The 275621-nt window shown below is 53.3% G+C and overlaps 12 protein-coding genes across 35 annotated transcripts in view; 6 read left to right on the forward strand and 6 right to left on the reverse strand.

Annotated features, from left to right (window-relative positions):
• Nucleotides 1–1093: 1093 nt before the first annotated feature.
• Nucleotides 1094–11042, reverse strand: LOC128814641 (uncharacterized). Its single transcript, XM_053990679.1, has 9 exons — nt 10561–11042; nt 9554–9667; nt 6779–8464; nt 6081–6180; nt 5343–5491; nt 5063–5175; nt 4451–4540; nt 3330–3452; nt 1094–2827 (listed from the first exon to the last, which is right to left on the reverse strand). The coding sequence occupies exons 1-9, from the start codon at nt 10607–10609 to the stop codon at nt 2645–2647; spliced, it is 2607 nt and encodes an 868-aa protein (XP_053846654.1). The 5' UTR covers nt 10610–11042; the 3' UTR covers nt 1094–2644.
• LOC128814645 (putative glutamine amidotransferase-like class 1 domain-containing protein 3B, mitochondrial) lies at nt 11042–17556 on the forward strand. Its single transcript, XM_053990691.1, has 4 exons — nt 11042–13877; nt 15474–15645; nt 15894–16095; nt 17154–17556. The coding sequence occupies exons 1-4, from the start codon at nt 13770–13772 to the stop codon at nt 17344–17346; spliced, it is 675 nt and encodes a 224-aa protein (XP_053846666.1). The 5' UTR covers nt 11042–13769; the 3' UTR covers nt 17347–17556.
• Nucleotides 13791–22053, reverse strand: LOC128814644 (centrin-2-like). 4 transcript variants are annotated; one of them, XM_053990688.1, is made up of 6 exons: nt 21929–22048; nt 21296–21493; nt 20480–20608; nt 19714–19851; nt 19108–19299; nt 14087–14162 (listed from the first exon to the last, which is right to left on the reverse strand). In XM_053990688.1, the coding sequence occupies exons 1-5, from the start codon at nt 21974–21976 to the stop codon at nt 19210–19212; spliced, it is 603 nt and encodes a 200-aa protein (XP_053846663.1). In that variant the 5' UTR covers nt 21977–22048; the 3' UTR covers nt 14087–14162; nt 19108–19209. The 4 variants fall into 4 exon arrangements, with proteins under 4 accessions (XP_053846662.1, XP_053846663.1, XP_053846664.1 ...); XM_053990689.1 differs by lacking the exon at nt 14087–14162 and adding an exon at nt 18694–18730; XM_053990687.1 differs by lacking the exon at nt 19108–19299 and having other exon boundaries at nt 13791–14162; nt 21929–22053.
• A 194-nt stretch (nt 22054–22247) lies between these two features.
• NSDHL (NAD(P) dependent steroid dehydrogenase-like) lies at nt 22248–31033 on the forward strand. 3 transcript variants are annotated; one of them, XM_053990683.1, is made up of 8 exons: nt 22248–22314; nt 22908–22958; nt 25088–25249; nt 25952–26098; nt 27094–27222; nt 29124–29266; nt 29741–29843; nt 30459–31033. In XM_053990683.1, the coding sequence occupies exons 2-8, from the start codon at nt 22938–22940 to the stop codon at nt 30792–30794; spliced, it is 1041 nt and encodes a 346-aa protein (XP_053846658.1). In that variant the 5' UTR covers nt 22248–22314; nt 22908–22937; the 3' UTR covers nt 30795–31033. The 3 variants fall into 3 exon arrangements, with proteins under 3 accessions (XP_053846658.1, XP_053846659.1, XP_053846657.1); XM_053990682.1 differs by having other exon boundaries at nt 22255–22321; XM_053990684.1 differs by lacking the exon at nt 25088–25249 and having other exon boundaries at nt 22249–22314.
• A 13958-nt stretch (nt 31034–44991) lies between these two features.
• Nucleotides 44992–75811, forward strand: ZNF185 (zinc finger protein 185 with LIM domain). Of its 7 annotated transcripts, none has more exons than XM_053990477.1 (31): nt 44992–45046; nt 52308–52382; nt 52689–52824; nt 53441–53500; nt 54404–54442; nt 54644–54718; nt 54911–54979; nt 55432–55512; nt 56857–56940; nt 57776–57814; nt 58921–59004; nt 59397–59471; nt 60860–60940; nt 61245–61313; nt 61817–61900; nt 62056–62100; nt 62455–62538; nt 63655–63738; nt 64154–64237; nt 64396–64503; nt 65219–65311; nt 65709–65789; nt 66598–66750; nt 67277–67384; nt 67605–67697; nt 68701–68778; nt 70067–70132; nt 71188–71268; nt 72054–72156; nt 72689–72787; nt 73586–75811. In XM_053990477.1, exons 2-30 carry the CDS (start codon nt 52358–52360, stop codon nt 72785–72787), a joined length of 2361 nt encoding a protein of 786 aa, XP_053846452.1. In that variant the 5' UTR covers nt 44992–45046; nt 52308–52357; the 3' UTR covers nt 73586–75811. The 7 variants fall into 7 exon arrangements, with proteins under 7 accessions (XP_053846452.1, XP_053846453.1, XP_053846455.1 ...); XM_053990478.1 differs by having other exon boundaries at nt 66601–66750; XM_053990480.1 differs by having other exon boundaries at nt 59412–59471.
• A 758-nt stretch (nt 75812–76569) lies between these two features.
• On the forward strand, nt 76570–96536 carry LOC128814203 (SLAIN motif-containing protein-like). Of its 4 annotated transcripts, XM_053989812.1 has the most exons (9): nt 76570–76718; nt 79238–79938; nt 88036–88169; nt 90203–90352; nt 92539–92679; nt 93245–93562; nt 94367–94504; nt 94585–94894; nt 95504–95669. In XM_053989812.1, exons 2-9 carry the CDS (start codon nt 79259–79261, stop codon nt 95568–95570), a joined length of 1938 nt encoding a protein of 645 aa, XP_053845787.1. In that variant the 5' UTR covers nt 76570–76718; nt 79238–79258; the 3' UTR covers nt 95571–95669. The 4 variants fall into 4 exon arrangements, with proteins under 4 accessions (XP_053845787.1, XP_053845786.1, XP_053845789.1 ...); XM_053989811.1 differs by lacking the exon at nt 94585–94894 and having other exon boundaries at nt 95504–96536; XM_053989814.1 differs by lacking the exon at nt 90203–90352.
• Nucleotides 96537–96630: 94 nt separating this feature from the next.
• Nucleotides 96631–111706, reverse strand: VAMP7 (vesicle associated membrane protein 7). 5 transcript variants are annotated; one of them, XM_053989819.1, is made up of 9 exons: nt 111381–111613; nt 109544–109647; nt 106987–107142; nt 105373–105430; nt 104710–104847; nt 102208–102298; nt 101860–101927; nt 100419–100511; nt 96631–99566 (listed from the first exon to the last, which is right to left on the reverse strand). In XM_053989819.1, exons 3-9 carry the CDS (start codon nt 107130–107132, stop codon nt 99498–99500), a joined length of 663 nt encoding a protein of 220 aa, XP_053845794.1. In that variant the 5' UTR covers nt 107133–107142; nt 109544–109647; nt 111381–111613; the 3' UTR covers nt 96631–99497. The 5 variants fall into 5 exon arrangements, with proteins under 5 accessions (XP_053845794.1, XP_053845795.1, XP_053845793.1 ...); XM_053989820.1 differs by having other exon boundaries at nt 106987–107145; XM_053989818.1 differs by lacking the exons at nt 109544–109647; nt 111381–111613 and adding an exon at nt 111630–111706.
• Nucleotides 111695–114678, forward strand: LOC128814206 (DNA-directed RNA polymerases I and III subunit RPAC2-like). 3 transcript variants are annotated; one of them, XM_053989822.1, is made up of 6 exons: nt 111695–111778; nt 112485–112582; nt 113537–113613; nt 113736–113826; nt 113894–113976; nt 114494–114678. In XM_053989822.1, exons 1-5 carry the CDS (start codon nt 111743–111745, stop codon nt 113934–113936), a joined length of 345 nt encoding a protein of 114 aa, XP_053845797.1. In that variant the 5' UTR covers nt 111695–111742; the 3' UTR covers nt 113937–113976; nt 114494–114678. The 3 variants fall into 3 exon arrangements, 2 of the variants coding, with proteins under 2 accessions (XP_053845797.1, XP_053845798.1); XR_008439295.1 differs by having other exon boundaries at nt 113736–113976; nt 114494–114509; XM_053989823.1 differs by lacking the exon at nt 113736–113826.
• A 391-nt stretch (nt 114679–115069) lies between these two features.
• LOC128814204 (endothelin receptor type B-like) lies at nt 115070–124314 on the reverse strand. Its single transcript, XM_053989815.1, has 8 exons — nt 124174–124314; nt 120103–120621; nt 119127–119239; nt 118462–118666; nt 118036–118185; nt 117266–117399; nt 116587–116695; nt 115070–115986 (listed from the first exon to the last, which is right to left on the reverse strand). The coding sequence occupies exons 1-8, from the start codon at nt 124186–124188 to the stop codon at nt 115837–115839; spliced, it is 1395 nt and encodes a 464-aa protein (XP_053845790.1). The 5' UTR covers nt 124189–124314; the 3' UTR covers nt 115070–115836.
• A 61383-nt stretch (nt 124315–185697) lies between these two features.
• Nucleotides 185698–187344, reverse strand: LOC128814484 (brain-specific homeobox/POU domain protein 3). The gene is made up of 2 exons (XM_053990345.1): nt 187225–187344; nt 185698–186677 (listed from the first exon to the last, which is right to left on the reverse strand). Exons 1-2 carry the CDS (start codon nt 187342–187344, stop codon nt 185772–185774), a joined length of 1026 nt encoding a protein of 341 aa, XP_053846320.1. The 3' UTR covers nt 185698–185771.
• Nucleotides 187345–238719: 51375 nt separating this feature from the next.
• On the reverse strand, nt 238720–249128 carry SPRY3 (sprouty RTK signaling antagonist 3). The gene is made up of 2 exons (XM_053990466.1): nt 249065–249128; nt 238720–245402 (listed from the first exon to the last, which is right to left on the reverse strand). Exon 2 carries the CDS (start codon nt 245353–245355, stop codon nt 244441–244443), a length of 915 nt encoding a protein of 304 aa, XP_053846441.1. The 5' UTR covers nt 245356–245402; nt 249065–249128; the 3' UTR covers nt 238720–244440.
• A 15446-nt stretch (nt 249129–264574) lies between these two features.
• Nucleotides 264575–275621, forward strand: part of TMLHE (trimethyllysine hydroxylase, epsilon) — an 11139-nt gene continuing 92 nt past the window's right edge. Inside the window, exons 1-10 of one of the 4 annotated variants that reach the window (XM_053990401.1) lie at nt 264575–264740; nt 264888–265138; nt 268198–268327; nt 268638–268810; nt 269428–269604; nt 270269–270548; nt 271578–271697; nt 272050–272286; nt 272946–273084; nt 273949–275621. The exon at nt 273949–275621 is cut by the window's right edge and continues 92 nt beyond it. In XM_053990401.1, coding sequence (XP_053846376.1) covers nt 268639–268810; nt 269428–269604; nt 270269–270548; nt 271578–271697; nt 272050–272286; nt 272946–273084; nt 273949–274080 — 1257 coding nt within the window. In that variant the 5' untranslated portion in view covers nt 264575–264740; nt 264888–265138; nt 268198–268327; nt 268638 and the 3' untranslated portion in view covers nt 274081–275621. Of the gene's footprint in view, nt 264741–264887; nt 265139–268197; nt 268328–268564; nt 268811–269427; nt 269605–270268; nt 270549–271577; nt 271698–272049; nt 272287–272945; nt 273085–273948 lie in introns of all 4 variants that reach the window. The other 3 variants (XM_053990400.1, XM_053990404.1, XM_053990403.1) reach the window with 3 other exon arrangements.

Here is a 275621-nt window from a genome sequence, read left to right on the forward strand (position 1 = left end):
GTTTCAGAGGAGTCTCTTCTGGTTTTTCCCCTCCTGTGGTGGAGGTCTGCGGACCTCACACCCCCTTCTGTCCCCCTAATCCAGAACACAGGAGTGGTTCCTTCCCCTGGAGCAGGACAGAAGGGCTCAGTGAGGCTTTCCCTTGAGGAGGCCTGGACAACCTTTTTTCACCATAACCTCCAGTTTTAGTGATGAAAATACTCTTGTTGATAGCCCAAAATAGATTTGATCTGTGATTTTTCAGCACATGTACCCAAATATTCAAATGTTTATCTCAGCCCTCTCTGATTGGATTTGCCACTTAAAACAGCAACTTTTTTCCTCTCTCCACTTATCTTCAAAAATGTTTTGCTTCCCCTTAAATGCTGGGAAACGGTGGAAATAGTAGAATGGGTTTTTTTTGTTGCTGTTGTTTTTTGTTTTTTTGTTTTTTTTTTTGCCTTGATTTAAGTGAAAGATCCCATTTAAATCCCCTTTTCCCTAAACTGTTCCTTTCTGATTTGCTGGTACAGGGGAGAGCTGTGGGTGGGGTAAAATCATGCCTGAAATGAAACCTCTCCTTGTCTCACTTCAGCAAAATGAGAAATGCTTCCCCCAGTGTCCCAGTACTGAAACCAACCTTTTCTGTGAATAAAAAAAAAAAAAAAAAAAAAAAGAAGACAAAGAGGAAAAATGGATTCAGACAAAGCATCAAGAGAAGAACACAGTTTTTTGAGCCACTTTTAACTTGTGCCACACTAAAAAAATCATTATTTGCAAGACAGGGCAGCAGCACCCCTGGTACATTTAAGCCAGGGCAGTTTTCCCTCACCAAAAGGCTTTGTGATGTCTCAACACACCTCCATCCACTTCTTACCACATTCCCTCAGATTTTGGTGCTTATGGGGTTTTCCTAGTGGTTAAGGGGTGAAATTCAGCCTTGGCATTTTTTGAGCTGGTACCAGGAGCTGCTATGAGGAGTTATCTTCTCCCCTCCTCCTCTTCCCCACCCTGGAAGTGTCACAATTTGATTTCTTCCTGAGATCCAGCTTGGATCCTGCATGGCCAGGAACAACAACATCCAGAACCCATTGCCCCACAAGGTTTTGTCACAATTGCACATCCCTGCATATGATCTATTTATTGAAAATATTTTATTGCTTTCTAAAAACCAGTTTTAAGAAACTCCAAGGAGATACAGGAAGTAGACCAGCAGAATCATTGAACACACTTAATTCTCTGGAATTTTCTCTGCAGGAAGAGAGCCAGCTCTGTGAGGACAAGTTGAGGAGACCCCATTTTGGCAGAGTTTGTAGAGGTTGAGCGCCTCTGACTGCACCACTTTTATCCTTAAATTCCAGCACAGCTTCAGGTGAAATCAATGATCAATGGATTGGTTTCAGCTGCAGTTTGATCAGCACCTTGCACCTGAGTCAGGTAAGAATAAGATCAGCAGTTTTTGGAGATAGAATAAGCCATAACTGCAGTGTTTGCCAAGGAAAACTCCTCACAAAGGTTTGAGATGCCTTCCCAACTCCTCCTGCTCAGCAGCCACCACTCCACACTGCCTGTCCTTCCTAAAAAGTCCACATCCTCCCATTGCTGCACTCCAGGAGCCATCCCACCACGTCCCAGTGAGGCTAGTAAGGTCATGGGTGAGCACGTCTCCAACTCCTTCCTGGTATTTCAGGAGCTTGCAGAGAAGCTGGAGAAGACAAATGACTGCCTGTAGTGGCTGGAATTCCTTCCTCTGATCCTATGGGATTTGCACTCTGGAGGAAACGTGCCATGAGATGGGAAGAGTTGGGCTGTAAGGCAAGAGACCAGCTCCTGGCTTCCTCAAACACTTGGAGATTGCCCTCCTGAAATTCCTAACATGGGAAGGGAGGGTCTTACCTAAATTAGCTCCAGCACCTTTAAAGATATAACATTGGAGTCATCCAGATGGGAATTCCACTCTGACACTGAGTGTGAAATACAGAAATGGCACCTCAGGTCATGGCATTTCTTTGAAGTGTTGGGTTCTCCCAACAGAGGAAAGACCTCCCAAGTGGGGTCAAACATGGGTGACCTCTCTCTGAAGAAAACACAGGAGACACCCCCAGCTCCCAGCTCAGACTTTGCCAAGTCCATTGGATCCACCAGCAAAGCACCTGGACACATCTCCCCTCCTCCTTCCCCACGTGTGTGGCACTTGGGGACACGGGTCAGCGGTGGCACTGGCAGTGCTGGAAGGACAGCTGGACTCAAGGATTGGAGAGGTCTTTTCCCACCTAAAGGATTCTGTGTGATTCAAGTTTCATGCAGTGTTTTTCCCCCACCAGGTAATTCTGCACTGCTACGCCCCACTCCCTGCTCCAAATCTGAGGAATTCCTTCCCAGTGTCAGGGATAAAGCTCTATAACTCTGGGGTCAGCCTATCCCAAAGGAAAGCCTGCTTTGGCTGTGACTGATCTCCAGGGAAAGCTGGCAGTGTCCCCAAGGGAAGATGCTCCTGCTGGGTGCCTGTGGTTTGCGAGGCAACACCGCACTGGGATAATTGAGCAGTGTCCACAGAAAGACAAATGAGTCACCCCTGCAGCTGGGAAGCCTCTCCCATTCCCCAATTTGGCCGAAATGGCATTTTCCAGCAGCCGACATCGCGGTGAGCATGGAGCTGTGGGATTCAGAAGCGGGTGTGATGCTTGGGATCGGGATCTGGCCCTGGCTCCACCAAGGCAGCCCTGCCCACCCCGTTTGGCACAGCATGGCTACGGTTCTGGAGCTCTTCCCAGCCTTTTGTGGGGCAAGGGCCACTGCTAGGGACCACCAGGTGTTTCTTCTGCACTTGCTCCAGGATCTGCAGCACCTGGAATGAGGAGACACAGCTGGGAGTAGGTTAGGACTTAAGGGAGAGCACTGATTTCTTCTCCAGCTGTTGAAATAATCAAATAATCATAAAATAATGGGTTGAAAGTAACCTTTAAAGGTCCCCCATGGGCAGGGACACCTTCCACAAGATCTCTTTCAAGTGTCTGGCTCGGTTTTGGGATGACACAAATAATTTCTGTGCTCAGAGGTGTATGGGATGGCTGAACATGGAGAGCCTGCCCCATAGAGGTCCATGACCTTGGATCTCAGAGCCCTTTCCATGGATGAATTAGCCCCACATTTCCCATTCCCCAGCTCCACAGAGGTGCTCTGGAGCAGGATCAGAACAGAAGCACAGAGCTCTGCTCTTGTCCCTCACACCAGCCTGAGATAACTCCTCGCGCTATCACAGACTTGTCTCCTTACTGAATTAGGAAGCCCCAGGTTGAAACTCATTCAGTGGAGAAAGGGAATGGAAATTAAATCCAGATGAACTTCACCTGAGACTTGGGGATGATGCCGACTCGGAAGAATCCAATGTTCCCACTGTCGATCTTTGTGCAGTCCACCACGGTGGAGGCAATGTTCTCTGGAGAAGGCCCACCACAAAGGACTGCATCCACCTAAAACCAGCAAATTTTCACACCAAATTCCTCTTGGAAAGGGAGAGTTTCCCCTCTCAACAGGAAGTAGTTCTCATCAAAGGCAATGCTGCTCCTTCCTGCCCCGCTGCAGCGACACCAGCGCTAGATTTGGAGTGAATGAACCTCAAAGCAAGGGCAGGGAGAGCTCTGCGGGGTGCAGGTCAGCAGCACAGCACAGGCAGGTTTACAGCAGCTGAGGAGCTCTGGAGAAGTCCCATCCACAAAGAAAATGTGTATGAAGTTTTGATTTTTGAGGAGCTAGAGGTGGAAGACTTGTACCACCTCTTGTTTAAAGCTGCCGCGATGACACAAAATGTAAAACCCTCAGAATTCAGCAGTGAAATCTTAGAATCATGGAATCATCTGGAACTGGTAGGATCCACAGGCACCATCAATCCAACCCCTGGCCCTGCACAGGACACCCCAACAATTCCACCCTTCCAAAGGCTCCTGGAGCTCTGGCAGCCTTGGGGCCGTGCCCATTCCCTGGGGAGCCTGGGCAGTGACAGCGCCCTCTAGGGAAGAACCTTTCCTGATCTCCTACCTAAACCAATGAAAGGCCACTTCCATGAAAGCTCTAACAGCCAGGAATATTTTGGAGCTTGGTACCAGTTTTAGACCAGCCCCAGCCTTAGATGGGAATCCCTGAGTTCTCACAGCCCAATGCCAGCACATCCAGGCACCAGGATTTGCTTGCTTGTAAGCAAGAATGAATTTTTTATTGCTCCCATCATCCCATGTTGGAATATGAACCCACTCACATTGCCAAGCCATAACTACACTATGTAAAGCAGAAGAGTTTTGGTTTCATGGCAAGACCTGTGCTTTAAAATCTTCCTTCTCTTTGACACCAGCATGAGGAGCATCCATGAGATTTTTTTGAATTAGAGGCTTTCCCAGATTCCTGATACCATCTATTGATTTGCCTTCTGGAAACAAAGTGGTTGCACTTTCCCATCCCCACATCTCTTGGTTACCTTATCTCCCAGCTTGGCATACACTTGGTTGTGGTGGGTCGTGTCAGCCTCTCCCGTTGGGTTGGCTGATGTGACCACAATGGGGCCAACCTGGTGACAGAAAAAGAGCAGTCAAAGCTCTGAGCAGGACTTTTGGGACTTGGTGACTCAAGCTCTGAAATTCATCCCATTCTGCATTCCCAGACTCTGAAGAGAGCTCAATGTGGCTCACCCAGGTGAGGCACCTTTTTTACAGTCAACCACAACCCCACCAAACTGTGTTTGAGTGACCAGCACTGACAAATTTGGGTTTAGTGATGATGGCCATGAAATGACATCTTGCTTTCCAGCAATAGCACTTGCCTAGACCTAGCACACTCAGGGTATCACAGCTCCTGTGGCCACCTTCTGCACCTTCTGAAGTTATTCCGGCCTCAGAGAAGTCCCTGCTTCCAACAGTGTTCTACGTTGGAAATGAAACTGTGTCTGTTAAGGGCATTGTCCTGATTTCCTGACCTGGTGGTTGCTCCTTTTCCCCTCTTTGCTGCCATAAGATCCCTCCCAGCTGCCTTCAGGCCCCAGCCCTTCTCAAAGAAGGGGTCAGGTCACCAGGGCTGAGGTGCTCTGACTCACCAGGTCGATGAGGTGTGTGGTGACAGAGCAGTCGGGAATGCGGATGGCCACACTCTGGCGGGTCCCAACGTACTTAGCAGAGTCCTTCATTCCCAGGAAATCCACCCATTCACCTGCACCAAGCAGAGTCACTCAGCACTTAGAGATTTACACCAGCCCAAACACAATGATTGTAACCAAAATATCCCTATGGAACATGTGGTGTTGCAGGCATTCACAGTTTTAAGAATTTCAAACCCAAAGCTCTCCAGAGAGCTTGGCATTACCAGCATTTCCTCACCTCTGGGAATGACCAAGCTAATGGGAGATGGCCAGGCAGCCTCCATGAAGTCCCAGAGGAGGGGAGTGAACAAATGCTTGGCAGGTTCCAGTTGCTTTAGGCTGGAAATCCAGAGGGACATGGGGCGATCCTGAGCCTGGTTCTTGGACCTGGAATGAGGGAAGAAAAGGTGAGGCTGGAAGTAAGATGAGGATTTAAATTCAAGGAAAGGAAACTACTGGAGAGGTCTAGAGCTAAGAGAAGATGTGTAGGCTCTGCCCCAGGTCACCATCTGGAGCAGAAGACTGTTCAACCACTGACTGGATGGGAAGGAACTTTACTGGCTACTGCCAATCAGGAACATCTATTTCCAAATCAAGGCTTTAACTTCTTGTGTAGTGGTGGGTAAAGGTCCCAACAAGTCCTGAGGAAACCCCCCAATATGAGGGGCTCCAGCTTACACCAGAGGGGTTTTGTTGTGACAACACATACCTCCAAGTAAGAACAATAAGCCCCTGCCCCCTTTGCCACTGGTTTGGGCTTCTTGTGGTGTCCAAGTTACCTGGCTCTATCAGCCTTTGGTGTCCCAGAACACAACTGCAACTCAGTTCCCTCCTTTCCTCACCTGGATCTTCTCCCTCCCTTGCTGTTCCCACTGAGGCTGAGCTGCCTTGCTCTCAGTGGGTGCTGTAGCCAGCACTCAGTAGCAGCTCTGAGATCTGGAAGGTTCCTGAGCCCAGCCTGGGTGCCAGGACTCACCGGTGAGCTTTCTCCACGGCATCAGGCCGGCTGCAGGCGGCCACCAGCACGTACACGGTGTCCGTGGGGATGCCACAGGTGCCGCCGTTCCTCAGGATATCTGTTGGCATGTGAGCAGGGCAGGAGCCCTTGAGTGACAGGGGAGGAGTGTAATTCCCGTGGCAGAGTTGTCACACAACGTGGTGCTCTCCTCTCCTTGTCCCTTGCTCTGGCAGTGCATTTTCCCACATTCCTCCAAGGGTATATCTGGCATTTAGGGGGATTCTGGGCCAGAGTGCAGAGAGTAAGGACCAAGCATTGGCTCTGCTTTCTCTGTGCAAAGCTTTGGGTGTTAGCCCCAGCCTGGAGGATTCCTGGGTCTCAGGGCAGATGAGGACACAGGGAAATAATGCAGGAGGCACAGCAGGGAATTCACTGCTCTACTCAGCTCGTGACTCCTGTAACTTGGCCCACTTTACCAAAACGTCACCACATCATCCAGCTTTCCACATCAAGGCCAGGTTGGATGGGGCTTGGAGCAGCCTGGTCCAGTGGAAGGTGTCCCTGCCCATGGAACAAGATGGGCTTTAAGGTCCTTTCCCACTCAAACCATTCTGTGATTCTCTGATTGGGATAATGTCCTTTTAAGAGTGTTCTGCTATAAAACCTCACAGAATATCCCCTCCATCCCCACATTGTGCCCTCTGTTTTTCTCTTACCTGCAATTCTCTTGACTGAGGAAGCTTTCCTGGCAGGCAGGTGAAGGCACTTGGTCGTTCCTGCCCCAACACCACTGAGCTGCACCATGGGCCCCCCCATGGGCAAGCAGCAACCCTCAAAGGTGCTGCTGGCCAGGGCAGCCAGGAAGCAGTAAAAACTGACCAGCCCAAAGATGAGGGTGGCAGCGATGTCGTATCCAGTGGGAAGAGCATGGATGGCATCCAGCAGGAAGCTGACAGAGATGAGCGTGAAGGCGAGGGAGTAGAAGAACCAGGCCATGTTTAAGAAGAGCGAGCAGAAGACAATGAAGCTATTGAAGAGCATGAAGGAAATGATGCCCACAGCTGCATGGAAGCTTCTGGCAGTGCCATAGAAACCACCGTACCTTGTCAGGCCCCAGATGGTCCACATGACAGAGTAGAGGATAAAAGCACTGCTCTCCAGGGTTTTACCCCGGGCAAAGGCCACTGAGCCACCAAGGAACTTCAGGATCCCACCAGCTACCACCACCCACGGAATGACAACAGTGGCAAGAGGAGCCTGGGGGTCTCCTGTGGCTGTTAGAGCAAAAGAAGCCAGGACACTGCAGGCATAGGTAAGGACTTCTGCATTGGCATACTTGGAATAGCCCAGGTAGGGAGCGTGGAGGTCTGTCCCCTCCCGGAGCTTCAGGAGGCTGCTGTGAGCAAGGAGGGCCTTCACAGCACCCTTCCCTGTTGGGATCTTGGCCCTGCCCCTCACATTGTACAGGTGAATCAGAGCCACCAAGGCCGAGGCCACAAAAATGGCCACGGCCACGCCTTGGGGGCCACCTGCAAAAAAACCCCTGGGACTGCAAGCCAAGGCAATGCAGTAGGTGACAAAAACCAGCAAGTACAGGCCATCCACAGGGCTCTGAAAGGAGAGAAAAAGAGCCAAGACAGCAAAAAGAATGGAGAAAACCACCAGGAATGGGGTCGGGAGAGACGGCTCCTCTGGCAGCCAGGCGGGGTACAGGAGGCAGTAGCCTCCAGCGAATTTAAGGATGGAAGTGAAGCCAAATGCTGTAGCCATGAGAACGTCCATTGCACGGTAGGACAACACACAGATGCCAATCTGGTAGGTGCCAGCTGCCCACAGCCAGGGCACGTGGCCCAGGAAGAGTCTGGGGGTGACTCCCAGGAGCCTGCAGCAGAAGACACTGGCTGACAGCATGTTCAGGAGCAGCCCGGGGGCTGCAAAGGGGTTGGTGCTGCCAGTGCTGCCCCGGCCCTGCTCCTGGGCCTTTTTCTCAGCGAGATCCATGCCAGGGAGGGCAACTTTCCCTTTGGTCAGGAGGTAAAGGATCCTCCCCAGAACAAAGTAGCCCCCAACCAAGCAGACACTGAGGTGACTGCACGCCACGGCCGAGGGGCCGAGCGAGGAGCTGAAGTGCAGGGCCGCCTCATGGGCACTGGCCAGGGACACGGTGGTAGCCACCAGGGCCAGGAGGGGCTCTCCACAGAGGAAGCCCACCACAGCCAGCAGGAGCAGGGCTGGGGTGAAGGTGACCAGGCCTGGCAGCAGGGCATCACGGGCATCCCCCGGGCCAGGCAGCACTCCCTGCCCTGCCAGGATGAGGATCACTCCATAGCCACTCCAGAGGGCTGACAGGGTCAGGCACAGGGACACCAGCAGGGAGGCGTTCCTGAGGCTTCTCCGGATCCCTGTGAACAAACAGAGACAGGGCTGTGGTTTCAGACAGCACAGTGTGGGAAGCAGGAGTTAGGAAAGGTGGGAAGCAGGATCACTACAGGGCAAGGATCAGCACGGGTCCTGCCTGATGATGGATTTGTCCTGGAGAAAAGAAGGCTCAGGGGGACCTTATCCCACTCTACAACTACCTGGAAGGAGGTTGTAGTGAGGGGTCAGGCTCTTCTCCCAGGGAACAAGAATCAAGGACAAGAGGAAATGACCTCAGGTTGTGCTGGGGGAGGTTTAGATTGAATATCAGGGAAAATTTCTCATGAAAAGAGTTGTCCAGCCCTGGCACAGCTGCCCAGGGCAGTGGAGGAGTCCCCATCCCTGGAAGTGTTCAAAAGACACACGGATGTAGCACCTGAGGACATTGCTTAGTGGTGACCATGGTGGTGGTGCTGGTTGATGGTTGGGTTTGACAGTCTTCAAGGTCTTTTCCAACCTGAATAATTCCATGATTTGATGATTCTGTGATTTCATGTTGCTATGAGTTACAAAGAATAAATAATTCAACATTCTAGAAAGTGTGGGTTTTGTTCTAGGCAGTGATTTTTTTTTCTCTCAGATAAGTAGAGGCACTGTCTCTTGGCATTTACCCATGGACATTTCAATGCATGCCTGCTGAAAGCACTCTCAGAAAGCCTGGGAGATAAATGTGCATTCAGTGTGTTAAAACTCCAAGATCCTGCTAGAGCATTTGCTTAAGACAAACATTGATTTATTTTCTTGCCTGTAGAGGAAAAATTTGCTGTGCTGACACAGAGCTATGAAATGGTTTGGGTTGGGAGAGGCCTCAAAGCTCATCCCATTCCACCCCTGCCATGGGCAGGGACACCTTCCACTATCCCAGGGTCCTCCAAGCCCCAATGTCCAGCCTGGCCTTGGACACTTCCAGGGATCCAGGGGCAGCCACAGCTGCTCTGGACAACACACTCCTCTGGGAGAAGGGATGAGTGCTTCAGCGAGGCTGCCATGGTTTGTATACTGCTGGCAGAGCAGAGCTGGATGTGCAAAGCCATGGGAGGGAGGCTGTGGGGCTGGCCAGCCCCAGCTCTTACCTGCATACACCAGGAGAGCTGACACCAGCAGCAGCAGCACTCCGAGAGCCATGCTGGGAATCAGCGGGGTAGCTCGGGGGGAGCTGTACAAATGCACGGCCAGCAGGAGAGATCCTGTGGGACACGGAGGAGAGAAGCACACAGAGCTTGTAAACGTGGCCCAAAAGCCAGGAGAGGATCAGGGTGGACAGAGCACGGAATAGAGGGAAAATAACAGTGCAAGATCTGCAAATAGGAAAGCCTAAGGAGCTGGGGGAGTGTGATTTGGTTTGTGCCCAAGGTCTCACTTCTTTCTGGGTGCCTGGTTTGGGTGCTTGGATTTAGTCATTTGAGGTTGCCCAGAGAGGTTGTGGATGCCCCATCCCATCAAGGTCAGGTTGGATATTGGGGTTTGGAGCAGCTGGGTCAAGGGGAAAGTGTCCCTGCCCCATGGCAGGGGATGGAACTGGATCATCTTTAAGGTCCCTTCCAACCCAAACCATCCTGGGAATGTATGAAAGAGTCTGAAAGTGCTCCCCTGTTGCCAGATAAAGGTAAAAATCCACAATTCCAGTTATACAAAAGGCGGACAGACACACACACCCTGCAGCTGATCCCTCCAGCCTAGTACTGATGGAAAACCAGCTGAAACAATCTGGGAAGATGGAACACAAAGGAGGAGCAAGTGAAAGGGAGTGAACACAGAAAACAGAAAAGGGTTGGAAAAGGAAAGGGGAGGAAACTGCATCCAAACCAAGATGATTTACTACAGTGACTATGAAAAAGTTTGGATTTATTTCCCACCCAGCGTGGAACGAGTACAAAACTTCAGGCCAGCCCTTGGAAGCCAAGAAAAATATTTTGTTGGCCGCCAAAGCAGGCGCAGGGATCTCTGGATAGAAAAGCTCACCCCAGGCAGAGAAGCCTGTGGATAAACAGCCTCTTTAGCCCCCTCAGAAAAGGAGGGTGTCCCGGAAAGCTCGTCCCAAGCCCGTGTCCCGTGCCAGGATGCCAGGAGCGGTCCCTACCTGCGGAAATGCCCAGGAGTCCGATGCAGGAATGCAGTGACTCGCCCATCCCTGCGCGCCACAGCCCCGGCCGAGGGCTGCACTGCTGCCTCTCTTTCCTCCCATGCTCTTTATAACCAAACCATCGCCGCTGCCGCCGGTCCTCCCTGCTCTCCACCCCTTTTCCCTACAAACCTCTTCTGTTCCTGCTCCTCTCTGCATGCGGGAGGAAATGCAAATGAAGTTCTGGCTGCAGTAAATTTGGGGCTGTGAGTCAGCGTGGGCCGCTGGTAGCTCCCTCCAGGGGCCTCTTAATTTTACTGTTGATTAACCCTTGTTCAAAAAGACAGTTGTAAAATAAGGCTGAGGGTTTATTGCTATTGCTGCCTTTTTTTGCTCCTGCCAGTGAGGAAATTACACCGGTTAAAATGAAGGTTTTTGCAAGCATCCACCTTGATGGAGCAAACAAGCCCTCTGCAAGCCCAGCAGCTCCTTGGGGACCACTTGTTTCTCCTCACACTGGCCATGGGCCTACTGTTTGTCCTTGTCACAGCTCTGAATGCCTGGCACCAGCCCCCTGAGCTGGGCAAACCCAGGGCAGACCCAGTGCCATTCCCTTAAAGGTGACTTCTGTCCACCTGTCACTCCATATCCAGCTCCTCCAGCCCAGAGGAGCCTTGCTGGCTTTCCAGGTTAGGAGTGAGTGTCCAGCATTGCCAGGATTGTGTCCCAAAGGGGACATGAAGGACCTGTGGGCAGCTTCCTGCTGCTCCCCATGTGGAATGCATGGTCAGGGCACAAAGGTGTTTATGGATGGAGGGGAGGCTGCAGAAAGCACTGGCTTGGGGATCGTGTTGAGTCATGGCTCGGGTGGGAATTGTCAGAGAACTGTTCTGTGAGAGCTGACAGCTTAGTTCCTCCATTGTGTTGTTTGTGGGAATGGAGCAGTGTAGGGACTGTTCCTTTGAGGGACTCGGCTCCAGTTAAAGCAATTCCCACTCTCCTGACAAGGTAAAAAGTGCAGAACAGCATGCAGAGCTTTGTACTGATACTGTTGGGCTGCCCAGGGATGGCTCTGCAGAGCTCCTCCAGCAGCCAGCTCTGATGTTCCCCTCAGCAGATCCTGCTCTGTGATGCCCCATAAATCCTGTTCCACAGACAGGGCAGGAGGACAGGAAAGCTGCTGGGAATGAGGCTGAGAGCTGCACTGGCTGGAGCTCACAGTCAGGCCTGTGGGGTCATCCAAGGGGTGTTGGAGCCGTGACAGCATCCAGAACAACCCTAGAGCATCAGACACTCTGCTTATCAGGACCCTGCTCCTCCTGCCCCTGAGCCAGCTGCAGCACGATGGCAGCTGGATCCAGCTGGATCCCCTTCACTGCTCCCAAACCTTCCTGGTATCTCTAACTGTGCTCAGCCTGCAGGAAGAGGGTCCCTTCCCACCCCTCCTCACTAGAACCTTAATGCAGATTAAAGCCACTTGTCAGTACCAATGCCCACAACAAATCTGTACAGCCAAGGCCACCCAGGCTGGAATAACCCAGCAGAGAAATGTCATTTATCATTCATCTCTTCATTGCAGAGAGATCTTTAGGGCTGACATGTCTGTTGTGACAGATGTTTTTCCAAGGGGAGGAAACAAGCCTGGCTGGTCCAGTTGAAGTAATCACCCCGGTAAGGGGAACCAGCGCAGCCAGTTTACAACAGGCAAGGGTGACTGATGTGGTTTGCAGCAGGCAGGTTGTGGAAATCCTCAGCCTCTGGCTACTTTGTTCCATGGCTAGCAGGACTGCTCCTGAAGCAGCTGCAGGAAGGAGAAATTACTTGTTCAGGTTGCAACATCACTCGGCTGTTTTTCTATGCAAGAGGAAATAATACACCCCTAAACCATAGTTAGGATTCCTTAGATAGCGAAACAAGCAGCAGGGAAAAGGCTTTGGATGTTTTTTTATGCATATCTCAACTTAATTCCTGTTCTGGGCAATAAAAGTAACTGAGAGGCACAGTCTGGCTTGGGTTAGTGGGACTGCAAGGCCTCGGTCCCATGTTTCTTGTTCCTGCTTGTTCAGGTAGCAGCTGAGTGCCTGAAATACCTTATTTTGGGAGAAACATGTCATAAATGAAGTCCCAAACAGCAGCAGTGAGCCTTCTCCTCAGGCCTGCCCTGACTGAACACTCTGCCAAGCCACGAGTTCATTACCCACAGGATGTGCTTCACCTCTCTCCCAAAAATGACAGAGCCCCAAGGAACATGTCTTATAAATAACCCCTGAAAAACACCCTGCAGCCATGTTGTGGGAATTTTTTGTTCTCTCAGCCTCCACAGGGCACAGTTATTTCACCAGGGCCAGGCTGAAATAGAGAGCTACAGGATCATCTCCACGAGAGCAGAGCCAGGGTGGGAGGAACAAGCTCCAGACACTGAATCTGGCTGCCAGGGCCCCTCCAGAGCTCAGGGCTCCCCCAATTCCCAGTGCCACTTCCCTGGAATTAAATAAATGGAGAGATGGTGCTGTTGATGAAGAATCCCATTATTCCAGAGATGAAGAAGTGCTTGGACAATGCCCTCAGGCAGAGGGTGGGATTGTTGGGGTGCCCATGCAGGGCCAGGAGCTGGATGTTGTGGGGTCCCTTCCAACTCTATGACTTCATTAACTTCTTAACTCAGGGTGCAAAAGCCAGCAAACAACTGCAGCAAAGTGTAAAATATCCACTTTTGAGAGATGATATCTGGGGGAAGGAACATTCAGGAGCCAAAAAGGAAATGTTGGTGTTAAAAGTCTAAAGCAGCCTATGCAGTGCAGGGTTCAAAGAATTGGTCAGAGATGGGAATGCACGGGCTGAAATCCTGGCTCTGGGCAGGCTCCTTTTGACACAATCTCCTGTGCAAAGGTTTTGGTGCTTCAGTCTGAACTAGAATGGAAAATCAACAGCCGAGGAGGAAAAACACAGCTGCTCTGTTGAGCAGGGCATGTCAGCTGGGGCTGCTCTGCAGACAACGTGCTGGGAGGAAGATCTGTAAGGCAGCAGCCAGTTGAAGAAACAAATAATATTTATATGCCCTGCCTGTGGAACTGGAAATAAAACCTCCTTGCCAGTAAGAAACTCGGCCCAACCCTCGCGGCCCCACCTGCTCCTGGGGAGGGCTGGCGCTATAAAGGGCTGCGGGCGGCGGGCAGAGCTCACAGCGGCGTGCGGCTCTCCAGGGAACCCTCTGCTCCCGGGGGACCATGGCAAAGAGGGTGGCCGTGGTGCTGGCTGGCTGCGGGGTGTTCGATGGCAGCGAGATCCACGAGGCTTCGGCGGTCCTGGTGCATCTCAGCCGGGAGGGGGCTCAGGTAAGAGGCACCGGCAGGGTCCTGCCCGAGCTCCTTTTCCTGGCTCTGGCTCCCTTTCCCGGCTCTGCTCCTCAGTCTCTCCACTCCTTGTCTCTGAGATAAACTCCCCAGAAGACAAAGCAGCAGTGCCTGGAGTCACTGGGAACGGTGTGGAGAACTCCCTGCTCAGCTGTCCTGTACAAAGGGACTGGCGTGGGGCTCTGCATCCAAACTCTCCAACAGACTTTCCTGAACGCCTTCTCTCTTCACTTCTGGCTTCACATCGTCTTTTCTCTCCTGGTATCTCTGTTTAAAAGACAGTTTGGGCTGTTTGAAGTTCATATTTTTAAAACCTTCAAAGAGTAGAAGTGAAAATAGAATCAGAGAATACCAGAATGGTTTGGACTGGGAAGGACTTTAAAGATTATCCATTCCCATCCCCTGCTACGGGCAGGGACACCTTCCACTGTCCCAGGGTGCTCCAAAGCCCGTCCAGCCTGGCCTGGGACACTTCCAGGGATGAGAGAACAGATAGGGGTTCGTGAGTTAAACTTGAGGGGTAAAAAAGGTGCAGCTGCTCTAAAAGTCGGGAGAGCGGCTCCGTGAGAATGGGGAAGGAGGGAGGGAAAGCCTCTGGAGCATCACACTCAGCTCTGAGGCACCCACGTGTCTGGGTCGGAGCCGTCCCCCTGGGAATGGGAACTGCTCAGTGGAACACAGAGGCACAGGGATGACCTACCTGTGCCAGCCCCCCCAGTTCCAGACCATTCCAACCCTGCACTCGCTGTTTGGCTCCAGGATGAGACTTGGCCAGACGTTTTCTCCACTGTGTGTAATTTTGCCTTTTCCTCTCCTGGAGCCGCTGCAGTCCTTCCCTCCTGCCATATCCCAACCCAGCAGGGTCGGAGCCCGTCCCTCCCTCATCCCTGGATCGGCAGGGGCCTCTAGTGGAGGAAACTCGGGCGTCATTTCAATCCCTCCTTTTCTAAGGAAACAAACCAGCACAGAATGGAATTATTTCAGCTGGAAGGGAGCAGAGCTCAGTGCCTCCCTCTCCACGGGAAGCTGCCGTGAGGTTGCCCCTCAGGTTCTTTGTCTCCCACCTAGGTAATTCCGAAGTCCTTGGCTGTTCCTCACAAGGACATTCCTTCCAGCCCTGCCTTCCTTGGGACACCTCGGTGTTCCTTAAATTGTGTGGCCCAGAACTGCACAGGTGGGACAGTCCCAAAATCTGTTCACCACCCTCCACTCTTAATTTCTGAATATGAGCTTGAAAGTGCTAAAGAAAGGGAAAGCATTTTCCAGAAATGGCTTTGGGAAAACAGTTGGTAGGGAGAGGAAACCCCAAGTCCTGTACCAGTGGGAGATGGGGTGGGTCAGCAGCTCTCTGGGTGTTCACCCAGCAAGAGAGATTTATTGGGATATGGATGGACTCTTCAGCCCACCAGACAAGCAGTTCTGGGCACAAACTGCTGAAAGTTTCCTTCCTCCCTTCCCTCCTTCCTCCATGCCAGCTCTTTCCCAAGAAAGCCCTGCAGCATTCCCTCTCACTGCCTGTGCCTTTACCACGTTTCTCCATAATTTCTGAAGAATAACAGTCCTTTCCCCTCACTCCAGGCTGAGGTTTATGCTCCCAACATCCCCCAGATGCACGTGGTGGATCACGTGAAGGGGCAGCCAACGCCGGAGCAGCGCAATGTCCTGGTGGAAAGTGCCAGGATAGCCAGAGGCAACATCAAGGACCTGGCTACGCTGGATGTCAAGGGGCTGGATGCCCTCATCATTCCAGGTACGATTGTGTGGGGTCTGCTTGTCCGCAGCTTAGATATTCCATAGGTCTGGAATGGTGTGGGAGTCGTGAGATGGAGAGGGACAGGCTGGAGCAGGGCTTGGAAGGAGAGCAAATTTTAATTTTTTTCTTGATTCTGGACAAATGCTGCCAACCATCCAATGCACCTGAGCATTTCACCACACCACACCTGGCAAAAATCCTGCCCTGGACATAATTTGCAGCCTAAACTGTTTCTCTTTCCTCAGGTGGCTTCGGGGTGGCAAAAAACCTGAGCACTTGGGCCACACAGGGCAAGAACTGCAGCGTCTCCGAAGAGGTGGAGGGTGTCCTGAGGGCATTCCACGCTGCCCACAAACCCATCGGGCTGTGCTGCATCTCCCCAGTGCTGGCAGCCAAAATCTTCCCGGGCTGTGAGGTGACTGTGGGACATGACACGGAGTGTGAGCAGTGAGTGTCAACCCCCGGGGGGTTGGTGACAGCCACACCAGGGTCCCCCCAAAGTCCCCAGGAATCCTGGCCAGGTGGTGGAAGTCTCACAAGGAGCTGAACGCTATTGCTGAGAACTCAGCTCTGCTGCCTCCAGTGAGGCCTTCAGCAACTCCAGGCCTCTTGGGGACAGGGAAAACAGGGAAAAATAGAAACTCTGGAAGACTGATTTTATCATTTCTCTGCACAGCAGAAGGAATGATGTAACACCCAATCTGTTTGCATTTTTGTGTCTTGTTTCCACAACTCTGATGGCTTTGAATGAGACACTTTAATTAATTTAAATGTAAAGTATTATTTTAAATTAAATATTTGCCCCCCTGATGCCTCACAGACCTAGGGTAGGAAAAGCCTTTGCTGACTCCAAGCTAAGTGTATCCAAGGCAGGAACAAGATGGTTACCCAAGGCTTGGGGTGGGAAGAGAGGGAGGGAGTGAAACTGTCTTCAGTCCTACAGGGAAGCTGTGATTGGATTCTCCCAAGGGCAGGCAAGGAATGTTGATGACTTTTGCTAGGAAGGAGTTTTGTCACTAGCTCTGAGGAAGCTAGTGGAAAAAACCCACCACAAACCTAAATCTAATTGTTGCCCAGAGAAGCTGTGGCTGCTCGGTTCCTAGCAGTGTCCAAGGCCAGGCTGGATGGGGCTTGGAGCAGCCTGAGACAGTGGAAGGTGTCCTTGGGCATGGCAGAGGTGGCACTGGGTGGGCTTTGAAGTCCCTTTTCACCCAAATCTTCCCAGGTTTTTACTAACATGAACACTGGAGTGGGCAGAATTAGGTAGTGGAGCATCCAAAGTGGAACTTCAGGCCTCATTTTGGCTTTACTTCAGATTTTTAACTCATGTGAACAGGAGGTTTTCCTGTTGTACAACCCTGGAGAAACTCCTCGAGCAGGAAAAGATTTGGATCCGACTGAACGGGTTTTGTGCAGTGACCACAGAATCTTCCCTCTGGCCCTTCCCCAAGCACAGCATGTAGGAGATTCCCCACTCCAGGTTTTCATTCCCCATTCCCTTGCAGGTGGCCTTATGCCAAGACTGCTGAGGCCATGAGGGAGCTGGGCTGCAGGCACGTGAACAGCCAGGTCAGCGAGGTCCATGTGGATGCCAGGAACCGCCTGGTGAGCACCAGCGCCTTCATGTGCAACGCCCCCATCCACCACGTCCACGACGGCATTGGGAAAATGGTGCGGGAAGTGCTCAGGCTGGCCTGAGCTCCCACAGGCACCCAGCTCGTCTCCGTGGATAATGTCCTTCCCTTCACACAGCAACAGCAAAAGTGACACTCGGTAGCTCTGCCCCAGACCTCTGGTGGCTGCTGAGGAGGGAGAATTTTGGAGTTGTTGTGTTCTGCCAAGGACATGTCACACACTGGCAGGAGTTGGGCTGGGAGCTGCCATGGGATCATGGGATGGTTTGGGTTGGGAGGGACCCAAACCATCTTGTTTCATCTTGTTCCAATCTCCTTCCACTATCCCAGGCTGCTCCAACCTGGCCTTGGACACTTCCAGGGATCCAGGGGCAGCCACAGCTTCTCTGGGCATCCTGTGCCAGGGCCACCCCACCCTCACAAGGAGGAATTCTATCCCAGTATCCCACCTATCCCTGCCACAGGCTCCCACAGTGCCCAGGGTCAGCTGCTCCCCAACCCCTCCCTCAGAGCAGTGAATTGTGGCCAAAGGAAGGAACCCAGTTCTGCTCCCAAATAAAACCTGATGCTTCTACTGAATTCTGATCTTTGCTCCTGTCTCTGCCTTTCCCTCTGGATCAGGACAAGCTCTGGGTCAGTTGGGAAAATGATACAGGAAGAAATACCCAGCACCAGCCCCCCCTTGTTTTGCTGGGATTTGTCAGAACCCAGACTGGAGCAGAAATGTGACACTAGTGAGAGCAGGACCAGCCCGACGCCACCAGCCAGCTCTGGTGGGAAGAGGTGAAATTCTTCTCCTGCATTAACAGAACCAGAGAATTCCAGGTCACCTGGTCCAACTTTTCTTGGTAAAAATGCTGTCTAGAGAAGATGTCCCAACAGTCTGTCTTGATGGATCCCAAAGTGCCCAAACCCAGGGAATCCACCACTTCCAACAGCTGATTTTCTCATGGGGAAAAATTATCCTATGGTGCCCATTCAGAATCTTCCCAGGAGTATCCTGTACAGCAAATTCCTTGTCCTTTCCATGATTCCTCATAAAAAGGGAGTTTCCTTCTCCTTGTAGCCACCCTTCAAATACCAAACACAGTGACAAGATCTCCCCTAAATCTCAGTTTCCCAAGGCTGAGCAAGCTCAGGTCTCAGCCTCTCCTCACATGGGAACTTCCCAGGCTTTGGATCATCATTGTGGCCTCTAGATCCTCTCCAGCCTGGCCACATCTTTTTTTGGCAAAGTGGGGATCAAAACCCTTTCCACAATTCTAATGGCTTCAAGTAAAGTTTTATTTGAAAATAAAATCCAATCCCATCTGCAGCCTCTGAGCATTCCTGCAAGCACAGAGCTCTCAGAAGCAGCACTGGGAATTTTCTTCTGCAAAGATTTCCTTAGCCATGTGAACTGAACACAAGATAAATTGCAGCAGTTTATTTTCAGTTTAAAGAAGGCCCTAGAGAAGGGGGGGGAGGGATAATCCCATAAAACAGGTTCTAAAAAGGTGGATCCTGCAAATATGTCATAAAAAGAGTTCATTGTAGGGCCCAAACCAAGATATAAACCCAAAATAGATTTACATTGAGCAATAGATTGACACTGTCTGGTTTTGAGTCATCTCTTTACCAAACTGGAATCATTTGGACCCATTTTTGAGTCAGAAAAGGATCTGAATTTGGTCCCAAAAATGTGATTTCTGTATTTAAAGCAGTGTAAACATCATAACCAGCAACCACGTTGCTGCCTGTAAACAGAGTGGTGCAAACTGCTCCCAAATACCTTTAAAACTTCTAAACAAAAATATTCTACACAAAAACCTTACACAGAACTGACCTGTATTTTCTGCTGCCTCCAAAGAAATCAAGACACTACGAAAGTGAGGCTCCCATTGCCTAAGGAATGTACCCAAGTGCCAAGGAATAAATCCACTGGGCTTCAGTAAAGGCCAGTCTTCTTCATGATCCTCAGGAATTCCTTCTTGCTCACTTCCCCATCCCCATCCCGATCTGCCTCATCAATCATCTCCTGCAAGAGATTTGGGGTCAGGATTTAGGTGTGGGCTTTATTGGGAATCACTGGATTCATGCAGAATTCCAGCCACTCTTTAGCTGTGCTGGAGGGGCCAGTGTTGGCTCAAGCTCAGACAAAATATTTCCTGACATCTGTTTTGTTGGGTGTATTTATAGAGAAATCTGACCAGGCAATATTATAGGAAAAGTCCTGGGGGGAAACAAAGTGCTTGGAGCAGAGTCATTCCTTTCACATCATTGCTACTGGACAAAACTGCAACTGGATGATCTCATTTCTACATCCATGTGGGCTCAACCCATCCTCGACCTCAAAATCCACAGGTTCCAGGAATTCCTCCCTTCCTACCAGCACAGAGAGGATTTTCCTTCCAGCTCCAGCACAAAGACCCCAAAACCTACAGGTCCAAACCTGCAGCTCTTCATCTGTGATGTTCTCCCCCAGTGCTTTGGCCACACGTTTGAGGTTTTGGAAAGAGATTTTTCCAGTTTCATCATCATCAAAGAGTTTGAAAGCTTTGAGAATTTCCTCTTTGGAATCTTTTTCAGCCTTAAGGAAGAAAGAACAAATTTAAGGTAAAACAGGAGTGGTTGTGTTGTAGGTGACACTCAAAATAATGTTATAAAAGATCTGATAGACGTGGGAACAAATAAAGGAACCCAGCCAGCAGGAATTACACATAAAATTCAGACAAAGATAGAGGCACAACCAGAATTCCAGAATTTCAGGGATTTATTTTCTGTCCTTGCCAGCCAGATATCTTTGGGATTTCACTATCAGGGTCTTCTGCTATTAAATATCTGGATTTTGAAAAGATTTTTCAAACCAGAGATTTAATTTATAAATTAGAATTCAAGGAAAGAAAACACCCCCATGCCACACATCAACCCTCCAAAAGCTTCCTGCAGGCCTGAGCTGGTTTCCATCTGTGAGAAAAACTTTTTTCAAACACAAAATTCACCCCTGGTTGTTAAAGACACCTGTTAATGATATAATGATTTTAACTTTTCCCTGAAAAATGAGAGAATCCAGGATAGGGATTACCTCAACTTTTATACATTTAATAGTTAGGTTTAAAATATATAGTGCTTTAATCTCCCTGTAAACCCAAAAGGAGATAAAGTCTCCTCATCCACCTTCAAACTTCCCTTTGTTTGGAGCTGTGAAACATCCATACCATTCTCTGTGACATTGCTGCCAAGAAGTCACTGAAGGTGATTTTTCCTGTCCCTTCCTTATCGATGTCTGAGATAATTTTCTTGATCTCTTCTTTCTTAGGTTCAAACCCCAGGGCCCTCATGGCCACCTGGAAGGACAAAATAAGTTACAAATCCTACAAAATTATCACCAAAACCACAGGAGAGGGGGAAAAAGTGAACTTCCTGTCAAAAATTCCGTGTCTTCTGGAAAACAGGGGCAGGCTAAGAATGAGGCTGCTCTGCATTCACAACAGGATGCAGAAAACAGGGACAGAAACATTCCTGTTTTGGAATTGTCCCTCAGCTAATCCAGAAATTTCCTACACAGACTCTCACCTCTTTAACTGGTCAACCACAGGGAATTTAAATAAGTTTATTTTACATTCTGGCGATAAAAATCTTGTTGGGAAAACATTTTCCTTCTTTGATAAAGGGCCAGATAATAGCAACAACAACAATAACAATAATAACAAAGCATTAAATCCTCAACAAGAGGGGAACCCCCCCCCCCACACCTTTTTAATGAGCACAAGCCCTTTTTTGATAATTTATGAACAGAGAAGAAGTTGGGACACAAAGCACAGAATTTTGGGCAGCCTGGCCCTAAACACACTGGATAAGAGCAGAAAAGAGCTGCAATTAAAGAGAAAACCGTGCCTTTTGCCCACCAGGTTTTCTGCTGGTGGGAGGAGGGGGAAAACCCAGAAAACTCCTGTGCTTTTGAGGTTATTTGAACATTTATGGCCCTGTTCCCTTATAACCTCAGTGACTTCCAGCCGCAGGGAAACCCCGACCTTCAGGTCCTTGACATCGATGCTGCCGCTGCCGTCGGTGTCGAAGAGCTCGAAGGCGTTGCGGATCTCCCGCTGCTGCTCCTCCGGCAGCTCCAGCTCGGGGCTCGCCTTCTTCCTCTGGGCCGCGGCTCCCAGCGACGGCTTCTTAAAGCCGCAGGCCTCGGCACGGCACAGCGGGGTCGGGGGCGAACGGGGTACCTGGGGGACTCAGCCCTGTCACTGCCCCTGAGCCCCAACCACAGCCCCCGAGCCCCCATCACAGCCCCCGAGCCCCCATCACTGCCCCTGAGCCCCCATCACAGCCCCCGAGCCCCCATCACTGCCCCTGAGCCCCAACCACTGCCCCTGAGCCCCAACCACTGCCCCTGAGCCCCCATCACAGCCCCTGACCCCCAACCACAGCCCCTGAGCCCCCCGATTGCCCCCTGAGCCCCCCTCAGTGCCCCTGAGCCTCCCTCACAGTCCTTGAGCCCCATCACTGCCCCTGAGCCCCCATCACTGCCCCTGAGCTCCATGGGCCCCATCATTGCCCCTGAGCCCCCTGAGCCACCATCACTGCCCGTGAGCCCCATCACAGCCCCTGAACGCCCCCTGAGCGCTCCTGAGCCCCTCACGGCCGCTCCCCGCCCTCACCATCCCGCCGGCTACACGCCTGCCAGCCTCAACATCGCGCCCTCCCATTGGCTGTCGCCCCCACGCCGCTGCTATGGTAACGCGCGCTCCTATTGGCTGCCGTGATGGCGGAGCCAAAGGTGAATGAGCGCGTGGGGGAATCTCCTCCTTCCTTCAACGCGATTAGCCGGAGTGAAGAGGGGTTAGACCAATCAGCGAGCGGAAGCGGGCTGGCGCGATGCTCGCCTCAGGGAAAGAGGCGGGAACAGGGTGGGTGGGCGTGGTCTCTCCGGAAGCGCGGCGATGATTGGTGGATAGCAGGCAGGGAGCGTGTCCGGGGTGTGGCCAGAGCTCCCTGAGGGCGGCGGCGGCGAGAGGGGCGCGGGAGGATCCGGCAGCCGGGAAAGGTGCTGGGTACGGCGGGGAACGGGCTGGGGCTGTGGGACAGGGCCTGGGGGAATGGGGAAAGGTCCTGGCGGCTGTGGGAAAGGAGCTGGGAGCTGTGGAAACGTGCCGGGAGCAGGTCCTGGGGCCGTGGGGAGGGTCCTGAGGGCCGTGGGTGAGGTCCTGAAGGCCGAGGGGGGAAGGATGGGGGGCTCTGCAATGGGGCTGAAAGAGCTGAGGGGGAACTGGAGATCCAGCAGTTCGTGAAGTGCATTTTGGAGAGGCATGAGGTGCTGAGGGACAGGGGGGTGGAAGAGGGAACAGCTGGAGGGCGATCACCCTGTGCCCCTGCTTTAAACCGGCTCGGTGCTCCAGGTGGACACGTACCGATCCCGCCTCTTCTTGGCTTTTTCCTTGGAATTTCAAAGAGGTTTCAGAAAAATCAGTACCAAAGAGCCAGGCCAGCACCTGTAGTTGCTGATCTAGTTTGGAAGAACAAGGAGAACTAACTCCCTCTCTTTATCCTTCTTCAGCATAGTGGCTTCAAAGCTTGATTTCTGTAACTAGAAATGTGTTATTTTATTGGGAATAAAAGAATATTCTCCCTTTTTTCAAGGATTCTGGTGGACAGTGCCTCACCCAAGCCATGGCCACATGCCTCAGATCGGTGAGTTGGGGCCTCAAATGCTGCTTGGGGAAGTTTTGTCTTGCAGAAACAAAGTCATAAACATTCTGCACATCACTAGGGAAGACATGAGGCTGATCCTGCATTAATGGTAATTCTGGGGAGAAAACATGATTTTCCAGGGTATAATTTGGATAGGTTGAATTTATACCTTAAAATCAATATAGATGTGTAGCTTGACTTGACATAAATATTATGCTGTGCAAAATCAAATTATAGAAGGTTTATAATAAAATTATATATAATTGTGGATCACCTGGATCCCTGGCAGTGTCCCAGGCCACATTGGACAGGACTTGGAGCAACCTGTGACAGTGGAAGGTATCCCTGCCCATAGCAGGGGTGGAATAAAATGAGCTTTAAAATCCCTCCCAACCCAAACCAGTCTGGGATTCTGGGATCCCTTTGAAGCCTCTGCAGTGCTCTGGGGCTCAGAGACAGAGGGCAGCATTCTGCTGCAGTAAAACTTCACTTCAAGCACATCTCAGAGCAGTTTGGGTGCTCTTGGTTCCTGCAGAGTGCATGGCGATCAGGGAATGCCAGCATGGTGTGGGGTGGAAGGGACCTAAAGGAAAATGTCAGTGGAAGGGAGCAACTGCCTTTGAGGAGAGGCTGAAACAGTTTCTGTCTCCTCAGCAGCCATCCCCCCTCTGACTGAGTCCCCTCATCTTCTCCAAACCACATCCCAAAATGCCTCATCTACTCGTTGGCTGAACACTTCCAGGAAACCTCCCTGGGCAGCCCTTTCCAGGGTTTGGTCTCTCTTTGAGTGAAGGAATTTCCCCACTCTCCACTCTGCCTCTCCCCTGGCCCAGCCTGTGGCCGTTTCCTCTCCTCCTGTCCCTGTTCCCTGGAGCAGAGCCCGACCCCCCTGTCTGTCCCCTCCTGTCTCTGGTTGTGCAGAGCCACAAGGGCCCCCCTGAGCCTCCTTTTCTCCAGGCTGAGCCCCTTTCCCAGCTGCTCAGACCCTGATCAGACTCTCCTTTTCATTGTCCATCCCAAATAACTGCTCCAGCTTTGATGCAACTCAGGGAACTCCTCACATTTCTCTTGTGGATCACCCAACACTTGGCAGCAGAACCTTTGTTTGAGGATGTGGCCTTCAAAGAGTTGTGAACAATCATTGTCTTTGTGTGGCTCCCTCAGAGCTCTCTGCTGGAGGGGGGGTTTTGTTACAGCCAGGAGAAAAACTCTACCCAGCCAGCACAGAGCATTCTTTGTGTAACAGCTCCCTCAGATGCAGGGCCTGGATGTTCTGTGCTGGCAGTGAGGCCTTTGGTTTCAGTCCAGTCAGATGAGTGGCCAGACTGAACTCTGTTAATTAGTGACACCAATCACTGATTTACAAAGCTTAAAGAAAAAGGAAGGAAGAACTAATGGCTCTAAAGGACAGCCCCTGCCTTTACCTGGTTGCTTTCTTGGCTCTGAGTGTCACAGGTTTTGATAATGGTGATGGTTTTAATGTTTGAGTTAGGTGTGGCAGGAGCTGAAGAAAATCACAGAATCATCCCAGAGTCCCAGACTGCTCTGGGTTGGGAGGGACCTTAAAGCTGTCCAGTGCCACCCCCTGCGGTGACAGGGACACTTCCCACTGTCCCAGGCTGCTCCAGCCTGGCCTTGGGCACTGCCAGGGATCCAGGGCACCCTGAGCCAGGGCCTGCCCACCCTCCCAGTGAACAATTCCTTCCCAGTGTCCCAAGATCCCATCCATCCCTGCCCTCGGGCACTGGAAGCCATTCCCTGAGTCCTGCCTCTCTGTGCTCGTGTAAATCATCTCTCTCCATCTATCATGCAGGCTCCCTTCAAATTCTGTTTGCTTTGCTATCCAAGCAGAGCTCATGGGGGCCAATGTTCTTTTCCTTTCCTCTTCTCTGAGGCTCTTTGTTGTGAGCATGAGGCAGAGTCCTTCCAAAATCCCAAAATCACAGTGCCTGCACTCATACCTCCCTGGGACAGCACAGAGCTTTGATATCCAAGTTCAGATCCCTCTGGTGGAGCTGCTGAGCAGAATTCCAGCTCACTGAGCCCAAGTGAAGCTCAGGCCAGTCTGCTGTGTGTGCCTGTGTGCTAGGGAGGTTCTCCCTGTCCTGTCCCTGTCCCTGTCCCTACAGGCTGGCAGGAGCTGCACCGTGATCGGGGGCTCGGGGTTCCTGGGGCAGCACATGGTGGAGCAGCTGCTGGCCAAGGGCTACAGCGTCAACATCTTTGACATCCAGCAGAGCTTTGAGAATGAGCAGGTGACCTTCTTCCTGGGAGACCTGTGTGACAAGGAGGTGAGGAAGGACTGGCTGCAAATTAACAAGGGCAAATGCAGGCCTTGCACTTTTCCTTGGAAGCCTCTGAAGGAAACTGATCTGGTGTCTGATGTGTGGCTTCTGCTTCGAGCTGAAAAGAGCAGGACTGCTTTGTGCCTGGTACTTTGCATTACTATTAGCTGAGATTTACAGGGTAATTACAGCCCCTGGGCTAATTGCAGGGGACTCTCCCAGCTCTTCTCAGCTCCCTAAGAATGGCACTACTCATATTGCCAACAGTCAGGGTGGGATGAGTGGGAGCCTTGGCCAAGGCCTGTGTGAGCCAAGTGGCAGGTGATTTTGGGACAGTCACCTGCACTCAGCCAGTGCCATGGGGAGCTTTAAACCTGCTGCTTCCTCAGTGTCCCAGCTCTGGGTAGTCCTGAGCCTTGTACCTGCACCTGGGGATTGCAGGGAGCACAGCCTGGACAGCCTCCATCTCTGGTGAAGCTCCCAGGATTTCTCTGGGAAGAAAAGAGGATATGGTGTGTGGTGAGGACAGGACATTGTGGAGATCCTGGATGCTAATCCCATTCCTGCTGCCCACCTTTATGGAGGGAACATGACTTGAAATGCAGCTGTTCCCATGAAAAAAGAGCTGGTTTATTTCCCTGCTGTTATTTTTTCCTGATATCTGCCGTGGCTGTTGCTCCATTCTCTTCTCACCCTGGTTTCCTGCAGGCTCTGCTGCCCGCCCTGCAAGGTGTGTCTGTGGTGTTCCACTGTGCCTCACCAGCCCCTTCCAGTGACAACAGGGAGCTGTTCTATAAGGTGAATTTTATGGGAACCAAGGCAGTCATTGAAGCCTGCAGACAAGCTGGAGTGCAGGTAAAGGTGGAAAAGCCCTGGAGGCCAGGAGATGCTGATGGACTTTGTACCACTGGCAGCACAGGCCAGCCTTATTGAGAGGGGGACAAAGGGCTCTGTGATATTGAATTCCCACTTGGTCCATGAAAACCAGTGGAAGAGAGACTCTGTGGGTCTCCTGCTTAGTGTAAACTCAATCCCCGTTTGCCACAGAAAACCACATTGTGATTGGAATGGAAAAGCATCCAGTAAAATCTGTCCTACCTGGGAGTCAACCTGGGAGAACACCACCTCACAGGTGGCTTCTTTCCTGCTTTCCTAAGGGGACAGCCCCGGAGATGGCTTTTCCAGCAGCGGGAATATTCATGGCATTGATACCCTCCCTGAATTCCTCACCATGGAATGAGGAGGAACACACTTTTGCCAAAATCTCAGTGCCATTTGGTTTAGAAAGTCAATTGCCCACAAAAGAAAGAGCCTGAGGAAGCCAGCCTGGAATTAGAGACTGAATTTTCTCCTTAAATTACTTCGATATCCCATAAGTTTTCATTTAAATTAATTTATTTCATTTATTTTAAATTTATTTATTACATTCATTTAATTTCATTTATTTAGTTTAATTAAATCACCAAACAAAAACATCCAAGGTTTCTTTTTTTTTTTAAATCCACTGTGATCTGTTATTGCCAAGATGAGCAAATCTTTCTTTAAAACACTGGGTGTGTGTTAAGTGTACCAAGCCTCTGATTTTCCTGGAGATGTTTCCCCTGGATTGACTGCTTTGGGGGTTTGTTGGAATGTTTTAATCTCCTTTAGGTAGCACTAAATGATAGGGCAGAATAATTAAAAAGGGGGAGTTCTCTTACCTGCAGTTTCTATTAATTTTCTGTTTGGTTATTTTCTGTAGGATCAGTTGGTTAAATATTAATATCATTATTATCTTTACTCAGCCTTTGTAAATAATGACCCTTTTATTTTAGGCTTTAAACAATTCTTTTCTCCCCTATCTCCTGCAGAAATTGGTGTTAACCAGCAGTGCCAGTGTTGTTTTTGAGGGCACAGACATAAAAAATGGCTCAGAAGATCTCCCCTATGCACAAAAACCTATTGATTACTACACAGAGACCAAGATCCTGCAAGAGAAGGTATTTGCCAATGGGTAAACTGTTATTTTTGGATGTATTCACTTAATAAAAAGAGAATTAAATCAAGCTGTGGCATGAATTGTCACAGAGGCTGAATGAAATGCTGTGTGACACTGCAGAGGTGGTTCCAGAACTGCTAAAGGTGTCACTGCCATGGAGGAGCCACAGGATAATCCCACTTCTCACCTGCCACACCTTTGGTTTAGCAGCAGTCAGGGGAGGTTTTTGTCCTCTCTGCTGCTTTTCCTGATTTGCAGCCTGAATTTAGAGTTGGGAATGTGAAAAAGGCACTGAGTAAGGAGGAGAGGAGGTGGGAATGTGGCCTGAGCTAAGGGGCACAGGCCATTACTGAAAATATTAATGTTAAAAAAAGATCTCCAAACATCTGAGAGTTCACTGCTTTGGACACTTGCACAGCACCAATATCTGCTCTTCTCAAGTTCTTACTGCTGCAGCATCTGTGGTTTAAATATGGGAAAACAATGTTTTCAATCAAAGGCAACAGACCTTTTTTGGATCCTTTTCCCATGGCTTGCATTTTGGCTGTGGGAAGAATCTGCTCTTTGTGCCAGAATAATTGAGAGTCCCTTCCATGCTGATGCTGACAGTGTGAGAGGCTGGAAGGAATTTCCTCCACATGAGCTTAATTTTAATTGTGCAAACATCTGTTCCTTCCCCAGCACTTTGCAGTAACTGATAAAGGGGAAGCTGAGGAGCAGCAATCGGGTAGCCCCAGTGCTGGTGATTATGGCTTTGTTTTGGGGGAACTGAAAGGATTCTTCTGTGCCTCCTCCATAGAAATTCCAGCAGCTGCTGGAAATGAAAACATGTTTAGGAACTCCAAGGAGGATGAAATCTGCTCCAGAGCTGCTGAATGTGCTGCTGGAGCTCCAGGGTGATGGGATCACCCCCTCCTGAGGCTGATCCAGGAGGGCTGGGGTGGGTACAGCTGCTGGGAGGGACAGAAATGGAATTCCTGAGTGTCCTCTGCTCCAGCTCGTGCACAGAGTTCATGGAGTGAAGGAGCTTGGAAAGCTCCTCTGGCTTCTGGGGTGTTCAAAGAGAGAAGCAAAGCCTTCCCTTCCTTTGTCAATTCATTAGGTACTCAACCATAAAAACCGGGTTTTGTCTGGTTTTCTTATCGAGGAGAACTGAGAAAAGAGGTGGGAACAAAGGAAGGATCACTTGGAAAGACAGGAGGGGATAACAATTCTTCCAATAGTTCCTTCCCAAGGGCATGGGGAGCCCCCAGCCCCTTCAGTGATGATCATGGGATGTTGGAGCCCTGGTTACTGAGAATTTGAGACTTTCTGTGCTGACAGGCACTGACCCCCAAGAGAACACTGCATTTGAGGCCGTGGAGAAAGTTCCCAAAATGGAATGGTAGAACTCGGATTGTGGGTGTGTAATTTGGGTAGAAGTGTGTAATATCACATGGTGGGAAACTTAGAGTTTAAGGGCTTAGAATATAGTAATATATAGAGAGCTAAGATGGAGGTTTTAGTGTGGAGTCTGATCTTTCTTCTTCACCTTCTTCTCTGTGGGTTTGGGTGGTTTTGTGTAATTGGATAAAAAAGTCTGTGTTGCAGGCCACAGGTGGTTGGTTATTGGGTTAAAAATAATTTAGGTGTCATTTCTTAATTGGACAGTTTAACCTTAAAAGGCTTTGTAGGGAGAGAGAGAGGGCTCCATTTTTAGCTTGTTAGAGTGAAGTGCTGTAGAACTCAGGGTTTGTGAGACTGTGACACAGATAAGAACTAATAAACATCTGAGTACCAACAAGAAATACCATCTCAGCCATTTAATCCCAACCTTGGCAGGAAAGAAGTTAAGACTCCACAGTGGGATGCATTGCTGAGCTCTGTTTTCCTTCTTGATTTTCTTCTCCTCTTTCCCGACAGGAGGTGCTCAGTGCAAACGACCCAGACAACAATTTCTTCACCACTGCAATCCGTCCCCATGGAATATTTGGTCCCAGGGACCCTCAGCTGGTTCCCATCCTCATCCAGGCAGCTCGGAGTGGCAAAATGAAGTTCATCATTGGGTGAGCAAGGCCCAGGCGTTGGGCAAAGTCGATGCTGGATCTACAAAGCCCTTTTGGAAGGGAGCAAAAGGAAATCAGTTGTGTTGTTTCTTTTGTTTTTCACTTTCCAGTTTTTTTTTTTCTTTAAAAATCCTGTTTTAGGGGCTCACTTCCTGTCATGGTGAGTGTCCATAATGCCAGAGGAATATCCACGAGGAAAGCTGGCATGGCTTGAGCTGTTAAAGAGCTGTGCCATTAATATGAGGCAGCTCAGATTACTTGCTGTTAATTTATACCACTTGTAGTATTTGAGGTTCTGGCAATTAAAATCCCTATTAAATGTGAAATTCTAAAAGTATGGCCTGAAATTGCAGCACCAGAGGGGGGAGAAGGGGAAACTTGGGATGAATTTATCCTGGTGGGAGTCCTTCCTTCTGCCACAGGCAGATTCTCAGCCCAGCTTGCCCTGGGGCTAAATTCCTTTTCTGTGTGCAGGGATGGAAAGAACTTGGTGGATTTCACCTACGTGGAGAACGTGGTGCATGGGCACATCCTGGCTGCAGAAAAGCTGCACAAAGGCTCTCCCCTGTGTGGGAAGGTGAGGAAAGAGGGGAGGGGAGGGAAGGGATCCCCACCCTCTGCTGGGGGATCCATGCTGATTCCTGAGGGTCCTGGGCATCCATCCTGTAGGCCAGCAGCTCCAGGTTTTCCATTTGTGGTGAACATTGTGCGCTCACAATGTCAGCTCACCTGGGATGAGCTGGATGGATATCCTGGAATTTCCAGCTCCAAAACTCCTTGTGAAGAGCAATCCAGGCAGAACTGGGGGCAGCCAGGAGGCACACATGGAAACACAGCAGCTTTTGGGACACAGTTCAGAACAGGAGGAGCTTTTCCTGGTCCTGCCGTGCTCTGGGCACACTGGGGTGTTTTAACCTGTCTGCTCTGTGCTGGGGCAGCCAGTTGGGTTGACATTTATGAGGAATCCTGGCCTCTGGAGTGCTGGAAGTAGCTAGTTTCCTTGGAAAAGCAGGGATTCCCCCCTCTTCACACAGAGGTGGGCAGTGCAAAGCAGTTTGTCAGGACAATGTGCTCTGGCCCAGGTCAGGGGGGTCATGTCCTCAGCATGAGCAGGAGAGGGGCCAGCACAGAGCCAAACCTGGGAAATCCACCATGATTTTAAGCCCTGGCTTCTCCTCTCCCTCTCTTCCAGGCCTTTCATATCACCAATGATGAACCAATTCCCTTCTGGACGTTCATGTCCCAAATCCTGACCGGCCTGGACTACGACCCTCCCAAGTACCACATTCCCTACTGGCTGGCCTATTACCTGGCCCTGCTGCTGTCCTTGCTGCTGGCCCTGCTCAGGCCCCTGGTGACCATCAAGGCCACCTTCACACCCATGAGGGTGGCCCTGGCTGGGACCTTCCACTACTACAGCTGTGAGAGGGCAAAGAGGGTCATGGGCTACAGCCCCGTGGTCAGCCTGGACGAGGCCATTGCCAGGACTGTGCAGAGCTACCCCGGCCTGCGCCGGGCCAGGGCCTGACAGCCCTGCCTGGAGCCTCTCCCACCTGACTGCCATCATTTCTGACACCTTAACATGGAGCAAACGTCACCAGTTCCCAGGAAAGAGGAGTTTTCCTGAGATCTCTGTTCCTCCTCCTCCTCGCCATTCCGTGTGGGAGCTGTGCTGACAGTTTGTTTCTTGGATATGACTTTCTGTTTGGAAACAGCTGCTGAACTCTGGGCTGTGAATAAACACCCTGCTGTGCCCTCTTCAATCCCGAGCAGGCACACCAGCCTGTCCCTCCACCCTTGTCCTGTGTTTTGTTGCTCTGGTGACAGCAGCCACCACTTCCCATAGCTGCAGGCTGAGTCACAAACATTTCCTATGGCTGGTTCCCCTCTGGGCTTTGGCTTTGCACTCCACAAGAGAGCCCCCTGCCAAAAAGGACTTCTGCCACCATCTTTTAAATCGTTACAGCTCTTTTGGTTTTCCCTCTGTGATCAGGGAGTGGTTTGGCTTCTCCCTGAGGCAGCAGAAGGAACCCATAAGGAGTGTGTTCCTTTGTCCATGCAGAATTTATTTCTGTTCCAAAAGAACCCAGATCACACAGAGATGACTTTGCTTTGTGTCCCATCTCTGAGAGGGCAGATCCCACTCTCAGCACAAACAGGATGTTAGTGATTCCCTTTTAGGGGCAGAGATCTTTGGGAGCTGCCTGACAGCAGCCCAGCACTGTTTTACCACAACTCCCTTCCCACCAGATCTCCAGTGCTGGGAAGATCCTGCAGCACCAAGTTCCTCCCTGCCCTGTCAGTGCTGGTCACGGGGATTTTTGGCGCTCCAACCACTTAGTCCATGAAAAAACCTCTTTTCCACAAGGAAATGGATAGAAAGCAACAGTCCCCAAGCTATTTCCACTGACTTGTATATTAAATGTTCTTTGCCCTCTAGTCTTTCTAAGCACTTCAGTTCTGGTTTGCTTTTAAATGAGGTGTTTAGGTTAGAGCTGGAATTTTGCCCTGTGCAAATTCCTGGATCCCTGGGAGTTCTGGTGTTTCAAATTTCAGAAGGTTGGGAAGTGTCTCAGTCACAGAATTATGGAATCCCAGGATGGTTTGGGTTGGAAGGGATCTTAAAGCTCATCCCGTTCCACCCCCGGGGACACCTTCCACTATCCCAGGTTGCTCCAATCCCCTTCCAGCCTGGCCCTGGATACTGCCAGGGATCCAGGGGCAGCCACATCCTCAGGCACAATGAGCCTTAACCTCAATGTGCTGCTATAGTCCGATTAAATGTCTGATTAAATGGGTTTTATTTTAACTTCTGACTGTTTTCTGGAAAAAAAAAAAAAAGCCAGCCTTTTTTTCCTGGGAATTTTGATTTGCCGGTTAACAGCTGGTTTTGCCACCCTTGGCCTTGCTTGATCTTGCAGCAAATACTGGCCAGGTGCTTGGGCCAGCTGCCACCGTTCTGATGGGCCCTGGTAGCCCCACTGGGAGTGGGGATAGCACTGCCCTCCCACAGGCAGGGAATGGTGTCAGCTGGAACTGGAAGGATCCAGGGTTCCCTGAAGACAAACCAGAGGTAAATCCACTACATCACTCTCAGATTATGCCCTTTTCTTACTTAGAGATGGGGCAACTGAGAGGAGTTTTAAAAACTTATTCTATTTTCAGTCTCATGTGAAGAGTGAGACAATACAGATGTTAAAATTCACACTATTACAATCAGAAGCTTTCTATCAAACTTTAAAAATTCTCTACAAATTCATTTCACACACATCACCTTCACCCTCCAGGTGGCATTTCCCAGCCTGGTAGCTCCAATCCACCCCAAAAATGCCGTGGCAGTGCTTGAACACAGGTCAGGGCAGGGTCATTCCTCTCCCTGTCCTCAGGAGCCTGGCAGGGGGAGCTGAAGGGGCTCCCAGAGCAGAAGGCCCTGGAAGCTGAGCTCAATTGGATCAGAGCAGGGCAGGGGGGGTCCCTCTCCCAGGAAAGGATCCAGAGCTCTGCTGGGCTGGGGAGCAGTGGCCAAGTGGCACCCAGGGCAGGGCTGTGCACACCTGGGTTGGGGAGCAGTGGCCAAGTGGCACCCAGGGCAGGGCTGTACACACCTGGGCTGGCAGCTCTCCCAGTGCAATCAGGGAGCTGCCAGGTTCCTCTGGCTGTTGAGTGCTGCTGTTTCCCAAGCCCAGATAAACCGGGAGTGCTAGAGCGTGGCTGTGCCTCAATCCCTGGCCACAACACAGCAGAGTCTTGCTCGATCCACAGCCTCTTCCAGCCCTGCTCCAGCCTCCCCCCCTCGTTTTCCAATTCTAATCAGGTTTTTTTTGGGCAGTGATGAGATCTTTCTGTTCTGTCCTGCCTGGATATATTTTTGTGCCACCTCTTCAGCACTGGGAGGACCTGGAGCTACTAGAGTGAGTCCAGAGGAGGCAGCAGGATGGGCAAAGGGATGGAGCAGCTCTGCTGGGAGGAAAGGCTGAGGGAATTAGGATGGTTCAGCCTGAAGAGGAGAAGCTTTGGGGTGACCTCACTGTGGCCTTGCAGGGCCTGAAGGAACCAACTGGAAACATGGAGAAACATGGAGAGAGACAATTTACAAGGGAGGGAGGGATAGGACACAGGGAAGGGTTAGGTGGGATATTGGGAAGGAATTGTTCCCTGGTATCACCCTTGAGCCCGAAATTATACAATCTCACAGGAGACTGAAGAAGAAGAAGAAGGTATTTAATGCAAAATCTCTTTCCCTTTTTATAGACAGATTCGACACATTCTACTTGATTGGCTAATTAACAAAAACATCTTTCTCACAAACAGTCCTTGAGAAGAACAGAAAAACAGAGTAGAATAAACACCACCTCCAGGTTGTTTATACTAACAAGTTATCACCGTTCCTACTACTCCCTAAAGTTCTCACAAGCCACTGTGAGAAACGAATGTAGTTTCTCTCTCTGACCAGGCTGGCATCCACAGGTCCCCCTTTATGTTTAAAGATGGATGCTGTGTTTGTAATCCTCTGCAGGGCCCCTTGCAGAAAGGAGAACAAACACGGCTACAGAGGTCCCTCAATCAGATGCCAATTAAAATGGCCAGAGAGATCAGATCCTGTGATTGCCTCTTACAAAAATGCGCTATCAATCCTAAATCATGTACTTATTCTAATACAAAACAGTCCTTTTCAGAAGCAGGATGAAATGTTCAATCCCCACTCGTGGAGGGGCCATCGGATTGATGGTTGTCATCTTGATCATCATTCAGAGGTTGCCTGTTGGCCACATTCTGGTTCTGGTGTTGCAAGTCAGGGCGGACACACCTTGCGGGTACCCATCACACTCCAGTATCTGTGGAGACACATGCATACGCAGACCCCCAGTGACAAGGTCATACGGGCCTTCCCACTTATGGATAGATCCCGTATCCAAACCTTTGCTTGAGGCAGGCGCGTCTCACCTGAAAAATGCAATTTAAGAAAGTGATTTAGAATAACAGGGTTCTCCGAATTCTGTGGCACTGTCAGGTGGCTGATTGCATATAGAGCTTTTTCCAATCAACTGTGTGGCATCTTGCCAGGCATTCCCCTTTTCTGTCTGCCCAGAACACGCTTCAAGGTACCATGAGCACGTTCGACAATGGCCTGGCCCGTTGGAGAGTGTGGGATACCAAGCTTGTGTGACACTCCCCATAGGCGTAGGAACTGCCGCGTCTTCTGCGAGACATAGGCAGGGCCATTGTCAGTTTTCAGAGGAGAAGGTATTCCCAAGACTGCGAAAGCCATCCTCCAATGGGCAATTGCATCGCAACTTTTCCCCAGTGTGAGCAGAGGCCCACATAGTGGAGGAAAATGTGTTAATGGACACGTGCACATACTTGAATCAGCCAAATTCAGCGATGTGAGTGACATCTGTCTGCCAAAGCTGCAAAGCCTTTAAGCCTCTGGGGTTCACCTCCGCCAGCAAAGGTGTAGAAAATCCACGACAGTCAGCACAAAAACTGATGATGTCACGAGCCTCAGTTGGCGTCAAATAAAACTGTTTCTGCAATGTGCACTTTGATGGAAAAAATCATGTGACGCTTCGGCTTGCGCAATCACATCAGCCTGAGGCGCTATCCACGCAGGGTTAGCCAATCTGCCAGCCCTGGCATTATCTTCTGCTATGAAACCCGGCAAATTGGTGTGGCTCCGAATGTGCAAAATGTAATACAGACAGACTTGGGTTTGAATTGCACTCCAAAAGGCTTTCAATAACTGAAACAAAACTGCGTTATTGATGTCCTTCAGAAGCAAACAATCCAAACGCTTGGTTATGTCTGCGACATAGGCGGAATAAGTTACCAAATTCAGAGGCACTTGGGAAAATTCCTGGAACGCCATGGCAACGGCCTTTAACTCAACCAGTTGAGCCGAGCCTGACTCATGGCCCTCCAGTGCCTGCCATCCAGATTCATCCTTCCAAGTAACAATGGCCTTCCCCATCTTTCCAGAACCGTCAGTGAAGGCAGTGAAGGCCCCTGCACTGGCACCTGCGGCTGCTCTTTGGCCGCAATGACAAACCCGTTATCTTTGCCAGCTGCAGCAACTTATGGCTGGGCATATGATAGGCAATCTGCCCTGAAAAGTTCTGCAGTGCACTCTGCAAAGGAGCACTGTCAGCAAGGCTCCATTCAAAATCTTCCCACTCCACAGGAAGAATGATCGCTGCAGGATCAGCAGCCATCAATTGCAAACACCACTGACAGCATTTGATTATCAAACGAACAATCAGCTTGTACAATGAGAGCGCTGCCTTCTTTGGCTGATGGGGCAAAAAGACCCATTCCAAAACTTGCAAGGGACCAGACCACTTGTCACTCCACTGGCCAATGATACCCATAGGATGAAAATCTGGATTGGTAATGAAAACAGTGATATCAATGGAAGGATCTATTTGATGTACCTGACATGCAGAAACAGCCCTTTGGACCTCCTCCAGTGCCTGCCGTGCTGCAGGAGTCAATTCCCAAGGTGACCTCAGGTCAGGGTCCCCTCTTAAAGTCTCATACAATGGGGACAGTTGTTTTCTGGTCAGTCCCAAGAAGGATGCAACCAGGTGATGACACCCATCAACTTCTGGGCATCATTCAAGGTCCAAATAGAATCTGAAAATTGCACCTCCTGATGCTGAATGGTTTGGTCAAGAATTTTGACCCCCAGATATTTCCAGGGAGGGTGCTGCTGAACCTTCTCCGGGGCCACCTGCAGCCTGTAAGCATGCAGAGCAGCAAACAGCTGAGGCCGTATCCTCAGCAACTGATCCTGGGCGGGTGCCACCACCAGGATGTCATCCATATAATGATAACAACACGCGTCAGGAAACTGAACGTGAACCCCGGACAAGGCCTGAGCCACATACCACCAACAGATAGTTGGGTTGTTGTGACAGCCCTGTGGCAAAACCTTCCATTGATACCTCTGCACAGTTTGGCATTGTTGACTGAAGGCACTGTGAAGGCAAACTTTGGCTTATCATCAGCATGCAAAGGAATAATAAAAAAACAATCCTTCAAATCAATGACCAAGATCTCCCATCCCGCAGGGATCATGGTGGGTGAGGGCATACCAGGCTGCAATGCCCCCATGCCTTCCATCACCGCATTGATTTTCCAGAGGTCTTGTAACAACCTCCACTTCCCAGACTTTTTCCTTATCACAAAGACGGGAAGATTCCAGGGACTCGTAGAAGGCTCAATGTGCCCCTGTTGCAGTTGTGACTAAACCAATTCACGAAGAACGACCAGTTTCTCTTCAGTCAGGGGCCACTGATTAACCCAAATGGGTTTGTCCACCAGCCACTGCAAAGGCAGCGTAGGATACCTTTCCCCCTTCAAAACAGTAGCCCCCATTAAAAATCTGCCCCAATTCGCAGCCCCCAGGCAGCCAACACATCCTGCCCCCACAGAGTGACTGGGGCCGAAACAACGTAGGGTCGAACTGCAGCCAGCTGCCCGCTTGCGTTGCCGATGAGCACAAAGTGTTGGCTCATCAAGGTATGTGCTAGACCCCCCACCCCTACAATGGGAGTTCCCACGGGGCCAAAGGCCACGTTGAAGGGCACACAGAGAGGGAGATGACAGTCACGTCCGCCCCTGTGTCGATCAAACGTCGCAGCTCGATCTTCGGCAGGTGGGCACCCGGCAGGGTCAGGGTACACACCATCTGGGGTCACTGCGGAAATGGCCGCAGACCAGAGGGCTCGTGGCAGTCCCATGGATACAAAGCCACCAGTCCCACGAGGCTGCAGATCAGTCCTGGGGACACATGACTGAAAAAGCACAAGTTGAGCAATCCGAGTCCCTGCCAGAATAGTGATGGGGGGGAGGGTGTGAAAACCATGGCAAAAACCAGACCTGAAAAGTCAGAGTCAATGACTCCCAGGTGAACAAAGACCCCTTGGTGGGTGACATTAGATCTCCCCACACGCAGCACGCCCAGTCCCTGTCCCAAAGGTCCGAACACGTCCAAAGGAACCTTATGCTCACAACAGGATTCTAGGATGACTGCAGTTGCGGTACGTACATCCACGCTGGCAGAGCCGTGGGTGATGTCTCCGAGCTGGCTGGGCAAACCTGAGCTGGAACCGTGCTCTGAGGAATCACTTTTGTCAGAGTGCAATTCCCCTGTGCGCTCTTCTTCCCGTTTCCCAGGCCTGCCAAAGGCTGGCTGTTAGCATCAAATTGGGACCTGCATTGGTTTGCAAAGTGACCTGCCTTTAGGCATCTAGCGCACAGGAAGTCAGCACCCATACCTGCCAGCTTGGGTGCACCTTGCTGCTTCTTGCCTTATTTTTGTTCCTCTTCCGTTGTCCTCCCCCTAAGGCTACCTGGCCTGGCTGTGAAGCAACTTCCAGAGCGGACGCCCTGTGGTCACCAGCACCCATCCTAACACATGCAATGGCCATGTCTGCCACCGACGAGTCGCCCGGAAGAGCATTTATGATCCCCCAGCACTCACTGTTTGAGTTTAACCGGGCCAATTGCTTGCATAAGATCTCCCTTACGGTAGCATCCTCAACCTGTCTCTCCAGGGCAGCAGTAAGGTTCTCGGCAAATGGCAAAAAAGGCTCACCTGGTCCCTGAATTATTGTTGCATAGGGTGGCCCGGGGGAGGCCATCTCAATGGTCTTCAACAATGCACCAAATCCTACACTTTGACACTGCTCAAGAACAGCAGAGTCCCAGGTAGCCTGAAAATCAGGATTGGAAAAGGCATGCTCGCCGAGGAGAGCAGCCACCCCCACACCATACCTAGGGTCACCCTGAGGCAGAAGCCTGTTGCTTGCTGCAACCTTTGCAGCAGCCTGTGTCCAGTACTTCATAAAAATCACATATTGCACAGGCTGGAACAGTGCCCGAGCAATACGTTTAAGATCAAATGGAGCAAGCAGGTCCAAAGCTATCACTCTGAGAGCCTGCATGACTTGCTCAGAGCCAAGGCCATGTTTCGCAGCCTGGTCTTGCAGATCCTGGATCACCCGCCAGGCAATCACACCACGTTTGTTGGCGTGTCCTGAATTTGGGACAGCTATAATCATGAGAAGATCTTTCACCTCGCCCTGTGGCAGAATACGGTCCTCCTGAACCACCCGTACCCCTCCCCCAGACGTCGGACAAGCCACCTGACCGACACCTGCGGCCCCACCCCCCGAGGTGGGTGTCGTGTCATCGGCTGCACACCGTGACCTTCCCGGCCCTCCCAAAGGATCCTCAACCCCAGCCTCTGAAACCCGCGCCTTAACCGCTTCCCAAAAGCTGCGGGGATTGTTGGGGCGCACAGTCACCCAGCAGGGAGGCAAAGCCCAGAGGTTACGAGCAGACGCCGACTCCGCCTGCCAGTGCCGGCGGTCTCCCCCTGGGACATACCCCCGCCGGGGGACCGGCCGCTGGTCGTCATCGCTGTCCGAGTCCCCACCTCGGAATGGGGAGGGCGCCCAGCGGGTAACAGGGGGTGGCATGCTAGCCAAAGGGTTCGGATTCGAGAAGCCGACCGCGGGCTGCGAGACCGAAGGGCTAGTCACAAGCCGAGACTCGGACGGACCGGCCGCCGGCACCGCCGGCACGGCCGCGGCCGGAGGCGGGGCAGCGAGCAGCGCAGCCGCGGCTGACAGCACCACCGCCGCCGCAGGCTGCCCTGGCGGAGGTGCAACAGACATTAAGTCAACCGAGCCGGCCGCCGCGCCGGAATGAAGAGGAGGCACAGCCCCCGCCGCCTGATTCAGCGTTCGAACGGACAGTGTCTGAGCCGCGGTCACAGCCGTCGCCGTCCGCGCAGGCACCACGGGGAGGGAGAGGAAAGCTGGCCGGGAGCGTGACTTCGGCTGGAGCGGGCCCTCGCTGACAGGCACCGACGATGGTCATGGCCGGTACGGCCGCGCAAGCTCCATGGCTGGCGACAAGGAAGCTGGCGGGGCGACCCGTGTTGTCCTGGCGACCTCTGAGGCCGGAGCCTAGCCCGCCCCCTCCCGTGAATCGAGGAGGGGATCCCGAGCCGGGAACTGCGACTCCACCGGCCGGGAGAAAGCCAGCCCCCGGGTGGCAGCGGGGGGAAAAAGCGGGGTGACCACTGCAGCGAACCCCCAGCCCCGTCCCCCAGGAAAAGGGAGAGCCGACCCGCCGGGGACGGAGGGGCCGAGCGCGGCGCGGCCGAGATGCGGCAATTGCTCTCGGCGGCGTTGATGTCGCAGAAAGAGGTGTCGGCGACCACCTCAAAACGCAGGGAGCAGGGCTGGTCGCCGGAACACCGCAAAAGCAGCGGAACCAGTCTCTTTCAGAAGGACGCGGGGAAAGGTCGTTACCTCTCCGGGGAAACGGGATGTCCGAAGGCGGGCGGACCGCGCGGGTGTCGCGGGGTCCCGGCGGAGTCCGGCGGGGGTCCCGGGTGTCCCCGCGTGCCCCGCGATCCGCGAGGGGCCGGTCGGTGCAGTGCACGTCACCAGATGTCACCCTTGAGCCCGAAATGATACAATCTCACAGGAGATGAATTGCAGCTGAAGAAGAAGAAAGCGTTTAATGCAAAAGCTCTTTCCCTTTTTATAGACAGATTCGACACATTCTACTTGATTGGCTAATTAACAAAAACATCTTTCTCACAAACAGTCCTTGAGAAGAACAGAAAAACAGAGTAGAAAAAACACCACCTCCAGGTTGTTTATACTAACAAGTTATCACCGTTCCTACTACTCCCTAAAGTTCTCACAAGCCACTGTGAGAAACGAATGTAGTTTCTCTCTCTCTGACCAGGCTGGCATCCACACCCTGGGAGGGTGGGCAGGCCCTGGCACAGGTGCCCAGAGCAGCTGTGGCTGCCCCTGGATCCCTGGCAGTGCCCAAGGCCAGGCTGAACACTGGGGCTGGGAGCAGCCTGGGACGGTGTCCCTGACATGACAGGGGTAGCACTGGGTGGGCTTTGCATTCCCTTCCCACCCAAACCATTCAGAGACTTTTATGGCTTCCAGTCTGTATTTGGTGTGTCTTAGCAAGCAGAGGCTGTGAAGCAAAATTGCCATTATCAAACTTTCCTTCCAAACACCCAGGATCAAATGCAGGTGCAGTCTGTCCCTGTCAGAAACACTCAACAGGAGCTCCCCACGACTTCAAAGAGTTCCCTGGAGGGCTCTCATCAAACTCCTTATCTCCCTCTCTCTGCTTTTCTGGCTTTTCCTTGCTGCAGCTCCTAATTTTGCTGACCTGAGATTGGTTTTGGCAGTGGGAGAGATAAAGAGAGATCTTCTGCTGCTTATCCTGGAGAAGGGAGAGGGAGGGAAGGGAGAGAGGATTACAAGTGCTTTTCTAGGTGGAGTTAAGGTAACCAAAACCTCCATTCCCCTCTTACAGGGATTGCAAAGGGAACTTGTTCAGGAAAATTGTCCTTTCAGTGCTGCCCTTGGAACGTGGGGGAAGCCCTGGTCCAGACACACCTCCAGAGAGGAAAAAGGGTGGCTTGGGTGTAATTCCCAGAAATAGGTAAGAGGAAAAATGGACGAAAGCAGGTCAAAAATGACCCTGCATGTTCAGGGAGCAGAAAGGCTCGGAGGGCACTCCAGGGGCATGCAGGAAGTGTCCAAGGCCGGGCTGGACAGGGCTGGGAGTAAGCTGGGATAGTGGAAGGTGTCCGTCTGTGGGGTGGAACAAGAGGGGCTTTAAGGTCCCCTCCAAGCCAAACCATTCTGTCATTCAGTGAGTTTTGGGAGCAGTGTGCCACTTGCACCCTGCACTGGGGGATTTCCAGACACAGGGATCCAGGACATGCTGCAGGGCTCGAGCTCAGCATTTTGGGAAGCTGTGGAAGGGGTGTTTTCCATCCCAGTACATCCAGTTACCCCAGGGTGCTGATGGCAGGGAGCAGCAGGACATTCCCACACCTCCCAGCCATGGCAGGATGGGCTGGCTCTGCTTCCCGGGAGAATTCTCTCCCGAGTTTCGCTGCTGCTTGTGCAAACCTCGGGCTGGTGCCAGGCCCACAGGGGGAGAGTGGTGCAACCCGGGCCCTGTCAGGGCAGGGGGAAGAGCAGCTTGTTTGCCTCAGAGCCTGCAGGGACCTCACTGAGCTGCTGAGGATAAATCAGCATCTCCCTGCTTGTGCCAGAGCGGGTTTGGGTTTTGTGGTGGCACCACGGTGTCCCCGCCACAGCTCTGCCCCTGCCGTGCCCTGACTCTGCTGACAACACCACTTTGTGTTGTGCTGGCACTCCTGAGCTCCAGGAGTGTGCAGGTGTGTCCGTGACCATGGCGAGATTGCTGTGCTCCTGCAGGGAATTGTTTGGGATAGACAATGCCCTGCTGCCACCTGCTATTAGGAAGGTGAGGTCTGGCATTCTGGCAGAGCTCTGCAGTGACACCTCATGAAAAACCAGTTTGATTCCCTTGTAACACATGGGTGTAGTGGTTTTACACCCTGCGACTCATCCCGGCTCTGCTGGGGCTTGGGGCTGGTGGCATCTCTGCAAAGCACCACAGGACTGCAGGGTTACTCACCTGACCCAGGGAGGGGCTGCAGAAAGTGAGATCGGGAAAGCAAGAAATGTTCCAGGGCAGCTCAGTGCTCTGGAGTGGGCTTGGTGCATTTCTCACCACCAGAAAATACTGAAAAATGTTACAGGATGTTGCAGTGGCTGTTCAAACACAGGCTGGGCTATGGGGCTGTCTCTGGACAGGAATCACCTTTGCCATAGGAATGATTTGGTAAAGCCCCCTTCCCATAAAATTGGCTGCCTGCATTTCCAGGGTGAGCAGGTTCCTTGCAGACATCCCTGTTCCTGCAGGAATGAGCTGTGGGGTTACAGCTGTTGGCACCCAGCTGCTCTGGAAGTGGCAGAACAAGGATCAGTCAGTGCCAGCTGTGGACATATTCCTGAGAAAGGGGTCTTTGTGCTTTCCTCAGAGAGGAGATCCCATAAAAATCCATTTCCTGGTAAATTCCATGCTGAAATTTACTTTGTAACAATAATGTTTTTAACTGGAGTTGGGGAAAAGACTCTTTTTTCTTGCTCTCCCGTGCTGCAGGAGGAGTGTGTGTGTCCCTGGAGAACTTGGGGGGCTGGGATGAGATTCGGGACCTTGCTCCTGCTCTGGGCTGGGCTCAGGCACAGCTTTACCTGAGCCTTGGCTGGTGGCTGAGGAGGGGGCCAGGCCTGCAGGGTGGAGGTTCAAGCCAGATCCTCTTGGTTTTAACCAGATTCAGTGGGAAAATGGAAGAATTCCCCTCTTGGGTTCCACTCAGGTCAGATGAGTATAAAGGACTTCTTGTGTTGTTGACTTCAGCACACTCAGGTTTCCTCCAAAGGTGTGCAGGGCACCAGAGCTGCTCCAGGTGGGGCTGCTCCTGCCAGGGAGACCAAGATTGGTGTCTTTTCCTGGAGCATCTGAATTTGGACTTGTTGAAGTCCCATTGTGAGCAGCTCCCTAACAGAAATCTGTAGTCTATCCTTGAGCCTCTGCCAGAAGCTGTCAGCTCCTTCAGGCCCTGCAAGGCCACACTGAGGTCACCCCAAAGCTTCTCCTCTCCAGGTGAACAATCACAGCTCTCCCAGCAGAGCTGCTCCATCCTCTGCCCATCCTGAAGCCTCCTCTGGGCTCTCTCCAGCAGCTCCAGGTCCCTCCTGTGCTGGCCTAGGGCTGGGGCAGCTCTGCAGGTGGGGTCTCACCTGAGGGGGCAGAGGGGCCCAATCCCAATCCCTTTCCTGCTGCCCATGCTTTGGGGATGCATCTCGTCAGGCAGCAGTGACCTCTTGGGGTGCTGCTTTGGGAGCTCCTCATCCATTGCTCTCAGTGTTGATGTTCAGGTGCTCATAACGAATACCTTCTATTCTTGCCCGGTTTTTGAACACTCAGCATGAAACAGTGTGTTCCCCCCAGGAAAAACCAGAGCCCTGGGTGCCTGGGTGTCCCTGTTGTGCTTGGGAACCTTGTGTACCTGCAGGGCTGGCCAGGCCGGGCTGTTAGGCCGGGCTGTTACTCACTGTTATTGCAGGGAAGAGCCAGGACAAACCTTCAGCAAACCCTGGCATGACTCAAGGCTTACCGAAAATAAAGCTGCACTGTCAGCTAGAGGCCCGGAGCAGAGGATGCTGTCCCAGGAAGGGTCTGGGCTGCGTTTTCCAGCCCGCTTTGAACAACTCCAGTTTCCCTGAGCTGGACACCCGAGCCCGCCGGGAGCTCAGGGCGCGGCTCTGGGAACAGTCCGGCTTATCAAAGCCGGGATCAGCCGCGAGCCGAGCTCAGCTGAGCTCAGCTCGCCGCTGATCCCAGCTGCTGCTGAGCCCGAGCAGATCGGAGAGGAAGATCTGGGGCGGCAGTAATGCCTTAATGCCTGAAAATCCCTGATGTCATCCTCCCTGTGCTGCTGGGAGCCAGGGCTGGGTCATCAGCCCTGTTCCAGACATCCAGATCGGATGGGATGGGATGGGATGGGATGGGATGGGATGGGATGGGATGGGATGGGATGGGATGGGATATTTGCCCATCATCCCACAGCAGGATCTTTCCTTTCCAGCTGCTACAGGCTCAGCATTACCTGTGCCTGAATCGGGGACAGGGGATCCTGGTGGGGGCTTGATTTGGGCTTCATCACCTCCAGGGCTGGAAGAGGCCACAGAGCTGCTCCAGGCCTGGAGCCCTTCTGGAGCCAGGCTGGGAGAGCTGGGGATGCTCTCCAGGGAGCACCTGCCAAGGCCTGAGGAGCTCCAGGAGAGCTGGAGACGGACTGGGCACAGGGGATTGAGGGACAGGACACAGGGAATGGCTCCCACTGCCAGAGGGCAGGGATGGATGGGATATTGGGAATTAGGAATTGTTCCCTGGGAGGATGGGCAGGCCCTGGCACAGGGTACCCAGAGCAGCTGGGGCTGCCCCTGGATCCCTGGCAGTGCCCAAGGCCAGGCTGGACACTGGGGCTTGGAGCAGCCTGGGACAGTGGGAGGTATACCTGCCCATGGCAGGGGTGGCACTGGGTGGGCTCTGAGGTCCCTCCCAACGCAAACCATCGTGTGATTTTCTGGTTCTTCCTACACTGTGGCAGTGCCAGGCTGAAGCCCTGACTCCTCAGGACAGCTCCAAACACCCAGCCCCAGCTCTCAGGCTCTAGGGATGGGTAGAACACGAGTGCCAGGATCTGGCTGTGCCAGGCTGTCCCCACAGCCGGCCCTCGGGGACCGTGCGGTGACCAGAGCAATTAGAAAGGGAAATCAAGTGAGGAAGAGCAGAATGCCCGGCAATTTCCTGTGGGATTATCACACCTGTTGGCCTCATTAATGAGTTCCAAGTAGACAATCAGTGTCGAGGGCTAATTACAGCCCCGCTCCCTGATGCTCCCTGGGTACCACTGCTCCAAAGCGGCTCCGAGCCTGCAGTACCCGAGCAGTATCGGGGGCCCCGCTCCCCCTGCCTGGGGGCCGAGCCCTGGCAGTGCTTGTCCCGAGGAGAAACTCCATGGGGTGAGAGCTGGGGGGCTGCTCTGGGCTGTGCCAGCGGCGCGCAGGGCTGGGGACCGTGGCATTCGCTGGGGAATGCCAGGAATGCAGAGGAGAGCCTACAGGGAGGGGAGCCCGTGCCGCCGAACGGAGAAACCTGTTTGATTCCCCTGAAGGGCGAAACACACCCAAGTCTCCTCCTCAAAACAAGGCTTGGCTTCTCGGGGCCGGCCCTCTCGGCAGGTAAGGGCTCAGGTGTGCCACAGCCGTGCCGGGGCCGCTCGGAGCCGCCGCTGCCGGGAGAGCTCCGCGCTGGGAAGCGACCGCACCGGGGGAAACTGCGCAGGTACGGCCGGAGCTGGGGCTGCTGCAGCTGCGTGAGAGCAGGAGAGCTGTGCTGCCCTGCCCTGCCGGGGACACCGTAAATCCTCCTGCTCCGTGCAAGTGCGGCTGTCCAGGGGTGTCTCGGATCAAAGCGCGGCTCTGCTGGGGTGTGAGCTCTGCAGGGATGGGGTTCCTGCAGGAACGGGGTGGGGCTGAGGTTAGGCTCTGGGGCTTTGTTGCACCTGTCTGATCGCAAATTCCCTCCCTGCCCACGGCCCCACATCCTTGTAAACCCCTTTCCCCTCTGGATTTCCGTGGGGCACATCAGTGCCCTACCTGGGACAGGTCTGGGCGTGGGCAGGGTCCGGAAAACTCCGGGGAAATTCAATCCTGTGACCCCTGAGAGCCTCCAGAGAGGTTTGGGGGAGCCTTCAGCTCTTTCTGCCTCCCCATCCCCTCCCTGCCAGGACTCCTGTGGGACACAGGGGCTGCAGGCAGAGATTTCTCCCTCTGTGCTGCTCTGCCTTGTTTTGTTTCTCCCTGAATCAGTGTGAAATCAGCACCCTGGGAAGGAGTGGCAGAGCTGGCACAGAGGAGAGAGCACCTCCCTCTGTCCTTGCTTCATCCAGGGAATGTCATCCCCATTTCCCTGTCCCAGCCCTGCTCAGGACAGACCCCACAGAGGACGATGAGCTGCACTCAGCTGGGCAGGCTGGGAAGCAGGGATGTCCTTCCTCCTCAGCTGAACCAGGAGGTTTTGTTTAGGATATTTTATTTCTTTTTATTATAAACTCAGTCTATTTTATTCATCCAGCCAATGATTCAGTACATTTCTTCCCAAAAAAAATTACCAGGACTTAAATGGAAGTCCCAATTTCCACAAGTGGCAGATTTTAGCTTCCTTTTACAAAAAAGTTATGTTTTCTTGGCAAAACTCTGTGGTGTCTCTGTGACGTCACGAGGCTTCAAGGAGCTTTTGTCCTGCTCTGTCTCTGGGTCCGTGGCACAAACACAAAGCTCCACCTTTGACAGAAAACCTATTTTTCCTTCCTTTTTCCTTTCATCTTCGGACATCAAGGCTCAAGGTTAGAGATGTGTGGGTGTGGTGAACGTCCTGCACATCCTTCCTTTTAAACACAGAAATTAGCTGAGCAATTAGGAATTAATTCCATGTAATTAGAACAATGAAACTGCACACCCAGGATGGTGAAAATGACCCGAGAATTTCTGGCAGTAGCAGGGATGAGTTGTTGTGCTGGGGGTGGTCCTGCTGGGAGCCCGGGATGATCCCTGGGGGTGGGTAGGGCTGAAGAAGTTCAGGAGGTTCTCAGGAAGTTTATGCCACACTTCCCCGGCTTCAGCAGCTCCAGGCTGTGCCAGCTTCAAGAGGATTTGTTTTGTGTGTGTGGCTTTTTGTTTTTGGGTTTGTTTTTTTTTTTTTTTTTTTTTTTTTTTTTTTTTTTTTGTGGGATGTGTGGCTGTGAATGAACGAAAGGAAATTCTAACTGTGCATTTGCAGCTTTTCATGCGTTGTCTGGAACGGGTCTGTGTTGCTCCTGTTGGTGAGGTCTGGGCAGGATTTCCCCCCTCCAGCTGCAGGTTTCCATCCCTTTTCCCCAAATTCAGGGAAAAAGAGACCTTCACTGTCCTCAGGTCATGGGGGGGAAATCCCAAGGGAATGTGGTGATGTGGGATGAGGCTCCTCCTCAGAGCTCCCAGGCTCTGCTGCAGCCACAAGGGGGGTCAGGACAGAGCTTCAGGATGGAAATCAGCAGGAATTTCCCTATGGAAAGGGTGGTCAGGGCTTGGCAGGGGCTGCCCAGGGAGGTCTGGAGTCCCCATCCCTGGAGGTGGCACTCAGAGCTCTGGCATGGGGACAACGTGGGGAACAGGTACAGGTTGGATTTGATGATCCCAGAGCGCTTTTCCAGCCTCAGGGATTCTGGGATTGGGAGTGCTTCTGGCTCATGAACCAGGTAGGCATGAGCTGCTGTGTTGCACAAATCCAGAAGGGTGGATTTAGTGTTTGATTTAAGGTTGCCTGGACTGTTTCAATTATTGAATTCCTGATTGTTCATAGTTTGACTTTAGAAGTCTCCTGGTGCTTCTTAAATATCCCCAATGTTTATGGAACAGCATCAAACAGTAACTGCATGGGAAAAGGGAAAGGCAGGAAGAAAAAGCTGGTCCTTCAGAGTAGCTGAGCACCATCTAAAACCTGGAATCCCAGACTGGTTTGGGTTGGGAGGGACCTTAAAGCCCCTCCATGGCAAGGACACCTCCCACTGTCCCAGGCTGCCCCAAGCCCCAGTGTCCAACCTGGCCTTGGGCACTGCCAGGGATCCAGGGGCAGCCACAGCTGCTCTGGACACCCTGTGCCAGGGCCTCAGGCCGGGTCTGGACTTTCAGAGACTCCCTCAGAACCTCCCCCTCCAAACACAGAGCCCCTCTGTGCAGGAGGTGGTCTGAGATCCTCAGGTGCAGCCTGGGAGCTGCCAGTGTGGAGCCTGAGGTGCAATTCCCATTGTCCCTTGTGTCCCCAAGAGCAGACAGCAGGAGAGGAGTGTCCATCCCTCCCAGGAACAGGATGTGCTTCCAGTCAGAGCTCAAAGGTGAACTAAATCCAGTTTTTAGAACACTGGCTTAAAAACGTCACAGCCATTGGCCCAGCTGCTGCTCCAGCAGGAGTTGGGGTGGGTCTGGCTGGGGTTAGGGTGGATTTTGCAGGGTTTAGGGTGGGTCTAGCAGGGGTTAAGGTGGATCTGGCAGGGTTCCTTCCAGCTCCTGCTGTCCTTTCTCAGCAGATCAGGTGTCGGGTGACATCAGGGCAGAGCAGGGACAAGGTTTGCATTGTGTGCCAGGGCTGGTGCACAGAAATTCGAGTCTGTGCCCTCTCGGGGGGGCAGTGCCAGGGTCTGGACCTGCCTGCTGGGCCAGGTAATCTGTGCCAAAGGAAAAGGAAAAGGCTTCTCCCCCTGCTCTCCTTCCTGTGAGTGTCCAAAAGCTGGGCTCCATCTGCTGAGTGCCACATCAGATTGATGTTGGAACCCTGGATGCTCAGAATTTCAGACTTTCTGTGCTGACAGGCACTGACCCCCAAGAGAACACTGCATTTGACCCGAGGCCATGGAGAAGGCTCCCAAAATGGAATTATAAAATTGAGATTATAAGTATATAGTTTGAATAAAAGTATGTAATGCCACATAGTAGAAAATTTAGAGTTTAAAGTTTTAGACTATAATAATATATATACCAAAATAGAAGTTTTAAAGCAGTAGCTAGTCCTTCTTCTTTACCTTCTTCTTCATGAGTTTAAGTAGTATTGTGTAATTGATTGTTCATAGCTTGACTTTAGAAGTCAATTGAATTGAATGAAAAATTGTGTAATTGTAATGAATGTGTAATTGAATGAAAAAGTCCACATTACAAACCACAAGTAATTAGTTAAGTTAAAAATAAAAATAATTTCTCATTTCTTAATTAGACAGTTTATCCTTAAAAACCCTTATAAAGAGAAAAATACAACTCCATTTTTTTTAGTTTGTTAGTAAAGTACTATAAAACTCACTACTTATAAATATAGTATATATATGTAGATAAATAAAAACTAATAAACATCTAAGGCCAAACAAGAAATACCATCTCACGCATTTAATCCCAACCTAAACAAACCAAAAAAAAAAAAAAAAACCAAAACAAGAACAAAAAAAAAACAAAACAAAAAAAAAAAAACAACCCAAAAAAACCAAAAACAAACAAAAAAAAACCCCACAACAACAACAAAAAAAAACCACCCCAAAAATCCACAAATTCCCACCTTTCACATGGAAGTGGGGACCTGGCCTGGAGCTAGGCCTGGAGGCCAAAACTCTCAGCAGGCTTGAGGAGGCTCAAAGGAAGGAGGTTCAAACCTCTTGCAAGCTTTAAATACATTTTAATTTGAGGCTTGTGAAGGTCAGAACAGGCATCAGTTATCCTCAGAGCAGGAGCTTTTTCCGCATGACTGCCCTGGGTGCTGTTTGCAGCCTTCGGGTCAGCAGTCGAGCCCTCCATTAGTGCCCAGTCCTGGGGGAAATGAGTCCCGTGCTGGTAGCCAGGGGCAGGGGGAGCACGGGAGAGATCCTTGCAGAGCTCCAGCATGGGCTCAGCTGGTGGGAGCAGAGCCTGGAGCTGCTGCAGGGTCACCTCGGGTGGGACCTGGATCACCATGGAGCCCCGATCACCGTGGGCAGGATGGGATCACTTCAGAGCTGGGACCATCAGTGATGCCACGTGGGCTTTGGGCTGAGGGAAATAACCCTGGTGAGGGCACAGGTTGGCATCTGTGGATGCCCTTTGTGTGAGGAACCCAGAGTTCCACTCCTTGTCCAGGAGTCCCAGAGCCATCAAGGCCGGAAGGGACCTTCAAGGTCATCCAGGGACCTTCATCATCCATCCAGGGCCAGCGAGGCCTTGCACGGACAGGGGAGGCAGAATGGCACCTCGGGGCTCCTGCCCCAAAAGGGTCCCACCCAGACAGGGATCAGCACGGAAAAGTGAGTGTGGAGCTTGTGGCATCCCATCCCAGGGCCAGGAAACAAAACATGGGGAGCAGGAGTGCTGGAACATGGGCCTGAGGCTGGCCTGCCTGCACAGACACTTCAGCAGTCTGAGGGCACCTGGGGTGCTCCCAGGAAGGCTGGATTTATGGGATCGAAGCAGCTCCCAGGGCATTCCTTCAAACCTCAGAGTTGGGTCCAACTCGAATCTAGCTCATCCCCAAAGTGTGACATTCACATTCTCTGGACAGAGAGACATAATTCTGTCTCTCAGGAGAAGCACAGAGAGAAGAAGAGAAAACAATCCTTACCTCTGCTCCTTTGTTTTCCCCATGTGGAATGTGGTGTGGAGATTGTTTACCTGAAGTGATTGCTGGATTGGATTCTGGTGAAGGTTGTTTGGGTTCAATGATCCAGCTGTGGCTCAGACTCTCAGCAGAGAGTCATGGGTTTGTTAGGTAAGTAAGAAATAAGTATGTAGAAGAGGATAGCATCTCTTTAAATAGTATATTAATGTAATATAGTATAGTTTTAATAAAGCTATCCTTCAGCCTCCTGATCTAGAGCCAGACATCAGCATTTCTTCCCATCGGGGGTCACCTGATTTCCCATACCAAAGCACAGGGACAGCAAGGTGCTGTTAGGCACAAAGGGGCCATTACCCCAGGTGCCCTACAAACAGCAGGCTGAACACTTGTTTTTAACATTTAAAAGTCCCAGCTGGGCCATCACAAAGGAGGTTGGCTAGCAGGGAAGAGGAGCTCCCAGCAGCTTTGAAAGAACAGCAAGTGTTTCCTCTCCTGCAGGTAATTAAAGCTGTTTAAGTGCTTTCGGTGGAAAGCAGATCCTTTGCAATTAAGGACTGGGCTGCTGATTTCACACTTGAAGAATTTATTAGGGAAGAGTTGGTGTGGTTGTGCCTACACTCCTAAGGGACAGGATGGGTGGGTAGAGACAGGTCACCCCCTCCAGGGCCAGGCAGCTCCGTAGCCTTGGGCACAGCTGGAGGTGCTCCCTGGCTCATCCCGCGGGCAGTGATCCATAGGGAACACTCCCTGCTGGGGATGAGAGAGGAGCTTGAGGTGCTGGAGCTGCTTGAAAACTCCAGGGCACTGAAAAGTGCCGAGGCAGGGCAGGGACCCCAGGGAGTGGGGAGGGACAGCTGGGCTGGGCTCTGCCCCAGAGCCCCTGAACAAGGGGCATCCAAACAAGGCTCCAGCTCCCTTTTCCTTATTAAATAGCCTGGAATTGCTTTCATCATTAAATAGCTTGGAATGGCTTTCCTCACAGGATGAGGAGCTTCAGAGTGTCCTCAGTGGGACACTGCAGCCAGGCTTGATCCCAAACCAGGGGATCTCTGGCTCTCAGTAAAGCTGCCCGTGAGCCCCAGGGCTTCCCAGAGGTGGGAATGACCTGTGTGTGTTGTCTTGGTGGTGTGCCATGCCTTTGGAAATAGGGATTCTGTGTTTCTTAGCACGGGTTTAAGCAGCAACTCTGTTTGGAGTGTGCAGTTTGGGGACACAGTTTAATGGGATTTTGTTCCTGTGCAGATAGGACATTTATCTCTTGTGCTGGGTGGCTCATGTTGGATGCTTTGTCAGTGGGAATTAACAATTTTTATGGATCTCCTGCTGCCTGGGACATCCCAGTGCTCCATCCCAGAGGCTGGTATCCAAAGCTGAGCACCAGGTGCATTTATCCAGCACACAAGATGAAGGTTTTAATGTATCAGGGACATGAGATGGACCATAAATCACAGGTTATTCCAAATACCAGAAGGAATACTGGACTATCAGCTGCCTGTTGCATATTTGCATTGCATGTGGGTGGGTGTAATGCTTGGAAATGTTTGCAGAGGGAGAGGAGCCTTGGGGAATTGTTCATGATCTCGATGGGAAGAGCAGGGGACAAGCAGTGCGCAGATCCCTGGCTGAGACAAGCCAGGGGAGGAGGCTTTGGCAAGCCCAGTGCCATGAGATCAGCACCCAGCATTCCCCCCGGGCATGTGGCTTCCTGGGAATGCTGCAGGGACAGGCGCACTGGCAGGGAACAACAACCTGGCTTTAGATTCTCCCAAAGAGGGTTGGGCCTTCTTATTTCTGACTCACAGAGTCAGTCCAGAATCCAGGACAGAGTTTTGGCAAGGGAAGACTGGGGTTGGTAAAAGCTGGAAGGTGTCCCTGCCATGGAAGGGTTTGGAACTGGAGGAGATTTAAGGTCCCATCCAACCCAAACCATTCTGGGATTCAATGTGGGATTTTCTCCTCCAAAAACAAAAGCTCATCCCCCAGCTTCCATGGAAAAACTAGGAGTGCAAACAGAAGAGAACCATTTCTGACAAACACAGCCAGGTGCTGAATTAACCTGGGTCCTTCTCATCCCACCTGACACAAATCCCAAAGGTGCTCCGGAATTCTCGGGGTTCTGTGGACTCCAGAAGGTCTGGCCCAGCTGAGTGGCTCTGGGCACTTTTGCAAAGTCTCATCCACCACTTTCCTCCCAGATCTGGGAAAACACCTCTGGCATGGCTGGGTTTGATTTTTCCCTGCCCTTGATGCTGCAGGTTCATGGATGGGGAGGAATCCCAGCTCTGGTGCAAGGCCAGAGTCTCCCCATCCTCTGGCTGTGCCACCACTGCAGTGCCACCACTGCTGTGCCACTGTGGCTGTGCTCTCCTCTCCCCATCCTGCCAGATTTTTATACCACAGCTGATATTTTGCTTATGCCCTTTTCCACTTCTTCCAGGGTCTTGTTGGCTGTGAGCAGTGGCAGAAGGGGAAGGTGCTGCTGAGACCATGATGTCCCTGGGTGTCACTAAAGGTAATTCCTTCCTCTCCTGGTTTTCCTCGGTTTCCTCTGCCCAGCTGGAGCTGCTGGAATGTCCCTGCTTGGACAGACCACCAGAGAGGTGTTTCAGTGAGGTGTGAAACCCTGCGTGAACCTCTGTGATCCAGTGGGATGCTGATCCCGAGGTCTGGATGGCCACGTCTCTATCTTCCATCAGAGCTGGTGAAAGTCTCACCCAGCGCTGGAACCTCTGACAGAGAGGAGAGGGCTCCATGCTAGGATGGATCCCATCCGCCCCGGGGTCTGTGAGTGCTTCCCTCCCTCCCCCTGTTCTCGCAGGAGGGCTGATCCCGCCCACGGATGAGGATCGCCGCAGGATCATCCGGCAGATGAAGGTTCGCACCACCCTGCGGGGGGACAAGAGCTGGATCCAGCACCACAACTCCGACTCGGATGAGGAGAAGAGCAGCCCCCTGTAAGAACATTTCCTTCTCCTTCCCTTTCCCCATCAGAATTCCCTGAGTTGGATCATTGATCCAACCCCCGGCCCTGCAGATACCCCAAGGATCCCACCCTGTGCCCGAGGGCATTGTCCAAACACTCCTGGAGCTCTGGGCTCTCTGGGCACCCCGGTCTCCAGCTACACAAGATGGGCTGTGACAGGTTTTGGGGTCCCCGTGGTGCCAGGCAGTGACAATGCCAAAGGAATTGCTGCTCCTGTTTATTTCTGATAAATGCAGGGTGGGCAGAAGTTCGGACAAATGTCTTCTGCTGGAGCTGGAATTCAGCAGCACAGACAGATTGGAAGGCTCAGGAGAGCTCCAAAGTTTTGTGAAGCCAGATTGTGCTTCAGCATCTCAGAGTGACAAACTCAGGGCAGGCCTGGATGGAGGGAGTTCGGGATGGAAGAGGCAGGAGATCAAACAGTTCCCTGGATGTCACACAGTGCCCTGTGCCAGGGAACACCAGTCTGCTCCAGCTCCTCTTTACTTGGGAGCAAACCCAGCTCCAAATCCCTCTTCTCTTCCCCTCTCTCCAAACCCATGCTCAGCAATCAGTTAACCACATCCTTGTGTTTCCTGTTCCCTCAGGTCTGGACAGGCTGGTGGGGGACCCACAGCCCCCAAACCCGCTGCTCCCCAGCAGGACAGGTAATTCCAGGGGCCCATCCTGCTCCTTCCCTGCTCTGCTGTCTGCTGGGGCCGGTGCAAGCCCTCGCTGTGTGCCCCCCTCACCTCCTGCTGCCTGCACAGCTCTGGGCACAGCCCTGCTCCCAGGGATGGCTCACCTTGGAGAGAGCATGGCTTGGCTCCCGAGAGCTCCAGTGGGATGCAGGGATGACTTTCATTCAGAGGAGCGGAGCCTTTGAGCCACTGATGCCACAAGGCTGGGATGGGACATCAGCTGCTGTGCTGGTGCAACCCCTCGGTGCTCCAAGCAAGGGCTCCTCAGGGCAGGGGGAGCCCTGGGTGGGGCTGAGTTTGGTTCAGAGGGGTCCCAGGAACTCAGGAGCTTGGAGCAATATCGTGAAATACCAAACTCTTGGGAAGGGCCTGGCCCTGTGTGAGAGCTCTGCCCTCTCCCCTGAGCACTTCCTTGCTTCCCATTCCTTGTGGCAGCTCTCCCCACTCCCAGTCAGACAGTGCTCTCCAGAGGAGCCACGCTGTGCTGCCTCCTGGGAATGCACCTCGCAGGAGTTGGAGTGCAGCTGTTGCTCTTCAGTGATAAAAAAATCAGGATCTGCATCACGTCTGATTTCCCTTTCCTGTGCCACCAACCTGGGCCAGAGAACACTGCCAGCATGGCTAATATTAATTGTCTCACTCTAAAATTCACTTTCCCTATAAAAATAATTTATAGAGCTTGTTCTGATAATTATTCATTTGAAAACATCCCTCCAGAGTCAATCCAGCTGTGGGATCCCTCCAGGCCTGCTTAGCTGGATTTTTGGTTTGACATGCACATGGTTTGACATTCTCCTTCAATCCTGGTGCTGCTGCTGTTGCTGTTGTTTTCCCATGTTTTTTACTCCCTGATCTCTGTTCTTTGCACAGGTCCTCTGCCTCCAAGCCCCAGTCCGGATACCTCATCAGGTGGGTGTGGAATGGGAGAGATCTGGGCTGCAGGGGGAGGAGAACTGGATCAGGGGCAGAAAATGTTCCCTCCTGGGTTCTGTCAGCTGGGAACATCCCACTGCTCAGGGTCGAGAGCCAGCCCTGTTGTTTCACTGCTGGCTTGAATTTGGCTCCAAACATTTTCCAGCCAAAAATGTAAGATGTGCCTTCCCTCCCCAGGGGTGTGTTCACCAGGACCATCGATAAAAGCTCGTCCGTGCCGGATTCTTCACCTTCCAGCCAAGCACAGAAAAAGTACGAGTGTGTCCACCTGTCCCCTCCTGAAAAGGAGACAAATGCTGCCCTCCAACTGAGCAGCATTCCTGCAATCAGTGTGGGGATATTTGGGGTGGCACTGTTGTCCCCCTCCCTGTGGAGCTCCCCTGGGGAAGGAGGTGGGGAGGGATGGGAAGGTCACATTCCCAGGTGTGGTTTGTGTCCCCACAGCACTTCCCTGAAGGGACAGAGCCGCTCCCCCTCCGGATATAGGATGACCACAGAGGACTACAAGAAACTGTGAGTGGGCAAAGGGAGCAGCTCCTCCTCTTCCTGCTCAGTGTGAACCTCGGGAATGCCCCTGGAGCTTCCAGAGCTTCCACTGGAAACTGCAGTGGTTCCCAGGGCCACCTCTCTGTGGGCCAGGAGGTGCTCCTTGAGCTGACACTGGCCTTTGCATGAAGGGGATTTTATCACCAGGCAGGAATGGAGGGTGCAGCCTGGGAACTGGGTTTGGAGCTTTCCTGAAGCCTGGAGAAAGGCAGGGCAGCACTGTGGGCATTTCCTGCCCAGCTTTTTGTGTCCCAGATGGGGCTGGGGCCTCTGGACGAAGGACACCCCTATGGAAAATACAGGTGTATTCCAGGGTCTGAACCAGTCCCTTGGATTCACTTCTGTTTGGCTCTTGCTGCCTCTGCCCCAGCCAGAGCAGCAATTCCCTGACCCTGGCTCTCCCTTCCCTTCCTCCCCAGAGCTCCGTACAACGTCCGGCAGAAATCCATGGATGGGGAGGAGGAGGATGTGCCTTTTTCTCCGGATGAGCACAAGAAGAGGTGAGGCCTGGAGGCGCCTGCAGGGACAGTGACAAGTTCTGTTCCATCCTGGAGGGTTGGTGGATCCAGGCACGGCTCAGGGCTGGGTGCAATCCAAGGATAATCACAGCTCTCCCTGCCCCAAGCCCCACTCTGCCCATGGGCCACCGTGCTCCCAACAAAACAGCGTTAAAATCCTGACGTGATCCAGCCTGACAGCTTGGCCCAATTACCCAGGCAGCTGGGGAGGGCTGTGGGATGCCTGGGCTGCGTTGTGTCCATGGGGAAGATGGAGATGCACAAACAGGCAGGAGGGAGGAGCCCAGCTCCCCCCACTGCGGGTGCGCCCCGCAGCCGGGATCACTCCAGAACTGGCACCTGAGGCAGCTCCAGGCAGGGCTGTCCTTCTCCTGTTGGGAGTAGAATCAGAGAATCATCCCAGAATGATTTGGGTGGAAGAGACCCCAAAGCCCATCCAGTGCCACCCCTGCCATGGGCAGAGACACCTTCCACTGTCCCAGGCTGCTCCCAGCCCTGTCCAACCTGGCCTTGGGCGCTGCCAGGGGTGGGGCACAGGACAGGAACAGGAACAGTCTGGTCTCTCTGGCTTCAACCTCGTTGCTTTTGATGGAGTTTCTGAGGACCCTTTTCCTCAGCCACAAGGCTTGTGCAAAGGAAAACTTGGTCATTGTCCCCTGGGGTCCAGCCACTAAAGAGCTGGAGAGGGACTTTGGATAAGGGATGGAGGGACAGGATGCAGGGAACTTCTGACTTCCCACTGCCAGAGGGCAGGGATGGATGGGATATTGGGATGGAATTCCTCCCTGTGAGGGTGGGCAGGCCCTGGCACAGGGTGCCCAGAGCAGCTGTGGCTGCCCCTGGATCCCTGGAAGTGATCCCTTCTCCCTTGGGACACGTGGTAGTACCCAGGTCAGCGCAGAGACTCCATGGAGTGTGTCACCCACGGAACCCATATCCCATTTTTCTGTCCATGGAATCCAGTATTGCAGCAGTTCAGGTCTGCAATGGATGCTCCAGCCCTGGCACAGCTGCCCATGTCCCCATGGATGGAGTCCCCATCCCTGGAAGTGCTCAGAAAGCCTGTAGCTGTGGCACTTGAGGACATGGGTTATGGTAACCATGGTGGTGGTGCTGGCTGGTGGTTGGACTGGATGATTTTAAAGGCCTTTTCCAACCTTACCCATTCCACGATTCCATGAAATCTGCTCCCCAGAGCGCAGGAGCTCGTTCAGGGTTAGCCCAGCCTCCAGTGGGCTGTTCCTGCCCATCCAAGGCTCCAGCCAGCTGGGAGCACCAGGATGATTAGGGTGTGACCCTTTGCTTCGCTTTCTCCCTCCCCTCCAGGACAGAGGCTGCCAACAGCGTCCTGCGGCGCTCGGCCAGCCGGGAGCGCGCCTACGTCCTGTCCGCGGCCAAGAAGAGCAACGGGTCAGTGTCCAGAGGGTGGGAGTGGGACAGGAGCCAGGGAAGGGCTGCTGGAGCTGAAGGGAGCCTCTCCAACACAGCAGCCAAGGACAGGCTGCAAGGGCTGGAACTCCTTCCCTACAAGGAAAGAGCTGGGGGTGCTCACCTGGAGAAGGGAAGGCTCCAGGGCGAGCTCAGAGCCCCTGCCAGGGCCTGAGGGGCTCCAGGAGAGCTGGAGAGGGACTGGGGACAGGGCATGGAGGGACAGGACACAGGGAATGGCTCCCACTGCCAGAGGACAGGGATGGATGGGATATTGGGAATTGGGAATTGTTCCCTGGGAGGATGGGCAGGCCCTGGCACAGGGTGCCCGGAGCAGCTGTGTCTGCCCCTGGATCCCTGGCAGTGCCCAAGGCCAGGCTGGACACTGGGGCTGGGAGCACCCTAAGGTAGTGGAAGGTGTCCCTGCCCATGGCAGGGGTGGGGCTGGAAAGTCTTGAAGGTCCTTCCAACCCAAACCTTTCCATGATTCCGTGGTATCTGCAGGTTTCTGCAGAACTGGGAAATCCCCCACGTATGCCTTATTGAGAGGAATGAAACTTCCAGAAAAGAAAATCCATGGGAGTCCCTAGTTCCCTAAGGCAATCAAGAGTCCCATTTTCAGCCTCAGTCCTTCAGCTGTTCTCTGCAGTTTTGTTGCATTATTTCATTGGTCTGACACCCCTGGTTGGGGCCAGCTCTGCCCAGAGGGGTGACAGGGCCTTGCACACCTGGGGTAGGGTCCTGGGGGGCTCTGCCCCTGCCCAGGAAATGTCTTTCCCTCCCATCCTTTAACTGCTCCTTAATCCTTCCTCCACAGCAGCCCAACACAGGAATTCCCACCCCTGTTTGCCAAGAGGTAGGTGCTGGACCTCGGGGAGCACTGCTGGGCTGGGTGCATGTATCAGGCTGGGATAGCCTGATCCCGTCAGTTTCACAGCAGAGGAAGAACAATTCCTTGAAAATGGATGCTGGGGGTTGGATCCTGCTGGGGTTTTTTTGGGAGAAACAATGTTGGAAAAACTGGGAATGCAATCCTGATGGTGCTTTGGGTTATGGACAGCCTAAAACTGGGGAGACTCAGCCACAGCTTCCGTTTCCTGGGAAGCTGCTCCAGCCAGCCAGGAGAATGCTCCTCAGGCATCTCCCTCCTAGAGATGTCAGTGGGACAGGGAAACGTGCCCAGGGCTCCCTCTGGTATTACTGTCACTGTTGGTAATGAAGGGATGGGACTATTTTTGAGCTAAGAACAATTTATTGCTCAGATAAACATCAGTCTCAGAGGCTGTGAGATTTTAAAGGAGCAAGTAGTCTGTCAAGAGTGGTCACAAGTTCTTTGTTACAAGACAATATAGAAATTTCTGATCTAATGAACAGATGTTACAAGGTTTAGTTTGCTTTTCTAACTTATCACTTTCATTTAACTTTGCTGCACTGCAGATACTTTTGCCTAATGGGCTTCTGTCTCACATGCACACAGATGTTTCTGTTATAACATCTAAACTCTTAGGTTACTCTATATAATTATATTACTGCACTATAAACCCTTCACCATCTCACCCAGTACAGTTTCTCACTTACTTAAGGCATATTTTTACATACAACTATAGGAACAGAAGTTTATGGTTTTTCTGCTTAATGTCTGTGTACTTTATTTTTACATCAATCCAAGCTTCTCTCAAGGCTGCAGATCAAACCCTTCAGTGTCTGTGGAAGTTTCTGTTTTTCCTATTCCCACACTCTGGAGTCCAAGAACTCAGCTGATGCTGTGTGGAAAAACCCCACTGGCCTGGCTGCATTCTGCCCCTTGGGATGCTCAGCAGGAGCACAGGGAGCAGGAGCAGCAGCAATAACCCGCTCAGGAAACAGGGAAATCATGGCTGGGGGAAAACAGGGATAAACTGCCTGGAAAGCTGCAGAGAAGAGGAAATGATATGCCATTTGTCTCTTTCTCCCCGTGGAAAGAATTGAGATAGAAGAGGAGGAAGGACAGCAGAGGAGGAGTCCGACTGTACCGGGTTCAGCCAGGTTTGCTCCGGATAGCAGCAGGTACTCATTCCTCAGGATGGGAAGTCTGATTCCAGGGCTTTGCCAGCTCTGGGGATAACTGCATTTATCAGCTGTCCAAACACAACCAGACGTGGAGAGTTTGCAGAGGAGACCTCCCAGGAAACACTGGGGATAGAAACAGCTCCAGCTGGGATAAATGGGAAAAATCAGTTTCTAAACCCAAGCAGAAGGGCAGATGTAAGTGACAGCAGTGCCCCAGAGCACAGGGACACTGCTCAGGAAGCAGCACAGGAGCTGTGGGCACAAAGCTGCATTTGTGCTTCCATGGGAGAAGCTCCTAAAAATCACCTGGGTTAATGTTTTGTTGATTTGTTCTCCTTTTTTTTTTTTTTTTTTTTTTTTTTTTTTTTTTTTTTTTTTTTTTTTGTCAGTGCTAATGGGCTAAGAAAAACCAGCCCTGGGTCTTCCTGGGATGAGCCAAAGGCAGCAGCAGCTTCTCCCTCCAGGTGAGAGTTCCAGCACAGCCAGGATGGGTGGGACAGTTTGGGCTGAAGGTCAGAGAACTCTGTGGGCACCACTCTGAGAAAGGGGAGGAACCAAATCCATCTTTCCATGGGAAACCCTTCCTGGATGCAGACAGCTCTTAATAAAGTTTTTATGGCTGAAATCCATGGCAGGATCTGGCAATATCCTGATAGAAGGGCTCAAAACCCAAAAGGAAAAAAAAAAACAAATGTAGATGCCGGAGTCTTCCCCGGATTTGGGTGACTCCGGATGGTGGTAAAGTCTCTTCTCCAACCCGTGCCTTCAAAGAAAGACTCAGTAGTCTTCAGTCGTCCGGTCTCAAGGCAGTTTATTGCATATTATCTCAAGGCACACAGACTCCCTGACATTGTCCCTGACTCTGTCTGTCCCCGTCTCTGGCTGTCCCCATCTCTGGCTGTCCCCCTCTCCCCTCCCCGAAGGGAGGGTGCCATCTTTTATATCACACATTACGTATTAGGTGTTTATAGTTTTTTCCCAATGCCTACTACCTATGTTGAACAGTGACTTTCTACTCTAAACCAATCTGTGAGTGCCAACACCACCAAGAACATGGAGAATAGGAAGAAGAAAGAAGGAGGACAGGGCACGCCCAAATCCCTCCATCTTAGAACCTCTGACCCCCATGTACAAACCTCAGACCCCCCTGTACAAGGCCTAAAACCCCCCTGTACAGCACTCAAAAATCCTACCTTTCACCTTGTGACTACTTCTATTATAATATCTAAACTTTTGTGATTTCTTGTTCTTCCTGCAAGGTTGGTAAATTGTTCCATGGGTCAAGCTCAAGACCACAGGGGTCCCTGGCCGCCTGCCAGGGTCTCAGAGGCTTCTGCCCTGGGCCCAGAACATCCAAGAGTGTCTGAGGGACACCTTGGGTTCCGACATGTAGAATCCTGGACTGCTTTGGGTTGGAAGGACTTTAAAACCCACCCAGTCCCACCCTATGGGCAGGGACACCTTCCACTGTCCAAGATTGCGCCAAGCCCCTTTCTTGCCAAACAGGTATAAGGGAATCATTTTTAGTTGTTTTCCATGGATTTTGACTGAATCCATGCCTGGTGTATACAAAAGGTGGAATAGTTCTCACTGTACACCGCACTTTGGCTGCTGCCCTTGTCCTGGTGCTTTTACTGGTGTGCCACTGTAGAAAGTGGCAAAATCTGTGCTTTTAATTTAAAATTGCTTCTGAGAAGCTTCACTTTCTTGCCAGTGAAAGGATTGAGAAGAGTGATGATTCATTCCCATTTTGTTCATTCCCATAAGGAACACTCCAGTGCAGGGTAGATTTGCTGCAGCTGGAGCTGGTTTAACCAGGAATGACAATTTTGTCCTTTGTCCTCTCTTGCAGCCCCAAGGCAGGCAGCAGGAGCCAAACATCCCCATCCCTGAGTGACACTTTGGGGAATATCTCCGCTTCTGCTGAGAGCAGGTGGGTCTGGAGGCCCTGCAGGATCCCCTGAGGGCAGGATGGGGAATTCAGCTCTGCCTGGGGGGATTCCCTGGAGACACAAAATCCTCCAGGACACAGAGCAGCAAACACCACACAGAGAATTCCAGGGAAGGGGCAAAAACATCTGGGAGGAAACATTCCCACATGGAAGCTGAGGGCCTGCCACAGGCTGAACATTGCCCAGCCCTGTGCTGGGAATTGGAATCCAGACCTGCAGCCCTTTCTGTGCAGCTCCTGTGGCTCCTCACCCCCCTCCCTGACACTCCTGCTGTTTTCCCTGCAGGAATGGTGAGGACAGACAGGCCCTGCATGAGAAATTCTCCTTGGAAACGGTGTCCCAGCATGGAGATGGGTAAGGAACAGGCAGGGGCTGCTCTGTGCTGCTGACCCTGGATTTGCTGGGGAGCAGTAGCTCCCTGCTCCGGGTGTCCCCCAGCCCAGGCTGCACTCCAAGAGCAGCATCTGCTGGCAAAGCTGCAGCCTGGCAGAGATCTCCTCCCTTCCCTCACTGCTCTGGGATTCTCCCCCCTGAACACTCCACCCCTTGAACACTCCACTCCCTGCATTTCCCTTGATTTTGCTGCTCCCTTTGCCTCCCACTGCCATTCCCTGGAGTTGTCCCACCTCCAGGGGCTGTGCTGGTCCTTGCTGGCTGGTGGCTCCTGCTGGTCTTGGGCCATGGTTCCATGATCTGCAGTCACACCCGCTGGGCTCGGGAATGCAGCCCTGCCCATCCTGATGGAATGATTTAACCCCATTTTGTTCCCCCAACCAAATATCAGCAGAATTCTCTAGGATGATACATTACAAATGCTGACAAGTCCCATTTTCACTGGAATTTTCCTTTTTTTGTAGTGACAGATCTCTGAAGGAAAAGCCTGAGAGGTTCCCATGGGAGGAAGGGGCCCCCAGAGCCACCAGGGCTTCCACGAATGGAAGGTAGAATCACTGTGGGATCCCTGACTTGGGCACCACGCAGTCCATAAACTGCTGTTCTAGAGTCCACGTAGGCTTTGTAGAACTGCTCTCTCCTCTATGAAATGCATGGGAAAGTCACTATAGAGCATTCCTCAACTTGTGTCTCTCTTTTCCAGTTTTCCTGAGCACACAGAAGCCAAGAATGGGTTTTACCCACCAGAGTAAGTGGAAAATTCCTTTTTTCTCCTTTGTTTTAGATTTTGGGGGGGGGTGGTGGGGGGGTGGTTCTCCTGACCCGGGTCTGCCCTGTGGATGATCTCTGGGAGCAGCCCTTGCAGAGCCAGGTGGGCCTGACCCAGCAGCTCAAAAGGCCTGGGCTCTTCCAGCTGCTTTCCTCACATGAGGACAAGTGGGTTGGAGCTGGGGCTCAGCCCTTCAGGAAATTCCCAAGGCTAAGCAGGAGGGAGGAAAAGTTGTTCCACTGGAGCCAGGAAAACCTGGTGGTGGATATTTTTACTTCTTGGTGTTCTCCTCTTGCTGAGCTTCCTGCTGGGACCAACCCCCTTCTCTCCCAGGTCCAGCTCTGGTTCCTGGCACATACCTGGGGATGCTCCGGAGAAGCTGCTCCGTCCCTCCGAGCCCTCCCAGGGGGACACCAGGTGTGACCTGCACAGGGCCTGGGGCTGGCACCTTCTGCTTCCAGAGGGAGCTGGGCTGGGAATAAGCAACTTGTCCAGAGTAAAGCTGGGATTAGAATCCAAACTGGGCAACAAAGCAACTGGGAAAGGGAAATTCTGTGTGGGTAAACAGTAGGAACAGCAGCTTTCTGTTCACTGTTACACAACTTCTTCCCAGAGAAGCTGCCTGGGAATTCAGGAGGAATTTCTTCGTGGAAGGGGTGATCAGGCATTGGAAGGGGCTGCCCAGGGAGGTCTGGAGTCCCCATCCCTGGAGGTGTCCAAGGAAGGCCTGGATGTGGCACTCAGTGCTCTGGGCTGGGGACAAGGTGGGGATGGGTCACAGGTTGGACTTGATGATCCTGGAGGGGTTTTCCAGCCTCTGGGATGCTGGGAGCAGATCCAGCAGTGTTAGCACTGCCTTTAGTGCCTCTGTCCCACAGGATTTTAGAGTCTTTGCTCCCCTGACGTTGCCAGGGGTGCATGGTCAGGGAGGAATTGCTGCTGTTGGCAGCACTGATCTCCCTGGAGCTGCTTCCCTCCCTTGTCCATTATTTTGGGATTCATTTCCCTGTATTGGCCCAACAAAGGCATTGAGGTGAGCAGGTTTCAGTACCAGGTTGGACAGGGCTTGGAGCACCCTGGGACAGTGGAAGGTGTCTCCCTGCCCATGGCAGGGGGTGGGATTGGATGAGCTTTAAGGTCCTTCCAACCCAAACCTTTCTGTGATTCCTGGATTCTATGAAATGAATTCAGCCCCCTGAGCTGAGGTGAGGAGGATCCCACAGCCTGGAGCTGCTGCTGGTGATGTAGGAATGTCTTCCTCCAAGTTACTCCTGTTTTGCTTTGTCCAGGTGCTCCATCTGGGACAGGACAGGAAATTCTGAGATGTGTGGGAATTTAATCCCAGTAACCCCCTCAGTTCCACCAGCAGCCTCTCCTCTTGGTTAGGATGGAAAATGGGTTTTTCTGAGTGAAAAGCAGTTTTTTTAGACAGTTCTTTCCTGTTTCCTGGGCTGATACAAAGTACAGTGTTGCTGCTCCAAACAAATCCCCTGGAAATTTTTGGAAGCTCTAAATTCCCTGTTTGTTTGCCAGGTCATCCTTGCAGCCTGATGTCCCTTTTCGTCCCACTGAGAGAACCCCTGTGCATATTGAGGACACAGAATATCCCTTTAAAAGGTAAGAGTAGGGTGAGTTTAGTGGGTGGGGGAACAATCCTGAGGATTAAGGGAAACCTGAATGGGCAGGCACAGAAAGAGGCTCCTTCTCCTGTTTTCCCAAGGATGGAAACAACTGAGATTTAAATAAACCAAGAGCTTTGTGTTGTATCCCCCTCCATCTCCTTTGAGAGCAGCCAAGCACTGCAGATTTTTCCTCCTCTTGTGTTCTCAGTGGGGTTCAGTCACTCAGTTTCAATTCCCTGATAATCCAGGGATGCTGGAGCAGCAGCAGGGAGCAGCTGGAACACAGGGACATGGACTGTCCCAGAGAAAAGCCAGTGCAGGCTGGCACAAGTCTGGCCTGGTGAGCAGAGTCATGCCAGGGTCCAGGTGCCAGGTTTTAGGAATGTGATGGGTGTTGCTCTGGTTTCCAGCTCTATCCTGGGCTATGAGGAGAGGAGCAGCTCCATGAATCCTGAGGGTCCATCCCACCACCAGCCCTACTGGCATGAGACAAGGTGAGGACTGGGGGGACTGGGATGTCTGGGGTCGGTGATCTGGGATGTTTGAAATGGCTCTGGCCAAACTGGCTCCTGCTCCTGGCCTGCTCCTCTCCAGGGAATGGGTTTCTGCCCATCCCAGCATGGATTTTCCCAATCCTGGATCTCTGATTTAGGTTTCTGGACTCAGCCAGCCTCACTGAGAGGGGCCAAGGAGCTCTTGGTCATGACACCACCCCAGAACCCCCCCGGCTGAAGGATGCCACTGAGCCCAGCAGGGCTGGGTAAGGAATGGGATATTCCCCCTGCCTTTTCCTGTTGGATGAGGGGGCATTCCTTGGGCATCTTCCCCCCTGCTGATAAACATCCTCCCAGGTTCTCCTTTTCATAGAATCATGGAATTGTTAAGGTTGGAAAAGACTTCTTGGATCAAGCCCAAGCATCAGCCAGCACCATCACCATACTCAGCACTAACCCATGTCCTCAAGTGCCACACCCACACATTTCCAGGAAATGACAACCCTTTCCATGAAGAAATTTTCCCCAATATCCAACCTAAACCTCCTCTAGTGCAATCTGGGGCCTTCTTGTGCCTGATTCTAGTGCTGCTTCTACTGGATGAACCTTTTACCATGGTTTTATAGGAAAACCTGGGAGAAAAGATCATCCTTAGCTGCAGCCATCAAACCCTGTCCAGCTGGACTGCCAGGAGTTGCTTCCTAGACTTTAAATTTGGGAGCAGAGGGTGTCTAGGGAGAGACAATAAGTGATAAAATTTGGCATTTGGCTCCAAAGTAAAGCTGGGTATGGTTTTGAACTTCCTCAGTCAGGGCTGGCTGTCCACATGGGAGGACTTTATGGACTGATTTCCTTTCTTTTGTCCATATTTTCCACCTCAGTTGGAAGAATTGAGGCTCTTGGTTAAACTGGGCTCCCTCTCAGGTGTGTCAGTGAGAACACCTTGGAGTCAGAGAGTGACCAGAGTGTTCTTCTCCCCAGGTCTGAGCTGCACTCCCAGGACACTGCTGGGAGCAAGGACAGGGACATGGGAATGTCATCCTGTATGCAGAGTGAGGAAACCACTGCAAGAAGGCAAGAGTGATCATGGGACTGCTTTTTCTGGTGGGAGGATGTGGGGAATTTGCTGTAGGGGGCTCTGGAGAAGGTACCATGGTTGGGGTCCTTCCTTTCAGCCCTGATTTTTAAGAGTTCTGGATTTTCCATCTCTTTTTTTTTCACATCACTTTGGGTTATTTGAGGACTTAGGTTAGTGCTGGGTGGTTGCATTTGATGATCTTAGAGGGCTTCTCCAACCTAAACAATTCTGTGATGTCATGATTGTATCTGGCACATTTCCATGCAGGGATATTGCACTTTTTTTTTTTTTTTTCCTTGAGGCAGGAGATTCTCCAGGGGCTGCATCTCCATCCCACAGGAATTCTGTGCTCAGGGTGCTTCCACAGACCGTAAAGGTCTCTTGTCTTGGCAGGTCCAGCTCTGTTCTGGAAGGAAGAAGCATCCCAGCTCCAGAGATTCCACATGCAAACGAGTCTGAGCCACGCCGGGACAGGTACAGAGCTGAGGGACCAGGACATCCCTCACAGACCTCCAGGTCTCCTTCCTGGCCTGCCCAAGGCATCCAAATGCTCATTTCCTGGCTTGGGGAATTCAGGAACCAATATGGGCTCTGCCAGTGCCACCTTTCCCCCTGGAAGGAGCACAGCCCTCTGGGATCTCCCACAGGAATTGTTGCAGTTCAGCGTCAGAAGGACTTGGAGCTGCATGGAGAGAGTCCATGCCTGGAGCCACTCTGGAGCCAGGCTGGGAGAGCTGGGGGTGCTCAGCTGGAGAGGAGAGGGCTCCAGGGAGAGCTCAGAGCCCCTGCCAGGGCCTGAGGGGCTCCAGGAGAGCTGGAGAGGAACTGGGGACAGGGCATGGAGGGACAGGACACAGGGAATGGCTCCCACTGTCAGAGGGCAGGGATGGATGGGATATTGGGAATTAGGAATTGTTCCCTGGGAGGATGGGCAGGCCCTGGCACAGGGTGCCCAGAGCAGCTGGGGCTGTCACTGGATCCCTGGCAGTGCCCAAGGCCAGGCTGGACACTGGGGCTTGGAGCAGCCTGGGACAGTGGAAGGAGTCCCTGCCCATGGCAGAGGTGGAATTGGGATGAACTTGGAGGTCCCTCCCAACCCAAACTATTCTGGGATTCTGGAATTCCCTGATCCCATGGTTCTGTTAACACCATGGTGTCCCATTTCTCTCTGCTCCCTGTAGGAAGTGGCAGGATCCACCCTCAGCAGGCCCTGAACACTCGTGTGAGCTGCTCAGAGCAGACACCCCTTGGCTTTATGGTCAGACTGGTTTAAATTCTTCAGCAGGTCTGACTTCAGCTCCCAGGAGAGTGTTCCCAGTGCCCACGAGTCCCAGCCCGCCGTGCCCCTGTTCCAGGAACACCAATCCTTCGGAGGCTCCGTGCCCAGCCACAGGATTCCAGCCTATGTGGACAGCCAGGTGTTCAGCAGCAGGAGGTGGGGATTTGGGGATGGGGTTTTGGGATGAGGGTTTGGGGGTGAAGGGTTTAGGATGCAGAGACAGGGAAAGCTGCTGGCAGGGGACACTTTCCACTATCCTGAGCTGCTCCAAGCCCCAGCCAGCCTGGCCTTGGACACTTCCAAGAATGGGGCAGCCACAGCTTCTCCAGGCAATCCATTTGGGAATGCTTTGGCTTTGCTCAGGTGTTGGGTTTGGAGCCTGCTGTCCATATGGAGCACAGACCTGGCACAGAGAAATGGGCAGAGCATGGGGGAATGCACGATGGAATCATGGAATCCTCATGGCTGGAAAAGGCCTCTGTGATCATCAGCTGTGTCACATGGCCACCACCAAGCCACAGCCTCAAGTGCCACATCTACACACTTCCTGGACACTTTCAGGGACAGGAATCACACTGCTATGCCAGGGTAGTGCCAGAAGCTGGCAGTGACTGTGAGCCCAGCGTGGGCACTCCAGAGATTCCTGCTGCTGTGTGCTCAGGGCTTTGTGTCCCCTCTGCAGGCCCAGCCTGGATCCCAAAGGGAGCGTTTATTCTGGGAGCAGCAGCCCCAGGAGCAGCTGGTATGACAGTGCCAGGGGGCACGGGGACTTCAGCCCCCCAGCAGGACGGTGAGTCCAGGGCTGGGATCCCAGCTTCCCAAACCAAGCAACTCCCCAGTGCCACACTTACTCAGTGTCCAGGTGTCCTGGTCCATCTGCTGATTCCCTGGCTGAGAGCAGGTGTTGGGTGTGCCCAGCAGGGAGATTCCAGCTGAGATTCCCACCCTGTGTGAGGATCCCTCAGGTGCCCAAACTCAGAGCTTGAGACTGTTCCACTTCCTGTCCCCAGCCACGACTCCCTTCCCAGAGATCCCACCATATCCATGTCCCAGAGAAGCCACAGGGTGCCATTCTACATGGACAGCTTAAACTCCAGCTCCAGGTAAACGGGGAGTCACAAGGGCTCCGAGGGGCATTTCCCAGAAATTTATGACATAGGAGCCAGCAGGCAAAGCCAAGAGCTGAGAGAGGGAGGATTGGTTTCCAGGGAGTGGATGCATGATACAGATCAGCTCTTAAACCATTCCTAGCTAGAGCTGCCTAGCACAGGGTCTGGGATACATCCAGAAAAATCCCTGGAGATTTTTCACTGTGTGGGAGGCCAGAAGAGAGGGACAGGAGAATGGGGAGCTGATTCCTGGCTGGAAACTGGCCTTTGCTACAGGAAAACAGAGATCACAGCAAAGAGAGAGGGTCACTGTCTCCAGAAGGTCAATGGTTAAATGACAGAACTGCTCCCAGAATAAGGCTGTTGGAAGGGGCAGGAGGTATGAAATACCATCATCCTGGGCCTCTGCAGTCCCTCCTGGCAGTGCCAGCCCACCCATCAGCTGTCTGATGCTCCATGCAGCCACCAGTGCAAGGCTGAGGGATCGATCTGTAACAAGGAGTAGTTGTGGGGGTGAAGGGGAGGCACAAGATCCTTGGATTGGCTCCAGGGAAGGTCAGCCTCATTCCAGGTCTCATTGCAGAGTGGATGGACAGAGCTGTTTTCCATAGTTTTGTTGCATTCTTCCTTCAAATTACTGAGTTGGGGACAGTTCCACTGGACTTGGGAATGTTCCCATCTCCTGCAATTCCTCCTGGGCTCTTTCTCCCAGTGGCTGCTCACAGTCAGGCTTCCACTCACTCAGCCCATCCTCACTGGAAGATCTCATTGGATCTTCTGGCTCATGGCCCTACAAGTGAGACTTCTCCAAATCCCTTCTCCAGGGAAGCAGTCCTGTCCTGTGGCAGAGGTAGAAGGAGAAAGGGATTGGTTTGGTCCATGACAAGGTCTGGCAAAGGGCTGTGCTGTCCATCTGCCCTCCCAGCAGTGGCGGCTGCTCTCCTGGCTGCCAGTTTGGATCCTGCCATGGCTCACGGAGTTTTCCCTCTCTCCACAGGCTCCTCTCCAGTTCCAGTGAGAGGCTCTGCAGCTCCCACCACAGCTCTGAGTACCAGCCTGACTCCAGCACTGCCGGGTAAACAGCCGAGGGGGGCACAATTCCCTCGCCGCAGGGTGGGGCCATCCTGCGTGTGAGGAATTCTAGCTTTGGCACCTGGCTGGCATCACCCACTGTGGCCAGCAGGGTCCAGGCAGTGATTGTCCCCCTGTGTGCACTGCTGAGGCCCCACGTGGAATCCAGGGGTCAGTTCTGGGCTGCTCAGGACAAAGCTGACCCTGAGGGGCTGGAGCGTGTCCAGGGAAGGGAATGGAGCTGGGGAAGGGGATTGGAGCCCCAGGAGCTTCTGAGGGAGCTGGAAAGGGGCTCAGCCTGGAGAAAAGGAGGCTCAGGGGGGGCCCTTGCTCTGCACAACTCCTGACAGGATGGGACAGCTGGGGGGGTTAGGCACTGCTCTCAGGGAACAGGGACAGGAGGAGAGGGAACAGCCTCAGGCTAGGCCAGGGGAGGCTGAGGTTGGTGGTGGAAGTGTCCAGAAAATATGTGAATGTGACACTTGGGAACATGGTTTGGTAGTGACCATGGTGGTGGCCCTAACTGATGGTTGGATTTGATGATCTTAAAGGTCTTTTTCAACATTAATGATTCCATGACTCCATGATGTAGAAAGAGCCCATGCTCAGTTTAAGGAAAAAAAAGAGGTTTCTTTCCTTAGCCATGACAAGTCTTAGTGTACGAAGGGAGGATTAATCCCTTTTAGGGGATGCCTTTTATTAATGCCTTTTAGGCAGCAGTAAATGCAGGAAATGCATCATGGAAAAAGGCTGAGGGCGGGGGGCACAGGGCTCCCCTCGGCCTGCACAGAGCTGCACCAGGGTGGGACATGGAATTCTAGAGCTGGGATTGGAAAAAGGCAGGAATATGAAAGAGAGGTAAAATCATCCCCAACCAAGCAGCAGCAGTTTACACACTGGCTGAAAACACTGGAAGTATTCCAGAGGCAGAGCAGCCCCTGGAAGCAGCACTGTGCCACAGGGCTCAGTGGTAACGGGGGAGCTGGGAGTGTCCATTGTGTGCCTAATCCTGACGGGAGCTGGGAAAGACTTATCCCTCAAACCCGTAACTGGATGAAAGGGTTACATTATCCATCCCATTCTTTCCAATTAACTCGATTTGTTTTGGTGGGGTAATTAGAGGAGTTGTTATTTAGCAACAATGCTAGATATGCAGGATTTATTCCAGAACAACAGCATCCTGCTCCGAGCCTGTCCCACACGCGTTCCGTGTCCGGGGCACACGTCGTCCCTGCCCGGCTCTCCCGAGCCCCAGCCGCTCTTTTCTCATGCAAATGCTTCCCATTTTCCAGGAGAGGGATCCTCTTTGTCAAGGAGTACGTGAACACTGGCGGCTTTGCCTCGCCACGCCACGGCAGGTAGGGAGCGTTGGGGACACCCTGTGTCACTGCCAGGTGTCACACCGTGTGTCACACATGCGTGCAGAGCCCAGCACCGGGCTTTGCCACCTCACACATCCCACCAGGAGGGAGCAGCTGGAGCTGATCAGCTCGGGGGGTTATTGGGAAGGCAGGTTCTGCTTTGTGGGGTCCTGCCCTCTCCTCCCGCTGTGCTGGTGACAGCAGGACCTGTGTCCCACTGCTCCCACGGGACAGGGGAGCTCCTCCTGGAGTGGCTTGGTCTCTGAAGTGGGTGAAAACACCACACTGCCGGTTTGGCACTGGGAGGCTTCACCCTGCGCCTGTAAACAATGACTGGAATGCATGAGGAGAATGTGGAGGGTGAGGGATCTCAGTGGTAAAACGTCCATTATATGAATTTTAAAAAGTTAAATTGCACCATTTTCAAGCTTAAGTCTTCAGTCCTTTGAGTTCTGCTCAAGTGAAGCTGCTCCACACTTGCCCCGGCATGACAAGAGCAGAATTTGGCCCCATGGACATCATCCTCACAGTGATGTGGCACCAGTTCACACCAGTTTGATGCTCCCTCCAGACATTATCCTCCCTCAGCACTCTGCTGGCATCCCTGGGAGAACTGATTACAGTCTCTAGATCTCCAGCCTGTCCCAGAACTCAGCAAAGCTGCTGTCAGCAGCCAAAGATAAGCCAAATATCCAGGAAACTCAGGCAGAGAGGGAACACTCAGCTGGATGAGGGATGAAACCAGGGATGTGCTTCGTGCCTTTTCCTGCATAATAGTGCAGGATTTGAAGTTTTAGTAGTGAAAAGCTGCTATTTGTAAGGGCCAGATGTAAACATGAGGGCTCTTGTGAGGCCAGGGGAGTTTTGCCTGGAGAGTCCTCTCTGGGAGTACTTAAAGGTTCCTCTTTGTGTCCCGGGAAGGCACTTTGAGGACCTTCTCCCTAAGGAACAGGTAGCCAGGATATTCCAAATCACTGGATTATGATTCCATCCGAAATTCTTTTCCCACATATCACTGCCAAGTGCTGATATTTGCCTCCTTCCTTCCACAGTGGCAGCCTTGTGGATTTGAGTGACCTGGAGAGAAGCAGCTACAGCCACCACAGTTACCTGTCCAGTGCTCCCCTGCACAGGTAGGATGGGGCAGGGCTGCCTTGGGCAGGTTCAAAAAATTCTCAATCAGAAATGATTGTAAGGGTTTCCATTTTGAGGACACTGCAGTGTGTTTGTGGAACAGCAGCACACTAAATGGAAATACAGTGACTCCAAGTCAGAGTCTGGAGCAGGCCACCAAGGTGATCAGAGGGATGGAGCACGTCACCTGTGAAGAAAGGCTGAGAGAATTGTGATTGTTTAGCCTGGAGCTGAGAAGCTTTGTGGTAACCTAACTGTGACCTTCCAGTGCCTGAAGGGAGCCTGCAAGAAAAATGGAAAGGCGTTATTTCCAAGGGCCTGGAGTGACAGGACAAAAGGGAATGCCTCCTCACTGACTGAGGAAGGATTAGATGGGACATTGGGAAGAAATTCTCCTCTGGGAGGGTGGGCAGGCCTGGCACAGGGTGCCCAGAGAAGCTGTGGCTGCCCCTGGATCCCTGGAAGTGTCCAAGGCCAGGTTGGATGGGGCTTGGAGCAACCTGGGACAGTGGAAGGTGTCCCTGCCATGGCAGGGTGTGGAACTGGATGAGCTTTAAGGTTCCTTCCAACCTGAACCATTCCATGATTCCACAGCTGTAGGATTCTGAGATCTGTCCTGCCCCACTGCTGTGGGGCACCGCTGGGACAGCACAGTCCCCTGTTCTGTCAGTCACACAGTCACACCTGTGGGAGCAGGTTGCGATGGCTGGGATAAACCCCTGGCACCAGTGCTGGGACTGGAACCAGAGCATCACAGAGGAATCCACTGCTCTGTTCTTCCCAGGTCCAGTGAGCCCCTGTGCAGCTATTGCAGCCGGGAGATCCGAGACTGCCCCAAGATCATCATAGAGCACCTGAACATCCACTGCCACGAGTACTGCTTCAGGGTAAGCCCCAGTGCCTGTCTGCTGGGAGTGGCAGGGCTGGCAGCAGGGATCTTCCTGCAAATTCCATCCCCAGGCTTTCAGAGGGATATACGTGGGGTGTTGCCAAATCCTTACCTCGCATTGGGACAAAAACAGTAAGTCACAGGTGTCCCCAGAAGGTCCTTGAATAAATGTTAAAACAAGGAGAATTCTTTATTATTGGCAGCACCATCAGAACACCCTCATGTCCTTGCCCCGCTGTCCTTGGGGCAGACTTCCTGCTTTGTGCTCTAGTGGAGGCGGCTGAATCCTCAAACCCTGCAGGGTTTCCAAGGAAAGTGTGTGGGGATGTGGGGAGGGTGGGAGGAGGAGGGATAGGGAGTGTGGGAGGAAAAGGCCTGCAGGGACATTTGGCCATTGTAGGAAAGTGCAGCCTCAAAGGTTGCATCCTCACCTTTTAATAGAATGGTGCAGAGACCTCTGCCCCCTCCCTTCTGCTGTTCCTGTGTGGGGTTTTGGCCGTTGCTCACCCTCCTTGTTTTTCCTTTGGCAGTGTGGAATTTGCCACAAAGCAATGGGAGATCTGCTGGATAAAATATTCATCCACCGGGACATCGTCCACTGTGACAAGTGCTACGAGAAGCTCTTCTAGGTGGGTTTCCAGGGCTCCTTTCCAAAGCCATTCCCAGGGGGATGGCTGGGTGAGAGCTCAGAGTTCACTGGTGAAGGGCATTTAACCCTCACATTTCCAGGGTGACTGGCAGGGATCTCTCTGGGCTGTTCAGTGGGAAGCAGTGACCTTGCTGTAGCAGTAGCTGGAAACTCACTCACACTGTTCCAGGGTTGTTGGTTGGAGCCAGAATCTCGGTGACAAACAGGCTGTGGTGTCTTCCCGGGGGTGACAGGCAGAGGATGGCTTGAGTGATGACAGAAATGTCCCTGGGAGGTGGAGAGTCCCCACGGAAGGCAGTTAAAGGCTCCTCGCTGTGTCCTGGGCTGACCCCGTGCAGGGACTGCGGGCGGTTCGGAGCTGTGACATTCCCCTGACAGGGACACGGCTCCTCGGCAGCAGGTGCAGCTACTCCTTTACAAGAAGATCCTTTGAGGTGAAAACCTTCGGGTAGAGTTGTACATTCCAACAGATTGACAGGAGCGGGTTGGACACGGTTTGGTTTTGTCTGAATATCTGGAAGGAGCAGGAGGTGCCATGGCAGCCACCAGAGCTGCTGTGCTGTCGCTGGGAGACCTCGTGTGCTCCCGATGCCTCCCGGCACAGAGCAGCAGGAGGAGAGGAGCAGGGAACGGGGCTCTGCCTCGCTGCTCCCCGTACCTGCTAATGGCATGTGACTGGTGAGGTGCCCATCCCCACATGCTCCCGGCTCCAACCACCTCCAAGGCCGCATTCCTGGCGAGATCAACCCGTGCTCAGCCGCTCTTTGTGTGCTTGCAGGACCCCGCAGAGCTGGGAATGCAACCCGTGCCCGGCGGCACGTCTGGGAATACCGCAGCTCCTGACTGGATGAGATTGCAGAATTCCTGCTCCCGCTTTCCTCGAGTTCTTCTCCCTCTCGCTGCCCCGTGGCCGTGGATGAGTTCAGCACCTGCTGGTTGATGCTGTCACCTGCACCAGATAAGAGTGATGGGAACGAGATAAGGCAGCCTCCTCCTCAAAGATAACATTTTCCAGAGGTGCTGAGCCTGTCAGCCTGGCTTTAGCTGCATGAAGATTCTGAGCACTCACGGAGCTGGGAGTCAAGCACAGCTCCTCAGGTTCATCCCAGCTAATTGCTATGAGTCTCTCCTGATGCTATTTGTATTTCTTTCCCTCGTGCAGCCAAGCTGTGCGAGCTGCCACACAGACACTGGGAGCCTTAAACACTAAATTTGATTTATTGGGAGGATTTGAATTTAGTCCCTAGCAAAAGCCTATTTCTGTGTTTTTCACTCCCAAATTCAGCCTAGAAATAGCTTCTGCCTGATTTCCATTTGCTTTCTCCAGGATTCCAGGAGCACTTGCAAACTCTATTCTAATTGTGTGTCAGCTTTAATTCCCATTCCTGCCTCTTCCCTGAGGATGCAGCAGCAGCACTTGTGGCTGCTGCCTGTTTGGGGAGATAACAGTGTCCTTCCCCTGGTGTTTAACTCAGGCTCTGAGGGCAGGTGTCCTGTGCCAGAGCAGGGGCATCTCAATTCCCTGTCCTGACAAAGAGCTCTGCTCAGCTGAAATCCCACTTTCCCCCCTCACCAGGGCTTTGCCCAGGCCTCTCATTGCTGTAGATTTTTCACAGCCCAAATGCTCACTAACAACATTGAACTTCCAGCAGATGCTGCACTCAGTAAAATCAGAATTGTGTCATTTTAGCCCTTAACTCAGAGCTGAGAGGTTGGGAATGCTGAATAGTGAAACCTGAAAGGCAGGTGTCCTAAAAGTGTCCAGTTGTACTGTTTCCTCACATTAGGAAGGGAAGCATGAGGAGTCATAGAACTAGAGAATCCCAGAATGCTTTGGGCTGGAAGGAGTTAAAGTTCATCTATTTTAAAGTTCAAGGCAGGGACCAAGGCTCCATCCAGCCTGGCCTTGGACCCTTCCAGGGATCCAGGGGCAGCCACGGCTTCTCTGGGCAGCCAGGGCTTCCCCATCCTCACAGCCAAGAATTGCTGCAAACCAAGCTTCTCCTAAAATCCTGTGATTACCTGGGGAAAAAGGAACCCTGATCCCCCATGTGAATTTTTGTTTGTGTTTGAGAGCTGCTGAGGGAGCTGCGAAAGGGGCTCAACCTGAAGGAAAGGAGACAATGAAGGGACCTTCTGGCTGTGCACAACTCCCTGACAGGAGGGCTTTTTTCCCCCCTTAAAGACATGTATCACCCAAAAGGAACCTGCAGCTATTCTAAAAATATTATGCTTTATAATTTGTATTGATCTGAGGTTTGAAGAATTGCTGACCTACCCCCCAGGAATAAAAAACAAATTAATTATTCAAAGAGGTGAATCGTCCTGGTATTTGTGGAGAAAGGTCACCTGCACACAGATTTTTTTTCCTACATGATGGATGAGGTCATGCATTTTCTTTCACAAAAAGATCTTATTTCTCTTGGGATTCTGCTGCTTGTGGGGACAAATCTTGACCAGGTTATTTCACATTAAATCAAATAAATAAATATATAAAGGGTATAAAATGTGCTGGTGCTGAATGAGCAGAGGTAGAGGCAAACCCATCCTGGCACTGCAGTTCCCATGGTGGCACAGGGACCTCTTATTTTGGAAATCCCATCTTATGCACAGACCAAACCTCCCCAGAGCATCTGAAAACTAACAACAGAGTGACAAAATCAACACTAGCCCAGCTGACACCAGGACAGACCTCGAGCAGTGGACGTGGTGTTCAGGCCAACTGGTACAGAAACAAGATTCTGCTCATAGCATGTGGCCTTGGTGACTGCCAAACATCCAACACTTCTTACCAGGAGGTGCCAGAGGCTGTGTGTGGGTCCAACACACACATTTGGGAGGAGGATGTCAAGGAATGGTGCTGGTTTTATTGTTGGTTGATAAAACTGTCCTGAAGAGGTGTTACACACACCAAAGCTTTGGGAGATCCCAGTTAAGGTGTATTTTGTGCATTTTTTTTGATCACATGTACAGGGAGAGACCCTTTCCCCCTTCACTCATCCCTTCTCTGTGCAGCCCTTTTCCCCTCATTTGCCCCTCTTCCTCTCTCCCTTCCCTTTCCCTTACTTCCTCACCTTTCTCCCTCCTTCTCCTTCCTCCCACTCACCCTCATACCCCCTCACTCACCCCTTTTCTGCCATCACTTTGCCCCATTCACCTTTTCCCCCTTGTAAACCTTTTCCCCTCATTGAACCCCACTCCTCACTCACCTCCTTCCCACCATCACTCCTTCATTTTCCCCTCATTCATCCCCTTTTTCCTCCTCTCACCCTTCTCCCCCTCATCTGCTCAATTTCCCCTCCAATTCCCTTTCCTCCTTCACCCATTCCATTCCCCTCTTAACTCTGCTCTTTCACCCTCACTCGCCTCTTTCCCCCTAACTTGCCCCTTTCCCTCACTCACCCCTTTTCTGCCATCACTTACCCCTTTCCCTCTCACTCCCTTTCCCCCCTTTTAACCCTTTCCTCCTCATTAATCCCCATTTCCCTCATCCATCCCTTTTCCTCCTCGCTCACGTCCACATCCCCCTCACTCCACTCACCTCCTTCCCATCATCACTCCCCGCTTTCCCCCCTCATCCATCCCCTTTTTCCCCTTCTCACCGCCATTTCACCTCCCTTCCTTTCGGCCCCTCACGCCTCTGCCCTCACCCACCCCTCTCTCCTCACTCGCGTCCCCTCACCCGGGGCTGCCCGCGCTCCCTCCCCGGGCCGCTCCCCGCCTGAGGCGGCCCCGCGCAGGCGCAGCGCCCCCATCCCCGTTCCCCACACAGGGGCGGGGGAGCGGCGCCTCCCGCCGTTCGCGGGCCGGGCTGAGCCGCCGGAGAAAGGCGGCACCGGCACCGACCGGACGGGCGCCCGCCCTCCGACCGACTGCCATCCGCCTGTCCGGCCGTCAGTCCATCCATCCAGGTACCGTCCGAGGTGGGGGGGTGCCCGCCGCGCTCGGCTCTGGCGCGCTTGGTGCGGACCGGCCGCGCCCGTGCCCCCCGCGGGGGTCGCGTCCGCCGGTGCCGCACAGCGCGCACCCCCATCACGGCCATCAGAGCCCTCCTCAGACCCTCAGCCCGTCCCTTGCCTCACCCCCCCCGGCTCTCGGAGCTGCTCAGAGTTTCCACAGCCCCCCGGCCATCACAGCTCCCCGGCCTCTCGGAGCCCTCTCAGAGCGCTCATGGCCATCACAGCCCCCGCAGCCCCGGCATAGCTCTTCCCTGTAGCTCTTACAGCCCCACGGCCATCATTGCCCCCCAGAACCCCACCCCACGCAGTCCCATGGCCATCAGAGCCCCCTCATAGCCCCCTTCTGGTTCTCAGAGCCCCCGAGAGCCTCCCAAGAGCCTGCACCCATGGCCATCATTGCCCCTAAGACCCCCCAACCCCATCGCAGCCCCTTCAGAGTCCTTTCGCTCGCCCTTCCCAGCCCCTGCAGCTCTCAGAGGCCCCAGAGCCCCATGGCCCTGGCAGCTCCGCGGGGTGTGAGGGGACCGTTACCCTCGGTGAGACACCCGGATGTCTGCTCGGCAAACTCCGAATTATTGTCTCCGACCCGCTCACGGCTGCCGCCTTTTTGCCTTCTTCTAAACGTGTTTTATGTCTTCCCCCCGTTACACAATGAAGTTTACTTTGACAGGTTTGTATCTCTTCCCCTGCATGTCTTTGCTGGGTTTTTTTTGGGGGGGTGGTTTTTAGGCGTAGTGGTTGTGGGGAAAGACAGCGCTTTTCAGCTGCTCTTCCCCCTCAACGTGTGTTTTTTCCTCACGTGAGATTTTTTTGCAGCTCCTCACCCTTGGAAGGGAAGCGATTTTTTGGGTGACCCATCTCCTTAATTCCCCTCCTTGAGCCACTGTTTTGCTTGGACAGTGGAACTCCTAGAACTCTCCATGGTGCATCCTCCGAGTTGCTGAGATTTGGGATATCTCTGGGAATCACACTGCTTCCTTCCTCGGAAATCTCTTTGGAAATCACACCACGCAGTTACCCGAGAGGATCCTGTGGGTTTATAGGAGTTAGAATCCGTGCGAGGAGCTTTTTGAAGCTGGCACATGGGTGGGAATGGGATTGCTTGGTAACTCCGCAGTCAATTTCCTTTCCCCAAGGCAAAATGCCTTCAGCAGTGCTGCTTACAGGCACGGGTTTGGAATATGGGTGGAAGGTGTGCTCTGTTCACTCACAGCTCTTCCTAAGGGCTGTTTGTATTTTTTTTATTAACTCAAGTGGAAGTTGAAAATTTACATCTTGTAGATAGAGGACCAAAATAATAATAATAAAAAAAAAATCAGGTAAAAAACCCCAACAAAACAAAATGTATTTTTAAAGAAATGTACCCAGCTATTGCTGTTACAAGTGCCTAAATAATAGAGAGATGCTGAGGTACCTATGAGGGTGTCTGTTTGTAACCTTGCTTTGTGTGACTCTGAGTTTTTGTGCTTTCCTTTGCCCACTGTCACATAAAAACAAATGATATTTTCAGGCAGCAGAGGGAGGGGGAAGAACATCCACAGCCACAAAATGTCAGGGTTTGCAGCTGTAACAAGTGCATCAGTTTTTAAACTTTGAATTGGCTATATTGACTCATTCCCTGTTCTCTCAGTCAGTTTGCCCTCCTGCAAAACAGGGAGGATTTCTGACTTTTAACCCATTTTACTGCTCCGTGTACTGTTAATTAAGGGATTTTCAGTACTAGGGGTTTTCAGTGAAGAGTCAGTTTGAAAATGAATGTGCCCAGTAAAACTGAGAACTCATGTAAATCAGGTGGAGGGGAAAAGCAGTGTTTGCTCATGTTGTGAAACTAGTGTGAAATGCACTTAATGGTTTTTTTGACTTAGTGGAGTATGTAATCTTAAGTTGGGATTTTTTTTCCCCTGTTTACACCCCTCTCTTTTCAGTTGGAACAGGCAAATACACCAGTAAAAATGTTACTTAATCTTATTTTCATGTACCACAGTAACTGCAGTTCCTGTTGTTACTTTGGCATAAGGTGACAGGGAAATCTTTCCAAGTTTTTTCTGCTTTTCCAGGATAAGCCTGGTAATGAACAAAGGATGTTTTCACCATTTTTTTGATGTTGTTGTTGTCTGACATCAGCACCTTGTTAATGATGTTTCCTGACTTTGCTCCATCGGTGCTTTTCCCAAGTATTTTGTTGGTAAACAGATGGAAACTAAACTATTGGTGGGGGATTAAATCAGCTTCCTTCTATTAAATTCATTGATTCAGAACAGGTGCACATCCTTTCAGTTCAAAAGGAGGAATCTGTGGGCTTTGCAATTTTCAACCCTAATTTCAGTCATTCTTTTTGGATTTGGATGACATTCAGACACCTTCCACCCCAGTGTAATTAGCCGTTGCTTATAAAAGCCAGAATTTTCGGTGTCTAATTCCATTTGCCTAAAACTCTTGTGGATCTCTGCTGTGTTTGCTGTGCCTTGCAGTGGGACTGGGTGTCCTGGAGGATGGTGGTGCCCGGGAATGCCCCCCTGATCCAGCAGGACCCCGCTCTGGAGCCAGCCCTGGGCAGAGACGCCCCGGAGCACCCAGCCATGGGCCCGGGCACGGAGCCCCCCGAGGACGTGGGCCCAGAGGTGCGGAAGCTGCGGGAGCTGGTCCAGAGACTGGAGCTGGACAATCAGCACGCCAGGAGCAGGAGCAGCAGGACCCTGCTGGGGACAAACGTGTCAGGGGACATCCATGCCGGGGTGGGTAACCATGAGCCTGGCCTCAACGGGATGGAGATCAACAACAGCATCAATGCCATCACCGAGCAGCAGGAATTGCAGCTGATGGCGGATTTGCACAGCCAGCTGAGCAAGATGAGGCAGGAGGAAGGAGAGAGCAACTTCAAGAGAGGCCTGGATGCCCCAATGCAATACAGCTGCAACAGTGCCCCCGAGGAGGTGTCTCCCAATGGGGAGCAGAGCCACAGCAATAGCCAGTGTCCCTCACCTGTGGATACAAGTGACAGCTCCGAGCTCCTGGGCAGCCTGCTCATGGCAGGGATCCACACCCCGGCTGCAATCCATGAACAGAATCCCAGTGAAAAGGGTGCAGATCTAGAAGGGCTTCCAAGTCACACAGATCTGGATGAAGTCAAAGTGTTAGAACTGGAAAATTGCCCTGAAGAGGAGGATTGCTGGTAGGTACCCCCAGGCCTGGGGGAGAGGGACGTGCTGTGGTTAGGTGAGCAGTTCCTTTAAAGCTATAAACTGATTTCTGAACAGGACTTGGATTTTTAGCAGCAAGAAAGCAGTTCTCATTAGTGACTGTTCTTATTTTTATGTCCATTGTGCCAGACCATTATTTTTTAAAAAATAAGGTTACCTGTAGGTGCTGTTTTTTCCCCCTTCATTCCAGCCAGTGCTGCAGCTTCCTTTCCTTCTAAGTTTTGTTATATATAGCACATGCAGATGAATGAATAATGGAGCTTTTAAACCTTGAACACAACTGTCAAATACCATATTTTAATAACAATTTTGTCAATAAGAATCCCTAGACCATCTGGAATTTGTGGCTTTTGCTAGGACCTGAGGATACAAACCATTCCCAGCTCCTGAAGGCTGTTTCTTTCCAGTTGAGCACCTCTTTTGTTCAGAGACATGAACTGAACCAGATCAATGATGTAATCCTTAACTGACCCAACTCTCTGTGACTCTCCCCTGCACCACCAGCCTTGTTTAGAACTTGTTTTATAAATCAGTAGATTAACAACCTTTGGGAGGCAAGGGAAATGTAAAGTTTAAGGCTGATTCCAGCTCCCGCAATAACTGGGACTTGAGATTTAACCCAGAGTTGTTAATTTGTAAGACTTGGGAGGAAGAGCCTCAGGGCTCTGCAAATTGGGTTTCAAATTTGTGTAGCCAGATTAATCTGGCAGCAAGGACAGGGCTGCTGAACACAAACCAAATCTTCAGCTCCAAACATTCATTAGCTGTTAGAAGGGAAGGTAATGTTTTTGTTAATGGAGTGGAGCTCAATGAGGTCATGGCATCAGCTCCAGCCTGAATTTGAGGTTATATTTAAAACGTGTTGTTTTTTTTTTTTTCTTTGCAAGTGTGCTTTTAAAACCCAAATACTGGTTCTAACTTGATCACTTGAACTCTTCAATATACCTAAACAGCATTTTGAGCAGATTTCTTAAAAATAAATAAGGGAATATATTTAACAGGTTGCATATGGAAGACTAGCTTTATTATTTCCATATTAATGGAAGCAGCCAGGTTTATATTCGCATTTATAGAACCTGTGACAGGGCAGAGTTCTCAAATTCTGTTGAGTCTCAGAGGCTGAGATTTACCCAGGCAGGAGATGCTGCCCAGTGAAATCAGGGGAGATTCTGTGCCCGAGAGTTCTGTTCTTTGACCTTTCCTTCAGTTGGTAGCTGGTAAGGCCCTTCTTTCCCAAGTACCCCTCAGTCTGCACCTTGTAGGATCCTTGTGGGTTTGTTTGCTCTGTTTTCTTGCCAGATTTGGTTGGAACAGGGCAGTCTGTGACAAAGAGGCCCCTGAGGAGCTGGGTAAGGGTGGTGATCCAGAGCACTTGTGCAAGTGCTGTTTCCATAAATTATCTTTGATTGTGCTGCATCACTTCCATCTGTTCCTTTTTCCTCTTGTCATACAAACCTGCTGGAACAGGAAGCTGCTTTTCGTGGTGGCTTCTTGTTGTGGAGCTTGTTCTGAAAGTGAGGAATGAATCCTGTGTACAATCAATAGTGCCTGTGTTCATTGCCAAATATCCCGAACTGTCTCCATAAACACATCCCACATGCAGCCCCTGCAGGTGTTTGTGCTTTTCCACAGCAAGGACCAGTAAACTGCTTGGAGGGGAGGGAGGTTTTTCTTGAAACAAACAAAAAAAAAACTCCAACAAATGCCGCTTAATTCTCTGTGAATTTAGGATCAGCTCTAACAAGGTGGCTTTGCTGATGAGGGCAATATTTAGTGCTGCCTGCATTGAGCAAATCCAAAGGGACTAGCTGAGTGTATTGTGTATTTGCAGTCCTTTTTAAAGTATTGTACATCCTTCTTCCCTGGAAGAAGGATGGAGTGGTCAGAGGGTTTCTTGCTGTTCTCTGCAGGTGCAGGTGGAGTCTCAATCCCTGCTCTAATTTGAAATTATTCTCTTTATTCAGCTGGAAGTTGCAGGAGTTTCTGTGCAGCTCCCTGGTTCAGCAGCTCTGAGGTTGTGTTTTGGAGCTGTGTTTGCAGTGACTGAGCTGTGTGAAACCTGAGGCAGAGCCCACTCCCAGCTGCTGTAACTCTGCCCTGGCCTGCTCCCTCAGCTCCCTTTCTCAAATAGCTGCTCAAAATTGTAAATATCCTGGAGACCAATCCCACGGAGCTGGGCTCTGGCACTGAGGAGCTCAGTGATGCTCACCTTGGACTCGAGCACAGGGCAGCTCCTGAGCTGTTTTGGGAAGGCTTTCATCCAAATGCCCTCTCACCCAGGGAACAAACCTGATCTGGTGCTGACAGCATTACATATGTTGTGTTCCCAGTGTTTGTCATTCTGGGGTTTTTCCATGAGGTGAGGAGAAGAAGGAATCCCTGGCACTCAGGTGAATCCCTGAGTTGCTGCTTTCATTCCCAAAAGTCTGTCTCGACTGAAACTGGGTCACGCTGTCTTCTCCTCAGTGTTGTGTTGTCTCCTGCCTGAATCCGTGCTCAGCACAGCAAGTGGGGTGCCCTTGAATTGGTGTTGGTAGGGAGCAGGAGCATGGTTTGCTCTCAGAAATGAGCCTGTGGGAGTTTCCTGGGTATGTGATTTCTCAGCCTTAGCTCTGTGTCCAGTGACCTTCTTCTATATTCATGTTTAAGTCTTTTAATTCAGTGTACTGGAGGAAATCATTGCTGCTTGTACAATCAGAGACATGGAGAGAAATCTTGGAGAAATTCCACCAAGGGAGGATATGATGCTGCACAAAATCCAGGAATTCTACCAGTGCAGCACCTTGTGCCTCCAGCTTGGGGGAGAAGGTTACTTACAGAGTGTCTCTGTGTAATCCATTTATACACTTCACAGGCTTTGTTGTAGCTTCCCTGTGATCTCTCTTGGTGACAGAGTGCTGCTGACAAGATCTACATGACTTAGAAACAGCGATTTGCAAGTCTTGTTCTCTCAGACTGTTCATTTTATGAGGTGTTTTTACCACTGTTGCATTAAATAATGCACAAGTGACTTCTCCAAACCTTTCCTGACTGGTTTGAGGAGAGTGTTACCTGTTTGTGCTGGGTGACATCTGCCCTGCTGGGACAATCTCTGGGTACAGGAGCTGCTTCAGGAGCCAGTGCAGCTCTGTGGGAGTGTCCCCAGCATCTCCCTCCAGGCAGAGCTGAAAGGCAGGACCTGCCTGGAGGTGACATCGAGTGCAGAGCTCAGCCTGGGAGGGGGAGCTGCTTCTGATGGCTGAGCCTGCCTTCCCCTGGCTCAGGTTGGGAAGTGCTCCAGGCTGTGGCTCCTGTTCCTCACATTTCTGTAAAATGAGGGGTGGGCAGGGAAATCCTCAGTGTCAGTGGTAGAGAGGTGGGGAGCAGGCTGGCCCTGCTGCTGCGGGTGTGCTGGGGTGTGTGTTCGTGTGTGTGTTCACAGCATCACTCTGGAGCTGCACCCCAGCTGCCTTGTCATCTCTGTAAGGGCTGCTGGCTGGGTCAGGAGATTAATTTAACGTGAGCTTTAGAGCTGCTCTGACTTGGGGACTGATTTTTGCTGTTTTGTTCAGCAGGATTAGTCCCTAAATAGACATGAGAAAGTGTCTTTGTAGTGTCATTTTTTCCTCTCTTTGCAATTTCTTGGGAATAAAGCTTAGACCTCTCCTTGGGCTAACAGGAGAATGTTTTTGTGTGGAGTGTTCTCCACAGGATTTTTCCCATTTTTTCCTTTTATGTTTCTGTCATTTCAGAGCCTGGATAATATTGTTTCACAGTGGCTTTCTACTCCAGTCTTGTCTGTGTTAGGATTTCTGTTCAGCAGGAGTGTTTAGATTTGATATTAGCAGAGCATAAGCAGAGTACTAAATCTGAAAATCAACTCTCTGAAGTCTGATATGTAAAAGAAAGTAAAATGAATGTATTACCTGTTTGAAATCCATGCTTTGGAGAGGAATTTAGCTGCCCTTTAGCACTTGAAGGAGGTGTATCTCATAAGCCTGAATTGTTCTAAACACTTTCAGCTATTTGAGGTCTCCTCCTTGCTCTGTTGTGTATAACTCAAAGGTCTGCAAATCAGTGTAGTGTTTGCCATTTTCGGAGCTGCTGCAGACACTGGTGCCAAGTGCTTTGGAAGATGGATAATAACCCAAGCTGTGTCTTCAGAAATGGGTTTTGCTTTACGCTCAGTTTAATTTCCTAATGCACTGGTTCTAGAGCCTTCTGCAACCTGAATTCTGCTCTTAGGATTTATAGATTTCTGCTGCAAATACTCTGCCTGAGCAGGATCTAAAATTCTCAAGCTTTCACTCTTAGACCTCCTCTGATCAGTTTTTCAGCGTGAGGATGCTTTTTCTTGGTGCATTGTGCAAGTTGAGAAAGTTGGTGTGTTTCCTCCATTTTTGGGGTTTGGGATTTTTTAAAGCAGGCATTTCAAAATCCAGCAATAGTGGCCATTAACTCCTGTAAATCCTTCTGTGACATTGATTCCATAAGGGAAATAGTATCTCTGGAATATTACTTGGTTTTAGTGCTCTGGATTATGTCAGAATAAAGTGCAGAGTATATAATAAATTTATTTGTGAATGGCTACAACTTAATGGAAGAAAAAAATCCTTGTGGCACTTGCTCCTTACCAGAGATGTTTGTCACAAAATACTCTGTTTTACAGGGTAAACACAAATGTTAGTAAGCAGAAACTAAAAATACTTTATTACTGAAGGGTTTCCTCTCAGAAGCTGAAGAAAATCTCATTTGTATTTAATAATTTATACGACAAACCCTCAATACATCAAACTGGGAATATTTGCCCAAATGTTTGCTTTGTGCATTTTGTATGAGGCCTTGTAAGTATCTAAATAACCGATTTTCATTTGCAATTTGACAAAAGAAAACATTCAGAGACATTTAGAGAGAGCACCCAAACTGCTGAGCTGGAGGAGCAAACTGCAGGGTAAGGCTTGGTCCTGAGCAGGACTGTGTTCAGCTCTGCCTGACTCTGGGGTTGCTCCTGCTTTTCCAGTGCTTCTGGGGTTCAGTGAACCTGGCAAATCAAACAACCTAGGAGGCTGAAGGTACCAGAAAGAAATATTCTGAGTGTTTTTAAACAAAGCCATGAGTTTTTAGCTTTTCACACCCTCCTTGTTCCAAGGTTTTAGCTCCCTGGATGTGAGGCTGGGTGACTGGTGGGTGACTCTGGTCACTGGACTTTCCTGAGCCTAGGAAAAGGTGACTTCTGGCTCTTTACATGTCCAGAGAAAGATTCACATTCACGTATTTGAGGGTCTGGTGCTTTTAGTTTAGTGCTGTGCCAGCACCTTTGGATAAGTCAGAGTGCTGAGCCCTTCCCAAAGCTCCTGCAGAAGGAAAATGGGAACCCTGGTGCTGTGAAATCAAACCAGAATTCCTTTTTTTTTTTTTTTTAGCTAAGTTGCCTGTCAGTGCTCTGAAAAGTTTGGGGAAATTGTGAGAGCTGCTCTTGCCAATGGACTTGTCAGCAGAAAACATCAGAGTCCTCTGGCAGAGCTCGGAGGACTCCACAGCTTTGCTCCATGTGGGAATGGCTCTGCCAAGCAAACAAGTGTTGCCATCCTCAGCTGGGATGCTCCTGGTGGAAACAGGGTGAGGAGCAGGGAAGGAGCTGGGCAGAACAACTGGAGCAGGGCAGGAATCTCTCCCTTAACCTGGAATATGTGCAGAGCAGCCTGACCTGCCCTGAGGAGGCTGCTGGCCTCTTTTTTGTGTGATGGTTTTACTGCTCCTTTTGTGGTCTGAGCTGTACAATAAATCCAGGGAGAGGGAGCACTTTGCTTCCAGGGTTTGATTGGATTTGAGTGCTTGTAATGCTCATTTCTCCGTGCAGAAACACAGCAGGATTGGCTGGGGGGTCTGCCCTGAGAGGTACCTTTGGAGACTCAGGAATATTTGCATTCATTCCTCAGCATTTGTTTTGTCAACAACAAATTAGCCTTTGGATTTTTTTATTTGCATTTGGGTTTGTGTAAAGCTTGATGGGGGAAAGCTCCTGTGTGAGTTGTGACTAAAAGAGGCTGAGTCTGTTCCCTGAAAAAGATGGCTCTGGCCACATGCAGGGCTGGCAAGTCAGGAGTGATGTGTCAGGAGGCAAAAAACAGGGAATAATGCAGGTAAAAAAAACAGGGAATAATCCTTCTGCAGGTAACAAACAGTATTTTGAGAGCTGTTGCTTGAAGTGATGTTCTATCTCATAACCCCCAAACCAGCCAGGTCTGGGGAGTGTTGCTTTCTGCATTCCCTGTTATCATTGCCTGGGTTAGGGTTGGGGTCAGGGCAGTAGGTCATGCAGGCCTGTACAATATTTTAAATATCCCAGCTGTTTATGTTCTGTCTTGGCCAGGTGTTGGTGTTACAGCCAGGATACCTGACAGCTGAGAGTTCCACAGTGTTTCTCTGTATTTTAAACCTAGGTTTTCAGGAATGAGTGGGATAATGACTGACATTCCTGCTGATTTACAGCAGTTTTGTTGTGGAAATCAATGTTTCATGGGTTGGATCTGAGCTGCTGTGAGAGAATGAGTAACTGGAGCAGAAAGGTTCGGTGTACCTTGCTGCAGGATTGGCAAAAGTTGGGGGAGAAAGGAGGAGACAACTGAAGCACAGGCAGACATCTCTTGAAATCTTAACTCCACCCCCATCGTTACTTTATGCTTAAATACATGATTTTGGCCTGATGAAAGTGAAATCCTCTGGATGCATCAGTGAGGCCAGGTTTGGGAGCACCATAAATGCTCAGGTGTGGCTGTAGGTGGTTTGCTGGTGACCAGGAGGGTTCTTTGTCACCTGGGAGCAGGTCCTGAGGTGAAGGAGCAGCAGGAGAGGGAGGTGCTGGTTGGAAAGCAGCAGTTGTGTGATTGTGTGCATGAGAGAGCTCCTGGCTGGCCAGGAGCTCCTGGAGCTGCTGCTGGGGATTTTCTGGTGCAGAGGGAGCAGCTGAAGGCTGTGGAGCAGCTCATCAGAGCCTCAGGAGAGGGGGAACCTGAGAGCCGAACCTGATGTCCACAAATCACAGAATCCCAGAAGGATTTGGGCTGGCTGGGACATTGAAGACCATCAGGTTCCAGATGTAGGTCAAGGTCTCACTGCCCTCTGCACCAGGGTGTTCTCCAAGAGATCTGCAAGAATTAAAAACAGTTTCACTTTGGGATGTACAGAGGACTGATTTTTCTTTCCCCTTACAAGTTTTGAATGTGTTGCTGAGCAGCAAAAACATTAAAAAATAGGGAACTACTTTTTGCTTTTAAAAATTCAAATGTGCGATGTGTAAATAAAACACTTGAGTTGCTTTTATAGCAAAGGTTCTTCCAGCTTTGACCTTTCCTCAGAGGAATGTTCTGCTTTGGAAATCTGGTGAAGATGTTGCTTTCCACCCAATCCCTTGTAAATAATCCAGGAGTTTAAGATGATTAAATGTGTCTATCCATAAGGCTAATCCTGGGTGTCCATGCAAAGCAATGGAGGTGTCAGAGATGTGGCAGACACTCAGGCTGGAGGAGAATTTATCTGACTGTACAGGGAAGATAAGGCACATTCCCTATCTGGGAATGTCTGAATCCTGCAGTGAAGGGGTTTATCCCTGGAATCTGGGAATGCACCTTCAGGTGTCTCAGAGCTGCTGGGAGGACACAGCTGTGAGGACACGTCCAGAGGGTTTTAAACAAAATCCACAACTCCTGGAAGGAGATCACCCTGCAGCTCAAGTTAGGAGCACCTCTACAGCCTCACTCCCTCTGGGGGAGGTGGGGGGGGGATTTGGAAGAGGGGAGTAGAGGATGAGACAGGTGAGTATTCAAACCACTTCATTTCCAGCAGTGTTGCAACAGCCTAGAATGGCACCTTGCCTTGCAGAACCTGTGGGTTTCTCTGTGAAGCCATTGAATTTTCTTGTTGTGGCAGTAAACTTTCTTCCTGAGTCATAATATGAGATTTAAACCTGAATTTTTTAATTTGGGTAACTGTTGGTTCCTGATGCCTACACTCTAGCAAATGCTGCTTTGGTAGCTGTATGCTTTGAATTAATGAGCATTTCTTCCTGTCTCCTTTGAATCCTTGCAAAGGCTCTATGTGTCTCCAAGGAAATCCATGGATGAGAAAACAGCCTCTCCTCTGAAGTGGTGCCGGCAGGTGCTGGATAACCCCAGCCCCGAGATTGAGGCTGCCTGCAGAACCCTCATCAACAGGCTGGACCAAGGTAGGGCATCTGCAGCCTCTGCTGCTCTGGGGTCCCTTGCAAATCTCATTCTAAGCGGGAAAATCGAGCTTAGTGTCGTCAGGCTCTTGACTTTTTACATTTTGTTAATATTTAAACATTTTTAAGTGTAAGAACTGTGTAGAGGAAAAAATGTGCTGCTGGGGAGTGGGGAGAGAGACATGGAAAACTGTTCTTGCAGCTTCTTTCTGGAGAACTCCTGGTGCTGAGTGTTCCTAGTGGTGATGATTGCTCCTCTGAATATCCTACTGGATATTCCTGCTGGATCTTCCCAGATGCTCCTACCTGGGTGAAAAAATTGTCTGCTGCTCAAAGCTTACAACAATGAAATATTAAACTTGAAGAAATGGTGTCACTTGGAAACCAGGTTTTTCCTCCATTTTATCATCCCCTAAAAGCACTTCCTGGTGGCTGTGAGCTGTGTTAATCCTGAAGGGAAATCATGATTTCATCTGCCTGATGCAAAAACTTGGAATGTTGTGTGCAGTGTGAACATCTCTGATCACAGGCAGTGTTCTGGGGCCTGGCTGTGGGGCTTTGCTTTGCCACCTGGGCTTTCAGTGGTGGGAGAGCTGTCACAACAGATGCAGTTCACAGGACAAAAATGAATTTATTCTGCCCCTACCTCTGTCCTGCATCACCTGTGGTGCACCTGGTGCATATCCTGCCTGCGTCAGTTCAAATGGTCCCCAGGTTTGTGTAAAATGGGCTGGAAGTCCTGACAGCCTGGACCCTGAGGGGTTGGAAAGGAATCAGTAACTATTTTTTACCTTCTCTAGATTCCCTCTCATCCAGCTCTCCTGGTCAGCACTTGCTGCAGCTGCAGGTTTATTGCAGAGACGTGCTGCAGTCTCCTCTGTCCAGCTAGACTCAGGAACCTTCAGACACAAAAGCTGTGTTTGGAGAAGTGGCACTTCTGAGAGAATCACTGTTTGGAAGTTCAGGGATATCCCTGAGCTGCTGGAATCCAACCCCAGCTGGCTCCCCACGTTGGTGTCTGAGGGTTTGTCTCCATGGGAATGCAGAAATTCTGATTTCAGTTTAACCAACAATTTGAGCCCTATGGTTTGGAGTCTGAGGTCACTGCTTTGGGGGTTGGTATTGGTTATTTTAGTTTTCATTCTAACAGTGTTTGGCACTGCTTGAGATCTTGAGTTTAACCTTGGCATTCCTGACTGGAGATAACTGAATAGACTTTGTTCACAAACTTCATTTGCTTTTATAAACCATCTGTGCTTAGAAATTGGAATGAAATCTATTTGATAACCTGCTTTCTCTCTGAAATGTGTCAGGCTTCAGTTGTACTTAGTCTGACCTGTTAATATTTGTGGAAGAAATAAAAAAAGCAAACTTAATATGGTGAATCTTCATTATATTCTTAGCTGATATACTCACAGTAGGGAGAATTGAGTTCTGTGGGCAGTTCAGCAGCCCCTTGAGTATCTCCAGATCATGGTGTGAGTAATTTCCTCAGTGTTGTAGCTGCTCATTAACACCTACAGTAAGGATGGGAATACTTGGTTTTGCCACCTGCCTTATTTTGGTTCATTTATGAACATGTGAGTGTGTGTGAGCTAACAAAGTTAATTCAAAGAGTTGTTTTTTATATTGGGTTGGCATAGTTTCTGTGGTTTAATACTGTCTTGGTTCCATCACAAAAATTCAGAAAAACATACTGGTAACATAAAGTTCAGTGAGCTCTTTAAATGAGGGGTTGTAGCAGTGGCAGATAGTGATGGAAATAGTCATCCATCCAGCACTGGAACTTTGTGAAATGTATGGCTTCTTCAAAGCCAAGCTTGTCAGGAGTTACTCTTGGAATTCTTCAGAAGGGACAAAAGCAGTTAAAGGACATGAGTGGGGGACTGGGCACTGCTGCGCTCCCTGCAGCGTGGCAGGGAGCACCAAGTACCTCTGCTGCAGAATTTAATCGTGTTTGATACCTCTGTATCTTGTTCTTGCTCTCTGTTTCCAAAATGCTAACCTTTGTGGCATTTTTGTATTTTTCCTTCTAGCCAGTAGATGGAAAAACCTGTATTGCAGCCCCCTGGCATCTCCCAGCGCACATAACCTGAATTCCGAGGCAGGCTCCTGTAGCAATGCACTAAACTCTCCTGGGCACCTCAAATCGACTAACAAAGCACTACTAACCTGTGGCAGCTCAGGTATGGCATGGCACTGCAGCACTGGGCACTTTAAAATGCAAGGAGGGTTAGGGCTTGACACAGGGAAAAGTTCTCATGGCCACTCTTGGTGTTTTCCCCTTTTCATTTGCTCTCTTCCTCACACAGGTTTCATTTGTGTGGGAGAAAACCTCCTTGCATTCTAAATGTCCTGTAGTTATTTCTTGGTTTGGGTTTCTCTACTTTTTCTCTCTCTATATATATATATTTATAAATTGTACTAATTTTAAGTGGCTTAAAATAGAAAACAGCTATTGGGGCAAAAATATATTGCTCTTGAATAATGTTGTAGTCTGTAGATGTGATCTTTATAGAGTCACTTGGATTCAGTTTTCTGGGGAAGGTTTCTCTTGGGAATATCGATCAATGCAGGGAACAAAAAGCTGCCAAAGTCTCCAGGGTAAGGCCTTCAATTGCCTGAGTGGGCAGCTAAGACAAAATACCAGAAGTTTTCCTTCAGCCTTAATCGTGTGTGGAGAAGATTCCCTGCCTTAGAGGCAGCTCAGCCACAACTCTTGTTACAGCCTGATAATGAAGCTCCTCCAAAATGCTGTGGCCTGCAGCCTCCCTGTGCTTGAGGAGGCAGGAACACCCTTCCAGGAGCTCCATTTGTTATCCTTGCTGCAGTTCCTGCTGTTCCCAGCACAAAAGCCTCTTGGTTCTGTTATCAAAGGACTCTTCCTTATTTGTTTGTTTTGTGTGGAAATTGCTAAACCCTACTTTGCATGTTTCAAAACACAAAGCATGTTTAACAGTCTCTGCCTCCAAACTTGATGTTAAATGAATTTTTTTCCCCTCTGAAAAAAGAAGGGTTGCCTGTGGCTGTTTTCACAGGTGCAAGTTTGTTTTTGAGGTCTGATTTTCTGCTATAAATAGAAATTAACACTTATCTCTGTTTTGCAAACAAAAGGATGCACGTAGGACTGAGGATTTTTGCCAGCTGAGCTCTGCAGGGAAACATCTCTAAGGCAATTTCTTGTTTTTCATATGAGGTTGGGGGGCAGTCCAGGTGTCTGAGCACCTTTTCACCCAGAAGCAGCTCCTGATGAGTAAAACCAAAGTGTCTTTGGCTTCTGCAAATAGGCTGGGTGGGAGGGCAGGGCCAGGACAGGCTCTGTCCTTTCAGAGCATGATGAGTTCACTTCATCTCAAGTGCCTCTTCCCTCTGCCTTGTGCAAGTGCTAAGACGAGTTTTAAGTTTCCTGTCAGCCTGACTGACTCAAATCTTACTTTATTTCTAAGAAAAAACAGCTTTCCTACCCTTCAAATGGAAAATGTTTAACAGTGACTTTGCTTGAAAACCAAACCAACCCTTTTGACAAAGCCCAGATGTGGTTTCTGTTTGAAAACCATCATCAGCTCAGCTTTACTGATGGAAGAAGGAGCAGTTTTTTCCCCTCCTTGGCTATTTTTAACTAGACCTTCAATCTGAAATGCAACAGCAAACTAAACAAAGTTGGATTGGGAGTTTTGCCTTTTAGAAAACTGGTCTCAAAGTCCAGCTGGATTTTTAATCAGTGTTGAAGGGGCTGTTAATTACAGCAGGAAACCTGTGCTTGTTGATTCCACCACATCCTACAGGTGCAAGCCCTGCTCAGGATGGATTTATTTCAACTCATACAGTCTTTTCCTGACTCAGGAGGAAAAAAATGGGATTTTATAATGGAATATCTTGACTTGGAGTGTGTGTGCAGCATAGACCCAGCTACACCTTTAAGGTACAGCCACACTTCTGTCACTGTATTATTTCAGCATCCTGAAGCTCACAGTTTTCCTGCCATGTTCTGAGAAGATTTGAAGGCAAGGCACCAACTGTGATCAAACCCAGCCAGGCAGGAAAAAGCAGCAGGTTCCCAACATGATTTCTTCAACCAGCTTGGAAGACAAGTAACTGCTGACATGGAAAACCCAGGTGTGAAGTTCAGGTGTAAAATGCATTTCATACATGGGCACTGACCAAGCTGCTTCCTGCCAGTCAGCCTCACATTCCTTCTTTGAAAAGCATCTGAAAACAGGAGGTTAAAAATGGAGTGTTGGAATTTCTAAATTCTTATTTCTCACAGCTGGACCTGAAGCTCCCAGCTGCACTGCTGAATTCTTGGGACAGGTCCCTGCTGCTCTTGGTGGGCTTGTGGGTGTCTGACCGGGCTTGTGTCACTCTCCCCCAGGGTACCTGAGCATGCACTCGGCCCTGAGCTCCCAGTCCTCAGTGGACAGCGAGCTGAGCACCTCGGACGACTCCATCTCCATGGGCTACAAACTTCAGGACCTCACTGATGTCCAGGTCATGGCACGGCTGCAGGAAGAGAGTAAGTTTTGTTTGTTTGTTTTGGGCAGTTGGGGTTTTTTGGGGGGGTTTTATTTGGTTTGGTTTTGTTGTTGGTTTTTTTTGGTTTTTTTTAAGTTGCTTATGTATTGTCAGGCAGGAAAACTTCAGTAAAGGCATAGGCTGATGAGGAGCTGTAGATAACCCAGGTGCCATTCAGGCAGGTGTGTTTTTATGGGAGACAGACTTGAAGTCTTTGTTTCCAGCTTTGAAATGCTGGTGGGTGCAGAATAAATTAAACTAAAAGATTTAACCTCTAAATGAGACTCCCATACCTGTAAATTAGACTCCTATACCTACTTAACCTGCTGGAGCTTGGTGGCAATGTCCACAATCTCAAGTGGGATTAGGGAGCACTGCAGGTGCCCTGAATGCTAATTGTGCTGTAATTAAGCAGTGCTGATGCAGGTGATGCTGTTCCTGCTGATGAATTCCGGGGAGGACAGGTGTTAACCTGTCTCTCCTTCCAGTGTGAAACAAATCGCTACCAAAGCATTGCTTTGGAATTTGGGGTGTGTTGTTGGAATTCGTGTCCCCCGTGTCCCCAGGCCTGCGGCAGGACTGCGCCTCCAGCTCCGCCTCCGTGTCCCGCCGCAGCTCCAGCGCCTCCCTGCACTCGCTGCGCCGCGGCACCTACAGCGACCAGGAATTTGACACCTACAGCCTGGAGGACGAGGACGACTGCGACTGCTCGCTGTCCTTGCGCAGCACCCACCGCTACTCGCCGTCCCCGCTGAGCTCCCCGCGCTGCCAGTCGCCCTCCTCGGGCGCGGAGCTGGGCAGGGCCACGGCATCGCGGCTGCGCGCCCCGCGCAGGGCGGTGCAGAGCCCTATGCAGGAGCGCCTCAAGTACGCCAACAGCGAAGGTGAGGGCGATCTGAGCCAGGGAAGGGGCTTCTGGCACACACGGATCCCCCTGCAGGGCTCTGGGCTGGGGGCCTGGAGTGCTACTGGACAGGAAAGGAGCTGGCGGTGCTGGGTGTGGGCCAGCGCGTGCCCAGCGGTCAAGGCCAAGGGACGAGGGCTGGATTGAGAGTAGGATGGCCACAGGACCATGACAGGGATTGTCCCCTGTGCTGGGCACACCTCGAGAGCTGTGTGGAGTTCTGAGCCACTCACTACAAAAAGGACATTGAGGGGCTGGAGTGTGGCCAGAGAAGGGAATGGGCTGGAGCACCAGGAGTGGCTGAGGGAGCTGCAGTAGTTCAATCTGGAGAAGAGCAGGCTCAGAGACCTTACTGCTCTCTACAGCTCCTGACAGGAGGGTGCAGCCACGTGGGGGTTGGTCTCTTCTGCTGTGTCCCAAGTGAAAGGACAAGAGGAAATGCCTCAAGTTGCACCAGGGGAGGTCCAGGTTAGATGTTAGAAACAATTGTTTCCCTGCAGAAGTGGCCAGGCCTTGGAATGAGTTGCCCAGGGAGGTGGTGGAGTCACCATCTCTGGGTGTGACACTTGGAGGTGTGGCTTAGGGGTGATCATGGTGGTGCTGGGTTGATGGGATGGTCTTGAAGGTCTCTTCCAGCCTCCTTACTCTGTGATTTCAAAATCACTGCTGGTTACTGGAAGCTAAGAACTAGCTACAGACTGCTCTGCTTTTAAGTGCATGGGTTTTTCCAGAGAGCCTTCCAGCAGCAGCAGCAGCAGGGGGCTGAGGATGTGTTTGCTTTCAGAGGAGCTGAGGCACAGCATGCCCAACCTGGCCCGCAGCAGCCTGCGCGCCCTCGAGGCCGTGCGGAGCAGCCGCAGCCTGGAGTCCGACCTGCAGGTGCCCAGCAGCCGCATCCCCAGGACTCAGCAGCGGTCAGCAGGTCAGTGCCACACCTCCCACACGCGTCCATTCCCTTCTCTCCTTAGCCAGCCCTCAGAGGTGCTCTTGTGTCCCCTGCAGGTCTGACTCCCAGCAAGCTCAGGTATTCCTCGGGGGCCGCACAGTCCCCGCTCACGGGGCGCCAGTCCGGGAAGGTGGCCTCGGGAGCCAGCTCCCTGCTGCCTGGCAGGCAGGTGGGGAAGCCCTGCAGCTACACGGCTCCTGTCCCCCCAGTCCGCAAGCCACAGCTCCACACGGGCTCTCCCAGCAGCAGTTGCACTTCCAGAACCACCACCGTGGTCACTGTGGCCAAACCCTCTGCCCTGAAAGCACGGCCGGGTGTGGGAGGGGTGGCCATGCCCAAGGGAAAGGCAACACCCCCGTCCAGGAGGTGAGTGGGGACCTCTTTGGCATTGTAGTAACTTCATGCCATGCTTCATGGGAGAAAGCAGAGCATGGGGAGTGGTGTCACAACACTTAAGAGTTTTTGTTCTTGTTGCTCATTTTTTAACAACTGTTATGCTACAATTCATTATTGAGGGAAATTAAATTGATTCAGAGTTACTATGATATGACTGATACCAGACTAATAAGCAGCCGGTGCTTGTTGATCTTTTTTGTCCCATTGGAGCCTTACATTGAAATGTATCTACTTACTTTAAAAACATGAAAAAGGGAAATTTTAATCTCCTAATTGATATCAGTACTCTACATACCTGATTATTTTTCATGTGTTCAGTTATATTTGCATAGAAGAATATTTCTCTTGGACTCAGTCACGGGCTGAAGTCACAAAATGTTATTTTGTCAGATATCAGTGTTTAAGCATCCAGTAACAGCTACTGAATTTCCTTAAAGTGCCTCAAGCTGGTGTTTGCTGATGCTCAGGGTGTGACAGCAGCACTTCACCCATGGCAGGGGGATGTTGGTAACCCAAACCTGTGTCCATTACAGGGCTTTTCCTGGAGTTGTCCCTGACATGTTGTTTTGTCCCCCCCAGGTTCCTCCAGGCAGCACAGACCCCCCAGGCCCCTGAGGATGACTCCTGGAAGGATGGGTGCTACTGACAGCCCAGAACACCTCCGTGAAGTAGATCCCAGCTGGCTGGGCATGACCTCACTGGGAAAGAGCCCCTGTCCCTGCAGACTGCTGTACATATCCCTCATTCTGTGCTCTCCACACCTCCCACCTCCCTCTGTTCTGCCAGGAGCTGGGGCTGGGACACACAGCTCCCACCCTCCATTGAACCCTGAGTCTTCCCAGGAAGACTGGAAAAGCCTTATTTCATCCACACCCCAGCTGCAGCCCTGGGGAAGGTCTGTCACCATCCCCTCCCAGGGATGCTGCAGAGCTGGGGGTGTCCTCTCTGTGCCAGAAGCAGCTCTGAGCTGGTGCTGTGGCAGAGCTCGTAGAGAGTAGAAACAGTGACATAGGTGTTAGGTTTGAGACTTTTTAAACCCAACCTGATGTACTCTAATATTTGTCTGGAATTTTACTGGGTTTTGGTTTGTTGTTTTTTTGGTTGTTTTTTTTTTTTTTTTACTTCTGTATAGAATGTATTTCTGCTACTTTTTATTGTTTGGTCTAGAGCTGCAACAAGTTTTTATAACTGTAGAACACTGAGCTGTTGTATCCAGGTGTCAGCACAGGTCATGAGGAGCAGTACACAATATTTGTGTGGGGTGTGAACAGGCAGGGACAGGAATGCCAGTTAAAAACTGCTGGGCACCAGCACCTTACCTCAGCTGAGCGAGCTCAACACCACTTAAGAGTAAACTTTTTAAAAATCCCCTTCCCTCACAGTTTTGTCTTGAAGCGTTGGAGATCTCAGCTGGTTCCCAACTGCCCTGACTTTTGTAGAAGTTTTCTACTGTCTCTTAAGGATTCTGTACCAGTGTCCTTTTCCTCAGCAAGTGCTGGATGCTACAAATACAGTCTTAGTCCAGGAAATATGCACTGATAGCAATGTTCTCCCTGCCATCAATGTGACTTTGTTAGTGTAGTTTAATAAAATGTTATGGTGCTGAAATAGATCTGCTTTATTCCAACAGTGAGTTTTGTGCCATGAACGAGGCTTCTCCTGACAGAAAAGAGCTCTACAAGGATAAACAGGGCTTCAATAAAGTCTGGTAGGATGCAAGGAGTGAGATTTACCTTTAATTCTGCAGAGATCAGAAGGACAAGGCACTCAGTGTATGCAATTTCTGAAACATCCACACGTGGCCTGAGCAGAACCAAAGGCAGGAAGCAGCACAGGGGAAGTTCCTGCACTGCAGGGATCTCTTGTGATCCAGGAAAAGAAGAGACAGTTGTGCCCACAGTGCTGTGAGGGGCCCAGGAGTGTTCCTGTGCCATCACCCAGCCCCTGCCAGGCCAGGGCTGGCACCAGCAGCACTCACAGGGCAGAGAAGGGGCCCAGGAGGCTCAGCTGGAGCTGCTGCTTTGTCCCGGGCTGCCACTTCCACCCTGATAAAGCTCCATGGGGTCCCAGCACTGCCCTGTTGAGGCTCTCCCCTCATCCAGAACATTCTTTTCCAAGACCTCTCCCTGCTGGCACAGCTGGACCCTGCTCACATTGATCTTCCCAGGGCACAGAAAGGTAAAAGAGCAGCCACATCTGTCTGATTTCTCTATTACTGGATGGTTCTCCTGTTGCCCTTCCTGTGCCCTGAATTCCAAAGGGGATTTTCCAGTCACTGCCTTTATCCACCCACCTGAGTCAAGAGCTGCTGCTCTTCCATGGACATGTAACAAGTAGGTGAAGAAGAGAAACTTCCTGAAAGAGTCAGCTATTAATTAGTTGAAGGCTACATCCCAGTTAAAGCCCCTCAGGTGGGATTGTTTCCATGTGTTCCAGCCTGGCTGGCTGTGGAGGTGCAGACCTGGATGCAGTTCCAGGCTGAACAGAGCAGCAGGAAGGTGCTGAGGTTGGATTTTGCTGGGATTCCTAGGTGTTTCCAGTACAAACCTGATGCTGACAGGCACTTGGGAGAGGCTGTCTCACTTCAGGAGGGAAGAGAGCACAGCTCTGACAGAACCATCACACTTGGAGCTGTTAATTTTATCCCTTTGTTTTTCTGAGCTGTTCTCACACCAAGTGATCTCACTTCAGCTCCCAGTATTCTCTATCATCCCATGTCCTGGCTGATACCATTAAAATGCAGCTTTGCCTTGAACTGAGATAACAATCAACAACTCCAACAATTTCTGCAAGTCCAAGAGGAAATCCAACTCCCTCATCCCGAAGCATGAGCCTGCTTCCAAAACTTCCCCCTGCATCAGCACGGAGCATTCCCAAGGTAGGTGTTCCACAGAACTATGGAACTCTGCTTTCTGTACAGGAATTTTATTGAAATCAAGGTAATGGTTTTTTACACTAATGCCTCAGTGCATCCTCAAGAAGGAAAGGAAGGATTTTCTTTAAAAATTGTTTGTACGTAAGACAAGAAATCATCCAAATGAACATGGTAACAGCATGATCCCTAAAACATGCACAGCTAGACCTGGGGCTGCAGGAGCAGGAGCTGCAGGGAGGGGGCTCCAACTTTACATTCAGAACAGAAAGAGAAGGAGGTGCCAGTAGCCACTGGCACTTTGTGGAGATCAAGATCCAATCACCCTTGGTGAAAATTCAGCCTAGCAGAAGACAAATCCAAAGGAGCCACTGTTCATAGAAGACTAACTCTTTACCTGGGCCCTGCTGGGAACCTCCATGGTCGGTGCCACAAGGGAAGGAGCAGCAGAGCCACCTCCCCACCCTGCCAGTGTCACCAGGACCTCAGGGCACCAACTTAGTGCTCCAGCTCAGACACCAAAAGAAGCCTCCCCTTCCATCCCTCAACTTCCCTGGGCGAAAAGCAGGTTCCTTCCCCCCTGAAGTGTGTTTCCGTTTTTTCCCTGGGAAAGGAGCCCCTCAGTTCCAGGACAGAAGTGTCCCCAGCCCTTTCCCAGGCCCCAGCAACTCCAGCTCCTCAGCCAGGCCTGGCTTGGGATGGAGATGTGCAGCTGGCACAGAAACAGCACCCCTGAGCCTGCATTTGGTTACCAGCCTTGGGTTTGGTTTGAAATCCTCCCAAAGGAGAACATTCATCCTCTGGCAGAGCCTTTCTCTCTCAGACCTTGGAGAGTCACCAGCCACCAACTCCAACCCTTCTCTGTCCTCCAGTTTCAGTGCACACCTTCCAGGAGAAGCACAAGCAGCAGCTCCCTGACACCTCAGCAAACCAGATTGGCCCCAAATTCACCGTAGCCAGTGCCAGAATTATACTCATTGCAGTCCACCCTCCAAAGAGGAGCAGGAGAAATCATCTGTGAGGAAGCAGATCCTGAACCGTGTGCAATCAGCCCCGTTGCTGTGTCCGTTCAGCCACCAGCCCAGGGGGAGATGCGGAAGAAGTGAGGATGAAGAGGCAGCCATTGCACACGCTGAGGTGACCCCATACCCTCCTCCTGCCTGCAGGATCACTGCAGGAACAGGGAGATTACCCCAGCAGCAGCACCTCCACCTGTGAGTGCACAAAACCCAGACCCCATTTGTTCCTACCAGGGTGACACTGTGACCTCCCCATGGTGCAGCACTGGGAGCCACCAGATATGGCCAGATGTGCAGGAGAGGCTCTGTGGGACCCCTAACCCATCTGTCCCCTGTCCTTTGTGGGACAGTTCCATCCCAGGTGGGAGAGCTGCAGCCACCCTGTCCCCACCCACGGGAAGCCACACGGACACGGGGCCAGCATGCACAGAACCCTCAGCAGGGGTGGCATTGGGACAGCAAAAGGAACGCAAAAATCCTTTCAAGTAATTAACCCAGCCCACTCTTGAGGTCACAGCTGCGGGAGCAGCGACCTACTGGGTCTGTCTGGGTGATAAGGCAAAAAGTCTGAAGTCCTGGAGGGATGGGAGATGGAAGGTGGCAATGGTGACAGGAGGGAGTCACTCTGGAGGTTCCTTCTTCACACTCTGCCTCATCTCCTGGTGAGCAGCTCCAGCTCCAGTTACTTCTGCACGCAGCTGGGCCAGGCCAGCCCGCCACACAGAGCTGAGAGGATGATGTACAGGATCACCTGGGGAGGGAATTGGGGATTCCCAGCAGTCATTGACTGCCACAGCACACACATGGAAATCTCAGATGGTCAAAGCCTTGAAGAACATGTCTAACACTCTCCCGTCCCTCCGCACTCCTGCAGCTGAGAAGTGTCCCCATGGAGGTGACAAAAGTCACCAGTCCTCACAGCTGGAGAGGAATCGTCACACCAAAAAAAGCCACTTCAGAGTCACAGAATGAGATCCCACCAGGACTGAGAGATCAAAAGTCACCCCAGCTCAAGCAGGGCACCTCAACTGCTCCTAGGGCAAGCAGGGGCAGCTCCTGGACACAGTGCTCCCATCTCCTCTCAGAGGGTGACAAAGGTTGGAAAAGACCTCCATGATCATCAAGTCCAACCTTGGATCAAATCCCCCATGTCCCTTAAACCATGTCACAACGTGCCACATCCACTCGTTTTCTGAACACCTCCATGGTGACCCCAGCACTGCCCTGGGCTTCATCTCTCTGTCACAGAAGGAATTTTTCCTAATATCCAACCTGAATCCCCCAGTGCAACCTGACCCCATTTCCCCACTTGCCTGGGAGAAGAGGCCAATCCCCACCCCATCACAACCTCCTTCCAGGTACTTGTAGAGCCAGAAGGTCCCCCCTGAGCCTCCTCTTCTCCAGGCTAAGCCCCCCCAGCCACTGCCTGCAGTACTGATTGTCCAGGCCCTTCACCCTCTCCTCATACAAGCCCATCAAGAGACTCTGCCCTTGTTCTGCCCTCCCAGGCAGAGCTGGGCACACAAAGATCCCAGGACAGCAACAGGGGTCTGGAATGTCCAGGGGTTCAGCCTGGCACAGCAGCTCCAGGCTCCACACTCACAATGGACACGATGATGATGACGATGGTAAGCTTGAGGTTCTTCATACACATGGCTCGGGCAAGGTTCCTGCTGGTGGTTTTGAAAGTCACTGACTGAAAGAGAAAACAAGGGAAATCCCAGGATGGATTGGGCTGGAAGGGACCTAAGGGTCATCCAGTGCCACCCCCTGCCATGGCAGGGACACCTTCCACAATCTCAGGCTGCTCCAAGCCCCAGTGTCCAGCCTGGCTTGGACTCTGTCAGGGATCCTGGGTAACATGTTATGGAAAGCTTGTGGTTGTCCTGTCCCAAGTGTCCCTGCAATTCCATGCATCCAAAATAGGGTTTGGGCACCAAATGACCCCAAACTCCCCCAGGCTGGGCCAGTGCAGTCATTCCCACATCCATTCCCCACACAGCTCAGGCAGGATGTACCTGCTCCTGGAAGCAGCCATTCCAGCAGCTCATTTCACTGGGCAGTGCCAGCTTTTCCTACAAACCACCCTCCATGAGGCTGCAGCAGGCAGGAACCACATCCCTGGGAGCTGCAGTTCTACGGTGAGGCCCATTCCCAAGATGGGGAACAGAAGCCCTAGATCTCCAGGGCTGCTGAAGGAATTCCAGTCCCTTTCCCTAAAGCTTCACCTGAGCTTTCAGCCCTGCCACCACCCGAGGACAGGGGAAGGTCTGAACACCTGGAAGCTCCAGGGCTGTTCCCTGCTGGATAAACTCCAGGCATCTCTGCTGCCTTCCAAAGCAGGAGGGCTTTGGGACAGCTCAGGGATGTTTGGATCCCCACAGCCCCACACAGGAGCTCCTGGCACTCTCCCAGCCCGAGGACTGGATGCCACAGGAGCTGGGCACCAAGCCAGGATGCTGCAGAGGAGGATGCTGAGCCAGGGCCAGGGATTCCCAAAGAAAAGACAAAAAGCTTCCAGAGTGAACAGCACTTTGCTAGATAACTGTGCTTTATAATTACATTAATTTGAGTTTTTTTTTAGTCTTCACTTCCTCAGAAACACTCCAAGAAGCTCTGGAGTCTTTAAAGATTATTTAGATGCAACAACTCAGCTTTTTTAATTTTAAATCAGCCACATTTTCTCTGCTGGTATCAGAACAACTCCACAGATGCACATTTTCCAGTTTATTCGCATCCAGCTGCCTTCAGCCCAGGCTGACAGGGAAGTGTAAATTGTGATTTTATCTCTCCTATCACTGCAGATAATGAGAGGGTTTTCCCCATCCTGGGCACAAGGGATGAGGACAGGGATGTGTCACCCTTGGCTGGCTGTGGCACAGGCAGCAGGGGGAAGCTGGATCTTTCCCAAACTGGGAAGCAACTGGGAAACAGCTTGGAGGGGGAAGGATTCCCTGCAGGTCTCGATTCCTCTGTGTGCTTTAAGTGTCTCCAGGTGCTGTCCCTACCTCCCTGCTCCAGTAACACAACTTCCCCAGACTCACCGAATCCACGAGATTCTCTGTTTTATCAATCAGCAGCTCCAGCTTCTCTCCTCTTTGTGCCACAAGGTCTGGAGAAAAGAGACAAAAAATCCAGCTCCGAAGGTGAAATCCCAGAGCAAAAAGCTGCCCCCAACACCCAAGCCCAAGCCAGGAGCTCCTGGCTGTAGTTTCTACCCTCCCTGGGATAACCAGGGCCTTAGGGAACAGCCTCACATCACACAGGCTGCATTTTGGGACTGAATTCTGCTCAACTCCAGATCTCACCCTCTATTTTGAATGATCAGACTTGGCAACACCCAAACCCAAACTAAAAGCAGCTGCAGAGAGCGTTTCCCAAAGAAGCAGTACCTATGTTCCGGACCATGATCCCTTTGAGTTCATCGATCTGGGCTTGTGTCTCTGCCACCTGGTCTGGGCCCTTGCTCTCCGAGTGGTACTTCTGCAAGAGAGAACAAAAGTTTTACTCTTTGAGCTAGGTCTTATGAGCTCCAACCCCTGTGTGGGGCTGTGGGGATCCAAACATCCCTGAGCTGTCCCAAAGCCCTCCTGCTTTGGAAGGCAGCAGAGATGCCTGGAGTTTATCCAGCAGGGAACAGCCCTGGATTTATTACACTTGAGATAGCTTTGCTACTTGGAATGGTACAAAACTAGTAGGATGGTTTTTGAGGTTGTGTTGGAAATAGAAAAAGGTTTAATAAAATGCAAAATAACAAAGCTCTTACAGAGAAAAACTTGAGTTAGGGGTAAGAGGTTTGTGCTCTTGTTAAAACACTCTATAAAAGTGATTATTTCTTTTGTTTTCTTTTTTTTTTTTAGTGAATTATTTACACAAGACCTCTTGGCTTCTGTCTAATTGGGTAGCTCTAGGTCTGAGGTGAAATCTTAAAGGTCTTATGAGGTGTCTTTTTACTAAATTGAGGAGAGAAACTTTTGGGCTTTTTGCCTTTTTAAGCAGACAAAGAATAATTTGGTGACTCCGTCAACAGGGGTCACATTCCTACAAGAACAGGCAGGGAAAACAGAAGCTTCAAAAACTAGGAGCCAGGTAAAACAGGAGCCTCAAAAACCAGGAGCCAGGGAAAACAGGAGCCTCAAAAACTAGGAGCCAGGTAAAACAGGAGCCTCAAAAACCAGGAGCCAGGGAAAACAGGAGTCTCAAGAAGCCAACAGTTTGGGAATGCCACACCAGATGGTGAAGGTGGCCACTTTGAGTGGCCTAACTGCTCTCCCCAAAGGAATGGAGCCATCCCATGTCCCAGAGCCGTCCCGGAGCCATTCCATGTCCCAGAGCCGTCCCAGAGGATCTCCCCTGTCACCTCCTGGGTACAGCTGAGCCCTCACTGACAGCTTTGCTGCTGCCAGCACCTCTGGTGTTTATCCTGAGCACCATTCCTGTCATCCCTCCCCCTCCATTCCCTTCACAAGTGACAGGGACTTCTCTCAGACTGTTCCTCCAGTTTGGGGATCCCAGGGATCCTCTGGTGACTGCACAACTCAGGATGGGTCAGAGCAGCACGAGCCAACCCCACGTTAAAGGAACCTGAGTGTTTGCAGGATCCAAGGCCCAGTCAGCATCAGGGAACTGAGCTCTGCTATTCCTGCATGGATTTTAGTCACTGCTCACATCACGACAGCTTTGCTCCATGATCACCCATGTAGCTGCTTAAATCCTGATTTTCTTCTGGTTAGGAGTTCAATTTCTGACAGCACAGGGAGCCAGTCTGACACTGCCACCCCCACCTGGGCAGTCACAACTCACGGTGACAGCACCAAATCAGCAGCTCCTCAACCTCCACCTTCTCCTCAAGGGAGATTCCCAGGAGGTTTCAGACTGGCCACTGTCAATGCTGGGCACTGGTTTTACTGGAAGCACAGTCTCCCTTTTCAGGATTATCTGAGTGCTGCACTTGAGCTGGGGCTGGATCTTTGCCTCACACGGGAACCTCCTGGAGAACATCCCTGCTCCTGCAAAGCAAGGAATGTCAGCCCTCACATCACATGGGATCAGGGGAGGGAAGGGCTCTGTCAGCACTGAACTCCCCTCACCTGACCCCTGGATCCCAGCAATGTGGAAAAGCTCAGGCAGCTCCTCCTGTGCTGAGGGAGATGGAAAGGCTGGGATTTTAGAGGAATATCAGCCCCATGGCTCCAAAGACAGTCTGGCTTTTCTGATAAGGCAATTCCAGATTATTCCAGCCCTGAAGAGCTTATAAAGTGATGAGTCAGCACTTTGGGTAGTTTCAGTCCCCACACACCAAAGCCTGGTGGAGAGGAAAAGCTCTTTCCTCACACACAGGAAGTTAATCCTATTCATTCTGCACTGGCATTATTCCTTGCTCTCCCCCTGCTGTGGAAGGCAAGGAGCAGCTCCTGGAATGAACTCCAGTGACTCTCCCTGCTCCAAACCACCTGCACAGCCCCAAATTCCAGGGCAAACTTCAGGCAGGAGCAGTGCAGGTGCAAATCCTTCCTCAGAGCCCTGGCCCCACCCTGCACCACCACACAACTGGTACAGCTGGGACTGCTCCACAATTCCTACACTGGGGAGGGTTTTGCTGTCTCCACAAAGGGCCCCTCCCCCTGCAGCTGTGACACCCCCAAACCTGGTCCTTCCATGGGATAAGCAGCAAAAGAGCCAAGCCCTCTCTGGAGAACAGCCCCAGCAGAGCTCTGAGAGCCTCCCACCCCACAGGCACAGCCGCACCACAGGCTGGGGACAGCCCTAAAGCCACCATTCCCAGGACACCTCATCTATAATCCAAGGGACATCTCAAACCCCCCCCCCCAAAACCCCACGCAAGGAGGATTTCTGGGGAAGCTGGGCTGGCAGGGAGCAGCCAGGGGCCTCACCAGCTGTGCAGCCAGCACGGAGGAGAACTCGCTGTTCATGGCGTAGGGCAGGGCGGTCTGCGCCCGTGAGCCATACGTGGTCTGGAACCGCTTCTTGATCTCGTTCAGGAACATGAAGGCTCTGGAGCGCTCAAAGTCCTGCCAGCGGAGAGCACAGAGAGTCAGCACAAACAGCCTGCAGAGCTGGGAGCTGCAGCTCTGCCTGGCTGTGACACTGGCTGTGACACTGGCCGCCCTGGGGCTGTGCCAGCTCCAATTCTGCTCTGAGGGGGAGGATGTCCTGCAGCACTTCCAGAATTCAGGTGCACCAGGCAAATTCCACTGGCAACTGGAATGGTCTCTGCGCCACCAACCCACTGCACCGAGAGAGAAACTCAGCAAAGCCAAGAACTTCACCCCAAAACTCACAATCCACAGGACTGGAAGGTCCCTCCTGTGACAGGGTTGGAATGGGATGATTTTGAAGGTCACTCTGGACCCAAAGCATCCCACAACTCCAATCTGAGCTCCAGGCTGAGTTCAAAGCTGCAACTGAGGTTACAGCAGCTCCAGTAGGAGAAAAGGCACCTCAGAGCAGCCCTCACTAATAACTGTCGTATGGAAACCAAAATTCCCCAATTTTCCAGGGCCTGCCTGGGCTGAAGCTGTGTCCCCAGTACTCACATCATCTGTGATGCACAGGTAAATGATCCTGTCCTGGCAGATGTAATGGAACAGGTAACTGCAGGGAATAGAAAGCAACAAACAAAACATCACTGGAAGCTGCCACATTTCCAGAATTTCGTTTTCCAGAAGCCACTGCTGCCTGTGGGGCCTTTGGGGGCTGGCAAGAGAAAATCCCAGTTATTCTATGGAGCTGGCACAGATAAACAGGTCCAAGGTAAATGTCCAGGGAAGTGAGGCTGGGGCACAGGTCTCTGCCCTGAAGGTCTGTTCCCATTAAAAAGTTCAAAAACCCTTGCACATCCACAACTCTCCAGGAAGGAGTGAGGTGAAACATGTCTGGTATCAGCCTGCAGATTCCTCAGAGAGGCCAAGAAGGATCCCAACAGCAGAGAGACAGAGTAACCCAAGAATTCCTAATGCCAGAGGGCTGCTTTTCCTTGGAGATTTATACAAAAGACACAGAAGTTCTTCTTAAAAACAAAAAGAACTCATTAAATGAATGTAAGGAGTTCAAAGTTCCTCAAGTTTTTCCTGTTTCAGAACAGGATGAACTATCTTGGACAGAACCCAGGGAGTTTTTTAGCCTATAGGCTGGGAGGCAGAGGATCCCTGGGAGGCTCCAGACAGGAGGAACAACTCCAAGTGCTTACCGAGCTTCACAGCTCCCACATTCTGCCCAGTTATCTCAAAAAAGGCACCACAGCACTCCTGAAACTCAACTTTTCACTTGGTTGAACAGCACTCAAGGCAAAGTTATTTCCTTTCACTTAAAGAAATGACTTAAAATATTAAAATTTATCCTTAAAATTCCAGCAGGAGAGAAGAGCTGCAGCATCCAAGGTGTGTCAGACTCCAGAGCAGGCACTGCCTCCAAAACATCTCCCACAGGGACTGGCTGTGCTCCTGAGCAAGCCCAGTTCTGTATCCTCAGAACAGCTCTGACACAACAGCTTGGGCACCAGAGAGGATCCAGCCATGCTGCCAATTCCTAAAAAAGAGCTGGAATGGGCTCCAACACTTTTAAATCTGGTTTCTCCACAGTTGTTTTAGTTTGTTCCCATTGACTCACCCACTTCCCATGTGCAGGAAGTCACAGGTGATGAAGCATCATTACTCCCTGTCCTACCAACACTGACCAAGGGTTCAGAGAGCTGGGGAAATCCTGGGAGAAACCCCTCTGTCCTGCAGACTAGATTTGGGGCAGCTCAGGATGACCCCATGTGATCTGTGAGCACAGCTTGTCTCAAAGCCCCCAAGAAGGGTGACAGTTTCACCTAAAGCCAACTTCAAGCCTCAGAAAATCCAGGGGAAGTTTCCAGAAGCCAAACTCCAAAGATTCCACAGCTGGGCACCCTCCAGCTCCCTTTGGAATTGTATAGAAATGAAAGATTTGATTTTATATCAACTGCTGCTGGAGCTGAACTGAAATCCTGGTTATGCTGCAAAGTTCTGGGGGACATAAAGTAGCTACTGAGCTGGTGGCACGTTCCATCAAATGGGAATTCAGGCAGAAAAAACCTGCAGAATCACTGAAACACCCCCAAACACACCCCCACCCAGTTTCTCCCTGTCCTCACAAGTCCCCCAGAGCCAAGGAGAGGGGTTACTCACTTGCCATGGGAATAGGTCAGTTTGTTGTTCTCGGATGGGATTTTGGCCAGGATCTGCTCGGTCACCTCCAGGAAGTTGCCCCCACACCAGGCGTGCTTGGCCAGGATGGTGGTGCCCCTCGCCACAACTGCAAACAGGATGGCCATGGCTACTCTCCTGCTTGGGACACAACAGGGGGACATCAGGACTGGGGGCACCTGCAGGGTGGCACAGGGACCTGCACAGTGTCCCCTGGCACAGGGAGCAAGACGTGGCCAGGACTCAGCCAGGACGCCACGACCACAAAGTTCTCTCATTTCCCCCTTTTAGGCTCTGCTCACAATGACACAAAACCCTCTAGAAAAAGGGGTTTTATCACCTCTGTGCCCTGTGAGGGTGGCAAAGCTGAGGTTGCCCAGAGAAGCTGTGGAGCCAGCATCTCTACCTGAAGAGCAACCAAGGCAGAAACCAGACCCAACAAGTTTATGAGGATGAAAGAAAACTAAACCTTGGATAAGTCACATTAAATGCTCCTCACAGCAGAGGGAACGGCAACCCCAAAAGCCAGAGCAGCTGTGGCTGCCCCTGGATCCCTGGCAATGCCCAAGGCCAGGCTAGATGGGGCTTGGAGCCACCTGGGTTAGCAGAAGGTGCTGGGAGTTGGAACTGGATGAGCTTCAAGCTCCCTTCCAATCTCAAACCATTGTGGGATTCCCTAAGTCTCCAGAGCTGGAAAAACATCCCTGCTGCCACAGAAAGGGACATTCTTAATCAGCTCAAGTATCAGCACATTAATCTACAGCCAAAGCCAGATCTAACACATGGCGCACATGTCAGAGCCCAGCTGGGACAGCTGCCCTGCTCATCCTGCACATCCATAAGCCTCTTTTCCGCTCAGGAAGGACTTAGGGTGACTTTGGACCCTGCAAAACCCAAAAATCTCATTTTTCACTTTGCACTTTAGACCCTACTTATTACCTGCTCTGCTCTGTGCCTCGACAGATCTGGCACGATCACAGACCTCTCCTGAATCCCCCAGGAGACCTCTCTGGGAACAGCCACAGACCAGGAGTGCTGGCTGAGCTTCTGGATCCAGATTTTCCATCTCCCTGGCACTGCCTGCTGAGAATTAGGGATCTCTTCTGGATTAACAAGGCCATGAGGGGAGATCCAACCACCACCCCAGCAGGGCTCACCTGGGCAGGCTGAGCCCCACTGACTCAGGCTTGGCCAGCACTGACCAGAGCATCTCCAAACCTCCCACAGGTCTGAGCCCAGCATTGGAGGAGAAAAGGATAAAGGCATGGATTTACTCACAGGACAGACTCCATACAACCACCTGGGAGCACTGCCAAGGGGAACAGAACCATGGAATGGCTGGGGCTGGAAGGGACCTCAAGACCATCCCCATGGCAGGGACACTTTCTGCTGTCCCAGGTGGCTCCAAGCCCCAATGTCCAGCCTGGCCTTGGCCACTTCCAGGGATCCAGGGGCAGCCACAGCTGCTCTGGCCGTTGGGGTTGCCCTTCCCTCTGCTGTGAACAGCATTTAATGTGACTTATCCAAGGTTTAGCTTTCTTTCATCCTCATGAAAAATTTGTTGGGTCTGGTATCTGCCTTGGTTGCTCTTCAGGTAGAGATGCTGGCTGCTGCAGGAAGCTTCCAAGGAATTGCTTATTCCTTTATGTTTCAGCTCTTAGTAATCTCCACTTTGGCTCAATTTCAGGTTGAAATGCTCCTGTCTTAAATAAGATTATGAGCTAACTCAGCCCAGGGAATTCACTGCACCCTCCTGTCCCTGCAGAGCCAGTGGACACAGAGGATTTGGCCAGCCCAGGGCTGCCCCAGACCGTGGAGCAACACCAGGGCACAGCCTGGAATCACCAACACCTCTTGAGCAATCAGCTGAGTGTCCAGCACCACGAAATCACTGTCTGCTCCTGCAGTCACCCAGGAGCCACAGAAAGGAGCAGAAAATACATCCCCAAAGCCTGCCCCTGCCCTGCAAGGACCAGCTGAAACTCAGAGTACAGAACCCACACACACAGACACCTCAGTGCCCTGGACAGAACAAGGGCAGCCCCAGCTGAGGATTGTGAAGTGGTTTAGATAACTCCTACAAATCTCTGCTCTTTTCATATTGGATATTAATGGAACCTGAGGTGACACTTCAGCAGCAGAGTGAGGTGACACTCGCTGGCACTGCAGGATCCCACAGTCCTCAATTCCCTGAGTTCCTGGCTCTCACCTCCCCAGATTCACAGCCCTCATCTCCCCGAGTTCACAGTCCTGACTCCCCAAATTCCTGGCCCTCGCTGTGCTCAGGACACAGGAGCTCTGTGCCTGGCAGTAGCACCAGCCCCAGCTCTGAGCAGAAGGGGTTAAATGAAGTAAAAGAGATTAACCAGGAGCATTTTTCTCCCTGAGCAGCCCCATATCAGCCATGTGTTACTCCTGTTACTAACACAAATCTGCTAACTGCCACAGAACGTCCTTCTTCAGCAGTTACAGGAGAATGAAATCCCTTTAAATCAACCCCAGTCAAAAAAGCAGAGCTTTTTTTTCTATCTAAACTTACAATGTTACACAGCTGGAAGCAGCCAAGACCAAATCTTCCAAAAAGACAATGCAAGATGCATGAGCTGCTGTCCGAGGTCCCTCTGGGGATTGAACTGAAGGATCCTAGAAACACAGAAGCGTTTGGGTAAGAGGGACCTCAAAGCCCCTCCAGTGCCACCCCTGCCATGGGCAGGGACACATTCCACTGTCCCAGGCTGCTCCAAAACCCAGTGTCCAGCCTGGCCTTGGACATTCCAGGGATCCAGAGGCAGCCCCAGCTGCTCTGGACACCCTATGCCAGGGCCTGCCCACCCTCACAGGGAACAATTCCCTCCCAATACAAGGACACAGAAAAAAGGCACAGAAAAACCTCTTAAGGTACATCAGAAACACAGGCTCAGTCTCAGCATGATGTTTAAAACTCCTGTAAGGATGATTTACTGTTTTCCAGCGACTCTTCTGGCCCAGAAGATTCCCTCTCAGTGCCAGTGAGCAATGGAAAGTCCCTGCCTGCACTTCCAGAAATCCTCTTAACAGAAAGCAAAGGGCACCGCAGAACAAGGGGAGGTGTTGCAACCCAGTCAGTTGCAAACTGCTGCAATAAAGAGATCGTTTGAGCAGGGTGAGCTCAGCAGAATACAGCCCAGGCTTCCCTTTAACCTCTGCTGGGCAGATGGAAAAATCGTTATTTCATTACAGAATATTCCACCGTGAAGTCCTGGGGCTCTCCTGTTCATTTTGAACCTGAGATTTGTGACATTTGTGCTCCAACTTATCCCAAGTTCAGCCTCCTTTCTGCACACAGTTTACTTCAGGTTCCCCCACTTCATCAGTACAGGACCAAATCACCAAGGAAATGAATCCACAATGTCTTCCAGCCCCATCACCTTTCCTGGAAGCAGCATTGCAGGGGTTAGAGGAGGGTAAGGACACACAACACAATGGTGATTGAGTAAGCAGCTCTCTAAAAAGGGAACACGTGTAGCCCAAAGCATGGAATCAGGGAATTGTTTAGGCTGGAAAAGCCCTCCAAGAGCATCGAGCACAACCATTCCCCAGCACTGCCAAGGCCACACTGACCCATGTCCCCAAGTGCCACATCCACATGGCTTTAAATCCCTCCAGGGATGGGCACTCCGCCCCTGCCCTGGGTCCTGTGCCAGGGCTGGACAGCCCTGTCCAGGCCAGAATGTTCCCAATATCCCACCTAAACCTCCCTGGCACAGCCACATCCTGCCATCCTGTCGCTCCCCTGGGAGCAGAGCCGGACTCCCTCCAGCCTCCCTGCACCCCCTGCCAGCACACCTGTGCTTAATTAATTAACTAATTAAACCATGCAGTCCTACATCCACAACACCGTCCACTCCCAGACACACCAGTAACACCTCAATAATAGGTAATACATGGGTAACAGCCCAGTAACAAGCCAGCAACACACTAATAACACCCCAATAACAGGCCAGTAACACACTAATAACATCTCAACAACATACTGGTAACAGCCCCGGTAACAGGCCAGTAACACGGTAATAACAACCCAGTTATACAGTGTTATAACACCCCAATAATACCACAGTAATATCCCAGTAACATCCCCGGTTGTTACAGGCCAGTGGTACACTAATAACACGCCAGCAGCACTAATAACATCCCAGTAAAACGGCAATAACACATCAGTAACACGGCAATACCCCACCAGTGCCATCCCAGTAACACGGCAATAACACACCAGTACCATCCCAGTAACACGGCAATAACACACCAGTAACACCCCAGTAACACGCCAGTAACATGCCGGTAACATCCTAGTAACACACTAATTACATCCCAGTACCACATCAGTAACACACCCATACCACATCAGTAGCACACCAGGCCAGCAGCTCTCCCGTAACACGCCAATAACCCCACGGTAACCGCGGTCACCCCGCTGTGCCCCCCCCCGTGCCTGTGCCCCGCTCCCGGCGCCGAGCGCGGCCTCCTCCCGCCGGCAGCGCCTGCCTGCCGGCCGCAGGGCTAGGGCTGTGCCCGGCCCGAACCCTGCACCCAAACCCCCGGCCCGGCCCGGCCGGGGCTCCGGAACGCTCCGGGCCCCCCGCGCTCACCGGCGCTCCCGGGCCCCACCAGCCCCGCTCGGCCCCGCCCGGCCCGGCCCGGCCCCGACGTAGTTCCGGCCGCGGGGCCGCCGGGAGCCCGGAGCCGCGGGCCCGGAACCGCCATGGCCTGCACCGGCAGTGGGCCCTCGCTGGAAACCGTGAGGGGGCACCGGGAGCGGGGAGTAGGATCGGGTCGGGGTCGGGGGGCCCCGCTCGCTCCCGTACAGAAGGTGGAGCGGGGGGCTGGGCCCTGCTCCTGAGGAAAAGCAGCCTCACGTTGTGCCGGGGGAGGGTCAGGTTGGATATCAGGGAAAATTCCTTCGTGGACAGGGCTGTCCAGCCCTGGCACAGGGCCCAGGGCAGGGGTTGGGTGCCCGTCCCTGCAGGGATTTAAAGCCGTGTGGATGTGGCACCTGGGGACATGGATTGGGGTGGCCTTGGCAGTGCTGGGGGATGGTTGTTCTCGTTGCTCTTGGAGGGCTTTTCCAACCTCAGCGATTCCGTGCTTCCATGATTCTGTTATTCCCAAGTCTGGCTTAGTGGTAGCACACCCTCGTGTGTGGGGAGGTGGCATCAACATCAGGACGAATGGTGTCAGGATGGCTCCAAGGGACACTCTTTCGTGCTGTGGTGAACAGCAGCAGGTGGAGGTCAGGACTAACCTGGTTTAAAACTAGGTGGAATTTTGGAGCTTTCCCTCCTCCCTGAAGGTGTTTTGGTCCCACAGCAGCATCAGAGGTGGCCCAGCGAGATCTACAACCCTCCCAGCTACTCTGGGAAGCTGAACATGGGAGCTGATCCTCACCCTTCAGCTGTCCCGACCTCAGGGGGGTCACAGCTTCTCTCCTCTCCCACTGGTGACAGATCCAGGCGGATGGGACGGACGGGAACTGCGTCACATTCGTGCTGCACGACGAGGATCACACCCTGGGCAACTCCCTGCGCTACATGGTCATGAAGAAGTGAGTGGGGCCTCTGAGGGACCTCCCTGCCCTGCTCTGGCCTTCTCCTTCCTGATCCACACCTCAGCTGTCCCTGGGACGAGGCAAATGATCCCAGATCCCCTCTGTGCACGCCCTTCCAGCCTTTGTGTCAGACATGGAGCCCTGCACCCACCTGCTGCTCCTCCTTTTCCTTGTGCTGTGCCAGGACCCTGAGAGCACCAACAGCCCTTAAAGGGCCTGACCAGCCTCTCCTGAGCCTCCACCCACACCCTCCCCTGCCCAGGAACCCAAGTTAAGCTCAGCCCACGGCTTTCAGTCCCTCCTGAGCTGCTGGAGGAGTAACTGAGTCCTGGACTCCATTTGCTGCCCAGAGAGGCTGTGGATTTCCCATCCCTGGAACTGCCCTAGGACAGGTTGGATATTGGGGCTTGGAGCACCCTGAGATAGTGGAAGGTATCACTGGCCGTGGCAGGGCTGGGACTGGGTGGCCTTTAAGGTCCCTCTGATAAATCACTGTGGCAACATAAAAGAAGCTGGTGGCCGAAGCTGAGGGCAAAGCTCCAGCACTCAGCTCAGCTGGAAGGAGAGGCCTTGCAACATTTTGGGAACTCCTTCAGTGCCCTGGACCTCTTCCACCCAGCAGAGCAGCAGCAGGTTTGGTTCCAGAGAGAATTCCAAGCATCCAGGACCCTGTGTTTGGATCTGCAGAGCTGGCACTGCTCTGGTTGTGGTGCCAGCATGGTTCCAGCCGTGTCTTTGCCCTGCAGAGCTCCAGCTCAGTTCAGAGAGAGATGGGTGTGAGGGAACAAGGACACACAGGGAGTTTCCTCTCAGCACATCCCTCCCCTAAGTCATTCTAGAAACATCCAGAGCCCCAGCAAGCCTGGCGTGCCTTGAGCCTCTGACTTCTCTGGCATTTGCTGTGCTTTAGCCTGGGTTTCACTGCTCCCTCTCCCCTCTGCCCTCCTGCAGCCCTGACGTGGAGTTCTGTGGCTACTGCATCACACACCCCTCGGAAAGCAAGATCAACTTCAGGATCCAGACCAGAGGTGAGGCTGGGGGCTGTCCCTCTGTGGCTGAGGCCCTGTTCTCATGGAATTTCTGCTGCTCATGCCAGCTTCCCAGGAGTCTGTTAAATAAAGGAAAGCCCTTTCTCCCTGCCCTCTCCCAGGCAGTGCAGTGCTGAGCCCCTTTGCTGAGCCTCAGAGGCTGCTCCCAGAATTCTGCTCCAGCTGCAGTAGGAATGCAGCATCCCTGGGGAGGTAAGAACTGCCATTGGGAAGCCACCTCCCGTGTCCCTAATCCACCTTTTCCCATCTTTTCCCAAAGGGGCCCTTCCTGCTGTGGAGCCATTCCGGAAAGGGCTGAATGACCTGATGGGTGTATGCCAACATGTGCTCAACACCTTTGAGGTGAGACATTCCTGGGGAACTCAGGGTCTGTTCTGTCCCTTGGGTCATTCCTGGGGAGCTCAGAGTCAGTTCTGTCCCTTGGGCCATTCCTGGGGAGCTCAGAGTCAGTTCTGTCCCTTGGGCCATTCCTGGGGAACTCAGGGTCTGTTCAGTCCCTTGGGCCATTCCTGGGGAGCTCAGGGTCTGTTCTGTCCCTTGGGCCATTCCTGGGGAGCTCAGGGTCTGTTCTGTCCTTTGTTCCCAGAGTGGGAGGCTGAGGCCTGTGTTGGAGACAGCTTTGGCAGGAAAACCTGGGAGTTTTTTTGGCCAGGCTCTGGCTGATCCGTGGCATGGCCTGGCTCCCTTTCCCTTGGAGTGACTGTAAAGTTCAGTCACTTCCAAAAAAAGCACCTGGAGCTCTGTCAGAGCTTCCCAGCCTTTCCAGGCTCCGTCCAGAGCAGTTCCCACACAGCAGGGTGGTGACTCTGTGCCACCCCAGGGACACATTGGTGACATTTGTGCTTTGTTTTTGTTTCAGAGGAGCATGAAGGAGTTCAGGGCACAGAAGGAGGAGGAGATGCAGTAGCCTTTGGGAATGGCATGGATGTGTAACCTCTGTGTGTTGAATTCCCAGTGTCCAAACGAGGTCATTTTTGTTGTTGGTTTTTTTTTATGACTTTGCTGCAACATGTATTTTCTTTAATAATAAAATTTATTAATTTAGATGCTGCAGAGCTCACCATATGTTCTGCTCAGCACAGGGATGGAAAGTCATAGAACGTGGAGACAGATTGCTACACAGATTGGGAAATTTGGGAAAATTTCTGCTCCACAGATTGGGAAAATGGGCTGGTCTTGATATTCCTCAGTCTCTGTTTTCCTTGAAACCCATTTGTCTTTATGATTTATTTGTAAAACATGTACATTTCAGTGAAGGTTAAGCTAAAAGTCCATCCCAACACCTGAAAAATGTTTAAATTGCAGGTCTCATCTCTTCTCCCCTTTTCCTCTCTCCATTTTTTTCTATGACAAGGTAGAAGGGGGAAAGAAGGAAATGAGAGAGAGGGGAAAAGAGAGATGTAGGAAAACCAACAAAAAATTGTCAAAAACCTGATAAATACAACTTTTTCATGTAGTTTTTCTGAAAGTTTTGGCAAGAACGTTAGAATGGAATCACATGGATTCAACAGTCCTGTGGAATCACATGGATTGCAGTCACAGACTGGTTTGGGTTGGGAAGGACCTCCACTCCCTCTCCTCCCAGCCCTGCCATGGGCAGGGACTCCTTCCCCTATCCCAGGGTGCTCCAAGCCCTGTCCAACCTGGCCTTGAAAATTGCTGGCAAATCACGTGGGGGATGAATTACTGCCAATAATAAATTCGAGAGAGCCCTTTCCCATATTTTACTTGGTTCTGGTGGCTCTTCCAGCTGAGATTGGACCTTCTCCACTGCCTTTCCCACCTCCACATGACCATAAGGACATCTCTGTCCCTCACAGGGGTTTATCCAGGCTTTGCTTGGCTTTTACAGCTGGGAATTGTCACTCTCCCTCTCCTCCTCACCCCACAGAGTGACCACCCCAACATTCCTTCCCCTCCCCCGCCCCACGTTCCACCCCGAGGCAGTGGCCAGAAGTCCCTTGGTTTTCCTGCGAGGAAATGAAAAGTCCTGTGTGGATGTGAATGCCCTTCCCTCTCCTGCAGGGGTGACCACTGGGGCCAGGGGCTGGGCTTGGAGCTGGTCCTGGGGAATGCTCCAGCTCCTTCCAGTTGGGTTAGGACACGAAGGCAAAGCTGATTCAGGCCCAGCCAGGAAGAGCCTGGGAGAGGATCGGAGGGGTCCTGCTGTCCTTGTGCCTTGTCCTGGACAGTGACAGGGATTTAGGAAGAGCTGTACTTGTTGCTCAGGCGGGAGCTGCTCCGGTCCAGCCCCAGCTCCTGCCCCGTGGCTTTCCACTTCCCAACAGATCCCTTCTCATCCGTGGGGGTGACGCTCAGGGCCGGCCTCTGGCACCAGCAGCACAGGCAGGACTGGGGAGACACAAGAGGGAGAGGTCACACACGGGGGATATGGGAAAAGAGGAGGAAATATTCCCACATTGTGCCAGCAGGTGTCACTGCACAGTGCCAGGCTGGGAATTGCTGAGCGTTGCTGTCCTGCATTTTCCTGGGAGTGGGTTTTCCAGGATAGGGCTGGTGAGGGTAGGAAATGAGGACACTGAAATTTGGGGCATTTTTTGTAATTGTGTGTTCTTGTTATTAGGGGACAAAAAATACAGGTGATGCTTAGCTGGGCTCAAATCCCATCCCGTCCCAGTCTCCTTCCCTTTCTTTCTCAGGGCTTCACTACTCCTGAAAATTATCTCCCAACATCTTGGGTTCAAAGTCTGCAGCAGCCCCAGCCCTTGTTCTGATGGTTTCTGGGGATGTTCCTGTCCCAGAGTGACAAGGAATTTTTGGCTTGTCCTAAATCCTGCTCTGGTAAAAGCCTCCCCCCAGCAGGGCACTGAGCTCTGGTGTATTTGGAGAAGAGAAGTATCTAATGGGGAAAATTTGGGGTGAAGAATAAGATCAACTTGTGCCCCTGGACCTGGTGAGCGCAGCCAGGAGCTCTGGAGGGATCATTCCTACCTGGAAGCAGTTCTTGAATTTTCGGCTTACAAAGTACAGAGCCACGGGGTTGATGCAGGAGTTGAGGGAGGCCATGTTGATCCCGAAATAATCCATCACCAGGAGGAAACTGAGATGGGAAGGGAGAGAACAGATGTGTCAGGAGTTCATGGATAACAAAGGGAATTTCCAAACTTCCTAGCCTGGGATCCTGCTTCCATGGAGGACCAGTGACTGATAACAGAGCTGAGCACAAATCCATCCTTCCCTGAGAATAAACACTTTTCCTTGCATGGAGCAGTCCCTGAGGAGGCCAAGAACATGAGCTGTGATTTCTCCTGGTGCTCCTGATGTTCCCAAACCCCAGCACAGCATCAGCCCCTGGCCTGGGCTGGATTTTGGCTGGTGGGTGGAAGGGGAGGCAGACAGGCACTTCCCACCTGGCAGAAAGTGAGGAGCCCTCAGCCCTGCTGGGAATGTTTCTGTGCTCAGGAGACCTCAGCCTCACAGGGACATTCCAAAATATAATTTAACTCTTCTCATGTGCCCCCCACCCTTTCCGTGCCCATCAGGAGGGCAGTGCAAGGAATTACTGAAAGCAGGAGGTGGAAGGCAAATCCCCCAGTCTGGTCCAACCCGACAGGGCCTGTGCTGGTGCCAGGGGGGCTCCCAGGCTGGTGTCACCTGCTGGGGGCCCTACCTGAGCAGCTCGCAGCGGTTGGGGTCCGTCTGGTCGTAGATGGTCTTCTTGAGGATGCGGCTGAGGTGCAGGGGCAGCCAGCAGAGCGCGAAGATCACCACCAGGCAGAACACGGTCTTGGCCACCTCCCGGCGCTGCCAGACAGGGGCAGTGGGGGGGGGATGAGCATGGGGGAGCAGGTCCCAAATTGTGGAATCGTGGAATGGTTTGGGTTGGAAGGAACCTTAAAGCTTGTCTTGTCCCGCCTGCGCTAGCCCAGGTTGCTCCTGCAATTCTGCATCAGGTTGCAGAAAAGGGCAGGGCAGCAGCAGCTGCACGTGGGCCAGACCCCTCCCCACCATCGCTGCTGATGGCTCTGCTGGGATGGTGTTCCCTGGGACACGGGGCCTCCTCCATCCACCCATCACGCTGTTAAGATCCTCAAGGAATCATTCCCAAAGTGTGGGAGGGGACAACGAACTCTTCCTGCACCCCTTATCTGGGATTTGGCACATCCAGTGTTTGGTCCAGTGTGGTGTGGGCTGGGATAAATGACCAGGAGAGCTCTAATGAAGCTGGGCTGTGGCCAGAAGGGTTTGGGATCATCCCTGAGGCTGGCGATTATGGAGCTGAAGGCCCTTTTCCCTGGTGTAATCCCTTCACTAACATGCCAAGTTCCTCTGTGAGGCTGTGCCAGCTCATCCTGTCCTTCACAGGGATGGGAAGTGTCCCCCCTCCAACAGCACTCCCTCCTCTTTGGGAATGCCAGGATTCCTCCCTGGTTCTCTCACCCGTTTCATGTGGTCATTAAGAGCGATCCTCATCCCGTTCCTCTTGCTCAGCATCTCACAGGACATGAGGGTGTAGAAGATGCCCGTGCACACCAAGGGCAGGCAGAAATAGAAGCCAAAAAGCCACCAGTCCTTCACATCCTGGTAGAACTGTGGGGGGAAGGGACAGAGAGCAGCTGGAAATGGGGAAAGGGGTAACTTGGGATGCACATGTGCCCTCCTGGAGCAAGATTGGGATTGGGATTGGGGTTGGGATTGGGATTGGGATTGGGATGCACACATACCCTCCTGAAGCAGGATTAGGATTGGGGTTGGGATTAGGATTGGGGTTGGGATTGGGATTGGGATGCACACATATCCTCCTGAAGCAGGATTGGGATTAGGGTCGGGATTGGGATTGGGATTGGGATGGGGATGCACAGGTACCCTCATGAAGTGGGACTTCTGCTCCGAGGCCAGCATGCACACCCACAGGTGTTGCTCCCAGTAGCTCAACTCCACCATGTCGAAGGCGATGGCCTCAGGCACTGCCAGCACGATGGCCACTGCCCAGATCAGCAGCACCTCCACGGCCTTCCACATGGGGATCCCAATGCCCTGGATCCGGCTCCAGGATGCCACTGCTCGGTATCTGCCCAGGTGTGGGAACGGGACAGGAGCAGATGAGAGTGAGAAAAGCAGCCAGGGAGGGGAGCAGAAGGTGCAGGTTAGAATTGTCCCCAAAGGTCCTTTCCTTCACACCTTCCTCCTCCACCTCGGAACCTTCCCAAGTGTGGGAATGGGAAGCAGGGGCTCAGTGGATGGATGGGATGGGATGGGATGGGATGGGATGGGATGGGATGGGATGGGATGGGGGCTGTCCTTGGCCACCCTTCCTCACCACCCCACCCACACCACGATCCTCCCCTCAGCTTTTCCCAGCAGGACTTCAGCTCTGTCAACAGAGAGTTCCTGCTGGATTCCAGCTCCACATGAGAGCAGTCTGTCCCCATCTTGGCACTGGCCTGAGAACGAGCCCCTGGTTCTGCCTCTGGTCCCAGCCAAGGGCCAGGGGCAGGCTGGGCAGGGCAGGGGTGGCTCTTGTGTCTCACCTGTCGATGCTGAGGGCACAGAGGCTGAGCACCGTGATGCCCACGGAGGCTTTCTGGATGAAGGGCACCAGCTTGCAGACCTGCACCCCGAAGGGCCAGTCCTTGGCCAGGAGCTGGGGAGGATCCACAAGTTACCAGGCTGCTTTGGGAATGTGCTCCCAGCTTCCTCTGTGTGGGTGCACTCACGATGTGTGGGGAGCCCACAAAGAGCAAGGAGAGCGCTTTGAGCTTCCCACCACTTGGGAATGTGGGCACTTTCCCACGGTTTGCTGGCACTGGGAAACTTTCATTTCCCTGACTGAACACAGAGATAAAGGATGGTCCAGACAGCAGGGCCTGACTCCAGACCCTGGGGGGTTTTGAATGGATCTGAGTCCTAAACTCCACACTAGGCTGCTTTGGATTGTTCTGAAAGTGACAATGAAAGTCATGCTCTGACACAGCCAAAGTCCAGCCTGGACAGCTTCAAAGCCGTGTCTCCCAAGCCTTTTGCAGACTCTGACCCCCGAGCACACTCACTTTCCTGACAGAACACAGGCTCTGTGGCCCCACACTCAGCCAGGACAAGCAGAGGTGGGGACAATGTGTCCTGATGGCTGGAGAAATCCAGGCCACTCCTTCCAGAGGAGAATGAGGCTGAGTTCACAACCCTTCTGTCCCCCTGGCCCCTGGAGCCCTTCCTGAGGCTATCCCAGAACCACCCACCCATTCCAGCTCTTTCCTGCAGCCTCAGGCAGCAACACAGACCATGGAATCCCAGAAGGGTTTCCTCAAAGGGGAACCGCAAAGCTCATCCAGTCCCACCCCTTGCCATGGGCAGGGACACCCTACACCATCCCAGGCTGCTCCAAGCCCCATCCAAGCTGGCCTTGGACACTTCCAGAGATCCAGGGGCAGCCACAGCTCCTTCCAGGAGCTCCTCCCAGGCCCCCGAGGCGGGAGCAGCCCCATCCCAGCTGTGCCACGCAGGGCCGACCTTGTAGACGTTGATGGGCAGCGCGATGAGGATGTAGAGCAGGTCCCCCAGGGCCAGACTGGCGATGAGGACGTTGGGGCCATTCCTCATGCACTTGTTCTTGTAGATGATGCGCAGCAGCGTGGAGTTGCCGATGATACCCACAATGAAGATGGTGCAGGACACGATGGTGTTGATGTACTTGAAGACGTGGCGGATGTCGGCGGGCCGGGCGCACACGGGCAGCAGGGGCGGCTCTGAGGGGCCACTCCTGGTGGTGCTGTCCGACACGTTGGGCGTGGGCACGCCCCGCAGTAGCCCAGGCTGCAGCAGGCTGTAGGCCTGTTCCTGGCTGAGCGCCTCCAGGGGCATAGTGCTCTCCTGGAAGGCCCGTGGGGTCTGGCTGTGTGCCCCGGAGAAGAGGCAGCTCAGGACGATGGCCAGAGCGGCAGGAGCTGGGATTGGTCCTGCTGAGGGCATGAAGCTGGGGGCAGGAGTCCTCATGATGCTTGTGGGATGTCCTTGGGGTCCTGCTGGGATCTGCCAGTGGAGAAAGGGATCAGGGAGAGAAATTGTTTAGCAGAGGATGGAGAAATGGGATATTGGAGAGAAGGAAAGTTGCCCAGCCTGGAGAGGAGGAGGCTGAGGTCAAACCTCATGGGAGTCTGAAAGCTCTTCACAGGAGGTAACTCCGATCTCTGCTTACTGTGAGCAGGGACAGACCCCAGGGAATGGCTGGAGCTGTGTCGGGGAGGGTCAGCCTGAGTATCAGGAAAGGTTCTTCCCCCAGAGGGTGCTGGCACTGCCCAGGCTCCCCAGGGAATGGGCACAGCCCCGAGGCTGCCAGAGCTCCAGGAATCTTTGGACAGCACTGCCAGGGATGCCCAGGGTGGGGTTGTTGGGGGGTCTGGGCAGGGCCAGGGGCTGGGCTGGATCATCCTGTAGGTCCTTTCCAAGCTGGGATATTCTATTTTATGAGTCAACTCTATTTATGAGTTGCTGGAGAGCTCCATCATCCCAGCAAACAGAAACTATGCCAGATCGGATCCCACCAGGCCAGAGCTGTTGACCCTGAGGGTGGGGTTTGTGCTGCTAAATTTAAACAGTTCAGTAGAACAAACTGGAAGGAGAACAACCCGTCCCTTGTGCCTCTCACGTGGCCCTGCAGTGGCTGGGACACCTGCCTGTGCTCAGTGAGTGTGGGAGCAGGGACTGCACCTCCTGCATTGCTGCTCCTGTGGACAGTCCCAATTCCCTTCTGTGCCCATCCCACTCCTCACTTAGAATCCCAGAATCCCTGAGTTGGAAAAGCCCTCCAGGATCATCGAGTCCAAGCTGTGCCCAATCCCCACCTCACCACCAGCCCAGAGCACTGAGTCCAGGTGTTCCTTGGACACCTCCAGGGATGGGCACTCCAAACCTCAGCCCCTTCCAAGGCCTGAGCACCTTTTCCATGGGGAAATTCCTCCTAGTATCCACCCTGAACCTCCCCTAGCCCAGCCTGAGGCTGTTCCCTCTCCTCCTGTCCCTGTTCCCTGGAGCAGAGCCCAACCCCCCCAGCTGTCCCGTCCTGTGAGGGAGCTGTAGGGTTTTGTTTTGGGGCATTTAGTTCCTGACAGGTTGAGGTTGCAGTTTTGGGGCACATCTCTCAATGCCTGCCCATCTTGGCAGTTCTGCAGTCCCACCTCAGGGTCCAGAGAACCAGCAGAACTTTTCCAGTTCATTCCACGAGGAAACTGAAGCCTCACCAACATCCCCCTGCCCAGCTGGTCCCACGGGCTGCCCCTGCAAAGGGAGGGCTCAGCACAGCCCTGCTGGGAAAGCACTGCAGGGCTTTTTCCAGCAGAGCCATATCTGACAGAGGTGACATCTCCCCCATTAATGTGCAGCAGCACAGCCTCTCCTTCCCCATGCTCACCCCAAACTGAACCCCTTCCTCCCCAAACCCCAGTGCCTGCCCAGCTCCCTACCCAGGGCTCTCAATCTAATCTCCCTGGGCTCTTTCCAGCCCTGGCTGCTGACACAGGTCTGCTGAAAGGTCTCCAGGGCTGGAGCACCAGTGAACATCCCCGGAGTGGTTTTGCTTTGCACAGCTCTGACCAAGCAGGAAGAGCCCAGGGGCTGCACCACAACCACGGGGAGAGCTGAGGGTGGTGGTGGCACCACCCGGGGTGGGAGTTTGAGGAAGGGTGATCCAGGCTGAGAAATGAGCCCAGAGAAGGAGCAAATTCCAGCCTGTTTCTCAAACAGGGATAAATCTGGAGGCTCCTGGTTGGAGTGAATAAGGAACACTTTTGTCAAACTGAAACTTTCCAGCTCTGAAGGAAAAAGAAATTGCTGTGGCTGGACTGGGAACTGGAGCCTTGGTGAGAGTCCCTGGGATTTCCCTGCTCCAGGGAACAAGTGAGGCAGGGATCAGGGAGCCTGACTGGGATCAGAGCAGGGACTCAAGCTCTGCTCTGACTCCTGCAGGCAGAGCTGGGATCTGATCCCAAACCGGCTGTACCCGGGATCTGCTCCCAGGAGCTGCCAGCCAAGGCACTCCCAGGTTGTAGCAGGGCTCTCCCAGCCCATGGCAGGGGGAATCCCAGGCCCAGCACGGCTCCCACCCTGGGAGGAGGTGGCCAGGCCAGCCGGGAGCCCCCAGGACTGCCCGCAGCTCCTGTGGACACGGCTGTGCCTCCCCCAGGGGGTCGGGCTTTGTGGAAATGCCTGGGCTGGGCTGGGAAGGGCGAAGAAAGGAAGGGAGAGATGGATAAATACCCCAAAGGATCACAAATCCCTGCTCTGACCCATTCCAGCCACGCCCGGGACAGGTGTCCACTGGAGGTGTCCCAGCCTCTCCTCCCCACCGTGCCCACGGGATTGCAGCTCTCAGGAGAGGGCAGACCCAGCTCAGAATTCCTGCCCGAGGTCCCTGAGGGGTCTCAGGGACAGCTTTGGATGGCACAGCCACTTGTGGCTGGAGGAGAGTGGGGGCACTGGCACAGGGTGCCAGAGCACCCCTGGAACAGAGAACGTGCCTAGAGCCCCCCACAGCCCTGGGCTCTTTCATGAGCCCAGCCTGACCTCAGAGCTCTGATAATGAAAAATGTAGAAGCATAAAAACCCTGGGGCAGAGGAGCCCATGTGAGGGAGGATCACAGGACAGGGCTCCTGCCCAGCCCCTCCACAGCGCAGCTGCAGAGCACTGGAGAGGAAAAACACTTCCTCCCCATCTCGCCTTAAACTGAATCACATCTTTTGTTAAATCCAAAATTTAGGCAAAGAGAAATGGTTCTCTCCTGCCCAACTGTCCATTTACTCCTTGCCATTTACTCCATCTTGGAGTGCTTGGAAGCACAGCCCTTCCTCAGCTGAGGGAAACTGAGGCACAGGAGCATAAAGAAGCTTGTTCAGCTGGGAAACAAATACCAGCATGGTTAAACCCCAGATCCAGAACTGCTTTCACCCATCCCAGGGGGAATTTTAACTGTGCCCAGCCCAAAGCTGAAGCCACTGGAATCCTGACATGGATTCAGGGAATCAGGGAGAGACTCCCAGACAGAAAATCAGACTGAAAACTGATTCAGTCACCTCAACTCTAGAGAGCCTAAATCTGCCTGAAAGGTGCCGTGAGTGGGATTGGAATCCCTCTTCCCCGGGAGCCCAGGAGAGCCCAGCACATCCCAGGCAGCATCCTCACCTCCAGCAGCCTCTCCCTCCATCTTTCTCCTCCTCCTCTCCCTCCCTTCCAGAGCAGTTCCACCTCTCCAGACTCATCTCTCCAGACACCAAACACAGCTTTTTTGTGGATAAATATTGCAGCACAATCTCTGTGCATGGAGGAGAGGAGGAAGAGAGGTGACAGCAGCACATCCCACCACTCCCTGCTCCGAGCCCAGCCTGCGCCGGGAGCAGGAGGAGTTTCCACCCCAGGTGTACTGGATTTCTCCTCTCCCTGCCACATCCTGGACCTTGTCCAGGCACCATGGTCCCTCCAGCGCCTTCCCCAGAGGGAAAAAAACGTGCAAAAAATCACCCTGACACAAGGAATCGTTTTGTCTGCAGATTAATACACAGAACAGCAAAGCTTTCCATCGGAGTCGTTACCTTCCTGCTGACCATGGAATTTGGGAGCTGTTCCTCAGGGCTCCTTCCCCCTGCCCAGGACGCTGGGCATGTCCTGGGGGAGCTGCACTGGTTTGGATGCTGCTGTTGGCTTTTGTGAGGGGCTGGAGCTGCGGGGAATGCTCCTTCCTCCCGTGGCTCCTGCAGTGGGTGGTTTTATAGAACATCCCAGGGTTCCCCCAGCGCAGCTCCTGCGACCAATGGCTGAGGGTGGGATGGGGATGGAGGAGGGAAAAGCAGCAGAAATATGGGACAGCTCTGGGAAGGAGTGAAAATAACAAACAAATAAAGTTGCACAGGGGGTGGCACTGTCTGCTCCATGAGTGACAGGATCTTCATCTCAAGATTTGTTCAAAGTTGCTGATGAGAACTGGACCAGCCTGGCTTTTCTCAGTGGTCAAGGTTTGTTAATAGGGTAGAAATCATCTGTGTACGCAGGAAAAGCCAGGTTTAGTGGGAAGGACACGGAGGTAGAGCCAGGTTTAGTGGGAAGGACATGAAGGTAAAGCCAGGTTTAAGTGGCAAGGACACGGAGGTAGAACTAAGTTTAAGTAGGAAGGACACAGAGGTAAAGACAGGTTTAATGGGAAGGACATGGAGGTAGAGCCAGGTTTAAGTGGGAAGGACAGCAGGAAAAGCTGCTGTCTTGTTTGGTGGGCTGGGGTGGATGGACACAGCCCATGCCTGGCCTTGCCTGGAGCACTCAGCTGCTGCCCCTTTTTGTCCAGTAATACCCAGAGATGTTTCCACCTTTTGTGTCCCAGAGCTGACTCTGGAGCTCAGTGGATCATTCCTGCACCTTGGTGCATTCCTGGTACTCTGGGGCTGGGCTTTGGGTCGGGCCCACGTGGGAGCAAACAAGTCCATTGCCAGCTGGAGGCTCTGAAGGGCAGCAGGAGGTGACCTGGCCCTGTCCCCTCTGCTCCTTCCATCCCCAGGCACAGCAGGGAGCAGCCCCTCAAAGGGCTCCTCTGCCCGGGGCAGAATCCATGGGTTGAACCACCCTTTAACGCTTTGGCCTCTGTGAGGAGCTGCAGCTTTTCCTGGGCTTTCTTCCCAAAACAGAGGAGTTAGGGGCGTGCAGGGCCCCCCTCCCTGCCCCCTGAAGGGGGTCCTGCAGTCTATTCTGGGCCAGTCACGTTCCTGCACAAACAGGGCATGAATGGCCCTCTCTGTTCTGATGGGGACAAAGGATGGCTCCAACCCCTGGGAGAAGCTCAGGAAAACCCAACCTTGCCCAGCCAGAGTGGCCCTGACACACATTTAGGTCCAAGGCTGGTGCTGAGTCGCTTCAATGATGAGATTGAAACCCCAAAGCCACGCCACGTCCCGTGCTTTGTGCCACAGCAGGAAAGCAGGAAAGCTTCCTGGGGATCCCTGAGGCCTGGGGAGAGCCACAGCTCAGGGCATCCATCCCTCACAGCTTTGCCAGCTGTGGGAACAGCTTTGTAATCCAAGCCACGGGAACAGCTTTGCCAGACAAGGGCTGGTGAAGGAGTCGCTGCTGCTTCCAGCTGGAATCATAGGGTTCAACCTGCAGGTGGACAAGGGTGGAGCCCCACAGAGGCTCAGCTGGGCTCTGCTTTGCGGGGTGGAGACTGAGAGGAATCTGATTTCCAGGTGTGGTCATGGAGCAGAGAAACATCTGGGAGGTTCTCCTTTCCCCTCCCAACATCTGGGTGCTCCCCCCATGGCAGAGGGAATGCAGCTGTGTGCCCGGGGATGTGCCCTGGGATGTGCACAGGAAGGGATGGAGGCGCCTCCCAGACCCCCCACTAATTGCTCTAATTATGGCACTAATTAGGGCACTAACTGCTCTTCACAGCCCTGAAGCCCAGCCAGGCCCCAGATCCCATTCCAGTTCAGCTGGAGGAGCCCCAGTGTCCAGGTGTGGGTCTGTGTTATCCCAAACGCAAGGAGGGTACTGTGGGAAAGCAGGGATGCCTAGGAGGAGGGAACATCCCTGGAGACATCACATACAGAGCCTCTCCTCTGGGACCTGAACAGGAAAACTCCGAGACAGTCCCTCGGGAATTCAAAGAGGTAAAACATTATGGAGAAGAGACTGCTGGGGACCTGCAGGGACAAATCCTTCAGGAAGATGTTTTTCCAGGGTTGTCAGCTGGCAAATCCTGCTTTGGGGAGGCCTGGCATCATCTGACTGAAATGCTGGGTGTATTTCTGCTCAGGCATCCTCTGGGAAGGTTTGCATTTAGTTCTGGAGCACTGGGAATGCTGAAGTGGAAAGCTCAGAAACTGCCTCCCAGCCCGACACCTCCACTGGCATCACTTAAAATAAATAAATAGAATAAATGTGCCTGCATTTCTGGTCATACTCCTCAAGTCCTGCTGCCAGCATTCCCCTTGCCCTGCCTCTTATGCCGGAGGGGTCTGGAGTGCTGGAGAACAGCTCTGGCATCTTTCCAGCAGTGCTTTTCTGCTGCAAATATTCTCATTCACATCAGGTTCTGATCTCTGAATTTCCCCTTCTTCTTCCCCCCTCCAGGCTGATATTCCCCAGTTTTATCTCCTGGAGAAACCCAGCAGAGCAGCAATGAAGAGTGAGGAGAGCAAGAGGTGGTGCCAGTTCCTGTGCTGCCCTCTATTCCTTTCCTATCCTATGGAGAGCTGACCCTGAAGTCTCAGAGCTGCCCTTCAGGTGAGCCTGGAAAAATGTCCCAGTGGCTTGGGAAAACATGGAAGCAGTGGGATGCAAACCCCCATTTGTCCCCCACTGCTGCCCCTGATGCCCATCCTGCCCCATCAGCCCAAGAGGAACTCCAGGTAATTCTCCTTGGATTTAACACCGGAACCTCCAGCAGCTCCAGGCTGGATCCCCCAAACCAGGGATGTTCTCCTGTGCAAAGAGCTGGAAAATAGGGATTATTTCAGTGTCTGCAGCCCATCCCTCCCTGCAGCCGGGATGGGTGAGTACAGGAATGAGATTGCTCAGGCACACGGGACTTTTCCCTTCCCTGGAGGAGGGGATGCCTCGGGAAGTGGAGCCAGATCCCTGCTGTTCCCACGAGCCTGCGCTGACCCCGCACTTGAAGTTTTTTTGCTCATAACTTTCTTATCAGCCGGGGCCGAGCAAAGTCAAGTTCTTCGGAGTTGTTTGGAGCTGTTTGGAGGGGAACGGGGCGTTTGCAGCCCCGCCTGGGCGGCGCGGGGAGCTCGGGACAGCGGGAGGGACACGGGCCAGCTGCTGTCGCTGCCTGCGGGTCGCACGTTCTGTCCCGGTGTCACGGCTCGGGGTGTGGCCGTGCCTGGGTTCCTGCCCGACATCGGATAAACTGGGGCTTCTGGGGAGCCTCTTGCTGTCTTCAGATGGCCCTGATGGCAAAGCATCAGAGGCTGGGGTCGCCGTGTCCCTTGGGGCGCAGGAGCCTGAAGGAAGTTGCAGGAGCTGGGGACATCTCTGTGTCCCAAAGATGTGGAAACCAGCGATGGGAGGATGTTGATCCTGGCTTGGTGGAAAGAGGGCTTAAAATCACAGAATCACGGAGTTGTTAAAGTGGAAAAGACCTTTTGGGCCATCAAGTTCAATCATCAGTCACCACCATGAGCATTGCTAAACCGTGTCCCCAGGTGCCACATCCTTGTGGTTTTTGATCACATCCATGTGGTTTTAACCCACTTCCAGGGCTGTGAGTTCCGCCACTGCCCTGGACAGCTGTGCCAGGGCTGGACAACCCTTTTTGTGAAGAATCTTTCCCCAGTTTCCAATCTGAGCCTCCCTGACACAGCTTGAGGCCGTTTCCTCTCATCCTCTCCCTTGTCCCTGGGAGCAGAGCCCGATCCCCGCCTGGCTGCTCCCTCCCTGCTTTCTCCAGGAGCTCCACAAGTCCTAAGGGCTCTCCAGAGGCAGAAGGGAAGCACCTCCCAGGTGCTCACAGCCACAAGGTCAGGATTACTGCTCTCAAGGTGGTTGATGACTCCAGGTGACAGAGGACCCCCCCCAAAGTGCTGGTGGAATTGTCCCTCCTCGCCCAGAGCTCTGCCATGGCTCCCAAGAAGGTCCCTGTTCTCCTGGATGTGGAACTGCAGTTCCTCAGGATCCACAGGTTGCTCCACAGCTGATCTGGTGCCAGGCTGGACATGGGACTGAGGCCATGGACACAGAAATGGGATTTCTGCCAGGGATTTTGTGTGTCACAAGGTGCATTTCTCTGAGGAGTTTTGGGGAGGTCTCCCACAAACCTCCCTCCGTTGGAAGCACTGATGGAAGCTTGACTAAAGGTGGGCTACTGGCTCCTGCAGCAGAGCTGGGATGTAATTATTACATTAATTTCTCTTTAGCAGATCTTTGACTGAATCCTAAATACTGTGGGCTTTAAACCTGAGCAAACTCCCCTGCCCTGTGTAATTGTTCTAACCTTTAATTAATACTTTGCTTATTCACACCTATGTATGTAAAAAATATTCTTATTAATTTATAGAAAATATGAGTGGATTTGGGCTTTTTAATTTCTGAATGCTGTTTATTATCTTAATTTATTTTGGTAAATCTACTTCATTTAAGTAGTTCAGCTCCAGAACTGTGAATATTTTGAATTCAGGGCCAAACTTCCTAAAAAATTGGAAATCCAAGCACGGTCAGTATTGGAGTGGATCCAGACACTTCATGTGGAACCCACAAAGATCTGGGGAGATCTCCAGATCTTTCCAGTGGCTGATGAGGTGGGGCAGATCCTCGGTGGCTTTGGCACAGCCACAGGGCCCAGAAGCTCAGTGGGACATTCCCTGGATTATTTCCCAGTGTCTCCCACCTTCCATTCCTTCCTTCTGCTTAACAAGCTTCTGAGAAAAGCTTGGACAAATGGGTTATTGCTCCTGAAATGATTGCAGATAATTATAGAGAGATTAATGGCCTCTCCTAGAAGAGACACCGACAGTACCATTGACCTTTCCAGGAAATGGGAATGAGGAAAGACAGCAGGAAGTGGGCTGGATAAGCAGTGTGGAATTTAGAGTCTTCGAAGTTCTGGGGAGGGCAGGACTGCTGAGATTCCCCATATTCACCCTATGGAACCCTCTCAATGCTCACCACAGAAAGCTGGCAATGGGGAAGTGAAAAATGCCTCATTGGCAGCAGAAAAAAATGCCTTGGGAATGAGAGAAAGGAGAGGAAAACACCAGTGGGGATCACCTCCCTGGCATCTGGGGGAGGAGCCATCCTTCCCATGGTCTGGGCTTTGGTTATTCCTAGGGAAGGAGGGTGAAACAGCCAGGAATTCTGGGCTGCCCTCACTCTGGGATTTGCCAGAGCACTTCCATAACTTGGTGGCCAGCTAAGGGATGAGCCAGGAGAAACCAGAATTTAATACAGGTGATGGCAAAATGACTGGGCACTGCTGAGTTCAAACTCCCCCCAGAGCCTGGACCATGTGGGAAGAGAAAAACATGGATGCTATCTAAGAAAAGGGAGGAATCCCTGGCCCTGGGAGTCCCCACAGCCTAAAGAGGCTCTGAGCCTTTTTTGGATGAGTTTTGCAGTGGCACCTCCAGCAGCGATCTGGAGGAGGCTTGGAATGAATGATCCAGCTGAGTTTTAGAGCTCTGTCCATTGGAGCCACCCCCGAGAGACAATCAAAGGAAGGATGGAAATTCCTTTGGGAGCGTTGGAATCCTGCCAGGGGATCCTGCCAGTCTCCTACTGAAAGTGAGAGCCCTGAAGTTTGGCAGCCCCACCACAGCCTGGGACAGTTGCCTCTGGGTCAGGCACTGGCTGCTGAGATCAGTGTCCCCAAAAACGTTTGAGGAAGACAAGAACAGTCCCATCTTTAATTCCCTGGCTGCTTCAAGGGAATCCTGGAAGGAGAGGTGGGAAGAGCATGTAGTGCACATGTGCAGAGCTGGCTTTAGCAAGGAACCATCAGCTAAAAATCCATCCCTGTGCAGGAATCATCCCATCTCAGTGCCCCAGGGAGATCTTCCTGCCCTCAGCACTTCCAGTCCAGGATTTAATGCCATGAACCTCTAATTTTCCCAAGCCATCCTGCCTCCTGATAGGGAGGGGCATTCCAACCAGAGTGGGCATAAATCTGTTGGAGAGCATCCCAAGGAGGCCTAAGAGGTGGTGATGGATGGAGGGGAAACCCAGGAGCGGTGGCTGAGGTGACTTGAGAAGAGGAGGCTGAGGTCAGACCCCATGGGGGTCTGGAACCTCCTCCTGAGGGGCAGCTCCGGTCTGTGCTCCCCATGAGCAGGGGCAGGAATTAGGGAACAGCTGGAGCTGTGTCGGGAAGGATCAGGCTGGCTATCAGGAAAGGTTCCTCCCCCAGAGGGTGCTGGCACTGCCCAGGCTCCCTAGGGAATGGGCATGGCCCCGAGGCTGCCAGAGCTCCAGGAGCCTTTGGACAGCGCTGCCAGGGATGCCCAGGGTGGGGTTGTTGGGGGGTCTGGGCAGGGCCAGGGGCTGGATCCACGATCTTTGTGGTCACTGCCAACTCAGGATATTCCAGGATTCTCTGCAGGAGGGGATGTGCTGGGGGAACAGTGTGGAGCTCACCCTGGAGCCCAGGGTGGGTCAGGTGACACGGGGGGACAGAGGGATTCAGAGGGGTTTCCAGCCTGCTGGAGTGGAGCTGCAGTGACACTGATGGAGGGGAGAAAAAAAAGATGGAGAAGAGGAGTTGCCTTGTAAATCAAGGATTGCCTGGGGACCGAAGCAGTCACGTGTGTTAGGGCTGACTGGGCCATGTGAGGAGCCTCAATGGGGCTCTGTGAGGGGACACTGGGCCCTCTGTGAGGGCTGCACGTCCCCACAGAGCCGCTGGGTCACAAGCACCACATGTGACTGGACACTGCCACCCCACCGTGGCCAATCCAGCGGGGTGGGGAGTTAAGGACAGGATTTTGGGAAACCCCTCCCTGCTCCATTAATTAAGCAGGAGAGGTAAAGAGGGAATAGAAACTGAGGTTTTGGGGTTTTTTTAGAGGGTTTCATTATAAAAACACTCAAAATATCCCATTTTATTAAATGTTGGTTTCTGGGGAGCAGTGTGGGCTCCTGCACAGGAGCTCTACTGCCATGGGCGGATGAGGACAAGGATTTCCTTGTGGACACTCCTCTGGACAATCCCAGATCTCCTCTGGGATTCAGGAAGGGAAAGCAGCATGTGGACATGAGCTGACGTCCTCTGTCACCTGCTGACCACATCACAGAATGGTTTGGGCTCAAAGAGAGCCCGAGGGTCACCCAGTTCCATCCCCCCACCATAGGATGCTATCCACCAGATGTGGGAGGTTCCTCCACACTGAGGAGTCTCTCCACCAATGAAAGCACCCTGAAAACACTCCTGAGACAGCCCTGGAATGAAGGACCTCATTCAGGGAGCTGAGATGTTCTGAGAGCCTCACCACCCATCTGTCAGAAGGTCAAAATGAGGGAAGGAAGGAGCCCCACCTGAGAGCAGGGGAGTGGAAGGAGATGTCTCATGGGGGGGGCTGAGATGAGCCCCAGAGTTTCCCACTTGAGAAGGGGAAAGCAAAAGTGGAATAACAATTCCAAATAAACCCCATTCCCCCCACCCAAGCACGGATGGGACAGTGGCAGTGTTTAAAGGGAAAACTGGGTCCTCCTGTTTATTTAAAGCTGGAAGCCAAAAGACTCCTGACAGTGACTTCAAAGAAAAGTTTGTTTCTGTGTTCTGCTAATTGCCAGAACACCCAGACCCCATCTCTGGGGCCTGGAGTGTTGCAAAAACATGGGAAGGTTAATTGAAGGCAAAGGGAAAAGGAGAATCCCAGCTTTAACCTTCCTGGGCTGCCCTTGTTATGCTGACAGCACGGTGCAGACCGATTTAATGACTCCTCATTACCCTGCTACCTAATTAACCTCCTGCCCTGAAGCACAGAGAGGCTGAGGAAGAACTCCCTGCCCAGGAACCCCCTCTGCCAGCAGCCTCCAGGGTTAAAGGAGACATCTCCAGCAATTCCAGGCTCAAATCCTGCCTGGATTCCAGCTAATTCCTGTGACACAGAGAAGGGCAGTGCTGGGATCCCAGCTCCATGGTGTTGGATTTTGGGAATCTGTTTGCCCATCATCCCAATGATGGCAGCAGGGTGACAGAGGTGGCACCAGGCTTCCAGTGGGACAAGGAAGACTCCAGCTGGTCATGGCAAGGATGCTCCATGGTTGTGTGAGGGTCAGGAAGGTGGTTTGGGAGCACAGGCCTGGACAGCTGCCCCTGCACCCTCCTGGCACATACAGCAGGATCACGGAATGGGTCAGGTTGGAAGGGACCACAGTGGATTCTCTGATCCTCCCTGCTCAAGCAGGGCCAGCATCTGGAATATCACTCCAGATGCTTGGGATTGTCCTGTATGGAACAGGAATCTGTCCCAGTTAATGCGAAAAAAAAAGTTTTGTGTTCTCTTTCCTGGATCAGCTCCTGTTTTTCCTCTTACCTCAAATATTGGTACAGGTGAAATCAAGGACTGGCCTTGTGATTTCACCTCCAGGAGGCTGGGGAGGGATTTCCCCTGAGGGCATGGAGGGATAGGACAAGGGGGAATGCCTTCAGCTGAATGAGAACAGGGGTAGATGGGATATTGGGATATTGGGATATTGGGAATTAGGAATTGTTCCCTGGGAGGGTGGGCAGGCCCTGGCACAGAGTGCCCAGAGCAGCTGTGGCTGCCCCTGGATCCCTGGCAGTGCCCAAGGCCAGGTTGGACACTGGGGCTTGGAGCAGCCTGGGACAGTGGGAGGTGTCCCTGCCATGGCAGGGGTGTTACTGGGTGGACTTTGAGGTCCCTTCTAACCCAAACCTTCCCATGATTCCATGACCCACACTTTCAACAGAACTGGCGGGAACTGCCAGTGCTTGGTGGGAACTGGCCCTGCCTCTGAGAGGGGACAGTTCTGTCACCTGTGAGAGCTGAACCACGAACATGAGACCAATTAGTGCAGGTTTGGAATTTATTACAGGAATTGCAGTTTAATTTCTTGGTGTCACCACCTGGAACAAGTCCATGAGTGCCAAGCGTGGATAAGGAGCACAGATGCCATGGCCACTGTGTCCAGTGGGAATGATGAACACCTTGCTGCACTTCTAGGAGCAGCTGGGCACCCATGGAAGACCTGGGGCAAAGGATGGGCAGCAGAGAGAAAAGGAGCAGGAGCAGAAGCATCTCCATGGGCCACGGCCATATGATGGGCCAGAAATGCAGAGGCCAGAGCTGGAGGGAGATAAATCACCCCAAGCCCCCCTGGAGAGTGCAATGGTCTGTAAGGCTTATCTGGGCTTTGATGTGTCACTGAACTGCGCAGAAGAAAGGCCCGTGTGGAATTCACTCCCCAGGACATTTAACTGTGTCCGGCTGCTCACATCCTCTGTCCACGGGGAGAGATCAGGGCCATTGGCACGGCCTGACCGCAGCTCCCAGTGCCGCTGTGTGTGCTGGACTGGGCCCACACGGCCTCTGTGGGGACGTGGGGCAGCAACTCCAACTCCTCCTGCCTTCTTCCTCTCCCTCTCCTTGGAAATTTGGAATTGTTGCCACTGGGCAAGGAGAAAATTACTCCCGGGGCCGAGTGGAGTGATGGCAGTGGAGTGGAGTGGCAGCAGAGTGGAGGGGACAGTGAGGCTGTGGGATGTTCTAACAACTATCTGGGGTAGCCTTTTGGGGAGGTGGGTGTGGGGTCCACCCCAAACTGTCAAACCATCACACACCCACAGGGGCTTGTACATAATTTGTGTCCATTTATTTCCTTTATTTAGTCATTGAGGATTTTTAGAATGGTTGGATTGGAAGGGACCTTAAAGCTCATCCCATTCCATCATCCCAGGCTGCTCCAAGCCTCATCCAACCCAGCCTTGGACACTGCCAGGGATCCAGGGGCAGCCACAGCTGCTCTGGGCAGTGCCAGGGTCCCCCCAGCCTCACAGGGAGGAATGCCTTCCTTTCCTTATACTCTTGTCAAGATGAGACATCCAATCCCACCTGCAGCTCATTCCCAGTGCCCTCAGCCTGTCTCGGGTGGGATGGGTTACATCCCTTCCTTAATTTCTGCTGGAGTGCAAAGACAGTTCCCTGGATTCTCCAAAGCAGGACCAGGGCTGCAGAGACAGAAATGCTACAGGTCCTGCTCCAAACCCAGAGCAGGGAAGAGGAAGGGAAGAGTCAGTCCCAACCCTGCCCTTTGCCATGGATAAACTGAGGGATCACCTGGAGTGATTTCGAAGCCGTGTGGATGTGACACTTGGGGACATGGGGCAGTGGGGTGGCTTAGGCAGTGCTGGGGGAATGGTTGGACTCAGTGATCTTAAAGTTCTTTCCCAACCTAAAACATTCTGTGTCTCCACGACAGCAGCCCCTGGCCGAGGGGTTGGTGTTGGCCGGAAGATGGTGCTGGTAGGAAGGTGATGAAGCCCTTGCTCCACTCGGCTCCTGCCAGCAGAGGAGAGCTCAGATCTTTTCTTTGCTTCCCCTCCTTCTTCCTCGAAGAATCCCCGTGAAAATAACTGGGCACATTTAATGGTCCCAATCCCACCCCACAGCACCCACCAGGTTATTTATTGCATCCAGCGGGGTCCTGAGAGCTCAACTGCAGTAACCTGAGACCCGGGAGGCTCCGGCATCTTCTGGGCAGAGGGTTCTCTAATGGAAGCACAACCCTGATGGATAAAGGTTTTAAGCTGATTTATTTTTCCCCAGGATCCTTCTCAGAACATCCTTCCGTCAGGCTGGGCTGAGCCAGGCTGCCCCACAGTGGGGTAACTCTGGGGATTTCCCCCCAAAAGCAGCACAGGGGGACACCTCACCCTGGGGAAGGGCTTTTTGGGGGTTCTAAGGGTTTGCCCTTCTGGCAAAGGCTGTAAAATGCAGGGGTTGGTTTATCCTGCTGTAGTTTGGGGCACTGAGAGGGACCAGTCTTATTTTTATTTATGCCTCAACATATATGTTCTTATAGGGGCTGTACATGTGCTGTTCCTGGGAGGGCTTTGCCTGGCAGCCAACCAGGGCAGAGAAAACCTCCAGGATCGGGCTGTGAGTGGCGCCTGCCACGGGATGGTGACGCAAATGCCTGGATGCCCACCAAAAATGCGTGCCAAAAATTCCCGCCAAAAAAGTCCACCAAAAATTCCCGCCAAAAAATGCCCACCAAAAAAAAAAAAAAAGCCCGACAAAAACACCCGCCAAAAAAAGCCCACCAAAAGTGCCCACGAAGCCGGGCTGAGGGAGCCGCCCCAGCACACAAACGCAGCAGCGGCCACACAACGGGAGCCATGTATCTTCGGGTACCTGGGAGGGAGGGGGGGCACCTGTGGGGTCTGCTCGGCCCCTTTGCCCCTCGCTTTTTTCTCCCTGTGGTCCCTGTCTGCACCTGAGAGGAAAGATGTGCTAACGTCTTCACAAACAATTTCTGTGTAAGGGATGGGTGTTAACCTTTGAAATGGGTCTGAATTTCTGCTGATTTTGGGCGGCAGGTTTGTTGCAGGGCCCAGACCGTTTGGATCCTGATAAAGAAGGGTCTGCACAAGTCTGATCTTCTGAACTCTGGGGTAAAACTGTAGGTTCAAGGGGAGAATATGGGGTAGGGAGCTTGGGAAGGCTGCACCTTCCTAGTACCTCAGCGAGTGGGGGAAGGAAGAGGGCAATGTGCGGCCAGGAGTTCAGGATAAAAGGAGGCTGTGCCCTCCGAAACCAGAGAGAGAAAACCCCGCGGGCGTGTGCCCTAATGGACTCTCTCCCTTCCCCCAAATAAAGTTGAAGGACTCCTCTGTCTCCTTTTTGGGCATAAACCTCTGGTTTGTGGATTTTCCTGATGGAAGGACCATGCAGCCTGCTGCTGTTTGGAAATGGCGCCCAGCCCAGCACGGAGCCACGCGGACGCAGCGCAGTTCACAGCACACTCCGTCTGCCAGGCCAGGCTGACAGACAGCCAGGCTTCTTCTAGGAACCTGTCCCTGCCTGCTGTTTCTTTCTCCGTGTCCCTTTTTCCCCTCTCTGCTATTTTTTCCCTATCCCCCTTTAGTAAGAAGGCTTACGCTTTTTTATCAATACACGGTTCTCAGATATAATATTGCCGTGTTTGCGTTTATTTTCATCCAAGCAATCGATCAAAAAGAATCCTTCCTAACTGCCCCTCTCACAGCGGAATGGGACTGGCACAGTCTGTCCTGGGGGCAAATCCCCACTGGAGCCACAGGGGCTGTGGAGCCACAGGGGCATCTCCGGTGCCTCTGGAGCTGCTGCCCTTGGCTGCTCCCTGATTCCCTTGCCCACAGAGTCTGGCAATCCCACTGGCATCCCCGTTCCCAGTGGAGGGGGATAAGCTGCCCCAGTGCCAAGGAAAAAGGCACCAAAGCCATCAACCATCCCAGGGCAGGCTCCTTCCCTCCTCCCAACATCCTCCTGCTGGGCTTGGCAGGAGCCTGGCAGCAGAGACTCGTGGAGTAGTTTGGGCTGGGAATGACATTAGAGATCATCTTGTTCCATGGGCAGGGACACCTCCCACTCTCCCAGGCTGCTCCAAGCCCCATCCAACCTGGTCTTGGACATTTCCAGGGATCCAGGGGCAGCCACAGCTGCTCTGGGCACCTGTGCCAGGGCCTCCCCACCCTCACTGTAAGAATACTTTTTCCTTTATTTTTAATATTATCCATCCCTCTTTTAGTTTAAAATCATCACCCCGCCCCCGAGGTGTGAGTGGATGGGGCTGGGATGTGCCCCAGGATCATGGGAAAGTGGCTTTGGGGTCTGAGCCTCCAGTTCCCAACCTGTGGAGCCAAGCAGTGATGCTGGAGGGGAAAGGCTGAGCCGAGCCAAACCTGGTTTGTATCCCTGCATATCCGAGAACCCAAATTCCCAAGGGCTGAGGGCTTCTCCTCAACCTGGGCAATGCCAGCACTTGGGACTGTGCCCTTTCCATGGCTGGTTGCCCCCACACTCCCACTGGAAGGGGGAGAGCAGGGGCTGAGGGGCACTGACCCTTCGGGATGATGGTTACTGAGTGGGTGGGAGCAGGCTGGAATTTATTCTGAGCTCGTCAGAGAATGAAATCATCCTCCTGCAGGGTGAGGATTGATGGCTGTGGCTCTCCAAGCCCTTGGCCCCCAGCAGGTGGGGGCCGTTCCCAGGTGTTGTGTGACATCCAGGGCATGGTGGGGAGGGGATTGTCCCTCCCTGTGTCTCAGGGCTCCTGCAGGACCACTGTCCCTTCTGGAGGGGGGATACTCACTCTGGACATCCTTCCAGCTGCAAACCATCTCCACTGGGATCCCCGGGCCTATTATAGGCTGATTAAATATTAAAACAATTCATTTTGTACTTAAACTGTTCCGAAGGCTCCTGCTGACGAGGACTTTGAAGTCTGTGGTGCAAGGCTTTGCTCTCGTTTCCTCCTGCTCCATTCCTTCCTTCTACACCTTTTCCCAGGCAGCGAGGGAGGGCAGGGGAGCCCTGGCTGGGTCTGGCTGTCCCAGGGGATGGTGTGGAGGGTGTGTTGGTCCCTGTGTGGGAGCTCGATGGCACTACTGGAGCAGCAGGAAAGCTCTGGGTGCTGATTCCAGGGACCAGGATGGACTTTGGGAAGAGCTCAGCAGCTGTCTGGATGTGGATGCTCAAGGAGAAGGGGCGGTGAAGGCCTTCACCTGGTCCTGCTGGTGCCCTGGGAGCCCCCAGGAGCTGAGGGCAGCATCCTCATGGCAGGGGGGGTCCCTGCTGGTTTTCCTGTGCTGCTCTTTCCCAGGCACTCCAGGAATCATTTGATACCTCCAGGACCTGAGTCTGGAGCATCCTAATTCTGGGTGCAAGGCCTTGGTGACCCCCAGGCCGTGATGTCCTGCCCCTCAGTGCCCTGGGGTCCTGCAGGGAGGGACACACACCTGCAAAGAGCATTCCAAGGTGGGAAGGCAGGATGGGATGTGGTGAGCTGGTACCTGCACCAGAGAGACTGAGGATGGAGAGGCACCCTGGGGTCCATGACCACCCCTTCAAGGGATGGAGCTGCCTGAAGGAAAGGGAGGACAGCTCCAGGGAATTGTCAGGGACTGCTCAGGGTCTGCTGGGGGAAAGGTCCAGGGTGGGACCCCTGCCCTGGAAGGGTGTCTGAGCACTCAGGGCTTCCATTTCCAGCTGCAACCTCCCCGTTTGTCCTCCTGCTCCCAGCTCAGGAGCCCGATCTTCCCAAGGACCTGAACTTCCTCCGGCCCCTGCAGAGGGAGGAAAATGGGAGTGGCGAATATTTCCCCTCCCAGCTGGATCTGGCCTCCTTCCCACTTCCCTCCCCCTTCTCCAGTCCCATCTTTTACATTTGTAGCATGTAAAATGCAGCAAACTCTCAGCAGAGCTCATTACTCTGGGCGCACTGCTCTGAACAGGGCTGAAAGGTCCTGCTCATAATGATTTGGAGGTGATTTGTATTTAAGGTGCTCGGCTTTCAGATGCTGCCAGGGGGAGGGGAAATTAAATAATTGAAAGCTGTGGGGAAGGGAAGGGAAGGGAAGGGAAGGGAAGGGAAGGGAAGGGAAGGGAAGGGAAGGGAAGGGAAGGGAAGGGAAGGGAAGGGAAGGGAAGGGAAGGGAAGGGAAGGGAAGGGAAGGGAAGGGAAGGGAAGGGAAGGGAAGGGAAGGGAAGGGAAGGGAAGGGGAGAGTCCTGGATGGAGGGAGAGAACCGGAGTTTCTCTTGATCCAGAAGTGTTTCGGTTCACCTGCATCAGTCGCATGGGTGCAGGTTTAAAAGGATTGAGGAAAATCTTCCTCTTGTCCATGCAGGGTCAGAACATGCTCCAGGGATTGATGGATGCCCCAGGGATTTTGCAGGGATGGCCCAGCTACCAATGTGGCAAAAGGTCTGACCCGAGTGGGACAGGGGACCCCCTGCCCTCGATGACCTGGTGGAACATGACTGCCTTGGCCACACTGACTGCTCCCCTCCCCTCCTTTCTCCTCTTCCCCACTCCCTGTCTCTGGCACACTCCAGGCAATAAAGGCAATTTTCCAGCCTGGCAGCGGGGCTGAGGAAGGCTGGAGCCCACGGTGATGTCCCCAGCTGGGCAGGACAGAGCTGGAGGCCCAAAGCCACTGACTGAAAACTGGCAGTGAGAGCCTCAAGGTGTTTGTTAAGGTATCAGAGCAAAAGAAAACCCCAGGCAAACTCTGTGGGGTGAGTGGGGAAACTGAGGCATGAAGGGTGGAAACAAACTTCCTGGGAAAAGGACAGGTGGGTTGTGTTATTTACCTGGAAGCTCAAGCTGGGATACGCAGCTCAAACTTGATCTAAAACAATGTTGTTCCACTTTCATACACCAAAGGTCCTTTCAGCCAAATTGCTTCTCTCTTTTTTTGACCAAATTGCCAAAAAATCCACCAATCTGGTCTGGTTCTACCTGAAAATAAATGAACGAGGGTTGTAGCTCCTGTTCCTCTTCCAGCTGATGCCAGAGCCTGGGATCACCAGTGCTCAGGGGTGTTTGTGGGGTCTGACACTGGCCTGTGTCTTCTGGAAAGCAGAGCACCCTCACAGAGCCCCTTCTGCACCTGAACTTGGAGTTTAAGCTCCAAAGCCCGTCCTTAACCTTGACCCAAACTCGTGCCTGGCTGCAAATGCTCAGGGGAAGCTGCTCCCCAGTCTGGGGAACTCTCGGATGCTGATGCCCTTGCCAGGCCCTAATGAGCTCCCCATGTTTCCAGGAGTCCCTGGAGTGGGCAGGTGGCCCATTAGGCTCGGTTTTAGGGCTGGGAAGGGGAAATTTCCTTTAGCCTGGTCAGTGAAGATCACAGAATCAGCTCAGATTAGCCTGCTCTGGGGCTCATGAGCCAGGAGAGGGCTGTGGAATGAAGGTCAGGAATCAATAGCCTGGGAAGATCTGGTGCTTTTCCACGAGCCCTTCATGTATTTCCCAGCTCTGTGCAGAGAGCAGGGAAGTCTTAGGAGCCTCCCCTAAAGTCTGGTATTTAACCCTTGTGTGTTTTCCCCTCCAGCCCAGTTTTCCCTTCCAAGGTGGGATTCCCACAGGGCCATCCTCCCAGAGAATCACATTTTCTCCCCCCCCAAAAAAGAGGTGGAGGTGTGTGCCTGGCTCTCTTGTACAGCGGGAAGTCTAAGAAAATGAGTTTTTCTTAATCCCATTGTCACAAAATTCACTTCTAGGCTAAAGAGACTGGGAGGGCCAAGGGCTGGGAGAGGTGATAATTCCCTAATGTTGGCAACTGGTGTTCAAACCCAGTAGCCAAACACACCTGTCCTTGCAATCTCTTGGGAAAAACTCTCTCCTACTGATTCTGGGGTGAGGACAAACAGCATTTTGTTGTCCCTAACCCTGTGTAGCTCTGTCTGTGGCTGGAGCTGATTGGTGCCCTCAAAGTGTCTGGCCGTTCCTGCCTCTGTACCCCCCTCCACCCCTCTCCCTGCAGGTGCTCCAGAAGAAGCAGCCTCTCCCCTGTCCTGCTGCATCCTTGGTGGATGTCCCTGCTGGACCTGGAGGTCTCCCATTCCCACTGAGGCCATGCAGAGAGAGAAAAAGAAAAGTGTTTAGAGAAAATGCTTCCAAGTTTTTATAGCTCCAGCAGTGGGAATTCTGGATCTCTGCTCCAAATGCGTGTCCTTTTCTTGTGATGCTCACGTCCCATGACAACTCCCAGCCAGCATCTTTGTAGAGTGGGAAGGTAGTGTCTAATTAAAGCAGGTTTAATTAAACCTGCTGCCAGGCGAGTCACCCCCTTCCATCCCATACCGGCTTCCCTGGGGGGTGAACTTGGAGCTTGTACTTGGAATTTGGGGTTAAAATCAGCCAGGGATGGAGAGAAATCACCCAGCACGCCTGGAAGGGGAAGTGAGTGCCCTTCATGTGCTTCCTGATAACCCTTATTGCCCTAAATTTATTGGGAAAATAATTAGGTGATATGTAAAAATAATGACAATAACAACAAGAGCAACAATAATAATAACAATGATATTAATAATATTATTAATAATAATGGAGACCCAGGGGTTTACAGAGAATTGCATCAGTAAAAACATTTTCCTGGGAACCCAAATCCATGGTAAACACTCTATCACAGAGGTCCACAAGAACAGCTGGAATGAGCCCTAAATATTTATTATTAATAGCAAAGCTGTTTATTTTTTACATATTAAATAGGTCATATCTCAGCTAATAAAGCCTCAGGGCTGGCTCTGCTTGCCGGGAGAAAGATTTTGCTGTTGTGGTGTGAGCAGAAAGAAGAAATACAGGAGTTCCTGCCTGGGCTGGGCAAGTTGGGATCACATCCAAAGTTCCAGCCTTTGGATTTGCAGGAGGGCTGGAAGATTCCTGCCTGGGTACTGCATGGCTGCTTCTGGCATCTCCCAGGACATGGTCTAGAAATGTGACCAAGAGGTGGGGATGCAGGTCCAGCCCCAGCCCATCCAGGGATTCCCTCTGTCAGGATGGATAAACCACTTAAACCCTAGACTGGGCTGGAGTCTGGAAATGGGACTGAACCAAGCAGCCCCTTGGGATCCTGGGAGTGACTGGGAGGCACATGGTGACAGCAAAAACTCTTTCCCCCCTTCTGAGACATCATTAAGCCAATATCTATGAAGCTTCCTGAGCTCCAGAGCCTGAGTTCCTGAAGTTTGCTGGATGCTTAAGTGCATCAGGACTTAATTGCTGCCAAGTCCAGGTGTCGGGGGGGGAATGAGTGTTGCACAACCCCCCATCACTTCAGCCCCCTTCCAGTGGCATTAACCCCACATCAATCTCCCCAGGCTTCCCAGGAGCTGGGAAAAGCTGGGTATCCCCATGGAATTTCCTTCCAAGGGCAATGCAACCCCTAATTCCTGACCTGAATGTGGGATACAGCAGCAGGCTCTGCCCTTCCTATGAGCTGGGGGTGTTGAGCCACCCCTACAAAGACTAGGAAGGAATTCCTTCCTGGGAGGGTGGGGATCCCTGGTCTCAGCAGCACCTGGGGTGGCCCAGACCAGGAACAGCAGAGACCAGGAGTGAATGTGGGTGCAGCCACAAACGTGCGATCGACCCATTCCCGGGTTGGTTTGGGAGCAGAAACGTGTTCCAGAAGCCCAAATATCCCATTTTCAGGACAAGGTATTGCATCCTTGGAGAAACTCAAGAGCTTTCCCAAAAACTGTCAAACTCTTCCTGTAGGACAAGAGAAAATGGCCTCAGGTTGTGCCAGGGGAGGTTTAGATTGGATTTAGGGGATTAGGGAAAAGATTTTCATGGAAAGAGCTGTGGAAAGCATGGAAAGGTGTTCATGACCAGCTGTGGCACATGTGGATTTCCCATCCCTGGGGCAATACCACACATGTGGATGTGGTACTTGGGGACATGGGTTACTGGTGCCTTTGGCAGTGTTGAGAGAAGAGTTGGACTCGATGGTCTTGGAGGGCTTTTGCAACCTGAAATGTTCTGTGAGCCCATCAAAATCCCACCTCCCACCCGCCCGTGGTCACTCCAGTCACCAGCTGGTCCAACCACATATGCAATTCGTGCCGTTCCTCTGGCAGCTCCAGCGCCAGTCCAGGCTCCTTCCCTGCTCCCACAAACTCTTCCTGGCACATTTCCATGGAATGCAGAGCCCCATGGAGCATTTCCATTTGAAACAAGCCAGGAAGCTCCATCAGGAGCCTCCCTCCGAGACTGCCAGAGCCTCGGCAGCATCATGTCAGTAATTTGTTCTACATTGGTGATAATAAGCAATAAGAACATAAACACAGGGAGGGCTTTGTGTGGAGAAGTTTTTTTTCTCCTTTTTTTTTTCTTCTTTTCCTTTTTTTTTTTTTTTTCCCCTAAAGGAACCTCTGAGGTGGGGGGGAGGAGAGAAAAAAAAAGGCATGAATGATTCATTGATGCGAGGGGGGGAAAAGGCGGAGAGAGGGAGAGAAAGAGAGAGAGAGATTAAGAGAGAGGAGCTTCAAAGTGACTGGAGAGGATTTGAAGTGCTGAGCGTTCCTGGGCTGGGCAGAGCAGCAATTCACCAGAGAGGCCCCGTCAAGCTCCCTCCACCCGGCCTCATCCCGGCTGCCTCCTCCTCCTCGTCCTCCTCTCTGGAAAAAGCAGCCTCCAAATCACAGGTTCAAAGTTCAGCATCATCTAATGATGGGAAGGCCTCTCAGCCCCTCTGTGAGTGGCATCTGTTTATAGACATGGCCCTTCCCTGGTGGTTTAGTCTGGCTTAAAATAATTTAAAAAAAAAATTTAAAAATAGATATATATATCAGAGGAGGAAGAAGTGGAGAATGAGATGCAGGGCTCCATTTAAAAAGGAAAAATATAAAATAATCTACTGGTGGTGAGGTGCCTTTGATTCTGAATATTAAAAAAGGCCGCTGGATTTCAATGTAATGAGAATATTAAAGCTGCTGCCTTGATTTGTATTCACCGGCCAGCCCAGCCAGGCTGGAGACTGGGGAAGGGAGGCACAGCTACGCCTGGCTGGAGCTGTCACCCTGGGCAGGGATGTGGGAGATGGAGGGACCAGCCCTGCCCCTCCCCATCACACAGGAATGGGATGGGCACTTCCAAAGCCATCCCCGTGTTGGTGGAACTGGTGGGGTCACCACCAGCATGGTCAAAACTCAATATCCCTTCCCAGGGAAATCCAGTTATTTTGGATCAGCATTTTGGGTTCATTCAAGGGGAGTTGGAAGCCAGGTTTACATTAGGTGATAGTTAGGAATTAAAGGGGGGGTCAGATGGGATATTGGGAAGGAATTCCTGGCTGTGAGGGTGGGCAGGCCCTGGCACAGGTGCCCAGAGCAGCTGGGGCTGCCCCTGGATCCCTGGCAGTGCCCAAGGCCAGGTTGGACACTGGGTCAGGCTGGGTCAGTGGAAGGTGTCCCTGCCATGGCACTGGAGGGGCTTTAAGATCGCATCCAAGCCAAACCATTCCATGATTCCACAACTCTATGAATTCCGTGTCCATGGAATACAAATCTTGAAACAGTTAATTTCTTTTTAATTCTTTCTGAAGAGCCATTCAGTTCCTGCACCTCCAGTGGTCGTTGAACTGAGCACCTGTGCACAGGTGATAAATCTGAGTGAGGAACAAGTGACACCCATGAGTCCTGCAAGAGCCATTATTGCTCCTGTGTCACAAAGTAAATGGCCCAGTGATGAATGGCTAATTAGCAATTCACTCTATTTTATTAATCAAAGGCTGTGCCATTCACTGGCCTAATGGAAGGATTTGATGTTTTAATATTTCTGAAAAAGGAAAAAAAGAAAAGGGCTCAGGACTAATTAGAGAAGAAGCTGATTTTAGAAGAAACATCTTAAATTATTGCTTGGCTGAAATAAGGGTATCAAACACTGCAAATCTCCCAATTTGGGAATGAAAAGAACAGAAAATAAAATCAGAGGCTCGAAAATAAAGTTAAAAAAAGAATATTTCATATAGTTGTCCATTCTGTCATATCGGAATATGTCAGAACGTGTCAACAGAGGTCACAAGTACTGAGTATGTACAGCTGTGAACAAAACAGAAAGAAATTATATTGAACAAATAATTTCATCACAAATATTAGACAACAGCTAATATTTAATTAATAATAATAAAGTGGACTTTCAGGGATTTGTAACTTATTTTTGGGAAGTGCAATATTCTAAAGACTTGGATAGGCTTTAAGATCCCTCCCAACCCAAATCATTCCCTGAAATGTTCTATGGCCTCCAAAACTGGAAATGCCAAGAGGGGGATCAAGCACGGCCCTTCTTCTGTTTTGTCAGAAGTCCCTTAAAAATCTCATCTCCATGTGACAAACAATGACCAAAGACGGATGGAAAACCAATTTTATCAACTTCTAGCTCCTCATTACCAAAGTCTGGGTGAAGCCACAGCCTTTTAGCAAGGGAAAGGAAGCTCTGGGCGTGGTTGAATTCCATGGGGCTCCTGCTGGGGTTCACAGGGAGCCATTGTAATGGGATTTCTCCCGGAGGAAAATTCCCCCTGCAATGCCCAGACACAGCAGAAGGCACAATTAAATCCACTGGAGGAGCCTTAAGCCCACTTTCCTTGTGTGTTGTGTAATTAAAACCTCAGCCTTATTAATACATTAGTGAGATGTTTGCATATAATTCATCAAATGTTTATGAAAATGAGTAACAAATAATCCTGACAAACAAGTTGCTTAATTGAGAGAAGGGCAGGGAAGCCTTGTGAATTTTTTATAAAAAGGGGGAAGGAAGCACACTACATTAATCAGACAAAGTTATCTCATTCAATATTTTCAAGTGTCTTCTCCAGCACACATTTTATTTCATGTATTGCACAAAAGGAGTGTCTTGGTCCTCCAGTGAGATTTGCAGAGCAAACCCTGCCTTACTCCAAACGGGCCCTTGGCTGGAGGCATTCCCTCTGTTACCAATCAAAATCCCAATTTTTGGTTCTCAGATAACAGCACTGAAGCCTGGCTGGGATTTTTTATTTTGTGTGTGGGAAGAGGAACCTGTGTGTCTTTCTGCAGGCTGTAGGGAACCAGAGATGATGTCAGAACTGACAGCACAGAGCTCCCATCCAACCCTGCCCTTTTGCAGCCACTCTCCCTTGTCCTGTCACTCCAGGCTGCTGTAAAGTCTCCATCTTTCCTGGAGGATTCTTTCCCACCACATCTGTCTCCTCTTGGAGCGAGAGGTTGTGAGTCCACAGCTCCTCAGGTCTCCCCATCAACACAAGAAATCTTCCCCAGGGAGTGAAGTGCACCATGAGGAGAGAGGATCTGATCCCAGAGCAGCCCAGGATCCAGGGCTAATCTGATCCCATTGTTTCCTCCAGCTCCTCCCAATCCACTGGGATGCCACAAACCTTTAATCCTGGATCTAAGTGTCCAGAAGTGCAGCATCCATCGGTCAGCCTGAGCTTTCTCAGCCATTGGTTTGGTGGAAGTCTGTATGGATGGGACAAAGAGCAAGGCTGGGAGTGGAGGAGGGAGAAAAAGTGGGACAGAAGGAGAGAATGGATGGAAAAGGAGGGTTTGGGATGGGAGAGGTGGAGATTCACTGTGGGTGATAACAGGAGGCAGCAAAGGGTTAAACCTGCCCAGGTGTGGATCAGAGCACCAACTCCACGCCTTGCTTTGGTCTCCTGGCAGATCCTCACGTGCTCCACGGTCTTTCTCCTGCCCTGGATGGTTCCACCCCACTCCTCGTGGCTCCTTCCATCCTGGCTGGCAGCAGGCAGGAAAAGCTGCAGTTGGGAAGCTGAGGTGAAAATTGCTCAGCCCCAACAAAGCTCACCCTGGCACGTTTGACTGCGCTCCCAAAGTGCTCCCGCTGAGGAAGTCAGGGATGAAGAAACAGAGACTCCGTGGTTTAAAAAGCTCCCAACCCAGAGTCAGCATTTCTGCCCTGCCCTGCCTCATGGATTATTCAGCATGGGACTTGTTGATGCACACTTATATTCTGCTCCCAGTGGAGTTGATGATCTTCCTTCCTCACAACGGCCTCTCTGCTCTGTCCCCACCATTGGGGAGCTGTGGCTGGAGCAGGGCTGGGCTGGGCTCACCACTGGGATGCCCAGGATGGGGATGGAGCACGGAGCTCGTGGCCATGGCTGGTACTGGTGGCAGCCAGGCAAAGACTGGGGGCGCAGTGATGGGAGAGGGGTCTATGGGAGAGAGAAAAGTGGGAGAAGTGCAGTGGGAAGTGAGTGGTGTTAATGAAATATTCAGCAGTGGTGGGCCTGAACGCATTGCCGAAATTGCAGAAGCAAGGATGATTAATATTTCACAGGGTAAGCTGCCACTTGGCTGCTTTCTGCACACAGATTCCACCCCCACATGCACACACACCCCTTCCTCCTCCTCCCCACCCTCCTCTGCTCCCCCAAACTCTGCCTCCACCACTTCCCTGGCTCCAGCTGACAGCTCCCACCATGGCTGGGGGAGGTTCCCCGGCCCCTCCATGAGCTCTGCCCAAGGGACATCAGGTCCCAGAGTTGCCTGGTGGGAAAAGAACCAGCAGGAGGGGGAAGGGAGTCAAGGGAAAGCACATAATTTATTTTTCATGGGGATGGGAGAGCAGGTTGTCCTATTTAGTCACATTAGATGCTCTGTTAACACAACAGGAAGGAAAAAAAAGAAAAGGGGATGAATAAATGCTTGGAGCTGAAGAAGGCTGCTCCCAGGCTCTCTGGGAAAAGAGGCCTGGTCTTTCAGCAGTGAAGTGTTTTGGCTCTGGATGAGTGTCCCATGGGGTGTCCCACGTAGAGGATGGGCAATTAAGAAGTCAGGGAATATGAGGCTCTCCATCAGCTGGTTTGGTGCAGGTGGAATGGCCCAAGGTGTGGTGTTTGGGACATTACCACCCGTCTGGTGTGGAGACAGGTGAGTCCCAGCAGATGGAGGAGCTCAGTTTAAACATCCTCAGAAGTAGCTCAGTGCTTGACCTCTTGCAAACAAGAAGCTTTGGGGTGACCTTATTGTGGCTTTCCAGGTCCTGAAGGGGCTCCAAGAAAAATGGAGAAAGACTTTGTACAAGGGATGGAGTGACAGGACATGGGGAATGGCTTCCCACTGCCAGAGGGCAGGGGTAGGTGGGATATTGGGAAGGAATTCCTGGCTGGGAAGGTGAGGGGGCCCTGGCACAGAGTGCCCAGAGCAGCTGTGGCTGCCCCTGGATCCCTGGCAGTGCCCAAGGCCAGGTTGGACACTGGGGCTTGGAGCAGCCTGGGATACTGGAAGGTGTCCCTGCCATGGCAGGGGTGGCACTGGATAGGCTTTAAGGTCCCTTCCAGCCCAAACCTTTCCATGGCTCTGGGATTCTCCCTGCCCATGGAGGAGCCTGGCAGGGGCACAAAGCCCATCCCAGCCACCCCTCTTGGAGCTGCTGCCCTGTCGTGGCCAGGGTTACTGAGGACAGATGCGACTCATGAAAACTGACGTGGGCAAAGGCAGGAGGAGGAGCCCTGTGCAGAGTCCCAGGTCTGGGGAGAACAGACGCCTGGATTTCTATTGTGTAAGCGGGGATTTGTCCAGGATGGTGGAGGAACAACTCGAATTAGAAAGGAATAAAGAGTGAATTCTTCCTTCGTCCCAGGAGTGCTCTCTCCAGGGCAAAGGTCAAGTGCATTGTGTGGCAGTGTTTGGATTCAGAATAAAATAAGTGACAAGGGCGCAAACCTGGGGCATGCACAGGGACTGAAAAAAGAGGAGTGTGGGTGAGCCTGCAGAAAGCACCCCCTCACCCTGGGGATCATTAACATGTGCAGGAGGTGACCTGGTGACATGGTTCAGGGGACAGGGACACCGATGTGAGGCATTTAAATGCTGCCCTGAGCATATTCAGCTATTGATAAGAGCAGATTTCTGAGCACAGCTATAGGGGAAGTGACCAGCTCCTCTGGAAAAGCGAGACTGTGCTCAAAGAGTTGGCTGGAATTTACTCTCAGCTCTATTCTCCACTTCTCCATGGAAACTGGAGGCTTTGTTGGTTTCTCCCTTCAGATTGTCCCCCCATCCCATATGGATTCTGTAGGCAGAGTTCAGTCATCAGTTCCTGAAGAGGGCTGAGCATAAAGCCTGAAATGTTGGTTGAGATGGGTTTTGTCCACAGCTTCTGCAGAGGGAGGACTTCCTAACTCATTGAAATTCTGGTGAAGGATGCTGATGACCTCTGTAAGTCCTTCCTTTATTGTGAAGATGGATCAAACCTAAACCAGAGCCAGCCAAGAATCTGTTTTTTGGGACCTCTCACCTTCCCAACCCTCTGTGCCCAGTTCAGCTCAGGGCTGGTGTCCAGCTGGGTGCCAGCATAAGACCCTGCACAGCCTGGCACTGCGGCTTCAGGCTTGAGTCTGAAGAGTTCCTTAGACTATGACTGATTCCATTGATTTATTGATTAGTCAAGAGCTTTTTTGAGGTTCTCTCTTCTCTTCTTGAACTCAGATTGAGAGACCTTTTCTTAGAGCTCAGGTTTATTGGGGTTGCTCAATAGCAAAACCAGGTTTGAGCAGCAGGCCCAGGCCTGGGGTGGGATCTGGGTTTGGGATTTTAGTTTGGAACTCTTCCATGCTGTGACACAGCTGTTTCTGGAAAATCTGAGATGTTCTTTGGAGATGTGCAGAGGAAATCTAATGGAATAAATTATATAAGAGAGTTTCACCCACCTGCCTCAAAGCCACAGAAATATTTGGTGTCAGGGCAGGTGAGCTGGGTCTAAACAGCATCAGAACTCCTCAACTCAACCATGACCTCACTCAGATTCCTCATCCTTCCTTTTGATTGCATCCTGAGATCATTTGTTCAGGTTCCCTGTCTATAATGCCATCAATTCCCTTGAAGACTGTTCAGTGGCTGTGGAAAAAAAGACAAAATTCTGCTCATGGGGTTCTCCTCCTGCCTGGGGTGAGCCACAGCCCCAGAGGGGTCTTGGTTTGGAATCCTTGTGCCCAGATTTTATCAGGACTCGTTGAATCAGGCTTCTTGGAGACATTCATTGAGAGAGGCTCCAGGCAAAGCCTGACAGAACCCCCCAGTTTCACTTCCCTGGCCACGGCAACAGCGGAATGTTTGGGACAGCAGATGTGCTTTTACACCAACGCCACCTCCGAGTGCCAGGCCTGGCAGCCAAGCATCAATAATGGATTACCCCAACCATTCCCAGCTCCGAGGGAAGCTCTGTTCTTTGCTCAGATCATTCCCCTGCCTGAGAACCGCAGCTATTGATCTTGATAGTGACACTTCCTCGCCACAAGAAGGGCCACACCCCGCCCTTGCTGCTGTGACACCAAGCTTCCTCCTCATCTGCTCCGGTGACAGCCCTCCTATGCTCCCAGACTGCCACTGAGCTGGGGACATTGTCCTTTTCCCACCAGGAATTCTGCCAGCGTTGCAGTTCGGTGTTGGTGTCACAGTTTGGCCTCATCGTTTCTCCTGAGGGAGCAAAAAGCAACGTCTTTGGAGAAGGAAGAGGAGCAAGTTTTGATCTTATTGAAGGAATCACAGATCATGGAATTCCAGGATGGTTGGCTTGGAAGAGACTTTAAAACTCATCTCCTTCCTTGCCATGGGCAGGGACACCTTCCACTGTCCCAGGCTGCTCCCAGCCCCACTGTCCAATCTAGCCTTGGGCACTGCCAGGGATCCAGGGGCAGCCCCAGCTGCTCTGGGCACCCTGTGCCAGGGCCTCACCTCCCTCCTGTCCAGGAATTCCATCCTGACAGAAGCCACAGAGCCTCTGGCTCTCCACAAGCCTGGCTGCCTGCCATGAGCAGCACAGTGATTTCCAGAAATCCAGGAAATATCTGCAATCCATGTTCAGAGTCAGGTGGTGAGAGAGGAAATCCAATCATTTCACACTGGTCAGTGACTGAGGATATGGGTTTGTCAATAATTGGATTTAATTAAGTCCAAGTTGTTTCATTAATATCATTTAAAATAGATTCCCTGCAAATCCTGCCTGGGGCAATGTCAGGGTTGGGAGAGTGATTTTCCTGCAGTGTTACTGAGGAGGGGCTGGGATCCCAACAAAGGAGAGGGAAAACCAGCAGGACCAGGTGAAACCAGATGAAATATCCAGCTGCTCTGCCTTTTCCTCCTGGGAATCTGGCTCTTCCTTGTCAGGGCTTGGGGAGTCACAGAAACCCCAACCAAGCTCTTTTTTGTTTTGTTACCCCAGTGATTTCTGTCCAGAAACTACAAGAATAAATTACTTATTTTAACCAAGAACTGGATGCTGTTTCCTGGGTTTTCCCTCAGCAGGGACAGGGATCACACTGGAAAAGCTGCACTATCCCCAAACCCAGACTCTGATCCAGGAAATTCCTTTTCTTCTAGACCAAGCTGGGAGTTTAAACTTGTCAAATCCCAACCAGCTGATGTGAGCTCCTGGGTGCCACCAAACCACTGAGTGCCATTCCCCATCCCTGGCAGTGCCCAAGGCCAGGTTGGACACTGGGGCTTGGAGCAGCCTGGGACAGTGGGAGGTGTCCTTGCCATGGCAGGGGTGGGATGGGATGGGATTTAAGGTCCCTTCCAAACCAACCATTGTGGGGTTCTGTTTGGATTTCAATTATTTCTTTTCCATTTCTTTCCTGACCCAAGTGGCAAAAGCGGCATGACTTCCAGAGCACAGGGTTGAGGTGTGTTGGCAATCCCATTCCTCACTATTGCCTGGGACAGTCCAGCAGTGGCAATTCCCCAGTGACCCTTTGCCCAGTTTTAATCTGCTCTTTTATCACCCCATTCCTTTGAAGTCCCTTTGGTTGTTTCTAGAGCTGAATATTTACAAAAATTACCACTTTCTCCCTTCTCACTCACACCCACAACCCAAATGTTCCATCACCTAGTCCCCAGCATGTTTCCCTTTCTATTTGTGTCTTCTTGGATTAAAAACAAACCAAGAGGTTCCTGCAGTGAGACTCCTGCCCTGGAAACCACCACCAACCAAACCATAAACTCCCCCTTGCTTGGAGCCAGTTGATGCTGGGATGGTGCTCACCCCAATTTGAATTCTGGCAAATAATTGAATTTTTTGCTCGTACTCTTTTGTTTCGTGCATTTTTAAAAATAGCAACTTAAAAAATTAACCAAATCAGGTTGCTGGGCTCCCCAGTGAGGCGTTGTGTGCAGGAAAATAACCAAGTGTAGATAACGCTGTGAGGGGTGATTGGGGTGAGGATGTGCTGTGCCCCAGGGTGGCTGCAGAACATGAGGAGGAGCCATCAGGAGATTCCTGCATTTCCAACCCCACTGAATCCTGTGGATCAGGGAATGTGCAATTTAGTGAAGTTGTGCTTCAGCCAAACACTAACTGTGGGACTCGGCTCAAGGGCAGCCCTGTGGTCTGTGGGGCAGAAAAGCCTGGTGTGCCTCCCAGTCCCTGGGAAATCCAGGCTTTTGTTGCAATTCCTGGAAGAACAACCCTTTTGGCAGGTGTTTTTTTCCATCTGTCCCACACTTCAGTCCAGGGTGAGTGAATCAGCTCTGGGCAGCACTGCTCTCCCTCTCCATGGGACAAAGGGATGCTTGGGCTCAGATGCCTCATTTTTTGGTGGATGGAGCTGTGGGAGGCCTTAGGGAAGGGCTCTGTCCTGCAGCCTCAGTGTTGGAATCGATCAGGAAGATGCTTGGTGACACCAGGAGTCTGACCTGTCCTAGCAGGTGAAACCACCTGGTCATCCTGAGAAGCAGCTGAGACACCTGTGCCACGGTCAGAACAAGAGGCTGGGGTCACTGTCAGACCCAGAAGGTCCTCAGCCCTCCCTTCCCTTTGGTTGTCTGTAGAGTTTGGCCATTTCTCACCTCAACTCCCTTTAACCACCTGTGAAACCCCCCCACCCCTCATGATATTTTCCTTTCATCATCTCCTGGCACATCTTTCACATCTGGTGACTTCTTCTGTCCACACCAGCAGTATGAGCTCCAGCCAGGGGCTCATCCATGGTCTGCTCACCTGTCTGGGCCATTCTCCAAAAAGCATAGGCTGGTGGCAAACAGATGGACCAGGGCTCATCCTGGAGGTCAGGTGTGGGATGTGCTGGGTTAGAGGTGTGGGATGTGCTGGGTCAGGTCAGGTGTGGGATGTCCTGGGTCAGGACAGGTGTAGGATGTGCTGGGTCAGGTCAGGTGAGGGATGTGCTGGTTTCACCCTTCTTTCTCCTGGTGCTGCAGGACAAGGTGAGGCAGAGGGTTCCTCTCAGCCCTCTGGGTGCTCCTGGAATGCCTCACCTTGCTCCCATGGCAAACCCTGGAGAGCCTCTGACCCTGCGCATGTGCCCCCCACCCCAGAGGCGTCCTCTCCCCCCAGCCCTGCCTGAGGCACTGACCACCCCTCCTGCTGGAAGCAGCTGGATTTTGGCCGGCTCCTGCAAAGGAAAGCAAAGCCTTTTTCTTTCCCCTTCTTCTTCTGCTGCATTTTGATGGGGCTGGAGATCTCTCAGAGGAAGATGCTCTTCCCTTTTTATCAATTAGGAGCACACACGCGGCTCCCTGGTTCTCTCCCACCCCTGCTCTGCTTTCCTCCCAGCTCCCCTTGGCTGCAGACAAAGATGTGTGAGTTCTTTGATCTGCCTGGCAGCCCCCACTGGGGGATTGGCTCCGGGGTTAATTACACACAGCCCGGCTCCGGCTGTGGCACGGAGCCGTTCAGCTGGAGAGGGAGCTGTCCCTTCTTCCCCCCAGCTACAAACTTCAAGGGGACAGGAGGGCAAGGAAGGTATCACTGAAACCCCTTTTGATATGACAAACGGGCTCCTTGCTTGGCTCTCTAGTTCTTGTTTTGTTTGTCTAACTGGTGTTTGAAATATGGATGAGCTCTCAGTCCTAAGGGTGCAGCCACTGTCTTAACAAAACCTTGTCTTCTCCCCCCATTTCCCATCCCTGCCTGGAGTTCAGCTCTGTCCATCTGTCTGTCTGTCATTCCCACCCATGTGTCCTTGGCCAGGAGCCCTCTGATTCAGCCCATTCCCAAGAGGATGCAGAGGGTGGAGCCTCTCTCATCCCACAGCTGAGTGCTCTGCAGCGGTGACAGAACCAGGGACCCTCCACCACCAGAGGAACATCTTGGGAGCCGATGGCTGAAAAGTGGGAGCTTTGTATTCCCTCCCTCTCCCTGTGCCTGCCTTGCTCTGGTATTATCTTCCTGATTTCCTCTTTTGTTTCCCTTTAAAGCCACTTAAATCCCCCTGTGCCTCAGTTTCCCAGCCTCCTTGATAAAGTCAAGGAACATTTATCCCCTCCTCAGGGCTGGATTGAGGCTGATTGATTTGCTTGTCCAACATCCCGAGCAAAGCAGTGCCGTGGAGGAGAGCTCCTGGCCTAATCCCCCTGCATTAGGAAAAGCCTTCCCAAAAGGAGCTTACACAGCAGCTCCAGGGCAGGATGTGCTTGGATTTCAGTGGTTTTCCAGGGGCTCACCAGCTCTTCTACTGCCTTCTGGCCTTCCACACCATGTCCAAGTGTGGGACAGTGGGAATTCTGGGCAGTGAGGTCAGCCTTCAGCGGGACCAGAGCTGAGCAGCACTTTGTGTCCTCGGTGGTGTCACCACACAGAGCGCAGCCCACGTGGCCTTCAGAGGAGGTTTAGGGCAAGGTCCAAATTCCCCACAAAAAGTGCTTTTCTGCTGACATCCAGAACCAGCTCCACTTCCTGTCAGTGGAGAAAAATCCATGATTTGGGGTAAAACTTGCCTGACTTGAGGATTTGGACAAGGCAAACACGTAGGAAAGGTGCCAGAGCCTGGGGCCAAGCAAGCTGGGGACACACAGTTGCATTTCTCCCTGGCAGGAGGAAGTTTCAGTTGGCTTCTGCATGGACTCTTGGGTGGATCCCAAGCCCTCCCACACCACAATGGCCTTTGGACTTCTTCTTAGACTCCACTTTGCACAGCAGATATTGTTCTTCTTGGATGAACCACCAAGAAGATGTAGATCATCCTCCTTCTCCTCACCACCCACACCCTGCTGGGTGGAGACTAGCTCAGCTCTTTCTCCATCCATCCATCCATCCATCCATCCATCCATCCATCCATCCATCCATCCATCCATCCATCCATCCCTCCATCCACCTCCCCATCAGTGTTGCTGTCCCAAGCTCCATGTGTCCCTTTGAAAAGCTGCTCTGTGGGCCGCGGACTCATCTGGAGATGGCACTTGAGGGGTGGCTGCTGCCCCTGGAGCCCCTCTGCTCTTTCTCAGAAGGTCAAATGCCTGGGGAAACCAAGAGCCTCAGAAGCTCCTCCCGCTCCTCAGTCCTGTCCCTGCTCGTGGTGTCACCATCTGCTGTCACCCTCTGCCTCCTGGCGCTCTCCCCAGCCACCCCACAACAGAGAAAAGGAGAGGAGGTTCCTTTCAAACTTTCCTGGTGCAAGAGAGAGAAAAGATTCCTCCAGGGATATTTTTCCAGCATCAAGTTCACGTCACACTTCCTTGTTTGGCTTCTTTTAATCTTGGATCAACTTTACCCATCTCCTGCTGGCACTGAAGGGAGATGCTGCAGTAGAAGGAGTTACAGCGTGTCAGGAGATGATAATTCACAGCAGAGAGGAGTTTGGCTCTCTCAAAGCAGCTTTAGGAGAAGTGGGGTCTTCCCCAGAACTCGTTAAACACTCACTTGCTGTCTGAAGGGGTTTTTCCCTTTCCGCTTTCTGTGGGATCATTTCACAACCCAAACTCAACCCTCCTGCCCCCGTCCCTGGCTGCAGGGACAGATATGGATGAGGAGTGCTCTGGGTTGACCACATTTTTATGGAGGTCCTGCCACGGTGGTGGAGGTCTCCCAGGGCCCTGCAGGACCCCTCAGCTGCCTCAGAGGGTCACTGCTCACCCGGACTCAGCCAGGTGCCTTTATTCATTTCCTCCTCAAATGTTTCTCCTCGAGACATTTGTAAATGAAATAATACATCTAAAAAATTGATTTTTAGTGGGGTTTTTACTCACTTCCTTGATTTTTACATGTTTTCCTTGGCCAGGGGACATCTCTGCCCAGCTCTGGGGGAGCTGGGGCAGGGAGGCAGAGTGGGATCTGAGAAGTGCTTGGGCAAGCTCTGTGCTTGGGCTGAGCCATGTGAGAGCAGGTCCCCAGGGCTTGGCTGTGTGCATGGGAAGCCATGGCCACCAAAATGGGCTTTGAGGACACAGAGGGTCAGCAGTGCCCACAGCAGCAGCTGGGCTGTGCCAGAACAGTCCTGGAAGCTGCTCTTGTGAGACACCAACAAGCTATTCCTGGGTCTGCCTTCCCTGGAAGGAGCTGGAGCCTCTCCCTCACACTCTCCCAAGCCTCAGCTTGTGCTCAGCAATGTCTCAGCACCCCCAGGCACTGCTGCACCCCCTCTGTGATGGGGAGACAGGAGTTGGGGACCCCCTGAGTAGCAGCACCCCTGGGCAGGTGCCATCCAGGGAGGCAATGGTTAATCTCCTGAAGCCTTCAACCCTGGAGGGCTTTTTCCCCGGAATAATGAGAAGTGGAGTGTGCACATGGCAGTGTGATTATTACCTGTTTATTTTTTCATGAGGTTCCTCCACTGTGTGTCACTCTCGTGTCACCATCTGTAAACACATTGATTCCACCATTCCCGGGAACAGCGCTCCTGCTTCTCGCTGTATCCCCGTCCCCGGGGGCCCTGCAGTGATGGGGCGGGCTCGGAGCTCATCCCCTGGCTCTGCTTCTCTCCTCCTCTACCTCCTCTCTTTCTTTTCCTCTCCTGCCTTGCTCATCCCATGCTCCACCTCCCATGGAATTTTCTGGCTCCCGCCCACAGGAGCAGGTGAGGAATGTCACAGCTGTCCCAGCCCCAAACATGCCCTGACCTGCAGCCACACTCCATCAGACACCTCCTGCTCGAGGAGCATCCCTGCATCCCTCCAGGCACAGGGATGCTCCTCAGGGAGCTCTCCTGCAGGAGCTTCCAGCTCGCAGCAGCGACAAGAGGTGGCTGTGCCCTGGGGGTGTGGACCTGCAGGGTGGGATTTGCCTCACCTCCCCTGAAGGTGTGAAGGAAATAAAACCTGCTTTTTGTGGCATCAGCTGAGGAAGCAGTCACTGCAGGGACATCCCGAGGGGGCTCCCTGGGGAGCTCCATGGAGCTGTTTCTCCCTGGATGAGAAGGGAAGCAGCCACTGCAGAGCCCTCACCGTGAACCACAGGAGGGGGATAATTCATCCTGGGACCCACTGGCGTGGCTTCCCCTCACACAGCAGTGCCCGGGGCACCTGGGCACTGCCCTGCTCCAGGAGCTGCCTGGATTGGGAATCAGGTACCACTCTGAGTCTGAAATCCACGGATCTGTGGACTGGGAGAAGCTCTGGGGAACTGTGCTCACCCAGGTGTTGGCAGAGTTCACCTGCTCTGAGGGGACCTTCCATTTCAGGATTCTGTGATATAACCTTGGAAGGTGCAAGAATGAATGGAATAAGAATGGAGATGGATTTTGGGCCTCACTTGGGATGAAGACAAGAATTCCAAGGCACACAGCCTCCCTGCCCAGGAGCATTATGAATCTTGAGGAGCAATGTTAGGATCATCCTGGGACCTCCAAGCTCATGTGGAAACAGGGCTGAGGGACACAATGAGCTCAGAGAGCTCCTTCAGAGCTGGGGAATGCACAGGAGAAGTCCTGCCTGCCTCCCTGGTCTGAGGGAAGGGGCCTGGCCCTGGGAACATTCATGGAGAGAAGCTGCAAGGCTGAGCTGCTCTTAGAGAATGATGGATGGATGGATGGATGGATGGATGGATGGATGGATGGATGGATGGATGGATGGATGGATGGATGGATGGATGATGCCCATGGCACCAGCCTCACGTGGTGCTGCCAAGGTCAGTGACCCCACCAGGGTCTCACAGTGTGCACCTAGCGACAGCCAGGGCCAAGGGGCACTGGGAGGGGGAATATCAAGAGCAGGATGTGGGAGAGGAAAGAGGGACAGGGAGGTGATAGAGGAAAGGAAGAGGATGCAGAAAAGAGAAGGAAGAAGGGAAAGCAGGGACCAGACTGAGAATCCATACTGGAATCTAGAATAGAATTTTTTTGTCCCAGAAGCCTCACAGTTTTTAGAAAAGTCCTTTTCTGTCTTTAATGAATTCTGGTTCCCTTCCCCCTGCCGACCCCGGTGACGATGGAACATTTCCAAGAGCAGGAGGGAGGCAGCAGCACGAGGGGCTTGGAAATCAAATTTAAAGGGGAAAAAAAAAAAAATACTCCTCTTTAAAAGTCACTTTGCATCCCCTCCCCGAGCGGGAAGGGAGCACGGGTCATGTCAGAGCCCTCCGCCGCTGTGCCTCGCCTTTGCCGCGGCGCTAATGACACAGGGAATATGCTAAGGAGCTGCCTGCGAGGGGCTTTTCTAATGCGGTCACTTCCTGGGACCTCAAAAAGGCTTTAATTGCCGGGCTGCGGCACTGGCAGGTGTGCTTGTCATGTCTAATCAGCGCGCCCGGCGCACGGCGCGCCCGCGCCGCCAAAGGGCGATGCTGCCGCTCCCCCCACCCCCTCCTCGCCCCCGTACCCCCCAACTTTTCAACCACTGCACACCTGTCAAAATGATTATGGGAATGAGTCTCCATCACGAGCAAACAGAGCAGATTTGAAGGAAATCCTCTTTCTCCCTCGCTCTCACCCTTTCTTTTTTTGTGTGTGGTTTTTATTCTGGTGCTCACGTTCGATCGGCTCGGGAGGGATTAGGGGAAGGGGGGGAAGAAATCCCCCTGGTAAATGGACCCTAAACACGCATTGTTGTCGGTGTTTTTGTTTTTTTGTTTTTTTCTTCTGTGGTACATTCTGGAGTCAGGGCAAGGTTTCCACGCCAGGAGCTCCTGGATGAAGCTGTAAGGAAGGAAATGAGGCAACCCCTGTGCTAAGCAGCGGGTTCTTGTACATCACAGCTCTTGCACACCCAAAAATGCCCACAGAGCACACCCAGTCACTGGTGCAGCCCCCCAGCACTGCAACACACACACGAACACCATCCACAGCTGAAACTGGCTGTGTCCCTGTGGCTCAAACACCCACACTGCCACCTGCACACACACACACACACTCCCACACCCTTCAGCACACCCCAAACCCTGTGCACAGACCCTCTCCCAGCAGAAACTCTAGTTCAGCCTTACATATCCTGTCAGACACTGAGTAGGGTTGGAATGGACCTCAAAGATCACCCAGTTCCACCTGTGCCATGGCAGGGACACCTTTCACTGTCCCACATTGCTCCAACCTGGCCTTGGACACTTCCAAGGATGGCACAGCCACAGCTTCTCTCAACCTCAGGGCTTCCCCACCCTCACAGGGGACAATTTCTCCCTAATATCCAACCTAAAGCTGTTTCCTGTCAGTTTGAAGCAGTGTACATGCCACCACACAGCTCTCCTCACACTTTGGTGATTTTAACACAAGCTGGTTATGCTCTCTTGTTAAATCCTTGCTGAGCAGCACTCAGCAGTGAGCTGAGCACTCAGGATGTGCCCAGCAGCTCTCCAGGAGGAGCCTGAGCTCAGCCGTGTCCCCACCTGGCTGCCACTGCCTTCCCGGGGGCTCCCAGACTTTGCTTCCCAGAGCCAGGGAGTAATTCAGGCTGGAGGGAACCTCCTGAGGTCTCCAGTCCAAACTCTTGCTCAAAAGAGATCAGCAAAGACCCTCAGGGCTTCATCCAGGCAGTGTCAAGTTCAGCTTTTCTGGGGAACCTTAAGGTGATTTTTACAGATTCATGGAATCATCGAGGTTGGAAAAGCCCTCTGAGATCTCCAAGTCCAGCCATTCCCCAGCTCTGCCAGCCCCACCACTGGCCATGTCCGCAGGTGCCACAACCACACGTTTTCCCTACATTTCCAGTGATGGTGACTCCACCACTGCACTGGGCAGTCTGTGCCAGGGCTGGAAAACTTTGGTGAAGAATTTGTTGCTAAAAACCAATCTAAACCTTAGGCCCAGTCTGAACTTCTCTTGTTTCATCTCATTCCCTCTGCCTCTTGTCCTTTTCCAGTGGAAAAACAATAGAGGACTTTTGATGGAAAGCTTTAGGCACATTTTCCTGCTTGGTGGCCCCGGTCACCACTTAACCCCACACCTCTCACCAGTCCCAGGAACAGAGAAGAGGAAAAAGGAAGGAAAATAGAATCTCCCCATGCCTAAGGAAAACACAAAAATAGGGAAAAGAAAGAGAAAACACAAGTGAGGAGAGAAAAGCTCATTTTGTCTATTGAAAAGATTCTGTTTAATAAAAAATTGATGATATTTTAGTGGCCGTTCCCCTTAAAATGATTCCCATCTCTCTGCTTTTCATCTCACTTGGCTCCCTTCGGATAATCAATCAAGAGTTTCCTGGGACCCACCAGAGGCCCCTGCACTTAGCCCCTTTTGAAATGGGAGGGAAGGGTTTGTCCTAAACAAATAACAAATAAACTAAATTCTTTCTTTGTTTTGTTCCTATAAGGAATAATGCAAAGGGTTTCAAAGGAGAGGGAGAGGGAGAAGGAGCAAAGAAAACAAAGAGTCTCAGCTCCATCCTGAGGGCACAGATACAAAAATCCCCCAGCTCAGCCCCTGGCTTTTCTGGGCAACCTGTGCCAGGGCCTCCCCAGCCTTGCAGGGAGGAATTTCTCCTCCAGCTTAAGGCCATGTTCACCTGACTGGTTCCATGTCGTTATCGGACACAAAATGAGTATACAGAAGTTTAAAAGAGAAAAAGAGTTAGTTTTATTTAAACATCTGGTATTTGTAGAATTCTAAAGGTGACTGTGGATTGGAGGATGGAATTATTACTTCTCCAACAACACTGGTCTAAAGATTAATTAATCATTTTTCTCCACTTACAGAGAAATATGTAAACTATTCTATTTATACATGAAATTGTGTGGGAACTTTGACTTTTAAATATGTAAACATTATTAGAAAGTTAAAGAAGTTTTATGAGAACTTTAAAAGTTTTAAAAGAATTATAAAAGAAAACACTTTTAAAAATCAGGGCAACAGTTCCAACTCTCACTCCTCAGCCCAACAGAAGCAGGTTTGCTTTGGCCCCCAGGTATCCCAGATTCTGAAGGAAGAGAAATCCTGGGCAAAGTGAGGAATGCAGACACATGTCCAGGCCATCCAGCAAGTCCATGCCAAAGGGAAGCACTGAGCCCACATCCTCAGTCCTATTCCAACCTGCTTTGTCCAAGTGAGCCAGCTCACTCATCAGGAGCAAAGAAACCCCTCGTGGACTCCAAGATCTGATCCCACAAATTGATTTCTGCAGCTGTGCCACCCTCTTGTCAACATCTGCCTTGTTCTTGCCCTGCTGGATCAACCAATCCCAGGGAAGTCCTGGCTGCTTTCACAGGAACTCCACAGGGTGGGAGTGGAGAAAAGCACAGCCCAAAGGTTCTTCAGCCTGGCCTCACCTCGCTCCGTGCCCTGTGATTTATTTAAAAGCAGCTTGGGAAATATCTTTAGCAAACACCTGTCCTCAGATTGCACCTCTCAGCCATTCAGCTGAAAGATGCCACATCCCATGCTTCTCATCCTGCCCTTAAAATTTTAATCACAACTATCAGAAAACAGGAGCTCAGAGAACCAAAATAAAATTCACCAGCCCCAGTTAATTCCTTAGCAAGGCCCTGGTGCCATCCTTGGGATGTTCACTTGGGTGTTCTTCTCTGCCAACAGCATCCTTAAAATGCCAAAGGCGGGATGGAGTGATTTAGCAGAGCATGAAGCACTGCAGGAAGAGTCCCTTGCTCCACTGGGAGCAGCTCCTGGCTCCAGGCAGCTCAGCCTTGCTTTTATTGGGATGTCAGGGGATGAAGAGACCCCAGGTCAATCCTGAGACCCATTGGGGCATCCTGAGAGGCTGAGAAGCTGTTGTTTGTGAGGGAGCTCTTGGCTTGGAGCAGCCAAGATGTGTTGCCAAGAATGAGATGTGGCAACCTGCTGATCCCATGTGAGGGCAAGGGCAGAGGGCACTGTTGGAGTAGTGGCTGGTCATGGAATCTGGGAATCATGGAATGTTTTGGGTTGGAAGGATCTCAAAGCCCATCCAGTGCCACCCCTGCCATGGGCAGGGACACCTCCCACTGTCCCAGGCTGCTCCAAGCCCCAGTATCCAGCCTGGCCTTAGGCACTGCCAGGGATCCAGGGGCAGCCACAGCTGCTCTGGGCACCCTGGGCCAGGGCCTGTCCACCCTCCCAGGGAATAATTCCTAATTCCCAATATCCCATCCATCCCTGCCCTGTGGCAGTGGGAGCCATTCCCTGTGTCCTGTCCCTCCATGCCCTGTCCCCAGTCCCTCTCCAGCTCTCCTGGAGCCCCTTTAGATACCAGGAGGGACTCTGAGGTCTCCCCAGAACCAGGCTGAACAATGCCAGCTCTCCCAGGCTTTGCTCACAGCAGATCTGCTCCATCCCTCTGGTCAAACCTGGGCTCTCTCCCACAGCTCCAGCTCCTTCCCATGCTGGGCCCCAGGGCTGGGGCAGCTTTGCAGGTGGGCTCTCATCTGCATGGACACCCTGGGAACAGCTGGAGCCATGGGAGGAGCAGCCCCAGCACTGGAACTTCTGTGCTGTAAAAGGTCAGCCGGGAGGTGACCCGGGCTCTGAACCTCAAGCCTCTCCCCTCACCGTGCTGGCACCTCCCAGGCTGGCACTCAGACCCAGGGGTGCAACCGTAGCAGGCTCCAAGGCAAGGTCTGGACCATTCCAGAAGGAAAAAATGCCTGGGAAGGACTTTCCAGCTGCTCTGGGGGCAAGGCAGGGAAGGGCTGGGAGAAGAGGCCAGCCCTGGTGCAAAGAGAGCCCAGTGCTTGAGGGCAGGGCCAGTTTTCCGCACCAAAAAACAGCGCTGCAGGCTGAGCACAAGTGCACTGAGGTGTTGGCAGCATGTCAGTGCTGCAGGAAATCAGCAGAGGTTAAGATCCTGTTAATTTGTACACACACAGGGGATTGGGAGCACTGGAAGCAGGGCAGGGAGAGAGGGAGGGAGGAGGAAAAGAGGAGGAGGAGGAGGGAGAGGACTTGCACACGAAAATGTTGGGTTTATGTGTGTGGGGGGGGTCCATTTCCAAAGCAAGAATACAAATGATCCCAACAAAGCCCAAGCTGTCCTGAAACCCTGTAGCCAATTAGTGCACATCAATAATTAATCAGCTCTCACTATTGTGCAGCCCGGCCTGTGCTACCCCAACCCCTGCCACACTCACTCTTTCCCATCACAGACACACTGTTATGACACATAATGATATTGTCCATTAATAATTTAGAGCAGTTTTTCTCCTCTTCTCTCTCTGTCTCACTCTCTCCCTGTGCCCTTATTAGCAGAAAATGTGGAACATATTCTGGGAGGAGGCGAGCAGGGAGCTCCTTCCGTGAGAAGCAGCCAGTCCCTGCTTCCTCAGGCAGCTGGAAGCAGTGACCAGCGCTCCTGGCACGGCTTGGGGTGGAGGGGCTGGGCTGAGAGGGGGGCTTGGCTTGGAAAAGCCCCTGGAAGCAGAGACTGAACCATCTTCAATGGCAGGGGTGAGCTGCACCTCCATCCCTTCCAGGCTGAGCTTTACCTCCATCCCTACCAGGCTGAGCTTTATCTCCATCCCTTCCAAACTGAGATTTACCTCCATCCCTTCCAGGCTGAGCTTTATCTCCATCCCCACCAGGCTGAGCTTTACCTCCATCCCTTCCAGGCTGAGCTTTATCTCCATCCCTTCCAAGCAGAGCTTTACCTCCATCCCTACCAGGTGGAACTCCACCCACATTCCCATTAACCAAGGTGTTAATTATTGCAACTGACTGATCCTTGGGCTGAGCCCTTCATAAGATTTTGGGACCAAGAGTGGTGGAAGCACAGATCTCAAATTTGACATTTTTTTTTCAGACTGAACTGAGTCTAATCAGGGCAAACAGTGAATTTGAACTGGTTTTCTGCTGGCTCCACTCTCCTTCCAGTGCTGGCCTCCCATCAATCACTTTTGCCCACAAAAGCTCTGCCCTTCTCCTCAGAGACTTCTGGGCCTCTTGGCTGAAGTCAGGCTCACAGGTGAGGAATTTAAGGGATTATAATGTCCTTATGGAATAAATATGAATACAGAGGGGGACTGAATTAGCACTTGTTTTGTGGGAACTGTGGAATGAGATTAATGTAACTCCTGGTTGTCCTTGCCACAGATGACAAGGGCAGGATTAATTAACTCTATTTATTAACTTTTATTTGCACGAGGATTTCTTCCAGCATTTCTGTCCCCAAAAGCAGAGATTGTTTGGCTAAAATGAATTTGGAGAAAGAAAAGTTTGTTCTGAATTCAAGCACTGGAGTGTAGGAAATTCAGTTGCCCTCTGCCATGAGACCCAATGCAGCCATGATCCATCCACGGTCAATAATCCAAACTTCCCACCCTGCCATTCTCACCTGAGTGTTGATGCCACTGCGGGCTCCAGCCAGCTGCTCTGTCCTGCACACCTGGGTCCAGCCTGGAATGCTGCTCTCATTGAGAATGAAGCCCGGGAGCCAAGCTGCAGAGGTGCCTGTCCTCGTGGTCCTCCAAGGTTTTCCACAGATGATGATCTGGTACCTTCAGGTCTGGAGTTTCCAGACCTAAATGTTTTCTTTAGGAACTGAACTTGACCTGAGCTGCTTGAAATGAAAATCAAGAACCAGCCTATCCTTCTGGAAGTAAGGCAGCCCTGAGCCTGGGGCCCTCTATGGGACACCCAGCAGGATTTTGGGGAAGTTTGATTTCCAAAGCTTGGACAACTCAGCCCCCAGTACTTGAGGTGTCCCAGCAGTGCCATCATAGGGGACAATCCTGCCCTGAGCAGGAAAAAATGTGGTCACACTATTTTTGATACAAAAATCTCTCTTGTCACATGCTGTCCCAACATCCAGATGGTCCCTGTGGTCCCTGTGCCCCATGGGCACCGTTTGGTTTTATTTCCATGCTCCAAACCCATGTCTGTTGTATCCATGGAGTTTCATCTCCTGGATTTGTGGTTCTGGATAATCCCAGCAGCTCTGTCCCCGCCTCCACATGCCCAGCACAGCATCAAGCATCCTCCATCCACTCCTGAGATCATTACTATTGGCAAAATAATTGCAACAACAAAACGAGGACTAAAAGCCTTGTTTGCTCCCCTTTCATCTCATCTCTGCCTTCCTAATGTGGATTTTAAAGGGAAGAGGAAGAAGGGGAAGGAATCCAACCCCTCTCCATGTCTTTAGCAGGGCTTTACTGGCCATTTTCACTCTATAAAGCACCAACATTCTTTGAGTTCAGGGGGATTTTGAAAGTTTCTTTCTGAAGCAATGACTGTCAAAGTTGGTTATTGATTGAGGCTGCGGGATCTGAGGGCTGCATGAGGAAAACTGACTGATTATTCCCCCCCCCCCTCCTCTCTTCTTTCCCTTTCTTTCCTTTGCACCAGGACTGGATTGATCGGCCCTTTCTTCATTGTCTTCCCTTCTCCTTTTTCTCTCCTGGTTCCTACTGGGGATTCCTGATTAAACTATGGCAGGGCTCAATTGATCCTCCGCAACTCTCTTCTCCTTGCGAGGAGGAAAAACTGCCGGGCTGCATAATTCAGAAAGCAAACACAGAGAGGAGAGGCAGGGAGGAAAAATCAATACAGCTACAACCGATCCTGCAGATAAATTAGAGGGAGGATCCCTGGCAGCAGCTCAGAGAAAGTTCAGTGACTCCGGAATGGGCTCAAGAAGAGATGGAGTATCTTGGAGCCCTTTGGAGTGGGGCAGGAAGGGAGGGATCCCCTGATTCTTTCAGCAAATGGTGGGTGGGAAGCTCAGGGTTGAGCAGGAGAGACCCTCTGCAGTATCTGCAAGAGGGCAATAAATGTTCTTGTCCTCGTCTCCCTCCCCCAACTCCAGGGATCCTCCTTTCCAGCCCCAGCAGGGCTGGTCCTGTGGTGGATTTCCTGCCATACTGCCCTCTGTGAGCCAGGGAAGTGGGAAATGAAGTGGAAATGGGATTCTCTGCTTCTCCAGCCTTGCAGGGGAGCAGAATCCCAGTAACTCCCTGAATCCTGAGGAAAAGCAGGGCTGAGCCCCAGTCCAGCTCCTCAAGTCACTCGTTGCAATGGCTCACCCTGACTCCTCAGGAAGCAGCAGCCAAGCAGGTTTGTCCCAGGAAATCAGAACAGAAACCCAGCAGGAGCAGGGCAAAACAGTAAAACAAGTAAAACAGATCATAAAATCCCAAAACGGGCTGGGTTGGGGGGGACCTTCAAGCTCATCCCATCCCACCCCTGCCATGGCAGGGACACCTCCCACTGTCCCAGGCTGCTCCAAGCCCCAGTGTCCAGCCTGGCCTTAGGCACTGCCAGGGATCCAGTGACAGCCCCAGCTGCTCTGGGCACCCTGTGCCAGGGCCTGCCCACCCTGCCAGGGAACAATTTCCAATTCCCAATATCCCATCCATCCCTGCCCTCTGGCAGTGGGAGCCATTCCCTGTGTCCTGTCCCTCCATGCCCTGTCCCCAGTCCCTCTCCAGCTCTCCTGGAGCCCCTTTAAGCCCTGGCAGGGGCTCTGAGCTCTCCCTAGAGCCTTCTCCTCTCCAGGCTGGACATTCTCAGCTGTCTGACAACAGCCAAGAGTTTCAGATGCTGGAAAAGGGAAGGTGACCTAGAGACACCCTTCTGTCCCTGGACAGAGGGAATTGTCCTTGGGTCTTCCCAACATTCCCAGCTCACCCCCCTACCCCCCACCCAGCCCCTCCTCTCTCCAAGAGCACGTGGCAAAATGGGACAATTGGAGAACCTGGGCTTGAAACCAAAGCCTGGGTGTGAATGGCAGCAGCAGGGCCATTGCAGCCAAGCCCTGCCTGGAAACCAGGAATCTGGGCACATTTCCTCTCTGAGGTGGATTTGCCAGCTGAGCTATCCGTCCCCATCCTTAAGCAGCTCAGCAAACACAAATACTGCCCCAACCACAGAGATCTAAGGTATTAAATGACAAAAATCTCCCTGGGCTCACGTGCAGCTCCAGGAGTGTCTGGGGATGACGTAGGGAGGAACTCCTGCATTGTCCCTGCACTCTGTCCCTGTCAGGCAGTGCCCGGCCCTTTCCTGGCGAGTGATGGATCCCCAGGAAGCCCCGAGCTGGTGTCGAGCTCTGTTGAGGTTTCCTGCAGCAGGGGGAGAGCAAAGGCTTTTAAACCAATATTGCTCCATATTTGAAGATGATTTAAGATCCCAAGGACCAGCCCAGCTCTGGCTTTGCCAGCAGAGGGGATGGATCGTTCCCTTAAAAGCTTTTAAATGCATGTGATAGAAAGGGGAAGTGCAGCTGCCTGGCTGAAAGGATTGCAGTGGCTCCAGCTTCCAGCCTGCCCACACATCACTTTAACTCTGCCTGGGAGCTGAGAGACACTTTCCCTCCACGCTGGGATCTTCAGGGATCCCAGGAGAATCAGGCACCCAGGAGAGGGATTTCAAAAGAACCTGGGGGATAAGAGAAGATGGAGAGGTTTTAGTGTTCCTTAGACATCCAGGTGCCTGAGTGAATTCAGCTATTCAGGATGCAGACCCCCTGGGCAAACCATGCCTTTCCCACTCTGCTTGAGTGGTTGGGAGGTGTCCTCCCCCATTCTGGATTTCCCAGAGGAAGCCCCGAGCTCCTGTTCCCTGCAGACACAGATGTGCTGCCACTGCACCCACCCAGGCTCCAGGGAGGTCCCTGGGTGCTGTGAGCAAGCCCAGAGCCAGCTGAGCCCCGGAAGTTGGAGGAGGCACCAGCACCCACTGAGGGATGGATGACTCGGATCCTGTGGGATTCAGGCTTCTCCTCACTCTCCCTTTGCCCTCAGAGCTCTCCCAGCTGTGCAGCAGGGAATCAACAGCTCCAAGGCTCCTTTTGATGGGCTGCCCATCCTGTATGCCCAGCACTCGACCCCCACTGTGCCATCCTGGGCAGTCTGCAGTGCTGCCATGGGCAAATTCCCGGCTCCTCTGCCTGTGCCAGGCACTTTGCACAGAGGAACGTCCAATTTTCTGCTCTGCTGAAACTTGCAGCAGGGATGCAGACACCTTCCATTCTGTTTTCCCTCGTGTCTCTGGAAAACCTGTGCACATCCCAGCTGTTCTCCCGCATTAGAGCCATCTGCATCCCAGCTGTTGGCTTTAGAGCCATTTGCACTTCTCCTAGGAATCACAGAGCAGCAGTTGCCCTGACCCTTCTGGTCCTAGGAGCTCTTGGATCTGTGGAAAGGGACAACCACAAGTCCTCAGTGAAGAGGAAGAGTTCCCAGACAAAGCCAAGCCTTTTCCCTGTGGGGTTACTGGTGCAGCTCGGATGCTGAGAAAGGCTCCCTGGGCCTGGCATCTTGGTTCACTACCAATTCCCAGCCCTCCCTAATGGACTCAGATGGTGTGGGAAGGAACTGCAGACTTGAAGCCCAGATCCAAATTCCAGCAATTACTGGTGTTCCCGTGTGCCCCTTGGCCCCCTGCCCACCACCAGCACTTGGGAGACTCAGTGCCAGGTCTGGAGCATTGATGGCTCTGAGGAATCCTGCTCAAGGCTCCTGGGAACCATTATCTGCTTTATCCTGCACCTTGGGGATGGACTTGGTGCCCTCTGAAGGTCCCATCAAGCCCCAGCTATTCCATGATCCTCTGATCCACCCAGGAGCGTGTCCTTGCCAGCAAACCTCGTGGCTTTCCCTATATTGAATTTCTTGTCTGCTCTGCACTCCCTCTCTCTTCCTACCCTCCAGGGATGACTTTTGTCTTCTGCTGCTGTGCTACATGGAAACTTTTGTCATCCCTCGGATTGCCTGAGGCAGTGGAGGTGACCTTGTTGCCGAGCTTTTGTTTCCCTTTCACACTGAAGCTTCTCCCTCCTTTGAGCCCTGCTCTGAAGCAGGGCCCTGCTCTGAAACTCCTTTTCCATCTTGTCAGAACAAGGCTCGTTCAGGCAGGACTCAGCCATGAAAGGCACCTGTGAGAGGCTCTTGGAGCTCCCATCTTTAGGGTAGAGCTCTGCAGGGTCAGGGATTGGACTCCACGACCCCTGATTCCTCCCAGCTCAGGATATTCTGTGTTTCCATGGGATCAGTATCCCCGGCCTGGCCTGGATCTGTCTTGGGAGCAGAGGAAGTGAGCCATGGTCTGCCCAGCCTAGCTCCAGCTAGCCCAGCTCCAGGACCAGAACAAATCCCCTCCCAAACCTCCCCCCAGCTCACACCTCCTCACAGAGTCCTTTCTGCCCCTAAATCCCCTGAGGTGGGTTCAGATGGGTTCCAGGGGGAACAACAGGTGAGTACAGGTGAGTTGTCACAGGGAGAAAGGACAGGGAAAGAGGTGCAGGGTTTGGGCTGTTGCAGAGGAGAAGTGGGAAGATTTGTGGCCCAAATATTCTTCAGAGTTACCAAAACTGAAGAAGTGATGGCACCTGAATTGCTCTAGGCAAGAGACCCTCATGTACCTCCAGCCACCTTTGTCACCTGCCTGTTCCTCCCCTCATTCTGCCAGGACCTCCTTGAGAGCAGGGCTGAAGAGTGAAGTGGCTTCAAGGAAATAAAAGGTTTGAGCTGATGATCACAGGTCTGAGGTTTAGGCTCTCAGTGTCTTCCCTCCTCCTGCGGATTTGGTGCAGAGCACTGTCCACCCTCTGACCACAGCAAAATTGTTGCCTCATGGTCAGTGATGGCAAGACGGATGGAATATCCCAGCAGAACCTTTCCTAAACAGCTCCCGGGATAACGTGACTCATTCTTGGAGCATGGGGGCAACTTCCTTGCTCCTTGACTTTGCCTGGGCCTGGAGGATGGACAGGAAAGGTGGCTGGAACGTAATCCATGAGGAATGCTGGGATGAGATGGCCAAATCCATGCAGTGTCCAGGGAGTTGATGCCTCATCCCTGGATGTGTCCAAGGCCGGGTTGGATGTGGGGCTGGAAGCAAGCTGGGATACTGGAAGGTGTTCCTGCCCATGGCAGGAGGAGGAATGAGATGGTCTTTGGGGTTCCTCCCAAGCCAAAGCATTCCCTGATTCATTGGTTCCCTAATTCCTAAGGAAAGCCAGTTCCATCCTCTCCCTAGACCATGAGCGCCTCAGAGAGTCACATAATTGCATTGTGGGGAGACTAAAAGTTTTCCAGGGCTTCTTTACTTCTCCAAATTGGATCTGTGGTGCCCATTTGCTCCCAAAGTGTGCAACAGGACACTCACACAACTCATTATTCCATTTCAAAGCCCACCGGTGCTTTCACCCTCCCATGGGTGCAGAGCTCTGATCTTTTCAATCCAAATTCCTGCAGGATCCCAGCTGGAGACCACAGCCAGAATTCCCAGACAGCAGCAGGTGCTAGGCCAGCTCATCACGCAAAGGAGAGAGGAAGGGAGCCTTGATCTGAAATGGAAAATGTCACTTGGAGATGTTTGATGGGTTTTTTGGAATTAAGCCATGTTTGCCACCCCTACTGGGACACTTTGAGGTGAAGATCTGGTATGTTTGAGCTCCCAGTTTTCCTGCTGTGAGCTCTGAGAGCTGCTTGTTGCCTCCCAGCAGGTCCTGCTGCTCCTGCTGCCACCTCTCCCCAGAGCATCCCTTCAGTTTCCATCAGGATCATGTTGATGGGACTTCCCGTGCTCCAACCATCCCCACCCTTCATCCCAAGCTGTTCCCTGCTGCTCTTCCTTGTGCATGTCCTTTTTCCACACTCTCCCTCTCCCTGGAGTAACGATTCATGGATAACTGGTGGGACACAACCCTGGGTTTCCTGCAGAGACTCTCAGAGTGATTTTCCCACTGGGATCTGTTCCCTGACAGTGACAGATGAGAGAAAAGGGAGAGGAGCAAAAGCAAGTTTAGCCCACAGGCAAATTCATCCTTTTCCCAAAATTGTTGCACCTGATCGTTTTCCCAGCATATTTCATGGAAAGGAAAAATGATGGAGCTTGAAAATCTGCAAAATAGATGGAAGGACTCTTCCTCCTTCAGCCGGAGCCCGGCGATCCCGATTTTCAGGTGCGCAGGACTTTTCAGCAATTCCTTTTGATCCGGCAGCCAGGAGAGGGAGCTCGGCATCCTAATCCCAGCTCCACTCGCCGGAGAGCTCTGGAGACAATGCTGATGATTCTTTTGTTCGACAAATAAAAGAAGTGGCCCACGAGGGAGCCGTTTTGGCAGCTGCTTTATGAGGGCTGCGGGGAATTGTGGAAAATCGATGTTTGCCAAAGGCGGAATGGACAGAATTGGTGGAAGAAAACAAAAGTAACTCTTGGGCTTCGGGAGGGATTATTGCAGGCACAGGATCTTGGAAAAGTGGGGTGGCTTCAGCCCCCCACCAGCAGGAGCATGGAGCACTGGGATCTGTCGGGACCAGGAGCCGTGGGAATTCGTGAGCTGGACTTGCAACATTGGACCTTGGCCACCAAACCCAGAGGAAATGCCTCTCAGTAAAAATTCCCCTCCCAGAGCACCAAGGACTTGCAGGTCCCATCCACCTGATCGGGAGCAGTAGGATATGCAGGAATTTTTGTATTTTGGTGTTTAAGCAGGGGCTGTCACCGAGCTGCAGGTGTCACGGGGAGAACGCTCAGAGAATCACAATGGAAAGGGATTCCCAAATGTCCCGAGCATTGGTGGAAAGAGGCAATTTAAAAATGGATAATTATCCCATGCCAGCCTGCCAGCGAGGCCAGGAATTCAGTAGGATTGGAAGGGAGACATTTATAGAAATATAAAGAGCCCCACACTCCTACCTCGAAACTTCCTGAGTTTAATGATGTCAACTCAATCAGCTCTAATGAGCAGTGTCATGATTCCTGGACTTCCTGAAAATCCTGTTTCTTTCTTTCCTTTGGATGTTTAATATCCTGGGAAGAGCAGATTTTGAACCTGGCTTGGCCAGCCTGTGGATGGATGTAAAGATATCACCTCAAGGACTTTGGAGATGCTCCTCAGTCACAGGATCCCAGAATCCCTGAGGTTGGAAAAGGCCTTCAGAACCATCGAGTCCAAGCTGTGCCCGATGCCCACCTTGTCCCCAGCCCAGAGCACTGAGTGCCACATCCAGGCTTTCCTCAGACACCTCCAGGGATGGGGACTCCACCACGTCCCTGGAAATGTTCTTCTTCAAGGCCCCAAAAACCACAACAGGCCAATTTCAATCCATATGTGCTGCTGGGATCCCCTAATCCAGAGATGCCTGAGCACAAGGAGCTGCTGCTCTTGGTGATTCCGTTCATAATGTCACTTTTTTCATGTTGCTCCTGGAAAATGCCTTATTTGGCCATCTTTTCCTCCTGTTCAGTGTGGCACCTCTATCACATGAGCTGCAGCTGTAGGCATGGGGAAGGAAACGCTCCATGTTGGGAAATAAGGAAGAGTTCAATTCCCTGGCCATGGGATCATTCATGAGCCATCCCAGCTACTGCCAGAGCTGCTGTATCCACTCAGTACCAACAGATCCATGCCCAAATCTACTGCCCAGTGTGGCCTTTGGAGAGAGCTGAGTTGAGACAGGAAGACTGCAGCCTGTCCCTGTGTCCTTCCAAATCCTGTTTGGATAAGGAGAGTGCCTGCAGGGAAACTGGAATAGAATCATGGAATGATACAATGGGTTGGGTTGGAAGGGACCTTAAAGCCCCTCCAGTGCCACCCCTGCCATGGCAGGGACACCTCCCACTGTCCCAGGCTGCTCCAAGCCCCAGTGTCCAACCTGGCCTTGGGCACTGCCAGGGATCCAGGGGCAGCCACAGCTGCTCTGGACACCCTGTGCCAGGGCCTGCCACCCTCCCAGGGAAGAATTTCCTTCTATCTTCCTATTCCTCACCTGGAAGATGCATTTTCCCTTGGGCTAGAATGAAGAAAGGTTATTTGGGGAGTGCCAGCTGGGCTATGGAGCCTCCTGAGCAGCAGCTGCCACTGGAATATCCACCTGGATTAGGTGGCTGCTGAAACCTGTGCCTGAGCTGCAGATCCCAGCTGGCTGCTGAAGCCTCCTGACTGTGATGGGCACAGCAGTGTCCCTGGCCTTGGCAGGGGATTGGCACCAGGGGGTCTTTAAGGACCCTTCCAACCCGAACCAGGCTGGGATTCTCTGGTAACAAAATGTGCAGGTCTCAGTGCTGGAGACAGCTCTTAAGAGCTCCTGTTATAGGTGGGGACTGGAAGAGTCTTGAGTCTGGTTTTGACTGAGCCAAAGCCTCTGTTCTCTGGAAATATCCTGTGCAGGGAGAGAACATTCCCTACTCCCCTCCCAGCAGGAAAAGCCCAGGATATCACTGTCCTGCCCTGCACCTGGTGAGCGCTGCCTGGCAAGGCTGGCATTTCTCCACCTGTGCCTCGCTTTGTAATGCCCCTCCAGCCATTCATTGGAGCATTCCCAGCTCTGCCCACATGGATCTCAGTGACACCAAAAATGATCTTTCTTTTGAGTATCCACATCCCCTGCTGCCCCTTCTCAGGGAATCAGAACAGCTGGGGTTGGAGGAACCTTAAACACCACCAAGCCCAAGCATTCCCGCAGTGCTGCCAAGGCCACCACTGACCCATGTCCCCAAGAGCCACATCCACATGGCTTCGAAAACCGCCCAGGAATGGTGATTCCCCCCTGTCCAGTTTATTTCCTGGCTGGGGGGACGCCCTCCCTGCCCCGCTGCCCATTCAAACAGACAACGAAGTGTTTTCTGGGACCATTCCCACATTGACTTTGAAATTTATTTCCCACAAACATTTGTCCTCAAAAACCAATCTCTCCAACGGCTGAAGAAAGCAACATAAAAGAACCAGGGCATTTATTTATAATTGAAAGGGAAAGTCCTGGGCTCTTCTGACCAGAGGTGTCAATTAGAGCCTGCTGGATGTGGATGGAGGCACCTCCAGCCCTCCCCAGCTCGCCCTGGACACGAGAGCAGCAGGTATTTGCTGTGCTGGGTCAAGATTGGACCTCCAAGCAGAAATTCCATGGCTCCAACTCCCCTGTCCTGAAGCCAACCAGGCCCCAGAACATTTAGAAACTGAAAGGCCGGATGAAAGCATCAAGCACCAAGACAGTTTGCAGGAATATCAACCAGACAAAAAAAAACCCTAAACCCCCAAAAACCCAATTGTACCGAAACCATTGCTGGGCACAGTAAGCTCCAGATTTTGTAGCTTCCAGACAAAGTCAGCAGCAACTGTCAGAATCTGTGTTTCAAGTCTGACCTTCTGCTTTTATCTATATTTTAAACCCCACACAAGGTATACAAGGCGAATGTTGCTGTTACAGTCAGAAAAGCCTAAATAATGGATGAAGAACAGAGGCTGCATAGGGAGGTGGGAGAGGGGGGAAAGAAAAAAGAAAAGAGAGAAAAAGAAAAAAGGAGGAAGAGAAAAGCTGGAGGAAAAAGGAAAAAAAAAAAAAAAGGCAAGAGAAAAAGAAAGTCAAGAGCCCTCCAAAATAAGAAGGGGCTGACACCTCTGAGCTGAGCCTGGGAATGTGATCCCTTCCATGGGTGGGGTGGGAACTGGTCAGAGGCTACTGCCGGAGCAGTTGCAATTTGCTGCTCTCAGCCCAACTCAAAATCAGGCAGTTTCTGCTCTGCCTCTGCCCATGATCCAAGCTCCTCTTCCAGAGGGCAATATCCTCATGGGAAGGAGCCAGGAGAGGTCTGGAGCAGGATGTGGTGAGAGGAGATGGTGTTGGGCAGGGCTGTGCAGTCCTTGGAGCTGCCAAAATATTGCCAGGACTGGATCCTCCTGCACTGAGGCAGGGGGTGAGGATGAGATTTATCCATGGAAGGTGTCTGGATGGAAACACTTGCTGGATTCTTTCTTATTTCCATGAACATTTATCCTGAAGGCAGCACTGTGATTTTGCAGTAGAGCTGGGAGCACCAAGGGTAGGTAACATCCATTGCCAGGATACCCCACAGCAGAACTGAGGCCTCTGAAGGGCAGAGTTTCCACTGAGTTAAATATTTGGAGCTTCCTCCTTCCCTGCCTCCCTCCCTCCCTCCCTCCCAGCCCTGCAAGGAGCTGGCTCCAGGTAGCAGGGCTTGAGAGCCTTAAGAAGCAGAATGAAGCCATCAAGGCTTGGCATGGAGGCAAACTTGCATTTCATTCCCTGCAAACTGCATTTCGTTCCCTGCCAAGTGCCCAGTCACTCCTTCACGGCCCCCTCTGCTCGGCTCTAAGTGGGTTCCTGTGTTCTATGTCCAGGCTGCCTTTCCAGGTGTTCACTGGTTTTAACTGGAGTTCGGCTGTGCTGGGAGCAGGACACAGCTCCTGGGCAGCCCAGATTCCCTCTCCTCCACACATCCACCTTTGGAGAGATGCCCAGGAGCAGGTTTGTATTGGATCCTCTCTGCTGGTGACCCAGTGTCCAAGGGGCTGCCTGACTCCAGCCTCATCCAGCAGAGAGAGTGGGATGCCCTGCCCTCAGCCAACAACCCCTGTGTGTGACAGGGCCTGAAAAGGGCAGGCAAGAGGCTTCCTTTCCACCAGAGCCCCTTACAGGGTGCCCTCCCCTCTGTCCCTGTCACAGCCCCTGGCACTCTCCCAGGGTGGTGTCACTGCATCACCCCCTCTCTTTTCATAAAATCCCACAATGGTTTGGCTTAGAAGGGACCTCAAAGCCCATCTCATTCCAGTTAGAACTGGGGAACACCTTCCTCTAAACCAGGTGGCTCCAAGCCCCATCCTGGCCTTGGACACTTCCAGGGATCCAGGGGCAGCACAGCTGCTCTGGGCACCCTGTGTAGGTCCTCAGCACCCTCACAGGGAAGATTTTTTTTTCACATATCTAATCCTAAATCTAATCCTTCCTTGTATCTACCCTCTGTCTGTTTAAAGTCTGAGGTGTCACCACTAGGATGACCTTGGCCATGCTTCCAGGGGTTGTTAGTCCCAGAAACTTTGGTGTTTGGGCAGTTGAGTGCTCAGCTGTGTCAGATACTTGTACCAGTAACAAATGGCACAGCAAGAAGTGGGGAAGGTGGGCCTGGGGGCACAACTGTGGGACAGGGACACCAGCTCCATGGACAAGTCCATCCCACCTCCCAGTCCACACCCTGAGTCTCCTGCAGATGTTCCTACCTGCACAGAGGTCACCTCATCTCATGGTGTAGATCCAAACTTTTCCCAGGCAGCGTTTTCCTGGCAGCAGAAGGAGCAGGGGAACAGCAAGGCTGGCAAAAAATGTAGGAGTGAAAGTTGGTCTGGAAGGTCATTCATTGATCCACCAGGCAGAGGAGGGGGATGTTCTCTCACTCATGGGTAGCACAGAGAGCCAGGTCAGTGTGATCCATCAGTAATTAATGGTGGCAGGATGGGAAGAGGCAGCTTGGCCAAAGGCGAGACTCGGGAAAGGCTCCAAAGGCAGTCAGAGCTCTGTCAGTCGGCTCCTCTAACAAGGCTTCAAAAAGAATCCAGGGCATCCCAAGATCCCTGCGGGCTCCTGCAGCCATCCCAGGAAAAGCAGCACAGGAGAAGGTGGTTCCAGTGTCACCAACCGGATCCAGTTCTTCTGAACAGCAAGAGAGGACCCAAAGTGTTCTGTGACTGCAGACCTGAGTCACCAGGACACGTCAGGAAGGTCCCAGCATTAAGGGGTAACAGATGTGGGTCCTTCACCCAAAGCTGGGGAGGCTCCAACAATGACATGTTTGGAGGACTGTGAGACTGACCTGATGAAATAGGTTTTGTTAGAGCTGGGTTAGATTTGATGATCTTGAAGGTCTTTTCCCACATAAATTATTTCATGAATGAGGAAGAAAAGAGTCTGGGAGTGAACTGGCCTGTTAACAGACTAATTCAGTGATCCTAGAGGCCTGTCCACCTGGATGATCCTGTGATTCCAGGATCTGCACAGCCTCTCCTGGGCTCTCTGCAGGTTCAGAACCTGCACAGACCTGCTTTGAAGTCATGCAGTCATGGAATGGTTCAGGTGGGGAGGGAACTCAGAGCTCATCTTGTTCCAACCCCCTGCCGTGGGCAGGGAAATTTCCACCAGCCCAAGTCTTCTTGGAAAACACTTCACTTGGAATTTTCCCGTTGGAAACACGAAGCTGAGCCATTGGATTGATCTCCACCCTCCCGTGGCTCAAATAATCGCAGGCCATGGCAGAGGCCACAGCACCTGAGCTCTAATTGAACCTTTGCTCTCAGCGAGGCCTGAGGAGCAACACCCTACAGAGGGAGCTTTCAGGTTCCCTTAATTTAACCAAAATATCCTGCAGCCCACTTAACAGCACATTATAAAATTTTCTCATGAATAATTAACTCTGAACTGCGACTGACATCATGAAGCATGTGGCTGGCTCAGGCAGTGCCTTCCAGCAGCCAGTGGCTCACAGGGGGATGTGCAGCCAGCACGGCAGAAATCAGCACTTCCCCAGCAAGAGCAGGGCCTGGTGCAGCTGCTGCTGGGCAGGGCAGGCAGCTGCTTCCCAGTGCTCCTCCAGACAAGAGACCAGGAGGACAGGATGGCCAAGCCCGAGAGCAGGGTGGATTTGGGGTGGCACGAGGTCAGGGAGCTTTGGCTAGGGTTGGTACATCACAAGGAGAAGTTCAGAGCTGTGCCTGAGGCCTCCAGGCTGTCAGCAGGGTTGTTGTGATGGGGGAACAGCTCCTGGTGCAAGGAAAAGCTGCTTTTCTCAGCACTTCAGTCACTGACAGCTCCTGGCAGCTTGTGCTGGAAGGCGAGGCTGGAGGTCCCGGACAGCCACTGGGATCACTCCCTGCTCCCAGGAAAGGCACAGCCCTGGGTGCTGCACTCCCATGGGCCGGCACAGGCACTCCCAGAGGCTCCAATTTCGGCAGTGCCAGTCCTCTCTGCTGTGATTTTCTCAGCCTCCAGGTATCTGAGAACAAAACTCGACCCAGGGCTCAAAGTTTCCCAAGGGAAAGCTCCTCTTCAGGAGTCGTGAACAGTCCGCCAGCTTTGCATCCCTCTCACGCAGCTGGGCTGCTCCAGGAGCCACAGGGAGTCCCAGTGCAGCCTCTCCACCAGCCGGGCCACCAGCCCCTCGGGGACATGTCCCTGTCTGCCCACCTGCCTTCACTCCCGGGGGGACACAGCCCCGGGGGAAGGAGCAGAGGGGCTGCCCTCCGCGCTGAATTAGTCACGGCCAGAGAGGTGACCCCGTGTTCCGCTGGCTGTACCGCGCAGCTGTCGGCGGCTGGGAACAGTTGTGGAGCAGAAGATTCCCATGGTTTTGGCTGCAGAGTGAATCCAGAGCCGATCCACCCCCCTCTCCCTCAGCCCCCTCCTTAAACTGTGTGTTTTAATAAAGACATCCAGGCAGCACGCTCGGAAAGCTCACTTAGATCTGAACTAAAGAGCACAGCCAGGGTGGGAAAAAATCCATGCGAGAAGCCGGAGGAAGTCAGCATTCCATGTGCTGAGTGAGGAGAGAGCCGGGCACGGCGGCGGGAGAGAGCCGGGCCCGGCAATCGCAGCGTCTCCGGGAGGGGCCGTCAGGAGCCGTTAGCCCGTGCGGGGGAGGCTGCGCTGGTGCGGCTCCCTGCGGGCAGCTCGGGGCTCCCGGGGCAGCGGCTGGGGCCCGGGGCTCGGTCCCGGTTCGTCTGACAGGGACTCGGTCCCTGTTCGTCTGCCCAGGGCTCGATCCCGGTTTGTCTGACAGGGACTCGGTCCCGGCTTGTCTGACAGGGGCTCGGTCCCGGTTCGTCTGACAGGGACTCGGTCCCTGTTCGTCTGCCCGGGGTTCGGTCCCGGTTCGTCTACCCGGGGCTTGGTCCCGGCTTGTCTGACAGGGGCTCGGTCCCGGTTAGTCTGACAGGAGCTCTGTCCCAGTTCGTCTGCCCAGGGCTCGGTCCCGGTTTGTCTGCCCGAGCTGCTGCCGGCGCTGGGGGAGCGGAGCGGGGCCCGGACACACGCAGCACCATCGGGAGCAGCTCTGCCTGGAGGGTCCCTCTGGAAGAGCGATGGTCCTTCCAGCAAGAAGGAACCCCCACAGGAGGGAGTCCCCCGTGCCTGGGGGGCCGGGAGAGAGGGAAGAAGCAAAGGAGCCGTGCTCAGCCTGGACACGCGGCCAAAATCCCCCGTGGAATGGGCTAATCGAGAGCCCGGGTACTGCAGGAGCTGGGCTGGACCAGTTGTGAGAGGGTCCTTGAGCAGCTGGGTGGGACCAGGTGTGAGGACTGACTGCCCAGACAGACAGACAGAGCTGCCTGGGAAAGAGGAAGAAGGGAAGAGCAGAAGAGATGCTGGAGGGGCTGGAGGGAGAAGGTGAACAGGAAAGGTACAAGAGGGAACAGACTCACTCCTGGTGTGACTCAGGGTGAGGGAAGGGGCCTCCCAAAAAATATTGACTGATTTGTGTGATGCCATGAGTGCAACGTTCCTCCCCTGAACCCCCACTGCCACCACTGGTATCGTGACCCAGCCCTGAGTCCATTTTAGTGGCTGAAAGGAGATGATGAGTTTGTTCTTCCTAATCTGAGGATCTGGAATGCTGATCTCCTTGGACATGATGCAAATATTGATAAACAACAGGAAAATCCTGCCCTGAAGATCTATCTTGACAATGGGAATTTGTTCAAAGCCTGGGTAGATCACAGATCCAGTGTGGTGGATACTCTCCTGTGCTGTTGCAAGGCCAGCAGGTGTTTCCTCTGCTTTGCAGAAGAGGCAAACATGGCCCTGCTCCACAATTTATCCGGCAGTGAGGCTGGAAGTGCATCCTGGAGCTGGGGAGGGATGAGGCAGTGTTCCCTGAGCTCCAGACTGCTTCCATGGAACACCTCTGGAACAGCTCCCTGAGATTGCCAGGCAGCAGCTGGGAAGTGGCAGAGTGGTGGAGCAGGATTCCAGACAAACACATGGATTTTTCCTTGTGTGAACCCAAACCCTTCCCATGCCTGCTATAAATAAAACACGGTCCTTAGCTGACACTTTCACATCACTCAGAGAGCTCCAATTTTCCTACAGCTGCTGGAGGTGTTGGTGAGGTGCTGTAGAAGAAATGGAGATTTTACCTCTGATCCCTCTATCTCCAGGATCCCAAAGTTCCTGGAATCACTTGTGAGCTTCCCTGCTCTCAGATTTCCCCAAAGATGCGAAGCCAAATCCTACAGCACTTCCTATGGGTTTATGGCTGAAAACAAGGGGCTGTTCCTGCAGGGCTCTGGGAAGGCTGATGGGGGCAGGAAGCTGTTCCTGTAGGTGAATGATGGGGAGATAAAGGCCTCTGGAAAAGCACAAGATTAAATTTCTGGAAGTATTTCTTTAACACAGATGAAAACAAACCAAACAATAAAAAAACAACCAACCAGAAAAAAAGAAGCTACTCTCCCCACCCCCCCCCCCAACAAACAAAAGCCCAAAGAAGTAAAAAAAACCCACAAATCTGTAAATTTATTTGGATCTCTCATTCCCCACTGACACTGGGAGGAGCAGGGAGCTCTATTTTTGCACAGCCAAGGGTTGGAGCTGCTCCTACCACAGGCAGCTGCACCTCACCCAGGGCTTGGTCCTTGTGAAGGGCGACTGATCCATTGGGGAAGGGGATAATGGCTGCTCCTTTTCCCTGGGATTGTAGGATCATGGAATGGTTTCGCTTGGAAAAGCCCTCCAGCTGTTCCTTCAACACTGCCCCATGTCCCCAACTGCCACATCCACACAACTTTTCATCCACACAACTTTTCAGTCCCTCCAGGGATAGCATCTCCACCACAACCATGGGCAGCTGTGCCAGGGTTGGACAGCCCTTTCCATGAAGAAATTTCCCCAATATCCCACCTAAACCTCCCCTGAGGCCATTTCCTCTTGCCCTACCCTGCAGCCAGCTGTCAGGTGTCCCATGGAATGCCCTGTTCCATTTCCCAATCTCTTTCCCAAGCCTTTTTCCTGAGTTCCCCTCACCCTGGCTGTCCTCCCCCCTGTTCAGTAAAATCTAATGATGGTTTTACTCCTTTTTTCCCTGTAGTGGAACAGAGCCTACCCCGAGCATCTTTAAAAATACATCTGCTCTGCACTGCACTAAAACACATGGAATAATAGAAGAAAGTCTGGAGTGGGCGCAGCCTGGACCTGCCCAGCTTTCAAAGGCAGGGATCCTTTAAAGAACACGGAACATTTTTCTCTGCTCCTGACCCAAAGATGGGACGTGCCAGTAATATCTGAGCACGGGTCCTTGTCTCTCTCCCCTCACCCTGCATCCCTCTGGGATGAGGCAGTGCCTGTTGCTGTCCCTGGGATTGCTGCTGGTGGTACAGCCTCCCCACATCTCTGAGAGCTCTCTGTGAGCACCCTGAGCTCCATGGATGGACTGATGGGACCCACTGATGGTCCCCAGACAGGCTGGATGTTCCTGCCCTGGTTTCCCCGTGGGGTAATCAGCCCCTTGAGCATGGGATTTAGCAGGACACAGGGGTTGGGGTGGCACCATTTGCTGTCACCCTGCTGCTTGGGATGCACAGATGGGCCCTGTGCCTGTGAAACAAATTGGGGTGAAGGGGATCTAGAGCAGCTTTGCAGCCTAAAGAATGCACCATACTGAATTATCCTAAAAGATAAAAGAGGGGCAGGGCTTCTCCAGGGATTTCTTCAAACACATCTGCATTTGCCTGTAACCACCAGACTCCATCTCAGTAGGGCATGGATAGCTTTAAACACATCCCTGCACGCTTTGGTGGCCGTGGCATGGCCACACTGACCTGGACCATCCCTCTGTCACATCTCAGCACAAGGGGTTTAGATGCCCAAATTCTTGAAGGGTCTTGGCTTTCATAGCAGGAAGAAATAACACAAAAGCGCATGACATGGAGGGAAACAGCTTGGAGCAAGGACTGGATTGCAAGAGAGATCCTGGCTACAGCACCAGTGGTCTGGAGAGCTCCAGGAACTGATGTCTGACAGCTCCAGTGTCCCAGAACTGGTAGGCAGCTTTCCTTGGGAAGCCTTTGCAGCCCCAGGGGTGGGATTCAGCTGTCACATCCCCATTTATTTGTGTCTCCACCTGAGCTGGTCATTCAGAACCCTTACAGGCTGGAAGGTGATGAAGGTGTCTCTAAGCCCTGAGCCAGGGGTTGAGATCAGCATTGATATCAGAGCTGAGTTGCAACAGAGGCTCCTTGGTCCCTCTCCAGTGACCCTCACTGGAGCCCAGAGGCCTCCATTCATCTGTGCATCCTTGCTCTGAAGGCCCCCAAAGCATCTTCATCCAGTCCCTGGTGAATTGCTGGTGTTGATATTTTTGAGTTCTCAGGGTGAGAAGGGGTAAGACCTGTCCCATCCCCTCAGTCCCACCAGCCTGGAGGTAGATGAGGACTCAAGTCCTCAAAGGTGGCTGAAGCTGAGCTGCTCCTGAAGGAGCTCTGGGCCAGCTCAAGGCTGGATTAGCAGGTGCCTGTAAAGGAGGAGCTGCTGCTGAAGCAAAAGAGCTGAAACATCTCAAACCTCGCTCATGCATCAAACCTCAAATGAAAACCCAGTGTGAGAGTGGAGTGTCTATTCCAGTCAATATTCCCTTCCTTTAATGCTGCTTTGGGTGCAGTGTCAGGCTCAGGGGTGTCCTTTGTGCCCCAGGAGCAGGGAGTGACTGTGACACCCTTCTGTGTGTCTCTGTTTTCCTTCCCTCACCCACTCTCCTCACCCTGAGCTTTTCCCACCTCACCCTGTGCCAGGTGCTCCACAAAGAGCCTGGATTTGGAGGGATTCAGGTCCTTTTGGGTACCCAGCTGGGGCCCTGATGGAGGAGGAGAGACCCTCAGGAGAACAGGAGCTGAACACAAGACCTGAGACACTGGACCATGGCTGGGACCTGCTCCCAGGTGTGTCCTGGCTGCCAGAGCTGCAGGAAGGAGCAGCAGCTTCTCCCTGACTTGTGCCCAGGAGTGGCTGTTCGGGAGCAGAGGAAGCATGGGGGGCCCTTCTCCACCTCCTTCCAGGCTTTTCCCTGAGGATCCTGGAGGCTCACGCTGGCCTGGGCATAGAGGGAACTGCTGGAGCAGGAGCAGAAAGAGGAGCAGGAGCAGGAGCAGGAGTAGGAGTAGGAGTAGGAGCAGGAGGAGGAACAGGAGGAGGAACAGGAGCAGAAACAGGAGTAGGAGCTGGAGCAGGGACAGGAGCTGGAGCAGAAACGAGTAGGAGTAATAGCAGGAGCAAGGACAGGAGGAGCAGCAGCAGCAGCGGCAGCAGCACGACCAATCCCCGGGCCAGCTCCCTCGCAGCGCCCCGGGTGTGATGAGCTCTCCAGGCCTCAGCACCGCTCCCGGTGTCTCTCTGCCAGCCCCTCCCGGCCTCCAGCCCCGCTGCTCCTCGCCCAGAGCTGCCCCATCCTTCGCTCGGATCCCGCCTTACCTGGCGGCCGCGGGGCCCGGGGGGGGTCCCCGGGCGGCCCCGCTCCGGCTCCTCGGCGCAGCGCTTTGCATTTGTGCCTGGGAAATACCCACCCGGCGTTTTATCGGCGCGGCTGATAAATATTGCATCGCCCGTGAACTTGGCGGAGCGGGAGCACCGCGGCACCGGCCCCGGCACCGGGCACGGGCCGGGGAGGGGCGCGGGGGGCGGGGGAGCCTCGGGAGCGGCTCCGGCTGCGAGGGGGAGCCGCGGAAAGGGGGGGCCGGGGCCCCGCTAATGCTGCGCGGAGCCAGTCCGGGGCCCCCCCGGGCAGCACTCAGCATCCCGCCTCATTAAAGTTTCATCGGCAGCGCTCGGCCAAGGTCTATTTATGAAAATGCGCTTTTCGCTGCATGGAGAAAACAGGGACGGAGCGCAAGAACAAAGGGATGGGCTTTGGGAAGAGCCCGGGAATAAAGGGAGATGTGCGGGACGGGGTGGGGGAATCCCACGGTGCGGGCAGGGCAGGTAGGGCTCTGTCGGCCACCGCCGAGCTGGCCCCGCTCGCCCAGGTGGAGCAATTCCTCCGACAGTTATTTCGGCACAATTTCCCCTTTTTTCTTTCTTTCTTTTTTCTTTTTTTTTTTTTTTTCCTTTGGTGAGGTTTTTTTTGGGGGGGGGGAGTTGTTTGTTTGTTTATTTGCTTTTTTTTTTTTGTTGTTCTTACTTCTTTGTGGAGTTTTAGGGTTTTGTTTGTATTTTTTATTTGGTTTGTTTTATGCTTTTTGTTTGCTTGCTTGGTTTTGGTTTTATTTTATTTCACTTCATTTCATTAGTTCACTTTCATTCATTTTACTTCCTTTTATTTTATTTCACTTTATCGTATTTCATTTCCCTTTATTTTATTTCATTTACTTTTATTCTACTTTATTTTTTCTTGTTTTACTTTGGTTTTCCCCTGTAAAAGCCGCAGGGTTCCGGCTGTCGGGCTTCAGCACCACGACGTGCACTTGATTATTTTTTCTCCGAATAAGTTACAAAACAAAACAAAACAAAACAACAATTAAAAAAACCACACACAAACAAAAACCCAAGCAAACAAAAACCCCTCAAACAAAAATAAAACAAAACCACCCCAAACACAGAAAACCAACAAAAATCGCTTGTTTTTAGCCCTTTTCTCCGCGTGTCCCCGGGACTGAGCGGACCCCCAGGTTCTGATCCCCGAGGACAGAGGGGAGCCCCGGTCCCACCCGCCGAGCGGTTGAAGCGCGTTTTGGGAGCTTTCGGTGCCATCGGCTGCGGGCCAGCGGACCCTGGAGAGGGGAATGTCCCTTTCGGAACCGGGGGGTGACAGGGGTACCTGGGGGTGACAGTGGCACCTGGGGGTGTCCCCCGGCGGGCAGCGGGCTCAGGGTGGCAGCCCGACCCCGCCGCCGTTCGCGGGATCTCCCCCGTGCTGCGGCCAGCGCTGCAACAACCCCCGGCCGCGGGAGCGACCCCCGGGCTGCGGGCGGGACCCCCCCGGGCGGGGAAGTGCCAAAAACTCCGCGATGGGCGGAGGGGAGCCAGGACCCCCGCTCCCTGCGGGGTCACGGGCGGCTCTGCCTCCCCGGGCCGCTCTGTCCGTCCCCACGCAGGAGGACGGAGCCGGCCCCCATCCCCGCGGAGCACCGGCCCTGGGCTGGAGGAGCCCCCGGGAGTCCCGCGAAAGGGGCCCCGGGCCAGGGGCTCCCCGGAGCCGCAGTAACTGCAGGAGGCAGGAGGGTGAGGTAAAACGTGCATGATTTATTTGAAATGCTGCAGCGTACACAGACACCAAAATTTCATTCAGCACACACACAGCGGAACGAAATCGCCTTTAATTCAAAAAATAAAATTAAAAAGAAAGAAAGAAAGAAAGAAAGAAAATAAAAGGAGGCAAATTTCCCTATTAAATATGCAAAGGAAAGGGGGGAAAATAAGAGTTTTCTTGCCTTCGAAAGTGCAGAGTTTCCTATGCGCAGAGGCAGCCGCCCCGAGGCCGGGCCGGGCTCGATCCCCGCTGCCTCGGGCCGCTCCCGCCGCTCCGCTGAGCCCCAAGGACGTGATTGTCGAAGCTTAGGATTTTATACAGTGAAAACCATACAGAAATCGAACGGTTGGAGTGAAACCAACGCAAAATAAATGTCCATTTCCCCGAACAAACCGCGATTCCAGGGACGGACCAATTTTTTTTTTTCTTTCTTTTTTTAATATTTTCTCCTTTTTTTATCCTTTAATTTTTTTTTTTTCAATTTAGCCGATGAGGTAGAAACAGAAATGGTACTGCAAAAACGCGATGGGTTTGCGGGGGTCAGGGTAAAGAACAAAACCATGCAGGTGCGTGTGTGTGCGTGGGTGTGCGGGGACCCTGGCGGCGGGGAGCACCCCGGGTTTACAGCTGGCTTACAGCTCGTTTCCTTTCTCATTTCTTTTCCTTTTTAATTTTTTTTTTTTTTTTAAGAGAAGAGGGCAGAGGAGCGAGTGATGCCACAGCCCCTAAGACGGGAGGGGCTGTGACAAAGACCCACTGGGCTCTCTCTGCTGCTGCCCCAACTCCGGGCACCCCCAAACTTCCCCCTTGGCCTTTTCGTTTTGTCTTTTCCTTTTTCTCCATCTTTTTTTTTTTTTTTTCCTCCGGTTTTATCTACAAAAGCAGTCTGTACCAGTCAGAACAGCGGGACCACTTTGACCAGGGGTGAGGAGCAGGCACCAAACTGTTCACTTTGCTTTGGGTGCGTTTCCCTTTGTTTTAAAGTTTCTTTTTTTGTTTTTTTTTTGTTTTTTTTTTTTTTTTTTTGGTTGGTTGTTTGTTTTTTTTTTTTTTTTTCAATTTTTTTTAACTCAAAAAGAAAAAAAAAAAAAAAGGCCGACAACCCCAAGCCCTGTTTGGGAAGGGCCGGGGGGGCGGTCGGGATGGCAGCATCCCCCCGCACCGCTGCCTCCCCAGCCCCTTCCTCAGTAGGTGGCAGAAAATTTCATCCTTTTCTGCTTCTGTCTCTGATTGCAAAACCAGACCCGCACCACATTCTTCTTCAAGTCTAACTTCTCGGCGATGGCGGCGATTTTCTCAGAGGAGGGCCGGGGCTGGACGGCGAAATAGGCCTCGAGCGAGCGCTTCTCGGGGGCGGCGATGGACGTGCGCTTGCGCTTCTTGTCCCCCCCCGTGTAGATCTCGGGTTTGGTCATTTTCTCCCTCTGCGCCCTCTCCGCCTCCTCCAGCCACGCTTCCAGGATGGGCTTGAGGGCCACCATGTTGTTGTGGGACAAGGTGAGTGACTCGAACCTGCAGATGGTGCTTTGGCTAAGGCAGCCCACCCCCGGGATCTTCAGGTTGGCCAGCGCGGAGCCCACGTCCGCCTGGGTGACCCCCAGCTTGATCCTCCGCTGTTTGAAGCGCTCGGCAAAGGACTCGAGCTCCCGCGGGTCCGTCTCTGTCTCGGGGCCGGAGATGACGGCGTGGGACGCGAGGCCGTGGGGGTGGGACATGTTCATGGGCTGCGAGTGGTGGGCCATGTGGTTGATGGCAGACATGTGGGAGTGCGGGTGCGAAGGCGTGGAGCCCACATCGGGGCCCGGCACCCCTCCGAGCGGGAGGGCGGAGTTGAGGTGGTCCAGCAGCTCCCCGTCCAGGCCCTGCGAGGGCTGGTGGTGGTGGTGGTGGGGGTGGTGCGTAGTCAGCACGGACGGGTGGTGCAGGTGGACGGAGGACGAGGTAGGAGTGCAGGACACGCTGCTCATGGTGTGGTAGGTGGCGTCCGGCTTGAAGGGATGGGTTTTCTGCGACACGATATCCACGGCGGCCAGAGCCTCGGCCCCTCGCAGCAGCGTCTCGTCAAAACCCGCAAAGATGTTCCCCTGGATCTGCACGGAGGGGCGGGGGGGAGAAAAGCGGGAGCGAAAACAAACAGACAGAGCGGGACACCATTAAAGGGGAGCGGCGTGACGGAGATCCCGCTCTGCCCCACCGGCGCCGCCGGGGACAGGTAACGCGAACCGAGCGCCACCCGAGCCCCCCAGATAAAAGCAGCGGCGTGCCAGACACCGAGCGCTCTCCCTCCAAGTTGAACACCCGCTCTGCCCTCCGGGGCGACCTCCCCAAAAGGGAGGCAGCGGCAGAGGCCAGAGCCGTCGGGGGTCCCGCAGCCCCGCGCTGCTCCAGCGCTTGCACGGAGCGGGGCGGGACGGCCGAAGCCCACCGAGAGGGACGAACCCCCGCGGCCCCCGGCCGCCCCAGACCCTCCTCCCCGGGAACAGCCCCCCGCCCGCCGGGCCCGGCGCCCCGGAGGAGGCAGGAGGGAAAAGATGGACCCCTCTAAACCCAACCGAAACCCAAATCCAAAGGGAAACCAGAGTAAGTTGGAGAGGATCGGCGGGCACGCAACCTCCCGAAAGCCGTGCTGGGGCTTACCTGGGGGGCGGGCAGGCAGGCTCTGCGGATGGCTTCGGAGCTGGTGTGCAGGTGCGGGTACTTGGGCTCGTGCAGGATGGGGTGCATGCTGAACGCCTGCTTGCTGTTCATGGACATCATGGTGGGAGCGGAGCGGGGCCGGCCGGGGCAGGGCAGGGCGCTCCGGGCACCCGGCTCGGGGGCGCGGTATTGTCTGGCTCCGCCGCCCGGCATCAATGGCATTATAGCCCGCCCCCCCCGCCCCCCGCCCATCGGGAGGGGCTGGGGAGGTCCCTCCCACTGCCCGCCCCCGGGCAGTGAGCTCACCCCACCTCAAACCGGGGCTCAGCCCCCCTTTGGCCGTGGTACTCCCTCCCCATATCGGGCCTCCCCCTGCTCCGGTTGTAACACCCCCCCCCCCCCCAAAAACCAGAACTCCTCACCTGTCGGCGAGCCTCCCCAAATTGGGACTCAACCCCTCATCTCCGCCCTTTCCCGGCTCTGCTCATTCCGCAGGTGCGCCCCTCTCCCTGTCACTCCTCGTCGCGTCTGCTCGGGGAGGCATCACCTCCCGTCCAGCCCCTGCCCACGCCCTGCCCGCGGCTCTGGGCTGCTTCCCCCGGGGAGATTTGGGGAGCAGAACAGCCTGGAACCGGGGACTGAAGAGGAGCCGTTCCCCTTCTCCCTTGGAAGGGAAGAACCTTGTGTCAAAAATCATAAAAAGAAAGAAATCAAGAAAAGTTTCACCAACTTTCTTTTTCCCTGCTTCAATGAATCTCCCTGGCTCGTTCCCCAAATCGTCTCGTGCAGAGTCCCACGGGCTCCACGTCTGTCTGTGCAGCTTCTCCATCCTCCTGTCTCCAGCTCATCGCTGCCTCTTGCACTCACCCATCCATGCGAATTTCCCCACAGCCCGTGGCGTTCCCTTCCCTCTTTCCATCCCTGCCACCAAGGCCAGCTCCTGCCGCCACTAAAGTGGAGTTTGGTTCCACTGCTGGATCAGGGGGTGGGGGGGTTTCAGCCCCCCCCCACATGCTCTCCAAAGGTGCATGAGGAGTGTGCCAGCCCCAGCAGCCCAGAGCAGGGGGGCTACCAAGGAGGAATCCCAGTGCCTGCGGTGATGGAGGACAGGAGGCTCCTATGCTCAGAGCAAACTTCTTCTCAAGGGAACCAGGTGTGCTTCTCCAGCCCCAAAATCCAGCCTCGATGGCTTTGGTGCACGGTGCAGCTGTTCCAGTGTCAGAGGTAGGATCTGTTTCCTGCTCCCTTTCCCACTCTTCTCTACAGAGCCTGAGCACAGCATCCTCTGAGACCCTTCTCCTGGGGATCTGCCAGGTGTCTTGGGACAGACATGGTCAACGAGTGTCACAGGGAAAGGAAAATCCTGACCTGACCCCATGACCTGATTCCCACCTTACCAGAGAGGCTGAACTGTCCCCAAAAAGATCATAGAGCAGGTTGGGCTGGGAGGCACCTGGAAGATCATCCAGTTCCAGCCCCCTGCCATGGGCAGGGACATGAGGGAACCACCAGAGACGTCTCCTTGGTGCTGGACCTGCCCAGGGAAAGGTCAGATCCAGTGACAGGAGACTGAAAGGCACAATCACAGTGTCTGGTGATGCCTAGACTCAGGTACAGCCACCAAATCTACCACAGAAGTCCCTAAAACCAGCCCCCTGCAGCCCTTGGCTCATGCAGAGGGGTGGGGGAAGAGTCCCCAGGGCTGAATCCTGACTCCAGAGAAATCCTCCTGGGGAAAAAACTGCAGCAGCATCAAGGTGCTGCCAGGAAGACCCTGTCACCTGTCCCTGGTGGCCTGAGACACTGCCAGCCCTTCCTGAGCACTGGAGCATCCCCTGTGTGCCAGGGAGCACCAGGCCCTGTCAGGATGCTCCAGCTCTCCAGAGGCGAGTGCAGGCAGGAACTCAGGAGCCTCTTCCCTTCTCCCTGCCGCCAGCAGAGCTCTGTGTCACAGCCTTCACTCTGCTCCTGGAGAGCTGCAGGATCAGCTGATGGCCAGAGCAGTCTGGAGGCTGGAAGGCTCCACTGAGACTCCAGCAGAATTCCTTAGAAGGGGAATTGTCCCTTCCAGGTGCTCTGCGGTGGGATCTCTCCCCTCCAGTTGCATTTGTTCATTCTCTCATGACTCTGGGAGCTTTTGTCTCAGAATATTCCACAATTCCTTTTGCTGGGTTCTTCTTGGTGGCCTCTCTACCCCACTTTTCCTCATTTTCTGCATTTCAGCAGCTCAGGGAAGGTTGGACGGAGCAGTTCAGCTCCTGGCCCTGGATTTCATTCTCCCCAAGGAAGTAAACCTGTGCCAAGCTGCATTTTGCTGCTGCTCATGTCGGAAAATTGGATCAGATGAAGTAAACAGCTTCCTTCTCATTCCTCTGTGTGCCAGCAGACTTTTCCAAAGCACCAAGCCTTTGATCTTTTCCTGTCGCAGCCCTGAGCATCCTGCCCTGAACTTTGTCCTGACAATGAACGTTTTGAGCAAGGGACACTCAGGGAGGATCCCTGAACACACCTCTGGGCACCCTGGCACTGGCACCAAAACACAGGGACACCACAGGAACATCAAGAATGTCCTCCCAGCCCTGTTCCATGGATGAGCTCATCCTCCCACCACCTCTTACACCGTGGATCTGTGGGCTGGTTCCAGAGGGGAAGAGAGCAGTGCCCTCCATATCAAATCTCTGGACTGAGTTGGGAGTTATCAGGCTCCTCCTGGACAGGAAAAAACAAGGAAAATCCTCCTGTCTTTGTGCAAAGATGTGGAAGCACCAAACAAGGAGGGGTTTCTGTAGCAGTGATAATCACAAACATCTCAAACACTTCCACAGTTGTTGCTTTAGTCCTGGACAACAGAGTGTTGGCACTTTCAAGGAGCAGGATGAACTTCCAGGGGACTGCCAGTGCTCTGCTCTGGCTTTCTGGAGTAGGATGGAACAGCTCTGCAAGGCTCCTTGTAGCCCCTTCACATCTGCTCCAGCTTTCCTCCCTAACTGATCCAAAAACTGGAATAGTCCAGGTTCACCTCTCCCACCCATCCATATCAGCAACCTCCATGAAGCAGGAAATGCTTCACTGGAATCAGAATTAAAAAGAGGAAAGTCAGGATCCTTCCTATTAAAACAAAACCAAATAAAACCACTGAACAAAGACCCTCATGATCTGAGTCTTTGGAAAACAAATTCCTTCTGGGGTGATTCCAGCTTCCAGGCTAAGAGCTGGGACCCCAACTTGGTCAGTGTCTTTGGGGACCCTTTCTGAAATAAATCCCTCTGTAGAAATGAAGAGCCAGGAGTCTCCTCACATCATGTGCTGTGGTTCTGTGCTGTGGAATGGCAAATGATCCAACAGGGAAAGAATATCGTGGGAATCATGACCCCTACACCCAATGCCCAGGGGTCTGGCTTCTCATTCCCACTGGAAAAACAATCCTGGACACACTCTCCAGCAAGGTCTGAGCTCGAGAAGCCCCAGCTCTCCATTGCCTTTGAGGATGGCCCATAATTTCCCTGTCTGGCTCCCTGCCTATAACCACAAAACCCTGCATGCTGCGCCTGATCCCAGTGTTTTCCACGAGAGAGCTGGCTGCACACTCTGCAGAGGGCCGGCCTGCCTGCCATGTGCCTCACTGCCTCAGGCACTTGCCTGCAGACTCCAGCTGTTTTTATTACCTAAGTGTGTTTGATTGCTCCTTCATTTGTGCCTGAACGGGAGACCTTGGCACCCTCGTGGGCTTTAATGGGGTCTGTGTGTTCTCGCTCCCAATTAAACCCACGGGCAGCGATTAACAGCTTCCAGCGACTCCAGAGCGGAGCAGGGGGGACGAGGCTTTCCAGGGCTCCAGGAGAGGATCCTGCAAAAGGGACACGACTTGGTGCATCGAGCAGACAGCTGGGCTGGCTGGAAATGGCTCTGTCCCCAGGTGACCGCCACCACTTTCTTCTCATCAGGAGAGATTTGGCTCAGCCATCCCAACCTGGCACAGACACATTTTCCAGCAGTGGGGGACAATGCTGGTGGGTGGCCAGTGCAGGTGTCACCCCAAAGAGGGGGTAGAGACGTTAAGGACAGCTCCCCACCTGCCCTGGCTGTCGGGGCTGCTCCTGGAAAACCTTATGTGGGGTGATGCAGAGATCAGGACATCAGGGGATGGACGGCCTTGCCCCACTTGGTCCTTCTCTGCCCTTCCTTTTCCTTGTGCTCCTGCCCAGGGTCTGAGCAGGTGGAAGGAGACAAAACCTGTGAATTTCTGGTGCATTTGGAATTTTCAGCCCCGAGTTCTGACTCCAGGAGCCATCCCAGCCCCTGGCAGCTGCTCTGGGGCCATGGCTCTGATGAGCACATCACATCCCACATGACCCACAGCCTTCTGTGGGAACTCCAGGGAGGAGCCATCCGTCAAATTTAAGATGTTGGGGGATTAAATGCTTTAATCTCATTGGAACTGGCATTTTCTGATGAAAATTGGTTCTGTCAGGAAATGGGAAAGTGGCTCTACCTGCCAGAGGTCCACGCGCTGGGACTGGGAATGGCTGGAGTCGGCTGATGGAGTGCAGGAATGGAATGGAAAATCCAGGTTCAGGAGCTTTTAAACTCAATTAAAGCCTGGCTCACTCCTGAGACAAGCCCATGGCATTGGGAAGAACATTCCTCCCCCACTGAACTGAACTTGGTGTAGGGTCAAGAACAGGACCTCAACAGGGCGAAGTGATACCTCAGATGGCAGATGGTGGCATTATGGAAAACTCAACAGAGACCAAATTCTGCATTGGAATTAGGAGCAGATATCACAGAACCATGGAATCATTGAGGTGGGAAAAATCCTCTCAGATCCTTGAGTCCAACGGCTCCTCAGCAGGGCCACCACTGACCCATGTCCCCAGCTGCCACATCCACACAGCTCCTGAACCCCTCCAGCCACGGTGCCAAGGCGTGGTTTGAAAAATCACACTTTCAAAATGCCTGTTTCTAGAGGAAAATGCAGAATAGCTCCTAATGAGGATGAGATCCCTTCCCAGGCAGAAGAGCAGGGTGTTTAATGCAGGTCTTGCACTTGAGGTGTAAAAGAGAGATGATCCATGCTGGCCAACACACCCAGCTTGTAAAAATCCTTATTAAAACCCCACTGAGCCTTATCAGGATAGATGGCTTTTAATTAAAAAGTGCAACCATTCAGCCAACTTTTATAGGAGATTGCTGCGACCCCAGGAGATGCCAACCAGCATCAACAACTCCTTCCGGAGGGAGAGATCCTTCCCATCCTTTGTTAGCTGGAACATCTCTGCTGCTTTTAAATGGGCAACTTCACGGGTTTCCTGAGTGTGGTTTCTTCCATTAGGAAATGGGAATCTTCTAATAGCTCACCCAGGCAGCAAAATTCCTGCACTCCATCTCCTGCATTAGGAACCTGGAGTCCGCGGAGCAGGAGAGAGAGAGGGAGAAAAGAAAATCCAGATGGGGCAAAGTGTAGCTTGACTTTTTAATACTAAATTATTTACAGTAAGTAAAATCGTGTGTGTCAATTGTGAAAAGAGTCCAATTTGTTTGATTTACATTGCAGGGGGGTGCCCTGGGGTAGGGGGTGTTTAACTATCTCCTCTAATGTAATTGCCTATGGCAGCCCAGTAAATATTTGATGGGCTGCCTGAGCGAGGGAAGGAGCTGGGGCTGATGCTCCCGCAGCCCTCGCAGGGTATCAAATGCAGCTGCTGCCATGCACTACCTGAGCCCTTCCCATTGTGTAACTGGACTGGCTTTAGTCTGTTTTCAGGGTGGGAATGTGCACTTTCTGCTGGAGAATGGGTTTGTCCCCCATGCTGTGGGTTTGTTTTATATAAGAAGCTCAAATTTCTCTGTCAGTGCCTCAAAGGGAGTGTTTTCCTCAGCTTTTCAGCAGGAAAAGCAGGTTTTGCTCTTGTCAAGGATGTTCCCATGGCTTGGAGGTGTTGGATCCTGGTCCCAGCTAGCAGGGATTGTCCCTCAGTCACAGGAGGGTCAGACCTTGGCTGAGGATGGTGAGGGGGATGTGGATGGACAGGATTGGGAAGGACACAGAGGGGCTCCAGCAGCAGAGGTGTCTGCAAAGAATTCATAGTCCCAGCTCATGCAGCCTCTCACGGCTTTTTCCACTTTTAGTGTTTCAAGCGGCACCAGGGGAGGCTCAGGTTGAACATCAGGAGGAATTTCTTCATGGAAGGGGTGGTCAGGCATTGGAAGGAGCTGCCCAGGGCAGTGGTGGAGTCCCCATCCCTGGAGGTGCCCAAGGAATGCCTGGAGGTGTCACTCAGTGCTCTGGGCTGGGGACAAGGTGGAGACTGGTCCAGGTTGGACTCTATGATCCTGGAGGCCTTTTCCAACCTCAATTATCCTGGGGTTCCATGCCAGGATGGGCACACTCAGTGCCCCAGGAATGCCCCCTGTGACCTGGGGACAAGGTTCTGCTGCTCAGACGAGACAGGGACAGAGCCCCTGCTCCTCTCTGGGCAGCCCTGCCAGTCCATAGGAATTTCTGGAGGGTAGGAAATGTTACATCACCACCTGGGACGGTAAATATTTAACAAGGGGAACACCCCCTGCCTTTTTCCCTGCCCTCCTCATCCATATTCAGCTCCTTCAGCTCTTCTAGCCCTGCAGGAAACACAAAGACCCCTGGGAAGAGGGAATTCACTGAAGGGCTGTGTCTGCAGGTCCTTTGCCCTCTGAAGGGGTTTGGAGCTCCAGATTTGGGGATGGGAAGTCAATGATCGATGAGGTCCCTTCCAAACCAAATCATCCATGGGTTCTATGGTTTGGAAGGGATACATGGAGGCCTCCCCCAATTCCCTGTTTGGAACAGGGCCAGTCAGGGCAGGTTTGTGCACTGGAGTTTGAACCTCTCCAAGGATGGAGACACCAAAGTCTCCCTGGGCTCCCAGACAGTGAGCAGGGAGAGGCTGCCCAAGGTCTTCATCTACAAAGGCAACCAGAAGTTGGGTGGGGATGCTGCTTCCACCTGGTTTGGCATGGAAACCCCTCAGGGCTGTGGATGGAAGGAACTGGGCTCAGATGGCACCAGCAGCTGGGCAGGGAGGGGCAAGTGGGACCCACACCCACAGAGGTCCCCATGAGCCCACTGGGGTTTCTCCAAGGGTTTCTTGGGATGATATCTGTGGCTGGGAGGCAGGAGCAGTCAGGATGGAATGAGGAGGGAGGAGGTATGGAGCAGGATGAGAGGCCTGCCAGGGTCCTGGGATGCAGAGGGAGGTTTTACATGGAAATCCGAGTGGATGCTTCCGGTGCCCTGGGGGTCCCAGCCTGCTCCTGCCAGGACACTTCCTGTGGTTGTCCATGCCTTGCTTGCTCCAGCTCTTACAGAAACCAGCTCTATTAATATCCCAGCTCTTCCTCTCGGTCCATTACTCTCCTGATGGCCCAAATTTCCAGTTAGCTCCTCTCCAAATTTAAATGATGGCTTGCCCCTGTCTTCTCCACCCCCACCTTTCCGAGAGATGATGTCGCTGATGACCCACATTCTCCTGCCTCTGAAGCGCCTGGCGCCGGGGCCATTAGATCCCTCTGCTGGGCTGGGACTGGCTGACAGCCAGTCCCGACCTCACAAGTAACCACGACCATTCACCAGGAGAGGGAAGCTCCAGCCTTGCCAACAGCGTTGGAGAACGGCAGAGGAAGGAAGGATGGAGCTGGATGAAGCCTCCTCCTACCCAGGGGGCATTTCCAGGGAAGGGAGAAAGGGGAGCTGCCAAGTAATGAACAGCTTTGAGGGAGGGAGGCAACCTTGGGACCTGTCTTCCCTGTCCTACCTGCTCTGAGGGTCTGCCAGGAGCTGGCAGGTGGGATCCCGTGGAACGTTGGTGGGATTGGGACACCATGGACTGCTGCAGGATTGGGACACCATGGAATGCTGCAGGATTGGGACACCATGGAATGCTGCGGGATTGGGACACCATGGACTGCTGCGGATTGGGACACCATGGACTGCTGCAGGATTGGGACACCATGGAATGCTGTGGGATTGGGACACCATGGACTGCTGTGGGATTGGGACACCATGGACTCCTGATGTAGTTGGGACACCACGGACTGCTGTGGGATTGAGATCCCATGGACTGTTGGTGGAATTAGGACACCATGGACTGCTAGTGGGACAGAGGCCGCCTTGGACTGATGGTGAGATTGGGATATCATGGACTGCTGGTGGGATTGCTTTTCCTCTGACCCATCTTGTAGCACCTGTGAGTCCTAAAGCACTGCAGACTCTTGGTGGGACCAGCACTGAGGACACCGGGTGGGACCAGCACTGTGACATGTGTGTCACTCTGCGTGTGCCCATCCCCAATCCTGCAGAGCCCTAAAGTGCTGCTTTGAGTAGTTCCTCTTGTTCCTCAAGGCCTCCAAGCTCCATATCAAAAGCCAGTGAGTTTCTGCCCAGAGGAAAACACTTTCAGTTCTGGTTTTGATTCAGTGAAGAACCTCAGTCTATGTCTGAGTCAGTGCAGAGGCCAAAATTCCATCAGCCTATGGAGAAGAAATCCATGAGCAGCTGGAAAGAGACCTTGCAAACAGGGATAGGAAACAGGACAATGTCCCCTGTGCTGCCCACGGCTCTTGCCAAGGCAGCCCCTTTCCTAAAGCCCTCCTGAGAGTCACCTCTGGCTCTTCTCATTCTTGGGAAGAGCCTCCAGGAGCCAAAGCCTTTGCTCCCACCTGGAGCTGATGGGCTCAGGCCTGGATTGGTACAAAATGAGAGAGGGAGAGGAAGGGAAGAGAGGGCCCTTGCCTTCCTCCAGCCTTGCTCATTGCCATCATCTCTACCTTATGGCCCTGTCCTGCATCCTTTCAGCTCTCCAGCCCACTGCTAATCCCAGCTCTCATGAGCCCACCCAGGTCCTCCTTGAGGAGACATCCCCAGGCAGATCCCAGCAGCTCAAACACCTCCTGCCACCAGCCCAGCCCATCCCAACCAGCTCCCACCCCTGACCTGGGCAAAGGAAAGGCCCAGGCAGGCAGGAAAGGCATCCCAAAGAGCAGCTGTGGCATCAGCTTCTCCCAAACGAGTTGTGTTGGACTGAGAGATGAGTTTTTGGCTTGATGATCCAAAACCTCACTGCCACAGCACCTCCAGGACACCAGGTCCCACCATCCCAAGCCCCTTTCAAAGGGATCCAGCAGCTCCAGGGCACAAACAGGTAGAGGATCTCCTCACCCAAAGGGGGTTCCTCCTGGTCCTCACCTTGGCTCATTCAGCAAAGGGAGTTCCCTGGAAATGAATGTGGGGAGGGTTTCCAGCAAGAGGAAGAAGGTGAAAGAAAGAATAAGAAATAAATGCTAAGAAAATAAAAAGAAAGAAAGAACAGGAAGAAAATGAGGAGAGAAAGAGAGGAAAAATAAGGAAGGAAAGAGAGAGTCTTGGTTTTCTGAGTTAGAAGCAAAATTATCTTGATTTCCATTTGAATAATTCATGTTTGCCATGGGCCATGTATTCCTGAGCTTGGGTGTCAAGTGTTTATTGAATATATCTCTTGACAGGGCACTTGTGTGATATTCAGCCATTGCCAGAGTATGAAAAAAACACACAAAACAAATGGAAAAAGAGGGGGGAAAAAAGGAAAAACGCCAGAATGACGGCTTCCTCCGCCTCAGTTTGAGAATAATTGGCCCAAATGAAGCCCATTTCCTTGCCATCAAGTCCCCCCTACCCCCTCCTTCCATGGGGATCCAGCCAGGGGCCTAGCACAGGTGGCTGGGATGTTGTCCCTACACCCAGAGGGATCATCCTCGAGGATGAGCCCAGCAGGTGCTGGAGGAACTGGAGCTTTTGTCACCTCCTCAGATTTTGCCAGGACACAGAGATGTGATCCTAAAGACTTAGAGGGGTCTTATCCCAAATGTTTCCAGCTTGGAGTGAACCCCAACATCTACAACACACCTTAACTGCAGGACACAGAGAGGCACTGGAGGCAAATCTGGTTCCAGGGCAGTGAGTGGGGAAAGATTTGCCTCTGTGCAGGACAGTCCAATTCCCATTCTTCAGAGGATTCAGGGAAAGCTCCCACCCTCCTACCCCAGCTCTCACAGACCTTTCTGTTCACGCACCTCTTGAAGGCAGAGTCGGAAGGGACTTTGGCTGGCCACATCCACCTCAAACACCTCCTCAGGGCAGGATTATCTCTGAGGGGTGGCTCTGAAACTCCTGGTGGCTGAATGGTTCTAACCCAAGGACACAGGGATTACAGCTGGGAGCAAGGACCTGCTGTGCCACCACCCTGGGCAGGGCCTGTCATCCTTTGTGGGACACACAGGGGGTGACAGGTGCTTCCCCATGTGCTCGTTCAGCTCAGACAGGAGGAGGTGGAGGCGTGATCGGTGCCGAGCAGATCCCCCTGAGGTGGGACGTGGTCACATGTGAAGTTGGGCATGGTGGTGCTTCACATTGTGGAGGGTCTGGCTTCAGAATCCAGATGTGTCCAGGTGTCCGGGCAGTGTGAGAGTTCCTCATGGGGTACCTGAGGTGCATTCCCAGCCCCAACTGATCCTGCTGCTCCCTGCCCCGCTCAGCCCTCAGCAGTGCCTGGAGCTGCAGTGGCAGGGCCACCCTTGAAGGGACACATGTCCCTGTGTGTCCCCGCAGCTCCTGCACCCCACAGGGGCTCAGGGATCCCCATGACAGAGTGGGGAACACCTCTGGGGGGAACACAGACAGTTCTGGGGGTCTGCAGCACCTCGAGCTCACTTGCCAAGTGTCTTCTGACGGGAAGCAGGGGCCCATCACACCAAAACTCATACCCGGGATCCCAAATCCCGCAGCAGAGCTGGCACCTGGCAGGAGGAGGGGGCAGAGCAGCTGGGCTGGCAGGCTGGGTGGCCAACACCGTCACGGAGGAGCCGGGGGTGAGGAGAAGGGAGCGGTGCTGGGATACCCAGAACAAACCTGGATCCCCCTGCAGTAGCTCCCAGCCCGCAGCGAGAGCCCGGAGCTCGGCCCTCCCTCAGAGGAGTCATTTGGAGACCGCGGGGGCAGCAGGAGCAGCCAGACAGGGAGACGGGGCCGGTCCCCGCCCGCTGCCCCCAGCACCCAGTTCCCAGCTGGTGCAGCAGCAGGGAGCCCAGCCTGGCCATATGCTCTGCGTGCTGCTTCAATTACCCTGCGCAGGAGCCGCGGCTCGCTCAGCTCCTGGGAGCGGCCCGAGGGGCCCGCGGGGGGAGCGAGGCCACTCCGGGGCTGCCAAAAACCGGAGCAGGGCGGAAGGGCTTAAATCAGAGCAACATCGCTCCGTGGGGGGCACCCCTGGTGCTCCCACACGCAGCTTTGTGTCCAGGAGCATCCCTCATGTCCAGGAGTGTCCCTCCTGTCCAGGAGTTTCCCTCGTGTCCAGGAGTGTCCCTCGTGCCCAGGAGTGTCCCTCACGTCCCAGACTGTCTCTTGTGTCCCAGAGTGTCCCTCATGTCCAAGTTTAACAACCCCATCAGGGCTGGGAGCTCCTCTGCACCTTCTGGTTGGTGGGTCTGGCTCCTGGACCTCCAAGCCAGGACCCAGCTCCTGGCATTACGGATCCATTCCCAGCCCTAAGTATGGTCAAAATATCCCAAGTCCTCTCTCCAGAAAGCTGCTTCTTCCCAAACTGAACCCCCAAAGAAATGGTGTAAATGGGAAATTAAAAAAAATTCACTACAGCTTTTATTTTCACAAAGAATAGCCTCGTGATTGCACAGAAGTGTTCATGGAAAACATTTCAGCTCCTTGGAAAATTTCTTTCTCTACTGGAAAACCAAGAAACTAAAACCTAAACCCATATTTTCTTTTCATTTTCTTACTTCATTTTAGCTTTTTTTTTCTGAAATAATCTGTGTTTGTGTTTCTAATGACTCAAGGAGTGTCAATTTGTGATTATCTGATGGAAGAAAAAATTATTTGGTTTTCCTGCGTTCTAATACTGGCTTACTCCTGATATCTTTAAGAATCGGCTGTTTCTGAGAAGGTTTAATTTGTGTTGTTCCCTAAACTTCACAACCAGAGGAAAGATCTTTACATGAGCAATACTTGTTGCCCTGGTGCTCACTAGACAGATCACCCTGGTCCTTTTCTGGCTAAAATATCTCCACCTTCTACAGAATTTTTGTTCCTTTGAGCTGGAATCAGACTCTCTGCTCCTTAGGAAAAGTGGTAGGGTTTAGGTTGTTTTGTGGGTTTTTAAAAAATTTTCTGTAAGTCTCTAAACAGAATTTTTTAAAAGGAAAGCCAAAAGTGCACCAAAAAAAAAAAAAAAAAAAAAAAAAAGAAAAGAAAAAAGTGCATTAAATCATCAAGAATTGACGTGAGATTTCTCAGGTAATTCTGGAACTCACTGCCTTCATTTCAACTTTTCCCAGCTATTGGCCAACCTGACCTTAGACACTTCCAGGGATCCAGGGGCAGCCACAGCTGCTTTGGGCACCCCGTACCAGGGCCTCACCAGGCTCACAGGAATTGGGAATTCCTTCCCAATATCCAACTTAAATTGACCCCACTTCAGTTTAAAACCATTCCTACCAAAAAAATATGTCCCCATGAAGCCTGGAGGGGCTGGGCAGGGAGCAGAGGCTCTCTCTGACCTAAGACAGCCCCACTGAAGAACAGCAGCTCTTCAATCCTGACCCTCCTGGAGCAGGGAAGGGAAATTAGCAAAAAGCAAATCAAGGAATAATTCCAAATGTCAAAGCCACTTGCTGAAATTGTTTTGCTTCTAGGAGACCCGCGGGCAGAAAATCTTGCCTGAATAAATGAGTCTCATGCAGCAGCCTCAGATACACCCACAAATGACTGGGAGCTGTGGGTACACCTGGGCTACAGACGCGCTGGCACTGCTGTCCCTGACGCTCCTGCCACCCCTAGTGCCACTCTCAGCTTCCCTCCAGCCCTGCTCCTGCTCCTCGCACTCCAGAGGAGGAAAAGCCCGTCCTGCTGCTCTGCCAGCCGAGCGGAGGGGACGGAGGGAGCAGCACAGGGACAGCCCCAACAGCCGCGGTGGGACACGGGAGGGGACCCCAGCCCCGAGCACCTCCGCGGGTGACAGCGGCCCCGGGCGCGGTGGCAGCTGCTCCATGCGCCTGGTTTTGTTCTGGGGACAAAGAATGGCACTCGGGCAGCGGCTCAGCGCAGCTCTCCCGGCGGGGACAAACCCGGGATGAGGCCGGGCAGGCGGCTCGGAGCAGCCGGGAGCCCTCGCAGGGCGATCTGGTGACAGGAGCGCGCTTTGCCCCCGCTCCTCCGGGGACAGCGAGCGCAGGGCTCAGCCAAAGCAGGGAAGGTTTATCCCGTCAGCAATTTCTGTCCTTTCAAAGCAGACAAAGCTGTGCTCTCCCAGCGCCTGCATCTCCCGGGAATGGGATAAAAGCCACCCCATGTCTCAGGTTATTTCAAACCCCATTTTCCCCATCCTCGCTGGCCCTCCCAGTGCCCTCCTTGGTGCTCTGCTCACTCAGAGCTGGTGGTCAGGGCTTTTCCTTCCCTCGGAGCTCTCAGGTGAGCAGCTCAGATGTCACTGCCCACCCCTGGTGACCTCATGACAAGCCCATCCAAAGGGAGCTTGGCCTGAGGAAAAGCAGCCAACGCTTGGAAGAAACCCCTGAGATGGGCTCAGTCCTCACTTCTGATGTGGCTTCCTGGCTGTCCTGGTCAGCAGCCATGTGCTGGAGCCACAAGGCTCATGCCAGGGAAGGGTCATTCCAGCCAAAGGTGGATGGCCAACTCCACTGTCCCCGGGTTTGGACACAATACAGATTTCAAATTTCCCGCCAAAACAGCAGGAACAGTAAGGTGTCAAATCCCTCTGGATGCATCTGCAGCGAGAGGAGAGGAGAATGTCTGAGGACATTCAGAGGAAGCATGTAAAAAACCCTTCAGGGGAGATTCCCCCCATTTTTCAGGGACAGGATGAGGGAATATCTGGGTGGGATGGTTTACTTGACCTTCATGCATAAATCTTTGCTGTCCTTTCTAACAGGCAGAATGCTTCCAGGCAAAACCTGGGGGGGAAAAGGGTTAAGAACTCTCCTAGGCCATGGGCTGACCCACAGACCTTCCCATATTGTCCCCTCTCTTATCCACTGTCCCTGGGGACATCAGCCACCAGCAGATTACCCTGGGCTGTGCCCTGAGGGCAGGAGCTGAAGGACAGAGGGAAGAACGGCTGATCCTTGGAGGGAAGAGCGGCTGATCCTTGGATCCTGAAATGCTGCGAATCCATGCAGGAGGCAGAGAAGGGCTGGAGGGGAAGAGGCCCAGAGGGCTGGAAGGGAAAGGGATGCACAGAGGCAGTGAGAGGATTAACCAGCCCTGCTCGGGGGAGCAGAGCTCCAGCCCTTGGAGCTCCTCTGTTCCCGAGGGCAGCAGCAGCTTCTGCGCAGCAAGGAACCCCCGGGGAGGTGCAGAAGTGTTTGGGATGGGACTTTGGGGACAAACTTGGAGCTGCCCAGGCTGGACTGACCGAGGTGGGGGACAGCAAGAGCTCACCACAAGCCGTGTGAGAGTCTGGCTGTGCCCAGCAGACGTGTGAGGGGCTGAACCCTCCGTGACCCAGTGCCGGGGGCCCTGAGGAGTGCCCTGAGCGATGCATTAACACCAGGGTGCAGCTGAGCCCCCAGAGCAGGGCTCCATGGGCAGCAGCTGTGGGGTGGTGAAGGACAGTGAGAAGGGAGATTTCTGAAACTCTGTGGTTTGGGATTTTCTTTCCTAAATCTGAAAACCTCCCAAGTGATGTGAGAACAGCCTGGCCAGGCTGAGCATGGAAGTGTCATGAGAGCAAGGCAGGGTGGCAGGGCTCAGGAATGTGCTGCTCACAAGGGCAGCAATGAGAGAAGGTAATATTTTCCTGATGGAAAGCTCCAGGATCCCAGGAGAAGCCTTGGGCATGATTCCCATCACTTCCTGAAGGGACTCTAAGTCAGGTCACTGCTGCCAGAGCTAAATCCTGACCTGGGGCTATTCTGGGACTTGGAACTCTTCATCCCTCACCAGGCAGGGAACAATTCCATATCCACACCAGTCTGTGGGCGATTGTGACTCAAAAGGTTGGAGAGAATCAGAGATGGAACAATGGGATGGAACTGGACAAGCCTGGTACTACTGTGAACAACATTCAAGTTCCATATTTATCCATCAGCTCTGGGCAGAGTGGCCAACAACCTGTGGAGACTTGCACAAGGATTTCAGAGGTATTTAGGGGAATATCCATTATTTGAATGGGGATAAAGCCCCCTCACTGGGGCAGAGCTTGTGCAAAAGGAGAGGTCCAGATGTGTGGAATGGGGCTGCTTCCAGGACGATGAATTGGTGTCTCCCCAGAAGCTGCAGGTGAGAGGAGAGCAGAGCAAGGACAATATCCTGGGTTTCCTGTGCTACTCTTGGGGTGTGAGATCAGCCAGACCTCACCTGCCAAGGAGCCCTTTACTCCCAGATCCACCTTCTCCGGTGCATACCAAGGTATTTAAGCTGAAACCTGGTTTCATTGATCCAGGCCTGAAATCAATGGGCAGCAGAGGGCTGAGCCACCGTCCAAATAAAGATAATACAAACAGCAATAAAATAGCACCATTGATTTTAAAACTCCCCATCTAAGGCTTTATAAAGTATTCATTAAATATCTATTAGGATAAATTGAAAGCATTAGGAACACGGGGAACTGGTTATGCAGATTTGCAAGTGTTTTTGGTTAATTTATAAATGCTGCATCCACATGGACAGAGCAGGAGACATTGATAACAATTACTCTGATCATTTTTGTCACTCTCTGTAGGACTCAAAGTTGTGGATATCAGAGGCAGAAACGGCTCCATGTCCTTCTCTCCTGGATTTGGAGGAGGTCTAGAAACTGAGGAAGGCCAGTGAATTTTTCATCTCTGAGGAGGCAAAAGCCACATTTCGTGAGCCCTTTCTGTGGCAGGGGGAGTGGCACCACTTCATCAGGCGGGTCCTGACGGCTGCTGATTACACGGTCGTTAAGATGCTTGAGAGGGTCACAGCTCCCCGGCACATGCTGACTTGTATCGTTTTCACCCCTCGCAAGGAGAGGCTGCCGAGGGGACAGCGGGAGCTGTGTTCCCTCTCCTTAGGGCACCGCGGGATATTTAATGGTCGTCAATCAACCACGGAGGCGGGACGGGGCTATCCCCCCACAGCAGAAAATGGGATCGGGACACATCCCTGAGGGGCTGCTCTGGGGCAGGGGCACGACCATTGCCCACTGCAACTGCAAGCAGGGAAAGTCACCCCGCTGCCTGCTGTGTAGGCAGAGCTGGGATTCCCCTTCCACAGCACCAGTGCCCGAAGGTAATTCCAAACTGGCTGCCTGGGCTTTCCCTGGATACCGAGTGAGATGGGCAGTGCCACAGCAGGGTATGTGTTGAGGGTCTCAGTATAAAAAGGAGCTGGAGCTGCTGGAGGGAATCTAAAGGAGGCCATGGAGCTCCTCTGAGGCCTGGAGCCCCTCTGGAGCCAGGCTGGGAGAGCTGGGGGTGCTCACCTGGAGAGGAGAAGGCTTTAGGGAGAGCTCAGAGCCCCTGCCAGGGCCTGAGGGGCTCCAGGAGAGCTGGAGAGGGACTGGGGACAGGGCATGGAGGGACAGGACACAGGGAATGGCTCCCACTGCCAGAGGGCAGGGATGGATGGGATATTGGGAATTAGGAATTGTTCCCTGGGAGGGTGGTCAGGCCCTGGCACAGGGTGCCCAGAGCAGCTGTGGCTGTCCCTGGATCCCTGGCAGTACCCAAGGCCAGGCTGGACACTGGGGCTTGGAGCAGCCTGGGACAGTGGAAGGGGTGGCACTGGGTGGGCTTTAAGGTCCCTCCCAACCAAAACCATTCCAGAGTCTCTGACTCAAGCTGTGATCCTCTCCCCAGGAGTCACAGAGGGACACCCAGCAACCACCTCCAGGGCTTGTTCCTCTCAGGCAGTTCCAGGGGATGGATTCTCTGAGCCTCCAAGCCCTGGCCAGCCCTGGAGAAGCTGCTCCCTGAATGGGGTCGTTAGTCACAGCCTTCCACACAAAGCACAAAGGCACCAAGAAGTGCCTAGCTCTAGAAGGCTCAGGGTGGTGTCCTGCTCCTGTGTGCTCAGGGCTGAAGTCCTTGGCCTCACCTGAAGCTCAAACCACCTGTAATTTAGAATTGCATCTATTGAATGTAAATATCCTAAATGAGTCCTTTCCCAGGCCATGGAAATGTGTGCATGGATTTACAGAGCATTGCCTTCCCCAGCGCAGCTCCAGAGGGAGAGTTTGAAACATCTGGAAGGAGGGTGGAGTGGAGGGTGGGAACAAAAACCTTTTCCTCATGGGTTGGTCCCTCTTGCAGGGCAGGTTATCAGACAGCAGTGACTTCAGTGGGGTCCAGAAATCCTGGTGTTTCAGAGAGGCATGGACCAAACATCTGGGAGAGGGAGTCAAGAGTCATGGTGGTCTTCCTAGGGCTGCTTTTGGGTGACACCCCAGCATTCCTGGGGCTCAGCTTTCCTACTAGGAATCCCAGAGGAAATCCCATCCAAGCAGATGGATGTTATGGAGATGAAGAATCAGAGAAGCCCAGAATGGTTTGTGTTGGCCCTCAAAACCACCCAGTCCCAGCCCCCAGCCATCCTCCCGCTGGACCAGGGTGCTCAAATGATGCTGAGAAAGCCTTGGGAGAACAGCATCAAACAGCCCATAATGCTCCATCTTGCTTTTTAGCCCCTTCTCTTGATGTTCCTGCATTTCCTTCCCTCCCCACTCACTCCCTGCTTCTCCTCCCTCTGAATGCTCTGGAAAAACCTGGTTTGGTCGCTCTGTGAATTATTAGAGGCATTTACCATAGGCCCTCTCATTAATTATTCATAGCTGTTTTGTTCTGGCGCTCAGATGTAATTAATGACTCAATTAATATTTAAATATTAACTATTTTTAAAAACCCAAGACATCTCTGTTAAGCTTGTCCATTGAGAAATAAAAGGCATGGCCAGCGAGGCTCGGCCAGGGAAGTTGCAGAGCACAACGTGGAGAGAGAGATTTGTGGCAGCACAGATCCATGTGGGAAGAAATTCTGGGAGCAGGAGTCTGGGAAAGGGGAGCTGGAGGGGGACAGAACCTACGAGGAGAGGAGAGGAGAGGAGAGGAGAGGAGAGGAGAGGAGAGGAGAGGAGAGGAGAGGAGAGGAGAGGAGAGGAGAGGAGAGGAGAGGAGAGGAGAGGAGAGGAGAGGAGAGGAGAGGAGAGGAGAGGAGAGGAGAGGAGAGGAGAGGAGAGGAGAGGAGAGGAGAGGAGAGGAGAGGAGAGGAGAGGAGAGGAGAGGAGAGGAGAGGAGAGGAGAGGAGAGGAGAGGAGAGGAGAGGAGAGGAGAGGAGAGGAGAGGAGAGGAGAGGAGAGGAGAGGAGAGGAGAGGAGAGGAGAGGAGAGGAGAGGAGAGGAGAGGAGAGGAGGTCTGGTGTTGTTTTATCCTTGGGGAACCACCGCTGATACCCAAATTGGGAAATTCTCCACAGACTTGCTGATCCAGAAAGTTCTTGGATCCTGGGTCTGCCCAGGATTTCAGATTTCAAACCTGTCAAAGCTGGGAATCTTGCTGGTGTTCCCATCACCTTCTCCTGCTCCACATCCCAACTGCCACCAGAAGGAGATGGAGGAAAATGGAACATGAAAGATGCACCGATCCAGCCCAGAACCTGGGTGGCATAAACTGGGAAATGAGATGTTATTCCACAGGTGGGGCCGCTGGACACCCCCCACCTGCACAGAACTCTCATGGTATTTATAGTTTTGCCACCTGGGACATTTAATTTACAAGTGCATTGGTGAGAGACACAGAGCGATGCAGGAACTTGGAATTCTGATAGAAAAGGCTGAGATTGGGTTTTATTGGAAAAGATGGTATTTGGAGAAAGGCAGTGTAGGAGCCCGGCTTGTGCTGAATGGGATATTTCCGTTTTTTTTTTGTTCTGTAATTTCGTGTTTTCACTGGATTATTTCTAAAACGAGAGAAAACTGTAAAATCAAAGTGATATTAATGAATTAGAACGAATCTGATGTGGAACCAAAATAAAATACTCAGCTGTGACTGTAATAAACCCCAATTTGACTGCCATCAACTCTGCTCACATTCATTTGCCTGCCGGTCTCCCAACTGAAATTCCATCGGAACGGATTTCTCCCACCAACCCCAAGTGTCAGCAAAACAACGTTTCCCCACAAAAGACTCAACCCAGGGGGATTTTTCTTTTCCCCTGCAGTGCGGGAATATTTCCTTTCGCTCTGCCCCGGGCGTTTCTCATTCACTGAACGTCTGCGGGTGCCCGGCGCTGACAGCCGGGAGCCGAGAATGATGCTCGGAACAAAGAGCCGCGGCCAAGACCCTTGGCTGCTCCCTCCTCGCGGCTCTCCCGAACACGGAGCCTCCCGGGATGAAGTTTATGCCACCGATCGGCTTTTTGCCTCCGGTTCAGCGGGCGGTCGGGAGGTCAGAGCCACGTCCCGCAGTCTGACCCCCGGATAGGTTCCCCACGGCCCGGCGGCGCGGGCGGTAAGCCGCTGGTTCCCTCTGACGGGAATTCGCAGCGCGGCTTTCACTCGTGCTAAATAAAGCATTCCTGGAGCCAGGTGCCTCCGGGTGGTTTCCGCCAGCTCCTGCTCGCATCCTGCTCATCCTCGGGCTGATTTACAGCACCAGCCCCGGCTCGGGCGCTGCCTGGGCCCGGCTCGCCCCGGCAGGCGCAGGGCTCAGCTCCTCACCCCGACATCTACGGTCGCACAGTGGCTGAATAATGCATGGCTGGGGCTTTGTGGAGGTGCCGTAACCCGATCTGCAGCGCAGGGACACACGGACACAGCCGCAGCGGGGAAGCCGCCCGATAATGCGAGCCGTGGCCACCCGATCCGCGTCCCTCGAGCACGGGCTGGTGCCCGGCCAGTGGGTGTCTGTGGGGAGGAAACGAGAGCCCGGCTGCTTGGGCACCGGCTGACACTCGCTCCCCCTCGGCGTCTCTCCCGGAGCGCTGGGCGAAGGGCAGATGCTGCAGGAGCCACCCGCTGCCACCCGGCTCTTCCCAGCCCCCGGCCACGCTCTCCAGCTGGAGGGCTCTGGGCTTTCCCGCTGTCCTCAGCATCCCGCAGGGAATTTGGCACCCAAACCTCCACCAGCACGGCCAGAGCGACCACCCCACCTTGCCCCGGGGGAGAGTTGCATTATCCGTGGCCTGTCTGCCATCGCCGTGTCCTGTCCCTTCAAGGAGCTTGCTCCAAACACCAGCTCCTTCGCTGGAAGGAAAGAGCTCAGGGCCTTCCAGCTGCATCCTTCTGCCTTTCCCTCACAAAAGCAGGCACAGCTTCTCTGCAGCCAGCTCCGAGCAGCGAGCAATTCCCTGGTGCCAAGGTTCACAGCAAAAAGTCTCCATACGTTCATTTCTTTGGGAATCTCACCCTCCATGCAGACATTTGGGACTTCCAGCTCCCTCTTTGCCTTTCCCCATTTTGCAGAGGCCTCATGTTCCTTCTGGCTCTTTGCCACCTCGGCAGGGTCACAGGGGCACCCTGGGCACCAAACTGCTCCCGGCAGCAAGCATGGCAAGGGCTCCGTGCCAGCCTAGAGTGCTCCCAAAGTGGTGGGATTGTATCAGCACGGCAAGAAATGTGCAGGATGGATGGAAAAGTGATGGAATAAGCCCTGGTGTGGGATTGTCCCTGTGCCGGTGACCCTGGTGACGGGGCAGTGGTGGCCATGCACAGGCCTGGCACTGAATGCTGCTCACAGCTCCCGGAGCCAGAGCCTCTCACCTCCAACCCCACCGGGAGCGAGGTTCGGTGAGGCTGGAATAAAAATCAGTGCGGGCGGCTGGGAGGCAGAGAGAGGGATCATCTCCCCCGGGAGCTGGGGGGAGAGCAGGGAAGGGGTTCAACTACAGCGGTCACTGCTCATGCTGCCGGCTTCTCGCACTGAATCCCGAGCGAGCCTCGGATCCTTTGACGGCGCTTTAACCCAGGAACCCGTGCAGGGAAAGCTGGATCTGATCATTTTAACCCGGGAACCCGTGCAGGGAAAGCTGGATCTGACCAATTTAACCCGGGAACTCATTGCAGGGAAAGCTGGATCTGCTCAACTGAAGCCAGGAACCCGTGCAGGGAAAGCTGGACCCAGCGCATCTGGAGCCTCCAGCCGCACGGAATTCCATCTGCCGCTGGCTCGGGGCTGCAGCGCTGCTGCCGGCGGCTTCCACCTCGGAGTAATCCCGGTGTAGAGCTATTCCTCCCCCCTCAAACCCGACAGCCGGCAGCTGGGACGGCCCGGCCCGGGCTTGAAAAGCCGTGATGGGGCGGGTTGGCCGCTGCCAGCACCCACGGCTCGGCCCGGGAGCCGCCAGGCGCGGCGCGAGGGCTCGGGGGGCTCGGCCGCGGGGTCACCGGAGCCGGCGTCAGCTGTCAGGCACAGCCACAAAGAGCCACCCTGGCTGCTGGTGGCTGCGGTGGCCGCAGGGCACACGCAGACGGCGGGGCCGGGCACAGCGAGTGGCTGAGAGCGCGGCTGCGGGGATGGGTGGGAGGCGAAAAACCGCAGCTCCTGCCCCAGCCTGCACCAACAGAGAATCCCACTGAGTCACGGGAGGAAAAATTCGGTTTGGATACACAGCGAGGCTTTCTTTTTTCTCTCCATCTGTAGGAAAAAAAAAAAAAAAAAAGTAACACAGATACACGCACACACCCTCCATGCTTTACCCTATTTCTTCCTAAAACATTCAATTCAGGAGCTCTTTGGACGTCAGCTCTAATCTGTTTGCACTTGTGATCGCTCATTTTAGGACTGTTTAAGAACAAAATCACCATTTTGAAGCCCGAAAAAAACCAGCTTCCCCAAAATCATTATGCTCCAACATTTTCTAATAATTCCCCACTTTTTCCTCTCTTTTGCCTTGGGTTTAATGAACAGGTTTCGGTTCTGTACAGATGAGATGGCTTATTAAATTCAAGCTGACTGAAAGCTTTGCATGGCACAGGCTTGGAGAAGGGGAAAAAAAAGAAGAAAAACCTGACTTGAAACAGAATTTGTTGTGTTTTATTCCAGTAAACGCTCCACAATATTTTCTAAAGTAGGTGTTTCTGTTCAATGTTGCTGTTTAATTAAAAGGCTCAGTAAAGCTGATTATTTGTCGAGTAGAAGGAGATTTCTAATGGACTTTGTTTTTCCTGCTCAGAAGGAGAAATCCCAAATCCTCCCTGCTCTTTGTGGCTCTGGATAAAAATCTTGGAAGTTGAATTGAAGGCTTGTAAGGGATGAAGGATCTCTGGTTTCCATCTCTGTTTACCACCTGGACCTCTCGTCCTCGGCAGGTGACAGCAAAGGCTGAGGTGAGAAAGAAAATACACCCAGAGAGGGGTCCTGGGGACCGCCCTGGGCGTGGGGGGGGGGGGGGGGCTGGTGACCCAGGGCTGCTGGGGGAGATCGTCCAGAGGGGTCTCACATGGGGTGACACTGTGGCTTTGGTCCCCCTCCTCAGCACTCACAGCCACCTCTCCAGAGCAGTCCCAGGGACACAGGTGACACTGTTCCCACACTCATCTGCCTTTCCCCACCTGTTTGGGCTTGGGTTTTGGTTCTTGAGCATCGTTTTTGCAGGGCAGCATCAGCCTTGGCATTAATTTTCCCTCTTTGGTCCCATCAGGATCCACCCAGAGTCCCCAGGGGGGCAAAACAGGGGCTGTGTGGAGGGATGAGGGAACAGAGACGGTTTAGGAGGAAATTTGGGGAATGTCCCAAGGAAGGAAGAAACAATTTTGGTGGGGTTAAGCCCTTGCAAAGGTTGGGTGGTTCAAAGGAGAGAAGGGCTGGGTACGAGCCATCCATGGCTGGGAGGGAGGAGGAGGACGACGACGAGGACGAGGACGACGACGAGGACAAGGACGAGGATGACGACGAGGAGCGGCGGGGCCGGGCTGTGTCCCTGCAGGAAGGATTCCCAGGACACCCCTCATTGTCCATACGCTGTTCCCAGCTGCTGCCCGGCCCATCTCCGTAACGGGAGCTGACACGGCTCCGGCGGGGAAACGTGGGAGTGAAACCCCTCCCTGCACAGCCTCTAATTGGAGTTAACTTTTGCCCTGGGAGCGACTCCATTACCAGGGAACCCCGCCGAGGGGCCGCGGTGAGTTGGGGTTTGATGGGACCAGACAAAAGTCGTTTTCCAAGGCTCCCCTCAGCTTCACACCGGACTTTCTCCTGCCCTTTCCCCTCCCACCTCCTCTCCAGATCAGCTGCTCTCTGACTGGTAAAATGTTTACACTCCGTGCAGGTCCAGAAATCAATTAGAGACACATTTAGCTGACATATGGCTTCTCTAACCCATGGCCCTGGTGGATCCAGCCAGAGGAAATAAAGGAGCTGGGCTGGAGACCCTGTGCGCCACCCTTATGGACACCAACCCTTTTTAATGACCCTTTAAATCAGTTCTGCTCCAGGGGTAGGGGCCAAAGCCATTATTCCCTGACATTTATGACCAGAACTCATCGCCTGCTCTGTCCCTGGTTTTACCCATCATGAAATTGGTAATTCTTCTCTTCCCCAAACATCAGCTGGGTTGGGAGGTCTCAATCTGCCGGGTCTGGAAAGGGCAGCAAACACAGGGATCAGGGATCGCTGCCAGGGAAGGGAAGGGAGGGAAAGACTTAGGCATGGCCTTGATGGCTCCTTCTCCCATTGCTCCACTTTTCCTTCCCGTGGACAAGGCCCAGCAGCCCCCAGAGCTGGTCCTCACCTGCCCAGGTGGCCATAGAGCCACAGGAGCAGGAAACTGCTCCACAAGAACTCCAGCTAAAGCCAGCCTCTGCCCAGTGATTAAGAGGGAAAGGTCCTTTAAACCCCGGACTGATGTCCTGCAGAGGATCTCCCTCCTCTGTGCCCACCTGACTTGGTTCTTCACTAACAGATCAACTGATAACATCCCAGAAAGAATTCCTACAATGCTTCCACAGGATCCCACGGGAGTGCTCAGCTGTTAGAACAGAGAGGGAAGAGCTGGGTTCATGGGGATGATGGCCAGGGAGCCAGGGAGCAGGCAGAGCAAGGGGACAGTGGCACCTTTGGGCCACCATGCTGCCTGCTGGATTTGATGCAAATCCTATGTTTCAAATATGAAACTCTTCACCACAAAGAGTGCAGTCGCACCAAGACATTTTTGAGCCATCCAGGATTCAGGGGGAGAGATTTATCACATCCCATCAAATGTCCAAGGCCAGGTTGGACAGGGCTTGGAGCCACCTGCGATAGTGATGGGTGTGATGGAATGAGCTTTAAGGTCCCTTCCAACTCAAAACATCCTATGATTTTCCACTGGCCAAAGACAAACCCTGGGGTGCAGCAGCCTGGCCCCAAACCCACCCCATCCATGAGGATTTCCCCCTGGACATACAGCCAGCAGCAGAACACCCATGTTTCCTTCAGCCATTCATGGCCAGCGCTCCCCGGGGAACGCCGTGGTGGGGTTTGTACCCACCGAAAGAGTCTCGGGTGTGGAAACACGGGGCTCCTGCACGTCCTGGGCTGAGCGGAGCCGCCTCCGTGTGCCAGGGAGGTGAAGCACGGCTCGGGGCTGCAGCGCTGCCGCATCGCCCCATCTAGTGGCAGTGGGTGGCCAGAGGGACCTTCTGCAGCCCATTAAGGCAGAGGGATCAATGAGCGGCTGGCCCTCACTGGGTATTTTTAGTGTGCAAATGTTGCAGGCTGTAATCCATCACCCCCGGTCGGGGCTGAGTACGGCTCCATTTCCTCCCAGCATTACGAGGATACCGTTGCAGCCAGACTGACGAGAGCCTGGTTGGAATTATTGCACCAGGAACCACAGGGATGGGGCTGCGTGGAGGGCTGGGGGCTCTGCTGGTTCCAGTAAAGGTACAACGGTTTAAGTGGAAATGACTGCTATTGATCCTGGCAGGCAGAGACCAGCAGAAGTAAAAATAAGCTGCTCTCAATTAACCCGTATTGATCTGAATTAAAAGAAAAATGGATCAGCCCTAAATAAAATACCAGCCTCTCCAGGCAGGGAGGCTGGTGCTGGGTGGCTTTTTAGCAGAAGCAGGTGTTGGAGACAGGAAAGCAAAGCAGCCAAAGTGTTCCTGCAGAGAGAGAAGGAACAGCCCTTGGAGGGCAGGAGGAAAAATCCTGGATCCAAAGAGCCTCCAGGAACCCCGAGGTTACCTAGGCTGGGAAACTGAGGCACGGAGAAGGAGATGCAGAGAAGGAAGGATCAGAGGAACCGGAACTATTCTCTGGAGCTCACAGCCGCTGGTGTCAGGCTGAGCTCTGGGACAGACCTGTTAATGGGCGCTAATGAACCCTAATGAACCCTCGGAGCGAGCGAGCCGCTCCCCCGGGACCCCCCGGGAACTCCTGGGAAGGCGGGGGAGGGGTTTGTGGTGAGAAGGAAAGTTGGCATCGCCCCTCGCGTGGATCCGTGTGCCAAGACCCTGCCTGGGGAGGGGGCAGCGTCTGCAGTCCCAGCTTTCCTCAGAAGGACTCCTGACTGGAGAGCAGCACAGCCTCGGCCATTGAAGAGCGAGACACGGATGGGATGAGATCCCTCGGTGGGCAGAGCACCCAGACTCTGGAGGAGTGACACTTGGATGTACTGACATTCCCAAATGATCTGGTTTTGCAAGGAAAGTCACAACTCCCTGAGGTTTCAACACTCATTCTTCCCCTCCCCAAGTTCCACTGCTTCCCTGTAATCTCCAATCATTCCACTCATCTCCTTCTGCTGCCTCTTTTTGATTAAGTTTAGGCACAGATCTTCTCATTTCTCCACAGGATGCTGAATTCAGCTCGTGGAGAGATCCAGACCCAGCTTAAGGTGAGCACCCACCTGCTCAGCCTGGCTCTGCATGTGAGCTCTTCCTGTGTTCCCTGAGGTTTGGTGCTCACTGCCTTGGGCTTTCTTGGCCTGCATTGTTCTCCTCTCTCCTCTTCTTCCTTTGCTTTTCCTTGCTATTCCCAAAAAAATCATCATATGTGCCTGCCAGGGGATCTCCCAGTCCCACAATGTTCCTGGCACAGGGATTATGCCAAAAACTGAGCCACGGCCCAGCCCTGGGCTCATCAAAGGAGCCAAACCTTAAATTCCCTCAGTAAGACCCCATGAAGAGACAAATCACCTGTGCAGGCACTATTCCTTGTTGAATTCATGGAATCATGGAAACATTTACACAGGAAAAGCCCTCTAAGGTCATCCAATCCAACCATTCCCCAGCACTTCCAAGGCCACCACTGACCCACGTCCCCAGGTGCCACATCCACATGACTTTTAGATCCCTTCAGGGATGGGGACTCCAAACCTCCCTGGACAGTCCCTTCCCATGCCTGACAACCTTTTCCACAAGGAAATTCTTGCTGGTGTCCACTCTTCCCCTCCCCTCCCAGCCTGAGGCCTCCTTTCCCCGTTCCCTGGGAGCAGAGCCCGACCCCCCAGCTGTCCCTTCCTGTCAGGAGTTGTGCAGAGCCACAAGGGCCCCCCTGAGCCTCCTTTGCTCTAGGCTGAGCCACCAGGGAATCGATGTCCCTGGGAGCAGGGGCTGCTGTGGAGCTCCCACCCTCTTCTCCCAAGGCAAACTGGACCCCGGTGCCATTGCCAGCTCCCACTGACATGGCCAAGTGAACCAAACCCTCACCTGGGCACTCACAGAAACCCCCCAGCCCCCAGAACTTTTGGAGATGGCCAGAGGACACAAACCATCCCTGTTTTTTTTTAACTGCCCAAGGCAGTTAAGGACCTCCTGAGAGCACCACAGAGCTGCTGCTCCACACTGCTCTGTTTCCAGGCAGTGCCTACACAAAGTTCTGGGTCCTCTGGGTTGCAAAGAGACACAGAGTCTCACTCACATCCTGGCACCTCGCTCACATTGATTTCAGATTGGAACTGGGTGCCAGGAGAGGAGCAGCAGGGAGCCCAACCTCCCATCTTCGGGCTGAATCGCTGCTGCTTCCCCAAATGGCTGCTGCCTCCCCATCCAGGCTGCATCTATTCCAGGCACTCGTTCTGTTCTCACACAGAGGGTAAATGCTGGGAAAGGGGTGGCCAGAGAGCCTGGGTGTAGGGAAAGGGCTGTTCTCTTGAGCACAGGGGACGGATGGAGAGCAAGGTGACAAGCAAGTCGCTGCTGTTCTGGAGTTTCCGTCTATCGGTAAAATCAAGAGGAGCATTTCCCAGGCCAATTCACCTGCTCGACACCCAAATTTGTGTGTAAATTTGCCTCTTTTCCTGCTGTAGCTTAGTGTCAGGAGGAGCCAGCAGTGCCAGGGAGCAGCAATGGATGTTTATTCCCAAAACTTCCAGGGGCCAGCACTGCCCATCCAGGGCTCAGACAGCAGGACAGCCCTTGGCCCCATGCTGCTGCCTCAGGTTGGGTTCCTGAGCTGGGCTTGGAGCCTTTTTTTTTCTCCCTTTTGCTTTTGGACAGCACATTTATTAGGGAAGCCCTTTAATTTTTCCATTTTGGAAGAACCCCAAATGGGCTTCCCGGCAAAACTAATGTGCAGGCACTGGGCATTAAGCACTGAGTAATCCTGGAAGTACAGACCTGATGTCTCTACAGGCAGCAATAAACTTTTCAGCACAATATTGTAACCTCAACTCTTCCTCCTTTAATGGCTTTTCTCTGTGCCATTAACATCCCTGCAGAACTTCCCAGCTGTGCCGTGAGCAGGTCTTGGGAGTAAGGGTTCAGGTGCAGCCCTTTATCCAGGCTCCTTGGGTTGGGAATGCTGCCTGCAGGGTAAACACACATGGAAATCCTGGCCATGCCTTTATTCTTCATCCAAGGCCAGGCTGGACAGAGCTCTGAGTAATCTGGTCTAGTGGAAAGTGTCCCTGCCCATCAGGGGTTGGAATGGGATGACATTTAAGGTCCCTTCCAATCCAAACAATTCCATGATTCTGTGACTTGCAGGATGCCTTGTGCGAGGCTGGGAGCAGAGAATGAGGATGACAAAATCCTCCAGGGACTTGTCTGGGGCCAGAGACAGCTGTGGAAGGGTGGTGGAATTTCAAGAACGAGGGCAGATTTTGCTCAGCTGATGGCAACAGGTTGTCCAGGATGGACCACAGCTCCTGCCAAAGTGCAGGAGCCTGGGCAGGAGCAGGATTTGGAAATACAGCGGTTGTCTTGTGACACCTCTCACAGCAGCACAGGGAAGGAGGACTCACTTCCAGTAAGAGGATGAAGAAAAGGTCTGGAAAACCAGCTACAGAAGTGTACATTCCCAGAGAGGAGCCAGCTCAATTCCCTGTCCTGCTTTCCTGCTGCTCTGCCCTGGTGGTTCAGTTACCAAGGCAAGTCTGAGGCTCTGGAGAGCTCCAAGCTGAGCCAGCTCCACCAGGCAATTAAAAAGCACTAAAGCTTGGCATGGAGGCCCAGCCAGCAGCAGAACCTGGTGCAGATTGATGTGGGGAGGAAGAGGAATTGCTGCCACTCAGCATCCCCAGCACCCTCAGCTGAGAAGGGGCTGGGCCAGTTCTGTCCCCTCTAAACTGCCCAACATGAGGCCGGGGAAGATGCCCTGGGCTGGGCAGCACAGGCAGGGCCCGGGGCAGGCCCAGACCCCCATCCTCAGCTGTCAGCATCTTCTTGAGAAGATTTTGAGTGACACTTCCCTCACATCCAGGGAAAAGTTAGGGAACCTGCATCAGCAAGTTCCAGCTCTTCTTCTGCTTCACAAAATTAAAGATATAACACTTCCTTCTGAAAGCAGGCAGAGTTTTCTGTCTTAAATCATCAAAAAAAAATTAGTTAAAAAAAAAGGCAAATTTCCTTCTGAAACAGATTCCTAGGGCCAGCTGGCAATGTTCAGGACTGATGCTTTTGTTCAGAAGATGCTTTTGGACATTTCAGAAATAGGCCAGCAAGGTCTTGGACACTGCCAGGGATCCAGGGGCAGCCACAGCTTCTCTGGGTACCTGTGCCAGGGCCTTTCTACCGTCATTGTAATAAACACCTTCATTTTCTCCAGTGAAAACCACTCTTTTAACTCCAGTGCAGAGACTCTCCCTTCCTTTCCCTCTCTGCTATTGCCTCAGCCTCTCTCTGCTCTCTGCCATGGAGGGGATGGATCCAGGTGCTACTCCTGTCCCCCCAGCACAGCCAGGAACCTCCACTCCTGTGAGGATGGATCCTGGCACCTGGGACCACCCGTGGCAGTGGCAGGGTTTCTCTTCACTTTGGAGCAAGGAAATAAATAAAGAAATAAGTCATCCTCAGAGCTCCCCCAAGGTGCCATTAAGGAGCCGAGAGTCGGTGATTAGTGGCAACAGGAAAGGGGGAAAATTATAAACAAAGAAGTCATCGTGGTGTCCATGGGGAGAGCACTTCTAAAAATCCTTTAACAGGCCTCATTAAATATTCATGGCCTCGGTGGCTGGCTATACATCCTGATTAATCGTGACTACAGCTCCTGCAGGTCAGGGTGCTGCTGCTCCTCAGCACAGGACAGGGACGGCTGGGCCTGGCAGGGTGGCCATGGAGGGGCCTGGCACAGGCCTTGGGCTGCAGAGCTGCCCAAGCTCTGTGCTCGTCCAGGCTGGAGCACGGAGTGAGGAGAGGAGGAACCAACAGGGACGTGGTTTCCTTCCGCGCCTGGCAGCCGCTGCCTCCGCACGGGGCTCAGGGAAGGGGAACCTTTGGGAAGCACGGGCTGCTCTATCCCAGCCTGCCACGGCATGGCGGGCCTGGGGCTGCAGGATGGTGACAGCTCAGCAGGAGCGGGGCACAGCTCAAGATCAGTGTCCCCTCAAGACCAGTGTCCCCTCATGATCAGTGTCCCCTCAAGATGAGTGTCCCCTCATGATCAGTGTCCCCTCATGATGAGTGTCACTCTCTGCCCCCACCCTCCCCTCAGCCTCCCACTGAGTGCTCTCCCACTCCCTCAGCCACAGGAGCAGCCCCAGGCCCTCTGTTTTTCCCCCTGTCCTTTAATTATATGAATATTTTATTACATTCCATTGGAAGAAACATGCAAATGAATGTGTGTGGGAAGGTCCTGGAGCCTCCCAGTGTTAACCAAATAAGAAACATGGATTGTCCTGCTTGTGGAGGATGTTAACACCACTCAGGGATGTTCTACAATCCAAAACCTCTCAGGAAATGCGGGGCTGGAGCCACTTTTGCCGCAGGAACTCACGGTGGCACTGAAAGGTTTCGGCTTTGCTGATCTGATTTTAGATTTCCAAGCAATAGAAGGATTTCTGTCAAATGTTTCAGTAGGATCAGAGAAACCTGGGGCTGCACGTGGTGTCAGGGTTGGAGTGGATCCATTCCTGGGAGCTGTCCTGTGGTAAGGAAATCCTGTGAACACTTCCAGGGATGAGGAAGAATCTTAAATCATCAAAAATGCTCTCCATGGGATTCCAGTGCTTCCCACAGAAATATTCCATGGCCTCGTGCTAATTGGCATATTGTATGTGAGAGGTTCATGATGGGTTGGCAGAAAATGAGAGAAAAACAGGAATGTGACATGAGAAAAGAGAGGAAAACCTTCAAGGTCAGGCTGGACGGAGCTTGGAGCAATCTGGCACAGGGGAAGGTGTCCCTGTCCATGGCAGGGCCTGGGCTGGATGAGGTTTAAGATCCCTCCCCACCCAAACCCTTCTGGGATTCTGTGAAATGTCACTAATTCCAAGTTGGAAATTTCTGAGAGCAGCTGCAGGCTGGAGCAGCCTGGGAGCTGGGGTCCGTCAGGATTTCTGGATTTGATTTCTTTGCGTGCTCAGGGTGTGAGGAAATCAGCTCCCAAGGTCCTGCTGCACCTCCCCACAAATCACAGCACTGCCAGATTCCTCCTGCTTTGCTGCTTTTTTCAAAATTCCTTCTCGTTTCAACCATCAGTCACAGAACCTTGAGCATGAAAGGTGGGAATTCTGCCTGGAAATGCTGTTTGTGGGGTTCTGTCTGAGGAGCACCATCTGCACAGAGCAGAGGGGAGCCCCAGGTCCAGCCCCCTGACCAAGCCCATCTGTTCCCACGACTCCCTCAATCACTTCCACAAACGTCTCCCTTGGAGTCAGCAGCCTGTTTTTCTCACTGCTCAGCCCATTCTGGGCAAGTGGGCAGAGTAATTATGTAAACTCTGCCATCAGAATTACAGCCATTCCATCTCAGCCAAGAAAATGCTGGAAATTGGCTCATGATTTATTCTGTGCTCCCATTTCATCTTGTCCTTCCAGCACGGTGCCAGGGTCTCCCTGCAGCTCTCCGGCCAATTAGTGCTATCAAAGGAGGCACATGAAAAGGCAGGTCCCAAACGCAGGTCTACAGACAGCTTCACTCCCCAGGAGCTGGGGAAGTGACATCTCCCTCTCCCAGGAATCCCCCACCAGACTGGACCCTCCTCCTTCCTGTCCCAGAGCCCAGCTCCTTGGGGACGGGCAGATCTGGAGCTCAGGAGCTGCTCTGTGACTTGGAGAATCTCTGAGCTCAGCCCAGAGGAGAAAGAGTTTGGTCTTTCCAACCTAAAACAGTGATAAAACTGCTCAGGCAGGAACTTTGCTCCCAGCTGGAGGTAAGCAGGGGCTGCTGATCCTGGAAATGTCCACATTCCCTCCCTGCTCCTGCCTGTCCTGGATGCCAAAGCATGCTCCCTTCATTTTTCTCCAGTGCTCTCCATGGAATTCCAGTGCTTCTGTGTTATCCATCCAGAGATGCTTCCACCTGCTGCCACCCATCCCTGGCCTGGCTTGATTTTTATCCTGGTGCTTTAAAACTTTAGACACTTCCCAGAGCGAGGACATCTCCGCTCTCCTGTGCCCTGAGGGGCTCTGCTGTGTCACCTCCCTTGTGTCACCTGCTGTGTGTCACATCTCTTGTGCAAGGTGTCCCTGCCCATGCCAGGGGCTGGGTTGAGATAATCTTTAAGCTCCCTTCCAGCCCAAACCATTCCCCGAGGCTGTGATTCATCCTCACCAGGCTGCTTGGATCCACCCCGAGCCCCTTCCCTGCCAGCACAGCCGGGTTATGGGATGGGACACCGGTTATGGGATGGGACACGTCCCTGCCAGCAGGAGCTCAGCCGTGACCCCCGGGGGTGATTTGTCTCCTGCTGACCTGTCTGGGACCCGTCTCCTCCTGCAGTCTCCTAAGTGGAAGTGACTCCGGAGCGCTGCCGGAGCCAGGTCCCCATTTATCTCCATGAGAGCGGTGACACCCCGGACAGTGATGCATGAGCCGAGTCCCTGGCCCGGGCACTGTGACACCGCCGGGCTCCGCTCTGCTGCCTCTCCCGCGAGGCGATGTCACTGCAGGGTGACACTAGCTGCCTGCTCTGGTGGAAGCCAGGATTCCGGGAGAAAAGCCTTCGTTCACACTTCGCTTCAAAGAAATAAAAGAAAGCAGAACTCGCCCCTGGACGTGCCTGAGGTGCCAATGGCTGCTCGGAACTTCCTGCTTTGCTCCTCTCCGCGTTTTCTCCAGAGTCCCCGGTGCTCCCGAGTAGTCTGGGGAACAGAGAAAGGTCACCACCGTCCAGCTGCCCAGGAGACACAGAGCAGCCCCACCAAAGTCAGCTCACAGCTCACGGGTCACAGCTGGGGCTTGGGGACAGGTGACACCACACATGAAATTTGGGGTGAGGGGAAGATGTTCCAAACTCCAGACTGAGATTTTATCCATGAACCTGAGAGAGTTACTATCCTGTGCCTCAGCTAAAAGGTCTGGATAATGTTTGGTGCCTCTTTCCTATCCTTGACCTCGGTAAGTTATCAAAAAAAACGCTGAAAAACAGAGACAGGTTTTCCAGAAGATCCCCAGCTTCCATGATTCCTTGATGCTAAATTACTCTTGCAGCCTTTCAGCAGGAAGGTTTCTTCTCCATGGAGTGAATGATGGAAATTTGGGGCTGATCTGATCAGCAACACCTGTCCAACCTAAAATCCTACAGGATGAGGAGAGGTGGAGGGAACACCATCCCTCTGCTCCGTGCTCTGCCCAGCTGCTCTGGACTCTGGAGCTGTCAGTCACCAGGAAGTGACTTTATTCACGAATGGTTTCAATTTTGGTTTTATGTTTGGAGTGGGACCAGAGTGATCCATAACCCCACGAGCCACTCTGCTTCTCCTGCAGAGCCCTTGGAATCTCAGCCTGTTTCCCCCTCTGCCCTCCCATTGAGGGGCAGCCCTAAAGCAAAGCCAAGGAAGCTCCTTGGTGGTCAGGATCATTCCCAGGCCCGAGCCAGAGGCTGACAATGCAGTTGGTGCCCAGGAATTGCTTCTCCCACGTCCTCATTTCCCACTGGCAGGGGGAAGGAGCAGGGAGTCCAGCTGCTGTCTTCAATGGGAATCACAAGGAGGATGGAGCTGGATTCCCAGAGGTTTCCTGCTGAGGAGCAGGACACTGAGCTCCCTTGATGGGGACATCAATCCCTCCAGCAGAAGCTGAGTCAGGGCAGGTTCAGGTTGGAGATCAGGGAAAGGTTCTTCCCCCAGACGGTGCTGGGCACTGCCCAGACTCCCCAGGGAATGGGCACGGCCCCGAGGCTGCCAGAGTTCCAGGAGCGTTTGGACAGCGCTGCCAGGGATGCCCAGGGTGGCATTGTTGGGGGTCTGTGCAGGGCCAGGGGCTGATCCTGCGGGTACCTTCTAGCTCAGGATATCCTGTGATTCCAATCCCCATCGTCATTTCCGACCGCTTCGCTGCATTCGCAGCTGGTGTCACAAGATGGAGCAATTGTCCCGTTTGTCACTCCCGCCTGGGCTCCACCGGGCGCTCCTGGCCTGTCTCGGGGTGGTCTTGCTGCCTGGGTCAGTGGGTTTTCCTTTCTCGGGTCCCAGTTCCCTGTCCCAGGGGATGCCTGAATCCAAGCCTGCTCCTCAAATTCCCCAGCGGCGCCGCATTCCCTGCGCAGGCAACCTGAGAGCCAAAGGTGCACCGGGAGCACCCTGCACCAGGAGCACCCACACCCCACGGCCTGTCCCGTGCTCTGTCCCCACTCAGGGGCTCTCTGCACCCAAAAATGTCTCTGCCCACGGAACCCAGGTCTCAGCAAAACTTCTGGGTATGAACTTTGACAGTGCAGCAGTGCTTCAGATCCCCATGCCAGGATCCCATCTGGGATGCAGAGCTCCCCTTGAGAACCACACAGGTCCCAGCCTGGTGTTCTGGGGTGTGGCTGCACCTTGGAACTCTTCAGAAGCATCGTGGACAGAGGAAGAGCTGCCCTGTAGGTTTGATGGACCCCTTGAAGGCACCGGGGCAGGGAGGACATGGACAGGAAAGGTGGAGGGGAGCAGCCAGGAGGCAAGCAGGAGGATGGATCTGCCCTTGGGAAAGTTGGAGGAGCAGTGGAGGAGGTAAGCAAAGGGGTGGATTCTTGGGGAATGAAATAAAATAGGGAAAATGCCCCTTTTCCAGAATAGTGGCCCAGCTGGAGAGGTGGAGCAGTGCCAGGGAGGCATAGCACTGATGGTCTAGACATGGAAAAGTGGCTCTCTGTGCCTGTTCCTCAGGACTTCCTGTCCTTGTCCCAGCCAGGACCTCCTCAAATAAACTACTGCCATCCCAAAATGATGACTCCCTTGAACTGGAGCTGTTCCACGCCTCCAGATCTCTTCTCATTGAAAACATGTTTGGAAGAGATTGAAACGTCCCATTTTTCCACAGCCACATTTTCTTTGGGACAGCTTTTCCTTCCTGAAGCTCTCTCTGAAGGGACAACAAAACAGCCTCTTTGGAGAGACCAGTTCCAGGGGAGTCATTTGGCCTCTTGCTTCCCAAATTCTTTCATCAGGATGAGAAAGCTGAGAGAGCTTGGGGATAAATCCTTTCCCAGCAACTCCATCCGTCAGAGGCCAGGCCAGAAACTTCCCTGATCCCCACTGAAGCCAGCAGCCCCAGCCACTGCTGCAGGGACCCCACGCCCCCCACACCAAACATTTAATGGGAGTTCAGGGCCACCCAGAACAAAGCAAACAGGGTGAAGCCACAGCTGTACAAACATCTGGGTCTCCAGGATCTCTGGGACCTCTCAGCGTGTGTGTGGCGACCGAGGGAGAGCAGCTCCAGCCTCACCCCGTCCCCACTGAGGGAGCAGCTCCCAGCTCCAGTTCGTGTCCCATGGAGCTGCAGCAAAGCCTTTATTTTCCAAGTAGCCCTTGTGTTCATAAAATCATGGAATGGTTTAGGTTGGAAGGGTCCTTAAAATCACCTGGTTCCAACCCCAGACCTGGCTGTAAGTCCAGGCTCATGCCTAGATGAACCCTCTCATCCAATCCCAGGCTGGTTTGGGTGGGACGGGGCCTTCAAGCTCATCCCATTCCATCCCTGCCATGGGCAGGGACACCTTCCACTGTCCCAGGCTGCTCCAAGCCCCTTTCTTGGACACTTCCAGGGATCCAGGGGCAGCCACAGCTTCTCTGGTCACCCTGTGCCAGGCAGGGCAGGGCAGTGTCTCATCCTCTCCCTCCACGGGAGGCTGCTGCTTGCACAAGAGATGAATTTCCCCATTTCCTCACCAGTAGGGGAGCAAACGAAGTTGAACGTCCCTCACAACAAGAGCAGCATCACAAACCCCATCACCAACCCCCCCAAAAGCCCCAGCTGGTCCTTCCCAGTCCCCCAGCCGCCCCAGCTGGCCTGGCTGCTCATTCCAGGCATGTTTCTCATGGCCATCAGAGGAATGCAAAGCCCTGGGGTGCTCAGGGAGACCAGCAGCAGATCCCTGCCGAAAAGGGACAGTGGGCTGATGTCAGCAGAAACATATTTTTATCCCACATTCGAATGAAAAGGAAACAACCCAGAGGAAATGCATCAAAAAAATAAAAAGATGCCTCTTGACAATGAAAAGTCCAGCTTTGCTTTCAAGTTTTACTTTTCCCAGGACACTGCCTCCCTCCTGCCCTCAGCCAAGAGGGACAAGAGCGAGTGAGGGAGCGAGAAGCCCCTGCACACCCCACAAACAGGAAGCTCAGGCTATATAAAGACTGGGGCTGTGTCAGGAGCCAGAGCGGCAGGACACGGGATGTGACATCCAGTTGGGCCACCCGTGCCTGAAGATGGGCACGTTACCCCTTCAAGTGATGCCTTCCCACTGCCAGAGGGCAGGGTGAGGTGGGATAGTAGGAAGGAATTGTTCCCTGTGAGGGTGGAGAAGCCCTGGCACAGGTGCCCAGAGAAGGTCCCTTCAAGCCCAGAACCATCCATGGTGGATCCAACCATCCCTGCTGGAAGTCCATTCCTGCAGGACTCTCTCTGTGCCTGCAGGAATAGCAGTGAAGTGAGTTTTAAGACAACAAACCCATTCAGCACCCAGAAACTGCTCCTCCTGTCCCCCAGCCAGCTTGGCAGCGCCGGGGGGTCTCAGCCCGCCCAGGACACTGTCCCTGCCCATTCCAGAGCCGGGCTGTCTCCAGGGAATCCAGGCTCGGAGCCTCTGCGCTGCCCTGACAGCTGATGGATAGCAGAGGAAGGAGGTTCAGCAGCCCAGCCGTGCCCCCTCGCCCTCCCCTCCCCTGAACCCATCCGTTCCCATCCAGCAGCCCTGGGAAGAGCCTTTTGTTGAAGGCTCTGCCAGAGAGGTTCATTAACACCGTTTAATAACCCATTTCCTGGAAGGCAGGAGACTCCTGGGGACCGAGAGGGAGGGGAAGCAGAGAGGTAGCGATAGAGGGGAGAGGTGGCACCGCCGCGAGGGTCGTGTCTGTCACTCATAGCACCACGGGCTGCAAGCATCCCCAAAACCTCATCACCCCGGGGGGTTGGCAGTGGATGTGCCCCACCCCCCGTCTCTCCAGGCTCCCAGGAGGATGCCAAAGGCCGGGCTGAGACCCAGGAGTGCCCAGGATGCCCCACAGGGGACTCCGGAAATATTCCAGGTGTGAATCTCCAGCCATCTAGCAGCCCGAAGATGCCCCCGTGCTGTGTCCAGCTGGGATCTGCGCGGGGCTGAGCCCTGAGCAGCTCGGCTGGTCATCGCCGTCACCTCTGGATGCAGATGGGATCTCCAACCCCCGGCACCGCTCCATCCCGGCGGGGGAGGTCACATTTCTCCTCAGGGACAGCTGGAATGCCCCGGTACACCCGGGTCACTCCTCCAGGGGCACCGACTGCCTCTTCTTCACTTCATTTTCCTTCCAGGGCTGAGCTCCAGCCCAGAACCTCTCCCCCAGACCTGCGCACGGGAGTTATTTTTAGGCACCGCGGGGGCCAAGAAGAGCTTGGACCCGGCTGCAGGAAAGTGGCGCTTAGGAAGGCAGGAAGGAGCAGGAGGGTGGGTCCGAGGAGCCCTCCCTGCCTGCAGCCACCGCGGCTCCTTCTTCCGTCCCCAGCAGAGAGAGATGCCCAGGGAGAGGAGAGGAGAGGAGAGGAGAGGAGAGGAGAGGAGAGGAGAGGAGAGGAGAGGAGAGGAGAGGAGAGGAGAGGAGAGGAGAGGAGAGGAGAGGAGAGGAGAGGAGAGGAGAGGAGAGGAGAGGAGAGGAGAGGAGAGGAGAGGAGAGGAGAGGAGAGGAGAGGAGAGGAGAGGAGAGGAGAGGAGAGGAGAGGAGAGGAGAGGAGAGGAGAGGAGAGGAGAGGAGAGGAGAGGAGAGGAGAGGAGAGGAGAGGAGAGGAGAGGAGAGGAGAGGAGAGGAGAGGAGAGGAGAGGAGAGGAGAGGAGAGGAGAGGAGAGGAGAGGAGAGGAGAGGAGAGGAGAGGAGAGGAGAGGCCAGTGGCTTTTGGCCTCGGCCGCTGCCGGGAGTGGTGGGAGGTCGAGGCTGCAGGGGGAAGAGGGTTGGCTTGGAGAAGGGCTGGAAAGGGACCACTGGGGAGGCTGAGCAGCCCCGCTGCAGCTGGACAAGAGGGATGCCCCTGAATTTGCCTAATTAGCAGGCTGGAAAGGGTGTGCACCCAGAGGATGCTCCCTGTCCCCTGTTGGAGGGAGTTTTGGGGTCCCGTCCTCCCAGGTGCCCCAAAACTGCTGCCCCAGCAACGCCCAGTGCCTCTGGGATGCCTGAGCAGGCTGCCAGCCTGGGGACAGGACTGAGAGCTCTGCTCTGCTGGCACCTGGGGACATCTCCTTCAGCTGGGAAATGTGAGAGGGGAGGAGTAAAACAAAGAAAGCTTCAAGGGGCAGATGCCAGGCTTTAAGGAAAACCCTGGGAGCAAAAGGCTGCCTGATCTCAGATTGTCACCTGCAGGTTCTCTGTATGCCAGTGGGGCAATGTCCCCACTCAGAGAGGCAGCAAGAGGAGATGTTGCACCGCCCCAGCATGGCAAAGAGGGACATTTTACATGGACATGGAGTGACAGGACCTGGGGGAACAGCTTTAAGATGAAGAAGGGAAGATTTATATGGTATACTGGGAAGAAATTCCTCCCTGTGAGGGTGGGCAGGCCCTGGCCCAGGGTGCCCAGAGCAGCTGTGGCTGCCCCTGAATCCCTGGCAGTGCCCAAGGCCAGGATAGACACTGGGGCTGGGAGCAGCCTGGGACAGTGGGAGGTGTCCCTGCCATGGCAGGGGTGGGATGGGATGATTTTAAGGTCCCTTCTATGAAAAATGTGGGCAGCACCTTCCCCCCTCAGCTGGCCACTGTGGCCACAGAGCAGAGAGGACGATGAGGGGCCAACCTGATGCTGTTCATTCCTGACCCCCACCTGCCCAGGAACATGAGTCCCGTGGGGTTTGTCTGTGTTTCAGGAGGGTTGCTTCTTCCTTGCCTCACAATTTTGGGCAAGCCTGTTTGCCCCAGGTCTGGCTGCCTCCAAAATGATATGCTGTGTGCCTGACATCCCTGGAATGTTGCGTTAGGTTTATGGAATCCTGGAATCATTTAGTGTGGAAAAGACCTGTAATTATCATGTAATTTTCATGTCCAACCATTAACCACCAGTGCTGCTGGTTTAGGCAAGAAGACCTCCAGCTTTATCTCCAGATCAATTCTTCCCTGGAATAACTTCCCAGCCTCACGCTTTACCCAAGCAAACACCAAGTCTTGCTGCAGAGAAACTGTTTCTAGATTTGCACCAGTGAATTCCTTTAGCCTCATGGGTCTGGGAAAGTGCAGCTTGTTTTGGGAGAAGAGGGAAAAAGGGAAAGCAGCGGGGCCAGAGGTTTGGAAGTTCTCTCCCTGAGGCACTCCCTCTGTCCTGGCCTGCCCACAGGTGTTCCCACAGCCGCCCAGCTTTGATGGACAACTTCCTTCATGCTGAATGACACTTGGGGACCCGCCGGGCTGTGTGAGGGGTTTCGAGGACGCCTGACCCGGTCTCCACCCTGCCACACTGACAAGAATGGGCCCGTGCCCCTCCTTCATCCACCTCGGCCCTGTCGCGGAGAGGAGCCCATGAACCCTGTCCCCTGACCTGTAGGACACCAAGGGGGACGGCCGGAGCTGCGAGGCTCCGGGGATCCCCCGGGGCTCGGGGCCACCCCCAACACTCGCCGGCCCGCATTGAAGGGCGCTGGGGACGGCCCCGTCCCGCCGGCTCTCTCAAAGCCGCCTTTGTTGCGGGGCTGCCACCCGGGGCAGAGGCGTCCTGGCCTCTGGTTGCCAGGACAACGAGAGGAGGAGGAGGAGGGTGGGCTGATGGGGAGGAAGGGGAGAGGCGGCAGCAGGACGGTCTGGACAGCGCGGGCAAAAGCAAACCCCAAAAAAAGTGGCTCCTGGGGAGCTCTGCGGCTTCTGCAAGGCATCACCGGGAGGGGAGATGGCAAAGCTGAGCCCTGGACTGCTCCAAGCCCCCACTGGGTCAATTTAAAGCAGATGAAAAGGAGAAGGTTTTTGTGATGAGGGTGGGCAGGCCCTGGCACAGGGTGGCCCAGAGCTGCTGTGGCTGCCCCTGGATCCCTGGAATGTCCAAGGCCAGGTTGGAGCAGCCTGGGACAGTGGAAGGTGTCCCTGCCCATGGCAGGGGGTAAAAATTAGAAGATCTTTAAGCTCCCTTCCAACCCAAACTATTCTAGGGTTCTACCATTCCATGAAATGTATTTTTAGGCCAATATTTATGGTTTGTCCCTTCGCAGCTCCGCAGTTCCACCAGATTTCAGGGGAGTTCAAAGGTGTTTTCCTGCCTCCTCTGAGCCCTGGGTTATTTATAGCTTCAGATGTTGGCAGCCCAGCTCTCACAGACAACTGTATGGTGACCATGTGCACATGGAAATGGCTCATTCCTGGTGAGTAATTCCAGGGCCAGCCAGGATCCTGCAGAGTGATGGGGTTTGTGTACAAGAGAATCAGAAAGGAGGGGCTGGGAAGAGCAGTGAGACTCTCCTTTAGGCTCAGTATGAGAAAAAAGAAGACTGAATTTTCCAGGGAGATCTCTTACCTTTCGGGATTCTCCTCGGGGAGAACAATGCTAATCCTGCCCCATGGGCTATTTCAAGCCAGGGTGGCCTAGTTGCCAGAGCTGTCCTTGTTGATTCCAGCTCTGGGGATGCTCTTATCCTTCCATAGGTGCTCAGGAGAGGATGAATCTCACCGTGGCACAGCACCAGTGCTGCTCAAAGCCCTGACTGACCCAGATGCCTCCACAACGTGTGGTGCCAAAGCCCCTCAGATGCCCACATCCACCTCCCAAGCTCCTAAGAGGCTCCTTGTGGCTGAGACTTGGAGAAAAATGACCCAAAAATTCACTTCTGAAATACCCCTAGCATGAAAGTGGCAACCCAGGGCAGGGGTGGAGTCCTCATCTCTGGAGGGATTTGGAACTGCGTGGATATGACATGTAGGGACATGGTTTGGTGTGGCCTTGGCAATGCTGAGGGAATGGTTTAACTCTATGACCTGAGAGGGCTTTTCCAACTTCAACAATTCCATGTTTCTATGGAAAAGAACCTCCTACAGAAACCAGGACCCTTGGCTGCATTTCTGGTGTGTTGTATTTCTCCATAGAAGGTGAATATCCCATGTCGTGGGGGATTGGAGAAGGGCAAAGCAGGAATTCCAAAGTTCCAGTGAGCAGGGTCTCACATCCCAATAAATCCCTGCATTTACAGAGCTGCAGGAACGGCCAAGAACCAGGGATGTCCACATCTCCACCAGCAGGGGCTGTGTGGGGCTGTGCAGCCAGACACACGGACGGGCTCCAGTCTATCCTGGACCTGACTGGAGTCCCGGGAGTTTTCCACCCCTGCTGGAAGCTCCTGCCCACCTCACCCTCTGCATTATCTCCTGCATCTCCCTGTGCTTCCCTGCTCCAGCCAAGGGCAGGAAGAGGAGAAGGACACCACGAGCACACAGGAACTCAAAGAGAGCTGGAAAAGAGCTCTCGGGGCTGGCCAGGCTCCAGGGCAGAGAGACACAGCCCTGCTCGGGAACAGAGCCACAGAGCCCTTCACGGCCACCCTGTTTCACCCCACGGCTGCCCCGTTTCACTTCCCACTGGAGCAGAACCACTTCACCTTCCCAGTTTTTGCACTCACCCCCCCTCTCCCTTCAGCATCAGCTGCCGGCAGATGGGATTGTGGTGGATTATTTAGGGAGAACGCCCAATAACATCACAATTACTTACCATAAAAGCCTGGTGTTTCCAATAGTAGCCTAATGTTCCAGGCACCTGTCCAACAGAGCTCTCCTACCTGCCCACTGCAGGATTCGTATCCATCACGCTCCCCTACTGGCATCTCGAGGTGCCACTGCCACTCTGCCAGGCCGTGTGCAGCAGGGACAGGGGCTGGAAGACCTGTCACCCCCACAGTGTCACCCCTTGGGGTCTGCAGAGGGTTGTAAACAACAACTGGTGGGGAAGAGGCAATGCCAAACCAGGAATTCACCTGCAAATCAATACTGCCACCCCCGGAAGTGTCCAAGGCCAGGCTGGAAGGGGCTTGGAGCACCTTGGGGTAGTGGAAGGTGTCCCTGCCCATGGGGGTAGAACGAGGTGGGTTTTACGGTCCATCCCAACCCAAACCATCCTGGGGTTCCAGGATCTGCCAGGCTTTGGCGGCTGCTGCAGCTCCAGGCTGGCCTTGCCTCTCCTGCCGATGGCAGGTGACAGCAGCAGGGCCCAGTGAGCCCAGATGCCACTCTCACCTCTTGACACGGTCACCCTGATGCTGGAATGAGGCGGAAAGGGACAAGTGGTGCAGGAACAAAAGGGCTCAGAACTGTTTTTCTTGGTCAGATCCCACGAGCCCCATCAGCAACATCCGCGATGGCTTTTCCAGACCAGGCTGGGCAGCCAGATTTTGCTCAAGTGTTCCCAGGGAACAACAAAAAAAACCCCATCATGAACATGTGCCTTGCTGCACAATCGGGCTGATATAAACCCAGGATTGTCCAGTAGCAAAGTTCTTTGTGGGCTTGGGAAAGAGTGGAGGAGCAGCGGAGATGGTGTAACAGGATGTGGGCATCACATGTCCCCGGAGCAGGAGACAGCCAGAAGCACTGGCACTCACCCAGAACTCAGCTCCAATTTGTTTGCACACAGGCTTTGCTGGAAAATTGCATCCAGCCGGCCAGTTAATAAAAATCATCCTCACAGAGCTCACAGAGCTCACCGGCAGCATTTGCTGAATGAGAGATGGATGCTAAATTATTCACTCTGCGCCATCGGAGCAGCGGCGCTGGAAGAGGGAGAAAGATTTCGTGTTGTGCTGTCAGTTCTGGAGCACTTCATTCTCAGGGCTCTGAGGCTGCCATCTGCTACTAAATTCTCCACGAGGAGCGGGGTGGGGGAAAGCAGGCAGCGTTTTCAAGCACTGACTGCTCATCGTACAGCAGCTCTAGAATACATTTTCGAGCAGTCATGAGAAGGAGAAATCCAGGGGGAAGCTCAGAGTGGAAGGGATAATGTCTCACTTAGAGGATTCCACCTACACAGATGGAGGAGAAACATCTGAAGGCACAAAATGCCATCCTGCCTCTCATGTCTGCCACACCTGAGCGGTCAAGGGAGAGGCAGACATAGCACAACCTTCCGGATGTGCAATTTGCCTTCACAGCCAGAAAATTTCCCATTTCTCCAAGTACCCAGCTGCTTTCTTTGTCTACTGAGCTACTTCTCAACCCCCCCAAAATTTTCTTCAAAAATTCAGAAAAAAAAAATTAAATTAAAACCTTGATAAGGTGCTCAGCAGGCAAGTCCTTGTTCTCTGAGAGGAAATTTTGGGACATTGCTGTTGGAGACATGCATGGCCAGGTGCTATGGTAGAAGTGTTCTGGTGGAAGCGTGTGGTCACAAGGCTCTGGTTGCCTGATCCGTGTTTGGGAGCTCACCCAGCCATGCTGAGCAGTTTGTTTTATCAGGAACCAGACAGAGGAGACAAAGCAGAGCCCTGCAGGCAGAACTGGGGAGAGAGATAGAGCACCTTGGCTGGGAAGAACCCAAACAACCACAGGAAAGCCATGAACTGAAAGCTTCTTCCTTTCATGTCTTTTCCCCCCAGGCTGTGTGCCTTTCCCCCCAGCAGGACTCTGGGATCAGAGCCTGGCACTGCATACAGAGATGATGAGGGAGATGGAAAATCAGGCTTAAGTTCATCAGTCTGTGCTTTGGGCTTGAAGCATCAACATGCTCAGGAAGACAATTGCTGAGGTGTCTGCAGCCTCCCCAGCCCATCCAGGCTGTGGGAAGTTGGGTTTCCAGGGTACACAGGATGCCCTCTGTGTCCCTCCCCAGAGCTGCCAGACTGGGGCTGAGGGCTCTGGGGAAGGCTATGGTGGGTCTGCTCTGGGACACAAATGTATAAACCAGCCTCCATCCAGCAGGGAAAGCTCCACAGATTCCCTTGTCCTTCAATGCATCCCTGGCAGTCTCCCATTCCACTCCTTTAGCACAGCCTGGAGCTGAGGACCCGCATCACGAACATGACAAAAGTCAGGAGAGGGAAGGGCATGAGAGCCAGGAAACACCCTGATGGGTAAGGACTGGGACACACAGTCCCTCAGGAGCCTGTCTCTCTGGGGCCCCAAAGGAAGAGCTGGAGTTTCCTGTGTGGAATGTAGCTCAGGAGCTGGCCTTTGCAATGGGCTGTGAGGTGAGGAGAAAAGCTGGGAAAAGCAGCTGATTTTGGGAGGAGTGTGGTACCAAGGCCACAATCCTCACCAGGACGTGACCCAGGCACAGCATTCCACAAGCTTTACAGGTGAAGCTGTTGATTTTCTTATCCTTGTGCACCACATTTCCCACCTGGAGCGCCAGGCCACAGGAAGGACCCACTGATGGGAGGGGCAGAAGGTGGTTCCCTCCCCTCAGCACCTCCTCGGGAGTGCCTTGCCCACTGGATTGACCCTTTGGACACCGTGGCTCAGGGAAAAGGCTTCTGACACAAGCTTGGATTTCCAGCTGTCTTGGACCCTTCCACATCTCCCACCTCATCCTACTCTGGAGCCTGGACTGCTGATGCTGCTTCCTTCGTATTCTAGCCGCTCTCCTGGTGAAGAAGGGATGCTCCTGCACAGCCAGAGGTTCACTTTCCATCTCTCTCCCTTTCCAAAGGTGGCCCTTCTGTCCTTAAGGAACTGAGGGACATTCAACAGGAAGGTGAAACCCCACAATATTCCAGGTGGTGGAGCCCGTGGAGCTGCTCTCCAGGTGAGGCTCTCCTGCTGTCACCCCTGGGACAAGCAAGGACATTCTCCCTGTTGGTTATTCCCCAGCACATCCAACTCACCCAGCCCGCTTCTGTCCCTCAGAAGCACGGTGGGATTTCATCCCCAGCCTTGGGGGGGTGTTGGTTTTTAATTCCTGTGTATTTATTTTTGCCATTACCCAAACCATTCCAAACCCCGCTTTATCCCCGGTGCTCTTTGACCCCCGCATGTTTGACCCCCGCATGTCAGGAGTTCAATCTGGGACGTTCCACTCTTTGCCCCCACTTAATTCTTTTCGAGCTGCTTGGCCTTTGAAACCTGGTGCCATATGCCAGTCCCAAAGAGTCCTGATCAATACCAGGGGACCACGTCCCTGTGACCTTGCAACCTGCCCCAAAAAGGGCAGAGGGCAGAGCCCAGGGTTGGCCATGTTTTCATTACAGGGTTTGTTGGAGGGGGAGGGAGAGCTTTTATTTTTTGCTTTCTTTCTGTCTTTCTTTTCACAGACACGGCCCAGCTGGGACACTCCTGGCTGGCTGTCCCCTCCTCTGCCTCATTTAATGACAGCAAGTGCCAGAACCACCAAAATCAGGAGAAGCTATGAGATAAAATAGAAAAATCAGGAGCACATCTTGCTGTAAGAAAGGAATTGCTCCTGCCTGTGCCTTTCAGACAGCTGGCATGTTTGGGGGTGTGAAGTCTCACTGCAATGAAAGGACCCATCAAAGGCCCCCAAAGAGCCCTGACAGGAGTGCTCAGGGCACCTGGTTTCTCTCCCCAAAGCTCAACTCCTTGTGTGGCCAGGTTTTATTCCAAGGAAGGGGTCCTCAGTGAGGTGCAGCCCTGTCCTGCCCCAGGTGACAGAGAATGGTGGGGATCCTTCAGCCCCATGCTAGGGCTGTGTGAGCTGGGATGTCTCCAGGCCCCTCAGTTTGAAGGCCACTCTTTTTTCAGACCCAGACCTTCCCCATGCCATTTATTTTCTCCTTTTCTCTGTTTAAAAGGTACAGCACCTGCTTTCTGTCCTGGCTCCTTTCATCTTCGGAACAAGAGAACAGATGAAAAGGGAAAAGCAGGTGGTGTCTCCTTGGGACAGAAGGGCTTTGATGGGGCTGCTCCCATCAAAGATGGGAGATTTAACCCAGTTTCCCTCTGCCAGGGAGGAAAACCAGCAGTGAGGTTCAAGGCAAACCATTCCCCTGGGAATGGGCAGGGACCAGGTGTTTGCAGGATCTTCTCCATTTGCTGCTGTGGGTCCCATCCCCACAGTGCTGGCAGAGCAATGGCAGGGCCAAGCTGATGGGGCCAATGTCCCTGTCTGCATGTCACCAGGGCACCTCTTCCCCTGGGGGCACACGGCTCCCACAGGCAGAGACCCTTTCCCTTGGGAAGACGCTGTTTCCAGTGGGCAGGGATCTTGTTTCGTGCTGATATCCATAGCCAGGATAAATCTACTCCCCAGCACAAGCCCAACCCTCCAGAGGGTGCAGGACAGAGCATGGCATTGCCACAGCCACCCCTCTGCTTGCCTGAGGCCCTGGGCCCTGAGCTCATCAGCCAAATCCCTTCCAACCTCCTGCCTCAGGGAATGGTAGTGGCCCCGTGGCTACCAGAGCTCTGGGAGCATTGGGACAGCGCTGCCAGGGATGGTGGGTGGGATTGTTGGGGTGTCTGTGCAGGGCCAGCTGTTCAGTCAATGATCCCTGTGGGTCCTTCCAGCTTAGGGTATCCTATGATTCCATGATTCCAGGATGTCCCCTTGCCCAGGTCTGCAGGGGGAAGGTGTGACCCTGGCTCAGCAATGGAGAGGCCAGTGGGTGATCTGGGATTTGCTGCAGTTCTGGCTCCTGTTGATGGTTTGACCCCAGGGTTATGTTGGCAGGGCTGTGCACACCAGGCCTCTCCACATGCTCCTTTCTCCTCACCTTTTCTTCCAGCTCTCCACAGGAGCAGGACCCTTTTAGAGGAATTTTGGGGCATTTTTGAGCATAGATGTGCTGATGACTCACCCCAAATCCTAATGACCCAAAACCTGTGGGGTGAGAGCAGCACACCCTGGCGTGTCTGGGGCTGGAGAGCCAGGAAAACCCCTTCTTGCACTGGTCTGTGACCCGAGTGATGCCCAAGGACGGGAGTGATGGGGCACCTCATCCTCAACATTCCTGGTGGTGGTGGCAAGGGCGGACGATCCCCAGATGGAGGGCACTGCCATGCACCATCCAATTAACCCTTCTGGCAGCTTCCATTAAAAATAAAGGAGCCTCCAGGTCCCTGCTGGAGTGGCCTATTTTACGTGAGCATCTCCTTGGTTTTGCCTCGGCGGACGGAGTTCAGGAGGCAGTTATTTCAGGAAAGGGACGCTATAGATAACTGATCTGCCAGCCAGGTGTCATGTTCCTTCATTTATTTTCAATTACTTTGTCTCTAGAGCTCCACTGAGAATTGCCTGGTGTCAGTTCATTTGGTCACCTCCATGCCTGCCGCACCTCTCCGGAGGCGCTCTCCAGTGTGGTGTGATCTGTCTCCAGGGGAGGCTGTTACAAAAGAGCTCCGTTTCTCTTTCAGCTCCAGCTTGGACTCCAGGCCACCCCCAGCTCTGTGCCCCTGCTCAGGGTCATCAGGGGCTCTGGGAGCAGCGGTGTGAGCAGGCAGAGCAGAGAGGTGTTTGGGTGGGAGATTCCTTCTGCTCCTCAGGGTGCCATGATGGTGACAGTGCCAGCCCCTCACCTGCAAAGGTCTCCTGCACAGCCCCTTCCCAAGTGCATCTGCCTGTCCTTACGTGCAGGTGACAAGGACCTGAACCTCCTTGTCCCTTGGCTCACAGCTCTGAAGTCCATTTGCCCCCTCAGCCGCTGAAGGTTGGGCCAGTCAGAGAATCATGGAATGGGTTGAGTTGGAAGGGAGCTTGAAGATCATCTCATTCCACCCCTGCCATGGCCAGGAACACCTTCCACTTATCTCATGTTGCTCCAGCCTGGAACACTCCCAGGGATCCAGGGGAAGCCACAGCTTCTCTGGGTACCCTGTGCCAGGGCCTGCCCACCGTCAAAGGGAAGAATTCCTTCCCAATATCCCATCCATCCCTGCCCTCTAGCAGCTTAAAGGCATTCTCCTCGTCCTGTTGTTCCACGTCCTTGTGAAGAGTCCCTCTCTCCTCTCACGGTTCACCACCTTCAAAGTGGAGTGTCTTCACTCTTGGGCCCTTCTTACCTGCCTGAGCTGCTCCCCAGGTGTGATCCGAGCCATTCCTGGCGTGTCCCTGCTCCTGCTGGCACTGCTGAGCCGGCAGGGCTGGTGACAGGGGCTTGCTTGTTGTTAGCAGCAGGGCCAGCTCAGCACTGACAACAGTGGGGACCAAGAAGGGCATGATGTCATTTTCAGATCCACTGGGAAGCAGCCACGTCCGGAAAAAAAACATTTCCCCGTGAAAAAAGGGCACATTTGCTCTGGTTTCAATGAGAAAGAAATAAATAGAAAGCCTGGGAGTGACTGTCCTTAATTGATTAGTCATTTCTGCAGATGATAATTGCACATCAAAAGACTGAGATCCTACTGTACCATGCAAATGTCCTCATGGAGAGCAGCAATCCACAGGGGAAGTGGATACAGGAAATACATCCTTTAGAAGCTTCCCAGGAGGATTTGGAATTCCACATCAGGAAAACCGTTTTGTTCTAGATGTGCCTTGAAGAAATATCCGGAACCTCAGGCGCATCCGAGGAGCAGAACACGGAGAGGAAGGAGGCCAGGGAACACCCTGGTGAGGGGGTCTCCAGCCAGGGGAAAACATTCCCACTTTAGACACCAGTGGAGAGCTTTGCAGTGCTCTGCAGCTGCTGGCCCAGGGGCTGGGACTCGGCAGGACCCCAGGATGCCCCTCAGCCCCGCGGTTCGGAGCACCAGCAGCTGCCAAGGCCAAAGTGAGGTGGCAGAGGAAGGAGCCTGCCAGTGACCGGGCTAAAGTGAAAAGATGGACCTGTCATCCCTGCTGGGTGCTGGGCAGCATCCGCAGCTTAGGATTCTTGGCCATTTTGTGCACATCTGGTGTGTGCCGGCGTGCCCAGGTTGTTCCTGAGCCCAGCTGCCAGCCCGGCCCTGCTCCAGGCCCACGGGAGGATCCCGTGCTCCCCCCACATCCCCAGCGAGCTGCCAGCCCCTGTCTGGCAAAGGAGGCTTGTGAGCATGACTCAGTCAGCCTCCAAAAGCAGCAGCGAAAAACAAGAATCTGCTGTGAGCTGCATCCTGATTTTTAAGCCAATCTCGTGATGTTTTGCAGGGCCAGAGTGTGGCTCTGTGATACCCGGGCAGTGCTGAAACCCCACAGGCATTTTGGGTTTTTTGAGGGTGCAAATTGTTCTTTTTGTACACACTGGGGTCCTGGAGACCCTCCTTTCTGCAGGGAGCAAATCCCCCACTTCCCCAGGGCTGCAATCACAGCACAGGTCACCCTTCTGAGGGGGTCATTTCTTGTGGGGGATATTCCAAAGGCTCCTGGCTGCCCTTGGAGCTGCCCCCTCAACCTTGTGATGCATCCAGGGATTCCTAAACCTCACTAAGCAGCTCTGAACAGTGATGGGGCAACATAAGAATGGCCTCTGGTCTCTGCCCAGAGCGGCCTTGGCTTTGTGAGGTCAGAGGTGTGAGAGGAGAGATGCCCTCAGCCCTACCCAGAGCACGACCATGGCTGGGCAGGAAAAGGTTTCTGATGGTTGAGAAGCCATTGTGTAAATCCCTCCAGCCTGAACTCCTGTCCCCTGTTCCCTACAGCTGAGGATGACAGCAGGGAACTGGACTGGACCCTCTGCCCAGTCCCACCCAGCTCTGCACACCCAGGTTCCTACAGGCATCACCTTCAGCACGAGTCAAAACCCACCCGTGTTTAATTAATCCTCCGTCTCCTCATTAGCATCACTGAGGAAGCAGCACTGAAGATGCCCAGGGAGGCTGAATTCCCTGCTGACCCAGGGAACATCCACGAGGCAGGCTCGGATCCACTCCCCTCGGTGTCTGCAGCGCAGGGGGACAGCAGGAGCTCCTTCCCTCTTTGTAGTCAGCGCAGAGAAATCAGCACTTTCAGGGCATGAGTCATCTGACCTATTTAGCCATCTTAGGAAGAGATGAATGACTCCTTCTGAGGGCTTCTCTCTCCCTCCTGTCTAGACAGCCAAGCTCTGACTGCAAACACCTTCCCTGGTTCTCCTGAGCCTGCCAGGCACCTTCCCAGGATGCGAGGGATGCTCCACCAGGCACGGGGCTGGATCACATCTGGGCGCCCTCAGGGGGATCTGAGCTTGGCCTGACTTCGCTTGCTCCAGGCAAGGGAAGATTTCAACACCAGGAAGGTGGAAATGCACTTCTGGAACATATGGTCTGTCTGTGAGAAGGGTTTCATGGAGCTGAGCTCGCTTGGGCTGTGCTGGTCCTGGGACAGGACAGAACAGGACATTTCAGCTCTGAACAACCTCTGTCAGCCAAGAACAGCCAGGGTTTTACTCCAGGCTAAACCCTCTGGGTGGCTCAGAGCCCCAGTTCACATGGGGTAGGTGCCATGGGGTGTTTGAGCCTGAGGAGTCTCTCCTTGTCCTCACATGGATGCAAAGCAGAAAATGACTGTGCAGTTCAAAGAATCACCCTTACCTTAAGAAAAACCCAATTTTTGCAGGTTTTTTGTCATTCCTGGGACCATTATGACTTCCTTCACACAGAAGGAAAATGTTCAAGTGAGCAATGAACATCTGTTTCAGATTACCATGGTCTGTAGGTCACTGTCTCACGTTGCAGTTCAGCTCCTGAGCCTTCCTCCCACAGGAGAGAGACCCAGAGATGCCAGGAGATTTGGTGGCATGAGGACAGGGAAGCCTTGGGAAGGTGGCACTGCAGGCACCAACAGGGCTCTAACACAGTTAACAGAAAGCTGCACATCTGGGAATGAAAGTGTCCAAAGGACAGGGACTTTGGCACTGAAAGGAGCCAACGGGTGACAAATGGCCCGGAGCCATCTTTTGTTTGAAAAGCAGGGGAAGAGTGAGTCACAGCAGGGATTGGACTCACATCTGCGCTCCAGAGCCCTCAGGCAGATCCTGGATGCTGGGGATGAGGCATTGGAACCGATTTTGGAAAGCAAGCTCCGATACCAGCAATGCCACAGACAGGGAGAAACAGGGAACCAGCCTGGGAAAAGGGTTTATGGTGACAGATGTGGAGAGTGCATGGCTTTAATTCAGCACAGGGGTCAGGAAGGCTCTCCAGCACAAGTCTGGCCTAGGGAAACCCTCCTAGGAAAGGAAGGACTCTTGCAGAGAGAGGAAACAGGTTCAGCCCAAGTCGAGGGCCAGCAAATGAAAGAGGAATAAGGGGGGTGCCACCAACCATGGGATTGATCAGCCACCAGATCTGTGTGCAAGGAGCTCATGCTCTGGAGGTGCTGGGAGAAAGCTCCACCAGCTGTGTGAGAGAAGAGCTCTCAGTGAGCAGAGAGCCCTTCAGGATGAGGATGTCTGCACTCTGGATGGGCAGGGCTTTGGGACCCAGCTCTGGGATGTGCACAGGGAGAAGAGGCACCAGCCTGGCCCAGGTGTGGCCTGAATTCCTCCTGGTTTGGGCTAAACCCACGTGCAAGGTGCCTTCAGCAGCTGCTGGGGAAGGAGCCAGATGGCAGCTGCAGCTCCTCCTGCAGAAGACACTCACAGTCCTGTGGCATCATCCCCTCTCCTCAGGCAGTGGGAGAGGCTTTGGGAGCACGTTGGGATTTCTGTGGGGTGACTGAAAGCCCCCAAGCACTCAGGAATTTCTTACCTAAGTCTCCCCATCTTTGCTCCTGCCCTTTGCCACCTGGGCCAGCCCTTCCTCAGGGATCTGGGGCAGCTGCAGCAGGGAAACCCATGCTGAATTATGGAGGTTTGAGCATCAGAAGACTCCCAGGGGAGACCTCACAGAGGCCAGGATAATCCCCCCAGTTCTCAGTCCCTGCCCAGCCATCTGGCACCCCAGGCAAAGCCTGAGCCATGCCCCGGCCACCATGGAGACAAGAACAAGACCACGTTCAAAATTAATATATATTTTTATTGAATAGTTGCTCTAAGTGGGCTTGTGAAGCCACCCATAGAATCACTTCTTTCGCCTCAGCAGTGGTTCTGTAACAGTTATCAGCTTTGCAAGAGAAGAAAACCAAACAGAAGAGGGTGCAGTAAAATAAATAGGTTTTTTTCTTATTATCTTTAAAATAAATTTTTCAAATAAATACTTTGGTTTTAAATTTTTTTCCCCTTTAAAGGTACAAGAGTATTGTCAAAAAAAAACAGCCATCAGGTTATAAACATATATTATACCTTAAAGAAAGGAACTGGAATGGAGAGAGCTGGGGAGGGATCTTTACAGGCTGTACAGAAGGGCTTTGTACCCAGAAACTTGGGATGGGAGCCTTGGGATCCTGGGCCTGTCATGTGGAGCCCAGGGGGATTTTCCAAGGAGAGCTTTGTGCTGAGGACACCAGGGGAGGAGGAGGATGAAGAGCTGCTGCCAGGAGAGCATCCCAATGGAAAGGGGGAAAAGGGCAAGGTGAGGATGGGCCAGGCTTGGGACTTGTGGTGACCTTGGCACAGAGATGTGGGACCTCCTCTCCCAGGCCCAGCTCTGGGGTGGGATTGGTCCTTTTCATGATGAAGCCCTTTGGGCACAGCAGGACAGGCACCCTCACACCCTCACACATTCCCACTGCCCTGGAGGGCTGTGACCCCTTCCCATCCATCCAAAACCCCTGTGCCTGCAGTGTTCCTCCGAGGAACCCCAGGATCGTGCCCTCAGGAGATACTTCTGCAACATCACCCCAAGCAGGAGAACAGATCCCAGCTCCACTCCCAGTGTGACTCCGGGAGGGTTGGCAAGAGATTCCGGTGCACACAGGGAAATACCCAAAGCCAACTGAACCCAAGATGTCCCAGCTCAGGGTGGTTTGGGCCACCTGGATCAGTGAGCATCTCGTGGGCTCCACGGATTCCTTGGAGGAGCCAAGCCTGAACTGGATCCTGTTAAAGACCAAGAGTGAGTTTTGGGGTGGGGGTCAGCCCTTATCACATCCCTATCAAAAGCATTTGACCTCCCAGTGTCTGAGCACTCCCAGCTTTCTCCAGCCTCTGAACAGCCCAGGAACAGGAGTGCTGGAAACAGGAGTTTAGGGCACAGTGGGCTCCTTCCCTGTGCCATTCCCACAGCAGCTCCCCTCAAACCCAGCTTATCCCTCTCTACCACACTGGAGAGCCATTCCTAATCTCTGATTCCAGGCTTTGGCATCTTTTGGTCAATGGTTTGTCCTCCCTCCATCAGTGCTCACCCCTTGGGGATGGGCAGAAGTGAACTCAGTGGGATTTTATGGGAATCTGTGAGTCACAAAGAGCTTCCCCCTGCTCTTTGAGGCACTGATGTTTCTCAAGGATGAGTGGACAGCAGCCCAAAGACCTCTTTGGCCCTTCCACCAGGAGTGGTGGGGGTGGGATGGGAGGGACACTCCAGCCTGGTCCCCACAGCCCCTCCCCATCAGTGCTGAGACTGATTTGCCAGTAGGGAAAAAGGGGAGTGGGACCAAGGGAAGCCCTGGAAGAAGCAAAAAACATCAGAGGTTCTTGCATGGATGGAGCTTCGGGTTCCTGGGTAGGAAAAGGAGGCTCTGGATGGGTAGCAGAGCAGGGGGAGCTCAGGTCCTGCTCAGCAGCTCCTGCTTCCTGCTCCTTTGGCACCTGAATCTCTTTCTCTGCTCCAGTCTGCCCCCAGCCCTGCATGTTCCGTGGCAAAGTGAAGATGACAGCCCAGGAATGCTCCCTCACAATGCAGATCCATCCCCGTGGGAGAGCAGAGGGCTCCACATGTGACGCTCCCAGAAGAAAACCAAAAAAGACACATCAGGACAGAGAGAAAGCCCAACTGCCGGGACAGGCAGCTGCAGACAAACACCCCGAGCAGATGGGATCTGACTCACAGAGGGTGGGGCAGGAAAGGGGCTCCCAACCCCAGCCAGAACTGGGGCCCTCTCTGCAGGCAAACCAAACAGCCTGGCAGCCGAGCTGGGGATGAGGCAGGATGGATCTAGTCAGAAGAGGTTGGGAAAAGCTCAGGAAAAGAATCTGAGGCTGCCTACAGCCTTCCCCACCATGGATGAGCTCGGTGAACCTGAGCTTTGGGTGCTTCTCCTTGGAGAGCTTTTGGTGCTTCCCAACCTCTCCTGCCTGTTGAGAGCAAGGAGGGCGAATGTGCTGAGGACCCCCAGCTGGAGTGGGCAGCAGGAATTCCAGGTGAAGCCATCTGCCTCCATGAGCAGGGCAGAGACAAACAGGCTGAACTCCTCGAGCCCCCACAGGTCCTGGACGTGGCTTTCATGTCTGCCCTTGGTGAAAACAAAGCCCTGCTCTGGTCCCACGGCCTCGGTGCCAGCTGGGGCTCTTGTCCTCTCCATTTCCTAGAATCATGGAATCATTCCTTCTGGAAAAACCCTCTAAGACCACTGAGTCCAAACATTAACCCAGCACTGCTGAGCCACCACTAAACCAGCTTTGAAATCCCTCCCCTTCTACATGTCCAGTATTTCATGAAATGTATCCCCCAGATTTGTCATTTCGTGGAGAGGAGACATTCCAGAGCCCTGGCTGTGCTCCTCAGCCCTCAGCAGGCTGTGACACCATTCCCTGGTAGGAAGGGAGCTCCTGCACTGACCCAGAAAAGCCCATGAGGTGGAGGCTCCCGGCAGTCCTGGCCTCCCCCGAGTTCCTGAAGGTAACTGTGCTGCTGCTGCCGTGCCAAGCAGAGCTGGCTCTGGGGAGCTGAGCCATGGGCAGCCTTCTCCTCATCCCCCAGCTCCAGCACCTGGGGGAGGTCACCCTGCGCTCGCGTGACTTGGGAGGCCGTGAAAATGATGAAGCTTCACATGTTGAGTCATTCCACCATCAGGAGAGGAAGCAATGAATTGCAAAGATACAGAGGTGGTAACTAAATTTACAAGTGGGATCCGTTTAAAATGGAGGAGGAAAAAAAAATCAAAGTAGAGCAAGTTGGAAAATTCTGTTCATTAGTTTTCTTTAAAAAGTTTCAATGAACTGTTTCTCATTCTCATTCAAGGGAGACAGTTCCTCCAACCCACAGGGAAAAAGGGACCTTTTCTCCCTAAAAATGCTCTCTGGTTTTTATGAAGAAGGAGTTTAATCAGCACCAATAGAAGAGTGAACTGAGCCTTCCAAAGGAAGGAGACTCTGGGAGGAAGTGTCTCCCCACAACATCACTTGGAAGTAGGATCACTTGGAAGCCAAGCAATCATTGGCATAAGGATAAATGTGTTTGCAATGCATTTTATATTTGCTGCCACAGGAATGATCTTAGAGGGGTTCACACACCTACAGGGCATCCTCTGAGAAGGTCATGGCCTTAAAATCCAAATGATTCCAGAGTCCAGGTTGGCCTCAGGGATGGACCATGCACAGATGGGGCTCTGCCCTTTCCTAGTGCCGGGAGATCCCTCTGCATCCCAGACCCTCATCCTGAGATACCCAGAGATCCTTCCACATCCCCACTTGGGCTCTGGGTGAAGTCAGAGAGAGGATTTCACTCATGTCCATAACATTCTCCAGGACAAACAATCCCATCCCAGGGGGATGCGGTTCATCCCCCCTTGCCCATAGAGCCTGGAGTTCAATGTTTGGGTGCCATTTGAGTCAGGGGAGCAGGGCACAGACAGCACAGGATTTAATGAATAATGCTTCCAAGCAGGATGAATCACTCCCTGGAACCACTTTTCCCCGCAACAGAGGGAGCTTGGATCCACCACAATTTTTAGAAAGCGAATGGATGGAAAGAGGAGTCCCACAATGAGATTCCACTTCTGCCTCACCTCTCAGCCAGCACTGAATCCCACCCTCCCTGCAGAGCAGACCCCGAGACAATCCGTACACCTTCATTTCCCCCACTCCCAACAACCTGGGAACAAAGGGTCTGGGATTAGCAATAAACTGACTGGGAAATCATCTTTTCCAGCCTGTGCAAGTGCACCAGGAAGCCAAACCTTGTACCTGGCACCGTTCACAGCAGTATCATGAATATTATTAGTAATAGACCTACCCATCCTAACGTTATATTTATATCTACAAAAATAGATCCACAGAACTCTACAGAAAGAGGCAGCTGGGAGGAGGCGACGGATGGGCTGTGGGAGCTGAGTCTTGGAGAAGCCAAGGGATGTGTTACATATATTCCTCCAGGAGCACCATTCTCTCCTCTCATGCTCACACACCTGGGAAAGGGGCATGGGCAGGCAGAGCCGAGCTCCAGGATGCCATCCCGGCTCCAAACTCATCATCATCATCATCATCATCATCATCATCATCATCATCATCATCATCATCACCATCATCAAATGATGCCAGCGGGGTCACAACCCACTAGCACTACATGGACATGGGGCTGAGCCCAGGACCACCAGGAGTCCCCCAGCCACAGCAACCAGCTGGGGTTATTATCCTCCCAGCAAGAAACGCAGAGCCCTGACCCGGATTGCAGCGTCTGTCTGCTCTGCAGATGGCCCGGCCCCAGGGCTGGCTCCAGGGCTGGCTTCAGCCCCATTCCCGGCTTCCAGTGAGTGGCAGAACTCCCTCAGCAAGGCAAGGACTCAAGGAAACTCGGCAGGGAGGGAAGGTCGGGGTCCCCAGCTTTGACACTCCCTCCTGATCTCCGTGTCCTCCAGCCCAAGGCAAGGTGACAGAAGCCCCCGCTGGGGAGTCCCAGGAGTGGTGGCTATTCACAGTTGGCTTTGCCATATTTTTTTAAAGTGAATTCAGTGCTGGGGGAAGGTACCAGATCGGGGTTCGAGCACGGAGCTGGTGCCTGTGGCATCTGCTGGGTGGTGGGATGGAGCCAGGCGGCAGCTCCCACCTCAGGCAGCCCTCCAAGGCCCGGAGAAATGAATGGCAATTTCCAAGCAGCTTCTTGTTCTCAGCCAAATCCCAGAGGGGACCTTTCCCTTGCTGCAGTTGGGCAGGAGAGAGTGGGCTGGGCTGCCTCCGATAGCTCCTTCCCCTGCCAGAAGGTTTCTAAAGCTTCCCACACCTTCTCTTCCTCTTTGAGATAGAAAAACACGGTGCCACCTCATTTTGGAGCTTGCTTGCTTTTCCAAGCGGCTTCCAAGCCTGGAAGGAAGCCACTGCCACTGGTGAGACCCCTTGGCACCCCAGCCCCTTGGGGAAAGGGACCAGTGGCCACCTGAGGGGAGAAAGGCCACCCATGGAAAGTGCAGGAGAGGGAGAAAGAGTGAGAGGAGGGGTCTGGCTCCTGAGGGGCTCTGGCACAGGGACACACTGACCTGTCTCCTCCCCCACAGATAAGGACCACACTGTGGGGCAGCTCCTAAAACTATGGAGAGCAGAGCCCCGAGGGGCCTCAGATACCCTTGCCATGGGGGCAGAGCCCCAAGGACCCTCTGGGTCACCTTTCCCCATTGGACACTGCCAGGGAGGGCACCCTCAGCTTGCTGTGCCTCTCCTGCCCTTCTCCTGCATGTGCAAAAACACTGGTATCCCCCAGCTCAGTGCCAGCTTCCCTGGCCACCCAGCCAGGGCATCCCAAAGCCTGGGGACCCCCCAGGTCACCCATCTCAATCCTGGAAGGTGATGGTGGGGAGGGGAGGACACTGCAAAGCAGAGGGAGCCGAGGGAGGAGGGGGATGGAGGAGAGAAGAGGAGGAGGAGGGGGAGGAAGAGGAACAAAGCCCGCTTCTCCTCCTCGGGAGGGTCATACCGGCTTGTCCAGCGTTTTGGGGAAGGGCGTGCCGCTGGCCGAGGAGATCTTTCTGCAGACCGTGTTGGTGTGGCTCTGGCAGCGGCAGCCGGGGCGTTTCAGGCCGTCATAACCCCGCTGGCAAAGTTTGAGGCACCCCAGGGTGGGAAAGTAGCAGCAGAGGCAGGGCAAGAGGAGGGACAGGACGCTCATGGCAGCCCAGCGGGCGCAGCAGGAGCCCGGCCCGCAGGAGCAAGGGTCGTCGGCGCAGGTGTCCTCGTCGTCGGTGGAGCAGTGGTAGAAGAGCCCCTTGACGCAGCAGAGGCAGGTCCCGTAGTCGAGGAGGCTCTCGGCGGAGCAGAGGCAGCGCTGGTTGCAGAGCCAGCAGGAGGGCAGGCTGCGGGCGGCCGTGCAGCGGGGGCAGCGGCAGCGCCCGCACGCCTCGCACAGCAGCAGGTGCCCATGCGCCGGCAGCTGCTCCGCGCCCTTCCGCGGGGACTCCTCCGCCTTCAGCTCACCCCCGCGGGGCTGCGTCCGCACCAGCGAGTGCCCGGAGTGCGACGGCGTCAGGCTGCTCAGCAGACGCTGCTCGGAGGACGTGGTGCTCTGCGACACCGAGCTGGCCGTGCTCGAGTGGCTCAGGTGCGGCTGCAGAGTTGGCATCTGGTGCTGCTGGCTGTGGCTGCGGTGCAGGTCCTGGAAGGTGGAAGAGGCCAGGCGGTCCCGGGACCACTCCTGCTTGTGCGGAGGCTGCAACAGGGAGGGGTTGGAGTGGGCTTGCTGGAAGCACACCGCCGGTCTCTCCACGTAGTTGTTGCTGGCACGGATGGAGCGTATTTGGTCGATGGACAGGACCTGCTGGAAGTCCTCAGCGGGGGGGTCCATGGTCTCGTCACAGCTGAGTTCAGCCACGCTGGAAGAGAACTGCATTTCCAAGAGCCAGGAGACCCTGCGGCATCAGGGCACATCTAAAAATCCTAAAGGATTGGGCAGGAAGAGAGAAAATATCCCTGTTATGTCCATCCAAATCATTGAATCACAGACTGCTTTGGGATGCAAGGGACCTTAAAGCTTGTTTCATTCCAGCCCCCTGCCATGGGCAGGGACACCTTCCACTAGAGCAAAGCAGGGCACAAAGGCTGGCTGGAGAACTCCAAATGAAAGGATTTCCAGCAATCAGACCCGGAGTAGTTTTGGACCTGGGAACACTTAGGCTGGACACATCCCAAGGGAAGGGCTGTCGGATCTGTCCCTCGACCCCAGCGGGCACAGCCTCTCTCAGTGCTTTTGAGCCTCTCGTGTCCTTCCAAAGGATTTCCCACCCCTCACCAGCACCTTCTTCCCCTTCCCCAGGGACACATGCTGGCCCTCTCTGGAGGAGGGGAAACGGGAAGCAGTGACTGATCCAGAGGCATGACAGAGCTGGGAACGACGGCTCCCTCAGAGCAGGGGCTCTCTCTGCTTTGGATGTTCCCAGCACACCCTGAGCAGCCTCATGCTCCCATTCCCTGCACACACTGGGAGCACTGGGATGGGGAACCTGAACACAGATTCTCTAACTCTAGGCAGCAGCAGTGACAAATCAGAATCATGGAATCACTGAAGTCGGTAAAGCCCTCTAAGATCAGCAACTCCAACCATCAACCCAGCACCACCACCACCACCACATTCACGACCGAACCATGTCCTCAAGACCCACATCCACACTTCTTTTTAACACTTCCAGGGATGAAATTGCAACTAATGAGCTCTACGTTTGGCCAAGGAGAGGACTATCCCACAGACTCCAAGTCCAGGTAGACTGCAGCATCCCACTACCCCATCCCCAGCCCAGGAGCCAATTTGCCCCCATCAGGAGCATTGGGAAGGACAGGTTTCCCTTCAAACCTGGCACAGACATGAGGGAAGGCAGCCTTGGCACAGGCAAGCCCTGTTGTGACCCTCACACCACCCTGCTGTGCCCTTTGCCGTTGTTTTCAGGACGTGGCCCTTCCTGGGTGACAGTGCTGGCAGCAGAGCCTGCTGTGCCCAGGAACATCACCACCGGTGAGGGCCGTGGGACGGGGCAGGGAGGACTCCATGTGCCACCACTCCCCTTCCTGGCAAGCTTGACCCCATGGCAGCAGCTCCATCTCCAAACCCTCATCTCCAAACCTTACCAGGGAGAACCCTCGGCAGGGCTGGGAGAGGAGAGGAGAGGGAGCAGCGGGCACAGGAGCCACGGGACAGCTCCTGGCCCCGGGAGGGAGAGAGACACAAAGCTCCTGCTCCAGACACCTGCACACGGAGCTGCCCAGGAGTGCCCAGAGGACGGACATCACTGACTGCATGCCAGAGCCCAGCCACGAGCTTCCCCCCACCACTTCCAGCCCAGATCTCCACATGGGATACGTGCTTCCCGTGCACAGCCAGCTTCCCCGGGACAGAGAAGGCAGATCACAGGAGTGATCCCTCCATGCCACGGATATTGTCGCCGTGCCCGCACCCACAGGAAGATGCCAGTCCAGGAGGAAGCTCCCTCCAGCATTGCCCAAGCTCGGCAGAACAGGGCAGCCGCCGCTTTCAAGTAGGTGAAGGAGCCACAGGTAGAATCTGCTCATGCAGCAGAGAGAGACAGAGGGAAGATTGATTTTCATTAGCTAGGCTGACCTTGAGGAGCAGGGAAAAGCAAAGGCAACTTACTTTGACTGTTCAAGCAAGATCTCGTCTCTCCCATCCCCCTCTCTGGAAAGAAAAGGCAACTAATCTGCTCAGATTTGGGGTTTTCCCTCCTCCATGCAATTTCCCGTGTGGGAAGACGCAGACAGTGAGGAGTCGCTCATCCAGGACACCCACAGGTGATTTGGGGATCCTTTTCTTTCACAGTAGTACCAAGGGGAATTAGGAGGGCACAGCTGACCCAGGGAAGGTTTGTGAGATAGGAACAGGCCAGAGGCAAAGCTCTCATGGCTGTCACCTGCTGCCACCAAGCTCCTCACCTGGGAGGGTCTGACTAAAGCACAGGCTGAGGATGTGAAGCCCCTGCACCCCCCTGAAGAGGGAGGGCCCATCTCAGCCTGCAGCTGGGACTGTGCAGAGGGGAGAAGGGAGCAGCCTCGGTGCACTCCCACATCCCTCATGACCCAGATCCTGTCGGGATGGGATCATTCAGGGAATGATGCTGGTTCCACCTGGGAGCAGCTGCTCACACTTGGGTGTGAGCCCACTCACCTGGGCTCAGTACTTGCTCATTCAGAATTGGACAGTGAGATGACCCCTGTGAGGGTCCTGGGGGGCTCAAACCATGGAGAGCACCAAAGGGAGAGATTCTACAAAGGGTCCTGCAGCCACAGAGCCAATGGGGCTGGCAGATAAAGGGCAGCCAAAGGGCTGGCCCAACACAGGCAACCCAAATCCTCTGAAAACCTGGAGCTCAAGAGGCATGAGGAGACCCCTGAGCCAGGCTGGGGTGGGAGGGACAACGTGAGGAGGAACCGAGCCCGGGGGACACAGCCAGAAAGGAGCTGGCCATCGGCTGTGCCAGACACTCCAGATCTGGGGCAGGGCTGAGACACAGCATCTTGAGAAAGACAGATCTTGGGAGCCCCCCCAGCGCTGGACCGGGGCCCAAATGCCCCCAGAGCTGTGATTCCAAGGTGCAGGGACCAGACAAGGAGCTAGACTCACTGGCTGGGGGGATGTAAATGTCCCTGTGGGAACCAAGGGGAGCTGAAGAGAACATCTTCAGCTGTGGGTCCTGCAGAGGGACTGAATGACCAGAGTTGGGACCCCGCTTCCTCCTCCTCCCACGCCCCGGAATAGCCCAGTGCCCCCCAGTCCCTTCCAGCCCTCCCTGGTCCAGCCTGATTCCAGGGCTGCAATAAGTCCATATCCCAGCCCCACTGAGCTGAGCATCCCCGGCGCTCTGCTGCACCTCTCCCTGCCTACCTGCCCGCCTGGGGGGCCTGGGGCAGCGTCCCCTCAGCCTCCTCCTCCTCCTCCTCCTCCTCACACCCTGCCTGCCAGGCGGGCATGCCAGCCCCGAAAACCGGGCCAGCTTTATGGCCACCACCAGCCTCAAACATATAAAAAAGTTAGTGTGATAATGGGCCAGAGGAGGGATTGTAAAAGCAAATGATTTACAGGCTGGAGGTGGCTGCGAGCCGGGGGCAAGCAGCTCAGGGCGCCGGGTGGGAGAAAAAGGACCCCCTCGCCTTGTCTGGGTGCTGCGGCGTGCAGCGGGGTGCTGGGGGGAGGCTGAGCCCCCGGACCCACTCAGAGCGTAGGCCACGCGGGGCTCGCACCCGGCGCGGTCCCGCAGCCCCTCTACGCACACGCAGCCCCCGTGTCCCCGGGATTCCCGGCCACCGCCGCGCCCGCAGCCCGCTCGTGTGCGAGACAACTCACAGGACAACCCACGCGTGACTCGGACCCTCACGCGGCCCCAGCCCCACCGCGCGCACCCCACGCGTGTGCAGGACCCCAGCCCCCACCGCATGGAACCGCAGCTTCCTCGCACAGCCCGTGCGCATCCAGGGATCCGCGTCCCTTCAGGAACGGCCCACGAGTTGCCAGGACCCCCGCCCGCTCGGCCCCGCTCCCCCCGCCGCGTTCCGCCGCCGTCCCGCAGCCCACGCGTGTCCGCGCCGGGCGGACTCACCCCGCAGCCGCCGCCGGTCCATCCGCCCGCGGAGCCCGAGCGCGGCGGGGGCAGCCCCGGGGCGGGCAGCGGGGCAGCCTCGGCCCCGCAGCCGAGCCCCGCGCCGCGGGCAGCGGGAGCGGCGGGGGGGGGCCGCGCTCGGTGGGAACGGGAGGCTGGGCGGAGGGAGGAGGAGGAGGGATGGAGGGAGGAGGGAGGGACCTGGCGCTGCCCGGGAGCATCGCGCTCCCCCTCGCTCTGCGCTGCCTTCCCGGAGCTCTTAACGCTTTACCCAAGTGGCGTCATCCCGCTGAAATGGACTCGGCCCATTAGCGGCTCCGCAGAGCCCCGCAGCGCTCCCCAGGCGCCGCTGCCGCCCAGCCCCGCCGCGGGATGCTCAGCCGCTATTTAAACGTTTCCGTCTGCCCCGGGCTCCGTGTCCCTGCCTGCGCTCCCGGGATGGCCCTCCCGCACCCCGGGCCGGTGTTCCCCCTGCGCCCAATGGGACACCCCCCCGGCAGCGTCACGGGGTGGGTCGGGGTCAGTGTGACACTGTGGGCAGATCCCGTCGGGTTGGGCCGCAAAGGGGCCGGCAACGACTCAGGATCCATCACCTTCGGTTTGATCCATAAATCGCCGTGAAACGGGCTCAGTCAACTCATAGAATCATGGAAAAGGTGAGAAAAGACCTCTAAGGTCATCGAGTCCAACCTTCTCCCAACTCACCTCTTCGCAGGAGGCACACGGCACAGCCCAGGTGCCATCCAGCTCCAACACTTCCCGAAAGTCCAAACCCACACCTGAATTAGCCCCTGCAAAGACACACTCGGCAGCGAGTCTGGAAAGCAGCTTTTCCATACTGTGACCCACAGAACCAGCCCACACACACCCCACTCTCCCAGGAACAAAAAACTTAAGGTCCAAGCAGGACCTGGATCTTCTCTTCCAGAGGTTTTCCCAAGTCTCTGCATGCTCTGCCCTTCCTGCTTTCCTGCCTGGGGCTCAGGAGCACCAGGGGTCCCTTTCAGCCCCATTTATAGTAAAGTAGACCTGGCTTGACAGTCCCACAGACACAAGGCCACCCTGATGACACTGGACGTCACTTGTGGACCCCAGCAAAGCTCCCCCCCGCCCCCCATTCCCCTCGACACTTCTAGGGTGGTCACCCATTCTTTCTGGGAGTGTTCACCAGGTGAGCAAAGCAATAGCCCCAGCTCGGGGAGGGCTCAGAATCTGTCTAAGACATGTCAAAATGAAACCATCGAGCTCTCAGCCCCCCCAGCCAGGTGCCCAGCAGTACGGGAACCTCTCGGGGTGGGGAGGTCTCCAGGCTGGATGGCAAACACAGGGTCTGAGTGTGTGAGAGCAGGATGGGGACAGGGGAAGAGAAAGACCTGGAAGAAGAGTGATAAATCCAGCTCTGCTGCTTGTGGCTGTAACAGATGGGGACAAACTGGGATGATCCCACAAACCTCAGGGGCTCCCTGCCAGTTGATGCCAGCAGAAGCACTGGAATCTGCCCAGCTGGGGGCAGTGACTCCACTCTCCCACACAGTGCCCAGCTGAGTCTTTGCAGCCTCATTTTTAGGCATTTCTAGGCTGAGGGTTTCTCCATCTCCATGGGATCCCACCAGGGACCCTCCTCCAGGAGTTTCTCCAAGAAGAACAAGTCCCTGACAGCATCCCTCAGCCTCGGCCTGAAGCTTAGAGCCTTCAGGCTGAATCCCTCTTCACTCCCACCGGCCCCTCCTCTTCTCCCCATCGCTCTCAGTTCTGTCTTTAAAGGCACAGAAAGGATCCGAGTTGCCCAATTCCCAGACAACTGGCTGAGAGCACCAGCACCTGACTCCCAGGAGCACGTGTGATGTCCTCCCTTTCTCCCAGCCCAAATCACTCACTCCCACCTTGAGGTGCCGGTGATTCAGGCTTCCCTCGCAGGCTCACAGCATCCCCGCGCAGCCTGCGTCGTGCTCAGCTGGCGCCGCTTTATTCCTCACTCGCTGCCGAGGGAGGGCCAAAAAGGCATGAATGCAGAGCTCCTGGGAGGAGTGGGAGGGTGGGAAGCACAGGGAGAATAGCAGCCTCCCAGTGAGTTATTGACCACAGCACCGCTGGAAAGGAGGGCTGGGAACCTGAGTGCACTTGCAAAGCAGGAAAGTTTAGAGCCTCCCCCAAAGGAAGGGTCTGGGATGGAGCCCCCCCCCTCCTTAGGAGGGGTTTTGGCTGTTGGGAGAGAGATGTGGTTTTTCCTGATGAGCCACGGCAGAGGAAGGTGAGAGACTTCTGCAGGTTTCTGGCCACCTCTCCCTGTGTGAGGTGTGTGGGAGCAGGGACTGAGCACCCTTCCCACAGCCCCCACTGTGCCCCACACCCTGCACAGCCCTGCCTGCACCCCACCCCAGCTCCTCAGCTCACCTCTGGGATTGATCCCAGTCCTCCTCCCAGTGGAAATCCACCACCTTTAACACCACTGGGGTCCTGCCCGAAGGGATGGGGAGAAGCAGCTCCGGGGTATCCCATTTGTGTTTGAGGCTCCCAGTGCGTGTCCTGCCTGGGCAGCTGAGAGCACCGAGACACCAACATCGAGGTGGGCATCCCAGGGTTTCCAGCTCCAGCTGAGCCTGATCAGCAGCACCCCAGCTCCTGTTGCAGACTCCTGCATTTGGAGAATCCCCATCCCCACCAATCCTCATAGATCATCAGCAATTTCTCCCTGCTTTGCTCTTCCCATTCCCCCCTACACATCCCAAACACCCCCAAAAACATGAGGAGTCACTCACTTTCGTTTCCCTTCACAAAAAGTGTTTCTCTACATCCACACCTTGGTCACAAGTCCCAAGGAGCTCAGTCTGAAGCCTGGAGAACTTAGTCGGGATTTTAAAACAATCAAGAGAGCTCAGCACCATTTTCCACACAGATTTTCCAGCTGCCTCTGAGCCTGACAAGCTCCAGGCCTGGCTGTGCCCACAGTCAGAAAATTCACCCCCGGGAATCAACCCTGGAGTGGGCAAGAGAGCCGGATATCCCAGAGTAAGGCTGAAGCTGCCTGGTCTCTCTGGCTGCTCTTTGCCAAGCTTGGGCTCAGGAGGAGGGTAATTCACCTCCAGTTAGAGATGATGCAGGGGAGGGAGGAAAAAAAGAGAGAGGAGAAAGGGAACACACAATTCCCCTGATTCAATCAGCCAGAAACAAGGAGGTGCTGATGCCCTCTAATTTGGAGATTCACATATTTTAGGGCCAGAAGGGACCATGATGCTCATCTAGCCTGACAGTCTGTATTATGTAAAAGCCACTTGAAGCCAGACAGTACCACGAGCTTTTCAGAAGCAACAGCCACCACTGGGGAACTTATTAAAGGACTGTGATTCTCCCAAGGTGGGGACATGTGGCTCTCAGCATGCTGGGAGAGGAGGAGGCCAGGTACACCCACCCGGCTGGGCTTCAGCTGAACAGATGGCAGTGCTGGGGGAGAGGAAACATCATTTCCCTTCCCTGTCATGCAGCTCCTTTTCACAGAAAGAGGGATAAGCAAGGAAAAAAACAACCCCTTCCTTGTGTTCTTCTTTTGAGTGTTCCCTAGTCCCTGGAAAGAAAAGAGAGATGCTGGCCCTGAGAGGTTTCTTGCCCATTTTGGGGTCAAACCCCACGGTTTGCAGTGTAGCCATGGGAGCTGAGCCTGCCTCTCTGGCAGCCAGATCCGGAGCTCCGAGCTCAGCCTGCAGCAGCCGGAGGTGTAGTCATTGACTGCAATGAGAGTTTCCCTCTGAAGATGGAGCCAGGCAGCATAAAACATGAATAAAGCACTCAGGATGCGTCCCTTAATGAGCTGAGATTGTAACATGCTGCCAGAGCCTGCCAGAGCTGCCCATTCTGACGGGAGAGAGGAGCAGATTCTGCTGGGGAAGTGTTAAGTGGGTCCTGCTGACTCATTGATGCAGATGGTTCCGGCCCCAAGCCGAGCAGAAGCAGCATCTCCAGGGTCTCTCCAGTGCCCAGAGTGAACATGGATCTGGCACCTCACTCCAGCTGAGGAGGACAGTAGGACAGGGCAGTGACTTCCCATGGCATGATTCCCCAGGTCTTGTTGTGCACAGCGAGCACCGAGTGTTGGCTGTCCCTGTGCATCGTCACCATGAGGGTGGGCAGGCCCTGGCACAGGTGCCCAGAGCAGCTGTGGCTGCCCCATCATACCTGGAAGTGTCCGAGGCCAGCTTGGATGGGGCTTGGAGTAACCTGGGATAGTGGAAGGTGTCCCTGCAGGGGATGGAAACTAGAAGATCTTTAATGTGCCTGCCAACCTAAATCATTCCATGGTTCCATGATCCGTGGACTCCCCACACTTCCACAGCAGCTCTTCTTCTACAGAACATGTTTGACCTGATGAGGTCCCTGCCCGAAGCCACATCCCCCTCCCAAGAGAGAGTGCAGATGTGACTCCAGCAGTGCTGGCTCCAAAGGTGAGGTCCCGACCTGAGCTCCTGGGGAACCTGAGCAGGGTGGGTGAGGAGACACTGGGATACAAAGGGATGTGCAATACAGGCATTTCCTTGCTGGGAAATTGTTAACTCCATCTTCTAGCTCCCTGGGAAGTGTCCAGGCACTGTTGTGCTTGTGGTACAGCTCTGGAGCTTGATCCTGCCCAAACCCCACTGCTACATTCCTGTTGGGGGGAATCAAGTGACAAAGGACTTGCACTCTCCAGACCATGAATGTCCCCAGAAAGCCCTTGGAGCACTGGTTCCTTTGCCAAGTCACACCCTGCCTTTGCAAGACACGTTTCCCACCCAATCTGTGCCTTTGTGGCACCTTCATCCCTACTTTGATGGGAACGTGAAGCTCCCATAGTGTCTTTTCTGTCCCCAAGCCCTCAGGGCCCTCTCTCTCCCTAGATTCTCTGCCCTGTGCTCCCCATGATGCTTCTCAGGAGGTCCCTGATCATTGCTGGGAGCAGTCACCACCCAGTGTTCCAAGTCTTCTTCAGACTCACCAGACTGAACAGGTACCACATGCACCAGGTATCCCAAGTACACCAGGTATCCCACATGTCCCAAATGTCCCAAATGTACTGGGTATCTCACATAGACCAGGGATCCCACATGTACTATGTACCCTACATGTCCCAGATATTCCAGATGTTCCAGGTATCCCATATGTACCAGGTATCCCATATGTATCAGGTATCCCATGTACTCCAAGTATCCCATGTCTACCAGGTATCCCTTATGTACCAGGTATCCCATATGTACCAGGTATCCCATATGAACCAGGTATCCTGTGTCTACCAGGCCATCCCAAGCACACCAAGTATCCCATGTACACCAGGATCCCTCCTGCTGGTGCTCCAGGCTGCTCAGCTTTCCCTAGACCAACTGATCCATCCACATTGCAGCTCTCCCAATCCCTGCTCCCTCCCAAGCCCGCACACCTGTCCCGAGCATCCTCCCTCACCCGGGCACCACTTTTCCCGTTCCCACACCCCAGGGATGGATGGGAGGGGCTGGGGGAAGGCAGCTCCCCCCAGATTCTGTGCCTTCACCACTTCGAGTCCCCGATTCAATGTCACTTTAACTCGAGCGCGCGTGTGCCGGGGAGCAGGGCTCCGTATTAAATTGCCAAGCTGGTCACATGCTGCTGGGATTTGGCCGTAGCTAAGCAGCACCGCCCCCGCAGTCACTTTTTTGGCTGGTGACTCCTCTGCTCGGCGTAAGGCAGAGCCGGCAAAGAATAGGAGAAACCGGAGGGGGAAGGAAAATAAATAAATAAATAAATAAATAAATAAATAAATAAATAAATAAATAAATAAATAAATAAGAGAAAACCAGGCGAGTCATTGTGAATGTCAGGAGCTCCTCGGCTGCGGGTGTGACAGCGATCCTCCCCCTCCAAATTCGCTCCGTGTGAGAGCCAAAGAGAGGATTTCATTAGGATCTGGTAGCAGGCTATTTTCAGAGCTGACATCCTACCCACGGCTAAAAATAGCCGGTCCCCTCCACGCAAACCACGGTTTCTGCTCTTTCAAACTTTAATAAACCCCAGTGAGGCTCAGACCTTCCCTTCTCCCCACACTTTGCTCCCTTCCTTGCTCTGTTCCTTTCCACCATTCCTTGCCTTCCCCTTCCTCCACCATTCATTTCCCAGGTGTTCTCTTTCCTCCAGTCCAGTCTCTGGTACCAGAGTGGAGATGAAGCTGTCACCATGGCAGAGCTAGGGTCATCTCCTTCCCAAAAGCAGATCCTGCATCCAGCTCGGGGCTCTGGGAGGCTGGGCAGGCAGAGACTGCTTGAGCCCCATGAGATGCTGCCAGGCACTGGCAAGGAGCATCTCTCTAGAGCCTGAAGCATCCCTGTGGAGCCTGAAGCATCCCTGTGGAGCCTGGAGCATCCCTGTGGAGCCTGGAGCACCCCTCTGGAGTGTGGAGCACCCCTCTGGAGCCCAGGATGTTCCAGGGAGGGACCATCCACTGCCCCAAAGAAGATGCTTGGTGCCTGATGCTCATGTGGAGATGATCCCAGGATCATGGAAAGGATCCTTAGGCTCATGACTGGGCTGGGCGCAGGGACTCCCAGCATGAAATTGTCCCACCTGTAGAGAGCAGCTCCAGCACTTGACCACAGTCACTACTAAGAGGGTTCTCCTGAAAACCCTGCCTAGCCTAAAAACCAGATCCCTAAAACCCTGTCCCGTCTGTCTCTCCCACCCCAGGACCCACAGAGCCACTGCAGCCACTGCTGCTGCTGCCTCCTCCCTGAGGGGCTGCTCACAATTCCCTCCCTTCATTAGCACTGCCACCTCTGAGGCAGGTACAAGTATTTATAGCCAGCACCTACCCCCCACTCCCAGCTCTGTTACAGACAACACACATTTAAGTCTTTCCCAGACTCTGCTTGACACCAGCCCAGCCTGGTGATTTAAAAATCCCACAGCTTGGAATAACCAACCTCTGCAGAGACCTGCTGCACTCAGTGAATGCATCCTCCCTGTCACAGCCTCAAATCTCCCACCTCTCCCTGGTCCCAGTCCTAAATCTTTCACCCTCTCAGGTCCAAACAAAATATCTCATCTCTCCCTGGTCTCAGCCCCAAATCTCCCACCTTTCCTTGGCCCAAGCCCCAAATCTCCCATCTGCCCTTGGTCCCAGCCTCAAATCCCCCACCTCTCCCTGGTCCCAATCCTACATCCTCCACTTCTCCCTGCAAACCAGCACAGCATAGCCTCAGCAAAGGCTGTGGCCAGTTGGGCTCTGTTGGTCTCAGGCTGGAGCAGATTCAGCAGGAAACACCTCCCCTGCTCATCCCATTTCCCAAAGCAGCAGGGACCAGATCCACCCCCACCAGCTCAGAGAATGCCCAGGGAGCCTCGCATCCAGGCCCCAGGCAGAGCGGGTGGGCACAGCCTGGCACAGCACAGGAACATCCAGGAGGATGGGGACCGGTGCCATCGGCTCATCCCGGCACTCCGCTCGCCTTCCCCTGCGCTGCGGCCCTCCGGACCCCTGGCCGCCGGCCAGCCAGCCATTTCCTGGTAATCTAATAGCTGTAGCAGATGAACCGAAAATGCATTTCCTACCACCGTGCTGTAAAATTTTTATTAATGTAAGGAGAGAAGGCAGCGCTGGCTCCCCGTGCCCAGGGCCGTGGTGGGCGGATGCCAGGGGGCTCAGCGGGGCCGCCGGGGCCAGAGGCTGCGAGGATGGCAGCGGTGCCCCAGTGATGCTGTGAGAACGTGGACAAACAGAGAAACTGAGGCACGGACAAGTGAAGTGCCTTGTGTGGAAGTAAAGTCGGGCAGCAGGCCCCCAGCTGCCTCCTCAGGGTGACAGACCAGGTTGGCATCCGGGACACCACAGAGTTGTGCCCTTGAACCATGATTGGGGAGCACTGATGCTGAGGGCCCTTGTCCCTCGTGGCTGTCCCCTCGGGGAGGATCCCGGTGGCACAGGCAGCTTGGAAGGATGGATGGAGGCAGGGAGAGAGGGGCCTGTCAGATGTGGGAGACTTGCCACACACTCCTGCCCGCATCCACACGGCAGCTCATCCACCTCCCGCCTGGCTCTGTGGCCTGGGCTGACCTTCCTGGCTGGCAAAGAGACATCCCAGCTAAAATGCTCCATTAAGAACAAGGAACAGCCTGCAGCAGCTAGTAAATAGCGACCATGGGTCCTGATCTGGCTTGGGAGGGAGTAGAAGTGGTTGCCAAGGAGGAGAGAGGTGCCAGAGCTGGGACACGCCTGTCCCCATTTCTGTATCCACACATGATCCTCAGCCCTCAAGGGCTTTGTGAAGGACCCTCAAGGCCAGCAGCCAGCTCAGTGCACCCTCCCCAGCCAGCCCAGCCCCCTGTCCCTCCAGGGCTGACATCCCTGAGCCACGGGAGTGGCAGCCCCAGGCCCAGGCGCTGGAGCTGTGCTCGCAGCCTCTTCCCACCCAGAGCCTGCTGCCTGTACCAAGGCAGAGCTAAATTGGAAAAACACACACAATGACCTCTTGTGGAATGTAGTATGAATATTTGATAGCTCTAATGTAATCATATCCAATCGATACCGGCAGGAATATCTCCCCACCACTCCCTGAGATCTCACTCTGCCCTGTCCCTTCCTCTCTCTCCCTCTCCCTGCCTTGCTCTCCCTTTCATTAATGCATTCTCCACTTTACATTATTTATTAACTTCCTTCCTTTTTTTTATTTAGAAAAAATAAATTAAATAACCGTGGTTATCTTGGACCCTCCTGCCTCAGGCTTTTGGGCCAGGCAAAAACGTTTCTGACCTTCTGTCATCTGCTCACCGTTTCCTCTGCTGACACAGAGACTCTGCCCCATGGCCAGGACCCCCTGACACCTCATCCCTCTCTGTTCCCCAACAACTCCCACCTCCACGTGGGTGCTTGAAAGCCCCCAAATTGCCCAGAAAATTTCACCAATTGTATGAAGATGCCTGAAGCATGGAAGGAGCTCCCTGAGGAGCTGCCAATGCCTTGGAGGGTGAGGGGTCTCCGACCAGGGCAGAGGGGGGGATCTGCTCCTCTCTCCAGAGGGACAGAGGATTTCCTGTTGCCTCCAGATGGCTCTGGAGGAGAGGGAAGAGTCAAGCCATGGTGATCCCATGCTCCAGGGTCTCACACATCCAGCTCATGCTTCCCAGGAAAAGCATCTTCCAAGACAGGCATCAGAGCTCTGTTAGAGATGGAGGGGTGACATCAGTGTCCCCCCAGCTGCCACTGCTTCCCAAGACACCATGATCCAAAGCATCTTCACCAGAAATCACTCTAGGAGGCTGGAAAGAGGGCAAGGATCCAGTCTCAGTGTTGGATGTAGCTCCTCTCCCACTGATGGTATCCCAGGCTATTTGTGGGGACAGTGGGATTTCAGCTAGGAAAAGGCTTGAGAAAATCACAGGCTCCTTGGGGACACCACGTCTTGACCCACTGGGATCCATTTGGAGGAAGCAAAGGACTCTTCATGCTCAAAGCAAGGCTGAAGTTTTCCTGCTCCCCAGATTCCAGAGCGATCCTATGCAGGAGCTGCATTTCCCCACCACTGGATCTCATCAGCCAGGGCTGCCCGGGGCACAGGGAGGGAAGAGCCACCTGTGCCCCACAGGAAACAGGATGCAGTGCTGGTGGGGACCTGGGGATGTGGACAGCTCTCCTGACAGCTCCCTCAGGACCCTTGCAATGCCAGCACTGCCATCCTCCTGTCACCACTGCCCAGCTCCCCCCAGGGCTAGGTTCTGCTGACCCAGGAAAATCGATAGCAGCTGTCTGCCAGTGGTGGGGGGGATGAGGGGAGAGAGAGGGGCTGAGGCAGGGGGGAGATGGAGAAGGTGCAGGGGGACCCCAGGGACATGAGGAAAGACAGCAGAACCACGTAGTGGGAGAAGGTTTGGATGGAGGAGACCCTGAAGCATTTGTGTCCCACCCTGGGGGGTCTGGAGGATTCCCCCTGAGGATGCAGCCCCTCCTCCTGCCCCAGAGAGCCCTGGCTGCTGCCGGAGCCACATGGAATCCACAGAGACTCTGCCTAATGCGGATCACTTATTGACCCTGTGGAGCCAGGGCCGGAGAGGGAGAGGAGGAAGTGTAGGGAAAGAGCTCTTATTAGCAGCACCGAGGCCATATTTTATCTTCTGGAACGGGTCCCGGGCCGGCAGGCAGAGAGCCAGGGCAGGGGCTGGGGAGCACCTGGCCCAGCACAGAGTTCTGGGACCCCCTGGAGCCTCCCTGCTCATCCCCAGAAAATCCACCAGAGCCCACCAGTGCCCACCACCCTCTTCCACAGGGCTGTCAAGCACATGGGGTTGGGAGAAGGGAGCCAGAGCTGGGAGTCTCCCAAGTGGTTGCTGGGACCATGGAAAGGGACAGTGACCTTGTGCAGAAGGATGGGCATGGAGACACGTTCCTTCTCAGCCACCTGCACTCCCCTCACCAGACCCAGATGCCCACGCTTGTGCTCCGGATCACTGAAGCAATTCTTTTTCCCAAAGCACTGAGATGCTGCAATCCCTGGAAAAAACTGGTCTGTAGCAGGAGATAGAAGTGTTGCTGGGATGTGGGAGGAGGTTTGGGTGCCATTTACCTTTGTCCTGGCTGGGAGAAGTTGGAGTCTCCTGCACAAGGACCATCAGCTGAGGGGTGGGGGGGACACCCACATTCCCTCCCATCCTCCCCTAAAGAGGGGACACCTGAAGCAGGTCCCCAGGGCCTCTCACTGCTGAAAAGACCATAGAGAGTGAAAGGCTCCATTCAAATGGACAGACAGCCCCATTGCCTTCCTGCTCCAGCATTTCCTACCATGCCTCCCCCCTCTGGTACCTCCCGCATCCTCATTTACCCTGCAAATCTCCCAGGGACTCATCTCCTGAGCCCACTCAAATGTTTCTCCCAACCCAAGGATGCTGGGGAATCAGGGGGTCTCACCTCCCCTGGAGTCAATCCAATATCTCAGGGAAGATGCTCTTCCCAGAGGAGTCTCAGAAGCTTCCCGAGCTGATCCCACCTCATCGACCCTTGCCTTGAACCACATCCTTGTCCCCTGACAGGGAGTAGGGAACACAAAGCTCCCAGCTTCCCCACCCATGGCACACACTCCACACCCCACAAATATTTCTCTCCTCTGGGACATCTTCCAGCTTGGAGAAAGGAGAGACTTTCCAAGCCAATGGCTCATGGCAGGAGCCACGGGATAAGGTCCTGACATTGCTCAGAACAATGAGCACCCCCTCCTCCCCCACCTGAGATTGTGACAGTCTCAGACATCACAGGTGGCTATTACAGGTGGAATGTGCCTAAATGGAGAAGGTGAAGTTCCATGAGAGGAGCACAGCCCACGCCTGAGCTCTGATCCATGCAGGTTCTTCCTCTCCATTCCACAGGTCCCACAGGCAGGATGAACCGTGGGTCTCAGCTGCACCGTGGGCCAGGAGTTTGGAGGTGGCACCAGGGCAGGTAGAGGGAATCTGAATGGCAAGGAGATGTTCTCCTTGTCGATGTCCCAGCAAGCACAGTCCCCTGAGGTGGTGACAAAGGCGGGAGCAGAGGGAGCAGAGGCAGCTGGCAGAGGCATCCCCCAGGCCAAGATAATTGGAGAGAAACCGTGACGTAAGGCCAGGGGAAGTGGGGTCCTGGCCTTTCCCAGGCTCTGCCATAGTCCATGCTCCCCTTCCCTGCCAGTTTATCAGCCACTGGAGCAACCAAGGAAACATCAGCCAGGACAGAGCAAACAAACATCTGAGTTTGGGCTTCCTTCCTTCAAATAACCAAAAAAACAAAAACAAACAAACAAACAAAAAACCCATCAAAAAAAAAAAAAAAAAAAAAAAATGCAGAGATGGGGAATTCAATTATATTTAAAAAGATCAAAAAATGTCAAATAAATAAGCATTTGTGTTTCCATGGGAGGACATGATGCATTCCTGGGAGCAGGAGCTTGGCCTTGGGAAGAAGTAATGCTGGAGCAACAAAGCCAGTGATGCCACAAGTGGCCCAAGGGACCAGCAGAAGTCCCTTGGCTCTGATAGCCCTTGGATCACCCAAAGTTCTCCGTGGACTCCCAGGTCCCCAACACACAGTCACGACTCACCAGGAACTCACAGCCTGTTTGGAGGGGAACTCTGGGTAGGAGAGATTGTTTTCCTCTTTCTGCTTCATTCCCACAGCAAAGGTAGGTCAGGACCAGCCACCTGGAGCTCCAGTCCATGCACCACCATGTTGGGTTGGGTTAGGTCAAGGCGGGTCATTCATGCTGGGTGACATTGATCTCTTGCATTGGATTGTGCTGGGTGGGTCATTCATTTTGCATTGTGTTGGGTCATTTGGGTTGGGTCATTCCTGCCGGGTTAAATTGAGGTGTGTTTTCCATGTTGGATTCGTGTTGTGTTGGGTCATTCATGTTGGGTTGGGTCATTCATGTTGGGTAGGGCCATTCATTTTGGGTTGGGGTATTCGTGTTGGGTTGGACCATTCGTGTTGGGTTGGACCATTCATGTTGGTTTGGGCCATTTGTGTTGGTTTGGGCCATTTGTGTTGGCTTCCCCTGGATTGGTTGGGTTGGGTTTTTTTAGATCATTCGTGTCGGGCAGGGGTGAGGTGGGTCATTCATTAAACTGTTCCAACACCCATAGCAACATTTTTCAGAGCTTTTGCCCTACAAACCATTTCCAGGAACATCTCCTTGGCTCAGCCACCCTTGGTTCCTGCTGCTCTAATGCAAATTGCCACAAGATTTCCTGGAAAACATTAATTCCCTGTCCTAACCTTGTCCAGAAATGTGCGATACCCCCACATGCAGAGAGAAACCACTGTGTGCCGTGCACGTCATCCAAAGCTCTGCTTGACATCAGCACCACAGGGCCACCTCCAAGAAATCCCGGGCTAGGGAAGGGGGACGGATTTCTTGCACGATTCCACGGAGCAGGCCAGAGGGAGGATGCACCTGTAGGATCCGGAGTCTTTTTCCTTTGTGCATGGCCGCGGGAGCCCCTTGGTGTGGGACCAGCTGGCAGGGCCTGGCAGGGCCTTTCCCAGGCAGAGGGCTAATTCCATATCCCCTGCCGGATGCAGGATCTCGTCACCAGCACCCGCTGGAGAAGGGAAGAGCATTGTGTGGGCTGTTACTTTTTTTAAAGTCATTTGTGACCCAGGAGCAGTGTGTGAGTGAGGAAGGAGGGGACAAAGGGGGAGGGCAGAAAATTCCCAGATCCCAGCTCTCCCTGGGAAATCCCCAGAAAGTTCCCAGGCACTTTTTTTCCCAGCATATACATTCCTACATGCTGAGGCCAAGCAGCAGGTGCATCCCAGAACACTGGGCTCCTCGGGAGCACATGGGCCTTCTCCAGGAGAGCCTCGGCACTGCCTGTCCCTGTCCCACGGGACCCTGTGGGGCACAGGAGGGACCACAAATCCCAGTGAGCTCCAGAGACCACCGTGCTCCACATCCAAGGAGAAACAACCCCGTGAGCATAACCCATGGGCCATGCCAGTGCTTCTGCACTGTCCATCCCAAAGGCAGCCAGTGGGACACCACAGAATGGGGATCCCCCCCCGCCCCAGAGCCCCCCAGAGCTCCCATTCCCTTCAGCTCAGGTACAGTTTGACCCTGTTAGCTCGCATCCATCACTTCCATCGGGAACATGCCTGGATCCCACAGGTACTCGGTGAGTCGCTGCTCATCTGAGGGGCTGTGCCCAGGCACGGAGGGAGAAGGACCCGGGCTTTCTGCCAGGAAGGACCGAAGGACAGCTGACAGGCACTGCCCGAGCACGAGGAGCACGAGGCTGCTCATCACATCCTCTGCCTCCCCCCGGGAGCCGGTACCGGGGCACGATCACACCCCGGCAAGGGCCTGTGACAAATTCTCATGGAGGCCGGGATGCCTTTGCCGTGAGCTCACCCAGTGACTAACTTATTTATCTCCCGCGGGAGCTGCACCGAGGTTTTGGGAAGCAGCAGATCCCCGACAGCTCCTCTGCCTGTTCCAGGCGCCGCCCCCACCCCTTTCCTGAAAAAAATCGGAAATCGGGGATCCGCAGTGGCACCAGCGCGTCCCCTCGCTGCGAGGACAGCGACAGCGAGCGACTCCTCTGCCCACACACCCACGGCAGGGAAACTGGAAAGAATCGGAGCACCTGGATCTTGGAAAATCAGGCATGGAAATTCCGGCACAGCACTGGGGAGTATCTCCCAAGTGCTTCGCTGGGGTGGTTTGTTTGCACAGGTACCGAGGAGGCACCGCTGAGACCTCCCAGCATGTTTAAACACAGAGCAGGATCTCCCTAGAAATGTTCCAGGCCAGATTTGGACGGGGCTTGGAGGAACCTGGGATAGTGGAATGTGTCTCTGCCCATGGCAGGGAGTTGGAACGGGATGAGCTTTAGGGTCTCTTCCAACCCAAACCATTCTGGAATTCTCTGTGTCTGACAGGTTCTTCATCCTAATCCCCAGGCAACCACTCCCAGGGCTCCTGTGTCACCACGTGTCATCTATACTCCCCAGTGCCACCTGCCGCTCCCACTGGCGGGTCCCGAGCTTTTTCTGATCCACCAACTCAGTCCCTCCGGGTGCTTCGTGCTGCAGAACAACGCGGAGCTCCAGGGAGCGGAGCCACTGTCCCGAGGGTCCCGGCGGGTCCTCACCGCGCTGCTCCGGGGCATCTCCGGGGCTAGGAACGCCCTACAGGGAGGCGGAGAAGGGCAGGGTTGGGCGTGCTGCGGTGCCGGGGGTGATGGAAGGGGGGCGAGGGGCGGCGGTCGCCACCGTCGGGCCAAGGCAGCCCTCCAGCGGGGACCCGCCTCCTGCCCGGCGCGCACGCCAGTGTCCCGGTTTGGATGAAAATCAGCGCTTTGTAACCCAAGAGGTGATGCGTGTATCCCCGGCACCGCATCAGCTGCAGCGGGAAAGGACAGGGACAGGAGAAGGGAGGACCGTGACGACGAAGGGGTAGGCAGGGACAGGGACAGGACGGGGATGGGAGCAGGGAAAGGGGCAGGGACAGGGACGGGGACAAGGACGGGGAGAGGGACGGGGCAAGACAGTAGCAAAGACAGGGACAGGGACGGGGATGGGGTAAGGCAGTGCGGGGAAATGGAAAGGGACAGGGACGGGCACAGGGACAGGAACAGGGATGGAGCAAGGCAGTGGCAGCGACAGGGACGGGGACCGGCACAAGGACAGAGAGGAGCACAGGGACAGAGATGGACACAGGGACAGGGACGGGCACACAGGGAGAGGGACGGGCACAGGGACGGGCACGGGGACAGGGACGGGCACAGGGACGGGGCAGCGCCGCTCCTCTCGCTGTCCATCTGCCCGCCTGCCCGCCAGGGGGCAGCACTCTGCAGCACCGCTCCGAGCCCGCTGGCGCTGTCCGCACGCTGGCGGCACCCGCGCGTCCCACGGGGCCTGCGCCGCGCTCCATCCCCTTCCCCGAGCTCCGTGCTGCCTGCGGCGCTCCGTCCCGCGGCCTCCCGGACTGGAGCGGCCGCCAGAGCCGCGGCGCCTCTTGGGGAGGCCCCGTCCCGTCCCGGCCCGGCTCTATGGTTCGCGGGCGCTCTGCCTCGCGTGTCTCTGTGGCGGCGGCGGCCCCGCCCCGGGGCGGCCTGAGGCGGCCCCGGCCCCGCTCCCGACCCGGCCCCGCCGCCGCCTACGGGCTCTGCGGCCCGGCAACGCCGCTCCGAGGCACCGGGGCCGCGCCGGGGAGCCGCCGAGGTGGGTCGGGGGCCGAGGCGGGGCTCGGCAGTCGCGGTGCCCCCAGCCCCAGAGCTCGGAGCGGGGCCCGGGGGCTTCGCTTGGGCCGCCTCGGAGGGGGACCCGTTTGCAACGTAGCTTTTTTCCTTGTTTTTTTCCTCTTTACAGGGTCACCGATAACGCCGGTTCCCTCGGGCAGCAGCGGCCGATGTGGGAAAGCTCCGAGCGGCGCTTTCGGCCTGGTGGGCGCGGGGAGCCGGAGGAGGAGGAGGAGGGAGCGGCGAAGATCCCGGAGCAGCAGTGCTGACCCTGCGGAATTCCCTCCGGCAGAGCCCCTCCGTGATCCTTGCAGCATCCCGAGCCCGGCCGAAGCCTCGCTCCATCATCCCGCAGCTCCGCCCGGCGTTCCAGGGTCCCAGGTAATGCCAGGCCCGGGCTCACACGGGAATTACGGTCCCAGCGAAAGGGAATGAAAGGCTGCAGCTCGTGGGCAGAGCTGTTTTCCCTCATTCCCTGGAAAAGCACAATCCCTCCCTGCCCGGGAGAGCTGCCTGGCTCCTCTTTGCCCAGGCAGAAAAAAAAAAAAAAGAAAAACAAAAAAAAAAAAAACAAAAAAAAAAAAAACAAAAAAAAAAAACCAAAAAAAAAAAAAAAAAAAAAAAAAAACAACATAATTAGAACTTGTTTCTGTTGAGCTGTGTGGCCTGGAAAGGCTTTGCTTGGGAGAAGCGCAAACAGGAGGCTGGAATAAGGTTCTGGGAATGGGGCCTGGTGTCAGGTGGCCAGTGGGGTGAGCAGATAATTCCCTTTGCTTCCAGGAAAATGAAGTAGCTGTGAAGCTGGCAGTGCCTGGGATGTCTTTATTAGCTCCTTAATTTCATTGAAATCCCACGTGGGGAAGGGCTGGAAGGGGAATCTGGTTCCTGACAGCTGAGATCTGATGGAGTTGTCTGCAGGGTGAGGGCAGAAGCTCAGCAGGGAACAGTCAGTCTGCTTTTTGTCTCTGTGGTAATTAATTTTAATTAACTGAGTCAGCTCAAGCTGTTAAACTCTGCATGTGTCCTGTCCAAGAGGTGCTGCCATCCTGGGGGATCTGGTTTGTCACCTGGGCTTGTGCTCTTGGCTCCTCTGGCTCTGGCAGAGTCCTCAGGGAAGCTCAGCCTGTGCAGAATTCCTCTTCTTCTTGGTGTTCCTTCACTGCAGAGAGAACTGTCAGGTTAAAGGATCACAGAGGATCAAAAGCCAAATTCCTTTCCCTCACTTTGGACTGTTGTGCTTCTGACACCTCCCCATTCCATATGGAACAGAAACTTTGGTTCCAGCCAGGTGCTTCCAGAAGTAAAAACTGAGTGAGTATAAGCAGCTGAATGTTTGAGGTGTTTTTAATAGAAAACACCTTTTTTTTTCAGAAGAGCTGGACAAACAGGCTGGAGCAGGGCAAGGAGGGCAGTAGGGTCATCCCATTCCCTGGAGGGCTTGGCTAAAAGCTGGTGAAGGCCTCCAGATTTGTGGGGTTTCTCCTTTCTTAGATGTTCCCACTGCTGAAACTATTTGCTCACTCCTATTTTCACCATTTCGTTTGCCCAGAATGGGGACTGTGGCTTTTCCTCAGAGAGGTTAAACCCAGTTTTGTTTCCTTAAAATGTTTCTTGTGAGACAAACTGCAGTGTTAGGGTTAGAGTTAACCTCTAGGAAACCCAGCCTTCCTTTGTGCTCCTTCCACAGCATCTCCTGTCCTTTCTCTCCAAAGACTGATGGGAATTCCTAAAACCACAGTAGATTTGAGGTTTCTGCTTTTCCCTCCAGCACTGTTCTCTCCTTCACCCTGTGGGTCCTGTGTCACCCACCATGTGTGTTTATGCACTGAGTATTTAGTATCTGCTCCCTCCTGCCCTTTCCCTTTGAATTCTGAGGGAAATTTTGTCTGGAATTCTCTCATTTCACTGCTGCCCAGGTGTCTGGACATAAAGCATAAAGGTGATGTAGCAGGAGGTGCAGGAAGAGAGTTTGCTGTTCATGTAGCTCATCCAGCTGTTAGCTCTGATGAAACAACAAAAATTATAAATCCTCCCTAATCATACAGATTTTTGGGGGTTCAATGCCCCTTAGTTTTAGTATCTCTTGGACAGATGGAATTTAAGGCTCTCACTGAGCTGCCTGTGGTGTTTTTCTCCTGGAAGAGCAACACAAGATCTCCCTGATTAGGTTTAATTATCTGGGTCACTTCCCATTACCTGTGTTAATTCCCTGCTCAGTTTTGATATTGGGAGAGGAGGAGATAAAATAAATGTGTATGGAAAGATCAAACTAAGGCTGGAGCTGCCCCGGGCCATGTGCCAATGGATTTATGGGTGAACCTTTTCCTGGCATTTTGGGTCCAGTTTATGTGTGCAAACAAGATTCCTTCTTTTTTCCACCCCTCACTGGGATAGGGGATCCAAAAGCCAAACTGGACAGAGTTTCCCTCTCTCAGATAATCTTAGGATTTGTTAGTCATTGGTTCAGGGATTTAAATAATTTTTAAAATATTTTAAAGCTGATAAACATAGGGGCAGCTCCTGGGTTTTGGAGCTGTAGCTTTTCTTCTCTTGGTTATGAGATTTGCATGTCAGATGGGGCTCATTCCTCTTCCTATAGCAGATTTTCAAAGCTGGGCAGCAGGAGCAGGAAATGGACATCTTGGAAAAGGAGGCTGGAGCCAGGGGGTTTGGTCTCTTCTCCCAGGTAACAAGGGACAGGACAAGAGGAAACACCCTCAAGCTGTGCCAGGGAAGGTTTAGATTGGATGTTGGGAAAATTTCTCATGGAAAGGGCTCCGTGGCTGAAGTGTGTCAGGGTTCCTTCATCTCAAACATTCTCTTCAAAAACATTCCCACTTTTTCTCCCTAGGGATGTCTGCATTCTTTTATCCCTGCTTAACAAGTTGCTGGCTGGGAATGTGGCACCTCTGTGGATTTGGTTGTTATCAGCAGCTTTTGAGGTCTCTGCAGAGAAGAAGCAGCTTGGACAGCCAGAGCTCCAGTGCCTGGACTCTCCAGATAAGAAAATGAAGGAAAATCAGAAGTCTAGGATAAGAAATGCTTTCTGAGCCTGTGTCTTATCCAGAGAGACCACATTTCAATGCACTTCAAAGTGCTGTTAAAATCCTGCTGGGTTTAGACCTGGCCCCCAGAAATTCATAAACATGATGGGCATTTAGACTGAGGCATCATCTCTTAAAACCTGTCAGATTTTTGCCCTTGCTCTTTGCACTGAAGAATTGTTACAAATTTCCCTCGGAGAAATCGCCTTCTAATCTCTATCCTAAAATTAATCACGGTGGTTTCTCTTCCATGCCAGCTGTGTCCTTCACCAGCAGCAGAGATCTTCCTCCTCCTCCTCATTGTTTTGCCTGCTTTTTCTAGAACTGACCTAATTACTCGATTCCTCTATTATTGCTTCTCTAACCAAGGTCACTTTGCTTCCTCGATTGCTGCAGTTCCATCCAGGAATGGTGATTTCAAACTCAGAATGCTGGAGGGGGGAGAAGACCTTCAGAGATGAGGCTTTGCCACTGTTTTGCACAAGAGTGTTGAACACAGCTGTCTCTCCTGGAATGGCTTTGCCTGGTAAATCACAGAATCATGGAATGGCTCGGGTTGGAAGGGACCTTAAAGCTCATCCCATTCCACCCCCTGCCATGGGCAGTGACACCTTCCATGACCCCAGGTGGCTCCAAGCCCCAGTGTTCAACCTGGCCTTGAACACTGCCAGGAGTCCAGAGGCAACCACAGCTTCTCTGGGCACCCTATGCCAGGGCCTCCCCAGCCTCACAGGATCCCGGCATGTCCTTTGTGTCTCCTCAGGGCTGTGTCCTGCTGGGGTTTAGGACAGAGTATCACGTCCAAGTCACCTTGTCCCCTCTCTCCTGACTGCCAGGATGTGGTGCCAGAGGCTGGCGTGGCTGCTCCAGGGGCGGCGTGGGAGCACCGGACGTCGCTGGCCATGGCTGCCCCGGGGCCCTGGACCCATCCTGGCTGCCCCGGCACGCTGCCACCCCACGGGCCCAGCGTTCCCCCACTGTGCCTGGCAACTGCACCCAGACTATCTCGGTAGGTGTGCTGGGGGAGAGTGCTCCTGGGTGTTCTGCCTGGGGACAGCAGGGAGGGATTCCACCCTTGTTCCCTGGAATGATGTATGTTTTCCTTCTGAAATAGCCTGCATTAGAGGTATGCACACTGGGGGCTGTTTCATGTTCCCTGCTGGAATTCCCAAAGGCAGGATGGAGCAGCCTTGTCTTCTATGATAAGTGAGGCACTGCTAAATAAGTAATCAAATCCAGGGATTCCTGAACAAAAACTGAGCCATGACCTGTCGGGCACCATTTTCTGTGCCATGCTCAGGCTCTCCCTGGCACAGCCCCCCTTAGCTCTGGTGTGTGCCCACCTCTGCTGCCCCACCTTGTGCAGGGTGTTGGCAGCTGCAGCCAGTGAGATCTCAGTACTCCGAGTCACTTGCAAGCAAAGGGAATTCCTCAGCATTTTACACAAAGCAAAGGAGCCAGGCCTTTGATCCTCTGCCAGGTCCTCCTCATGTGACAATTTATGTCAAGGGGTACCACTGCATCCCCTGTAATTGGGATGATAAGGTGTGGGCTCTGGGCTTCGGTTCTCGGCTTTGTTTGTCCTCCCTGTTGCCCCAAAGCCTCCTCTGCTCCCATCCCTGGCAGAGCTGAGGTATGGCAGCACCGTGATGCGCCTGGATTTCGTGTGGCTGCGGGACCACTGCCGCTCCGCCTCCTGCTACAACACCAAGACCAACCAGCGCAGCCTGGACACAGCCAGCGTAGACCTGGCCATCCAGCCCCAGGCTGTGCGGGTGGATGAGACCACGCTCTTCCTCACCTGTGAGTCCTGAACGTCTGTGGCTGCTGATGGACAGCATTGCCCCCAGATCTGCCTGTGTGGGAAGATACTGAGCCATGAGCAGGTTTTAAACAGTGCACTCACTCTAAACACACCTCTGCATCAAAGCGGTGTGGTTTTCCTGCCCCAGCCCTTCTTGTGTGTATGCAGTGTCTGGGTTGGTCAAACTCCCCCAGTAGTGCAGGTGGTGAACAGATGGGGCATGACAAGGTTGCTTCTCTTTTCCTTCCCTGTCCTGTGTGAGCAGCTGTCAGCCCTGCTCACCATGCCCGTTCTCTGTCCTTTCTCCTCCCTTTCCCAGCTGCTTTCTTCCTTTGGTGGGGCTTACTTTTATTTGAGGGCTTGACTTCAGAGCTTTGATTGTCCTTGGAGGCCTGTCAACAAAACCCAAAACCACTGTAGATGCAACAGTTTGCTGAGAATTTGGAGAGGGTTTCAGCAGCTGCCCTGAATTTGGAGTTGTGGCAGCAGTGACAACACCTTTAGGACTCATGGCCTTTCAGGTCATGTTTTGGGTGGCAGCAGGGTGCAAAGGACCCATCCCCAGACAGGTGACAAGGGTGAGGCCTGTCCTGGGCTGACAGGTGCCACAATGTCGGGCTGGTCAGTGGGATTTTGGTGACTCTGCCCTTGTCCCTGTGCCAGGGCCGGATGGACATGTGACACGGTACGGGCTGGAGTGGCTGGTGAGGAACAGCTATGAGGGGCAGAAGCAGCAGGTCATGCACCCCCGGATCCTCTGGAATGCTGAGATCTATCGGCAAGCCCAGGTCCCCTCCATCGACTGCCAGAGCTTCCTGGAGACAGACGAGGGGCTGAAGGAATTCCTGCAGAACTTCTTGTTGTACGGGATTGCTTTTGTGGAGAATGTCACTCCCACCAAAGAGGACACGGAAATCTTGGCAAAGAGGATCAGCATAATCAGGTATCTGGGCTATCCTGGGAAGGATAAACTTGTTTTCTTTCTGTTTGGAAAGCTGCTGCCTCCGTGTTTTGTGTGGCATGGCCTGGTGTGCAGACAAATGCTCTGGCTGCTCCCCTGGACCTGGGATAGAGGATCCCACTGTGGGATCCACCCTCCTTTATGGAAGAGCTGTGACTCACTCAGTCATTGAGCTGGCCCTGGAGCATCCTATGACTTTTGTGACAGTGGGACTGTGCAGAGAGGAGGGACTGAAGGAAGTGGCTGGCTGGGAAGAGCAGGGCTTTGCAAGGAGAGACATTTCCTGTTATGACTTGGGGGGTCACGAGGGCAGCCTGGCCCTGGGAGCCAGGGAGATCAAAGACCAGTTGGAGCTCTTGCTAGAGAAAAACAGTGAGAGGTGTTGGTGCTGCGTTTGTGTAAAGCACCACCAGCATGGTAGGCCAGGGCCTGAGCTCGAGGCTTTATCCAAGCTGTGGAAACAGTTTGATTTGCCTGGGGCTGTTGGAAAAGGAGGGATTCTTCTTAATGAACAGTCACTCCAAATAGAAACAAGGGGCTCCAGGGAATATACAACCAGCTTTTGTCTTCAGGCACCCTCCCCCTGTACCCCCTGCTGTTTGGCCTTGCCTGGTGTCCCTTCCCTCCTGTGCATGTTGGAGGGGGGAGGTAGTGAAAACAGGATTCTGGGAAGAAGAAATGGAATTATTGGGCAACCCTGTGTGGATACAAGTAAGGGCTGGCTGCACTTAGGCAACTCCTTGTGTCACTTCCATGACTGGGGATGATGGTTGGTATGGAAACATCAGTGGTTGTGGAGGGGAAGACTTGTCACCACCAGCTTTTTGGGGAGGAAACAGAGGAGCTGAACACCAGAAGAGGGATTAGAAGCACCATCTCTGACAATCTGAATTTTGTGAAGTTGTTCTGCTTTAATGACTCTGCATGGGACAGAGGGGAATAACTCAAATGTAGGGGAGGATGTGCCTTACCCAGACACTGACCTATGATAACTGCCCATCTCTTTTCCAGGGAGACCATTTATGGCAGGATTTGGTACTTCACCTCTGACTTCTCCCGGGGAGACACAGCCTACACCAAGCTGGCCCTGGACCGGCACACGGACACCACCTACTTCCAGGAGCCCTGCGGGTACGTGCTGCTGCAGGGACACCTTCTGCTATCCCAGGTTGCTCAAAGCCCTATCCAGCCCTTCCGTGGACACTTCCAGGGATGGGGCAGCCACAGCCTCTTTGGGTTTGGATTTTGGGTGACACAGCCTTCATCCTGCAGCTCCTGAAGTCCCCAGACTCGTTTCACTAAGTTTTGGAAGCAGCACAGGCAGTGCTGCCTCCTCACCCAGGAAAACATGTGGGATTGGGTCTGGAGAAACAGCAAGGATGGGTGGTGCATCCATACACATCTGGCTGTGTCCTTGGGGAGCACCTTGTGCCCAGGGCACAGGCAGCCAAGGTCATTCCTCTCGGATTCTGTCTCTGTGCAGCATCCAGGTGTTCCACTGCCTGAAGCACGAAGGCACGGGAGGGCGGACGCTGCTGGTGGACGGGTTCCACGCAGCCGAGCAGGTGCTGCGCCAGGCCCCGGAGCACTTTGAGCTGCTGGCCAAGGTGCCCCTCAAACACGAGTACGTGGAGAATGTGGGCGGCTGCCACAACCACATGATTGGAGTGGGGCCAGTGCTCAACGTCTACCCCTGGAACAACGAGCTTTACCTCATCAGGTAATGGCCAGGAGGCCTCTGGGGAGGAGAGGGCATTGTGGTGGTGGTTTTCCAGAATGTTCCATGGGCTGAAAACCAGTGTATCTTTGATGAGCAGGGATGAAACCACAGGAATACACCCTGTGTTCCTCCTGCTTTAGAGGTAGCTTCAGCACCGCTGATACAAGGATGGGTGTTGGTGCTGAGCTTTGATTTTTTTACTCCTGCCATTCTCCTTTCAGCTCCAAGCTCTCATCGCATTCTATTTGAGATGCAGAAGAGTTCAGCCCTTCTCTGGAGAAGCCCCTAGAAACTATCCTGGCATTCAGGGAACAGGGAGAATGCAGAGTGATCCCTTCCAAAGGGAGCTTGGGCTGATTTTTGAACCTCCAGTTTGCCTCAGTTCTAGAGGTTGTCCAGCGCTGCTTTGCACTTTTATTCTAAGCAACCCTCAGTCTAGCCATGTCCTTCCATGGAAAACCAGGAAGAACAGGTGTATACTTGATAGTAAACTCTTGCTCTCAGTGCTGTGTTCCCTAAAGTCCTGTGCTGGCAGCAGAGCCTTGCTGGTCACCTCTGCAGCCTCCCTTAAATACCCACTAATCCCACAGGCTCCTGAGGTTCTCTTGGAAGCACCTGGAGCCATGTTGGGCAGTCTCTTGTCTCTCCTCTCCCTGCAGGTACAACAACTACGACCGTGCCGTGATCAACACTGTACCCCATGACGTGGTGCGCCGCTGGTACCAGGCACACCGCGCCCTCACCGCCGAGCTGCGCCGGCCCGACAATGAGCTCTGGGTCAAGCTGAAGCCGGGCAAGGTGGGATCTGGAGCTGCATCCTCTAGGACTGGTCCAGGGTGGGACTGGGAGCTGTGGGTTTGGCACAGGGAGAAGAGCAGGCTGCTCTGTGGGTGTGCCAGTGTCTGGGCACTGCCACATCCAGCAGTTTTCCTCATTCTGGGTGCTCCAGCATTAAGAGTAGTGGCTTCTGCATGTGTGTTTTCTGCTGTCCTAAAGCAGTATGAGCTCCCAGGTGAGGTAGAGATGTTTAGTTCAAGCTCTGCCTCAGAGGAAAGTTAGTCCCAGTTTCCAGCCACTGAAATGAGAATCCTCAGGAGCAGAGAGGCCAGAACACTTAATGTTCAGGTTTTCACTTCTTCCAGAAGAAATTACAGTTCTGAGGTTATGTTTGAGACCTTACATGGGTGACACCACAGAGGCAGGTGGTTGGGGCTGCCCCATCCCTGGAAGTGTTCAAATCCAGGTTCCATGGGGCTTGGAGCAACCTGGGATAGTGGAAGGTGTCTCTGCTCATGGCAGAAGGTGGAACAAAATGGGTTTTAAGGTTCCTTCTAACCCAAGCATTCTGGGATTCAGTGATAAGTTGGCCACTGTCTATTGCTGGTGAGCTATTTCCTCTCCAGTAGAAAGGCAAAGAAATCCCAAAATGTGTTTCTGGGCTGGCTCCATAAAGAGCTGGTGAAAGAGCTGTGCTGGATCCTGTGGGACAGCTGGCTGTAGCGTCACCTGTGTCAATGTGGAACAGGAGGCTCGTGCCCACTGTGGTACACCCTTACCTGCTCTTCTAGTGTCCAGGGATCCCCAGGACCTGCCCTGCCAGAGGCTCCTGGCCCTGCCTGCTGTGGTTGCTGTCCTCCTGATGACCTTTTCCCTTCCCTGCAGGTCCTGTTTGTGGATAACTGGCGTGTCTTGCACGGCCGGGAGGCATTCACCGGGTACCGGCAGCTCTGTGGGTGTTACCTGACGAGGGACGACGTGCTGAACACTGCCCGCCTGCTGGGGCTGCAGGCCTAGCCCACCCTCCAGAGAGCCAGGCAGCCCCCAGCCCCACCTCTGGGAGAGGCAGGGCCCTCCCAGTCCCACCACTGGGAGAGGCGGGCAGCCCCCAGTGTCACCTCCAAGAGCAGCTGGCAGCCCCCAGTCCCACTTTTGGGAGAGCCAGCAGCCCCTCAGTGCCACCCCTGGGAGAGGCAGGAGCCCTCAGCCCCACTGCATACAAGGCCAGGTGAGCTGGTGCCTCCCCAGGTGCTCTGGGCCCTCTGTGCTGGTGCCTCACCACGACACAAACACTGCAATAACTCAGACACCTCCACCCTCTCCAAGCAGCTCCCAGGGCCTGCTCAGGCAAGGGGGCAGGTGGAAACCAAAGGTTGTGGTACCATTTTTTGGGACCACGCTCTACCTTTGAGCACAGGCAGCTCTTGCTGTCCATGCTCCCAGCCTGGTGCTCCCAGCCAGGGTGGCTCAGTTGTGGTTAATCCCACCACAATAAGTGCTCCTCCAAGCAAGTGCCTTCAGGATTCCCTGTTTGGCCTTTTTTTTTTGAGCTGCCAGTTTTAGGGGACTTTTAGCAGAGCAGAATGGAAGTCTCTGGGATCTTGTCTCTTACAACTGATCAAGCAGCCAAGCTCTGCCTCAAAGAGGGCCTGGAGAGGTCCTGGTGTACTTTGAGTGTTTCTTGGAAGGTTTAGGTTAGAGAAGGAAAAGGGAAGCACCAAGATCTGCATGTTGGGAAGCAGAGATCATGATGTTAAATGAGGGATGGAATTCCCACTTTTCCTTGACTGCCATGCTGCTGTTCACTCTGCGTGTTTCACTGCACTTGTGTGGAGGGCAACACTCAGCAGCTCCAGGATTTCTGACAAACTTCCCACTGTGCCTCCTCTTCCATCCTTTCTTAAGGAATCTTAAGGTCATCATCATACTCTCTGGTGCATGAAACCCACTCTTTAGGTGTATTTTTTCCTAAAATTCTCTTCCTCTGAATGTAACTCAGGTGCCTTTCAGCTCCTGGGATCTGGGATCTGGCATGCTGAAGTGCCACAGGGTAAGGAACAAAAGCAAATCCTGCTGTTAGACATTTTTCATTCTGCCATATCTTTTGGGGTGTTCTCTCTGCTCTGACCAGACCTTAAAGCAGGGCTGTGCCCCTTCGCCCCTAACTGTGCTGTGTGTGAGGTGCTCTGTGTCCTCAGGGCAGGGGCAGTGCAGGTGCACAGGTGCTGAATTCGCTGCTCTTGTTTAATCCAAACACTGAATGTAGAGATAGTGGTGCCAAGACAGTCCTGAAATCTGCTCTTGCTGTGGGCTGAGCTCCCTGATGCCCCCAGTCCCTGTGTTCCCTTCCCAGTGCTTCCCATCCCTTGTGAGCCCCTGGGAGTCAGCAGGGTTCAAAGGGATTTCCGAGCCCAGGCTGGGCAGAGGGTGCCAGGGGAGCTGCCCTCTGTTAGGTAAAGCTCCAATGGCAGCCTTGGATCCTGGTAGGAGTCAATTTTAAAACTCAGCAGGAAAATTAAGCCCCCCTCCAGCAAACCCCTTTCCATAGTGGAAGAAAA

This window comes from Vidua macroura, chromosome 14, assembly GCF_024509145.1.
Source record: "Vidua macroura isolate BioBank_ID:100142 chromosome 14, ASM2450914v1, whole genome shotgun sequence".
Taxonomy (NCBI): Eukaryota; Metazoa; Chordata; class Aves; order Passeriformes; family Viduidae; genus Vidua; species Vidua macroura.

Excerpts from the sequence above, each read along its gene's own strand:
- LOC128814641 (XM_053990679.1), bottom strand. The coding sequence starts at position 10,609 with ATGGGCGAGTCACTGCATTCCTGCATCGGACTCCTGGGCATTTCCGCA. Across the intron at positions 9,668-10,560 it reads ACTCCTGGGCATTTCCGCAG|GATCTCTCCTGCTGGCCGTG; the intron begins GTAGGGACCGCT and ends CGTGTCCCACAG. Across the intron at positions 2,828-3,329 it reads GCATCATCCCCAAGTCTCAG|GTGCTGCAGATCCTGGAGCA; the intron begins GTGAAGTTCATC and ends TCCTCATTCCAG.
- LOC128814645 (XM_053990691.1), top strand. The coding sequence starts at position 13,770 with ATGGCAAAGAGGGTGGCCGTGGTGCTGGCTGGCTGCGGGGTGTTCGAT. Across the intron at positions 15,646-15,893 it reads GGATGCCCTCATCATTCCAG|GTGGCTTCGGGGTGGCAAAA; the intron begins GTACGATTGTGT and ends CTCTTTCCTCAG. Across the intron at positions 16,096-17,153 it reads CATGACACGGAGTGTGAGCA|GTGGCCTTATGCCAAGACTG; the intron begins GTGAGTGTCAAC and ends ATTCCCTTGCAG.
- LOC128814644 (XM_053990686.1), bottom strand. The coding sequence starts at position 21,976 with ATGGGAGGGCGCGATGTTGAGGCTGGCAGGCGTGTAGCCGGCGGGATG. Across the intron at positions 21,494-21,928 it reads GGCGTGTAGCCGGCGGGATG|GTACCCCGTTCGCCCCCGAC; the intron begins GTGAGGGCGGGG and ends TGAGTCCCCCAG. Across the intron at positions 20,609-21,295 it reads TCGATGTCAAGGACCTGAAG|GTGGCCATGAGGGCCCTGGG; the intron begins GTCGGGGTTTCC and ends TTGTCCTTCCAG.
- NSDHL (XM_053990683.1), top strand. The coding sequence starts at position 22,938 with ATGGCCACATGCCTCAGATCG. Across the intron at positions 26,099-27,093 it reads GCAGACAAGCTGGAGTGCAG|AAATTGGTGTTAACCAGCAG; the intron begins GTAAAGGTGGAA and ends TATCTCCTGCAG. Across the intron at positions 29,267-29,740 it reads AAAATGAAGTTCATCATTGG|GGATGGAAAGAACTTGGTGG; the intron begins GTGAGCAAGGCC and ends TTCTGTGTGCAG.
- ZNF185 (XM_053990477.1), top strand. The coding sequence starts at position 52,358 with ATGATGTCCCTGGGTGTCACTAAAG. Across the intron at positions 63,739-64,153 it reads ACAGAATATCCCTTTAAAAG|CTCTATCCTGGGCTATGAGG; the intron begins GTAAGAGTAGGG and ends TCTGGTTTCCAG. Across the intron at positions 72,157-72,688 it reads GCCACGAGTACTGCTTCAGG|TGTGGAATTTGCCACAAAGC; the intron begins GTAAGCCCCAGT and ends TTCCTTTGGCAG.
- LOC128814203 (XM_053989811.1), top strand. The coding sequence starts at position 79,259 with ATGGTGGTGCCCGGGAATGCCCCCCTGATCCAGCAGGACCCCGCTCTG. Across the intron at positions 90,353-92,538 it reads ACTAACCTGTGGCAGCTCAG|GGTACCTGAGCATGCACTCG; the intron begins GTATGGCATGGC and ends ACTCTCCCCCAG. Across the intron at positions 93,563-94,366 it reads CAAGTACGCCAACAGCGAAG|AGGAGCTGAGGCACAGCATG; the intron begins GTGAGGGCGATC and ends GTTTGCTTTCAG.
- VAMP7 (XM_053989816.1), bottom strand. Across the intron at positions 102,299-104,709 it reads CCGTGCTGGCTGCACAGCTG|AAGTACCACTCGGAGAGCAA; the intron begins GTGAGGCCCCTG and ends TCTCTCTTGCAG. Across the intron at positions 99,567-100,418 it reads TCATCATCATCGTGTCCATT|GTGATCCTGTACATCATCCT; the intron begins GTGAGTGTGGAG and ends TTCCCTCCCCAG.
- LOC128814206 (XM_053989822.1), top strand. The coding sequence starts at position 111,743 with ATGGCCTGCACCGGCAGTGGGCCCTCGCTGGAAACC. Across the intron at positions 111,779-112,484 it reads GTGGGCCCTCGCTGGAAACC|ATCCAGGCGGATGGGACGGA; the intron begins GTGAGGGGGCAC and ends CACTGGTGACAG. Across the intron at positions 113,614-113,735 it reads CTTCAGGATCCAGACCAGAG|GCAGTGCAGTGCTGAGCCCC; the intron begins GTGAGGCTGGGG and ends GCCCTCTCCCAG.
- LOC128814204 (XM_053989815.1), bottom strand. Across the intron at positions 119,240-120,102 it reads TGCCCATCAACGTCTACAAG|CTCCTGGCCAAGGACTGGCC; the intron begins GTCGGCCCTGCG and ends GATCCTCCCCAG. Across the intron at positions 117,400-118,035 it reads TTAATGACCACATGAAACGG|CGCCGGGAGGTGGCCAAGAC; the intron begins GTGAGAGAACCA and ends CCTGTCTGGCAG.
- LOC128814484 (XM_053990345.1), bottom strand. The coding sequence starts at position 187,344 with ATGATGTCCATGAACAGCAAGCAGGCGTTCAGCATGCACCCCATCCTG. Across the intron at positions 186,678-187,224 it reads CCTGCCTGCCCGCCCCCCAG|ATCCAGGGGAACATCTTTGC; the intron begins GTAAGCCCCAGC and ends CCCTCCGTGCAG.
- SPRY3 (XM_053990466.1), bottom strand. The coding sequence starts at position 245,355 with ATGCAGTTCTCTTCCAGCGTGGCTGAACTCAGCTGTGACGAGACCATG.